Here is a 287408-nt window from a genome sequence, read left to right as displayed (position 1 = left end):
AAGTCGCACCAAATAAGCCAACAACAATAAACTGCAGGGTTAGATTACTTAGCCTATAGGTGCTTAAACAATCCCTTAAATATTTGCTACCAATGGTGCACGTCGCCCCATCCCCAGATGTGTCCCAGTATTTGTCGAGCATGTAACAGAGTCATGGTTAAAACAGTCAGGACTTTGGAAGGGCTAAAAATCTAAACAAGAAGAGACATGACCTGACGTTATGTACATTCTCATAATGTTACTTATGAGATACTTATACAGTAGAAATTAGGACTGCACAGTTTGGGGAAAAATATGAATCACAATTTTTTTGCATAGAATTGATATCACGATTCTCTGCCACAATTATTTTCTCACAAAGTGTAATGTTTATTGCACACATGAACCATGACAAAACAAAACAAATAGGCAGTACCAAACATAGATTTCTTATGGCACCTATAGCACATTGCGCATCACTACAAGCCTGTAAACATAGAGGCTTCAATGACTAAGGAAAATAAAGTACATACTGGCCATTTAAGTACAGTAGGCTACCAGAAATAGTGACATATAACACATTGAACTAAATATGGCCCTGATACAGGCTCTATCTGAACTCCTTGAACAAAAAAAAAAAACAATTTATTGTGCAGGCCTAGTAGAAAGAACTTCAAACTTTTGAAACCACATTTATTCTATATTTCTACTTTGTGATATTAGAAAACTACTTTTTGATAAGCTATTGGCAAGTATAACTTTGGACTAGGACATTACATTCATACATTTTAATAATGCAATTTCTCTTTGTCCTGTATAATAGGGCTTTATTTCATCTCCCTTGCTTTGGCATCCCATAAAACATAACCTCCCTTAGAGTGCAGAAATATGAAAACGATAAATATAAAACTGCTTGAGGAGCATAAAAACCTCATCATCTGCTCTCATCATTTTTTTTTTTTATCACTATCATCTCTCTGCCACTGTGAGATGGCTACGGATTCTTAATGGCATGGTGCGTGTTTGTGTATATCTGGCCTGTTTTGTGTAACACGACTTGTATTGTTTGCATTTGCTTTCATTTACGACTGTTTGACTGCGTTTATTTGCACTGTTCAAATCAGACAGGAGGAATGTAAATCCGGTTAAAACTACATAACACACATTATCCCCCAACTCCATGGTATCACAGGGGATAATTGCTGTACTTCAGGGCAGTTAACACTACAAACACACCAAACACAAATACAGGCTCATGGACACTTGCACACAAACAACAGAGCTCTTTTATAATCTGTGCATCGTCCGCCATGGTTGACAGATTTATGTTTAGTTGATTCTAGCTGGGTCTCAAATGAACCGTGGCCTCTTGCCGCAGTGATGGGGACAGCACACATTCTTTCACTGAAATAACATCTCTTGGTGTAGACCAATCTGTTGCCTAGATTATTTTACATACATACATGCATATGGCGACGCAAAAGTGTGTGAAATGCGATGTAGTATGCACACCAGGCGACTAGGTGGTAGTGTGAAGCACTGCCACACATCACCACCAAGACCGCGCACCTTCCTTCTACTTGTCTCCCTCTCCTCCTCCTCTCTCCCTCTCCTCTCCCTAGTAGCGCTAGGCGGACAAGAAAAGCTGACAATTTTGTCTGGACAGACGAGGAGGTGGAGTTATTGCTCCAAACAATGCACACACACACACACACACACACACACACACACACACACACACACACACACACACACACACACACACACACACACACAGTTTTTACCCTTTAGACGGGAACACAACGGTGGAGCGTTTTTAAGATTTCCACTCTGGAGGGTGGTTACAAAAAGCCCCAAAAATGCCGTCGCCGTCTAAACACAATATCAAGTTGCGCAATATTATATCGAGGGGTGCAAGTTATTGACTCAATATTGTTATCGTAATACATCGAAAGTGTTGCAATAAGTATGCAATATTTTGTTTATTTTGTGGAGCGCTTCGTCCCGTCCGTTGGCTGTGTGGCTTAGTTGTGTTTTAGAGCCCACTTGAAACGCTATAATGATCATGTTTCATTGGCCAGTTACCGTGCCACTTACACGTTAGTGCACATCAGCGCACGGGTCCACTACGTGACAAACCCTACGGAGCGTACCATGTGTGTGCATATTTCGACAGAGTGACAGTGTAAGTGAAGAAATAGATAGAGACAACAAAACGGAACGAATCAGAGAAGAGAAAGAAAAGTTGTGTCCTGTTCCCTTTATTTATTTTATACTGTCCAACCAGTAAAACGTCCTGTTCTGTAGACATGGTCCTTATTTATTTATTTATTCATGTTGGACCAGTCCAATATATAACCCTTGTGTTGTAAGAAACTTGTTTTATTTGTTATGAACCGATTTTGATGCGCTTTCCCGTAACTTTTGTAATTTTAAATATGTTTAAAAATATCGAAATTAATATCGATAATGCAATATTCACAATCGATATCGCAATATCACATTTTGTCAATATCGTGCAACCCTATTCATAAGGCATGTCTCTGTAACAAAACCTATTGCAGCCGTCTGTAATTATCTTGCCTCATTAATCACTTTCAACTTAGTATCTTTCCCTATTTTTAACAGCACTGTGTGATTTTACAATAGGGTGGGTCTACGTAGGTTTTAAGCTATGTTGTGTTTTTTAAATACAGATGAACCAATGTATTTGTCTGTGCATTTCTCTCTCTAGCTGCATTAAACAACATTTACACATCCAGCAGACACAGGGCAAGCTGTGAACATCAGGGGAGCAGAGACATACCAGTAGCCTATAGGCCTACATGGAATATATAAGAATATAGCCTAATAAATACAGTGTTTGGTTGATTCATTTTCAGATCATATTTCTCTAATGGCTAGTGGCCAATAAGTCATCAGGGGAATTAATTATTTGAAGAAGGTGTAGAGGGACTATGGGTTTGATCTCAAGGTGGTGAAGTATTTGACACATGTATTGTATTGAAGATTGAGTATATATGCAGGAAAATGGTTTGCATATGGACCCAGTGTGATGTTCCTAGGGGAAGTGCTCACCATTAATCATTTTGCTTTGGATGGGAAGCATACTGTGTGATCCCCTCTAATGAGGATTATTGGTCTCTGGTTGTGTATGAGTGATGCGAAACGACAGAAAACCCTATAGGCTAAGTCATACTCATTTGTGACAAAAATAAACACATTCTTGGTGCAAAAAACTATCTGCCCTGAGGGAAGGACACACTCAATGAATATGCCTATTTCTTTTTTCTTTTTCACTCATTCCTTCCATTTATTTTAATCAGCAGGAGAGCAGCTCTACCGCTTTGAAACATGCAGATGATATCCATCACTTAACGGGCACCCTCTCATCCAAACAAAGTAACTTCTCCTTGCCAGTGGTGTTTTAATTGGAAAGAAACTAAAGTTGGGCTACTTTGTACAGATGCAAAAAAAACAACAGAAAATGACACAACTCGAAATAAAGCGCTATGTCACATTTCCTACATGGTTTAACACAGGTGAGGTGATAATCCGAGTGAGCGCATGTTCTCCTCAGTCTGCTGCTCAATTCCCCGTTTGTAGGCGCTGTCACTTTGGGTAGCTATGTTGGCCCAATTCTACCTCGTGGTCCTGCTGCTTTAGTGTTTGGTAATCCTCTCAGTAAAAAGCGTAAGATTCTGAAAGCCTGTTCTTGACCAAGTGTCATCCCCTTCCGAATAAAACACACGGGAAGCCAAACAAAGCCATTTTGTCCTGGAGAACCACTCCACGTCAGAGGTTTGGATGACAACAATAACCCGCGGCTGACTTTCAAACATGTGCTGCAAAAGATAATCCACGTCGTTCTTGATGCCTGACTGCCAACTAGGCTACGTGCCAATATGGCAACAGTAGCGTAGGCCTACTTGGCAAACAGCCAATCAAACTACAGCGGGGCAACGGACAATCCACGTCCCACTTTCGGGGTACTTGACATTGCTCTTGAGCCAGGCACTTAAAACACATTAATCCAGAATCCTGGTAATTTTCTAAATTAAAATAAAACACTATCCTACTAATTTTAACTAACAATGAATAAAATAAACATTGACAAAACTATGTATAGTTTAAAATACTTACATGAGGATGATGGACACTTTTATCACAACCATATCGAAATTGAAGTTATTCTTTGCTGGTTAGGGATGTCAGTATCCGATCCGTACCGCCTGTAAAATCCATTCTGCGCATGTTTTACGACACTGCCTGATCAGTTCTACGCTTGCGCGAACACCGGCAAACTTCACAGCTCTCTATGCACGCATTGGCGTAAGGATGTTTGGACATTTCTGGTTACCAGAAGAAAACATTAGACAGTGACAGTTATTGACCGTTATTATGGCAGAGATGAAGTTTACAAGGTGTTTGCTGGAGTTGCCTAAAGTATCTGTTAATGATACACGGAGGGTCGTCCGGCCATCCAGTACAACACCATGTAGCAAATTAAATAAAGGCTTCAAATTTTACGTTTCATCATTTCTTTGCAACTTTGAAGGTAATTTGCTAACGCTAGCTAGCCTGAGCTAGAAGCCTTGCTTTTGTGTTTTAAGTCATGACTCCGTCCTGCTTCAGGTTAATCATGCTTTAAATAAAGTTTAAGCATGTGTATACCTCTCACTTTATGTGTTTGTACTTCTATGAAAGTATCAGGTAAAAACAGGGTTATAAATGAGATCTCTGTGAGGGACCAGCTAACTCCTAGCTAACTATTATGTAGCTCAATGCTGGACATTTCACCCCAAATTCCACTTTACTGTATTTGTATTTGTTTAGTATTTGGTTTAGAAGCCTTTATTGGTGATTTTTTACGGTACAAAGTCCTGCTACATACATGCATATTGCCGCATTCTATTTACCTCGCAACTCGGTTTTAACAAGGTCAAAGTCGTAAACACGCCCCCTGACCTCGGATTTACGAGCTCGGAACTTGTACAACCTCGCAGTAGCCCGAGTTCAAAATCCAACATGGCTGCCCCCTGTATCAACAATTGTGAAAAGCTGCAGTAACATAAAGTTGTAAGCACTTCTGTCTTATTTGTGTCACTAAATCAGTCATTCACACAGGCATGTTCAACTTCTATCTGTGGACATGTTGTTACGCTGTTTGCATGCACAAAAAACAGCATAATGCGTTGTTATCAACTGGTATTGCTAACAATAGCTAACCGGGCTAGAGCTAATGAAAACAATGAAAATCCGAAATGAAAATTAAAGGCTTCTGAACCAAACACTACACAATCGGACATGTTTCAGCAGGAATGTGACCCGGAATTGGGGAGAATTTAACAACATTGCCAGCTAAGATGACATGTTTACTGCCGTTAGCATGTAGCTACTATAGTGGTATACAGCAGTGGTGGCTGGCAGAGCTCATCCGGTCTTCAAAAGGACACTTATGTACGTTTACACTTCATCGCATTAATAATAGACAGTCTATGGTTATTAGTCAAGACGAAGTATTAAAAGTAAAAACATTAACATAAACAACACAACAACGACATCGCTACACGGTTTTAGATCAGTGATAAGTCTCGATTGTTTGTAGCTATGACTATTGTACCCTGTAACAAGATTATCTCTAAATGTATCCCTACTGTAGACAAAAAATGCAGCTTTTGCTTTATGGAAACAGAAACATTAGACCATTTATTCTATAGCTGTTCACATAGCTCTTCTCTGTGGAATGATATACAATGTTTCATTCATGGTCAATTTGGCTTAAACATACATTTATCTAATTTTGATATCTTCTTTTACTTTTCTGACTCAAACTCCTCTGTACAATATATAGTCAACTTAATAATTCTGCTTGGAAAATTCTTTATTCATAAATCAAAGATTATGAAAAACAAACCCCTTTTCAATGTTTTTAAACTTGACTTAAAAAAAGATATAGATTGTAAGCTATTTCTGGATTAGAGGGTAAATCAGCATCAAAATGCATGCAATGCTTATCTGATTTAACTTTATAATTAATTTAACTGATTTTTACTGTCTGATACTCTGGCTATGTACTTTTGTTGTTTATAATTTTTACTACTTGTTCACCTCGTTCACCTGTTTGGAGCTGGCTGGTGAATGTGACCCCTTGCTAGATACACCGTGACCCTTTTTATGGATCTGCTGATCGCTGTGGATTACTTTTTTTTCGTGTCATTGGATTATGGCAAAATATGGATTTTTTTTTTTTAACGTGTCTTAACGTTGACTGCACTTTGTTTCTGCGTTTGGAGAGGCATCTCAACAGACTGTGTAGGTCGAACACTGAGTGTTCACTGTTACGTCTGTCTATTGCGTTCCAAGACAGCCGTGCCGCAATTGGATTTCATAAGGGCGAATTGTTAAATTGTTACAATATAATTTAAACTCTGCTTTAAAAATAAACATATATGTTTTGGATAATGTTTTGGATAATGTTCAGCTTCGGCAGCTTTACCTATATAGCTAAAATATACAATGACTGAGGAAGCCTAGTGACGAGTCCATAGCAACCAGTTTGTGTGTTGAATTAATTACCCAGTGTGCTTTGCTGAATGGTCTCAATGTTTTATTGTTTTAATTCAGGTGAATACTAGTTAATAAGAGGAGTAACTTAGTATTTGAAGTAATGCAGGAAGTGTGCATTTAGTTTCCATGTTTATTGTGTTTCCACAACAATGTTAGTGAGTAAATCTACTGAAATGGCCACCACACCATAACAGAGGAGTGTGATGTATAAGATGAGAAGGCAGAGGTTAAATCACGTATATTACGTCTGTAGAAAGTAAAGGGAATCTGTACATCTTTGCCAAGTGCTAACCAGTATAGAAGGTATCCATAAATTGATGGGTAGGGTAGCTCCTCTTTTTGCAATCATTTTGGAGGGTCCTTGAAACGTATTTACTGGCAAATGGAGGGTCAAGTCTAATTATACTATAGATCCCAAAACTCCTCCGGTGGCGTTTTATATAAATAACAAACAGTCTGTTAAGCTAATTGGCTAGGCCACATTATAGTTGCACTTCTTGCGTTGAGCTCAATGCATTCAGAGAAGCAACTCTCAGGACAAAAATAGTAAACGGGCAATCATAGTGGCTGAAGGTCACGACTAGGGAGAGACGCCAAAAATCAAGTTATAAAATAAATCCAATTTAGTGATTTAGTTACAAAAACATGATGAGATGTGGATGGCAGTAAAGACAGTGAGTTGAGTGGGAAGTATGATGTGAGGGTAGCCTGGGAAAACCCTGACGAACTTCTGACAAATTTGAGATTTGAAGTCAGTCTGGCCAAGAGCCCATTCAGGGCCATTTCCAATTTTTCCAGATGGACGCACCGATCACAACCGTGGAGGCGGGCTTTACACGATGACAATAGCGCAGCGACTGCAAGCAGCTTTTTGTTTACATTCAACATGACAACCGCCGAAGCGCAGCAACCAGTTGATGCCGCTGTAGCTGCTACGTCACCCAGATCGTTGGTCTGATTGGTTGAAGGACTATCCAATTGCTCCCAGAGGCATTTGAGCAGCGTTCATTGGTGACGTCCCTTTGGAAATGGACTGTGAATGAACATTGCCCAGACCCACTCTCAGTTACAACTGAGAAGGGTCTGGTGTCAACCAGGCTAGTGTGAAGGCGTTGGCGGAAAATGATAAAGGAACCAAACAAAACGGTAGGAGAGAGTCTCCCTGAGAGGTGGCATGGTGACTGGGAGCCTTGGGCCCAGGGGCTCCCAGTCAGCTCAAGTCCACAGCCCCATTTACATGTACGTGCAAGAGAAGAGCAAACACAGTACAATCAGCAGGCTACATGTTGAAATGTTCCAAACGTCTGTCTGCGTACATATGTACATTGTGTATATGTACATACTGGTCTATGGTATGAAACTGGGACACACCCTTAGAGTCCACTACATGTAAAAACACTTCAACACATACAATTCTTCTTCATCTTTCAGCTCACACCAGCCGTTAACTTGTTGGAATGTTCTGACAGGAAAGGGGTGTGATTGACCTGTGTTTATACTGAAATTGTCAGGGAGTCAGTCAGAGAAAGTTTATTTTTTTAATCTGTTTTTCTGTGTGAAGATGCTGCAGCAGAAGTGTCCTCAGTGACGGGGCCTGAGACAACATACATACTATGTAACATCTGCTGAATTTACACCACAGTGTTATGCACCAAACTGTTTCTCATTCATTTTAAATTGGTTGATGCTTTAAAGACGTACCTCACCAAAACAATGATTATGTTTATTGATAATGTTCGGAAATAAAACAGACACGGAGCAAAGTAAAAAGAAAAACAGTAGAAGGTTGAGTTTAAAGGGTTATTACACATCAGACACATCACAGTGGTTTATCGTGAAGTCAATGACATCTGTGTTGATGCTTACTAGCAAAGATATTGCATACATTTTGCACAGTAATGTGTAGGCTATTTGCACATATTTCACTGGCCAATTCAGTGGTGAAATCAAAGGTAGAGGCAAAACCAACAGTTGACAGATAACCCTGGATTATTTTTTACGACCTGCCATCTTGTTGAGGGAAAAGCTCATTAGAAAGCAGAGTGATGGACTGTTGACCCCCACCCCACTAATTTACACGTTTTAGCATATTTACTTTAACATCTATTAGCCCTAGAGAAGATTATAGGATGTAACAAGGGTTCAGAGCTTCAGATTATCCATCATCATTTCATCAAGAGGAACATTTTTAAGTAAACGTGAAGTTACCACTTGCAACTTTAGCGCAGAGAAACACACATTTAAATCAGAGTACCAAATACACCATGCAGTAAATGTATTAATCACTAAAACATCAATTATAGGTTATTTAATGATATAGCATTAATATTATTATTATTATTATTACTATTATAAGTTGGCAGTAATAGTAGTAGAAGTACACTCAGCAGTTCCTCAATGATCAATACAAATCAAATTGTACTTGCAGATTCATATCAAGATTTTTTCCTGGGAGGTGCCTGAGTGAGCAGCTGCTTGTAGTTAGAGAGAAACCACAACATCCTGCACCGGCCGATAAATATCCATCACTATAAACACCCGAGCGACCGCCATCCTTCAGGTCAATGAGAGAGAGAGAGAGAGAGAGAGAGAGAGAGAGAGAGAGAGAGAGAGAGAGAGAGAGAGAGAGAAAAAGAGAGAGAGAGAGAGGGAGAGAGAGAGGGAGAGAGGCGGGGTGAGCCGGTGATCGCAGACTATATGTGCGCTCCGTGGATGTCAGTCAGTCAGCTTTCCAATAAACCATGCTGGATTCATCGCGTTATGCGACTGCCGTCGGGACACTTCTGGACAACAGTTCCTAGACGCGGACCTGCTTATGTTTTTTTCTGGGGTTTGGTTGCAGACTTTGACATTGAAAACATGAAATAACCAAAGGTGAGGTCCACATTCTTTTCCTTTACGTTCACACCATGCATGCAGCCTTCTTCACCTCGGGTTCTTTGACCTTTGCACGACTGTTTCCAGTGTTTGGTCTGTCTTTTTTCTTTTTCTTTCAGAAGGATAATTGGGAATCGTTCATTGTAGTTGTTTATTATAGCATGATAATATGGTCGTTGGGGATTATGTAAGCATGGCAATTGCATGTCTGGCAGAGTGAATGGAAGTGACACAAATCAAAAGAACAAGAATACTCTAACCTCTACCGACTTCACACGTTTATAAGCATGTATGGATAACAATAGGACAATACATGTTAATGCTTATCACAGTGAAATCCAGTGCTGTGCGAATGGTCACATGTAGGGGTACAGTTTCTGTCCTCAGCTTTTTAAAAGAGGGGTTGAAGGTGAGACAGTGGACACAATACATTTTAGATCAAGGGGTTCACCGTCAGTGTGATGGTGTTGAGACTGAGCAACACACTGAATCACTCTGACCTCTGACGCCCACACAGAGCATGGAGAGCAAGAACAAAAACGAAGTTGTCAGGCTCCACGCCTATCTGTCAGACACAAGTCACTGAAAAAAGAAAAACTTAATGACCATTTCAAATTGTATTTAAGAACATAATAATAATAAACTTCATTTATGTAGCATTAAAAACAGGAGACACAAAGAACAAAAAGAATTTAAAAGCCTAAAGAGATTACAAAATATAATAATTTAAACAAGTTGCTAAAAGTTATAAAGTATGAGAAAAATAAAATAAATATCAAATATAACAATGATTTTAGAAAAATAGAAAGGTATTTTAGGAGATTGTTGTGGGCTCTTGTAACTTGAATTGATCATTTGTCACTATTTTTGATTGGGTGCTAATTACTGAGTTAGTGGTGTAAACTATTACGTGCAGCCCTGCGGGGTGGTGCAACACAGGCATGGGGAAGCTGGTTGCAACACACACACACACACACACACACACACACACACACACACAGTCTTCTAGCATTGTTACATAAACTTACATAAGCTGTTGGTGGATGCGGGTCATCCAAGCTAATTGGGCTAAGTGTGCGTGTGTGTGTGTGTGTGTGTGTGTGTGTGTGTGTGTGTGCGTGCGTGCGTGCGTGCGTGCGTGCGTGCGTGCGTGTATCACAGTGAGGTGTCTGCTTTTCAGGGGGTATTTGTGTGTGCATGCAAGTTCCCTGCATACATGTCCCTTTAATTTGAGTATCAGCAGCCATGATATCAGATGAATTTGATTTCTGAGCCTAACCCAGGATTCACAAACACCTGCGAGAACGCTGTATGCTGCCCGAATACATAGTGATTTGAAGCTGAAAGTACAGATGAGGCACAAATTAAAGGAAACACCTAAATAAATAAGTGAAAGAAATGATCTAGAACAACAAAGCTAGAGAGCAGATGCATTTTTAAATTTTTTTTTACTTAGTTTAAATCCTGTTTCTTTTAATGATCAATCTATTCAGGAAAAGCAGGCCTTGATCTCAGGATCCTCTGTTACATGGAGTTCTTAAAGGTCCCATGGCATGAAAATTTCACTTTATGAGGATTTTTAACATTAATATGCGTTCCCCCAGCCTGCCTATGGTCCCCCAGTGGCTAGAAATGGCGATAGATGTAAACCAAGCTCTGGGTATCCTGCTCGCCAATTGTTTTTTTGCAGGATAGTAGGGGAAGACTCATGAATATTCATTCGGGAACTCATCCCTGAATGGCTAGTACTCGTTGCCTGCTTTGGTTGGGTTGGTTAGGTTTAAGCAAGAGGAGGGTTATGTTTATGTTTGGTTATGTTTTGTCAGGGTGAGCCAATCAGGGATGAATCCTGCAAAAAAAAAAAAAAACTTGCATCCTGCTCTGCCTTTGAGAAAATGAAAGCTCAGATGGGCCGATCTGTATTCTCCTCCTTATGAGGTCATAAGGAGCAAGGTTACCTCCCCTTTCTCTGCTTTGCCCGCCCAGAGAATTTGGCTCACCCATGGGAAAGAGAGAGACATTATGGCTTGAAAACAAGCAAAGCATGGCAGTTGGTCAAGGCCACACCCCCACCCTCCACCTTGCCCCCCCTCTCTCCTCCTCAATAGCATTTAAAGCTACAGACACAGAAATGGCACAAAGCTCATTGTGGGACTGGCTCAAGTGGCTGTAATTCTGCACCACGGCTGAATTTCGGGAAAGAGTCTTCAGATACAGTATTAGGGGACCACTAAGGCCTATATAAAAGAGACTTCAGATACAGTATTAGGGGACCACTAAGGCCTATATAAAAGAGACTTCAGATACAGTATTAGGGGACCACTAAGGTCTATATAAAAGAGACTTCAGATACAGTATTAGGGGACCACTAAGGCCTATATAAAAGAGACTTCAGATACAGTATTAGGGGACCACTAAGGTCTATATAAAAGCATCCAAAAAGCAGCATGTCATAGGACCTTTAAGTGTTTCTAGATTACCCCGCCTTTCTGATAAAATGAAATTATTTATTTTATTACTTATTACTTTATTCTTGCGGTCTGTTATCATAGAACGTAACGATCTACTGTATGTGATATGGTACAAAACCAGTAGAATTTCCATGCAGACAATGGGGGTAGAAAGGAAACTTTTTGAACCAGTGGGGTCGAGGGTGTGGCTCTCCCTGACTTCTTATTAGGAGAGATCATTTGGTTGTTTGTAGATGCAGAAAAAAAAACCCCTCAGAGAGGCACTGTGATGTTCTTTCCTATGATTTTATGTTGTATAAGTTTCTACAGCTGTTCTCTCTGAAGCTGGGATGACTATGGCTGCTCCTCTGTTGCTCTTTTTGTTCGCTTTCAAACATACTACAGTTGCTGCTGCTGGACATAAAAACCTAGATATTTGACAAAAAGACAGATATTTCTCTATGAAAATGCCACTGTCAATGTAACATAAATGATTTCTCCCTGCCATCCCAATATGGCTGTGCTACTGTGTTCACTGAGTTCTAATGCAGTGCACACTGTTCTCTGTCAGTCAAGTGAATAGCATTTAATCAGTTTAATCAAATCACCAAAACCTCCATCTCCTCATTAACATACATTTCCCCTTCTTAGTTGTTACATTAATGGCTAAATTAAAGGGAGTTGTCTAATTTAAGAGGAAGTACCAACCATTTGAACCTTATTAAACATAGATAAAGATTTGTTCTAATGGAAAGGGTTTATTATCTCGTAGGTTCAGTTGAGAAAGAGGGAGATGGAGGCATTTAGAAAGAAAGAAAGACTTGAGTGCAGCGTAATTTGTTACTACGTATGTGATAGATGTGTGTGAGTCTCTTTAATTAAGAGACAGAAAGAAAAAAAAAAAAAAAGGAATATTCACAGTTGAGATGCAGAAAGTTAACAATGACAAACAACAACAAAGTATTCATTCAATAATGTAAAACCGCAAATAAGGTTTCAGAAAAATCATGGAACTTTCAACAAAATCTTGTGGCTTTGAATCTCACACACACACACACACACACACGACAGCTTTGGTTATTGCAGACTCATCTGCTTCGTTCATGACCTCATTCTTTATATTCCTTCGTGTTCCTTGTACATAGTGCTCTAGGCAAAGCTGCACTGCCAGCATACTGTCCATACAGAATACATCATGTGGTTCATTGTAAGCAGTAAGTTCTTATCTTTCAGCTCAACAACACACAACCACACCTCTCTCATTTACCGCTCTGTACCTCTCTTTAAGTAATAGCCTCACTCATTTTTAACAAGCTGTGTAATGGTTTTAAATCTCAATCAACAAAAAGACAGAATAATGTCCCACTGTTTTACAAATTGCTCGATTGTTAATGGGCACTTTCCAATAAATTTCACAAATTTCTAAATATACTGCGATTTAGAAAAAAAATTACAAATGGCTGCATTTATTTTGTATTAATGGGAGTTTTTATTTTTCTCCATATGTAAAATATTCTCTTCCTCAGTTTGATAAAACAGATTTTTCACTTAATTCACATTTCTGACTACACAAAAACAGATACAATTCTTATAGAGGTAAGCTCTACATCTATGACAACTGATAATGCAAGCTTAATATGGATGAGTGTTTTCATATCTCATTGAGGCTGCATTATACCATACAATTATAACCAAATATAAGCAGCAGTCACTTTTTAGATACAATCTTAAGCTGTATATGAAAATCATGCGACAGGTATTAAACACCTGTGAGTCCAACTTTACCTAGAAGGATCTCCCTCGTTCTTAATGAAACAATTTGTTTTACTTAAGTTTCAATTTGTTACTCCCTGCGGATTGAAGCGACTTCGCTCTCAATGTATTCACTGTAAAATCTGTTACTACTTCCAGCCAAGCATTGTTTGAATTATGAAAGATATAATGAAAAGTGGCCAGCAAGGCGCCAAATCTCAGACAGTGTATCGAGGCCACGGCAGTAACAGGATCAAAGAAAACTAAAAACTACATCACTCACGGATAAGTTATCTTCTTATTTAATGTGGGCAAAACACAAACACGTTTCAGCTAGAAGCCGTCATCAGTGATCATGATTTCTTACTAAATAGGAAGGTTACTAATTTAAATAATAACGCAAGACACATTAAACACACACAACTAGTTCTGTTACTATTTCTTTTTTTTACATACATTTGAATATTTTTCATAACAAAACGTATTTGGATCAAACTTGGCTGGTCGGGCCAGTGAGTAAAGTGGGCGGGTCAGTGCCACCCTGGCTCATTACTGACTACACGCCTGGTGTAAAGGTTCGACATAAAGAGCAGCAGAGTGAAGCCACGTTGTGGGTCATCAGACCCACAATACCAAAAATACCAAAACTAATTAGCTGACAACTAAACGAACACAGAAACTGATCACCCCGTCTAAACCCACAAGAGTAGACTAAATATTAGAAACATATCTCAGTAGCAATACAACAAACTAGAGCCTCCAAAATGACCATAAAATACAATCAACACCTCTGAAAATTTTCAATAAAACCTGAACATTTTAACCTTCATGAATGATTCATTACATTCTATTGTAGACTGCATTAGTTACCTAATACACTGACAAGTGACATATTTGTGGAACAATTTAAAAGTGATATGAGATAATCTAGCTTTTCAGAAGCTAAAAGTTAAATGCAAGCTTAAAAATACAAGCTGTAGTGACACATTCACTGGATCAGAGATACAGTAAGTCTATGTAGCCGCAGCGGTCATGTCAGTTGGGGGTTCAGGGTTTCACATTCCTGTGCTGGCTTGCTAGGTGCTTGCTCAGATTTGAGGTGGAATTTTTTGCTGTAGATAAAAGTTTTCTTCCCACGCAGAGTGTACAGCGGACGCTGATGTTTTTGTCACCTTTAACCGAGTCAAACTCAAAGTAATGTCGGTACTTCCAAGCATTAAACGCTGCATGGTCCTGCTCTCTCCAGCGCTCCATGTTGTCTCTTCTTCAACACTACACATGTTGGTGTTTACCACTGACGTCGCGGCGCTCATACGTTATCACTCACGAGACAGTCTCACGAAACAAAATCACGGTTAAGTAACGCAGTAACGCAGCCTGCTTACGGGGAAGTAACAGTAATCTAATTACTGTTTTTGCAATTGTAATCCCTTACTTTACTCGTAAAAAAGTAATCGGATTACAGTAACGCGTTACTTCTAACGGTGGGTTTTGGGCGCTCGTCATCAGTTCATGAATTCAAACATTTCCAAGTTCATCACCAGGTGTTGACCAAAACCCTTGTTACAGTATAAGATGTGACATTTCAAGGGAAATGTGTTGTTTTGCTGTCTTCTTTCCTGAATGATTATAACGTGTCTACACTAAAGCCACACAGTTGACTTCTAGACTTGGTCTAGCTGGCTTGAGTGTAAAGTTGGAATTCTCATTTGTAGAGCTGCAAAAGATTAATCGATTAGCCTAGTTGTTAACTATTAAATAATCACCAAACAACTAATCGATAAATCGAGAAAATAATCGACAGATTCGTCGACAATGAAAATAATCGTTAGTTGCAGCCCTAATTGGTTGCAGTTTTATTTATTCCTCGTACACTGCTGTCACACGCTACATTTATGGATGTAAACCAGATATTACCGTAAGTGGGGTTTTTTTTTTCCACTTAACTTATCTCACGTTTGCTTTTACATGACGTCTGATGACCCCTCAGTGACGTTGTGGTGTCTTGTAAAGCTCTGAGATGATCTCCCGGCGGCCACCCTGGCACACCTCTGAGTGATGAAGGCCTCTGACACATTCCTCATCCTCTTCCTCCTTCACAGGACTCTGGTATGTTTTTAGATAGATAGATAGAATGATGAAAAGTACAAAGCAAAAACAGACAATATCTCAGTGCAAATAACAAAATATAATCAAAGTGCAAATTCCTCCAAATAAAGCCGATATTTACTTAAAGTGTGGTTTGCTTGTTTGTATGTGTGAAGTGTGTGTCAGGGAGGACTGTGAAGGATACAGTTGAGGAATGGAACCGCTACAGGAAGGAATGTCTGCTCCAGATGAGTACGGAACCCAGACCCAAAGGTAACATGCACATTTTTAGAAATGAATGAAAACACACACACACACACACACACACACACACACACACACACACACACACACACACACACACAGAGCTTTGTGGGGACCCGTCATTGACATAATGCATTCCGTAGCCCCTTACCCTAACCTTAACCATCACAACTAAATGCCTAACCTTAACCCTTACCATCACCCTAAGCATAACCTAATTCTAACCCTAATCCTAAAACCAAGTCTTAACCCTCAAACAGACCTTTAAAATTGTGGGGCATTTTGGCCCCACAAAGCTGTCCGGACCCCACAAGTATACTGTATTTCCGTTTTTTGGACCCCAAGACTATAGTTAAACAACACACACACACACACACACACACACACACACACACCTTTATAATACACATTAATAAAGGAGCAGTAACCTCCTCTCCTCTCCTCAGGAGTGTTTTGTGGTCGTATGTTTGACATGTACGCCTGCTGGTCAGATGGGAAACCAAACTCTACAGTCAAAGTGCCCTGTCCCTGGTACCTGCCCTGGTACAACCAGGGTAGGAATACACACACACACACACACACACACACACACACACACACACACACACACACACAATACTATTGTATGTGGTCAAGGGTGTGTGTGTTTCATCCGATGCCGTGTGTTTGTGTAGTGCGTAATGGCTTTGTGTTGCGGGAATGTGGTCCTGACGGTCAGTGGACGACCAGCAACTCCAGCCACACCTGGAGGGATCATTCTCAGTGCAACATTGATAGCCAACCGGAAGCTCAGGTAGACACACACACACACACACACACACACACACACACACACACACACACCATTTTTGTCCACAGTGTTAACCCACTCTTGTATTTTGGTTGTATTCTGTACAGAAGAAGCAGATGCTGATCTTAGCCTGCTTCAGAGTCATGTACACAGTGGGTTACTGTGTTAGTCTGGCCAGTCTCTCACTGGCTCTGATTATTCTGTTGTTCTTCAGGTGGGCATCTCTACGTCTCTGAAATCAGTTTTCTGCCTTTGAATATTCTTGTCTCGTTATCTCATTATTTTTAGCCTATTTTTGGTTCATTATTTATATCTGTTTATGTACTGTAACACATTATGTAACATTATGTAACACACAGCCAGTATGGTTGTGTACAGTTTTAAAGCATCTTACCATGCAGTTGCTGTTAAAGGCATCAAACGATTTGTCATTACAGTAGTTTCTCTTATAAAACAATTGTTTATTCAAAATAAACAAACTTGGTCATATGTCTGATGCTGTTCATAGGCATTCTAAGAATTAACTGTTTGTTGTGTAAAGTGAACTGATGCAAAAAAATATCACAGCAACAAGCACTTACCATAAAAGAATGAAATAAAGAAAATAAACAGACCTCAGTTTGGCCTTTAGAAAGTGTGTGCTTTTCACAAGAGGATTTTTCTTGAGGTCAGGTTCCTCACTGACCGCCATCATCAAATAAAAGAAAGGGAGTGCTGAACTTTCACACATTTATTTTTAACACTTTTTGTGTGTAACACCTTTAACAGTCTGACTGAACGTGAAACATCATTGTGATACGTTTAACGGCACCGTGACATGTGTGATGTCTGCAGGAAGCTGCACTGCACCAGGAACTACATCCACACCAACCTGTTTGCATCGTTCATTCTGCGAGCTGTTTCCATCCTGAGCAGAGATGCTCTGCTGAGCAGAGACACTCCGGAGTTCAGAGACAACAGGGACATCTTGGAAGTGCTCAGTGATCAGGTTGGGACACACACACACACACACACACACACACACACACACACACACACACACACACACACACACACACACACACACACACACATACACACACTGACAGCGAGAGAAGAGGGGAGAGAGAGTAGGAAACAGGGATTATTTCAGGGATGTCTAAATTTGTATCACAGAAAACAAAGCTTCCATTGCATCAAAGAGCAGTTTTCAACCACTAGCCTTCACCTTGACCATGAGTTTTGACATTGTATCCATTATACAAGTCTGATAATACTAAGTAATTATTAACATTGTACAAGTTTATCACATAGCAATAATTGACAGTGGTTCAGTTAGAAAACTGAAGTGATAGTTGATGTCAAAACTGTTTACTGAGAGTTGGTTAAGACTTGACTTGAAATGTAAAAACAACCCCATCACCCCCCAGGCAGTGTCTGGCTGCCGCGTGGCTCAGGTGCTGATGCAGTACTGTGTGGGAGCCAACTACTACTGGCTGCTGGTGGAAGGCCTGTATCTCCACAATCTGCTGGGGATGATGGTATTCTCCGAAAACCGCTACTTCTTTGGATACCTTCTCATTGGCTGGGGTAATGATACAGAAGTAGTCACACACACAACACAGCTGAAATGAAAAATTAGTAAAAGGTGAATGGTTGCACTCTTAATTATCAAACAAGTGTGTGTTTGTGTGTGTGTGTGTGTGTGTGTGTGTGTGTGTGTGTGTGTGTGTGTGTGTGTGTGTGTGTGTGTGTGTGTGTGTGTGTTATATCCAATATGATTAACTACATCTGCTTTTGTGTTGTAAACTCTACTTACGCATGTCTGTTTTGTGTCAGGCACCCCAGTGTTATTTGTGGTTCCTTGGATTATTGTACGTTACCTGTTTGAAAACACAATGTGAGTAATTTTTATCTTTGCCTCTTTAATAGATTGTGTGGAGTTTATCATTTTTTTTAAATAGTTATTCTGCCTCGTACCTGTTCAACAGATGTGAATTAAATTTTCACTTTTCGTCTTTTCATTCTTTACCTTATCCAGTACTTTAGTTTCGTCAGGATACCTTGTTGTGTATTATTGCTTACATTTTTTGTGCTTGTAGGTGTTGGGAGGTAAACGAGAAAATGGCGCACTGGTGGATAATCCGCACTCCCATTCTGATCGCCATTCTGGTAACGTACACACACACACACACACATACTAATACAAAATACTCAGTGTAAATGGCAGTCTCTGGATGTTTCCTATTAAACCCTACAGTCAATATGAATGCAGGACAGAAACATCACAGGTTGGCAGTTGTACATGTGATCTGTACATTGTGTTTCGATGGGATGTTCCTTATCTTATCTGCATCATTTGGCTTTCTCTCTCCGTGACTTCATGTCATAGTGCAGATAGACACATGTACTTCATTGATGCCTAGGGGGGAAATTACAATTTTACACTCATTCCCGATATACACACACATTCACAAACAGGACCGTATACATGCATTAATGGAGAGATGTCAGAGTGAGGGGGCTGCCAATAAAAGGCACCCTGAGCAGTTGGGGGTTCAGCGCCTTGCTCAAGGGCACCTCAGCAGTGCCCAGGAGTTGAACTGACTCCTCACCAGCTACCAGTCCACAGTCCGTACTTGTTCCGTACGGGGACCACTACGTCCAGAGCTACCGCTGCCATGCACAGTACATGACCTGCAGCACTCCCTGTCACATTCAAATTACTCAACCATGAACACACACACACACACACAGACAGACAGACAGACACACACACACACACACACACACACACACACACACACACACACACACACACACACACACACACTTTTAGAAGTCAGTCAGTGATTGAAATTCATGGGTGACTCATACAGTAGTAGCTTCAAGCCTGGACTGTTTGTACAGAATGATGATGACTGGGTGGGGCAGTAGAGTGGACAAAGTTGTCAACATAAGCTATAAACCTTCATTCAAGGATGCCCTTATTCTGATTAGAATATGTGTTTTGAACTGTCATCATCTCATTTGTAACACATCCGCTGAGGATGTAAATAACCCTGTTTGTATCACCTCAGGTGAACTTCTTCATCTTTATTCGCATCATCCAGATTCTTGTATCCAAACTGAGAGCCCATCAGATGAGATACTCCGACTACAAATTCAGGTAAGACACGTGGACATGGCTGTTGTAAAGTTATATTCACCTTGCCTTAAAAAAACACTGAAGAAAAAATACTACAAACACATTGTCAAGGAAAACAGTATTTGCAGTGGGCAAGACAATAATTAGGCTAATGGTTTTCAGGTCAACTTGATAACATGGCTAACGTGGTGAACGTGTGAACACTGTGGAACCAGTAGTGTGGGAAACCTCCTCAATGGATTAGAGCAGAATTAACATTAGTGGAGGTGCATAGAGACCATGTCAGCACTGTGATAGCTTGACATGACCTTCTAATCTTTGACTGAAAGAGGCAGAGTGTTGGCTTACATGGCTTTCACATGACGTGTACTGTCATGAAGGTCATTATTCTTATTTTCTTATTATCTTTACTTTACTTCCCTGTGGATTTTATTTGTGTCAGAGTGGGACTAAGACAGCCTCTGAAAAGCTTTACTTGACTATCCCTTCACTTGAAGCTCACTGCAGCCATTATAAATACAACAGAAGACATACAGTAGGCCTACATTGATACATAAGTATGTAAAATATATGCAATAAACCAAAAAGCCAGCAACCATAAAAAAGAACTACAGTTACATTATCAAAAGTAAAACAAGATATTCTATCTGACATTATCAGATGAATACTAATGCATATGGTATAAATGATAACAAGCATCTTAGACATCTGAAACATGACAAGGGGCCCCAGCTGCTTTTTTGTAAGGGATCACAAACCAAAAATGTTGGGAACCATTACTGTGATCTTTACCAGTGCTATCTGTAAGCTTATCATATGTGTTTTGTACGTCACATTTGAATCTGTAGAGTAACTAGTGATCCTCCTAAATGTAGTAGATTAGGTATAAAGTGGGATAAAAGGGAAATACTCAATTTAAGTACAAGTACTTCTAAAATGTACTTAATTACAGTACATGATTTCAACATACTAACTGAACTCTGTTTCACCCTTCTTATTGCAACATGTCAAATCAACTCTGAATGAACAGTATTTCAGACTAAAGCTGCTGGAACAAGGAGCCACAGTGGACACACACACACACACACACACATGCACACACATGCACACGCACACACACACACAAACACACAAGCTGATGGCTATCTCGCACAAAAGGTCTGATTTACAAGAATAATTTCCATCAAGCAGAGCTTCTTTCTTATCTCCCCCAATGCTCTGCTGGGCAGCTGGATAGGGAGACTGTCCTGTAACTGGAAAGCAGGTGTTCAACAAACAAAGCAAAGCATATACCCTGCTGAAGGGCCTTTGAGCAAAACACTGAATAGATAAGAGATATAAAGTTCTGGTTTGTGTCTTTCCCTCCAGACTGGCCAAATCCACCCTGACCCTGATCCCTCTGCTGGGGATCCATGAAGTGGTCTTTGCAGTGTTGACAGAAGAACACAGGGATGGCATCCTCCCCAACATCAACCTCTTTTTCCAACTCTTCTTCAACTCTTTCCAGGTACAGTCAGGACTTTGTATATCCACCCGAGATGAAGACTTTTTCTTGATAGAAACAGCATCACAAAACACATTTTATGGTATTTCTACGTTGGGTTCGACATTAAGAGTAATTTCCCCTCTTCACAGGGTTTATTAGTAGCCATCCTCTACTGTTTTATCAACAAGGAGGTAAGTGGTGTGTCTATGTGTGTGCATGCATGATACCAACGTGAGTGTATACATGCAGGCACTGTGCACCAGGATCACAGAGGCTTGACATAAAATGCTTGTGAAATAACAAAAGGAAATGTTCCCAATGATTAGGACAATTATTGGTGGGGCTTTTTAGTGTCCCTCATGGTCCACCACGGACAACTGATTTATATGTTGTAAAAAAAGAAAAGAAAAAAAAGACAACTCTACAACAGGATTTTTGAGTCAGAGTTTTCAGATCTGTTTATCAACTCAGTGTACATTCAGTTTAAAGGTGTCTTGATGCTTTTCTTTTACATTTTCCATCTTTAGTAGCGTCTTGCCCAAGGACTTTTTGTCTTCCGATTTCTCTCCTCTTTCTCTCACTGTACCTCATCCTTTGCTTACAGGTGCAGGCAGAGATAAAGAAGAAATGGCAGAGGTGGAAGCTGGGGATGACTGACCTGGAAGACCTGAGAAACACTGGGAGCAACACGCCACAGGTGTGCGCCAATGCTGCAGCTTGTCCAATAAGTACATGCTGTAGATTTAACCAAAATGTTTAGTAGTTTTTTTTCCTGCTGCGTTTCTATTTACAGGCCTTGTGTATCTGAGAGAAACACTCTAAATTAGATTCTTTGTATGACGGCCAGTAAAACAGACAGACATGTAAACATGGAAACTATGCTTGTAAATGTATTTCAAAAGTCGAGCGCTGGAAATACTTAACCTTTATCTGTCCTGTGCATCAATCATGTGCAAGCCTTTTTTTCCATGTTGCTTCGAAGGTGCGCATAATTTATGAATGTGTCCCGTACTATTTTTTCTGCAAGAGATTTATAGGTGTTGCTTCAGTGATTCAACGTTCAGTTGATGTGTTTATGGTTTGTGTAAAAACCCTTTGGGTTGTTTGAAAGCGATACTGAATATGCAGCCTAGCCTGTCGTCATGATCCATCCATCCATCCAAATTCGTGAATCACTAATCAGGCTAAAGTAATGGGACTTTTACATACTGTATAAAGGAGGCAGCACATTTCACAGATACTAATGGTTGTGAAGGCAAAGAAAGTTCAACAACTTTAAAAAGGTATATAAAGTAAAATGTATTTTCTTTAGAGATTCATAGATAGACATTTAATGGATTATTGTAATTTTGATAAATAATATACTCATGTTTTCTACACTAGTTTTTCTTGGACAAAACTAAATAACGTCATGTCTAAATCATTGTGCAGGTTGGTGCCAGCATGCCACCATGTAGCCAGTGCCCCCATCCGTTTCCCTGCCAAGAGGCCAGCTGCCTCTCCGCTCCACCCCACCCCTCTGCTCCTCCTCACCCTCAGCTCCCACTTCCTCACCACTACACCCACCACCAGGACCAGCTGGGAGCCAGACAGCTGAAGACCTACTGCTGCATCCCTGCTCATACACAGGGTGGAGGAGGAGGAGGAGGAGGAAATGAGGAAAAGTCTTGCGAAAGCTACTGCTGAAAAGTCAAGATGGCCTTCAGCAAAATAAAGAAATATCAGTGATTAGTGCGTCCAAGGAATCAGACTCACGATTGCTCTGTTCCGCCGGTTTTCACTCTTTCCAGCCGGATGTCCGTTACCTTCCGCTTTCTTTGTGTTGGCATTGTAAACTCCGGTGGATGTATGAGGACTATGGTTAACTGCTCCTCAGACCTCTGCATGTGTCTTTCAGCGTAAATCAGCCGCTGACAGGAACCATCCTCTCTGTTTTTATTCCCATGGAGGAAGCAACATGCGTTTCTTTCATTTTCTATCTCTGAAATCGTTTTGTGTTGAAACATGGAAATGTGCCAAACGTGTTTAATTGAACAATTTTACACATAAATGTAATAAAATCACAATGGTATTCTCTTTCCATAAAAGCCAAATCTCCATCAACTCATCCAAGGTAGCGTCATATCTACTGTTAGTCATACCCGCCCTAAAAAATATTCATCTCCTTCTCCACACAGTACACTCAGATATTCATTTTTTTTCATAACCCTTTATATTACAAATTAGTGCAAACATAAAATCACAAACAAATCATCGCAAAATGAATACTTGAAACCGAGCGAGTTGAATCTATAAATGCGTACCTGTGTCCGTGCGTCTGATTTGTAACTCGTATTACATCATTTGTAAATCAACTTAGTATTTTTCAATGGACATATATTTGTAAATCTCCTTCTACTTGGATACTTTTGAGACATCATCTGAAATCTGTAGTTATGGCAACAGCTACAGTGTAAAACATGATAAATCCATTTTTATTCTGATAGCTTGAGGTGAAAGTGACTCCTTTCAAAATGGCCTAACTTTGGTACATTATTTTTTACCATTATTTATCCCCCTTATCGACAAGCGTGACATGGTTGGTATCAATGGATTCCTTAGATCGTCTAATTTTATATGATAAGAAGTAGGGCTGCACAACATTAGGAAAATATCTAATTGTGGTTATTTTGACTGATATTGCGATTGCAATATGATTCACGATATTGGAGGGCATGTTCATTTTGTATCAATCTCATTGAAAACTAATATATATATATATATATATATATATATATATATATATATATATATAAAAATTATTGAAGTGTGATTTTTTTGTGAGGATCTGTACCAAACAAAGGTTTTTCTGTAGGATACAATACGATTCGTATGCATGGAGGTGGACTGGTGGCTGGAGAGATGCCAGCTCACTGCCAGGGTGCTCTTGAACAGCATTTTTTCCCCACAGATAAACAGCAAGGTACCTTGTAAGTAAATTCAAGTAAGGGGGTCTTTGTTAAATGCGGATCTGTGTGTAAAATCTCCTGTGGTCCAGATTAAACCGCCGTCTCTAATGCCACCTAGAGGAGAGATAGAGCACTCCATGAGGAAAAACCACCCACTGTATAAAATCAAGCCAAGAAGCAGGTTTACTGAGTAATCTGGATCATTTCGCTGAGGAAAAGCGAGAACTACTTCATATGGTGTATATTGACTTAAGTAAAATGACCTGATCCAGGTTCAACTCTGCAGAGTTAAACAGATAACTCAGTAAACCTGTGAGATTTGATTTGTATCACATTCTTTCCAGTGAGTTTTAGGTTAATAAGAAAAATAAAAAATGGAGAAATAAATATGTCTTTGGTCACCACCATGTCACAACTACTACTGTACAACTTACACGTGTTCTTTTACATTTCAACTGATAGCGCTGTTGGAATCAGCTCTTCCTGTCACTGTGTCAAATCACTATGGCTACGTTCAGACTGCAGGCAAAAGTGGCCCAAATCAGATTTTTTTTGGGGTCAAGTGACCAGATCAGACTTCTTCATAAGTAGTGTGAACACTCAAATCTTGCTCAGATTAGATTTTTTCAAATCAGATTTAGACCAATTCCATATGTGGTCCTGAATCAGACCCAGGTCTGGTTTTTTTTTAATGTGGCCACAGTGTGAAAAGGCCATAATTGGCTTCCTACATTTGGCCATAAGCCCGTAAAAGGCCAACATAGCCAATTTGGCTCTCTTTCTCTTCATTCTTCTCCTCCTCAGCACCTGCTCATTAATGTTACGGCTGCCATTACACAAACATTTTGAAATAAAAGCGAAAACGCTTACTTCCTCCATAACCTCCCTAATTTTAGTGCCACAGCGTGCTGCGTCTGATGTCATTGTTATTGTTCTTTTGCGCATGCGGGTCAGTTCGAAACCGCAAACAGGTCACACTGGAATCTGATATAGGCCACATTTTGAAAGGTAATGTGAACAGCCAAACAAAAAATCTGAATTAAGACTTGCGGTGTGAACTTAGCCTATGTAGCAGCCTGCTACATGCCACTTAGAAATACACTCACCGGCCACTTTATTAGGGACACCTTGCTACTACCAGGTTGGACCCCCTTTTGCCTTCAGATCTGCCTTGATTCTTCGCGGCATAGATTCAACGAGGTGCTGGAAACATTCCTCGCAGATTTTCCATATTGACATGATAGCATCACATAGTAGTTGCTGCAGATTTGCTGGCTGCCACAGGTGGAAGAAGAAAAGGTCAAAGCTGTCAGTGATGATGATTACATCAAACTCATATGACTTCATTGGCTGGACAATCTTTGGTTCTTTTAATAGCTAAAATAAGCAGTCACTATAGAAAAGAAGCATAAACCTAAATGCAAGTTGTTTTTAATTTGATATGTACGTTATCACAAACGTTAAACAAATAGTGGTTGGAGAAAGGAGGGGAAAAGGGTAGAGGGTGGAAACCTTTAAAAAAAATAAAAATAAAAAAAATAAACACATTCAACATTGTCCCATATTACTCATTCATATTTGTGCAAAGCTCACAGCAGAATCAACAACACACTGCCACATTTCATACATCAATTTCATTTTGTCAAGAGAAAAGAATTAGGTAGGATTTTGTTTTCAACAGTAATAGCGATGTCACTTTTTGGCACAGTGGGCAGCAGATGGACACAGATGTGACAGTCAGTCTCACATCATTTCGCCTGCGTTAATAAGTGGAGTATACAAGTATGCACCGTCGTCCTCTTCGTAGATGATTGCCACAGTCTCACCAACTTCTGACACTGCTGCACTCGTCTGTATGTAAGCCTGAGACAACAGGAGGGAAGGAGACAATAAAAAGTGAATGCACTGTTTGACATTTTTACAAAGAAAATATATATAGTCTCTTAAGTGTTCAATCCCTACACATAATCATCTCTGGCTGAAATATTAGAATACACCAACAGCAATTGGAAGCTTGATTTTAAAATGAACCTGGGCCATGTTGAGCGCCGATAAAACACAGCAACGCGTTTTTTTAAACTGAAACGGAGGTGCGTTGAACACCCTGTTGTGTGTGCAAGCGCTCTGCCTTTTTTTATTACCACGAGTTTACAGACACGTCTCTGATGATTGGGTATCCCCTGTGACACAGCCAAAAAAACAAGAGACACACCCACCAAACGAGAGAAAACATATCTCAAAGCTGTTTCACACCGTTCAACACGGAAACCATATAAAAACCGTTGTACACCGTTTTGAGATTGAATGTGCCCCTGGACTTTAGGGATAGACCGATTATCAGCCCTGGCCGATTATCGGCCGTTGTTTTTCGCACTTTGCAGATTACCTGTATCAGCGTTTTTATTGCCTGATATCGATATATCATATTAAAAAGTGCGCTGCTTTGGCCCCGCTACAGCTCTGTGTCTGTCCCTCTGCTTCGGTTTCACTCACCACTGAGTCTGACTTAATGTCCCGTCCACAACACTGTCTGACTCTCTTTTACTGTGTATTATTTTGATAGTTTCTAATTGATTAAATAATTGATTAAAGCATTTAAACAGTTTCGTGTTGGAGTTTGTAACATTCCAAAATCTCAATTTTGACTTAAAGATTTTCATTTTCACTGTAAATGCATATCGGTTTCATTAACTCCTAATGGTCCCACAGCCCAGTGGTCCCACAGCCCAGTGGTCCCACAGCCCAGTGGTCCCACAGCCCAATGGTCCCACAGCCCAATGGTCCCACAGCCCAATGGTCCCACAGCCCAATGGTCCCACAGCCCAATGGTCCCACAGCCCAATGGTCCCACAGCCCAATGGTCCCACAGCCCAATGGTCCCACAGCCCAATGGTCCCACAGCCCAATGGTCCCACAGCCCAAACGTCCCACAGCCCAAACGTCCCACAGCCCTAAGTTCCCACATTTCTAAGATTTTTCTTAAAATTAGGCCCTATGTTAGGGTTAGGGTTACATTCCATCTGTAGTCCATTGCTACTGGATAATAGGTTGGGTGTAATTGGCTACCAAATGGGGAGAAAGGGGGATAAAATCTGATGCAAATTTATGAAAAAGTAAATGTGGGAACATAGGGCCTAATTTTGAAAAAAAATCTTAGAAATGTGGGAACATAAGGCTTTGGGAACATAGGCACGCTCCCCTACTAATAATCGGTATCGGCCTTGAAAAGAAACTGTATCAGTCGATCCCTACTGGACTTATTTCATGCAAATGCATTGAGCTCTTCACCCTCTCGAGCAGCTGTAGTCGCTCTTCGTTCAGCAGGTTGTTTTGCCTCAGCTGGCTGACTGTGTTCTCCAGGCCCAGAAGCTTCTCCAGGTGTCGGCGGTGTCGCTGCTGCAGCACTTTCACCTTCTTCTGCAGCTCGGCCACGATCGCCTCCAGCTGCTCCTTACTCAGACTGTTCTTATGGTAGCTGCTCGTGTAAAGAATGGAAAGAGATTGTGAAAGCTGGAATGCAGAAATGGAATAGAGGAAAGAAAAGCATGGCTACTGAAGTGCTCTTTAGTAGTAATTTAAATGGTCTAATGTGGATTTTAGTTATTGATGTGTTTGCTATATTTTTTATTAAGTTGGCAGTGACGGAGCTCTGATCCCATTTCCAATAGGGCTGTGCAATTAATTGAATTTTTACTCGCGATAAAGATTTTGGTATCCTAACGTCGAGTAATCGAGAAAAAACGATAATTTTGCACATTATGATTTTTTTTCATAATCAAGCAGCCCTAATTTCTAACTTTCTAACCCTGTGCCCTTCACCGGAAAATACAGACATGTCCATGAAACAGAGTCAGCGCTCACCAGTGCTCATCCAGCTGGGGATCCTGTCGCTCTATGTCGTCGTCCTCTGACTTGCCGTCGTCTCCCTCATCTGTGTCCAGTCTTTCCACGGTGAGGACCAGGGACGTGGGGGACGGCGACACGTGTTTGGACACTATGGGCACAGTAGACGTGATGGGCTTAGAGCTCAGAGCGGACGACAGCACTGTATCCGGGGTGAAGTTGAACTGGGTCGAGGTTTCACTGGGGAAAACGTTTGGTATCGTCTCGAAGTAGGCGAGGACTTGAGTTTCATGGCCTCCGTGGACGTCCGAGAACTCCCCTGTGATACACGTCACATCCTCGACACCGAGAGTTGCTGCCACCGCCGCGTCACCTGTACAGCCGAGTGTGGAGTCGTTCATGACCAGGCCGTGGCCCTGAGTTAGAATGGCAGCAGTGATTCCATTCAGAAGCTCCTCTTGCCCCTCACCAGCACAGCATTCAGACATCACCATCACCTCTCCACTGTTACTGAGATCATTTACTGTCTGGAATAATGTTAAAGGGATGTTTGCCCGCGTTTCGAATCGATCCACTGATGCCAGCGGGTTCAGATCAGGTTCTCCAACATCAGTGGACTCCACCAGGCTGGTCTCTCCCTGCTGCGATGGGTCGACAGTGATCTCATACAGGTGTACCGTGTGCAAAGCACCTTCCATCTCTACGGCGTCGACAGCCGTAGGCCTGTCACCTGACACTATGCTTTGATTACTGTTAACTCGAAGCTGTTTTGGCTTCGTCTCACTGTGCTCCGGGGCTTTCCGTTTCTAGAAAGAAGCAGGAGTGTGTGTTTATTAAAAGCAACATGACGGTTTCACTTAGAGCAAAGGTAGTGTTGCAATCATAACTCTTTTCTGCTGATACCGACTCTGGCCAAAGCATGGTAAGTCTTTGTATATTGCAAATAACCAATTATAAAATAAATTTTAAAAAGTCTTGTGTCTGTTGTTGTGCCAAGTGAAAACAACCATACGCGCGTGTGTGTGTGTGTGTGTGTGTGTGTGTGTATGTATATATATATATGTATGTGTGTGTGTGTGTGTGTGTGTGTGTGTGTGTGTATGTATACACAGTATATATACACACTATATTTTTTTTTATATCTATTAGGGGTGTCACGATTCTGACTTGCGATTTTAAGGTCACGATTCGATTCAATTTTAGATTTCCACTTTTTTTTCCAACACAGACGGCAAAGCCACAATAAGAGCCACTAAATGGAAGAAGGGTATTTTCAGAAGGGTCCCATTGAAGCCCACATGCTTTACCTGCGTTGTTTGTTTACATAGCTCACTCCCAGGGAAGGCAAGTCAAACTGGTGACTTCAGGGAAGCAGGAGGATTTACCAGTTCTGTTTTTCCGTCATCTCGGACTCCGGCAGTGGCCATGGTGTCTGGAAAAGTGCAGCTGCAGCAGGCTACTGGTAAGCCAACGTTACCCTGTGTCTTAAGCTGCATGCTACCAGCCGGCCAGCTACGCTGAGTGGTGTTGTTTTTACTTAAGACGTGCGCAAGTAGGCGGGGGTGAGAGAAAAAATGACCGGGGGGAAAATCACCGATCCTGCTTTTGATTTCAATAGTCAAAAGTGAAAGCTCATTTTGATCGATTTTCGATTTAAAATCCAAATCGTGACACCCATGATTTATTGTACTACATTATATAACACAACAATCTTCACACATATAGGCATGAGAGGAAGAATGAAACAACCCCAAAGTTTCTTTCGGTTTTACCTCGGCCTCCTTGAAGACTGTGGGCACAGCATCGCTCTCAAGGTAACGGATCCCCCATCGCACCTTGAAGCAAGAAGGTGCAAAATGTTCATGGCAAATATACTGGTGTCGAGAGGGAGTCCAGTTCTCACGTCTCATGTTCCTCAGCCACTGCTGCAGCCGGACCGGGTCCTGCAGAGGGAACCTAGAACACAATAAAGACTACAGATGTGAGACACTGGTTACACTTGGGCTCCTTCAAGTGAAATATTTTCAAATGTTTAGAATCAAATTAGAAAAAAGGAAAATGCACCCTTAGACTGAATTTACACTGCGCTTGTTCCAATGATTTGACAATTAAGTCTATAAACATGGAAAAACTGCCTCCCAAAGCCGGAAATCAGAGCGTCAGAACTGATCGGGTAACTGACTGACTCTGTGGACTCGGCACATTTTGCCGTGTGCCATTACACCATGTTCAGTATAATGCAACCCAAGTACATTATGGGATTACATTCATATTGAGAAGTTTCTAATATTAGAACTTTGAAATGATACTGTCGTATAAACCAAAGACACAATGGTAGCAGTTACTGCAAAGCACTGCTTTATATTGTAGACAGGTTTCTGTTAATTAGCTCAAATGTGTTTATCAGTGTTTTAAGCCCCCAATGTCTGCTTCCAGGTAGCGCTGCCTGGAAGGCACTAGGATTAGGCAATGGTTATGGTTAGGGTTAAGGTTAGGTGTCTTGAAGTCAACGGTCGCAGCGCTGCCTGGAAGGAGACGTTGGGGGCTTAAAACACCATCAATTCAAATGTGGGGTTCTCAGTTTTTTGTATTTAAGAAAAAATTCCCAGTAAAATCATCACGAGTGGTGTCATACTGTCAGTTTTAGTCAATGGAACTAAGTATATTTACTCTCCGGTACTATACTGGGTATTTCATTTAATGCAACTTTATACTTCTTCTCCACTACATTTTGGGGGGAATATTGTACATTTTACTTCAAGATCAAGATTAACTTTATTGTCCCACATCGTGGGGAATTTGTCTTGAGCACTTAACCCATGCTGCAGCCATAGTAAAGACAAACACAGCATGTACAAACAACAAATACTGTACAATACCATACCACAGAACGTACTGCGGTCCTGATGGTGTATAAAACACAACAGGGTGTTATGCAATGCATTAGTTAAACATTACTCAAAATAAATAAATTAAACAAATTTAAAAAAAGAGAGATCACGAGTATAACAATTACAAATCTCCATCTATTTAGGAGCTTAATAGACACTGGAATAAATGAGTTTTTGAAACGGTTAAGTCTGCAGCGAAGAACTCTAAACCTCCTACCGGATGGCAGCAGCAAAGAACTCTAAACCTCCTACCGGATGGCAGCAGCAAAGAACTCTAAACCTCCTACCGGATGGCAGCAGCTCACATTCTGCGTGCAGAACGTGAGACGTGTCGCTAACATTTCTATTTGCTTGTCGCAAAGAAGCCTGTTCATAAATACTCTGCATGGATAAGTGCTCTTTAACACCAATGATCTTCCATGCAGTATGAATCAATCGTAACAGTATAGTTTTCAACTGCGCAGGGAGGTTGCCAAACCAAGCTGTAATACCGTACCTGACCAGGCTCTCCAGGACTGCTTGATCAAATATCACCATCGTTTTTTTTAAATCGACGCCACGAATTCGCAAACGACGTAAGAAATGCAACCGTTGCTGCAGTCTGCAGCAGAGACTGTCGACGTGTGTGTGCTCCAGGTTAGTGACTCGTTAATATAAACACCAAGATATTTGTATGAGTGGGCCTGAGTGATGGTTTGGTTGTGGATGACCACAGGCCTGTGGTCACGGACTCCCCGAGGGTCAAACACCATCTCTTCAGTCTTGGAAACGTTTAGAACAAGGTGGTTATCGTCGCACCAATTCACAAGTCTTTCACTACATTTATTTGACACTTGTTACTTTTTACATTATTAAAACCCCTGCATAATATGTTTATATGATATGATGCAGTACTATACTAATCTACCCATAAGTATACATGATTGGCCCCACATTGAACACTAACATGGTTTTATATATTAGTGATAAAAACTAACTGCCATAGTACTTTAAAAATCAATCATAATAGGTACTTTTTGCTACTTTAACTTTTTGATTTCAGGACTTGTAATATTTTGTATTTACTTATTTATATATTATATATTGACTTGTAATGGAAACATTTTTGGACTATGGTATTTATACGTTTACTTAAGTTAAGTGAATCAGCTCCAGGTCTCCAGTCTGTCTTCCAGTATCGCTCAAATCACCTAAAAATAAAACTAAACAGGTAGCCAATTTCCATTTCCAAAATTAATGTGGAATATATCTTAAGGGGGGATTTTCTGTCAATAAAACTCAGTCAGCACTGCGGACAGGCTTACAGTCTCTAATCAAGATTCAATCAGCGCTCAAAGGAGTATCTCAAAAGGTCAAAACAATGCGACACAAACTTAGCAGGTCATCAAAAACGGCGATTATTTAAATATTTAATAACTTTAGTGATTCATTTCAGTCAGCAACTGACGTTGTGAACGACTGAGTCATCGCATAGGAACACGTCTCTTAAAGTTAGAGATGACGCTTCTACCAGCACCACAGCTAACGTTAACATTTACTGACAGCTAAAAGACGGTTAAACACATCCAGCTTACTTGTAGAAGCTCTTCCTGTCGTTGCCTTTTCCGGAGTCATTCTTACAGTTTGGGACCGAACAATATTTTGGCATCGCAGGTTGGTGTAGGTGTTGTTGAAGGTTGGTTATCTTCGTGTCCAACTAGGTTCACAACAAGGTGAAACTCGTGCTGCTGTGTTGTCAACTCGTGGCGCTTAGTTGACGAAGGACGATCAGCTGTTGAGAGCCGTGACGTCAAATAAATGCGACTTTCGCCCTGAAAAGGAAGCATAAATAGACAGTAAAATGAATGAACAAAATAAACATCATTGTCCATCTCATTGCCTTCAAAACAAATAAAAATATCTTTATCCTTAAATTGAATTGATTGCCCAGTGTTCCGTCTTATAAGATGTTGAAAATCAACCCAAAATATTTTAGTATACATACAAATGACAGATTGTTTCTTCTTCTAGTTCACAGAAAGTACAAGAATATTCGATATCAAGTTTGAATGTCTTTAATGTCCTTTTTGCTGGATATATTTTATGCAAGACTTTAAAAGAAACCTATTTTACTTTGTTATTAAGACAGAATTTGTCTCCAATTAACCAGATTTGTTGCCAGTTCATTTCTCCATAGATTGAAGCCCAAAATAATCTTCCTGAAGGCAGAGTTACCTCTTGTATACAATTCCTGATGTGTTTATTTGAACATTTACTTCTCACGGAGAGCAGTGAAGTCTATTAAAGGCACTTTTCCGGTGATGGCTGAGCGTTACTGCGCAGCCTCTAACTGAGCTCGAAGACGTAGATGTGACGCGAGCAACCTGTCTGATAGTTGGAAGTCTCCTGGTAGCTGTGCCAAGAGAAATCTCAATCATTCCCAATCTTGCAGATACGGAAAGTGTAGGTATATGTAAGGAGATAACATAGGCACAGGAACAGCTAATGTAAGTCGAAACTGCCTGCGAGCTTTTCCTGTACTGTACGGTAATTCCTCTACTATGCGACAGAAAGTCGCGTGGTTATGACACAATCGTTAGCCTATATTTTATAAAAACGGCTGCTACGGGGCCATAACGTGAGATACAAGGTAATGGAGCCTTTTATACATTGTCGTGTTTCTTTAGAAATAAACAATGGACAAATAAAGTATTTAAACGCTTCAGATGTAAAGTTATTCGATGTCAAAGTGACGCCAAAATGAATGACAGTCAATGGAATGCTAACGGGAGGTGATGGCCTATTAGCATCAAAATGGCGCCATAGAAGGTACGCTTTGCGGAGGCTCGCTTACCCATAGACAGTATATAAGAATGGACCGACAGATCCCGTTGCTCTGGACGGAGACCTGTGAAGGCCATTAGAAGCACTTTTCCGGTGATGGCTGAGCGTTACTGCGCAGCCTCCAACTGAGAGAGACGACGTAAATGTGACGTGAGCAACCTGTCTGATAGTTGTAAGTCTCCTGGTAGCTGTGCCAAGAGAAATCTCAATCATTCCGAATATTGCAGAGACGGAGAGCGTAGGTATATGTAAGGAGATAACATGGGCACAGGCTAATTATTGCTAACTAAAATGCTAGTTAACATTAGTAATTACACTTAAACAGCTAATGTGAGACGAAACTGCCTGCGCGCTTCTCCTGTACTAAACGGTAATTCCTCGACTCTGTGACAATAAGTCGCGTGGTTATGACACAATCGTTAGCCTATTTTTACAAAAACGTCTGCTACGGAGCCATAACGTGAGATACAAGGTAATGGAGCCTTTTATAAATTTTTGAGTTTCTTTAGAAATAAACAATGGACAAATAGTCTTTAAACGCTTCAGATGTAAAGTTATTCGCTGTCAAAGTGGCGCCAAAATGAATGGCAGTCAATGGAATGCTAACGGGAGGTGGCTTATTAGCATTAAAATGGCGCCATAGGAGGTTCGCGGTCCGAGGAGAAGCTTACCCCCTTGAAAGGAAGTGGCACTTTTTGTTTGTTTATGAAACCTACTGTAAAATCTAAAATGCAGGTTAGATTTTTTTTTACTTTAGTAAAAGTAACAATACCACTGTGTAGAAATACTTTGTTACAAATAAAAGTCCCGCTTTCAAAATTGTAACTAAAAGTAAGTATTAGCATCAAAATATACTTAAAAGTTCAGTATAATGCAACCCGTTGAAATATAGTTATCGACGCATCAGTTAAGTGTTGACATCACAAACATCACTTTAATGTTGCAGCAGGTAAAGGTGGGGTTTATTGTTCTGCCGGGTAGCTTGTGAATTTAACCAATTGATCACTGAAGTTATCTTTCTTCATAATAGTAGATTATAATTAATTTGATTATATTTTGAATTAATCATTTAAATCTAGAAAGTAACTAAATGTATTAAATAAATACACTGGAGTAAAACGTACATTTGCTCAGAGTTGGTGTATAAAGTTGCAGAAAATGGAAATACTAGTGAAGTAGGGAAGTACATGTAGCTCAAAATTGTATGCAAGTACAGCATTTGCATATATGTACTAAGTAAATTGTGTAATATATTTAAATATGTATATGTAGTTGAAACAAACCGACAAAGGTCAGAACAAGCGCAGGCCAGACAATATTAATAGACATAAAGATACCAGCTTGTTTCTAAAATCACTGAACTGGATTTTTTTATTCAATATTTTTCTCCAAACATTACACGGAATCTTTCAATGATACAGTATATATACATACACATCAGTGTATTTCTTTATTTAAAAAGTTGAGGGCCACTGGACAATGCCGCTGTGCGTTTTAAGACAGGATTGCATTTTGGACGTTTGTGTACTGAAGAAATCCACATATGGGTCACCAGTAGTTTAATGTTTATGGGAGACTAGAGTGCCATCGGTGTTTGCCGTACACCAAAGCTAGACTGGAGAGTAGACTGTGCAGGAGCTGCCGGGTGAGTGGCACAATGACAGTGGAGGATCAAAACATGGAGAGCAGCAATATCTTCCTCAACAGGAAGCAGTGTAGCAGTGCAAATTAAATGTTACCAGCTACGTGACCGAACCAACTAAATACACCACTAATGGCAAACAGCACCTTTAAGAGTGTACCCAGAGACGATCAATCTATTATTTTTTATACATGTAATCATTTTTGTATTCCTGTAAAATAAAAAAATAAACAGACATACTGTAGGATAGTTTGAGAAACACTGATAGACATGCTGCTCTTAACCCAGTTTACAATGCTCGAAGCTGTGTACACAGGCCAACCGTACAACGCTAGGCTTCAGAGTCACAAGATGCTCCTTGTGAAAACTGAACAATCATTTTAATTACAGATCTTTGGTACATATCAGCTATTCGATCACATCTGCTGAGTATATTAAATATTTTAAAACCAAGCAGCTCCAAGGAGACTCATCTGAAAGGTTGGCTTTTTACCCAGTGATGGAACACACGCGTGGGCACATTTTTTTTCCAGTTTTAACTGATAACATAAAAGAATGTACCCAGTTCTGGACTGGGCTGGTGTAAGTGATCTCTTCCCATCTGAACTACACCACGTGTTTTCTGTACACAACTAGCGGAAGTTTGTCTGGGAGAGGGATCCCTTAGGCTAAGCATGGGCGAGAGCATGTCCGAGCACTGTAGGGAGTGAGGTGGCTGGGATGGTTCAGGTCAGATGGGAGGTCGTCAGTGTCACAGACAGATAAGCGTGGCCTCTACATCATCCCCATCTGCATTAGCGTGTTGGCATACGCCATGGGCTTGACATTCGGATGAGGCTGTACAGGACAGTGAGAGGCAGACAAACATTAGACCATGCTTCAACAAACATTTTAATGATTACAAATGAGTCATCAATAGCCTGATGCAAAGTGAAATGGCCTAACTAGTAGCCAAATGTGTTTTTAGTAGTTGTTTTTTTATGTCTTTGTCCACAATATGAGGCAATAAGTAATGAATTGTAAATATTATTTTTGTTATTGTTTCCACATTTAACCTATTGAGGGACATGTACAGTGTTTATTATCTTACATTACATCATAATTATCCTGTTTACCTCCATTATTGTGATTTTGTCAATAAAGCAAATTGAAACTGAAATAAATGAGATGCACAGGAACTTACATTCAAAAAAACACACACATAATATTTATTAATAATACTGTAATGTGTCACTACAACAGAGGTTTAACGTAATATGTTTTATCTTTCAGAATCATTTTACTGAACGAGACCAGTTGAAACCGTGGCCCGGTAGATGTCACTGTAACATTATGCATAGGATAATGCCACAAGTTCAAAATCTGTACTATGAACCACTGAACTAATAGGCACGATGACAAAAGATGATGAAAATAGAACCCATCAATTAGAAAGCCCAGTTCCAAAATTAGTGATTAAAAATTCTTATTAATAACAGAATTTCCCATAACAACTATAATGAATATAACAGTTAAAGTACAGGATACTGACCACAGCAGTGAACTGGTGAAATTCTGGCTTGAGGTCTGATCCCCTGAGGTGGATGTAAGCTCCTTTGTTTCCCATCTGATCACTGGGGAAAGGCAGAATGATACACACAACAGTTTCAGTGAACAGCCTTGCCAACAGCGGACTTAAGTCTTAAGCCAGACGGCACGATTACGTACCAGTAGTTGGGTGCTGAGAACACGGTGATGCACTTCCCTGAATGAGTGACCTCATAGCCCTCAGCTTTGACCTCATGACTACGCACAACAAAGTCCAGCTTGTTCTGTTCCAGGAAGCGCTCCGTCACATCTGGTCCGAACTGACAACTCACTCCTCGCTTGCTGACTGATCGGCCATTCTACAAATTATATATATATATAAAAAATGACAGAGAGCACGAGAGAAAGGAAAAAATTGGACAAATACATTTCTTAAAACGAGATCGAAGTGGACTGAATTTGCTCAAACACAAACAACTGGATACTCTGAGCAAATAGACCTAATGAGGTATTGGGTGTGTGGGAACTGACCTGAGGCTGTGGATCTGACCAGAGGAGGTCACACATGGGACCTGTGAAAGAGCGGCGGAAGGTGTTGAAATGTACCCATTTTGCTTTCCAGAGACACGTTTATTGGTGCCAGATTCATACCGATGGTGCACTTGGAGTCTGAGCCTACCTGAGTCGGGAGGCTGTCTGTTCCTGTCAATCTTCCTGAGGTCATCCAATGTGACACCATCTTCACTGAACAGTCCACCATGCATAACCTGAGACGGAGAATCTCATTAGAACTGTGTGCACAGTACAAAATATCAAACCACTGCAGTTGCAAAATTAACAGCAGTCATCAGTAAGATCCGGTAAATTATGGCTGTTTGTCCATTATACATGAAGTATATCCACATACACTATCATCAGTAACAGTCACTACATTTATTTAAAGATAGTCAAATAACCCATCACAAGTAGTTGCATTGCCTGGTAAAGGTCTCTTTGAGGAAACATGCATTTAAATATACCGACTGTGAATGAAGACAGTATATATAATGCATCTCCAGGATAAACAGGCATGTAACAATAAGTCATGTTAGTCTGGTATCTTTACTAACACCAAACCCCTTTTCAGGTTCACCTCTTTCCAAAATCCTTTCTGAAAAATGACAATAGCTCAACTGGCTACAGAATTTAAGTGTCAATCTGGTGAACAACATTGGATGCACGACCCTGTGACTGCTTTCAGCTTACAATGCCACTGCTTACCAGTACTTTGCTGTTGATACACTGTGCAAGAGGCAGCCACTGGAAGACCTCACTAAACAGCTGGAACATCTGGGCTGTGTACTTGGCTTTGACCTCCCCTTCAAATCCATACATCTGGTTCATGTTGTCCGTCTCGTGGTTACCTGCATGTAAAAATCTTGATTAAACAATGCTGTTAAAATAACTTTATATGCTAATAAAAAGTCTGTAATGTAACAGTAGAAACCAAATGAAATGAATTTCCGTGTTGTGCTTTGAACTTCATGACAGCACACATGTATTCAGTGTGACACATTAATATGGCACGCTAAAGCACACATCTGCCAACACTACACATGCATCCACAGGCTCATGCACAGACGGACTGTAAGTGCTCTCACCCCTAAGCAGGTAGAAGTGGTCCGGGTAGAGCAGCTTGAAGCCAAACAGGGTAAGAATGACCTCAAGAGAGAAAGAGCCACGGTCCACAAAGTCACCATTGAACAGCTGAATTCGGTGGTTAAGCATTATGACGCACACGTTTCGAGGCTTTCAGCTGTTGTCGTAGTTGTTTTAGACACAGAATGGTACAGACGAGGAGCATGGCTGCACTCAACACACGTTTAAAAGCTGATGGGTGGATGTCAAAAAGAAAAGGATACATAGGGGTTGGTCTCTGAGGGTAAGCCGTTCAACTTGAAGATGTTGAGGAGATCATAGTATTGCCCATGGGTGTCACCGCAGATTGTTATTTTTTCTGTCTGCGGCAAAGAGAAACAGAACACCTTAAATAGAGTCCCGTACAAAACAACCATGAAAAATAAATGTTTTATATACTGTACTCTCGTGCTGTGACTCCAACCCCTGCAGTCATTTTATGAGCTGATCAAAGAATATAAGTACCGTTGTACATGAAGTAACTGCAACTTTTAGTCACTTTGCCAGTGATTACTTACCTCTTTTAATGTGATTTCGACAAGACTTGGTAGTTTCGATAGAACATCTTTAACTTGCACCAAAATCTGAAAGATTACCAAAAAAAAGTTAAATAGCAGGTACATGCCTACACTGCCATTTACTTCAGCCAGTGTGTTTCATAGGAACAAACATGTTTACCTGATAAGCACACTTTCTGTGCAGTTTCTTCTGGTCTTTGAACCAATCCATCATCTCCTTCATGAACCTCAGTGTGACCTTCCCATCCTCAAGTTTGGGACCTTCATAGTCATCCTCAATCGCTGCAATACAAGATCCCCTTAATTTCAGATGAAACATCCAGAAGTACAGTGCAGAATCAAATGGTTCACAAACGGGAAACTTACTCATGCTTTCGATGTCCAGAGAGTCGACAACAGATTTTTTTATCTCATCGCTGGCAATGGCTCTCTCAAAAGCCTTCTGTTTCACAATCTTGTTACATTCCTGATACTTCATCTTTGCATCCTTGTCATTTGGTCGAACCCTCACTACCTATCATCCGAACAGGGAAATGAAATAAATTAGCCACACTGGTTAATCATCAACTGGCATCAAGGCCGACAAACTGACTTAGTGCAGCTGTAAAGACCAGGATGTAAACTGTTATAACAGTATATTAAGGTTTTAAATCCACAGTTTATTCTGGATAATGAAAACACTTAAACCATTTACAGTCAGTCAGTCACTGTTACGCCCTATACATGTATAAATCTAGCTCCAACCTCTTGTAGCTTCATAAGGATAAACTCACATGTTCTGTTGTCATGGGACTTGGTCCAGTTTGTACAATAGATTGCTATGACTATGGCTGAGCTTCAGAGGTCTTTGTTGCCAAAGCCCCAGTATATTTATATTGCTTACAGCATGAGCAACAACAGGCACCAAATTAGCTGTGGTATGAGTGCCTTCACTGGATCTAATTGGCATCATGACTGGATTAAAGGATAACAGGCTGTTAAGGCAACAAGAAGAGCCTAACACACGGTGACAGATCAACAGATGGAAGTGGAGAGCTCTCTCTTTTAAAAATAAATAAATCAGAAGAACATTTAATTATACTGTGCACATTGCTCATGTCTCACAAGCTCTAGGTTCAGACTAAATGACAGTTGAAATTGTGCGGCTACGAAAAGTCAAAGAAAGATGCTATTTCTTACCGTCTCATAGTCCTTAAGTGCAGCCTTGAACTTGCCCAGTGCCATGTTGGAGGTGGCACGGCGATAATATCCCTTAATGTAGTTTTTGTCTATCTCCAGGGCCTTTGTCGCATCAGCCAGGGCATACCCATAGCACTCTGTGCGTAGGTATGCCAGGCTTCGGTTGCTGTAGTAGATAGCATTGGATGGATTGACCTCCAAGGCCTCCGAGTAGTACTTGATTGCATTTTCATAGTCTTTGTCTGAAAAACAAATATCACATCTTCACTGGAAAGTTTGTGGTTCTACAAAGTTCCAATAAAAGTGTCAGAAACACTGAAGGCAGTTCTGGTTTATTATTTATTTCTTACTAGAACTGATGGCAGATATTGACAAGGTAAAACATTAATAATTACAAATTAAAATGTAAAAACTGGAATGACACGAGTTGCTTTTTTTTTTAGCCAATATCACTGCCATGACACATGCTATTCTTATTCCCACTCTGTAATAGCAAAATAAAGGCCAGTTGGGAGAAAGGAGAATGATGGCCAAGCTACCATCCCTGATGGAGAACATGTCCCCCCCCCATGCCGGACACTGTGACAGCACTGAGCAACTCCTTCAGCGACAGGCTGCTTCACCTGCAGCGTGTGAAGGAGAGACACGGAAGGTCCTTCCTTCCTGTCAGACGTTACAATCTACACTGCTCCAAGTCAACCACACATACCAAAACTGACAACTCACTCAAGTGCAATATCAAAGTTCAATTAACTGTGCTTAACTTGGGTGTAATATTTGCCAATAAGCAGGCAGCACCTAACTGATACAATGTACTAGTTTGCTAATCTCCCCGACATAAAGAAGAAATAAGTTTTATATTAGGATAAAGTATGTGCCATATTCAAACTGCAATTGCCTACAGGTCATGAGTAATAGTGAGTAAATATCTAACCCTGTCCTGTTAATTTTGTTATGCAGTATACCTCAGACAAAAAGCAAACCTGCCTATCCTGATTTTACAACAAACAACCTTACATCTGCTCTGACTCACAGTCTGCACCCTGTAGAAATCCCAAACTTAAACCAACAGGAAGCATGTCGAAAGATACTGTCTATATCATGTATAACATAACACCAGTAACAGCTGAGAGGCATTTTGAAATATACCTAAACAAACAATCAAAACAGAGATTACATAGTGGACCAAAGGCAGAGAACTTGACTTTGATTATTGATGTGTTTCTCTGTGAAATTGACAGTGGTGGAATGTAACTAAGTACATTGACTTAAGTACTGTACTTTGATGTTTTTATTTTAAGGTACTTGTATTTTACTCGAGTATTTCCATTTTATGCTACTTCACGTCTACTCCAATAACTTTTGGAGGCAAATAGCCTTTACCTTTACTGCACTACATTTATTTAAAGGCTTCAGCCACTAGTTACTTTGCAGACTCAGATTATTAATACAAAATAGAAATCAACTGATAAAAGATGACATATTATTAAAAGGTTAAGGCTTTATTGATCCCCACAGAGGGAAAATACGGTGTTGCAGCAGCACAACAGCAAAAATAAGTAGATACACAGAGAAAGGTAAATACAATTAGAAACTATAAAAGAGCAATTCAACTTAAAAGGTGTATAAAGTAAATAAAATTAACTCTGCCTTTACAAGCTCCAACATTAAAGTGACGTGCACATTTATGCATTAATAATTAGGGGTGTGCAAAAAAATCGATTCACATTCAAATCATGATTCAAGCTCTACAGATTCATAGAATTCCAAAAATCGATTTTTATTTTTTTATTAATTAATGTTTTTTTTTTTTTTTTATTGTATGTCTACTGAAATCACATGGGAAAAGTAACTACATTTACATACTGTGAATCGTTTTTTTTTTTAAATCAAGAATTGTTTTTTAATCGAAAATCGATTTTGAATTGAATCTTGTGACTGAAAATCGATATTGAATTGTGACACTTTCTGAATCATGCACCCCTAATAATTATAATCCTGTAATATAATACATGAATCTGAATGGGCCTAACAAGTACTTTGTACTTTTGGCCCTTTAAGTATATTTTGATGCCAATACTGTCAAACGATTTTGAATGCAGGACTTTTACTTGTAACAGAGTATTTTTTTTACACTGTGGTATTGCTGCTTTTACTTTAGAAAACTTCCTCCACCATTGACAATTTAACAATTTCTTGGACCTAAACGGAGGTGCAATTTGACTGTTAGTATTTACATCCTTTCAAAATAAACTGCCGTCTAATTCGAAATTCAACTGAATTAAACCGTAACCGTTTTGAAACACTTTTAATTATGCAGCTGCTCACATGCGCTCGCTGGCTCACAGAAGATTCTAGGAGCTGTAACGTTATCTGAATTTCCTTTTAAACTACACGATAATCTGATAACACGACTGAAAACAAACACATGGGTGAACACAACATACGGGTAAAACCCAGACAGAAAATACCAAATCTGAGCATGTGAGCAGTGCACTATACACGACACGCGTGACGGCATGTGTTAACATCGATGCTGTAGCTTCTGATGTTGTTCTGGCTGCTAGCTGCAGTGTAATCCAATGAATGGGGTTTACAGTTAGCATGGTTCCTCAGCAATGTTAGCCTAGCTTAACATTAGCAACCCGGCTGCGGTGTGGAGCGCGTTGAAACACAATTATGTCGGTACTGTAATTACTACTCACATGTTTGTCTATTATAAACTGCTGATAAAAGCCATTGAGTGACAGGTATGTCACATTACCTTTAAAGTACTTATTCGCCTTCTCCTTCAGCAGCTCTGCATCATTACCTCCCTCCGCCATCTTCTTCACACTGCCGTTTTCCGATACGCGCGCCATTGACTGCACTGTCGCAAAAGTCGCAAAGTCTTCTTTTCTTTTTTTGCAGTAGCCTACTTTTTTTTTTTTTTTTTTTTTTTTTTTACTGATGGTTAAAAATGTTACTGCTGCATAAAGATTACGTCTAAATATATTGAAAACCCGTGTAACATTATTTTTCAGTCGTAAGGAAATTGTAATCCAAGTCAATCATTAGTGTTATTAAAATGTGTACGTAGGCTAGATTCAACTGTCATTGCAGTAGCCTACAGTTAACAACGAAATGCAGTCTAGCATCTAACCAGAAATGCAAAAAGCAGTGAAGCAGAGTAATGCACATAATAATATAGTCTACAAGTATAGCCCTAATTAGAATGTTCAATAAACAGTGGGGGTATTAATACACTATATATACAGTGTGAACAGTAGGCAGTGCAGGTAGTATAAAATATATAGGCCTAGTGCAAAGTAATGCTAATAGTAGATAAAGGTTTTCAGTGAAATTAGTCTTTTTTTTTTTTATATATATATATTTGTAATTTGAAAAATACAACATACACTGTAGTGAAAACAAAGACACTTTAATACAAAGATAAGAAAAAAAAACTACAAAGATTGCTTACTTAATAAGCCAAATGTAAAACTGCAATACAATTCCAGTTAAAATGATGCAGCCTTGTGTAGTTAATTCATATGTGCATGTTGTGTTGAGGTTTTTATGTCTGAACAGGAAATTGCATGTTTTTGTGAGGGTTTTCATATTTATTGTGGCTATGTTTTGTGTTTCCCTATCCAATAATAATGTCCTTTGATCTTAGTTTGAATTAATGCAAAGCTTTTTTATTGGTGGATGAGAGAGATATTGACAATGACATTTCAAAGCTAAAAGTAGAAAACACCAATCAGGAATAACACTTCCATTCTTTTAGCTTGTTTACCAGCAGGAGTCAGTATAGACCTTTACTGAAATACCCATGAAATTAAGCAACATAACCCTTTGTAGACAACCATAACTGCTGATAATACGTTCATGTGAGGTTAACCAGAAAAATGTTCAAATGGTGAGTAATGTGTCAAAACTGAATCATTAGTTAAAGATTAGGTAAATGATTCATGTGGTAGCTAATTTCCCCTGGCTTGTCTGGAATTAGGACTCTAATTTTCAGGGATTGTCTGCACATCTCTGCCTCTCTGACTGAATTACAATAATATTCCAGTTAATTAAAATGTAGGCTCATGTAACACAAAAGTACAGCCTCAGTCACAAGTCCTTTTGGTCGTATTCCAGATGCCTCAAGGCTCGCTTGAGGATGTTGCAGTGGAAGTTTCCTGCCATCTGAACGCTGCATTGTTGTCCTCCTGGCAACCATAGATATGGCAATGAGGCGTTATTATGGAACCCACGCAACTTCTAGGCAAGACAAGCCCTTCAATAGCATTCACACACTACTATTGGCCAGGCGTCCATGCTTACGCAAGGTAATGTAATCCGATTTGTTCAGGTCGTATCCCCTGACCAATCGGCTTTCCTAAACTTAACCACTTCAGGTCAATGCCTAACCCCAACCAATTGAGCTGCTTCGCTGGGCGGGACTTGCCTAGAACTTACATGGGATCCATAATAGCGCTAGGCTGGTCCTACCAGACTCTCGTACATTTCATTTGTACAGAGAGTCTGGCCTCTCTCCATTGACAAGTGTTAACTTCCTTGAAGGCGGGTACTCTGTTGAAGTTTAAAACTATTGGATCTGCCCAGAGCCACTCTGGATCTGCCATAGCCAATCGCTAACGTTTGGTCGTGACGTATGTCATGCGCATGTGCAACAAGAGGGGAGACCGACAACAACTATCGGCTTATATTTAGCATTAGTATGGCTAGCGTTAGCCTTAGCCAACTCCTTCACCACTAACGGAGCGAGCTAGAAAATCAAACTTTTCTCGAACCCCGTGGGGAGGAGGGCCACAACATCATGGCCACCAACAAAACTCAGCAAAGATTGTTCTTGCTCAGGCTTTAACTTCAGGATATTCGGCAGCATTGCTGCCACAACGGACCGAATGGCTTCACTCGCATCTTTCTAGTGCACGTCCTCAACGTCATTTTTCTCAGCCACTCCCTCTGTTCGCTGATTGGACCTACAAATATTTGACCAGAGAAAACCCAAGAATATATGCAAATGTGGCACAGGTGCACATCTTCACAACTTTACTCACTCACACATGGCATCTGATGCACCCCAGCCTTGAACAACTGGTTTGCAAAAACATCCCACATCCTTAAGCAGAAACAGTGGAGACTCAGGTTGTCCGAGGGGCAAGGGCAAAAAAAAGGGGCACCAGCTACATGAGCAATCAGAACATTTTCTAGCATGTAGGGCAGCCTATACAGTATGGCACTGCATCATGTTTACTCAATTTTAAGGCCAGAGGGGGGCACCTCATTCCATTTTTTTCAACTGGAAGGGCACTCCAGAGGGTACTTCACCACATTCTCTCTACTGGAACAGCACCCTAGAGGTAACTTTATCGTGTTTTCTTCACTGGAAGGGCACTCTCGAGGGCATGATAAAATGTTTTCCACTGGAAGGGCAACCTCCAGGGCACCTCATCACATTTTCTCCACTGGAACAGCACCCTAGAGGTTAAAGGTCCCATGACATGGTGCTCTTTGGATGCTTTTATATAGACCTTAGTGGTCCCCTAATACTGTATCTGAAGTCTCTTTTATATAGACCTTAGTGGTCCCCTAATATTGTATCTGAAGTCTCTTTTATATAGATCTTAGTGGTCCCCTAATACTGTATCTGAAGTCTCTTTTATATAGGCCTTAGTGGTCCCCTAATACTGTATCTGAAGTCTCTTTTATATAGACCTTAGTGGTCCCCTAATACTGTATCTGAAGTCTCTTTTATATAGACCTTAGTGGTCCCCAATACTGTATCTGAAGTCTCTTTTATATAGGCCTTAGTGGTCCCCTAATACTGTATCTGAAGTCTCTTTTATATAGGCCTTAGTGGTCCCCTAATACTGTATCTGAAGTCTCTTTTATATAGGCCTTAGTGGTCCCCTAATACTGTATCTGAAGTCTCTTTTATATAGGCCTTAGTGGTCCCCTAATACTGTATCTGAAGTCTCTTTCCCGAAATTCAGCTGTGGTGCAGAATTACAGCCACTAGAGCCAGTCCCACAATGAGCTTTCCTTAGTATGTGCCATTTCTGTGTCTGTAGCTTTAAATGCTATTGAGGAGGAGAGGGAGGGGGGGAGGGGGGGGGGGGGGTGTGGCCTTGACCAACTGCCACTTTGATCGTTTGAAAGCCATGATGTCTCTCTCTTTCTCATGGGTGGGCCAAATTCTCTGGGCGGGCAAAGCAGAGAAAGGGGAGGTAACCTTGCTCCTTATGACCTCATAAGGAGGAGATTCCAGATCGGCCCATCTGAGCTTTCATTTTCTCAAAGGCAGAGCAGGATACCCAGGGCTCGGTTTACACCTATTGCCATTTCTAGCCACTGGGGGACCATAGGCAGGCTGGGGGAACGCATATTAATGTTAAAAAAACTCATAAAGTGACATTTTCATGCCATGGGACCTTTAATTTATGTTTTCTCCACTGGAAGGGCACACTAGAGGGCACTTTATCACATTTCTCCACTGGGAGGGCACTCTAGAGGGCACTTCATCATGTTTTATCTACCATAGGGTCCTCCAAGAGAGCACTTTTGCTGTGTTTTTTTCAAACATGGGGTCACCAATGCAAATGTCCACCAGTGGGCAGAAACACATCCAAGCTGAAACACCTTTCCTTTGCCTGAAACTCTACACTGTCTTTAGTAGAAGAAAAAAAAGAAGAAAAAAATGTGCTGTGGTCAGTGGAGTCAGGAGAGGGACATCTTTCTTGTGTTCCAGAAAGGAAAAGTCAACCGTTTGAAATATAGGTTTGTGGTTTGGTGTGTTTGGGTTTTAGATGGTTAGGGTTAGAAGTTCAATAGAATGAGAGACATTCAAGACAATCATGTGACACAGAGGATACATGCCAGTCCAGTCTGCTGCCCTGACTCATAAGCATAAGCAACTTCCCGCAGTGAAGAGTAAGAGGCCAAGCAGTCAGGTGACTCACTGTGACCCCTGAAGAACACTTACTAACCCCAGAGAGGGAGTTCACTTTCTCTTAGCAAGAGCACCCCGATGAATCGTCTTTTTCTCTGAGCCATGACACGTCTAGCTCTGTGATGCCGGTTTTACTAGTAGCGCTTGAGGTAGGAAAAAATAAATAAAAAACCACGACGAGATTGACTGAGAACAAGCTGACGTTACAGCCTAAGAGTAAACGCAGACAGTGAGTGGGAGAGACGGTGTGGGAGGAAGAGAGGTAGAGAAAATCTGGCTTGCCGGGAAGACGGAGGAGGGAAATTGCTGTCCTCCTGGGTGTACGATGCATGAGCTTGGGCTCTGGAGGGGTCCTGAGAAAGTTAAAACAAACACAAATGGAGGAGCGCAGAGATATACGAGCAACCAGAGAAAGAGACACATGAAGGTCAGGGGGAATGTAAGTGACATTCCAGGGTCGCGAGCCAATGAATGATGAGGCCTCTGAGTGAGTGGAGTATATGTTACATAGGCCTGATCCAGAACCTCTTACTTATTATCCAGCATGTTAGACCATTACGTAGTAAGTGTTTTGAACACCCCCTTCTACTCTTTAACTCCACCCCTTTAACCATCATGGCAGACTTTGCTAGTATTTTGTAGAAGCTGAAATAGCAACAGTCTTGTTTCCCCTCCTCTGCTCCACTCTATCCAAATAATTCACTAATGAGAGCTTGACTCCAGAGGGTCTGTGGTGGGTCGCACTTATTTGAACCATATGTTTTTCTAGCGGGCAGGGCTAAGGTATTTTAGCAAAATTGAAGATAAATTGAGGAGGAGGGGGGGCTCATCCTTTGGAGCTCCACCCTTCCTTCTATTTCTTATTTCCCTCTATCTTGCTTGTACTTGGTTTAGACATTTATTTCCTCTTTAAGCTGTTTCTTTTTTTACTACTGATAGTCTCTTTGAGTCACCTACAAATCGCAGGGATTGCTCACATTATACGGCAGCATTACAAACTCTCTCCTCCATGTAGCCTACCAGTGGAACGTCCTGTTGATCGGTGTGTAAATCGACATCCTGAAATGACACATTGCATGTTCACTGAGGTTATTTGCGCTACAGGGGAGTGAGGAGTGGAAATTTCATGTCATTGGAAAAAGAAACATGATGCATACCTGCCTGAAAGGTCTACTGCTGGCTTTACCTTTCCACATTAAACCTCCCTTCTGTTTTCTCCTGTGTTTCTTGGACTTGTAACCAGGGTGGTTAGGGGTCGGGACTGGAGGAGGGTATAGAAAGCAATTGTGTTTATATTTTCTTGAGCGTCTGTTTACATTTCTTGCAGGGCTGTTTTAAGTATAAAGTAAGGTTGTTACCTTCGGTGCCTGCAATGAAATCAGCTGCAGTTGCAGCTGCTGTTAAGTCCTGGTAAGCAGATATGGTTTCATAAGAATCCAGATAAACAAAAAATGTGTTCTTTTCTTTGTATGTATCTTAAATGTTTTTTTTCAAACTTTTTCATTTAAACACATATTTTGGACACTATTAAGCTATTTAATAGGGCTTTAGTTAAAAGGCAGTGACAGATGCTCTTTGGTAAACTTAAAGTTATTTAAGTTGGCTATAACAACGCTATGTAACAGTTCAGTTATTTTTTATGCTTGATTATAATGACTAAATATATATATATATAGTTTGATAAAACAGTGAGTGTTGCAGAGGGGTTAAAGTTGTTTCTGTTGACATTTTGATTAGATTTTTTTCCACTGTAATAATAGAAACAAAGTGATGCTGCTTTCCACAAAGAAAAACTTGGTTGTTTGTTACATGCATAAGAACTTTGTGGCATTAAAAACAAAAATGCACTTTCAAATCGACTGTCTCAAATGTGTCCAATTGACTTTTCCATCCTTCATCATTAATATCGCTTTTTATTTTAGCACTTTTACAACAAAAAGCAGGCGTGGGAATGATATTTGCTGGTAGAACACACTGTGGCATGTTGCTCTTTTTAGAAAAAAGTTTCCAATCGAGCAGGCAGTTTTGACTCACAAACTAATCCAATAAGGAGTTGCATTAGCCACTGAAACCACCTGAATGTAAGCCCACACACAGCCTGAATGGAATCAATTCTTGACAGTGGAAATGTGAAGCAGACCACGGGAGTTTTTTTTTTTTTTTTAATGGCTCATACCCAGCAGCCGCCCCCAGATCAACTGGCACCACAGCCTTGTTAAAGGGAAATTTAGAAAATGACCGTCTAAACATATAATTAGGATAAATAAAAACGAATTGCTATGGGAAGTGAAAGCAGCCCAGAATCCTTAAAAAAATAGATTAGGATAAAAAAAACGATTTCGCTATACAAACTCAGCGAGTCTGGCCTTATTTGGCCATATCTGTGGACATCATAATAATTAACCACTTTGTGTTTTCTACTCCATTTTCCTTTAGTTTTCACTGCGTCTGTGTCATCAGTCAGGATTTTCCCTTCCACTGTCCTCACATGTTCATCCTAATTCTCTCCACACACACCTCTCTCCTTAAATATACTTTTGCCATCAGTCCCTACTTTATATGCTTCTGTGTGTCCTCCGTTCTGTCTCTTTTTCTCATTTTGAGCAAGTGTTTGAAGTGTGTTGGGCACGAGAACAAGGGATCAGCTACACACCCCAAACAGGAAATGAGAAATTCAAGCAAATAGACCCATGTCTGTGTGCCTCAGAGAGAAAGACAGAAACTCGCAGGGAGGAATGCAGATAGATAGAGCAGGGCAGACGGTAGTGGATGTGAGATAGACACACTGAATCAAGAGGCTGTAAATGTTGGAGGCGAAAAGGTTGTTACATACTGTGGGTGAGCATAAGTAAGGAGAGATAAGGGACACCCCAAGTATAATATTTATAGACAGTGACCACCCCTGATGCTGCTCTACATCGCCCTATGACATCAACCATCCTACTGAACCCATCAAGGGTTCAAAAACTTCTCTCTATATACAGTATGTGATCTCGTCCTGTCACAGTCATGTGACTGCTCCGGAGCTCGAGCACCCACGGAAAATACTGAGCACCCACATGTGTCAGACTGCCAGTAGGCTACATTCATTTAAAATTAAACATTGCAGTTGGTGCTAAGTGGAGCATCTGTCATAGTGTGATTGGTTATGTCGCTGTCAGTCCCCTACTCCATATCCTATCCACCAATCACAGCGTCTCTCGGGTGAAAACGCCTCTTTAGTGACCCCCCTCCGTGTCAGTTAAACTTTTCATCTCCAATCCTATCTGTATCTGTGAGACGTGGCGCTGTCCTGAGTTGAAAGATAGCCTAGGCCTACTTTACGCCTTTATTATCGAGTCAATAGCATGGTTAATAGGCATGTGTGTTCGTGTCGGCCGCTGTCCATTTCCTAAGGTTCTGAAATGCAAACATTTTTGACTACTTTTTTTTAAAGGGCGTGCGCCCGTGAGCACCCATGGAGGAAAACATAAATCGGCGCCTATGATCACAGTTGACCTTATTTTTCAATGCTCAATTCAGGCAGTGGAGGACACCAACAGCCCACTTGGAGTCAGACAATGCAGAATTTATTTGCACATTTCACCTGGAGGTTACACCAGCTTTTTGACAGGTTCTGCATTACACCCATACCCCATAGTTGTATTAATGTGCTAGACTGCAACCCTCTAGCACAGGGGTCTTCAAGTCTTTTAGGCCAAGGTTTGTTTTAGCTAAAAGAGAGACGGAGCAGGGACGCCCAACTAAATACACTGTATAACATTTAATTGCATATTGACCTGGGCTGGATGGATGAAAATTGATATTCACATATTATTTATACATCAAGTTTTAATGTCTTACCTATAGTAAGCCTATCATCAATATTGTGTAAATGAAATGGGATTTTTTTTTTAACAAAAAGGCTTTGCTAATAATGTGTTGGATTCATGTTAATGTATATTTTTAGAAATATTTAAATCTTTGAAAAAACAACCATCAAAGAATTATCAATTAACAATAATTAGGCGTCCCCCCTGCAGTAACTCGGAGGACCACTTAGGGGTCACGGAGCCCCTGTTGAAGATCCCTGCTCTAGCAGTTGAACTCGTAAAACAAGAAAGAGCCCGAGGATCATCTATCAAAGTGACAGTGGCGCACAAACAGAGCAGTGGTGTGACCCGCTGCAGCCCTTTCATCTGGCTGTGTGGTTGTTGTTTTCCCACTAGTTAACAGTAGCGACATCGTGTTGTGGCAGCTAGTTTATTTTACATTGCAGGCTGTGCTCCTACTGTTTATGAGCAATGAACGATTGAGCAAAGCACACATGGTCAAGCTTTCCCACAGAAGGGAACCCGCATCATAAGTGACTCAGGATGTCTGGGTGCACACACTCTGACCATTAGATGACTATATGGGACTTAAAAGGGAAGGAAGACTTCTAAAGGGCTCTGAAAACAAGGTGGAAAGAGAGACGGGCTGTTGAGAAAACCACCACAGCCCCTTGTAAGGGCGCTGAATTGTCTCATGTGGCGTGAATAGCAGAGATCCGATGTGGCGAGACAGCAATAACAAACAAGCAAATCGGCAGACAGACAACCATGTCACAAGGGTTCAAGACAAAGTGTAAATATCAGTCAGTGGAGCAACATTACTTTTCCCAACCACTGCATAATAGTGGGCACACACAAACTGGTGATGCACAGATGCTTTTTAAGTCACTAATGAGACACTAAAACTTTGCCATGTCAATACCAGCTGCCGAGCACAAATACTGACTCAGAAACCCTGCGCAGTGTCTGAAAATATCCAGTCACACATAGGCAAGCCATCCAGGATGTTGACGGGGAGAGTTTCCTCTTCCTGTTGCACTTTCCTGTCAGTTAGCATTAACTACTGACAGACCTTTTGGTGCCTTCCAGACTCATCCGTGAGCCTTTTCTTTTATCTCTAGGGAGTATGATTCCTCACTGTAAAGTATTAGTTCTACATCCTGTACACTTGGGTGGCCAGGCAGAGGAGGCAGCGTCAATTCTAGGTACTCTTTGGAGCAGACGGTTTCTTGGCACCTATTTGCAGTGCAGAGACCAGCGGGTATATCAAAAGGAAAATGAGGACCACACTCAGTCACAGGAGTTCATCAAATGGTGTGAACCAAACATCAACCACTGATAGCATCTTCCAAACTCTCGATGGACCCCAGTGGAATGCAGTAGACTCTATGACCTCCCTCTTTATCATCACTGTGGTCAAAAAGCTGATCACCCGAAATTAATTCAAAGATTGCTCAGATGCCACTAGGGAAGGCATGCTATGTATGGAGCTCTCAGCCGTTCCAGTGTATTGAGCCTTTATGATTCAGCAGCACCTGAGGGCCAGACTGTGGTGCCGATGCTAAGATAGACTGGCTGGAATTAATACCCACTTTTAAAGTCTGGATTCTGTTATATCTAGTCACACATATTTCTTTCTTTGTCAGTGTGCACATTTGTGTTTATAGGTGTGTGCATGTGTGAGTACTGCACTTTATATACTGTATGCCACGGGTGTTGTCAAGTCAAATTTATTTTTTGGGTAATTTAAAATGGAGGCATACAAAAACTAATCATCATTGTAATTAGTAATCATTTTGTTTTAGGTCAAATCTGCAAAGTAACCAAACTGAAATGTAGTAGAGCAGAAGTTTAATAAAGCATATGATTGAAATACTCAAGTTAAAAGCAGGTACATCAATATTATATATTACATATACTGGTTATCAGTTACTTTCCAACATTGGTTAAAAGAATCAGAATCAGGTTTGATGGCCAAGTAAGTGTGAACACATACAGGGAATTTGACTCCAGCTTTTTGTTGCCTTTAAAGCTCATACACAGAAATATATGGGTAAAAACAAGGACAACAAAGCTGAACAAGGTCAACATAAACATTTTTGATACTATGTACAGATGTTAGTTTGTATATAAATAGTAAATCGTGTATATATACATATCCACATGCATACACATACGTACATACACACATGAAAACAAACAGCTCTATGAGGATTGTAAACAGTAAGACAAAAGGGCAATGCAAAAGTGCAAATCGTGCCAGAATAAATTAAGAATTATTAATATACACTGTGCAAAGTAACAGTTATAGAAGATGAAAGAACTGCATGCTTAAAAAAGTAGTGAATAACAGTAATGCTTCAAAACTACACTGATTGACTTTTTTTGTGTATGCCACTGACTGCATAGGTATAAAATCATGTATATGTGTGAGCACATATACTGCACATGTATGCACCAGAGCGTTTGAATATGATCTCATTGGTGTACATGTATTACGTGATTGCGTGTGAGAGTGCATTGAATGGGAGGAGAAATGAGGAAGGCTTGCATAAACCAAACACATAATTTCACCCTGATGCCCGCTCATAAAGTGCCCCGATCACAGGAAATGGGTGTAAAGGAATGACTCAGCTTGCTTTGACCTCCACCACACCCCCAACTCCCTGACACCCCCACCCTCTCCTTCAGGGATGCTTTAATTAGAAAAGAAACTCGTTTGTTTTTCTTCGTCTCAACGACCAGTCTGCCCCTCTCTTTGCCTCTTAAAACGAGCGCATCCCAAGTTTGGTGATGACTCATAGCTTTCTCCTCCACCCATCACTCTCATGCACTCTCTCTCTCTCTCTGTGTAATTCAATTTGCCTACATTCCGCCTTTCGATGCAGCGATGTAAAGAACAGCTGTCACACAGATGTGTGCCCTTATCATACCTGCTCAGGTGTGTCAGTACCGCAGAATACTCACAACATGCTCAAAACACTCGCTCCAGCTTTGATAGTGTCATGCTGAAACGTTTATGTTTTCACCAAGGCTCAGTTGCTCAAGGCTAACACACACACAAACACACACACATTCGTGCGCTCGTGCTCATGCATGTACACAAACACCCACATGCTGCCTCAAAGGATGGCGTGTCATAAACAGAGGGACTGGGATGGAGGAATGTGTTGTTCACTGGGGAATTCAGAGTCAGTGGGGAGAGGAAGGAGGGGTGGGGGCACGCTGACCTAATGTCCCTCTGAGTGGAGGCAATGGAGGAAAGGCTGCAGAGCCTTTCTCTAGTACGCCCATCAATACAGTTGAGAGCCCCACTGACACAGGAGGCTGCAGATCACAGCTGACTAATCTAAAACAGACCCTATACCAAGCTAATACCTCCCTAACCTCCCATTTATCCAATAAGAAGAATCAGGTTACCATAGGATACAGACAATATGTGCGTATGTATGTATGTGTGTGTGTGTGTGTGTGTGTGTGTGCATTCACTGTGCGGGAAGATGATATTTTTTCCTGTCCACCATGTCAGTTTAACGCCGGTGTCTGTGATTTGTGACTTTAGTCACACCTCTCTTGATAGGAGTCAGCAGCTTTGCCCCTGCTATATTATGTGTGTGTGTGTGTGTGTGTGTGTGTGTGTGTGTGTGTGTGTGTGTGTGTGTGTGTGTGTGTGTGTGTGTGCATTCACTGTGCGGGAAGATGATATTTTTTCCTGTCCACCATGTCAGTTTAACGCCGGTGTCTGTGATTTGTGACTTTAGTCACACCTCTCTTGATAGGAGTCAGCAGCTTTGCCCCTGCTATATTATGTGTGTGTGTGTGTGTGTGTGTGTGTGTGTGTGTGTGTGTGTGTGTGTGTGTGTGTGTGTGTGTGTGTGTGTGTGTGTGTGTGTGTGTGTGTGTGTGTGTGTGTGTATGTGTGTGTGAGTGGACGAAGGAGGCAGTGGGATGAGTAATAGAGTGTGATTGAACTTAAAAGTACTCCCACTGGTGAGGGTCACAGCCTCAGTTCAGCCAATCTCACTAAGGGGTTTCTCCCAGCATGCCTCTGGCTTCTGTAACTATGGCTGTGTCCAAAATCATTTATTATTCACTAGGCTACATAGTGCACTATATTGTGTGCCATTGTGTAGTGTCTAGTTAGCATTATTATACCCTATATAGAGGACAACAATGATCCAACAATTCAACGTTAAAAGTAGGATACGATGGATGGTAATGAAACAGGATTTATCTCCACTGATCAATATACTTTTTTACATTTACAATGATTCATAGCATAACATGTCATGTTGCGCTGCATCTTAAAAATATTTTTCAGTATCAATTCATCTGCAGATTTTTTAATTGTTTAAACACAGTTTAGGAAATACTCTGCCCAAATGAAAATGCAAAAACACAATTGAAGCCCTGTCAAAAGCATGCCAAACCAACAAGCTATATAACCCCCCAATCAGAAGCCCATCTATACGCCAACACTGAAAACTGAGTTTCTGAACATCTTCACTCTGGAAGGATTTTTACAAAAGGTTTCCGTTTTCAGTGACTGCTAAAACTTTGCGTTTGGATGCCCAAAATGCATCGTGAAAGCTATTATGCTATTAAGTTATTATGTGTGGACAAGGCCTAACTCTGATGAACCTGCTGTACTGTATACGCTCCTGACCAGCAGAAAAAATTAAAGTCAAACATCTCGCTAAACAGCAGAATTTCTTTCAGCAATTGGTGGAGAACAAAACAGAGCTAACTGGAGAGCAAATGTTGGACTTACTTATGGATAGCCATGAAGACTAACTACTGTATAAGGTGATCATATCTCAAAGCGCTCTGTCTGTCAGCTTGTTTCAGAATGATTCCATCCCCAAGTGACCAAAAGTATTCATATTTAATAATATTAATGTGTTCAAATTTTACAAGCCAGAAGGATAGTAGATAAGCATTTCGTTTTTAATATGGGCATAAAACCTCAGAAATATGTTTTTAGAAAACACTGAAAGAAACCCTTCTGTAAAAAAGTTACACATGCTAGTGCAATAGAGGCTCAATTCTCCTCCTCCTCAGTTGGGGTTGTGAGATTAAACTGCTATTTAAGGGCTGCTTCTCCTCTGGGAGTATAGTCATGGCCAATGTCGTCTTTTCAGACCCCAGAGTCAGATCCTCTCCTCTGTTTATTACCAGGGTGATGGTAGTTTATAGGGGTAGATGTGTCCCTCTGTGTCCAGGGACAGAGAGAGAGAGAGAGAGAGAGAGAGAGAGAGAGAGAGAGAGCGAGAGAGAGAGAGAGAGACTCTGAGAAGAAGGGAAATGGAGGGGCGGTACCGTGAGAAGAAGCCAGTCCAGAGATATAATTGGTACTTTTCCTTTTTTAGAAAACGTTTCTAGCTTACTGAGGTCCAGCAAATGAGTCAGAGCGCACGCAGCATGCTTTATAACCACTCTCAGACACTCTCACATGGTTTATCATACTTTCCCTTTGTAGTTTTCCCTTTGAAGAGGGTTTGAGTTTCTTCTCTGTCTTTGATCCTCTGTGTATTAAACTATGAAGGTTAGCTACTGGTTATGTACATGACAAAAGAGCACAGCCACCATCTGGTGAAAAGGAAATGACAGATTCTCGTATTGTGAATATGCTGTAGCGCTAGACATTAGTGCTAAAACATTTTAGCTAGCGAGCAGAGGTGTGTGGTCTTTTATTCTATCTTTTATCATTCATTCACTCACATTTGTTTTCTTCCCCTATCACCTGCCTTGTTTAGTTCAGGTAATAACTCCAAATGGCCAGGGAGTCTTCAAAGTGCTGGCAGGGGTTAATTATAAAGAGAGAGGAAAAGAGAGAAAAGAAGAGACGGAGCAAGAGATACAATCGGCTGACTCAGACTGCGATAAACTCGGCTGCAGGTGTGAAGTGAGAGAGATGGCGGTAAAAGACAGGTGGAGAGGGGAAGACCTGTCAACTCACCGCTAACCTTTTGCATATTCAGCAGTTCTGCCTTCACACAAAACATCTCAATTACACACTGTGGTGAATTTCTGAGGACTCATAAACCCAAGAGTTTAGTTTATATGTATTTTGATTAAACAACCACACAAAAAGATTCAGTGAGATCGTGTGTGTGTGTGTGTGTGTGTGTGTGTGTGTGTGTGTGTGTGGGTGTGTGTTCCTGTTTAACTATATTCGTGGGGCCCAAAAAAACGGGAATACAGTATACTTGTGGGGTCCGGACAGCTAGGATTAGGGTTAGAATTAGGTTATGGTTAGGGTGAGGGTAAGGGTTAAGGTTGGGCATTTAGTTGTGATGGTTAAGGTTTGGGTAAGGGGCTAGGGAATGCATTATGTCAATGACGGGTCCCCACAAAGATAGTGAGACGCACTATGTGTGTGTGTGTGTGTGTGTGTGTGTGTGTGTGTGTGTGCGCGTGCGTGTGCGTGTGTGTGTGTGTGTGTGTGTGTGTGTGTGTGTGTGTTTCTCCGGTCCTTACTTCTTCAAAGGACTGTTTGAGGATTGATATTTTGAGTTATGAGGTTTAAGTGAAAAGGTCTTTACACAGAACACAGAACTAACACAGAAGTACAACAAATGGATGTGTGTGCATGCATGTGAGTGTTATTTTGCCAATATGTCAAGCATGGAAGAATACGTATGCAATATAGTATTATACTAAACGTTGTAAATGTAAATTATCACAAATTCCATTTTCCAGACTCACTAAAATAAATTCAAAAAGTAATTTGTGTATCCGCCTTGTGATTCAGATCCTCTCAAAAATGTAATGGGTTCTTTCTTGGCCTATGCTTCACCCTTCCACCAAGTCAGACCAATAGTTTTTTTAGTGATCTTGTTGACAGACAGACAAACAAACCAACAAAGTGAACCGAAAACACAACCTCCTTGGCGGACGTAATAGCAATAAACAAAATTGAGAAAACAAGGTGTATAAAAAGTCAGTATTTACTCCAGTTTATTCATCCAGACCCTTTCTATCAATACTAATTTTGCCTGACGATAAAAACTTTACAATCAAAATATAGTATAATGTAAAAATGTAAAATAGTTACACTGTTATTTAAAAAACCAACAACTTATAAGTGAAAACAAATATAGTCAAATGATTACACAGTCTCAAATTGAAATGAAATGGCAGCAATCAAAATTGAAAATAAAATTTAAAAAAAATCATAATAATCACAACACAGTTATAACTGGGAGTAGGAAGGCATGTTTGTTGATGTGTGAGTATTTGTGCACAGATTCAGCACCTGGCTGGAGCAACAATGGCTTTGAGCAGCTGTGTGTTTGTGAAGCAGAGCTGAGCAGCAGCAGGACACCAGAGTGTGTTATTAAGGTCACAGGCAGCTCCGTCTGAGTCCGCAGGAATTACACCATGCCGCTTTACTGCTCCACTCGTAATGACCAGTTGTGGCAAAAGATCACTGGACATATAATTGCAAATGTCATAGATGTTGTAATAAGACACAACCCAAAATAGCATTTCAGTACCAGCGGCATGGCCAATCAGCTTGCATTTAGCATGATCAGTTTTCATTATGAACTTGTAAAAGTGCCACAAAAAGTAAACGTTTCAGGCGGCATTACATGAAACAGAGCCTTTCATTTTTTTTGCAGATAAAAGAAGACAAATCACAGCACATGGATGCAATTAAAGGGCCAATTATGTAAAAATGGACTTATTCGCTCTGACGAAGTGCAACAACAACAATTTTCTGGTTACTCATGCAGTTGTATAAACTCAGCCCGTGGATTGTGTTAGTTGTAAAAGAACACCTGCTTGACCTTAAAATGCTGCAGGCATCCACCGTCACTCTTTTTTTTCTCTTGCGTAACACTCATCCATAGTACGATGGGTTCAAGTGCCCCCTTTTTTCTCTTTGGATGGAGCATTTTCTGGGATGTGCTTCAGTATGTGGCAGGAGGTGTCAGCACTTTGTTTCAGCTACATAAAAAGCCAGAGGGCTCGAGAGGAAGCAGCTGCTGAGAAATGAACATTGGTTAGAAGGACAAGCCTACTTGAGTTTGACTTCCCTCTGGGACTGTTCCATTAACACCGTGATAGATTTATGGGCCTCTTGACTTTTATACACTTTGTTTTGTCATTACAAGGCAGGTTAAGCAGGTGGAAGTGCAGGCATTTTTTACAAACACATTTTAAAGATCAATCCTTCAACAAAACTCATGTTTTGCTTTTTTGGGTTGGGTAATGATCCTGTTTCTTGGAGAGAACAAAAAAAACATTTAAACATTCCAATTACATCTGCCTTACCAAGATAAAACAGTACATATTGTGCCTCGGCGCCATTAAAAATCACGAGCTGGCAACAGATCTGTCTGAAACATTCTCAAAGGTGAGACAAAAGAGGATTGAATTATGTTGATCATGTTTCATTTTATGTTGTTTATCTACCTTCGGAGCGCACTTTTCAAACAAGCACTCTGTGTGTTGGCTCGCAGGGGGAAAATTCCTGTCCTTTCCAGGGGAATCCTGGGTAACATGACCAGCTTTGGAACAAGATAGCACAGATCACTGTCACCTTGTTAGCAGCACAAGCATCCCTCACACCACTCTCTAGCACAAAGCTTATGTAAGGTATTTGACATTGATGTGCTTGAACCGTGGCTGTGTGTCAGTGGGTGCAGCGTTTTCATGTGCATGTGTACAGTATGTGTGTTTAATTTTCCATGTAGTCACTGCCCTTAAGTCTGGGACTTACCAACGGGTCTGGACCTGCTCTCCTCACTCCCAATTCAGCCTCGTGGGCTGCCAGTAATCCCTTGAGTACTGAGGGAGAGGGGTGGGGCTGGCAGGGTGGGGGCTGGACGAGGTGCTCGGAGATGCTAAAAAAAAAAAAAATGTTGGTATGGCATGAATCCCTACAGGTAAAGGCAGTGCCAAGAACGGGGCTGTGTGTCCGGGAATTCTAGTGCTGGCTTAGCTGTATAGGTGAAGCCCAGCAGGGCTTGCTGCTCTTCTTCAGTCAGTTCACAGCCGTCCAGAGTAAATAGGCATCCATTGCTTGCCCAGAAAAAGACCACACGCACCTGGTGTACAACGCGCTTTTCCACTGGTAGATCTCTCTCTTGACATTGGAAATTCATTGCTAAGTGTACAACCTGGTTTTATAAAAATGTGCTAAAAGAAGCATGATGTGTGCTCTGTACATGCTGAGTGAGACATATCCCAATCAGTGAAGGATTACAGGAGAAATGTTAAAGTGAAAGAGTAGCCTTGTCCTAAAAAAAGTGTAGGAGGTGTTTTAGTTAGACATTCACAGACCACAACATGCCTAAAACTAAGATAAAACTTTTCATTTATGTTTTCCTGTGAGGAACTAAAACTGAATGTCTCAATGGTGACGGAATTCATGTCCACAACACGCTAGGTGTGTTTTGGTTTTTGCTCATTTCGCAAAATGTTCTCTCCCCTTGCCGTAATTAAACACACATACACATGCATGCACTGACAAGTGCAATAGACACACACCGCTCTCTGACAAGTGGAAACATCACATGTGGTTTAATTTGCTCACAAAAAACTTCCACTCCGACGTGATAATTTAACATCAAGGTTTATTTAAAATTGTTAAAATATTTACAAATACAAATTTCACACGGTAAGTGCACTATAAAAAAATACAAAACACAAGAACAAAATGTGTTGGTTTTATTCCTAAAACAAATCATAGAAGCTGAATTAATTATTGAGTTGTGCAAAAAGCATTACACTTCAGATGAAAGATAAAAACTTGTCCTGAAATACAAGGCAATAAATTGCCCCTAATTTACTATGGCGATAAAAAAAACTAAAACAGCAAATGTATGTATTGGGTCTAAATGGCTTCCCTAAAACCAACACCACAACCACATCCCCTGACCCTCACCATCTAAAGACAACACGCTGGCTGTAAATCCTGAGAGGGAGGAAAAACGTGGTGTCATCACTCTTACAGCCACTGATATTACTCATGGCTTTGACAGCATGGGAGGCTTCATAAAGGACAAACATTCAACTATGAACACAAAACAATTATTGTATAAATCACGTGGGTTGAGAAAACAAACGCAAAACTTGGAACTGAACTTTGCTCAGTTGGCTGACAATTCCAGCCTCTCAGAGGGAGTTCCCCCAGGTTGGACTGTCCCTGTGGTTGTCTGCTGTCCTTTACAGTGCAACAAAAAACACCTGTTGCATTATCTTCCAGGAAAACCCCAACAGCCACTGTTTTCCATACCTGGGATTTAGCACCTTTAACTGTGACCACATAAGGAAGTTGATTTGGAAATAACAGAAATATCCCACACAATCATCTGTATAAACAAAGGCGTTCTTCCATCGAGGTCATTTTGGTCCTCATGTCCTTTGGCATCCTTTATCCACCTGTTTTGGGGTTTTATAAATCATTTCAATCCTTTTCCATGTCAAACTGACACACTTTTATACATGTAAATCACTTCTTTACCGACCTGTCCCTCCAACAAATAAATTAATTCATTTCAAGACAGATGTTTTTACTACTGCAAGGAAAAAGTATATACACATAGAAAAGGATATCTTTATCTATATAAAGAAGTCCACGGTTGGTGCGTTCAACATGATGATGGTAGAGCTCGCAGGAGGAAAAGTGGACCACAAAGGTCCCGTAAAATGACTTTTAACTATTTTGTTCCTATTTTCCACATCCTTCTCGTTCCCCTTTTTATCTCCGTCAGGTTCCTCTCTGTGGTCTCAAACACATCTCTGTATATGTTTGAGGGAGAGCATTGTGATCCGTTTTTAGCTACATTTGCAGGACTTCACTATCATATTGGACAGCTGCTCCACCTGAAAGTGAAAATCAACAGTAATGTGATAAATCATGTAAAATCAAGTGTTGCTTTCACCTATAATGTTCTGTAAACATTTCACCTCCGAATGAAGGTTACTTGGCTGCGGTATAGATACCTTGTGTTGCCTGCCCACGTAGTAGAGGATTGGCAGGGGCTCCAGTGTCTGGGGAACACAGCAGGGCTGGGCAGAGGCTCCTGGGTTGTGATGCTTGTACAGGGCCAAAATCTGTAAACAATTATATGAAAGAAAGACATGAAAACAGAGAAACTCAGCTCAGAATTTCATCACAGACATGTCATGCAAAGCAATGATACTAGACAATAATAATACAGTTCGAGTTAGGAGAGTGCTTTTGTTCAAATCCACATATAAGCCACAAAGTGTTGCTTCTTGATTAGTCTTTGTATATTTCATTTAATATGCAAAATCTCACATTTGAGGTGGTGGAAGCACTGATGTTTGACCCATGGCATTTCTCCACGGCATTTGTATGACTTGACTCGCTCTTTTTTTGGTTTTCCATTGGCAAGGCTGTGGATAGTACCTGATATTTCTTTGTTACCACCTTGTTCAAGGTTCCAAGCGAGCTGAGCCGATACTACAAGGGGGAGTTAAAACACTGTAGGCCACTGACTGGCCAGAGAGAACCGACATTAGCGCGACTCAGGACAATCCTGCGCAAATCGCCATTTTTTAATTGCCAAGCTACCATCAATAGTGGTTGTACTTTTTTTAATTCACTCCACCCAGATTGTAAAAAAAAAATAAATAAATAAATAAATAAAAATAATCACAGCCCGCAAAACTATGCCGTACACTATGGCGTACAATTGACGGAGTGCATATGCTCCTTTGTTTGGTAGCCAATGAAATGATTGAAGATGATGTCAGGGCAGTTTCATGCAACGCCGCTATGGTGATCAGCTGAGAATCCTGCCTACACGTACTATCTGCACTGGAAAACCAAATAGAGAAAAGTACTGGTACCAAAAAAGTGAGTGGAGTTGAGCAGAGCAGAGCCGTACCATGCAGTGGAAACATGCCATAAAATGATTAATCAGTTATCAGAATTGTTCATTTTCTGTCAACCAACTAATCAACGATCATTTCACAAGCCGTGACTCTCATACAACACAGACTTAACCACATTCCTTATGGTAACCAGAGGGGGAGAAAATGAAGTTGTAAGAACGTTTTTTAGTCTGAGCTGCCAAACCTCACACGGCATGTGGATTGCATGCCGCAGTGAGGTGTTGGACTATACCTGAGAATATTTATTTTCAGCATTCCAGATGTAGGTGCAGGACCCCATGCAGTAGTTAGCATTGTAGCCTGTTGGCTTATGTATCCACTTCCAGCCCAGATCTTTCCTGAAGTCGATGTACAAGCTCCTCACGCAGCAGGTTTCTGACTGGCTGCATGAGAGAAAACAGGGAAATGTCTTTTTTGAAGTGTGTGATGAGACGGCATTGAGATTCTTTGAGCATAGTTGCGGTGGAATTCCTAAGATTTATTGCGCAGTGCATTTTTAATGTCAATGAAATAAAATACAGCACAACAATTGTGATTTGTGCAGGATTGCTTACGCTGTACAGCTATCCTTTGTCTCCGTGGAGCGTTTTTTGCGCGAGGTGAGGTGGCTGCTGCTGTTCTGAGGGATGGACATGGTCAGGATGTAGGGTGGTTGCTGGGTCAACATTTGTATAGTCCCTGTGTCTCCCCTACCAGGCTCGATCCCAGAGATGGTAAAACCAAAGTCACCGATATTTTTCTGGTTGCATTCACAGAACAGCCGAAGGTGGAAAACCTGCTCATTCTCTGGTGAGACAGAAATTTACAACATTTAAAATTGGTTGCTTACTCTATCTGTGAAAGTAAATATCATCTGGAAATTGCATGAGGTTGCACTAAATAACTGGACTAGTCAGTGGTGGAATGTAACTAAGTACATGTACTCAAGTACTGTACTTAAGTACAACTTTTAAGTACTTACTTACTTGAATCTTTTTTCATGCCACTTTCTACTCCGCTACATTTCAGAGAGAAATATTGTACTTTTTACTCCACTACATTAATCTGACAGTTTAAGTGACTAGTTACTTTACCAATTAAGATTTTTGCACACAAAACACATGTAGTTTATAAAATACGATGTTTTATTATAAATTAAACTACCCAACAATATATAGCTAAAATGATTAGCAGATTAGCACGTGTTTGACTGACAGAATTGTTTCCAGTTTCTAAAACGTGAGGAGTTTTCTGTTAAGTACATTTTCCTGATGACACTTACATACTTTTACTTGAGTAACATTTTCAATGCCGGACTTTTACTTGTAACATTGAATTTTACCAGTGTGGTATTAGTACTTTTTTCTAAGTAAAGGATCTGAATACTTCTTCCACCACTGGACATAGGGGCATAGTGGTACCAGAGCAATAAACAAAGCTTGTTTATCTCACCGGTCCCTTTGAGCCAGTTCTGCAGCGTCTCAGTGACATCGAAGGACAGCCATTTGTCTTTCCACTGGTTGGTGATGAAGCGGGAAGCGAGGTAGCGGGCCGATGTTTCCGGACCCTGGTACAGCTCCACCCGCTGCTCAGAAGCTATTGTGGGTTTCTTGATGAGCATCCGTAGCTCCGCACTGGTCAGCAGGCGGTAATCCCCCACACTTTGCCGAATCTCCGAGATGTTGAAGAACAAGCTTTTGGAGATCTTGGTGGTCACCGTGTCATTTTTGGCTGTGGGATTATTAAGATAATTACTTATTAGGAGATTTCACAAAACCTTGTCGGGCACTAATTAATCTTAACACAGATGACGACTGAGTCTTTGGATGTATAAAGGCATATTAGAGAAACAAATGGAAAACGGATGTGTTACTGGCCTGTCATATAATCTAGGTGTCTTAAACCACCTTATCCATACAGAATGGGAACTACTTTGAATGGGAAATAAGATTTAAATGTTCTTCTTTTAAGCGTTGTAACTGTTTGGTCTGCACTTTTTAACCCTCTGAGGTCTAAGGGCATTTAAACAATGTGTAAAGAGATAATTTGGCCCTAAAGCTGAAAAAGGTGATGTTCCCTTTTTTAATTTTCTCAAATCTCTTGTGAAAACAAACCTAAACTTGATTGTTTTGTGGCTTGAAATGAGTTTACAAAAGTCTTGGGTTCACACATGTAGTGTAATATATGAATAGAATAGTAAGTAAATGTCTAAAATTGAATTCTGAAATAATGCTTTTTGAGTAAGAGTGTTGGTGTTCGTTCGCTGGTGCGTCTTTTGTCCTGGTTAAAGAGCTATTTATGATATTTTCTAGTCTTTTAGAATTTGTTATTTCATCAAAAATAAAAAAGGAAAACTACAGAGCACTTTCTAGCGTATGTAGGAAAATATAAATATTGGATCAGGGCTCCTTGTCAGCAGATACTACATGTTGAAAAATCAGAGGCACACACTTGTGCTGTGTTTCTCTCCTCTCCTCACCTTTCTTTCCATATTTTCCTCCAGGTTCCTGATCAAAGACCAATATTAGTGGATGGATGGAGGATGAGCACAACAGGAGCAGTACCGAAAGGTTTTGGTATAAGGCAAATCCATTTGGTGGTCATGGAGGGTTTGTGGAACTCTGTTGTGTTTTTTATATTTGGCAGGCCACAATAACGGTCTACACAGGAAACTTTACTGCAAGATCTTTTGGCACAAGAACATACACTTTTTGAACTATTCTATCGGGACATTGAGACAAATGGGTGCTCTAATGGGTGCTCTAAAAGAATAATTAATGGACATGACGTTCAAAGAATAAGGTCCATTTCAAGTCCAAGTTCAGATTATTTTAGATATGAATGCCTTTCTGCATTTGCACTGTATTAAAAAGTAATTTCTATAAGTATTTACTTTACTATATTTGCACATTTGATGCATAAAACTCTGCAATGTACTACATAATGTAACCCTGGGATGTTTGTTACTGTTTTTCATAACCAAACTTTAGAATTCTGCGCACACTAATAAAATGGAATAACCAAATTCACAGTGTTACTCAATTATCTTAACTGCAGCCAAACATTCATCTATTCCAGCTGCTGTAAAGTTGACCATAGAGAGAGTTTTGTTTTCTTACAGTTTTCCCATATCACGACAGCAGGGACATTCCCCTTGCAGAGGCTGATAGAAAACAGAGCCAAGCTACTGGAGCCTTTAACACCATAAATCTACCAGCGTTACATTACGAAGGATTAAGTCGGACGGAGACGTGCAAAGATGTGGAAGATGGAAGGAAGATGATAGAGAGTAAATCACTGTGTAGAAAGAGAGAGTGAGAGGAGGTGTAGAAGGAAGGGGGTTGTAACAGGCAAAGAAAACAGCAAAGTGAAGAATGCACTCGTATGAATATAAGTCACAGTTGTGAGCGGTGAAAGGCTGTGAGTGGGGGTGCAGAGAAATTGGAGATGTGTATCAATGGAGCCAGGTCTGGCGCAGGCCCAAACCTTCTACTCTGCCTCAGCCTGCCAAAGCCGGGATTCTCTGCTCTTAAGTCCGGGAATTACTCTCTGACAGGAGCTACAACCCAGCCTTGCATACTTGCAATCCAGGCTGTGACAGGATCCTCTATGCCACGGCTGCTTGTGTATCATTTACCAGTATCACCATCTGTGTTGCTGCTTGGGTAGTGTTTCACCCCTTGTGAAGCCAAACTGAAACTGAAAAAGAGCTGGCGTGCAGTGAAAAAGGAAATGAGATGACATTTTACTGGCCCCACCCAGAGCATAGTCAAATGTTTAGTTGTAAGCGCTTGAATGGAAACATGGAGTGTCACAACAGTGCACAGTATGTGAAGAGCGGTGAACTAGCAATGACGTACCAAGCAACACCAAGCACGGAAAGTTATCGTCTCCGGCTAGCTTGAGTAAACTAAGATAAATGTGTAAATGTGTTAAGGGTTAGAAGTGTTTACGAAACAGGAAATTAAGTCACTTCCCCTAAAGAGCGTATTGGCTACAGTACCATAATTACGGTAAAGCTTTATCCTCACTTCTACTTTCCAATTAACTCAGCGTGCATCTCCTTCCTATCACTGAACAGCTCATCCGATCAAAATACAGCATTTTTAAATGACAAAGTGTAAATTGACTTCTCCATGCTCGGCTGAGAAAAAGCCTTGCTCTTCCTGCTCAGGGTAAAGATAGATAGCACCCTGTCCTGCGTACTAACATGGGTGTGGGGGGGATTTGTGTGTTGAATCAGGGCCTATCTGCAGGTAAGCCGGGGACAGCTGTTGTGACAGGTAGGGAGACAGCTCTGTAATTACCAGTGGGAGGAACCAGATTCCAGCAACAGGCTAAATACCTGCCTCCTTCATATGCTCAGCTCCACCCTCCCACAGCACATTCGTCAATGTCTAGTTTCCTCACCCTACCCTATTTTACACATAATGTCCGATCCTTTTTGCTACTCTTCATCACAGTGCGGCAGCAGCTTCATTTACTCTTGAATATAATAATTACTCAGTGAGCAGTGAGAACAACTCATTTCACTCCTGGACGGCCGAAAGTGCTTTCCAAAAGGGGAAAACAGTTCTTTCTGTAAACGAGCGGAATTACATTTGGACCAATACCATGTCAAATGGGAGAGGTGAATTTGTGTGGGCTTCAAGGGGGGGATGTGACTGCTAATTTACTGAATAAATCTAGCCTTATCCGCCACACAATTACTATGATGGAGGCTAAAACTATTAAGTTCTAAAATGCTCTGCACACAAATATGCATCCCTGTACGCTGTTTGGGGTATCAGGAAAGTGTGAGTCGCCCAATAAAAAGAAACCACAAATTGAAGTGACGAATTTGTTAATAAACAGTCCTCTGTCTTTTACTTCTTACAGAAGAGCCATTTTAATAATTGCAAAACACTTCGTGCTAGGCCTACACATGTACACTCATACACTTGATTTTCCCAGTGCGTAGAGGTTGAGTCTGTTTTAAGGAGATGAGCTGAGGGTTAAGAAAGTAGATGGGTGTTCTCTGGCATTCCATAGAGGTAGGAAACACATGCTCCCCATGGGCACCGCTTGCACCGGACCTGAGTCACTCAAGATCTCAGTGGCCATCAGCCTGCCTTCCTTCCTGCCAAGCTGCCCCATCACAAACATGCTGCAAACACACTAATAATAAGCTCAGGAAACCCAGCAGAGAGAGAGACGGAAAGAGAGAGAGAGATGGGTAATCATGGGCAGAGAGATATGGGAATGAAATGGAAAATGGTCAGGGAGAAGGAGATATGATGGAGAACAAGTGACAGGATAAGCAAGGGAGAACCCAATGCTCAAGTTACAGGAAACCCCCAATCCCTGAGGGACAGAGGGAGAAAAAAGAGAAAACGAAAGAGAAAGAATGAGACAAGGTGAGGGTGAAGGATTGCATTTCATGTTTTCTCACTTTTTTTCATAATCCCCTCCTTTTCTTCGGTTTTGCACTAAGCAGAACAAAATCATGCCCCTTTATTTTTAAAGTCCCTTTGTTCTGCACACTCCTGAGCACGGTCCATCCACTCAAGTCTTTCTTTTGAAGTGGTGGATAAAAGAGGGATAGTGTGGATGCCTGCCTGATAGGGTGAGGAGTATAGGCATGTAGAGAACAATGGAGCAAAGAAACCAAACAAAAAAAAAAGATCTGTTTATCATAATAGTTTGGGAGTCATTGCACAATCACAGCCAAAAACCATTTGGCTGAACAAAAAGCATATACAGGCTAGCCAAACAAACAGCGCTAATAAAGCAGTAAAAATGCCATAGACACCACGAAAGCAACACACAGAATCAGACCAGATGCAACACACAGTCCTGCTAACTTGTAACGCCTGTGAGCTCTGAACACCTCAGGCTGCCTGAAGATGTTGGGTGGAGATCAGAAGGGGTACACATGTTGAGGGAATTTATGGACAAGATTGGAACTGACACCAGCCATCGGGCAAATGCTGATTAATTTGGGCAAGCGGGTAAAAGCTAACCCCAGATTCAGGGCATGGGCACACATACGCGAATGCAGGTGAGTTACCAAAGAGGCAATATTCGTGCTAATTGTGGGCAGTGCAGTATGTGACGCACACATAAATCAGTTTGCTAGTTTTTAGACTGTTTGAGTTGTTGTGAGTGTTGTTTTTTTGCGAAATATGTTATTGGTACATTTTCCATTTTCTTACGTTAAATGCCTGTCTCCCGACTCACTGCCAGCCAGGCAGCATCTCTCTTGTGGGGTAGTTTGTAATTGTCATGGCCAATATCATACAATACTGGCTGTTCAATACAGCAACAATCTCCATCTTGGCTCCCTAAGAATACTACAGCCAATGACAGGCAAGTGGGATTAACCACACACACTTATTTGCTATTCGTTGAGGCTGCGACTTCGCCGGTCAAAGTTCAAAGAACTCCATGCGATGCGAATTTGCTTTGCCACTGGAACCAGAGAATGTAGAATAGAATGGAAGTGAATGGGAGGTGAATATTTGTAAATGTTGCGCATGTGTGACCGTGCCCTCGCTCTCATTTTGGAAGGTTTGTCCGCTTGCCGTTTAGCCTCGCTTCATCTGCAGTATATTTTCGAAGCTTTCTGTTAGATGGGTGCTCACGCTCTGGCACCTGGTTGCTATTTTTTTTTATAGAGGTTAACGCCCAGAAACGTCCTGAACACAGCAAAATGAGAACATACAGGCGGATGACAGGGTCACTGCAGATACAGACACCACCATATGAGAGGGATTATTTCTCTATAAGTCTATACATTGTTTTATAGGAAAACCTATACCCATTGTGCCTTGGCTTATTTATGCTGAATTGGGGTGGATGACATATTGGCTTTGAACGACAAAATACCTTAGACCTTATTTTTTTATGCATTTGTAGTTCTCGTTTCAAAGGGCACCTGTTATTTTCCCAGATTTCCTTGTTAATGTTAGATCTGATGAAAAATGGAAACAGTCATCCCTAGGATCTTTGCTTCCATGTGTGTGTGTGTGTGTGACTTAAGCAGTGTGCACCAAGTGCCTGTAAATGTTGGAGCATAAATCACACTCCAACTTTGACTTGACATTATTAGTGCTGTAGTTAAGCCATCAGCAATTGCCCCCATTCTCGACAATGGGCGTCCATGTGCGCACATGACTGATGTATTTCTGTTCTGAGTTATTTGATACTCACCGGTCATGTTGAACTTGTGCAGCACCTTGGCGAAGTACTCCTCCTCCTCCTGTTCAGTTGAGATGTCTGTCTGTACCTCGGTCTGCTGCTCCCTCAGCATCTCCTTGGTGCTGTTGTAGAGGGACAGCAGGGGTGTAGGGATCTCCTCCTCATCTCCTGCCTGATCCGGCTCTTTCGGCAAACGCAGTTTGCTGAGGATCTGGCTCCTGATGGCCTCGATGCGCTTTTTCTTCACCATCTCCAGGTCCAGCGTCTTACATGTAGACATACCACTTACATTGCCCACTGTGTACACAGCCATGAGCATCAAGAGCGCCAGCTTCATGGTGCCAACCTGACTGCTTGCAACCTCTTATGCGCTTTGGTTCTTAGCAAATCCTCCCTCACCTTTTCTTTCACTGCCTTTCCTCCGACCGAGGATGCTTATAGAACAGTGAATCCCTCTGTGGAGAGGTGTGAGTGACGCAAGGTGTTGACACACAGCAGAACAATTAAAGCAGTGTGGAGAGTCCTCAAAGTTCGGGACTATTGGTGCCACCGCTGTTGCTGTTGCTGCTGCTGTGAAAACCACCTAACACTTGTGTCTTCTTTGCATAGAAGCAGTTGGAGAGAATCCCAGTGGGCAGACAGACGTCGAGTGATGAGCCAGCCTCTGACTCAGCCACACAGGTAACACAATGACGTCCCAGACGTTGATATGAGCCCAATGCGGAGCTGTCAAATGCTAACAGAGCCCGGCCAAACATGTACACAGACAGTGCCCCCAAGACTCAGAAGATACTCAATAAGCTCAAAAACATCTACCAACACTCAAATACTAAACAGAGCTGGTTCTGTACTCACAGACCAACTTGTGATATGATGTCAAGCCTCCACCCACAATATTAAATAAAATCCTTTCTTACTCAAAGCAAATAAACCTCCACGTGTCAGCTCAAGGCTGTGTTGCTCACCAGGCAGTCTCTCTTTACATGTCCCCAGAGACAAGTGAATGGAAAGGGATCTGTACAACACTCAGCAAAATGAAGAGTGGTTCTGGCAGAACCCAACGTGCTTCCTATCTTTTCAGCTGACACTGCTTCCTGTCCTCCTTGACCCACAAGGCCTCTTCACAGATGATTCAGAATGGACCTGTACATGGATGTGTCAAACAGGCCCTCTCTAAATGTCTCTGAGAAAGAGAAAATAGCAAAGATACGTCCCGCACTTAAAGGGGAATAATGGGCGTCCTATTTCTCTGTTTTTTTAAGTTTGATCAGATGACCCCAGGGGCTTTGAGTCAACCCAGAGCTAATCAAATATCCACTGTGCAAAGAAAGTATATTGTAGTATTTAAAAATCTCACTAACTTATTCTACACCAGTTCACACACCTACATTTATGCAGTCAAGCCATCAAGAAATGTCCCCACGGAAAAAAACCATCTGATAAACTTGTATTGCTTTCCGTTCTGACTACCTCTTTTTTTTTGCAATAACAGCATGTGATCTGTGTACAGCTGCAGTTCACCAGAGAATGCTTTCAACGCCTCCGACTCATGCCTACTTCACACAGAGCAGCTGTCTCTGTAACACAATGATGGGATCTCAGTGTATTGAGCCAGAGATGGAAACAGCTCAAGCGAGGGATGCTATCAGAAGATAAAAAATACAGCAATGTCTGTCAATCAAACACTGTCCTCTTGTAACAAAATGTTAAGTTTGACACACCTTCTCTCTAAATGAGTAGCATCCAGACCCAGCAGCAGCAACAACAGCAGGAGTAACAGTCCCTCTTAGATCACAGTGTTTTGAGAATCAGATTGTAGTCTTGTCTCTTCCCTCTATCCATCCATCGGTATCACCTCGGTAATGCCCTCTGCAGCTTCTTCACACCTCCCTTCTCAAGTCTCCTCTGACACAACTCCCTCTTTGCACTTCTATTTAACTCCCTGTCTCTCTCCCTTTCTCTGTGTGCGCTCCCTCTCTCCTGGTGCTTGTCAGAGCTTGCTGGTGACAAAGTGATTTGTGGGAGCTCCAAGCTCAGCTAACTTCTCTCTCCCTCTCTCTCTCTCTCTCTCTCTCTCTCTAACTCTTTTTTTTCTGGTTCCTGTTACTCGTCTAATAGAGCGAGGAGCTCTCCGCCCAGGAAATGAGGGTAACGGACGCAGTGTAAAACATCTGCTGTTTAACAGAGCTCTACTGCCTGCCTTCTGTCCACATCAGGAAGCCAGGAGCTGAACACGCTGAATGACTGACTGAGGCACCAGTCTTACACTCATGCCCTGTCTGCCACTGAGACAGTGATGACTGACATGTCAACAAGCCCTGCATGGCACTAGTGTCCCACCAACTGACCGCCACATTTACCTGGAGGCTGTGAAGGTGAATGCCTGCCAGGCCAAAGAACTGAGACACAGCATGTCTAAAAGTAGAGCGGTGAATTTCAAGGGATGGAGAGCCAACAGGGCTGGACTGTGTGGTGCACTGACCTACGTCTGGGTGCTTTTTAGAGGGCAGATTGTGTATTTTCAAAAGGAAATCTAGACTAAAACAAAACAGTGATGGTTTCAATAATTTCGTCTCTGTCTGAGGGATGATTCATCTGGGAAGTAAAGATATTAAATTGCCATAGTTCAGTCTTTGGTCTTTTTTTTGTGGTTTTGTCCCAAATGTGTTTCACATGGTTGTTTATTGTCTTCTATTATCTGCGACAGTTACGAAGAATGAGCTATTCATCAAACAACAGCAATAAGCGTTGACATTTAACATAGGAAAACCCAAGGCAAAAATCCCCTAAAATACCAGCAATAATCATAACAGAAAAAAATGATTAATCAAACAAAGATACTACAGACAAGTTGTTCCGAGTGTCAACAGTACTATATATCCGATTACCATTAATGATAAGAGGGTAACAACAATAGTGTGGCTATCAATTGTCAACAACTATAGTATCACTGTACCTTGTTCTGCTGTGTTGATCTGTGGGAGCCTTGATGGGTGTGCACTGCCGCCTGTTGGCAAAAGATGGTACATCATTTAGAGGAGGATTTTCCTCTTGGTGACAACTCAGTCATCAACCTCAACCCTTATGTTGAAATATTTTGTCTTTTTTTCTGATCCAGACTCTTTTTTTTTCTCCCAGACAAACACAACTGCATAGGACAAATGTACACAACTGTTATAACAGTAGTGTCATCGAGGTATAGAGAAGGTGTACAGCAGACATAATTACAGATCTTCCTGTATTATTTTGTCTGAGATCTGAGATGAGCAGCACATTCTTCCATATAGCCATATTGCTTTGGTTAACAGAGCAGTCTTGTATTTAAAAAACAAAGATAAGGAGCATTTCCTTTTTCCTCCTTTAACCAGAGATGCATCCTGTGATAAAATGAATGGTGACTGAGTCACTATCAGACAAACAGAATATGAAAGCAACAGAGGAAGCCACTGAACACTGCGCTACATTTTGCTCAAGCAACTCAAGAGTTATTGTTGTGCAAATGAAGCCTCATTCAAAATCCTAACCCAAAAGTAAATGTTCTGTCCGCTCTCCATTGGTCTTCTCATATACTTCTTGGGCCTCTGAACACAACAACCTACGTGCCTTACTGACCCCGTTCAACCAACACGTCTTACTAGTCTGCCATGGGGCATTTCATACCCTCCACCACAAGGCCACGATGCCAGCACCTCAAGGTGTCTGTGTGTCTCTGAGCACAAGAGTGCAACATAGTCTGCTTTCCCATCATTCACTGTGAAGTCCTAAATGATTCCCCGCCTTATTCTGCAGAGTATCCCATAGAGCTGTGGTAAAGTCTCAGAGCCAGACAAGCCGAGGGAGGACCTCGGTGGAAAAATATATTCACAGTCAACATAGAAAACAGAACAGCCTATAAATCATGCGACCACATCAGAGATGGTCCAGCATACATGTCATATCTGTGGCAGAGTGACATGATGCTGTAGCTTCTTTGTGACTGGTAAAGCTATACTGGGCAGTTGAATGAGGCTTGCTATGCAACTTTATTGCAAAGCATGTAAAGCACACAGGCATGTTCCTATTCCAGTACATACACAGTGGTAGAAGAAGCACTGGGATCTTTTACTCAAGTTTAAGTAGAAATACAACAAAGTAAAATACTAAATTTGTTAGAACTCAAGAAATGCAGAATTGGACCCAAGTGCAGAGAAAGCAGACAGACAGGATCAATTCAGTGATGTATTGCCAAAGTGAAGGTATAGGCTTACAGGCAGGCTGGTACAGGTTCCAGGTAACAGGATTACAGGGTAGCCTACATGAATCAGAGGCTTGAAAGCAAAGGCAGGAAAAAAAAAATGGCAGGAAATGAGTGGAAATGGGCCAGCTAAATACTGCAGAGCTGATGAGGGAAAGTGTTAACAGGTGGACAGGTGGACAGGTGGGCGGGGAAGGTCAGGCAACTGCAGAGCAGATAAGGGAAGAGGGAACAGGTGTGTACTGTCGATGGATGGGAATTAAATAGGGAATGTGTCTGGAGAGAAGGGACAAAATTACAAGTAGCCTACAAGTCAAAGTATTACTCAAGTAACAGAGGTATCATCAGCAAAATGTACTTAAAAGTATCCAAGCTAAAAGTAGTCATTACGCAGCTAAATGGCTGCTGTAAGTGTTATACAATTAGATTATTATTACATCTATGTGTTTTAAGAAAATAAGCATCTTTTAAAATGGTCAAGTTTGAGCTATTTATTTAACTAGGCTACTTTATGTGCTGTTATTTAAATAGATCATATTGTAGGCAATACATTGATCACGTTTTGCATGTAAAATCTTAATCTTCAAATAAATGTAGGCTATACCTCAAGACTGTACAGTTGGCCTACTTGTTTACTTTACACTACTGATTAAAGTAAAAGAAAAATAGTTAGGCCTGTATGAAAAAGCTATAGGCCTAAATAAAATGTTTGGGGTTTTTTTACACAGAAATGCATTGTTATAGCTATCTATTCTCCTCCATTATTACATGCTGAGCTTAGTGTTTTTTTGTGAACTGACATATTAACGATTCAACTGACTAAATTGTCAGTTATGAGCCATAGCCTACGATTAGTTACATTGGTTATTAGGCTATCCTCTATCGCCTACTTCCAATAAGATTGGAGAACGTTTGTGGTATTTTGCTTTTGTTCAATAGGCTACTTGCTCGTATTTAAGTACAATAAACCTAAAAGTAGTGGTTGTAACTAAGTTATTACAGAATTAGTATTTTATCCTATTCCTAGCTAATCGATAAGGAAAACTAACGGTCTAGGCTGCTTCTTGTTAACGTCCGTCCACACCTGCCGGCCACCTGTCGCCTTGGTTACAACGAACGTGTATCCACATGCGTGTTTTAACTTGCGTATCCAGCTTTGTGAATTGGGATCCTGTCTCATTGTTGCTCTTTTCGGCGACGTTTCTAAGGGGTAAGTTACACTTTGTAGTGGATACCTGCTGGGTTCTGAATACACGAGGGATGGTTTCAGTAGGAAAATGGAAAGACTTACACTGAGTCAGGGGACTGTGTGTTGAAGTGAAATACCAACCAGAGAGGGTTACCAAGGTAGTGACGACGCACAGGACGAGGAGACAGCCGAGGGAGTGTGTTACAGTAGCAGAGACAGAGAGAGAGAGAGAGAGAGAGAGAGAGAGAGAGAGAGAGAGAGAGAGATCGAGATCTGAAATCCAAAGTTACTGCAGCAATATTTCACACTGGCGTTATGCATTTAAGGCCCAAAGAGTCTGCTCACGCATACACGTAGCTTTGTGGACTTTTGATGGACTTAAATCATCCGCAGACTCGCTGCTGACTTGTCGATAAAGACCCTTTCAGATTGGGGACAGGTGAGTGTGCTTTTTATGCGGGTTGTGACACTAAAAACTGTTTTAAAAGGTCTGCATGAGTTGGTTTTGTCTACAAACAACACATCTTTCGAACTGTGGAATTCTCAGGTGTCAAAGAAAAAGTATCAAAATCAGTTTTGTAAGGTTAGGAGGAAAACTGCAAACTCCAAATAATACCATAGACATGTGGATATAATAATGTTATTTCATTTGGGGTAACCATTACATGTTAGTGAGGTGCTGTGTTTGTTTAAAAAAAAAAAGTTTGTCTTTTGACAGGTGACAGCTATAACTGCCCAATGGAGAAATATGAAAAGCTGGCCAAAATTGGCGAGGGTTCCTATGGTGTGGTGTTCAAATGCAGACACAGAGATACTGGCCAGATAGTAGCCATCAAGAAGTTTGTGGAATCTGAAGATGACCCTGTCATTAAGAAGATTGCATTACGAGAAATACGTATGCTGAAGGTGAGAAGAGAGTAGCACGCAATAGTATCAGGTTTGCTTACATCCAACACCACAGGTGGAAACGTGCATGCACACAGGTACACATGCACTCATTATTGTACGTTATATGATCTTCTGTCACTGTTGTCAGGAATGTTTGATGTATTTATAGTATTATTATACACACACAATTCATATACAAGACAGTTTCAAAGATCATTACAGACATTTAAACTTTAGAAGAGACTGGAAACAAGCTTTAAAAGACTGAATCAAACGTTTGTATACACATTTGAAGGCAATTCTGATATAAAATTGAAAATATTGGCATACAAGCCATTGACACATGTGTCAATGGCTTGTATGCCATTATTTTCAATTTTGTATAGGAGGGAGAAGAAAATTACAGGCTGTCAGAGTTTGGGCAGACTTTAGATCCTCTGTAGGTTTAAATAAATATTTTGTCCAACATTGTGGGCTGTTGGTCGAGCACTGAAAAAGTATCCCATCTGTTGCTCCTGCAGCAGCTGAAACACGTGAATCTGGTCAACCTGCTGGAGGTTTTCAGGAGGAAAAGACGGCTCCACTTGGTGTTTGAGTTCTGCGAGCAGACAGTCCTCAATGAGCTGGACAAACACCCTCGAGGGTAGGTCATGTCTGCCACGTCTGTGAGTTGTTCTGAATTAGATCAGTGAGATGTGGAAGATACTGAAGGGCCACATACTTAGAAGTCAATCTTCAGAGGTGTATATGTTATTTATTTTGTTGGCACCTCTCTTAGAATCCATGACAAACATGTAGTGGTGAAAAGTACATTCACGCAAGTACTACTTGAGTACAATTTTGAGGTACTTGTACTTTAGTATATTACTTTCCTTTTATGCTACTTTATACTTCACTACATCTCAGAGAAAAACATTTTTGTAATTTTTACTCCACTACCTGTATTTGACAGTTATAGGTACTACTTACTTTTCAGATTAAGATTTGACAAACAAAACCTATGGCCAGTTTATAATATATGATGCATTGTTAAAGATCCCGCTTACATGTTATCACTGACACGGGCCTAACCCTAATCCTCTGCTGTATAATGAGTACTTTTACTTTTGATATGTTCATTACTTTTAGCTGATAATACTTACTTTACAAAATGGATGCAGGACTTTTAGTTGTAATGGAGTGTTTTCACGTGTGGTACGGTTACTCTTGCTGAAGTAAAGGATCTAAATACAGTACCTCTACCACTGCAGAAGTGGGCCTCTCTTTTTAAGCAGTTATCTGTTTGGCATACAGTTTGCCACATAACTCATAATAACTGTGTTTACATGTATTTCTTAAGAGTACTGCTTACAAGAGAAGGGCAGCAGAAAGGAACAGCCTGAATTACAAAGAGGGAGTTAAGACTCTTGCCAAGAGATTTTCAAGAGTGTTGGCAGCAGAGTGAGGAACAGCCAAGTCAAAAGCAATATATTATATATATCATATTGTTCTTCTTTTTTCTCAAAGCATAAGCACGCCTCACGCAATCTATGGTCACAAGATTTTAGTTTGTGTCATGTGAAGTCACACATCAAGGCCAGGCGACAATGGCTAGTTGCTATCGGAGCATTTTTCCTTTTCCGACAAGGCTGTGCAGCAGAAACCCTAGCTGCTCCTGAAAACAAAGGCACTGTTGCTGTTAGAGACAGGCCTAAGGTTACCCAGGTGACAAGAGCGCCGTGTAAAGCACCACTTCTTTTATTTTAAATAACAGACAAGGAAAACATGACTAGTAAATAGGGCTTCTTTTGTTCCTCTTACTATAATCAACATTCCTTTGTCTCTCTTCCTCTTCAGGGTTCCAGAGGCTCAGCTGAAAAGTATAGTGTGGCAGACTCTGCAGGCTGTCAACTTTTGCCACAAGCACAATGTCAGTATATTTAAACTTTTTTTCTGTGATTGTCATGTATTTAGTCTTTGATTTTCTCCCGCATTCTTTTTCTCTTCTTCTTCTTTCATGTTTTACAGGATAAATTAGAATTTTTTCAAGCCAGCCTTAGAACGATATACTTTCATGCCATGTGTACAGTAGATTGAAGTTAGTGGTCTATAATACTAAAAAATATGAGGGACAAACAGCCTCATATGAGCTCCAGCTGATTTAAGAATGGATTTTGTTTTTTTTTACAGAGTGAGGACTGTGTATTTTGTGCACCATGTTTTACAGTGTAGTTGGAAACGACGAATTTCTTTAGCAACATAAACTCTCTCAGTGTACATATGGCATCTGATTATTGTTCAAGATAAACTGTAAAATGTAACATGTTTTATTTTTTCACTGTTTTACTGTTGATTTGATCTTTACTAGAGATGCACCGATTGACAGGCCGGTGACCGGAATTGGCCGATTTTCACGTCACCGGCCTTGACCGTTGTTCTGTCGATGTATGCTACCTATCGAGATGTGCTACTTAGCGGTTCTGCGCATGCGCACGACCCACAAGCGTGGTCTGATTCCCCGCCCATAAATCTATGCAACCTTGCGGTCGGCCATGCGGTCGATACTGTTACGTTATATGTTATAGAAATAACACATTTTACTGTATTTGTGGTAATAATAAATGTTTTAATAGAATATCAAAATATGCTCCTTATCTCCTGACAGTACAAATGGAGTGAGTAGTGGTGCAATATATAATGATTCTGTTGGGGGAGCATTATTTGATAGGGTCTATCAGAAAACGCTACCACTGAAATATTCAATAAAGATATAATGGAGTATCAAAATATTCTCAAATAAACATAAGACGTCAATACTGTTAGAGTTATACCTCTATGGGATTCAGCCTGCCTGCACAATTGGAAATGGGAATTGATTTGCGCTACGGTAGCATTTTTCGACAAGGCAGCATAGCTCGTCAGAACACCGGCGACCTGCCGGTCAGTCTGACATATACCGATTTTATGCCGGTCAAATGCACTTGGGCGCCGCATGATTTACATCGCGCAACAGCAACACCACACTTGCACATGCAGGGTTTCCGCTGTATGCATGTAGTAGCGGCGCACTGCCGCTCCATCAGCTGTTTATGAAATGTCATACAGTCGTAATTATACACGGCTCGAACAGTCAGCCGCTCTCTCTCTCCCCCTTGAGGCTGAAAAACTGGAACATGAAAATCGCACTCACGCGGGTCCCGTGAAATATGACAACTACAGTTTATCGGAAACTAGCGCTGGGCACACTGACCTGAGACGCTGTAAACAAAAAACAAACAAAAAAAAGAGACGCTGTAGTCCTCCGACACGCTGTATTAACGTTACTGTTTAAAACGCTTTCCAGGTTAGTGGGGGTGCATACCGCTCAAAACCAACATTAAAAACGTAGTAATATTTAAAGAGTTTAGTTTTGTTGTTAAACTGTAAAATGAGCGGTGACGTTAAATCATCTGTTTCAGGTAACGGCACTCTAGGGTACCGTCTATTGGCTGGATTGTTCCGAGGTAACCGTCGGTAGCTAACGTTAGCAGATAAGCCTGTTGACAGCAACGGCATTGTTCACATTTATGCACAATGACACATAAAGCAAACTTGCTAAAAAAGGAACTACACGCTGTTTTCAGGTAACGTTACTGTTGACGTTCAAACAGGCCTGTGTGTGTGTTTTGAGAAATATCTTTATAGCCTACTGCATTAAGGCTATATATTTTATTTTTTATTTATTTATATATTATTTTATTGCCATTACCTGTTTTCCCTGTTTTCATACATACAGAAGTTTTTCTGAAAATGTATCACATTTTTTAAGTTGGATATTGGATGTGAAAAGAAGGAAATGGTTCTTCCATAACATTGCACTTTAGATGTGTGTGAATTTCCCACACCAGTAGTCATTTATATAGTTGTATTTTATAGCGATCGATTATCTATTTATAAAATGTTCTATGTTCTATGCAAAATGTAACATTTTCTATTAAAGAAAAAATAGAAAATAAATATGTGTGTGTGCTGTAAAGTGGTTAGAAAAAAATTAAATCAGAATCGGCTAAAATCGGTATCGGCTGGCCTAACTCAAAGAAAATCGGAAATCGGAATCGGCCTAGAAAGTTGTAATCGGTGCATCTCTAATCTTTACCAAACATTATTATAGTTTTTTGGCTCTTATTTCTACATTTCAACCTAATTAGTTGAGCACTTTTTAGCTGCATCGTTGCATTACATATGCTAAATACAAAGTTATTATTATTATTTATTATATCAGGTAAACAATTTCTGACTGGCTGCTCACAACATTGCTTGATATACGTTGTCCTGCGACAATAGTTTACCAATTCCCAGGATCTGACAAAACCATCTTACAGTATATTTGCGTAGCTCTGTTTTCAGTACACAATATGTCACCAGTCACCTGTAGGCAGTGGGTTGGATAATGAGCAGGAAATTGAGCATCATTTCAAACCACAATAAGCCAACTGTGTTTCCCCACTTTAAATCCTGCAACAGGAGTCATTGAAGTCTCAGTGACTGCAATGCAGTATTTAGTTTCAATATTTTCTTTCTGATGTCTTGCTATTCTTCCTCCATGTCCATTCCTCATCTGTCAGCCTTAATATATGCCATTTTCTCTGGTACTAAGAGACTTTGTATCAGGTTGCCAATTCCCTGATGCTGAGCATTTATGTTGCAGTGCATCCACCGTGATGTGAAGCCAGAGAACATCCTCCTCACCAAAACCGGAGTCATCAAGCTCTGTGACTTTGGCTTCGCCCGCATTCTGAGTAGGTCATCCAGAAAGCGAGTGCATTTATGTGCATTTATGTGCATTTAGCGTTAATCTGCCTCTAATTACTTATTCAACACGAAACCTGAATCAGCTCCTGCTGATGGCCTCCTCACTTTCAATGTTTCAATGAATGCACTGTATAGGACTGTTCAGCCAGTCTCTGTGTTGTGTCTCTGTTTACACTTCCTGCCTTAGGTTTCAGTGTTATGTTACCATACATGCAGTCCTTCAACATGCCTTGTAATCCTTTTCTTCAATGTACGTGTTATTTAGTGTTCATTATTCAGCATCTAAGTGTATATGTGTCCGTACAAGTTATCTCCATCTGCCTGTGTGGCGGTATGCTCAGCAGGACCAGAAGATGAGTACACAGACTATGTGGCGACTCGCTGGTACCGGGCCCCCGAGCTGCTGGTCGGCGATACTCAGTACGGGCCTCCTGTGGACGTGTGGGCTCTGGGCTGTGTCTTTGCTGAGCTGCTCCACGGGAATCCACTCTGGCCTGGAAAATCTGACGTTGACCAGCTCTACCTCATCCGAAAAACTTTAGGTAAACTGAGGGGCGATATCAACGGGTGCTTAACAGAAACAATTTACCTATAGATGCATTTGCACAAACTGAATTATTATTACGAAGATAACATATACAGATCGCATATGGCACTGCTTTCTTGACAGTTCTCGCGATCAGCAGATGGATTTAATGGAGTTCTGTTTTCAAATTTGTGCTAAAAATCACATACCTTCTATCACAATGTTTTTTGGTGGTTTGCTTTGCTTACACACCACAAAGAAACTGCACTAGTTAGCAGACCTACATTTCCCTTTTTCAAGCTGTATCGGCCCAGTTGTTTGGTTGACTGCGTTCACACAAGCTAACTAAAACCAAACGGGCAAATGCACCAGAGGGTAACACAGGTTAGGTGTGAAAGCACCCTTAAGAAATATCAATAAACTTTACTGAATAGGAAATTTGGCCTCCCTTACATAGACTTTACCAGTTTAGAAAGCAGGCCTTCTCCTCACTTACAAAGCCCTCCGCAACCAGGTCCCCTCCCATCTCACCGACCTGCTTCACCACCACAGTCCTTCCTGTAGCCTCCGCTCCTCTAATGCCAACCTCCTGTCGCCACCAATCATGACCAAGCGCCGGACCTGGGGCGACAGAGCCTTCTCTATAGCTGCTCAACCCCCTCTGTAATTGTACTGTGTGTTTTTAAGTGAGTGAATTCTCTTAGTATGTCTATTTCCTTTTAAAAACTTTAAGTGTTAAAAAAGTGCGATATAAATAAAATGCATTGTTATTATTATTGCGCTTTTATTTTTAAAGCTATAGTGCATAGTATCTGTCGCCCCGATGAGTAATTCTAAGTAATGACATCAACACTGTCGGCGTGTCCACATGATACAAGCCTTCTGTGATCGCACACATGCCCCCCACCCCCACTCCTCCACGCAGTAGCTAGTAGCCAAGGAGGACACAGAGGACTAAAACGGACTCTTCAGAAGAGGTAATTATCTTCACTCGGGCTTCTGCCCGGGAAAGTCACCAGACGACACAATCTTCTGAACATAGCGAGACTGAGAAATACAGAGAGAGTTGTGTGGAGCGATTCATTTGCTCGATTAGCTTTGTAGCAACTCATTTAGCAATGGCTTGAATGTAACGGATGTTCATTAATATCAAAAAGTTGCGCACTAAAGCCTTAAGGAGATAGCTAAACATCTGTAAAGTATCTTAAGGTTTGCAAAGCATTTACCAAAATGTCCACCACTACACACACTGATCTCCTTTCTGACCTCAGGTGACCTGATCCCTCGTCACCAGCAGGTCTTCCGCTCCAACGTTTTCTTCAGTGGAGTCAGTATTCCTGAACCCGACACAACGGTACAAAACCTGTTCCCATTGAGGATGCATATGTTCTAAATAGAGAGGTGATGAAGTCTAGATAACGTTATAATTTCCCATTTATTTTTTCTATTAGGAGCCCTTGGAAAAGCGCTTCCATGGCGTGTCTCTTCATGCCCTCCAGGTTATGAAGGTATGTTGTTTATGTGTGATAGAGCCTGACTGATACACAGGCCGATTTTAGCTTATTACAGATATGTTGGTGGACTGTATATGTTGGCCGATAAGTAACAAGAAATTGAACAGCTAAAGCTACTATATGGTTGAGGTCATTTATAACCAGTATTGCCATATCATACTGTAGTTTGTTCAGCACTGACAAACTCAAGGCAGAGTTAATGTTCTGAAATGCCAAATATATTATCTTTGTGTGAGCAGTCATGCCTGGTGATGGACCCCTCTCTCCGGCTGTCCTGTGAAGAGCTGCTGGAGCTGCCTTACTTCCAGGAGGAAGGGGTCAACTGGGGCCGTGAGGGTGAGCGCCTGGGAAGACGTCATGACAAAGGCTCTCGACGCAGACAGCCAGGGGTAAGTGTGCAACACGGCGACTTAATGTTGTAAAAAATCGTCCCATGACCCCAAAATTACAGACTGGGCACCCTGCTACAGCCACGCATATCCTTGAGTTAGTCACTGTAACTTAACAGGTACTTGCTTGGTTACTGGGGCTAGAACATAGAGCCGGTTAATCACAGTCACTTCACTGAGACAGACACTGCACGTAACATCTTTTTAGTATTAAAGATTCACCTCTATAGGCTTGAAAATGCTGCTATGGGTTGGTTTCTGCATCCATATGCGTAGAATGTTCCAAAAAACTGAAAATTCAGACACAAGAGCTGCTTCCAACAAACTGCTTATTTACCACTGCCATGCATTTTAACCCTCTGAGGTCTAAGTGCATTTTTACATAGCTTTTTAAATTCACATTTTAAGGATATTTGCATATATCTTGATCCCCATGTGTTTCATATAAAAATGTTCAGCCCAAATGTGTTCTAGAGCACTGTGCAAAGAGATAATTTGGCCCTACAGCTGAAAAGTTGATGTTCACTTTTTGAAACTTCTCAAATCTCTTGTGAAAACAAACCAAAACCCAATTGTTTTGGTGCTTGAAATGAATTTACAAAAGTCTTGGCTCCACAAAAGTAGCATAATATATGAATAAAATAGTAAATAAATGTCTAAAATGAAATGTTGTAATATCGCTTTTTGAATAGAACTGTTGTCAAACATTGCTTGGACTCGTCGGTGCGTCTTTTGTCCTCAGAGGGTTCCTATTTTTTACCACTACATCCTGATAAAGCATCATCTCAACCTTTTTTTCTCTCTCTCTTCCCCTATCCTCTCTTTAGGCTCAGTACCTGCCTCAGTTACCAAACAGCAACATCTCACCAGCACCGGATGTTAAGAAACAGGTGAAGCATAAATATCACCTGCCCAACATTTAACGAAGCAACTAATTGGTGTTTGTGTCTGTGGCTGAACTTAGAGAGATTGACTTGTGCTATGCTTTGTGCAATCATTTCAATACAGTCCATTTTGAAGACGCATATATTCTTGGTGTGACAGTGAAAAACACTTGTCATGTTTGTTGACATTATCACTTACTATTCTTTACGCAAAACAAACAAAAGTCAGGGCATTTACAGTTTCCGGTTAGGCAACACACTCACAGTACTAATACCAAAGAATATAGAAAGTGTCATGGCTGAAAACATGGGTACATTTTCACATCTCTATGAAAATGAAATTAAATAGCTCATGAAAGTCACCAGTGTGCCATCATCACTTGGACAAAAGTACTACAGTTTACCGGTTTTCTTGTGCAGTCATTGACAACAACTGATCCCCATGCAGGTTCATACCGGCTATAAAATATGTGCTACATGTTAGGATTAATCCATATACAAGATGGTCAATAAACCACAATAATTTTTAATCATGTTTATTTCCTGGTACATTTTATTATAAAAAGATAGACTTAATAAATGTGTTAGTTAGCAAAACATAAAAGCAAAATACTGATTATATGAATTTATGATACAGTACCAAATATAGTACTTGATGTGTAACTTCCTGGGTCTTATCAAGGACTGCTGACACGCTGCGGCTCAGACTCAAGACAGCGATACACTGCAACATGCATCAACACACTGACAGACTGACACACAGCTCGGACCGATCACCTTGCACTCATCAAAAAACAAATGTAACTCCTACTTTACATCGCTGTGCTACAGGCTGTAAACCAGTGGGTCTTAATCTGGGGTTGATGTATAGTAAGCCACAAGATGATTGATGGAATCTGGACAAAACATTCAGTATTTTTTTTAAATACAGCTATATACTTTATACATAATTCTATTCATCCATTCGTATCCAGTTGGTTTTATGTTTTTATCATGAGATTAATGCTTCTTCTTTTTTTGAACACACAAAAAACACAAAATGACACAAAACAACTCTGTAAACCAATACAAAAAGACACTTTTAGGAAGATCTCAAGATGTGACAACAAAATGCAATTGATACTTGTTGGTAAGGCTGTTAACTGTTGTAGAAGTGCCCTCTGCTGGCAAAATGCGCCGATGCACAGTCAGTAATTAAAAGTGATTGTAAGGAGGACAGAGTGCAAAGTGGACTTTACTGCATCCAAGTGGGGGGATATTGTATGCATCGCTGAACATAACCCTTTATAAGATGGTAAACAAACATAATTAGTACAGTATGACGCTGTGGCTTGTTCTTGTTTTAAGTGTGATTATTACTAATATAGATAGAAGATCAACTTTGTTTGCACGGTGTATTCTTATACTGTGACATATTAAAGTGAGAAAGCTTTTTTAAAATCTTTGGTAAAAAGCTTTAGCCCAGGCACCTGGGTAGCTCACCTGGTAGAGCGTGCGTCCATATACAGAGGCTCAGTCCTCACAGCAGCGGCCGTGGGATCGGTTCTGACCTGTGGCCCTTTGCGGCATTGGATTCCCCCTCTCTCTCCCCTTTCACATCTAAGCTGTCCTGTCTGTATCTAATAAAGGCTTAAAAATGCCACACACAAAAAATAAATAATTTTTTTAATAAAAAATAAATAAAATAAAGCTTTAGCCCATGGCTGAACCTAAAATCGTTTTGAGATTATTAACGGAGAATCTTGTTGAAAACTATTTTTACATTTGATGTATTAATTCAATCACAAAAATTGCATCTTGGATGTTTCACTCAATAGACTGTAAGTGTAATATACTGTAGCTGAATTAAGGCCCTGAACAAGACACAAGTATAAACATGATGGGAATACTAGTAACACTAGTTAAAGCAATAATGAGCAGGTTCCTATAGATTAGATGGACGTTTTTTTAACTTGTTCTACAAGGCACTGTATTATCTACATTTTGAGAAAAAGAAAGTTGGAAAACACGGAACTGTGCTGTGTCATTATCACCGGGGCGTTGCAATGATCTGGTACCTGCGAGGAACATTGGCGAAGCTGCTGTGCTCAGGACTGAGATCTACACTGTCAGGTCCCCCAGGGCAAGAAAAGGTGAAACGCTGCAGAAGGGACACCAGGAAAAGGAAAATCTCCATGCGAGCGAGGGACTCTCCAACACAAGATCTCTTTCCTGAGAATAACCACAAACAAACCAGTGACAATGCGAATACGTACCTGAGGTAAATGGAAAATACTTGCAGGGACTGGTTTGGCCTTCATGTGTCACAGCTCAGAAAAGAGCATGGAAAGCCAAGCCCACCGGAGGGGAAAACAATTCTTTAGGTGCGTGAAGGTGCCTCCTCGTCAATTTTGTCTGCTAGCAAACAACAGAAAAATTCCTAAAAGCTGCCGTGTGGTAATAGTCACTACCAACAGGGTAAATAACCCATGACTTAAGTTTGTATAATCTGCCGACACGAAAAACTGAGCTTTTACGAAGACAAAAGTGGATACAGACGTGAGGAATCAGCAGGAAGAATGGAAAGACTGTGGGATCCTGACACTAACCTAACGATAAACCCGACGTTACATTTGCAGCAAGCATTTTGTTGCCAAGTCAAATATCCAAATGTCAGTTTTAGGTTAACTATATGTCTGTAAATGCGTAACGTCGGACATAACGTTTGGGATCCTGACACTGACACAAACCTAACGTTATGTCCGACGTTACGCGTTTACAGACATATAGTTAACCTAAAACTGACATTTGGATATTTGACTTGGCAACAAAATGCTTGCTGCAAATGTAACGTCGGGTTTATCGTTAGGTTAGTGTCAGGATCCCACAGTCTTCCCATGCTCTCTGCTGATTCCTCAAGTAACCACTTTTGTCTTCATAAAAGCTTTTTTTTTTTTTTCGTTCGACAGCTTATAAAAACTTAAATGATGGGTTCTTTACACCAAACAGCAACTTTTAGGCATTTCTCTGTTTGTTTGCTAGCAGACGGAATTGACCAGGAGGCACCTTCATGCAATACAAGACAATGGAGAACGGAGAGTTGTTTTCCCCTCCGGTGGGGGCGGGACTTAAATGTGCTCTGTCTCTATGTCAACAATAAAATCTGTTTAACAAGCAGGTCCAATGTTCAGCCACATTTTCCTAGTGAGTGAAAAATCATTGAAGATATTTTATTAATAATTTACCTGCAGAGAATGGCAGGAATGCAGGATTTTTCTTGAAGTTGTCATTCTGGTCCAGGAAGTGCTGGGGGTTGAAGGACCAGGGAGTCTCCCACTGTTTTTCCTCTTTCAGCACAGAGTGCAACAAGGGAATTATGAGTGTAGCCTGTTGAGACAATCGTATCAGATGTAACAGCTTAAATATTATCTGAAAACATTGCAACGCTGCATCAATAGCACTTTTTGTGATGGAGCCAGAATACCTTGGGGATTGTGTAACCCCTGAAAGAGATGTCCTGGAGTGCGTAGTGAGGGATGCTCATGGGGACAATATCCAGAAGACGCTGAATTTCATGAAGGACTGCATCTGTAAATGGTAGGGACTTCCTGTCCTCCATATAAGGTAAACGCTCCTTTTCAATGACAGTGTCAATCTCCTGCTGCATCTTCTCTTTAGAATGAGGAAAACATTGTTATTTAACTAGTGCTAAAACAATTAGTTAAGCCATTTATATAATAACAATGCCAAACATTTGCTGGTTCCAGCATCTCAATTCTGAGAATTTGCTCATTGACATCAATTTCTAGAGCAGGGATCTTCAACAGGGGGTCCGGGACCCCTAGGGGGTCTTCAGAGCCAATGCAGGGGGGCCTCCAAATTATTGTTATTTTTTGTACGTTTTTTAGAAAAGTAAAAAGGCTCAACACGAATCCAACAAAATATTTGCAAATATAAATCCCCACTGCTTACTGGCCTATAGGTAAGTTAGTCACTAAGGTAGCCATCCACAGATACAGTTAATCCTAAGAATTCATTGTGCCACACATATGTTTAACAAAAACATGATTTGTAAAATCATGGCAACAATTATTAGGCTATTTTAATAGCTTAGTATTCTATGCAAAAAAAGGTATAAAGGCTTAAGTTTATTATGCAACAAAATTTTATACAACATATTTAGTAGGGGGTCCCTGCTCCGTCTCTCTTTCAGTTAAGGGGTCCTTGGCTTGAAAAACGAAGACCCCTGCTCTAGAGTGAAGTACAATGAATGTCACAGTACAGGAAGTTCAGACTGTTCATCAGCAATCACATGCAACCAATGACAAGGTGTAAGTTGAAGATGTAGTATAGTGCCCTGAGTATCTCAAAAAACATATCTGTGAACTTACAACCTCCGTGTAAAATAGAGATGAGATAAGAGAGAAAGAAATCTACTCGAAGTAAAAGTCATGTCAAGACTTGTTCAATTTGTCCCTAGTTTGTGTTACTGTGACCTACCCTGTATTTTGGGGTATTTGATCAGCACGCTAAGTCCAAATCTGAGAGTTGAGCTGGTGGTTTCAGTTCCTGCCAGGTACAGATTGAACACTGTTGACACCAAATTGTCATAGTTGAACTCAGTTGTGGGATTGGGCTTTTCCTAAAGAAACAAGACAAGAGCCATTTTACGGATAATGACAAAACAAACTGCAGGATCACAATTCAAGATACACTGGAGGGAGATCATCTGTGCACCTCAGGTCTATAAAAGTGCTCAGTATTTGCAGAATATTATAGGGAGTATGTGCATTTGTGAATAAGTAAGTGCAATGAGTAAGCATGCTTACAGTAACATGTCCAGAGTAAATGAAACATGCATGGCTTTCAGTTCACGCTTATTCTGGTTAAAGAGTTCTCTCGTACCTGTTCGAGTCTCGTGAGGAAGCAGTCGACGTAATCTCTGGGTGAGCTGGGTTCCAGCGTGTCCTGGTGTTCCTGGATCTTTTTCATAATAAACTCTTTCAGCTCCTCAATTTTGGCAAACCTTATGTGCTGTTGACCTGGCAGCCTTTCCATCAACCAAGGGAAGATATTGTACAACTGTGATGGAAAGGACTCGTGAATAATGTGATCCACAAGCAGTTTTTAGGTTTGGGAAGAACTGAGCACACCAGCAAACTGGATGAATTAGACTTGGATATACTGCACGAGTTGTGGGAGATTTTGTCAACGGATAGTTTGATATAGCTTTGCAGTTGCTGCAGACCCCTTCAACTTTAATTCATCAAAAATCTTCTTTTCCAAGTTTTTGGAATCCTCGCTTACCATGGCGACATGCGAGAAAAACAAATTTTCAAAAAGAAAAAGGCAACACGGGGTGAGTAATTGATACACAAATGATCATTTTGGGGGTGCCTTCAACTGAATGTATCCAAAACTGTATGTATGTTTTTTAGCCTTAGCCTTTTTTTAACCTGGCAAACTTTAGACATGTCCGAAATTGCATGTCAACAAGGGCTGCAATGATGTTTATGCACTCAATGATTTTATCCCATATCACCTACTGTTTGACAACCTGGTCACAAGCAAGCAACACTTCTCTCAAACCACTACTCTCCCTATATAAAAAAAAACTCTTAAAAGTACTTCACAGGAAACCCATATATTATCATCATTGTCATGTTTTAAAAAAATACAATCTTTTAAGTTTTGATAAAATTTGATTAGATATACAGATCTCTTATGTACAAAATTCTACATGGACTGGCTCCTCATGTATTGAGCCAGTTTGTAAACACAATACCAAACACTTACAGATCTACAAGGAGTGCAGCAAGAGGTGACTGCATTGTCCCGTTGAGGCAAAGTGCATTCGGTCAAACAGCTTTTTCAGTCAGCGCTGCTCGTGAATGGAACCTTGTTCCAACTCACATTAGAAATTTTAAAACATACGTTTCTTTTAAATGTAACTTAAAGAAGTGGCTAACAGGTAATCAGGACTGTACGACATTATGTAGACACTAAATCTTGCTGCTACTTTGTCTTTCCAGTCCTAACTGTTTGTGCCACTTGTGCTATGCCTACGAAGTTGTTGGTTACGTGGACTGAACGTTTAGCTTGTGTGTGTATGTGTGTGCTGGTATTGATGTTGATAATGACAATCTGTTCTTGTTTATATGTTGATCTTGTCATTTTTTTTTTCAAATTTTACTTGTATTGGGCTAAACCAATATGTACTATTATAATCCTTTTGTCATTTTAGGTGTGACATTGTACGATCTGTCCAGGGACAGCAAATTCTGGCACATTTTACATTTTCATATGTATTATTGTCCCTGTTAAATAAACCTGAAATAAATAAATGAAATAAATAAGTATTCCTTTAATAGTAATTAGGAGATCATGTATTGCTTGGGTTGCTACAGAGTTGCTGGAGTGCTGTTTTCTTTCGAGGATCTTGCTCAAAAACACTTCCAGCTGAGCAGTGGTCTTTAAAACCTCTAACCCACCCACCATTCCACTTCACTCGGCACCTCCTCCTCTTACCTGACCCCAGGGACTGCTGCCAAATGCCAGGGTGTCTGAGATTATTTGCAGAAGGGACAGGAAGTGGTCATCGTCATAGCTGAAGCGTTGACCAAACACCAAGCAGCAGATCACGTTGGACACGGAGCAGCTCAAGAAGTAGGTGAGATCAAAGGGCGTGGCTAGAAAAAAAGGAATAGTATAAAATGAACATCTCGCATGCCTCATTGAAAGTTTATTTAGGCAAGTTTATAGTCCATGCGTATTGGTTTGTTGGAACAAATAACTTTTTGGTTATGACCCTGTATATGACTGATGGAGAAATACGCAGACAGAGCAAACATACGAAAGCAAGCACATACATACCCTTGGCACTATTTATGCGTGCAACAAGATGTTTGCTCTCCTCATGGATCCACTCTTCCATTCCCTTGCGTCCCATCCCAAAGTCTCTCAGCGTTGTCAGGGTGAAACGTCGCAACTGCCGCCAGCGCTCTCCATTGCTGATCGCCAAACCTTTGAAGATGTAGAAATGGTAGTTTTTTGTTTTTTAAAGATTATTTTTTGGGCATTTTAGGCCTTTATTTTTATAGGACAAATAGAGACATGAAAGGGGAGAGAACATGCAGCAAAGGGCCGCAGGTTGGAGTCAAACCCATGGCCGCTGCGTCGAGGAGTTAACCTCTATATATGGGCGCGTGCTCTACCAGGTGAGCTAACCAGGTGTCCGTAGAAATGGTAGTTAAAAGAAAAATCAGAAGCTATTATCACAGGCCATAATGTACAAAACAAACAAAATAGCTTCGAAAATGCAAAGAAATGGACAATTTTTCCAAGTGGTGCAGACAAATCCCCATGAAAGAATTTCACAAAAGCATTTAGGAAAATGTCATTAATAAAGCCACTGTCTGCCTTAATTCAGGAACACATTGACTTGCAGCTTGGTGTTAAAGGGATAGTTCAGATTTTTTTAAGTGGGGTTGTACAGTACGAGGTACTTAAACATAATCAGTGTATTAGCTACAGTAGATTGCAGTCAGAACACCTCCAGTTTGGAGGATCAGGCAAAAGCAACTGATAAGGAAGTTAGGCAATGTACTGCTGTGGACGGTGGGAACAGCTAAACGTGTTTTAGCGGTCTAAAAAAGCCCCACCTAAAATAATCAATTTAAGCGTATGCTTTATTTAGTATATTTTCACTGCTTTACCTTGCCGTCAGACAGCCCTGTTTAAGTTTACAGAGGGGCAACTAAACACAGGAGTTTCTGGTCTACCGCTGCCTAGTTCAGTTAGTTTGTTTGTGTTATTGTTTGTCTTTGGTGTTTTAAAGGGTAAGGAACTAACACAACTAACAAACCAACTAACCTATCGAGGCAGCGGTACTGTAGACCAGTAACTCCCGTGTTCTGCTCGGTAAAATTACTGTATTTGTCAATGGAGTCTGGTGGCTTTGACGAGAGCATAGATAATGGCTTAAGTTCCACCCGCTTTAAACTTAAACGGCTGTCTGATAGCAAGGTAAAATCGTGACAATATTCTAAATGTAGCGTACACTTAAACTGATATTGATTAGGTTTAGCCAGTCCCTCCAGGATTTCACGACGTCGCGATCGCGCCAATTCACGCGAATTCAACCAATCACCGCGAATTTGGTGCGACTTGCAATTTTGACCAATCACCGCAACTTTTCTGCATATTTGACCAATAACCTGAAGTTTCTCGCGACTTCAACCAATCACAGCAGTCCCACGTGCACTCTGAGAGCCAATGACCAAGCAGGAGTGAGAACGGGTTGGTCATTTCCTTGTTTTTGATATGAAGACGATACGTGTGTGTGACTCATTTATCAACAAAGCGTACAGGAAAGACCGTGCAAACGTTTTCAGACCGTCTGATACATTTTAACATCAATGTAGACGATTTAAAAGTCGCTGAAGTTGCTGCCGTTTTCATCCTGGCTGTCGGCTCTCTGCAGCAGGTGGGGCTATTGCTCCGTACCCCCCGCGACTGACGCTTGCACACACACAGACACACACACAAACAACACACACACGGTGGATGCATGAGAAAAAGAAGATGAGACGACACACGATGACCTGAATTGAGGACAGCTACGCTCGTTATTGTAAGTGCAATGATAAGTTAAAGTCAGTATTATCAAACCGTATGAATGTGTGTCCCAGGCCAGGCCAGCATAGGAAAATAACTAACAATGTAAAGATCAACAAGCCACTGACAAATATGTTTAAATTTGATTAATTCAATAAATTTGTAATTTCTGTCTTAAATCCACCAGCCATTTTCATATTATACAAACATTTGCAGCATCCTGAGCCTTTTTGGTAAGGTTACTAGGAAAGTAATAATAATTTTATTAAGTAATTTTATTCTCCCCAAAACAAGTTTCCTTTTTATTTTGAAATAAATTTAAAAACTTTTTTGCAACTTTCACTGTCTCCTGCAACTTCATTGCAACAAACATACAAAAGACATCGCAACTTTTATCGCAAGTTTACAAAAGCTCCCGCGAAATCAGGCATTTTGGGCCGCAACAATCTCAAAAAAAGCCGCGAAATCCTGGAGGGACTGTTTAGATGGCTAAAATACATCTAGCTGCCGTCCAAAGCAGTACATTGCTTAGCTTCCGTGCCTGTCCTCCTGCCTGCTTCTCCAAACTAGGGGGGTGCCAACCGTCATCTACTGTAGCTAATGCACTGACGATGGATAAGTATTCATATGACTCCACATCCAAACTATCCCTTCAAGGACACAGGATGTTGTACTCAAACATGTTGTTATGATCAGTGTTGTAATGTAACAAAGTACAAATACTTTGTTACTGTACTTTAACAGAACTTTCACGTGTAGAGGCATATGAGGCACGTGTATGAGAAAATCTGGCCATCAGAAGACATAGGGGAGCTGCTACTGTGATATATATATATATATATATATATATATGTATATATATATATATATATATATATATGTATTAAAGATTATTTTTTTGGGCATTTTAGGCCTTTATTTGTATAGGACAGCTTAGACTTGAAAGGGGAGAGAGAGGGGGAATGACATGCAGCAAAGGGCCGCAGGTCGGAGGTAAACCTCTATATATGGGCGCCCGCTCTTCCAGGCTCCCTGCTTTTTGTTTTTTGATTGTTGAGAGAGAAATTTTGTTGTGGAAATTGTAATTGCAATGAAAAATTAATAAAAACACTGTTAAAAAAAAACTTTACTTTGTTATTTATATTTTTGGGAACTATTACTTTTACTCCACTACACTTCATAAATAAAATGTATACTTTTACTCCACTACATTTCCGCTAAACATCTTCATTATTCGTTGCTACCAAATAATATCAAAATAAATTTGGTAGACTGCAAAAAAGCAGGTTTGGCAAATAATTGCTCCTAGATTGCACACTTCAGTCCAGTTGGTGACGTAATGCCTGTTTGTTGCCAAGTGCCAAAACCATAGGCCAAGACTAAATAAGAAGAGGAGAAAGCATAATAACGGATATAGTCATGGAAGCGCCTGCTGCAGGCTCTGCAGCCAACGTGACGGTCGGTAACCACGCCGACAACAGTGTTGGATGGGTTAGTGATAAAGATAACGTTACACACCTGTGGCCGTATTTGCAAGAAATGTTTTCGTACGTTGGAGTGAAAGATTCTTCCTCACAAAAAAATGAAAATTCTCTTTTTGTTTTTCTCTTTGTTGTTGTCAGATTTTGACTTGGATGTTTCGAGTGGAAACCCTGAATATTATGCTTTACTATAAGGAAGCCACAATAAAGTGTAATAAGTCATTTTAATACGTTTTTTATGGGGTTTTTTTACTTTTACTTACTAATTACAAAGTACATGTAATATTAGAAAATTACTTTGATACTTAAGTAGAGTAAATATCAGATCCTTTAAGACTTTTCCTTGAGTATCTCTCATACTCTACCTCATTTTGTCTACCTCTTTCTTTCTTTCTTTCTTGGTTGGTTATATACAGTATTCTAGTCTGTTGACTATGTATTGAGGATGTCAGTATTCTAGTCTGTTGACTATGTATTGAGGATGTCAGTATTCTAGTCTGTTGACTATGTGTTGAGGATGTCAGTATTCTAGTCTGTTGACTATGTGTTGAGGATGTCAGAAACGTTGATAAAAGGGGTTGGTGATGTAATGGATGCTGATGTTGACGATGGTCATTGTTGATTATATTGTGTCAACTTTGTAGGCTGATATGCACTTTTTCCTACCCTATGTAGGTTATTTTGACGCTGCTATCCATGCACCTTGTACTGGTATTTATTTGTCCTCGTACTGTTACGGTTGTGTTCCAGTTGGACTGTGTGTAGAACTTGTATGTATTTATGTGTCTTGTATGTGTTTATATTTGCTGCACCCCTAATCGCCCTTCGGGGACACAAATAAAGTTGAAATTAAAGTTAATATTCTAAAAGCTGACTTTAACTACAACCAAAGTCATTTTCTGATAAGATACTTGCACTTTTACTCAAGTATTGCCTTCATCTACTTTATACAATACTGGTTATGATACACATATATCATCACCATATTACCATAGCCCTTGGTAGCTTTCATCAACAAAGGAACAGGTGCTCTGCCAGTGAAGTCGTCTGCTTGGTCTACCAGGGCCTCCTTCACAGCATCATACCCCACCAGGACCACGACGCGCTGACGGCCCAGGTACACGGTCATCACAGGGCCATAGCTTTCACTGAGCTGGAAGTTAAACAAAGCAATACATGTACATGCATTTAATTTTTGTACATCCAAGGAACAAGCCAAAGTAAACATATCCAGTGCACTAATGCAGATAATAAACAGCTACCCTGTGACTCACAAACAATATATCTATGTTTTTCACAGGTATAAAATACAAATTACATGAGAGGGTGTGGTAGAAACCTGTAATGGCTTTTATAAAAACCACACCCTCAAAGACATACCAACTGTAGACAAACAATGGTGGATTTCTGAGGACTATGGTTAACTGCTCCTCACATCTCTGCAGGGTAAATCCAGACAGCTAGCTAGACTATCTGTCCAATCTGAGTTTTCTAAAACAACCTTTAAACATACATGTTCCACCAAAACAAGTTCCTTCCTGAGGCTATTTTGCACCGCCCAAGACGATTGTGATTGGTTTAAAGAAATGCCGATAAACCAGAGCAGGTTTTTCTCCCATCCCTGAATGCTGTGTGGACTCACCAGACCCTCCTCCACAGCGCCTTGAAAGAAGGTCTGGCAATGCAAGACTGCCTAATCATATACTATAATAAACTAAACTATTGTTTAAAGGTTTGAAGAATGTGGATGTCAAAGATAGTCAAAGTGCAGTTTGGTGTAACAGTTTTGGAGAAGGTTGCTAATCTAATGAACTTTTTCTGCAGCAGCAATATTTTGGACAGGTAAGGACAGATCTATATAGAAATTTTAAATTAAAATACACCAGCACATGTAGACGTACAACACGGAAAATATATATATATATATATATATCTCACACACTACAGCCAAAACGGACCACAGAGCTAGGCTAGTATGTAATTTACAGCCAAAACAGATGCATATTATCACAGACTATAGGAAACACATTTGTCAACCTTTCATTCTCACCTTTAGCATAGTTTTAAATGGAGCTTGTTTGTCCATCTGCAGCAGGTTTCCTATGATTGGCAGAGCCAACGGTCCTGGAGGTAAACAGATGTGTTTACGACTCTTCAGGCTAAATAGCCACATCAAAGCCATGATAAACCCCGCTAAAATCAACGTGACAGACAACTCCATAATGCAACACAAAAATAATATAAAACTCTGCAGTTGACTACACTAAATGTCTAAATCTGTGAAGAGATCAGCTGCTCAACTGCGTAGGCTGCTGCATGCAGTCTCCTCCAGTCAAACTTCGGAACTTCTGCCTGAATTTCATGTTGATTTGCGGAAGCCGGAAGGGAAACAGAAGTTACCTGGAATATAACTCCCGTTCTGTGAGTAGGAGCCGTAGGAGCACAGCCTGTCCAGTCTCTGCAGCTGGTTAACAGTCTGTGATTTGGACCTCGGACAGAGCAGTGCACTAACAGGATCTCAGTTGTTTTTAAATTATGAATTTAAAACATAAACATCTGGCTAATAATCTGCATTAGCTAGGCTACTCTGGATTTTTGCTTTGCTGTTGTGTTTTCTGAAATGTTGAAATGTTTTCTGAAATGCTTTCATGTTTTGACCTTCAGGGTCACCGTAGTTCTATTTAATTAATTGTTTTTGTTTGTTTGTTGGGGAAATAAACACTTTTGCATGCATTAGCATATTGTTATAAATCTCAATGCCTTATGAAGTGTTCCTTTATGTGTGAATTCCATAGACTGTTAATATTAATACTAATATACAGTCTATGGTGAATTCCCTTACTTATAGTGCGTAGTTTGTCTCCCCCATGAGGAGTTCTGAGTAATGACAACAACACTGCCCAACAGTATATAAAGAAGTTAAAATGAGCACAACCTAAAGATCTACAGAAGGAATATTGCAGTAACGTATTTAAAAGTCTTGGTTTTGTAGGAAATTGCAACAATGCAAAGGCACAAAATTAAATGTTTTTTTTTTTTAAACACAGTCTTACTGTAGGTGGTTTTTCCAACCCTATTAAAAGTGGATAAAGGTCCTTGTTTGATAGCTCTTTTTCCAATATTTTATGTAGAATCACAGAATATGTAATATAAAGAAAATACCTACCTAACAGTTATATAGTACACGATTCATCCACAGCAGTCATTTCTTGCCATTTGTATGTATAGCTTAGTACTTTTATGGTAGTAATGTACCAATACTTTTTATTGCAGTAATACATTTATTTTTGTTGTTCAGGAAAGCAGTTCACATTAACACAGGAACCAAGAATTGATTCAAATATATACAAAAAGACAAATATAGACCTATGAAAAGACAACCAAAGCAAAGTACAAGAAGAGGATTCATAATGATGCTGTTTCTTACATTTTGAGTCTGCTGTATCAGCCAGGTAACAGCAAACATCAACTTTACCACAAACTTTGCTGTGTCACAATAAAGCACTGTTGTATATGTATGGTGTATAGTTAACCTTGTGAGTGGCTCAGAGTGCTTCAAGCGATGATAGACTGTCTGAGTGGAGCTCCTCTTCTCACCGTGGCGTGGCGATGACCTGGTACCTGCGAGGAACATTGGCAAATCTGCTGTACTCTGGAATGAGGTTTATGCTGTCAGGGCCTTCGGTGCAGGAATAGGTGAAATTCTGCAGCAGTGACACCAGGAAGATAAAAAGCTCCATACGAGCCAGAGACTCGCCAACACAGGCTCTCTTCCCTGTCAAGAGACACAATAAAAAACAAAGCAGTGTATGATAAAAAAAAAAAGAATTGCTTGTAGTTGTAAAGGGGCAATGGGTAAGTAAGTACAAAATGACCCGTTGTTAGTCATGGATAAATCACACTCACAAACAAAATGATTACATAAAACACATTCATATGAGGTTGATAATAAACTAGCTGAGAACTTTTCTTTTACCCGCCGCAAATGGCAGGAAAGCAGGATTTTTCTTAAAGTTGTCGTTCTGATCCAGGAAGTGCTGGGGGTTGAAGGACCAGGGAGTCGCCCATTGCTTTTCATCTTTCAGCACAGAGTGCAACAAGGGAATGATCACAGTATCCTATTGAGACAAGATATGATGTTAGTGTAGGCTAATAATGCATTTTTTTCTCTCATGAATATGATATCTTTGGATCGACAGTACCTTGGGGATTGTGTAACCCCTGAAAGAGATGTCCTGGAGTGTGTAGTGAGGAAGGCTGAAGGGGACGATGTCCAGAAAGCGCTGCACCTCATGAATGACTGCATCTGTGAAAGGGAGGGACTTCCTGTTCTCCATGCTGGGACAACAGCCTTGTCCAATCACAGAGTCAATCTCTTGCTGTATTTTCTCTGTGCAGGAAGAAGTATTTCCACTTTGTTATTAGGCAGATACAGGATTATTCAGTTCTTGACCATTATGTAACTGGTAAAATAACTAAGATTTCTGTGTTCGTCGTCAGAGTACCTACCTTGTATGTTGGGGTATTTGATCAGCACACTGAGGCCATATCTGATGGTGCTGCTGGTGGTTTCTGTTCCAGCCATGAATAGATTCAAAACCGTACAGACCAAGTTGTCATGGTGGAACTCAGTTGTGGGAATGTCCTTTTCCTGAGAGGACAAAGTGTTAAAAGTGCGATAAGACGCACAACATTTTAAAAATAAACTTCAAGCAGCAGGTGACTGAAGCCCACTTGGGCTTTTGTTTTCTTAAAATTGGATCATTTGAATAATATATTATTATTATACTTTATATTATAAATGGTTTTATTCCAGAAATTAGATCTGCCACAGCTACACCAATACAAACATTCTTAGCAGGTAAGGTAAGGTAACGCTAAGGCTTATTTTAATGGAGACAAAGGAGAAACGTGCGTCCCCCTAAACAAAACAAATGATAATTACCAACCTGATTGATTCGGATGAGAAAGCAGTCAATAAAGTCCCTTGGGGAGCTGGGGTCCAGTGTGTCTTTGTGCTCTTGGATCTTCATGCTGATAAACTCTTTCATCTCCTCAATCTTTTTAAAAATTGTGTGATGGTGGCCAGGCAGATGCTCCATGAGCCAGGGAAAAGTGTTGTACATCTGTGGGAGGGAAGCACACAGCACACTGCAGCTTTGTTTCTCAGGAGATAGTAAAAAATATATGTTGTATATGATACAAGGACACCATGTAAAAACCAGACGGTGGCTCCCACCTCCGCTTACCTGACCCATAGGGCTGCTAATCAACTTTACAACCTCAGATACAATGTTGAGGATGTGCAGAAACTTCTTGTCTTCATAACTGAAGCGTTGGCCAAACACCAGGCAGCAGATCACATTAGACACAGCGCAGCTCAACAAGAACGTAGGGTCAAATGGCTTACCTGGAGCAGTGGAGGAAAACACAGTTGGACTTATTACTTTTTTTTTTACAGAGGACTATTTTTCCCTGTACGTGTTCACAATTGCTTGGCCATTGAAGCTGATTGTGATTGTGATTCTTTGCTGGAGTTTAAACATTGTGCAGCTGACTTTGGACATTTTAACAACCTGCTGTTGACCTGGGAGAAATGTTTCCATCTTTAAACAATAATTTTGGTTTATCAAAACGTGGATCCTGTCATGTCAGTATATTTTAAATGCCTGAAACATTAGCTTGGAAGTTATCTGGGTGTTTAGACTGGTTCCTAGATGACAACCTTTTTAATTTTAGACACTTCATTCAATGATTATCTTTTATTGATCAATATAAAATGTAAAAACATTCAATAAAAGTATTCATTAAATTCACAATAATATGTTTTTTAATAAGTTATTGCTTTGACATTACTCTAGTATTAAGTAAAACCGCTGCTGTTGGTAATGAGCGAAACAAGCTACAATGTAAGTTATAGGGCAATTGTGCACCTTCCATTTACATTCACAAAAGTGCTCGTTTTGCCACTGACAGGTTCAGATTATTATTCTAAGTGTCTGACAACATTATGGAAAGGATTTCTAAAGAGGTCAACCTTTCTGTTAAAGACTAAGATCCTTTTTTAAACATAAAAACATTTGTGAAATTGCGTTCACTAAAGCCACCAGACTCCATATAAATAAACAGTAATATTAGCATCGTAAAATACACTTCATTCAAAGTCGACAGAAACTAAATAAAACTATGAAAAGCCGGGTTTTTTTAACAATCACAACTCTAGTTTTGGTTGAAATAAACACATAGTTAATCAATGTGAAAATGTGTGGCTCTATACACACTAAAAGTTTTTTTTTTTTTTTTTTTAAATGGAGCCTGGTGGGTTTAGCTCTAGCAATCTCAGAGCTGTTTCTGGTTTAACAAAAAGGTCCTAAAGAGGTTTTAAAAAAGCCTATCTCTATACGGATCCTTTCCATAATGTTGTCAGACTTATAATAACAATGTGAGCCTGTCGGTGGCAAAAACAGCACTTTTAGTGGACAAAATTGACGATGCACCTTTGCCCTATAGGATTACATTGCAGCCCGGTCTGCGGCTGCTCACAGCATTCTTGCTTAATACTGAACCAATTTCAAAGATTGTAGTTCCCATCAGTCACTTACTCATAAAGTGACTGAAAATAGGGTCCAGGTTGAAAAAAAAAGAAATTACCCTTTAACTTGACAGATTATGCAGCAACCCTCTTTCACATCAACCACGTGTGAAATATGTGCTCTTACAACATCAGCTAAAAACACACCGTTGAATGTGTCTATGCGGCCCCTCAAGTGTTTGCTTTCCTCTTGGATCCACTCTTCCATCCCCTTGCGTCCCATACCAAAGTCTCTCAGCGTTGTCAGTGTGAAACGTCGCAGTTGGCGCCAGCGATCCCCATTACTGATCCCCAAACCTGACAAAAGAAAATGTATGCTTTTTGACCAACTAGGCCTACATACGGAGACATGCAAGCAGGAAACCATTGAAAAATCACTACTCGCTTGACAGAGATGACAGATTTGAAATGTCTTACCGTAGCCCTTGGTAACTTTGACCAGAAACGGCAGTGGCCCTCTGCCTGTGAAGTCATCAGCCTGGTCCACCAGAGCCTCCTTCACTGTGTCATATCCCACCAGAACAACCGTCCGCTGCCAGCCCAGGTACAATGTCATCACAGGACCATAGGTTTCACTCAACTAGAAAAGACGTGACTAGTTAGGATAGTAAACATTCTGATGCACAGTTTTATACAACCTTATATCAATGTGATAAGTGCAAAATACATTCTCACCTTAAGAAAGCTTTTAAAAGGTGCATCTTTTTGCAGTTGTGGCAGGTTTCCTATGAGAGGAAGTGGAACGGGTCCTGGAGGCAAACGATACTTCCTACTGTTTTTGACTCGAAATAACCACACCAGAGCTAAGATTAGCCCTGACAAGATCACTGTTGCAAAGAAGTCCATAGTGGTCTTTACACGTTGTCTTCTTGACTCTTCACTGGTCAACAGATGTCTCTTTTATACTCCCTTTGTGTTTATTTTAAACAGGGAGTTGCATTAGGCCATAGATGAGCTATGTGACTCTCCTGTTTACCTACACCTTCACCTGTCATTGATTTTCATTGACTAAAAGCCAGCGTTGACTGAGGATGACACAGCAAACATCTGACTTTAATTATATAAACAAAAGTTGTCTTTCTCTTCCCCAAGGTTGATTTAGAAGAAATTGGCAGAAATGAATAAAAGTGTTTAAAAGTTAATTTTCAAAGCTTTAACTTTGGGGTATGTTTTGTCATGCAGACATTGTTTTAAAAATGAGAAACCTGGAGAAGGCCATTATTCATGGCTAGATTTACAAGCAATCTTTCACTAAAAGATTGATTGAATTAATTTGATGATTAGAAATACACTATATGTCTGCACAGAAAAAGTTACAATCATTGCGGTATACACAAACCATACACTACCATGCACGCTGCACTGATGTCTGAGTGGAGCTTCAGCATGTTAACTGGTTATGTAATATATTCTATGTTTATTTTGCATGCCATCAGAAAGAGATAAGGATTATATCATGTGGCTGAACAGAGAGGGATAAATGTGCTGAGCAATCCAACACAGCTTTCACACTCTTTTTCAATTTTGAGTGCAAACCAATTGCTTTATTTAGGCTATTTGGCCACAGTTTGTTTTTTAGACCAAATTTGAAGAAAGAATTTAAGGACCAATAGCACTCACAATGAATATGAATAAAATTCAAAAAGACAGTGTTGAGCAGGACCTTTATTCACCATGCAAAAGACTGTAGAGAAATCACCGTTGACATTGATTAGAGATTTAAACACACTTTTTGTTAGTCCTTGGTAGCTTTGAGTAAAGTCTGCATTTGCACTCTGCCACAAAGTCACCCGCCTGTTCCACCAGGGCTTCCTTGACTGAATAACGGGTCCACTGCCAGTCCAGGTTAAATGTCAGCACATTGCCTGTGGGTTTCACTGAACTGGACCAAGATATGATTTGTCAGACTGCAAGATCCATTCATTGATTTATACAACCTTAAACCCCAGTGGAAACTGTAACTAATGGATAGCCTAAATGTGACAGATTCTCTATATGAGAGTACGTCCAGTGGAACATTTTTCTTGGTTTTCATATTGAACAGCCAAAGCAAAGCTGAGATTAGCCCTTCCAACATCACTGTAAATTACAGAAAATCCAAACACACTCTCTGCACTTTGCATTCTTGTTATCTCCTTAGTATCTCTCATACTAAATTACTTTTTGTCAGTGGCTAGCTTTATATTTGAATTATTGCTTGTTTACAGGAAGCAATAGTAAAGTTTAACAGGAAGTTGGTAGGCGGGAGGTGAACAGAGGTGTGAATAGTATGACATTAGCATGGTGTTAAAATATCTCAAATCTAAGCACAATATCAACTTGGAAAAAACCTATTAAAACTAGATTTGAACTTTGAAACTTATAAAACTTTGAAGATAGAGCTGCAACACCCACACCATTTGTTTTGAATATATGCTTCAGTTGTGCATATTGGTTCATAACACATTTGTAACTGAATTACAAGCCCACCCAACTTGTTTCTTTCAGGGGCAGAGAACAAGGGTAGTTAGCTATTTTGCCTAGTTGGCAATCATGTCAATATTAAGCAACAAGGCTTTGATGTATTGCACAACATTCAAAATAAACAGAGATGTTTGGGGCAAAAAATGAATTGAAATGATCAAAAATGACTTCTAAGCAAAAATATAAGGAAGGATATCAATGATATATTTTTATCTGTGTGATGAAATAAAAAAAATCTTCTACTATGGCATCATGATCTCTGGGTCAGTTGAGACTTTTTTTTGCATGTGACAAAGGAAGACAGCCAGAAGTCATGTGCAGTTGTTCCATCAGGTCCTCTTTTCACTCACTGGTTTACAAACAGAGCACAGACACATGCACAAATTTACATCCAGCACAGTGGTGTAGTCTATGTGATACGCAAGTATAGGCAGTACAGCCACTAAGAAAGCTCCAGGATTTCCATATACCCACTTAAAAATGTGCAATGACACGCAACAACATACTTTCTATTATATTTTTGATATATTTTGAATTGTCATCTGTGTTTTTCTTCTTCACATAGGCTAAATAAAGGTATTTTCACCGAAGAAAATTGTGCATAAAAGTGTATCCAAATGCAGGAAATGAAGTCTTTGACGCTCAAAATAACCCTGGGGGAGGACAATCAGATCCCCCACTATGACTAAAGGCAGATTCTGGCCCATATATATAGTCCAATATATTTGTATACAGTACAGTATATATACCCACTACAATACATTAGACTACACCACTGATGCAGCACATGAGCTATAAACCCCCAGAGATTATTTTTTTGCTGTGCAACACAATCTCAGATAAGCACACATAGCTGTTCAGGCTCTGCATATCCCTCTCTTGTGCAAATCTGCTTCATCATCCCTCCTATCCAAACCTTGGCCTGCTGTGTGCACTGCTGCTCCAAACCAGCCAGCCAGCCAGCAAAGAGCAGATGGGTGTAAAGAGAAAGATAAGATAATTGTGACAGCAGTATTTATTAAGACTTCAACTATGGACTGCATTTCAGGTAAAATACTAGTATGGTGGCGGGTAATGGGGGTGATTTCTGAACGCAGGACAAAAGGAAATCAAGCAAAGTGCCAATGGAATGGAGAGAAAGTGGATGAGGAGAAAATATTCACAAAGAACAAATGTTTAAAAAAGTATAAAATAAGCACAAAGATGAGACAAACAGCGGAGAAACACAACTGTTTAAATTTCCCTATAAACGTCTGTGTCGCTGTCTGGAATCATTGCACAGCTGCACTCCGTTAACCTCAAGCCGTCCTGTGGCATGGAAAGACTGATACAACACAGACAGACAGTGTTCAGAGGAGTCAGGATCATGAATGATTTACCTGAGGAGCATGGGCATAAAGCCAGAAAGAACACCTTCATTCATTTATAAATTAAACAATAGGACGCATATATAACAAACGAATGATTAACTAATGACAATGCCCTTATAATATAAAGGAATACCCAAACAAGGACTTTAAAGAGAAGATAAGATCTTTCAAACTGTTCTTTTCTCTCTCTGCCTTTCTGATCAAAACTAAAAAGCAAATCCTCCACAGTCAAATGCATCAAAGTCGGAGTCTCCTTCAAAGTCGAAGCTGTTGAAGTGAGGGGAGTCGACATCCTGGCTGCAGGCGTGGAAGGAGCCCCCTGCTGGGAGCTCGGAGAAGCCCCCTGTGCCATGGGCGATCTCTGGGGCTCTGCTTGCAAGGGGAGAGGAAGGGGAGGAGGAGTTGATGTAGCCCAGAGCAGAGGAGGCCGCTGCCCCTCCCATCAGCAGGCACACCGCCCTCACCGCCCGGGCATCGCTGCTGTTGCCATGGCGAAGACAATCTGACATACGATGAGGGGGGGCCACAGAGACACTGCGCAGAGACCGCCGTGGTCCAATGGCTGTAAAAGTCATTTGAAAAATAATATCAATAATATATATTTAAATGGATGATTGTTTCAGTAAATACACCAAATTAAGGATTTATCCAGACTTTGAGCCAGTCCGTTATTTTCCATGTGTAAGCAGAAAACTAATTGCTACATGTGAGCCATAAAAACTTAACTGTATATTGCCAACCGTCTATCCAGCTGCAGCCTGTGTGTTTGATCTCTAGGCTTTGCCCTTACGCTTCTCCCACAGCTGAGAGAGCACACACTGTAGCCTTACTTAAAGGGATACTTTGATGATTTTAATCCAGCTCTGTGTCTCTTATTTATTTTTAAGATGATTTTTTTTGGCATTTTAGGCCTTTATTTGACAGGGCAGCTTAGACATGAAAGGGAGATAGGGGGGAATGACATGCAGCAAAGGGCTGCAAGTTGGAATTGAATCCACGGCCACTGCGGCGAGGACTGAGCCTCTGTACATGGGGCGCACGCTCTACCAGCCGAGCTACCCCGGTGCCCCCTCTGTGTCATATTTGGGAAAACATGTTCATCGCTTTGATATGTGTCACATTTAGGAAAACAAAAGCTGCAAAAAAAAGAACAGTTACAAAAATTGAGAAATGCTCTCAGTTTGTCACGGTCAAATTTCTCTAAAAACACTTAAAACAGATGAACACATAGCCTACTTTTAGGTGGTAGCCTTTTACCAGTAATTGGTAAATACACATCTGTGTGTTTCTTTATGTCACAAATGTGTTGTCAAATTAGTGAATATTTCTTAATTTGCTTGCGTTTAGTTTAAATGTAACACATTTTTCTAAAAGCATCCTGTTGTTTAAGTAGTGAAAATAACCCACATTACTTTGCATTGAGCTCTCTCAGCCACCATACTCTACCCCCTAATGTAGCTTTAAGTTGTGAGTTTTTACATTTGGATGATCTGATAGCGGACCTTGGTTTTGGCTTCTGTCTCTGAAGGAGCCTCCCCGCTCAGTGACTCGAGACAGAGGAGGAGTGCCCTCGCCAACCCTGGGGGACCCAGGGTCTTTATCACTGGAGGAGTCGGGCAGGGGGTCTCTGTCAGTGATGCAAGGAGTGATGCTGCGCTGTCTCTGAAGGGTCAGGGGTGACATGACACCCTTAAAAAATGAGACAAACACAAGGTTATTATATCACAAAAATACACTGTGTAACAGAAACACAGAAGCCTCACATATGAAAACACCCAATTCAATTTTCAGGTATTATTAAACCTATGTATAAAGTAAGCACACTACTAGAGATGAGAGGTGAGTTGTTGAGATGAAGACATGAAAATGAGGCTGAATGGATGAAGCAACAGCAGGACCAGACTCAGGTCAAAAATGCCGACTCACCTCTCTCACTTTCCTGATCAAAGTCAGCCACAAACTGTGAAAGGTAAAATGACGAGTCATTATTTTAGAACCAAATCCAGGCCTGTAGATTCTTATTGCAACACAAGAGAAAGTGCATAAACATGTTTGATAGTAAGTGGGACAAAGGAGGCCTAAATTCCAGCATGTGTGTGTGTGTGTGGGGGGGGGGAGTGTCAATTTGTCACCATGTGCAGTTAACATCAGATAATGAGTGGGGCAAAGGAAATTCCAGTGTGTGTGTGTGTGTGTGTGTGTGTGTGTGTGTGTGTGTGTGTGTGTGTGTGTGTGTGTGTGTGTGTGTGTGTGTGTGCGTGTGTGTGTGTGTGTCAATATGTCACAATGTGCAGTTAGTGCAGTTAACATCTGATAATGAGTGGAGCAAAGGTAAGAGAGAGAGACCCACTTGCAGTCATCTGGGTTGTCAGTGAGAAGCAGCAGGAACTTGTTCTGCGGCAGGATGAGGGCGAAGCAGCAGTCCCTCCGGCCCCCTGGAGGTAACTTGGGCAGGTCAAGGATTTCTCGTCCCTCTGCAATCGACTCACAGTTGGTTTGTAGTGCTACCACCTGGTCTGGAGGGGAATCGGCATCACGGCACACAAACAGGCTTCCCTCCAGGGTCAGCACGAGGTACTTTTCCTTCCACTGCTTGAACATGAAGCCCCCTGCAGCAAAAAGAAACAGAGAGAGGCATGTCTGTAGGAGGTGGAGTTTAGTCTATGTGTCTTTGCTTTTGAGTCAGATAATGCAATTATCTTGGATGATTTATGGTGAGAGCGACAGAAGGTTAAGAGTACTGTAGATGAAAATAGATGTGAAAATCTAAAATCCGAGATTTTGTTTTTGTCAAACAGGACTAGAAGTCTACGAAACCCTGAGAGGCAAGTGAGATCTTTTTTTTTCTGGTGATCCATTTTCTAAGTCTGATCCAAATAGTTCTCTCTTGTGTTTAGGACTTACGAACAGGTGAACAGGTTTCGTATGTGTTACTTTTTTTCATCTTTAGCAGGTGAATTGTTTTGTGTTTGTTGTTGTAATACTCATTTCGGCCACAACAAGCTAAACCCATGTTGTGTTCTACACAGGACTAAAAGCATTAATGTTTCCTCCCAGGTACCGGTATGTTTAATTTCTCCATGCACAAGGTACATATATTGTGTTAACAAGTTATGTCATATAGCTGCCATGTCTCTCTTTTGACCAGAAATGTATTTTAAAATCACATGACTGACATTAATGCCTATTTAGAGCCATAGTTTAGAATAGTGGCTCTTCAGCCTCTTGTGGCCGAAATGAGTATTACAACAACAACAAACACAAAATTCCCCTGCCAAAAGTTTTTGTTGTTTTTACAGATGAAAAGAAAATCTTCCTGGCAAAACATTTCCTCCCATCTGTTTCACAAATGAAAACCTGTTCGCTTGTCGTAAGCGAAAAAATGTTTTTTCTTAGAAAGTAAGAACTTAGAGAGATTATCCTAGCAACATCATGTTTTCATCTGTACTTAAGTCAAAAACACAGGAGAGAAAACAATTTAGATTAGATTTATAAAATGGATCACCGGAATGTTTTTTTCTCACTCACCTCTCAGGGCTTCCGTAGTCTACAGCTATATATTTGAAGCTGTAGGCACAGTGGGGGTTTGAGCTAGATGCTAACGCTAGCATGACAACATGCTCACAATTGACAATGCCAACAGGCTGATGGTTTACAGGTATACTTTTTATTATACCTGTATTTGAATATTTACCACCTAGTTCTACATTTGCTAATTAGCACAAAACACAAAATAGAGCATAGGCTGAACATCAGTTTTGCAGGTATTAAAATATATTAGATAAATAAAAATGTTGGCCTGATGAAGAAAAGTCAGAGGATCACCACAATCATTGTGATTTATCCTCCTGGGACCATGAATGTCTGAACCAAATTTGAATGACCAAAAGTTGTTGAAATATTTCTGTCTGGACCAATGTAGTGAACCGACTGACAGACAAGCATTTCCATTCATAGAGCTGCTAGCACGGCTAATAACTATCAATCATCTTTGAAATGACTTTGTGACTTTGTGATTGACCCAACACCATTAGCTGTTATTCACTTTTGTTCAGTATAAAAAAAAACTGAAATTTTGAAATGTTCAGTTCTTGTCGAGTCCTCCTTAAGTTGTTTGTGTTGATTCCATTTTTTGAGGCTGTGATTTGGACTGCAGTCTATTAAAAGGTGAATTAAATCCAGTCCAAATCACGAATACATATTGGAGAACTATTATGATACAATATTATTACAAATACAACAACATACAGTACAATACAATACAATAGTACAAACTACAGCCTCTGCAAATGACCTTAGAGCTGAATAATCACGTCTGTCAACAACAATCAAAAATAGCATTTGTAAGATAAGATTAGATAAGATAAACCTTTATTATCCCTGTTGGGAGATTCAGGTGTCTTAGCAGCAACAGCAGTGAGAATGAAACACAGGTACAAGTAAGAGTAAGAGTCAAGGACATACCAAGATAAAGTAACGCCTAACTGATTAAGAAAAATGTTATCAAAAACTATTTACATGCAAGAAAAGCAGCATACTATTAAAAATGAAGCTATGCAGAAAGTTAAGTCACGAAAAAGTCAAAGGAAGTAGAAATATAGGAGAGCTGACGGGCAGCCACTCGCAGCGGCACCAGGCACAATGATGTAGAAGTTTAGAGGTTGTACTACAATAAACAAGAGGAAACTGCCAGAAAATAACCTGTAAAAAATGTTATGTTGCTTTATAAATGTCATATCCATATACCCAAGTAAGGGCTTTTCTAAACCTGAATATAAAAAATTAATCTTAAAATAACTTAAGAAATGTAAACTAGACAGACAACAGATTTCAGAGCAGCATTAAGTGTGACAGTTACATGTGAGTAATTATAACTCAACTATAAATAAAACCTATTTTTGAAATGTACTGTGAGTTTTCAGGGCAGGCACCTATGATGGTGTTAGATTGTAAGTGTCCCAGACAGCCGTCCATTGTTTAATAATGATAATAGATGGAGAGTACATGTTGATGGACAGGAAGAATTGGCTCATATTCTCCATACAGGGGATTAAAGATGAACAGGTTGGTTTTGCAAAAGGGGGGAGAGAGAAAGAGAGAGAAAGGTATATGAGCTTAGAGGAACTGCCTGTTGAAACATTGAAGTGCTAACAACATTATAGATTGGACATTAGGGTATTTTACTCGTATTAGTCCAGAGTTAAGAGAGAAAGATAATAAAAATGTTCTGAACTGAACTGCTGACATTGCTAATAAACTGTATCTTCCTTCTGCCTCAGTCCCCTGAGCCACCATGACGCACGCCACTATCAAATTAAATCGATGGCGAATGGAGATATAAAACAGATGAAACATAAGCACAAAGACATGAGACATTGGCTGAGTCCTGAATCCTGACTTGGCTTTGGAAAACAAACATCTCGTCATTCTGTAAAAACACATCTGGGAGCGATTATATCACACAAAGTGACTCTTAGATTCATATCACTCATCTTTAGAGTTGGAGTGTTGATCTGAGACAGTATTCCTCTTTACTCATTGTTAAGTCTACTGCTGTTCTCAGAGTAATAAACACCAAATGTGTGTTACTTGGGAGGGGAAATAGTTCAAGTCTAAATTCAGTGTTGTCACATTTGTGTCATTTTGTCAGCCAAAGGCATGACATCATTCAAAAAGTATAATAATTTGCTTTAATTTTGGATCAATAATGTTGGACACCCATTTCAGATCAAAACTCTCTACATGGTCCAAATAATGACATCAACTGTTACCATTCACTGTCTGCTTATCAGATTGTGATAGTCACACAGTTTAAAACAAACAACACTGCAAACATAGCTAACTCAGATATCAAGTAGAAACTGCAGTCAAGGTGGATAGGGGGCGTATTTAAAAACAATAACAACAAAAAATTGCACATAAAGTAACCCACAAACATGAAGCACATAACAATCAGACAAAGAGATACAGTCCATGAGTCCCAGCTTAACCTCGCGCCCCTGTATACCAGACAGTTACAGTGGATCACTGACTTGATTTTAAATCATCTTCCAACCTTTGCACAGTGAATTTTAGCTCCTTTCCTCTGGATGGAGGTTTATAGTCTCAAGGTGTAGAACAAAGCGCAATAAAATCAGCTTTTGTCCCCATCACTCGGATGAACAAGTTGTAGCAACATTGGACAGATGCTATAAATGCAGCGTTTATTTTATTATTTTAGTGGTTTTAGTGATTGTTGGAGCTTTGAGTACATTTATCATGTTTTTATCATGTCTGTTGTCTGAGTTTGTAAAATGTGTGTCAAGATGAATGCCTCGTCTTACTGCAGATCAAATCTACCTACACGTACAAATAAAGCAAATGAAACCGTTTTAACCCAAGCCCAATCCAACCCATTAATGAAGGCAGAGAACTTGTGAAAAAAAATCAAAGCAGGCCTACCATATTTCTTGAGGAAGCCTCGATGAACGCCTGCTGTGCTCATGCCTGTGGTCATCACAGCAACAGGGACTAAATGAGAGGCAGAATATTTGATGCTGAAAAATAGGGCGAGAGAGAGAGAGAGAGAGAGAGAGAGAGAGAGAGAGAGAGAGAGAGAGAGAGAGAATAATCCCCTCTATTTAGGCCTTCCTTCCATAAACCCGTGCTGTTGTGAGTGGAATTGGAACAGTTCCAGCTTATGCACACAAACGTCATATGACCGTAAGTGCCAAATAATCATACCACCAATGGATAAATCCCACCGGAAAGATCCTGTGATTTTCATGGCTGCCATCACCAGATGTTACGCTTGACTTTTCCCATACTGCTCCTCTCTTAGCAACACATGCACAAATTGTAGCCTCTATTTGCAGTCTTGCACACAACATATGAGCGATTCACAATAGATTATCGTGAAACTGTCATCAAACCGGTTTCCCAGTGTATCTCTGTGCCCTTGGATGGCCTCAGAACCAGGGCTTGGATCACCTCCCTTCATCGCTCAGGCAGATTAAACAGAGGGATTATTATTCTTGCACAGCTGGAAGCCTGTTGTTGCAGTGCTGTGGATAGGCCCAACCAAGATTTTAATCTGCTCAGACCTGGGATGCGTTCCCAGCAAGCACCAACGTCCAAGATTTTCAATGTCACATATCCAAGCAAGATTAAACGCCACTCATTGTCTTGGCCTGTGCTTGCTTATCCCAGTTGGAATAACATTATGTAACAAGAGGGATCTGGGTTAAATACTATCACACCACAAACATGTCCTATATTTATGGATGGGTTGTAAAATGGTAGCCTGAAAGAGAGAAAGTTTATTTATCTCAAGGGGAAATTAAGAAGGCTACAGTAAGTAGGATTCAGGAGGAGATGACAAATAGAATTAAGTCAAGTGAGGCAAAAGGCAGAAAAAATACAAACATTAATATAAAATAAGCAATAAAAACAAATCAGTAAAACAATAAAACAGAATGTAAACATGCTGTTGTTTATAGTTCCCTTTCACTTTTCCCTCATCCAGTTAGGTCAGAGGTCACATTCCCCGAGAAGATCCTACCTGCAGCTAAAGTCGGGTTCAGTGACTTGCTCAATGACACTTCAGCAGTCCTGACAGTTGCCAACACTTTCTTTTGGTCTTTTGGTTGGGTGATGGTCTATCTATGCTAAGATGGTAATCCTCCCACTGCAGTCAGAGGCCTTCTGGGAAGTAAGGCTGAGAAGAGGCTGAAGGAGGAGAGAATATTTGAATGCATCTACACTTTTACAGTATTTAGTAATAATTATTCCTGCTAGAGAAGAAACAGCAATTCAAATTGCATTTTCTCTCCCCAGACATAACTTTTCGTGCAGTGTAGATACTTCGGAATTAAAAAAAACTCCAAATTGTGGGTTCAAGGGACAAAATCTCATTAAACAGAGTACCGTCGTTAACCTAATATGTCTGGGGGTCTATGATTCTGAAACATTTGCTAAGACAACCCAACTGATTTAATGAACTCAAACACACATTTTTCGGCATTAGACTACAATCATATCAATACTTGAAAAAAAACTAAAAACCCTTTAAAAAAAGAAGATAAAATGTCTATAAAAAAAAACAAAAGGTGAGGGAGCTCAGCTTGGTTACCACATCAGAGTCCATTGTTCTAGGTATAGACGCACCGGCAAACCTCACTCCACAACAGGGAATGCTTGTCCTGCGTCCAGTGACCATAAGCCTCTCCAGAACCCCCAGTCAGTGACACTCCATGACATGGAACGCTAGTCCTGGTGTCCAGCGGCTCTCTCCAGCCAAAGCCACTTCCCGAGTGTCGTCTACAGCAGCGGTACCAAATCAGTGCTTTTCTTCTTCTTGCCGTTCTCATCTCCTTTTCTTTTGCTTTCTCTGTCTCCTTCTTGTCATCTCCTTCCCACCGTGTTACTCCTTTTTGCCGTGTTTCTCCTCTGCTCAGCTCTCTGCTCACCTCTTAACAGGTGACTCAATGCTAATTAAGCACAGGGGTAAAGGAAGGTGAAGTAACAGCACACAGCACAAATCAAACACTACAAAATAAAAGCATGCAAATCAAATGCTACAAAATAAAAGCATGCCAGGCCCAAAGCAACACAACAAAACAAACCATGCAAACAGAAGTTGAATCAATAATTAAAGCACAGCAAATAAATTAACATGCAAAACAGACGACAAATCAGGAATAAATACAGCAAACCAAAACATACTTACAAAACTATAACTAAACACAAAAACTCTGCCGTGTGACATTCACACTAAAAACAAAAACAGGCAGATGAATGAAGAAAAGTGCCTGGCTTGACACACCAACAAATATACATTATTACATACATACATATTCTGAAATGTATTGCATGGCACACAGTAACATGCCAAAACATTTGTTTGAAACCTATTTCTGTTTTAAATGACTCAGGAAGTGTATTCCCAGTGATAACTTGCTGTGTTTATAGTTTATCATAAACAGAGCTAGTTATAAAAAGCCAAATGTTGAGGGAAAACCAAGTTCTCGTTCTTACAGTGACTGTTATATTTTCCATCTGACAAAGCTGTGCTATCAAGTGGATTTGTATTAACTTTATGCAAGTATAAAGGAAAGCAGATGTTCTAGGAGTGTCAGACTTTAGTGAGGGTTGGGCTCATTAGGCATTGGCTCCACTGTGGGTTGTTGGTGGTGTGTTCACTCTTGCTGGTTACATTAATAAAGGCCAGTGTGGACAGGAGGAACAATTGCAGCGACCAGTGACTCTGTCAATGTACATATGGGCATGTCAGTTTTAAGACTTAAAAAAATCGGAACCTATCCTTAAAAGTGTACCCTGAATTATTGTGAATTCCTTGTGGTAGCCAAAAGTAGGCTACCTATACACATATGTATATGCTTAGTACATAAGTTAATTGGTTTGGTTTAAATAACTGTGTATTTATATACTCTATGTCTGTGAATTACTGTCATTTTTGGCAAAAAGTCTTTGCTCTCATGTGAAGAATGAGGGCTTTGCATTTGTCACCAGCAGGGGACAGAAGAACCTCTATAAACAGTAGGCAGTAAAGTGTCATTATGGTCCTTCTGATGCATCAACAGGTTGGGGAGGGCAGTGTGTCTGGCTGCAGTAAGAATATGATGAAGAAGAAGAGGTTAGCCAATAGACCAGTTCATGTTTTTCTCCCATCCCAGAATGCTGTGTGGAACTCACCAGACCCTCCTCTGCAGCTCCACAGCGTTGTAGAGGAAGGTCTGGCAAAGCAAGACTAGCTCACTGTTAGCATCCCTGTGTGGCCCTATAGCTGGGAGAGCAGGAGGAAGATGTTTCCCATGTCTTGCAGCCAATACGAACTCTCCTTCAACACTAACAGGTTGTTTTGTTTAGCAGGCAGTGGAGGCTAACAAGTGTATTGGCACTGTAGTCTGCCTTTGTGAGAGAACATAATAACTGGTGTCCATATGACTTGTTTTGTTGGTTTTATAACTGAATGCATGTGCTTTCAACTCTGCTAATCCACTTAAGCTTCATCTAAAAATCCCTAAGTCTTTAAGTCTTGGTGTTCGGTGAATCAGGTTGGCTGGATTTTGGTGTGGCCTATACCTAAACACTGAGTCCTGCAGAGCTGATGCCCATCCCCCTCAAAACCCAAACATTCACTCCTTCCAGACCCACCCAGCCCCAAAACTTTGTGTTTTTGAGTAGAACACCGCTCTTTCTTGTTCAGGACCCCCTCGGTGACCCTCTTCCCTCCCTCCCTCCCTGCCTCTCTCTCTGTGCTTCTATCTATGAGCAGTGAGAGCACCATTGCCCAAGCTCCTATTGAAAAGACAGCATATACAATGGGGTCTTTCTCAGTCCCTCTGTGTCTCCATTAAAGACCCTGGGAACACAACACTGTCCACAGAGCCACTCTTAAAGGGCCAGTGGGACCCAGGTCTCCGCAACCTGAGTCCCAGCACCTCCCATCATTTTCATGGGAAAAGAAAAGAAAGCAGGAATCTTTGCAACAAATCAATTATTCATGAATAGTATGTGAACTCTGCAGGGCCTTCTCCCAGGCAGCGAGCACCAGCACCACCTCTGTCCAAACACACACAATCACCTCAGACATCACAGGCTACAACAACACAACAAGCGTCACACTGCTGCTCCCTTCAGCTGATGGGAATCAGCATTTATTTAGACTACAGCTGATGATGCTTCAGTCTGTTTTGACTGAAACGGTATGTTCAAACTAATTCCTAGACATTCCTATGACATAATCCATGGGGAGTAGCAATACATACAAACAGAATAGTCTGGTTATTATTCCTTATTACTTTTTTTTGGTCTTTTGTCTTTTTCCCAGCCTCCATCAACAGGCTTTTATCCATTTGGCTCGCTGTCATTGTAAATAAGACCTTTTAAATAAAGGTTGAAACATTTAAAAAGTTGTCAAGTGACTTCAGATATTTAGTCTATAGGCCAATGGGTGAAATTCATTGGAAGGCAGACATTTTTTGGTTATTAAGCCAGTTCTATCAAGAAGTTACTCATTTGTTTTAACATGAACAATTCAAATTAGTCAACTAAATTGTTAATGAAACAAGTATATATAAAAAATATTTAAACCAGGGCATAATTAGTACTTTGTAGATATCCACAAATAAAAACAGATAGGACTAGAAAATATTGACATTAATGTATCTAATGTGAGAATTAATTTATTACAGGCTAAACACGTGGGCAGGTAAACCAAAGTAAGTAACTGCTCTGTAATAAACAATGAACTCACTGTGTCTCATTTATTCATAAGTAAACACACTAATTTATAGGCCTACCTATAATGTTGTTGATACACACATGGGCAGTGCGCAGGTCTGTCTTTGCCACAGACTGACACAGATATACTTTGTTTCCTGCGGGAAACGGGTGATTTACTGGGCTATTTACAACTTCTGGGGATCCGTGTGTAATTAAAAAGCGAATGGGGGATTGAAGACAATCAGCATGTCACAGTGCTTCTCACATCCTCTGAGAAAAGGAGGGAGACTCAGGAGGAGGAGGAGGAGGAGGAGGAGGAGGGTGGAAAGAACTTGAGTTGAGGAATTTGAATCCTGTTTGAAGGGGGAGAGGGAAAAGAAAAAGCCAGGGGAATGTCTGAGGGAGTCTGAGGGAACCGGTGGGCAGGAGAGAGACTTTTGACGAAAGGCTGCAGGAAACACTGGTTTAAAATACTCCCTCAGTTGCTAGAAATAGACTTGGACAATTAATCCGCGGCCGTAAAGTTTGGTGCGCCTTTTCTGCGCGTTTTGGTGGTATTGGGATCAACCAAAACAACAGCGTTTAAGGAGAAAAGCAACAAGACTTTTAAGCAGAGCGGAGAATATTTATTTTTTTCACTCTGTCTAGTCAAAAAAAAAAAAAAAGGGGAACAGAAACGAAGGGTTCCGGTTTACTTTGGTCTCATCTGTGGATAATCACACTTTCAGCATCTATCGGAGTCAGAAACACTTTTTCACCGTACAACTTTGGATCTTTGGAGCTGTTGAGATGCGGTGATGGAGTCCGGTGGTGTTCCCAAGATGACTGCTCTTCTTATGAAGCACATTTTCAGAGGTGATCTCCTTTCAAGAAAAACCATGAGCGGGTCTAAATGGTCGTTTTTCATCGTCACCGTCTTTTTTTCTGTTTGGAGGCCAGTAACCGCCGGCATACTGACAGGTAAGGTTTAACAGCAACCGAGCAACAGCAGCAGTCTTTTATCCAAACTGTTATTTGTCAGCGTCAGTGGGAAGAAAAACATTGTAATGAGCAATTAGCCCAGACACAGTTCTGCTCCTAACTCATTACATTAATTTGCTTTGGGGTGGCGTGTGCAACCACAGCTGCTAGTGAGTCCAACATCTGGCCAACATGAAGGAATTCACTACACTCATAAAGCCTTTTAAAACAAAGATCACAGAAAACAAGTACAAGATTAGTTTGATTGGTTAACTCAGGCTTGTACTCAAAGTGACTTGTATTCTGCTGATGTTGATTCAGTGACAACAGGTAAAAGGTGATGGAGGATCAGGTGTAGCATAGCAACTTTGAACTGCATTATTTGAACTCTGCCTGCATGGGGGGAAAAAACAGGTATCCAGACTGGATACTCACCACTTGTGGCATTTTTAGAATACTGTGGAATTTTGGGAGATGTATTCCAGGCAAGGAAAGGGCAAGGGCTAAAAATAAATCCTGCTGGGAAGTGTGTGAGAATCAGCAACACTACGAACTCAGTTCACAAGCATAATACAGAGCAACATAGAGAGAAACCAGCTGTTTTGTTCTGTACAAAGGTGAAACCCAGACTGTTGACTCCTGTTGTTTACATGCCAGGTCATTTTACATTATAGTGGTCAGCCAACCATCATTCAGAAGTCCTTATCTGTTCTAACAATCAACTTCACTGCTAACATTTTGAAACCCATCAGCTACTCCCTCCAGGGGCCTCCACCTGTCAGCTCATGTGTTTTGACCATTATGGTCACGCTGTCTCTCTGGGTGCTGTACCTCTGCCCTCAGCAGATGTGTGACCAGGAGGGACAGAGATTACTAGCTGCTCACTGTTGTGATTTATAAGCTCAGACTTTTAAAGATAATTTTTCCTGATGTCTCGGTTCCTATTTGGATGTAGGGGATGGCAGTGTCCCAGAAGTGAGGAGATGTGAGGAATCAGGAGGGGTTCAGAGGGGCGAATGCTTTGGTTTGTGAGTCAGAGCCTGTCTGACTCAGACTCAAGAAATCAAAATGATGGATGGGGTAAGGGGGCAAGAGTGGAGGGGAAAGAGTTGGGAGGGGTGGCAAAATGTGTAGCGATGAATCCAAAGAATGGCATGAAAAGGAGGCTAAATGAGAAAAGGGCAAAGGCTCTGCTGTGAATGGAGGGGCTGAATTATGTAGCGTAAAAAAAGCCAGAAAGATAAAGGAGGGAGTCAGAGGAGGATAAATGCCTGGACTGTGTCGGGTATTTTTGGTATGTGCATGCCCACTGACAATTAACATCTGAACATTGTCTATGAGAGAGAGAGTAGAAGTAGAGACAGGGTGGAAAGAGGGAGATCATGAAAAAAAAAAGTGGGACCTCGAGGGAATTCAGGGGACAAAAGGGAAAAGATGGAGTAGTTAAGCACAAATGAATCACTGGAGACAGGCCACACATACACACACACACACACACACACACACACACACACACACACACACACACACACACACACACACACACACACAAAGTATAACCTCAGCCTGCTCTCTCCATCTACCTCTGCATTCTCATCAAAGGTTTACGAACTTATTATTTTATGAATGCAGCACTCAGAAGCGGAGAAAAAAAATAGGGCTGTTTTTGTTCAATACGGCACTGAAAAAAAAAACAAAGTCAGGGCCATGCAGATTCTTGAAAGAGCTCAGCCAAGCTTAAAAATAAAGGGAGGAATGACTTTTAATGCCAAAAAGCACACAGAGACAGAAAGGCAGTGAGGCAGAGACTCAGCGGGCCCCTTCATTTATTGCACACTCCCAGAACAAGCTTTTTCAATGCTGTGTGTGTGTGTGTGTGTGTGTGTGTGTGTGTGTGTGTGTGTGTACGTGCACATTTACAGAATCAAGGGCCTGTTCTACTCATGAGTAGGGCTGCACAATATGAGGAAAATATGCGATAACGTTGTTGACTATCACGATAATGATATTACTTGCAATAAATAAACAGTTATTAAAGTGTACTCAGTTCTGCATTTCTGCTGCTTTCAGTATTCTGCTACAATACAACACATTGCTTGTTGAATTTAGAACTAACGAAAGGAAATCATTTTGGACATTCTTTTATTGAACAAATTGAACATGGAATATAAAAGGCACCACTAAAAAAAGAATGACAGTTTCTTTTTAAAGTGCAGTTTTCTACTGATATTTTCTTTAAACTAACAAAAAATCTCTATCGCGATATGTCGCAGCCTTTCGCGATATGTATATTGCGCCTGTTGATATTGCAATGACGATAAAAAAAATGGATATATTGTGCAGCCCTACTTTTGAGTAAAATAAGTGCTGCCTAAGTGTGCTATTTACATCACATGTCTGTTTTCAGTAGCTGAATTATGTGTGTGTTAGCGTGAGATGGGTTGCAGTGGAGTCTTCTGGGGTCACAGAGAAGGGGTCAGAGGTTGAAGTTTGGCCATGAAACAGACTAGGAGGGCGGGTTGACAAGCTTGAGAAAATCTTTTCAGGCATCACTCAGTGAAACAAGAGTGATTTATTCTTCTCCTGAAGATCAAGAACATAGGCCAAGTTTGCATATATTGTTTTTATCTATTGTCTATTTTATCAAGACAAGGAGTAGTTAGGGAAAGCATTGCTATATAGATGCTCTGCATTTTTAATTTGATGCTGTAGAAGAAAGATTCCTGCAGGAGAGATCTATGCCCATTGTATGTGTCCTTGCCAAATGTGTTTTAACTCTTGATCAAGGCCATTCTTTTATCTTTGACAGAGCATGCATGCCTTGCCCTCAGTATTATCCGGAATAACTTTCATTTCTGTTGAATGTCTTAAAAGTAAGAAAAAGCAGAACTAGTTCATTCTCATCATATTTATGATGATCCTCTCTGCGTCATTTTTAGGATGATGAACAGATTCACAGACATAGTGGCAGACGACCTGCAGGCCCATTTTTTGCTGTTTGAGAGCAGCCCTGAATATTTTCAGTATTTGTGTTGAGCTCTCTGTGCTCTGACACTGTCAGAGCAACAGGAGCAGCCGTCCTCTAACAGGGAGCCTTTGTCCCAGTATCAGCTCTGTCCTTCTCAGGTCAGCCCCTCTGTTAGTGACACAAGATAACTGGATTGGAGTGCTCTTATCATATCTCAGGGATGGCAAAGTCAAACCTGTCCAGCATAAATTAACATTCATTAGAACGAGCACACAGCCAAATTAAGTTTTTAGTGTTGAGAAGATGAGTTGATTAATTGATCAAGTCAACAGTAATTTACTGTATGTAATCAATTAAGCCTTTAAGTCATTCATTAAACCAAATAATGTGCTGGTTCCAGCTTCTCAAATGTCAAGATGCCACCTTGAGCTATGGGAACCTGTGACATTTTTACTATTTTCTGACACAGTTAATCAGAAAATCAAATGAATTAACAATTAATCATAATAACAGTGAGATTAGTCATTCATCAACTAATTTCCCTACTTTTATGGTGCCTTCAAGTGGGACCCCATGTTGCCTGTGTTCACAGGAGTCCTTATGAATAACTCAAGGTTTTTAATGCTTTGAGTCTTTTCTTTTTCTTAATTATGGAAACATATTACAATTCACAATTTTTTTAAAGGGAATAAGGTATCATGCCTTTCTTTTGTTAGTCAACTGCTGGCAAAAAAAATGTTTGAACGTCAAAAACTACTTAAGATATTGCATACTTGCATATTGGGCTGGGCGATATGGAGAAAATCAAATATCACGATATTTTTGACCAAATACTTCGATTTAGATACCGCAACGATATTGTAGTGTTGACTATTAGTGCTTTCACAAAATATTTACACAATGAGATGTTTGATAAATAATCATCAGTAATGTGGATATAATGACTAAGTGGGTAAAGGCAAATAATAGACAGTTACAACAGTCTGGTGAGTTCAGAGAATGACTACTTTATGAATGATGAATTACTTTACTGTAATGCAGCCTTTAAAACCAGGAAAAGACAACACTTATGCCATATTCCGATATTCCGATATCCAAACTCTAAGACGATATCTGGTCTCATATCACGATATCGATATAATATCGATATATTGCCCAGCTCTACTTGCATACTTTAGAAAGGATAACATGAGGAAATCTTGCCGTTGTAAAATAAGCCATTGTTCTTCAAAAGGGTATGATGTTGTAAACAGAAATACTAGTTTCAAGTCTTTGTTGTTTTAATTAACCTATAATCTCGATTCTTCTCCCTCTTAATCAAAGAATTGGAGTTTGAGCGGAGTCCCAATAATGTCATCTCTTCGCTGGGCAAACCTGTTAAGATGCATTGCTCCCTGAAGGGTACGGGGGGCGAGGAAGAAGATCCCCCTGATGTGGTCTGGCTGAGAGATGGTGTTCCGCTTCAGTACGCAGACACCAACCAGTTCCAAGTTCACACTGGCAGCAACAGTTGGACAATCATGAGCATGCTCAGGTAGGCAGCTGTTTTGTCTGTTACACATGTTAGTTGCTTTGACCATGTCAGTGCATGAGATTTAATTAAGGTTAAGTTGTTATGAGGCAGCCACACCTGGCCTAAAAATGTCAGCCATGCATCTGCTGGGATTGTAATATATCCTGTTCCTCCACTTTATCCTTTCACCTAGCTTAACCAGAACTGTTGCTGGATTACGTCACCTTGTTGATTTCCAGATAGCGTGGAGCACTTTGAAATTAAGTCGGACAAAAATGGTATAACACAAGCAAAACGCCACGTGCCTCTGTGGCTTTACGTGTTTAATCCTGTCATGATTGCATGGCAAATTTGCAAGGGAAGTAATCAGGGTCTGGGCATCTTTCTGCCTAGTTTATCAGTTTGGTTTGTCATTGCTTGATCTCTATGAAACTGGTCCAATCATACCCTTTTATACACACAACAGTATTGAAAAGGTCCAGCTTCCCGACATGGGCTCCTATCGATGTGCTGTTCTGTCAGAAAGCCACCAGACTATGTCTGAGGAGGGCAGCATTCAGCTGGAGGGTGAGTTCATCTTCAGCGCCCTGATGTATGCTAACAGCTACAAATCCTCTGCAGTTTTATTTAGATTTTTAAAAAGAGTTGAGACCCTAAATGTTGGTCATTCTTTCTCAGGCCTTCCTCATTTCTCTGTGGAGCCCCAGCACATGTCTATAGTGGCCAACATATCCCTGAGCCTGAGCTGTGTGGCCCACGGACCTCCAGAGCCAGTCAGGGTCATCTGGCTGCAGGACGGTGCTCAGCTCAACTCCCTCAAAGACCCGGTGGCTCTGTCACCCTCCACACTCAACCTCACAGGTATCATCTTTCACTCTCTGTTAGCTCAGCAGTCAAGGCCACACATGTACACAGCTTAGTCAGATCCATTAAAACATGCAGCCTCAATCAACTCCTCAAGGGCTTTCTCACTTTGCACTGATACAGGCCAGTGTTTAATCAAACCATCTGGGACTGCAATTGCTAGTTGTTTAGTCTATAAAATGTGAAAAACATGCCTTTTACATGTTGATAGAGCTCAAGGTGGTGCCTTCAAATGTCTTGTTCAGTCCAAAACGCAAATATATTTAGTTTACAATTAGATAAAATACAAAAATAAAGCATTTGAAAAGCTGGAACCAGGACATTTTTGCTTGATAAAAGAGTTTAACAGTTAATCAGTTATCTAAATTAGTGATTAATCGACTGCTGAAGTCAGCACTACATTAGTCAAGTCGCTGTCAGCAGCTTTGGGCCCCAAGTAGCAAAGTTTGAAATGACTGGAAACAAGACCACTTCAAAATCATTGGTTTTAATTGAATCTATTTAAAGTATAATGTACTGCTTCAAATGCTACACAGTAACTATATTCTATAGTTTCAAAGGCTTTTAAATCCCCCCCTCCATGGCTTAAACAAAACCACCAAATAACCACTCTCCCCAGAGAGAGCAGGCTGGCTGGCGCAGTGCCAGCGGATCCATTGAGGACGTGCCTTGTGGTTGGGTGGTTGATGGGTTAGGGCAGAGCACCAGGCACAAGAGGCCTTATTGGGGGGTGATAAATAGATGGACAGAGCACATAGGGAGATAAAAGAAAGAAGGAGCGAAAGGAAGAGGGTTCTGTTGCTGCTTGAATGCAAACCACAGCTGCCTGCCAGTGTTAAGTCCTGTAGTAGGAGGACAGGAAGAGCAGGCTGAGACAGACCGAGAGAGGGAGGAGGCGCGGCAGCGGTCGGGTGAAGGATCTGGTTTGACTCATCAGAGCAGGCTGACTGGTGCTGACCAGGGCCCGTTTGATGGGAACTTACACTCACATCTCTGGAATGGACAGCTGCACTGGCAGACCACAGGTCCAAACACAAATAATCTTCCAATAGGCCCATAAAGAGAAATGGCACAAAGTACACTCCAACCGTTAACGAATCAAGGCCAACACATCTTCATGTTTAAGGGTAGTTTCCATCCACATCTGATGGAAAGTGTAGGAACCAAAGCTCTTCTTATACCTAGCCCACCAGTTTTGGAGCAGAAAGCAATTGAACAAGTTAATACAACTTAAATTAAGTTCTAATATAGTGTATAATATTTGTAGCTACTACGACCAACAGGCACCAGCAGAGACTTGCCTTCCTGGTGATGCTTTTCCAAGCTTACACTGTAGCCATCTTGACTTTTTGCTTGTTTTCGGAGCTTTTTGCCTTCAGTGATATTCGGAAGTTGATGCACATGTTTACTTGCATTGTGAGCAGGCGACTGACTTGGACAGTCAAGAACATTCAAGAACAATGGGGCCTAAAAAGTTTATATTATTAGTTATATTTATTATAGGCTGTATGTTTAGGATCACAGTCCCACAGTATTGACTTAAAATTGGAGGACAATGTATAAAAAGAGTCTCATACTCTTATACTGATAAGAAAATCCTTTAAAAGATGAAAGGCAGCACTTTAAACTCATTGTCATTGTTTCAAGTCTGATACTTGCTAAAATGTTTAAGTCATACATCCATGAAAAATACCAAAACATTCACTAGTTTCAGCTTCTCAGATCCAATGGTTTAATACTTTCCTCTGTCTTGTATCTTTGCAAATTAAATATCTTTGCATTTTGATTGTTGGTCAGACAAAACGAACAATTTTAAGACATTCCCGCTTGGAATTTGCGATGGGTATTTTTCACTACTACTAAGATTTTACAGTCTAAATGTTTGTTAAATTTTAATCAAAAAATTATCAGATTATTAATGAAAATAACATAAATTGCAGCCCTAAATCCAATATGCTGGAGTACATAAACAAAACATGAAACAGTTAATACCTTCTGATTGCACTGCATATGTCAGCCAAGCACCGGGACTATACTCTGTCATTCCCAGCTGAGATTAACTCTGTTGGCCAATACTGTGATGCTCCTGAGCGCAAAGGTTCTTCCTAGTGACTGATTATGACATTCCAGCTGCTCAGGGGATGTTGTGTTGCGGTTTGCTGATGGGGAAGGAAAGACGAGAAGGGGCGAGTGGCGCAATTTCGAGATGGCCTGATGAGCAGTTCATTCTTCCACACAGCCAGTGGTCATCTCTCACCCCTCCCTCACCTCCTTTTCCTATCTCACAATCCCCCGCTTCACCCAGCGAGGATCGTACCCCCTGTTCTCTTTCCGGCCGCAACACAATGGAGGCATGGTGCCGTCAGTGCAGAGCGACACACACTGTGTGATTCTGTTCGAGTCTCAGTTTGTGGCTGATTGACAATGTCGGGGTGTTAGATGACAGTGGTAAAACTTGAATGTCACATGTTTCAGCGTGTGTGTGTGTGTGTGTGTGTGTGTGTGTGAGCCTGTGTTGTGCTGTGGAATGACTCGAGTGTGTGAGCACTCTGTGAGTCACTTTGTGAGAGGAGTCATTCTCATTGTCGAATGTCAGCGTGTGTCTGTGCTTTGGACCCTTCAGAGGAGCCCCAGCCTCTTGAAGGCAGCAGCTCAGGCATTTTACACCTGGACCTCAACACGGCCACTCTCTTTGTTCTCAAAACTACACTGCAAAAAATGTCAAGCTGCATGAAGAACCACAATCATGCGGTCTTAGGCAGGATATTCCTAGGTTTAAGAAGGAGTCTCTGGTTTTTGATATGAAGTAAAGTTCCACATTCTAGTTAAGAATTTGTGTAAAACTGGTATAAGAACACAGTCTTAACCTGAAAGTGATTAGAAAGGTCAAAAGACAGCTAGGCCCTAATTTGGTTGCAGGATTTGTAGAGGTCAGAATACAAATAGCAATGTTTTAACTGTATTTAACAGTAAGAAATAGTTAAACTTCTGTAGAAACAACAGTTGTTAACAGGAAACAGTTGTAACCCAAATGTATTCATAACTTTCAATTCTCAACCAAATGTGGGCCAGTTTGAACAGAGACATCTTTTGATCTGCAGATCACAGAATCATTTCTCACTGTGCAAGCATGTGTTATTGATGTGTTATTTATGTCATTGATTATTTTCAATAAGATGTATCTTCTGCATCAGTGTCAAGACAACATAGCTGGATTTCAGCTGAAGTCAGTTAAAAGGTTATTAATATGTGTCCGTCTGTCAAAAATCTGATAAAGATAGTATTAGTTTTATTTTGTATAATGCATGTTTGCGCCCAACATTAAAATGTGATACATATGAAGCTGACAGGGGCACTGTAATCAAAAATGAAAGGTTTAAGGGTGATAAGTCAGACACACTGTTACTAATTTTAACAAGATGAGAAGGGGTTGGATGGATGGGTACACATTTTTACCTTAAACTTTTAAAAGACCATGACTAGTCTGATTTTAATGCAATGCCAGAATGTATATGTTTATTGTGCAGGCCAATCCCTCAAAAGTATACTTTAACATCAACAAACACACACTAACTTCAGAAACTAATCACAAAACTGTTGACAGAGCGATCCCGTTACCTTATGGAAACTATTACCCTCACATTATTCTCACTTCAGTCTAAACTTTCACACCCTTTCTCGCATCAACAATATGTGCAAGTCAGCATGCTGAGCAAGGATTCTTGGTTTTAAAAGCCCCCCGAATGTTCCCGCTTCACATGAGCATGTTGTTTCATTTTTCCGTCCAGGTTTGAACAGGACCAGCACTTTTTCTTGCGAGGCCCATAACCGCAAAGGTGTGGCCACCTCAGGATCTGGTACCATCACTGGTAGGTGTCACAACGTGGAAACACAAACATTTCTGTCATCATTCAGTTTAGATATACTTTAATTTGTTTAACTCTTTATTGTTACATCTTTATTTATTATGTATTTTTGTGTCTTTCTTTCTTTCTTTAGTTCTCCCATCCCAGCCTCAGAATCTGAGAGCTCTAGAGACCACTCCGACCAGTCTCCGTATATCATGGCAGCCTGGTTTTGGAGGCGACTACCCAATAATGCGTTGCTCTGTTCAGGTGAGACAGCATGAGATAAATGCGAGAAGAGAATACTACAACTAGCTGAGAAAACTAGTCACTGCTGACTATTTGACCTGCATGTTAAACAAATACATCACTCTCGCTCTATTTGCGGGACTCTGCAGACCTTTTGCGAGCCTAATTTTAAAGAAAAGAGAGCTTGCTTTTCTTTTCTTTTCTTAACTCATCCTCTACCCCTCCCTGCTTTATTCATGTACCCGTGGATCAGGTTTCACTCTGGGAAAGTGGCCTCCTGGACTCATGTTATGTAGCACCACTCCCTCCCTATCTCTCTCTCTCTCTCTCTCTCTCTCTCTCTCTCTCTCTCTCTCTGTCAGTGTCTCTCTGCCTCTATCCTGCTTTGTGGCCATTGCAGCTCTCTTAGCTGAGAGGAGGAACATTTTCTCCTCGAGAAGGGAGCAGTGCAGCACCACCCCTAAACGTCTGGTTCTAATAAAGCTGCTCCTCATACCTCTTGCTGTTCTTGCCCCCTCCTTTCTGCCTCAGCCCCCCCCCCCCTCACTGGGGAACAAGGCGAGGGGCCAGCTTCAGCAGAATGGGGCAAAAATCTGAATTTAACGGTTCATTGTGTGGCACAGAGAAACATGACAAAAGCTACAGAGTAGAGAGCAGAAAGATGTTACTGTGCTCCACAAAGGAAGCATAAAAAAGGAGAATGAAAGAAAGATAGAAAGGAAGGGGAAAAAACAAAGAAAGACAAAAAGAACGACAGAAAGAAACAAAGAAAGACAGTGAGAAAGAAACAAAATCAGTTAAGGAAAACCGGAAAGGGCAGTGACCGCAGGTATTGTGGGTCTGAGCCATACAAGGGGAATGCAGGCGTGTGACTCAGCGATGAGCTGCACAATTAGATTAAACACACTTGTTTACAGGCTGGACTGTGATTCATCAAGTCAGGAATGACTCTCTCACACACACACACACACACACACACACACACACACACACACACACACACACACACATTAATGCAGTCCTCATTCATGCAACTTAATGTTCTTTGGGATCACACCCACTAACTCACGCCATGAGGAAAAACCTCCCACCAGGCAACTTACTTGATCTCTGAATATTCATATATTTATATCTACATATTCATAGTCAAAGCAGCGCACAACCTGCTTTACACACACACACACACACACACACACACACACACACACCCCTCGTTTGGTCTATTATTTTATATATATTTTCACCTCTTACTGTAAAGCACACACTGTGAAGTGCAGCCAGTAGCCTGCAGGAGCCGTTTGATAATGAGCAACTCACCAGAATAATGGTCCAAACTGGCAACTTTAATGTGGTTTTAAAATTGCTGCAATGAAGGATTTATTTCCTGCCGTGTGTTCCTCTTTAAAAGTGTTTACCACGGAGAGTTTGCAGAGACAGCAGGTTTCTGCCTGTGATTTTTGGTTGATTGGTTCTGCTTTTAGTGCACCTTACTGAGCCTGGGTCACGTTCAAAACAGCACTGACTCAGATTTTACACCATTTTAGCACATTCACTTTAACACTATGCATATGCACAGACAGGAAGTATCTGTATAAGCTGCAACATACTGTATATTATTTTACAGAAAAGTAAATCCTGCAGAACAACTCCAAGCCACACATTAAGTTAAATATTAAAAGACAAACTTTTTTCATAAAATGTTGATTTCCAACATTCAAAAATAAATGTAATCATCTATTTCCAGCATTGATTTAACTGCTTTATATGTAGTTGTTTTACTGGTAGTTAACATATTGGTAATTAATAACAATTACCTCATGGAGGTGGTATTGATAGTGTTAATTAAGACACTTTCCATATCGTCACTCTGCACTTGTTTGTGTTTCTATAGTTTACTTAAAATTATCAACAAACTGTTAGAAGCAATTTCTTCATCAATTCTTCAGTTCCTCTACTATAACCATTCTCTTCATGTTTGTGCCATAGAGCTATGAAACAGATTACCCACCAAATCTGGCCACACAATCTGAAACCCAATGTAAAGGCAGGACGAGGCTGCCCATCTCCTCCTCTCTTATCAGTTTTCTTTTTAATAATAAAGTGTCAATGTGGTAGATAAAACATAATAAGATATGTAACAAATATAGGTTTGTCATCTGAATTGTTCCAGGCCAAACGTTCAGGAGAGTCCTTCACAGAAGGCCCAGATAAGCTGATCCACAACCAGAATGTGAACATCCCACCAGCCTCGCACCTCATCGGGGACCTGGAGCCCCACAGCCTCTATGCTGTCAGGGTGGCCTGTCACAGCAGCCAGGGCCCATCTGACTGGTCGTCCTGGGTGGAGCTACGCACCAAAGAAGGAGGTGAGGCCTCCAAGAGAGGAGATGTTTGTTTTCACCCTGGATGTGTGTGTGCGGGGTCATTTCCTCTGAAGTGAGTCAAAGTTAAGGCTGTGTTATCTGGCTACTGAGTCCAAGTCTCCTCCCACTCCGGCTGTGTACTGTAACCAGTACAAGACAGATGCTACACTGCGATGAGCAGGCACAATTGAGCAGCTTTTCAGGGCTGTACCAAGAATCACTTTATTGAACTATGAAGTATTGCATTTCCATTGCCGATTTTCACATAAATACCCAGGAGGTACCATTAGAATTAAGGCCTTACAGAGTTGGATTTACCAAAGAACAAATCCTGGTCATGTCTCTGGTGTTCAGTGGTAAATTGCAACTCTTTGAGATGCAAAGTTTAATGATACAGCGTTTGAAAACTTGCATTTCAAAGCTGTGTTAGTGTTTTTTACATACTTAAGACAAGTCCCTTCATTGCTCAGGCCAGTTGATTATGAAAGATGCCTGTTGCCTTTTTTTCCATTTGTATTTTGTTATTGTCTTTCTTGCCTCAAATTAAAGCTGACATTAGCTCCAAAAAGTCACCTAAAGGGGCCCCTGAGGTGCAATAGTCACATTCATGAGTATTTGACAGCTTAATGAACAACAGTGAAACACCCAAAAGGGGTACTCTTAATTATAAGGGACACATACTTCTTTAAAAGTGTTTTTTCATTGCAGGTTTTAATCTGTCGACTGCTTTTCAGCTTGATGATAACAATGAGTGTGTAGTACAGTGCACATACTAGTTGGTCATAATATTCCTTCCTGTGCCGCTTTAACTTTCGTCTGTGTTTATGAAGAATACCAGACACCAGTCACTGTACCTTAACAGACTCAACTTTCAAATGTAAACTCTTGAGGTAGAAGACTGACTGGTATTGAAGGGACAGAGTATGTGGAGACGGAGACGGGGAGAGGGAGGGTGGACGTTAAATTCTCCTGAAAGGCTTCAGTTAGGATTGCAGCTCTCTGTCCAAACTGTAATGCTAGGCTGCTGTGTGTTTGAGTTTTAACTGAGGTGGGATTTTCCATGCCAGCTCATGCTGTCTCTATCCCTGGATAAATAGGAATGGAAACAGCGTACACTAAGAGGAGAGATATGCCACAGGAGGGATGATGGGGGCTTTCCATAATGGAAGCTGCTCATAATTTGAAAACACTTCAGCATAGCATTTCTCATAAACAGGAAAATAGAGAAGTAGCACTCCTTGAAATGTTACTGTAAAGGAGAAGGACAAAAAGTGCTTTTGAGATACGTTTGCTACATTCAAGATTTTCAAGTTTCAGTTCTTTATTCAACAAAGTTATAGAAATCTTTGTTTTGTTACAGTGGAAAAAAATCCTCTGTTTTGCCAAATTATGTAATGCCCCTTTGGACAGTATTGTTTCATCTCTCAGCTCTCTCTGCACTTGTCCTAATGAGTCAGAGGATGAAAAGAAAAACAGAAGATAAGATTCAGCTGGTGGTCAAAGAAAGTTCAGGAGGCATTGGAGGTCAAAGGGAGTGAGAGAATGAATGGGAGAGGTAGACTGCTCACAGCTCAGCCAGATTTTCCACATCTGTCCCTTTGGTTTCAGCGCTGTAGACTGTGACAAAACTTGCATGAGGCTCTGTTGTTGAGCTTGAAGTCTTTCTTGCGTTTCTTTCTGCTCCATTTGTTTTTCATTAAGACATTGAGCAGATATGTGCTTTACTATCTCTTTACATGTGTCATCCTGGCACAGACATCCCCATTTGCTCATCTGTCTCCTCCTTGATTTGTAAGAGTCTTCATTACAGACTCCTCTCCTGCCAGCTCTTTTTTGTTCTCATGTCCATCCTCCATTTCACTCAAGTAGACGGAGCTAACTTGCTCTCCTTTTGTTGCAATCAGTCTTTTTCAACCTCAAATCTTACAAACAGCGCTGAGGAATGTATTTGCCTCATCAAACAAGCAAACACGTTTTTTTCTCAATCCAATCTTTTAACTTCACTCCTTCATCTCTCATTTCCCCCCTTTTGTTTGACCTCAGATGACCTATGATTTCCCCATTCCAGAGCACACAGCTCGGCACTGTGAGAAAAACAAAAAGAAGGGGTTGATGGTGGGAGAAGGCAAGAAATGCATAGACGAGCAGGGAAATGAGGGAAAGGGGCGCTTTGAGAAAACACTCATTTTGCTATTTTCCCAAAGCCCACTATTTTCCCCGGAGGATGAGAGAACAGAAAGAGAGAGAGGAGGGGGAGGCTGATCGGTGGGAGAGGAAGCGAGACGACCCATGTCACCCTCTAATCCTAAAGCTGCAAAGAGATTATGTTATACATATATATCCTGTAAACGCATGTTTCGTTCTCATTCCAAAATAACTCCAGAAATGTATTTCCCCCAAAAAACAAACAAAATGAAAGGACTAAGACCTGGTGTTGCAACACTTGATAAATGTTATTGTGTACTTTTTGCATAGTTTGTTACACTGAAAAGGCAACCTGATTCCATTCTACACATCTGTCTGTACCCCTAAAGTGACAGTGCCAGAATTAATCCAGCGTTACGGGACACCTAAACTCACCGTCCTGATGGAAGTGAGTCATGACGACGTGGCACAACACACACACACACACACACGTGTCACATTTAATTATGTTTAGTAATACTACTGCAGGCAAAAATGCGAAAGACTCCATTTTCTGGAGACAGACAACAGTCTGTTCCACCATAAAAGTTGAAATGAGGTGGATGGCCATAAACGTTGTGACATTTTTGATGACACTAACGTTCATGCTTTGACTGATCTGGGAAACATGTTTCCTATGTAGTGCTGAGTTTGTTTTCATTTATGGAGAACAGACTCCAGATCCCAGGGTTATGCGTCATACTTTTTGGCTTATGGATGACCCTTTTCCATCCACGTGTTGACCCACGCAGAGACTGAGAGTACGAGATGAAGTTTACAGAAAGGGAAACAGAAAACCAGGCCTGCCTCTGAACGATGTTTAAATGCTTCCAAGCATGGTTATCCGACACTGCTTCTTCAATAGCAGCTCGAAACAGGATGTGAAACAGTAGTCTGCCATGGATGCAGATGTTAACCTCTTGGGTTGTGAACTAATTGTGGCTCAAAAGTGTTTGTTTCTCAGCCTCTTGCCAAGTGGAAGACAAAGGAACAATATGATTTTTTTTTTCTCTGTAGTTTCTGCATGTCAGAAAATGGGACCAGTAGCACACATGTAGTTTTTGGCTTTTCCTTTTGGATCTCCAGTTGTTTTTTTTCCCTCTTCCACAGAGTTTTACGTCAACAGTTAATATCTCTGTTCTCTTAAACTCATAGCTCCTTGACAAAAAAAGAGAGAGGCATTGCCACAGAGAGGTTAGCGAGGGAGAAGAAAACTTGGAAAGGAGGAGATGGAATCATGTTGGATGGAAGACAGCTAGAGAGAAAGAGATAAAGAGGGAAGGAGAAAGGGAGGGTTAGGGAACAAAGACGTGGAGAAGGAGGCAGAGAGAGACGGAAAGATGAAGGAGCTTAGGTGGAGACGAACTGCTGGAACGAACTTGACTTGGAGAACAGGGACCGCATGTGGAAACAATCATCCGCCAAACGCTTCCTGATAACATCATCCATAGGCTGGGCCATGTTTCCCAAACTCACACTGACTTGGTGTGTGTGTGTGTGTGTGTGTGTGTGTGTGTGTGTGTGTGTGTGTGTGTGTGTGTGCGTGCGTGCGTGTGGGTGTGTGTGTGTGTGTGTGTGTGGGTGGGTGTGAGCATGTTTGGGTGTGTGTGGGTGTCCAGTTATTTGTGACTTTGTAAGAGTGAGAAGCAAAGACAAAGAGAGCCTTAACTCAAACAGCAACAAAGGAAATAAGCAGTCGCCTCCTTGCGAAAAGGTTCTGTGCTGTACAGAGCATCAATCTCTCTCTCTCTCTCTCCCTCACTCTCGCTCTCTCTCTCTCTCTCTCTCTCACTCACACACGCACACACGCACACACACTGCATACTATTTGTAGCATTTTATTCAGCTCTCTTTTTCTCTCCACTGGGTATTTCTGCTGCCAGCAGCCTTTTTCACTTTGCTTCAGGGAGCCAGGAAAGAAAAAGGGCAGACGAGAGAATGAAGCATAAATGGACATGGACAGAAGAGGAGGGACAGCATGAAGGAGGGAGACACAGATCTCAGCGTGTGTCCATCTGAGGTCGTCTAACCATGGCTTCTGAACTCAGATAATCGCCCCATGTCTGTGGTGCCCTTAGCTAGCCTTTTTGTCCTAATAAAGCTGAATTCTCCACATTCTCTGACATCTTCCCCTTCCAGCTGTTGTAGTTATCCACAACCTAGAGGCTTGAGGCTGTCAAAACAACACACGCCTGGCTAACACCCAACCCACTGGCCCCTGGCCACCAAACCCACAGTGACAGCAGCACTGCCGACTCCTCATTCATACCCAAAAATGTAGCCCGCCACACCCTGAGCTACATGCTTACCCAATCTTACAACAACCCTACAGTTGAAGTGAAACACCTTCAAGTTGTGTTATGTTGTGTGTTTCAGTGCCAGAAAACCCACCTGTGAACGTGAGCGCGGTGCTAAACGGGACTGAAGTGCTGGTGATGTGGGAGGGACCTCCTGGGAAGCTGAATGGAGAACTACAAGGCTACGTGGTGGAGTACAGCACACCTACCGCACAGCAGGTCAGTCTGGGAAACACACACACTTGTGATGGTTTCTGATGACAGATTATAGAAAATGTAAATCTGCTTGACACTGACCGTCTCCCTCTTTTCTTTTGTTGACAGTATGTTGTGGACACTGGATTGGACACCGAACTCTCAATTAATCTGTCTGTCCCCCTGTCCAATGTGTCTTTTCGAGTGTGTGCCTATACAGGGGCGGGGCCAGGACCCTGGACCCCCACTCAGACCCTGACACTTATTGCTCCTGGTGAGTGACAAGAAGTGTGGAAATTACTATGGTTACTTACAGTATATTACTATGATTACTTGTGAAAATAAGAAAAATAACATACTGCATCTACTTTGAAAGAGATTATTTAAGATTTATTTTTGCATCATTTCGTAGGGAATAGTCTGATTTTAGCTTCAGTAGCATTATATATGATCACAATGAATTTACTAGAAGGTGTCAGATGTTGTTTCATGTAAATCTTCTGCAAAGATTTAGGTTTTGTTTCTGACAAAATATTGATATTGACAAAGCTCTGCTTTTTTTTAAACTTTATCCAGAAAAGGAGGAATTTAGAGGTGAGTAATGATTGGCTTTGTACATACTTTGCACAAACTGTGACCGATCAGAGTGACATGTAATGACACAGTTACAGTGGAAGTGATCTCATGGTGCTTTTTTCAGCGCAGGACTTCTCTTTCTTATTCTCTGTCATTGGGTTCCTCCGTGAGCCTGAAAGTTCCTTCCTGTGTATTTCAGAAAAAAAAGGAAGGAAGAGAAAAAAGAGAAGAAAGGATCTCAGAGAGAGAAAGAGAGAGAGAGAGAGAGAGATGGGAAAGGGGAAGAGGGGTGGTGGGGTGAATGGGGGAGACGCATCATAAATATTTATAACAGGCAGGAACAGTGTAGCATCTCTGTTTGCTTAGTCTAATAGAGCCAGACAGACAAATCAAACAACAAGAATGGCAGATAAAAAGAGGCAAGGAAAGTTAGGAGGGGGTGTGTGAATTAGAGGACAAGTTGAAAACAGTGGGTGGAGGTTGTGAAAGAATAGCAGTAGCGTGGGGTACAGGGGGTAGCTGGGAGTACATTTCATGGGACTGCAAGTACTCAGACAAAGTAGAAGTTTTGTGAACGAGGAAAAAAAGGAACATATTTTTAGTAAGTCAAATTGTTTTTGCTCGACTAACATAGAGGGCAGCACTGAGATCACTTAGTCAATTTGCTTGTTGAAACATATTCTTCCTCACAATAAGTCTGCATATTTATGTAATAAGTAAACATTGTCTTCTAACAAGGGACTAACGACAGTCTTTACAACCTTTTATTTCTGTCGCATTCCAAGCATTTGTAATATTAAGGGAATAAAGAAAGTGACTTGACCATTTACAATTGTACACTTGGTGCACTGTGGCACTCCGTAAAGCAGTAGTAAGCTGACAAATGAAACTATAATTATACAGCTTTGCCTTCAGTTGATAAAATAAATCAATACATAATCTCTGCTTTTTGTCACTTTATGAGTTCCATGCTCCATACTAAATTCTCTCCTCACCTTAAAAGCCACACATGACTAAACCCTCATCTGTCTCTGTCCACACCCCTTCCCTCAGGTCCGTCATCGCCCCCAGCCTTTTCCTGGCACTGGTGGTATGTGGTGATGGCCATTGCCGGTGCCGTGTCCATAGCTGTGCTCTTTGCTGTTTATGTGGCCAAGCTGCGGCGTAAGGAGACACGCTTTGGGTGCGTAAACTGTTTGGCGCTCGTCATGGGTGGAAGGGAGGGACTCGATAGCTGTGCCAAACCAAAAATCGCCAGTGTTTTTCAGCTCCATGACCTAGTTGCCTTACTTGTGCATGCATTCTGGATGGGATAGAAGACATCTGTTTTGAAAGACCAACAGTCATTCTTCTAAATTATGGAGCAATGCCATGTTTTCAGCTGTGTTTACGCATCTGCTGCAGAGGCCTCTCATTATGTTTTGCCCTGATTTGTATGATGTGTTTATGCATTCACAGAGAGGCGTTTGAACCCATGATGGAGAGCGGAGAGCTGGTTGTCAGGTATCGCGCTCGCCGCACCTACAGCCGCAGGACTACAGAAGCAACATGTGAGTTCCCCTCTCTGCCCCTGCATGTTACTCAGAATGATGATACTTTATATTTCCTCCTGACTGTCCCTAAGTCTTTCAGCATGCCCAAACCTGCCTCTGTCCCCAGGATATGCGATACAAAACAGGTTGCATTATAGCATCTTCTCTCATGCCCTGGGCTTAGATTCAACAGTTCGATGGAAGAAACTCTTTGGCTGTAATGACACACATCGACAGTTCTATTTGCCGCATTTCAAGACAGGAATCAAGTCCTTGGTTTGTTTGGTTGATCAAAGGCAGGAATGCAAACAACTACGGGTTAATTCATTCCCCACAGCTGTGAAAACAGCCCTGGTGTGTCAGCTGACATACTTCCCAACAACACTGTGTCCCTTATACTCTATAAACCAATGTATCTTTTTATAATCATATCAAGTAGATGTGCAGTAAATCCATTGGTGATGTTGTGCCCTGTATAATCAGGCGTGAATGGCAGAATTAAATTTGACTTGACTACATTTTACTGACAGAGCAGAGTAGAGGAAGGAGGTGGGACATTGGGGGTGAAATCAAGATAACAGCACATTGTGGGAAAGGGAATACAATTACATCAGGGAGCTAGTGACTTGACGTACCCCTCATCTGAATGAGATTTCACACTTGTAACAACAGACGAAGAGTTACTGCTAGCAGTTAAAGTCACTGCTCTGACTGGAGGTCATATCACCTTTGGGGAGTAAACTGGGAATAAAAAGTCTCGTCCAGGTGGAGCTACGACTTCGTACTGGTGGAATACAAAGCTGTGGTTGGCAGTGGTTTGTGTGCTTTCACCAGCCAGCAGTCCCTGTTAGTCCTCATGATTGCAGACAGAGATACGTACCTGCATACACAGCCTCAAATTTCACACAGCTGGGTCACATTCAATCCGTGACTTTTTTTTGTCCCAAGTGTATGCGCAATATTTGTGTAGACCTAATACACAAGTCTCAGCTTGCCGCAGCCACAAAGAGGCCAGGGGAAAGGTAAAACTGTAGAGAAAAAACAAAAATAATATTCAGTGAGTAAAATGAGACCAGCTCGGGGGAAAAAGAGATTGAGGTGTGTAGTCTGAATGAATGGGGGAAAACTTGCTGGGAATAAAGGACGGGGTCAGATTGGAGGGATTTGGGTTGGATTAACACTGCTGATGTTGACCAGTAAAATTTGGCCAATTTTTTATTGCATGCATTGGCTAATAGCTTGTCACGCCAACATGTGTTGGAACATGCCTGTGGACTGAGCACATTGTTGTTCGACGCGTGGCGATTGATAGTGTAGCAGCAGCTGGAGGGGGATCTCTGATGCATGTCGTCGCCTTGTCATATTCTGGCCCAGATGTGAAAACAGAGCTAACGTCTAGCGCAGTCTGCTCGCCACCATACAGCTCAATGACAGCCAGCTGGCTGAAGGGAGTCAGGAATATTTAAACCATCTTAAGATGGATGGATCCTCTGATCTCAACTCCCCAACCGGGTCCCTTGCAGGATTCAGATTCAGAACTTATTATATAGTTTGGAATTTTGAATTAGTCTTTATTTTGTACAGTTTTTGACTCTATTTTCAGCTGCACTTAAGTTTGGGTTTTCTGGGTTTGGTGGTTTTAGTTCAGGTTTTATTTATTTTTTGTTTTATTTGAACCTACATTTTGTTTGCAGTGTAGGCTCAAATTTCACTACTTTTGAAAGACAGTTTGTAAGATATAATTGACATTTAGAGAAATGGTTTTTTGTATTTTTGAAACAGGACTTCATTAAAAACAATAAATACTGGATTCAATTATTACATTAATACATATTCAAATAATGTAATGTTCAGGCCATTTTTAAACCTATTCTTTTGCAATAACAAAAAGATGAAGACTAAGAAGATTTAATTAAAAAAACATTCTGGTGAGTTTTACACAAGTTCAGTTAGTTCAGTCAGTCTAATTTCCATTGTTACTCAAGTTTATTAACGCTTTGTTTTTGGCTTAGTGTCGTGCATTGTGTTTTTACAATCTGGCTGTTTTTCTCTCTTTTATGTGTTGTTCATTAAAGTGCTTTCCACCCCAAACACCATTAAAATTCCTTATTTTTTCCTCCTCAGTGAACAGTCTGGGCATCAGCGACGAGCTGAAGCAGAAGCTCCAAGATGTGATGGTGGACAGACATAAATTAACTCTGGGAAAGACCCTGGGAGAAGGTACTGCTTTGTTTTGTTCTGTTTTAACTATGTCAGTCTCATTTCTGGGGTAGCCTGGAGGTAATATGTACATAGTACATAGTGAGGACTTATCTGCCATAGCAGTAATGCTTGCTTTCCACTTATCTCCAGTTATTTCCGTCTGACACTAATACGTGTTGGCCCTGGGTAGTTTAACAGTTTACAATGTGATAATCTCCTAGCCCTGTACCCTGTGAAGTCAGGAGGCCATCAACGCTTCCCTGTTTAATAAGACATTTCATCTTGTTGCATCTTATCTGGGTGTTTGATTGTGTTTTAATTTCTTTCTTTAGGGGAGTTTGGCTCTGTGATGGAAGGGCTGCTGACTCAGGAGGAGTCTGCTCTCAAAGTTGCTGTCAAGACTATGAAGAGTGAGTAGACAGTAAAAGTACTCAGGAATTACCACAATGAATCCCTTCATCTCGGGAACACAGGCCAATTGATGGACATCAATCCGGGTCAGAAATTCACAAGTGCTGGGGGCAAAAATGTCTTTTTTGATCAGAAAACAGACACCAGTGCAGCTTGTAAAAGATATTGACAGAAGAAAAAGTTGACCCCATGTTGACCGTAGTGCCAAAGTAAAGACAATTGTATAAAAACTCCAAAGTTGAGGGAAAAAGATGAAATTGGGAAAAACAGCACCACCCTCTTACGTGAGATTTCTGCCAGTTTCAACTTGTGGCGATGAAGTTCAAACAAACTTTGTGGTAAACACTGCTAACATGTATTAAATTATAGTTTATAAATTCAGGAGCCAAAACACCATCTGACGTGTATTTCTTACTCGGGCACATGGGCTCACCTCTGTATCGTGTCCTCTCCAGTTGCCATCTGTACCCGCTCAGAGATGGAAGATTTTCTCCGTGAGGCTGCCTGCATGAAAGAATTTGACCACCGCAATGTCATGAGGCTTCTAGGTGAGTCTGGATTCATAAGGCAGGTCATGGGTCGGCTAATTAAAATTACAAAAAGGGTTATGCTTTCTTACTTAGTTGATATTCGTGGGTTTCTTTGAACAGGTTCCAAATTGTGATGGGTTCTTCCTTTGCCCATGCTACACCCTTTCACCAAGTTTCTTGAAAATCGGGCCAGTAGTTTTTTGGTAATCCTGCTGACAGACAAACAAACCGAACTGAAAACATAACTTCCTTGATGAAGTAAATTCAACCATGTGGGTACAACCCCAAAAAGTGCAGGAATCATGCAAGTACATTAACTCCATTAATTTCCTCAGGATTCCTTAGGTTCCCTACAAACCTTACTATAAACTGTTTTTAATGGAACTACTTTCTATCAAAGAAATAGTCCAAATTGACTGCATTTTATGATTTTTGAAAGTAACAGGGAGACTGGAAAGACTAAATGTTTGAGCGGAATATCTCAAAACCTGTGCAAATGAAACCATAAATATGTGCATGACTAAATACCACTAAACGTAAGTGAGAAAATGTTTATTTTTTGTAATTTGGGTGAACTAACCCTTTAAAATATTGCGTTCTTTAAGTAGCAAATTCAAGACTGAGCGCTTTTGAGATGTACAGAACATGTATGTATTCAATATGTATATACTAATCTGAAGTGTTTTTACAGGTGTGTGTCTGCAGACTGTGGAGAGTGAAGGTTACCCCTCCCCGGTGGTCATTCTGCCCTATATGAAACACGGAGACCTGCACAGCTATCTGCTATACTCAAGGCTGGGAGACTCTCCTGTGGTTAGTCTGATTTCAAACAATAAAAGCTGCGAGTCAGCAACACATACATGTGCAAACGCAGGCAGCCGCACGCATATGCATGCATATGCACGCATACAGTCCCACACAATTTAACAGCTTAATGGGTTCAGGGCATAGACTGTATGAAAAGTTTGGGGTTTATAAGTTCACATGAATGTCTGTCAGCAAAATAGGATCCAAAGGTCAACATAGACGTAAAGTGTTTGTTACAGTAAGTCACCATCCACACCTTATTGGCAGAGCGTACGCTCTGAGATCATGAAAACACAAGATATGTGTCTGTTGTTGCTACATGTATCTGCAGTTTTACTTATTAATGGATGAGATGTTTTTTTGGAATTGAGAACTGCTATACGCAGTAAGTCCCTGAAGAGCAGGGTTGAGAAACACAAGCCTAATCAAAACAAGATTCCTACAAAATGTTGAAACATCCATGTGTTCGGCACACATTCAAAAAAACAGTGGTGTTGAACCCTATTCTTCCCACAGGAGGAGGCCGTTAGTATTTGGAGCGGGGAGCACTCAGTTCTGGCTGATCACATGTCCTCAAAGAGATGGACTCTAGTGCCCTCTACTGTGCAGAAAATAAATGTCAGCTGTGTGTGACTACATTTTTTTTTGCTCTGTGCTGTCCTGCAGTACCTCCCGTCTCAAATGCTGGTAAAGTTTATGACTGATATTGCCCGAGGGATGGAGTACCTCAGCAACAAGAACTTCATCCACAGAGACCTCGCCGCTCGCAACTGCATGTAAGCAAAATCTCTGCTTCCACATTTTACTCTCTCGGTTCCTGTTAGTTATCACTTGCTCTTTCTCTTGAAGAGGAAAAAGAACTAAAAGTGACTTAAGAGACTGCTCAAAGCAACATTTGGGAGGGGGGAAGCCCAAAAAAGGCTAAAACTAATTTAATAAATATTATTATGTATCATATTTTATAATCTTATCATATAATTTGGGTCTCAATCTGCAGCAAAATAACTAGTAACTTTTGATTTCAAGTAAATAGTAGTGGAATAACAAAATTGACCACTGAAATATAGTGGAGTAGAAGTACAAAGTATCCAAAGTAAATAACAGCACTTAAATGAATGTACTTTTTTACATTACACCACCGCCCAAATGCCCCTTTACCAAAAATGCAGCGCTGTAACACGCTGGTTTCTCTGCCTCAGGCTGAATGAGAACATGAACGTATGTGTGGCCGACTTTGGCCTCTCCAAGAAGATCTACAATGGAGACTACTACAGGCAGGGGCGAATCTCAAAGATGCCCGTCAAATGGATCGCTATCGAGAGCTTGGCTGATCGTGTCTACACCACCAAAAGTGACGTGGTAGGTTCACCCACTGTGTGTGTGTGTGTGTGTGTGTGTGTGTGTGTGTGTGTGTGTGTGTGTGTGTGTGTGTGTGTGTGTGTGCTTGTTTTAATCCCAGCACCTCACTACAATCCTTGGTGTGCGTTACTTTTCTATATTATGAATGAAATATTTCTTTGGCGTTTTTCTGGCGTTTACTGTTGAAAACTGAGAAATAGCACTTGTTGAATAGCCTCATGAAGACATAGCTATGATGTATTGAGCTAAATGTATTTCAGTAGAATATACTGTGCATACATATCATTACTACCATCTATGACAGATGTAAACAGCAACAGCTGACTGCACTGATGACTACAAACTGTAAACTTGAGGGGCCCTGGTTTCATTGCACATGTGAAAGTGTTCATGCATTGTCAGCGTTAAAAAGGATGTGCATTCTTTAGCAACTTGTGCGTAGAAGTAGGATGTCCAGAAAGCTTAGAAAAACATTGTCTGTTATTTCCAGTGTTTAACCTGTGCAGATTCATGTTTTAAGTAGTGTATAGCAAAGTGTCTAAAAGCTAAAGGATGTCAAAACCCTTTAACCCATCCCCTCTCTCTCCCTCTTTACTATGTCATGCTCCTTCCCTCCATCTCTCTCTTTCTCTCAGTGGTCGTTTGGAGTCACAATGTGGGAGATCGCCACGCGGGGCCAGACTCCGTACCCTGGGGTCGAAAACAGTGAGATTTATGATTACTTGAGACAGGGAAACCGTCTCAAACAGCCTCCAGACTGTCTGGACAGCATGTGAGTGTCAGCTCCTTCACTTTTACATTCCTCACAAAACACACTCAGCTGATGATGAAGTATCTTTGGGATCTTAAAGTAATCCAACATAAAACAATCAAGGCTGGAGGCTAAAAACCTGATTTTCAAGGAGCTTAGATAATGCTTTATATTGTTTACAGTAACACACTTACTGAACTTTTTGGTTCCAAGATATAGATTTCAAAAGCATGCACCTTCAACACTCAGCAAGTTCCTACCAATTTATTTTAACAACAATTAGAAGATAAAAAAATGGCCGATATAATTGGTAAGAGAAGTTTCACAGGAAAAAAATCCAGTTATTTTAAGAATAATACATCTTAATAATATAATTATAAATATACATTTCTTATCTGGAAGTCTGTGGGGAAAAAGAGACCTGCTATGCTAAGCTAGAAATGAATTACAATTAACTCACTATAATTAGTGTCAAAGTAAGTTATTAAACCTGTTTAATGAAGTGTTAGTGTTTTTCACATGATTTAACAATGTGCTAACATTAAGTATACAATAACCATTTCTTCCTCCTCTCCAGCTACGCCCTGATGTTCTCCTGCTGGCTGCTGAGTCCCAAGGATCGCCCATCATTTGAGGCCCTGCGCTGCGAGCTGGAAAAAGCCCTTGAGGATCTGCCAGACACCCAGGACCCAGACGAGATCTTGTACGTCAACATGGACGAGTCTTCCATGGAGCTAGGGGCCGTTGGTGGCCGTGACCCCATTGGAGGGCCGTCCCCTCTCTGCCTGAAGGCCCTGGACTCTGTGACCACAGTGGAGGTCCACCACCCCAACCGCTACGTCCTCTGTCCCCAACACGAGACCAACCGAGCCCTCTCGGACTCCCTGGAGAGCCTGGACATGCCGGTGTCGTCTTCCACAGCTACGCTGCCTCTACAACCATCCTGCCACTCCACTCCCAACCCCACACCAGCTCCCACCCCAACTGTTGAGCTGATGGAGGACAGGGAAGTATCTAGAAAAATGCCCTGGCAGTGATGGCTTCACTTTTTTTTTTGAAATGGCAAGACTTTTCACTGCCAAAGTGTGCCATCCTTTATCCCCAGTCCAAGAATGAGATCCAGCCTCTTGCTACTGACTGCATAATATCTACATACATATTTTGCACAAATTCTCTCTCACACACACACACACACACACACACACACACACACATTCCAAGGAAGTGAAGGACTGGGATTCTTTCTTTTGTCAACCCTTCTGAAATGAGCACGTTTCCAAGTGAGTGTAAAAGTTGTTGTATGATTAGTGTAGCAGGAGGAACACTGTTACCAACGATAGACAGTGGGTGAAGAAGTTTAGAGCACGTTGCCCTCATATACACTGCAGCACAATCAGAGAATCTAATTCCAAGTCCATATTGCAATAAAATACCATAACTACCTGTATACAACAGATCGATCCCCTTCACGCGACTAAGCTAAACAATCTCAGTGAAACCAGCTTAGACACTGCCAGGCTGAATCTACAACCAAACAAACTCAGGAGCTTGAACTTGCGAGTAAAGGGCTAACACGGAGGACTCGCACCAGCTGAGACAGTGCTCCTCTGACGGAGAAACCTCACCCATCTGAAATCCCTACTCCTGTGCAGAAATAACCCGAGGACAGTTGGGAAAGAACGAGAAAAATCAGCAGCAGTGCCTCTTTCACTGAAGGTATCATCTGATGAAGACGACTAGCTGCTTTATGGTTTTACTGATACAGTTTATGAAGGACAATAAGACGAGTTAAAACTAAAATCGCCATCAAGGATGGGCTTCCTTTTTAGAATTAAAAGAGACCAAAATTTGCAGAGAAAATGAAATTACACTGCAGGCTTTAGATAATTTCACGTGAAGTCGTTTTAAATGAAGAAACTCCATCTTATTGATCCATTGTATGATAGCCTAATGTAGCTCTCTAACAACCCCTGCATCCTCTCAAGTGGTCGTACTGCTAGTTGTGCATTAAGCACCATGAGCCATTTACAGTTCACACAAGGCATCTCTTTCCTCACTAACAGGTGAGACACCTGTGAAAGTCCTGAACTAGTCTATACATTGTTGTCAATACTCAGGAAACTGGAGACTTTGCTCAACAGTGACAGAGGTACTGGTCAAATCAAGAGGGTACAAATAATCAGAGGCAGGTGGATGGACTGAGGGTAGGTGCGGACATAATGGAGTTACCCGAGGCAAATAAGCTCCTCACCTTTGCTTTTGGCTCAAGCACAGTGTTATTACACATTTTGTAAAAAAAAAAAAATTATGCTGATTTTTTTTTCTACAACTTTGCACTAATGTTTTTTTTTTTTTTTATATATATATCATTGTATGTTTGTTTATAATTTGTATATCTTTTACGCCTTTTCATTTTGTGTTTTAATTACTTTCTGGTTACAGTCATCCTGCACACGCCTCTAATAAGAATCTGTCCACATGTAACAACTTGCATATTCATAAAGGCAGAGAACATAGCCTGTGAAATCATTGCAGGGCATCCAAATCCAGTCGATGGGAGTGTTTTCCGTAAATGAGCAAAGAGACTGGGAAACATGACTAACCTCGTCATCTGACATCATCCTGCCACACTTTTATTCTGGGATATTTTAGTTACTTGAGGTTTAGCACTGTAAATAGAAGTCTGGTACCAGCAGAATCGAGGAGGAGACAGAAAGCAAAGCGTGTGTTCATTCAAACCTCTGCTTCGAGGTCCACTAGCTGCAACTTTGCATCATGCATGCACTTATTTTTAAATATATATATATATATATATATATATATATATATATATATATATATATATATATATATATATATATAGTATATATATATATATATATATGTATATATATAGTTCATCATTTTGTCTTTAGACTGGACCATATTCCAACACACATTTTGGGAGAACATTTGTTGAAATGAGGCGCTGTGTTTTTCAGATGTATGCATCAAAGGTACTTATATATGAAACAGTATACAGTTATCCTTTATACCTGTAGCATTACTGAAATTCCTTGTTAAGATGAAATGTACATTTCTTGCTATACATTTGGTACTGTATGCTCATTGAGTGATAGTCCTCCATTGTTTGTGAACTACAGAAAGTGGTGCTGAGACTGAGGCACTCGTCTGATTTGGTCTGTACAAATATTTTACCAATTTGAAAGCAGATAGATGCACCAGCAGTGTTTAGGGTTGGGCATCGTTTAGATTTTAACAATTCTGATTCCAATTCCGATTCTTCTTTTCGATTCCGGTTCTTATCAATTCTCGATTCCGATTCTTTTAGGGGTGGAGTTGAAACGGGTCACATGTCTATTTTCACAAATAAGAGGAAGTTTTATTTAGATTCAGTGGTGGTTTGCAGTTTTACAGGGCTTTTTCAATGTAAAATAAAGCCAGACTAGAGCGCTGCTTACTGTGCTCCAAGGCTACAATACAACAAGCGCCTGGCAGCTTCGGAAACCAAAACTTGCGCATGTTAAATTGGGAAGCGATGATCAGATTTGAAACCAAATCCTCTAAACGATTCTAATAAAGAAACGATTCTACTGGAATCGTAATTTTTGAAACGATTCCAAGTAGGAATTGATTTTCGAAGCCCAATCCTAGCAGTGTTACACCAACTAGTGTGTTTGAAACATTTTGGCCTTTGGACAAAAAGAAAAACTGATCCTCCGAGGGGATCCCAGCAAAAACTGAATCTCCTTCGTGATTACAGTCAGTTCAGCCTTAAATCTTTACCTTCAGTGCCTTCAGAGAGCCAGTATTTTGCATTACAGTAAATGTGTGCGTTGATTGTGAGTCTCCTGATGTGTTGAATTGGGAGAAGACTGTACTATAATTGCCTTTATATTGTCATGATTTGTAAACAAAGTTTTATACAGTACCTGCAGTATTTTGTATAAGAAATAAATGTGTTCATCGTGAATGAGCTCTCCTCCTGAGCTTTGGTGTAGTCAATATTAATCTCATCCATAGCATATGTGTAAGTGACAAGTTTATTACAATACAGCCGGCGATGACGTAACGTTTTGTCAAATTAAGATTTATGATCACACAGCAGGAAGATTAAGAACCTGAGATAACACAGTGGCTGACATATCCTCTGAAATATCATCTAAACACTGAAAAACCCATGAAATAGATGAATAATGTACAAAATTTATAGTGTCTAAAAGGTGTGTGTGGTCTCAGAAGTGGATGTAGGAGATCTGCACGTCGCCTTCTATCTCCAGCATGTCAATCTCATTAAAGGACTGCAGGCGGTGGACAAAGTCGAACAAGTGCTGCCCATTCACAAACACCTTGAACCTCTGGTTCCCGCAGCGAATCGACATCTGAGAAGCAAAGGACAGAAAAGTCAGGACACCGCTGACCCACAGTGAGTCAAAATAATGTAAATGGATTCTATATAAATACTTACATCAAAGTACTGTCCCTCCATGAAGGGGTTCAAGCTGGCCTCTCTGTCCTCCTGGCCCCAGTTACCTCCAATCATGCTGTTCCTCACCACGATGCCGTCCCTCACCCTGGGGTTCATATGGAAGGCAATGTCCCGAGATCTGCTCACCTTAAAGTTGATGCCGATTCTGCAACACACAGACCCAGGAGTGTAATATGAGTCTGTTAGCACTCACGTTATACTGACTTTAGTGTATGTATAGTCACAAACACACACCTTTCTGCTCCATAGGGCACCATGCCTCTGATGATGATGGTCCGCTTAGGGTACATCCCTCCTGGGATCATGTTGGAGTAGGGCACAGGCTTAAAACACAGCAAAAAAATAAATAAATAAGACAGGTAACATAATAACATGACTAACAGACAACTTCAATATACCTAGATCCTACTGAGGTAAAAAAAAAAAAAAAGTAGCCTGAAGGTGACACCAAAGTAGACGGTTATGTTGTTGCCAGTGGTGAAATGTACTGAAGTACATTTACTCAAGTACTGCACTTAAGTACAATTTTAGGTACTTGTACTTTACTTGCGTATTTCCATTTTGTGCTACTTTCTACTTCTACTCCACTACATCTCAGAGAAAAATACTGTACTACAATTAGTGAGTTTCAGTTACTTTACAAATTAAGATTTTTGCAGACAAAACATACAAAGTTAAAGTCAATTTCTCGATTGGCAATTGGTTAATAGTTTGGTAACACTTTACTTGAAGGTATCTACATAAGAGTGACATGACACTGTCATGACACATGAACCCTAACCCTAACTCTTACCCTAACCATAACTTGTTATGACAAAAACTGAATGACACTGTCTGACAGAAGCATTATGTCATAAACGTTTATGATTTGTTTATAATGTTTATGACACGTTCATGACAGTATCATGTCACTCTTATGTAGATACCTTCAAGTAAAGTGTAACCAATAGTTTTAGTGCACATTCGTTGGAAAAACATTTCATGGTACCAGCTTCTCAAATGTGAAGATTTGTTGCTTTTCCTTTTAATTATTGACCACTGAGACATGGCGTCACCCAGGCTTTTCCCTTTGGTTTTAATAACAGGAAGTCTGACACTGACTGTACTGCAAATGAGTGTGGAACACATTTTACTTACAGGATTGTAGACCGGCTGCCCGCCCATGCCCTATAATCAGATTAACATATGTAAGATTTAAATTGGAATACCAGAATTTAAAAAAATACATAGAGGGCTTTATGAATGTGTAATCATGCAGTATTCTCACCGGCAGGCATGATCCTCCCTGACAGAAGACAAAATAAAGTAAGTCCATTAAATACAAACTACTGATTACATAGCTACAAACTGTTGTTTGATTTACATGAAAAATGACCGTGTCGTAGTGTAATATAAAACATTAAAATGTGTAAATAATACAAAAGGAAAATCAAATCAGTTATTATAACATTGTTTCATACCCCCATACCACCTCCCATTCCTCCTGGATATCCACCCTGTGAAGAAGCACATATTTTAAAAAGAAAGATTTAATATGATTTTGTTCTGTGGCTTATTGTGACTTTGATCAATTTAGGTCGGTGTTTTTTTTCTGTATTAGTGACATTTACATAATAAACTAATGAATTTGAATTTGAGCGCTGAGGAAGAGCAGAAATTAAAGTATTTATTCACCCCCATGCCACCTCCTGGATATCCTCCCTGTTGAAAAGTTGTAATCATGTCAAATACTGTTTAATTATGTATTTAATCTAATTTTGACATTTGAATAAATCCTCATCCTAAGTATACTTACTTCCATTCCTCCTCCCATTTCTCCTCCCATTCCTCCTCCCATTCCTCCTCCCATGCCACCTGGGTATCCTCCCTGTATGTCAGTTGGAAGAAGCAAGGCTTATGCAAATATGTTCACTGTATTTCATTATAGTTTTAGTAATATTTGAAAAAGAAACTACCTTCAAAGACAAAAATAATAATAATATAACTTACCCCCATGCCACCTCCTGGATATCCTCCCTGTTGAACAGTGTGTTGTGAACATGTTAGTCCTGTAAAATACTGTGCTGGAATTTAATTTTTATACTGAAATGATGTATACTCACTCCCATTCCTCCTCCCATTCCACCCTAAAAAGACCAAACAAAAGTGTAAAATAGTCAAACAAATCTAATTAACAAACATAAAGTGCACAGAAAAAGACATCTTGTCATAAGAGTGGAATAATTATTTAATGCAACGGTACAACAGGACATTTGCTGCAGCAACTACTACTAACACTGCAGCTGCTACTAGTATTAGCATACTAATATATTCACCTATAATAACCTGTTAACAAACATTGGAAATCATCTTACCACCACTAACATTTACCAACCATTAAAGGAGAATTACCTACCTACCCATGTGCAGTGATTCCTTCGAGGGAACACAGCGAATCTGACTGGAATATTGGATTGTATAAGTTCGACAATCGACTAGTGTGGACTTGACCGGAAAACAGGAAATAAACAGAGGTATGTGCACTGGCTGGAACACAGCTTTTATGCCTTTCTGTCACATCTACTGCAGTCAGATTCACTGTGTTCCCTCAGAAGGAATCACTGCACATGGGTAGGCACTTGTAATGACATTTCGAGCATGTTTAGAGGCTTAAAACACGTTTAAAACGTGCCCTGTTTAAGCCTGTTGGGTGCTAACGCTAGCAGGAGGATAACACGGTGTAGGCAGCACCAATTGTTTTAGTTTTTTTTGCTACTGCCAGCACTCCACATTTCCAAACAACACAGCTACGTGTTGAAATTGACCGGAATTCTCCTTTAATTGCTTAACACCTGTAAAAACGTTGGTTTTACCATTGCACATTGAGGTTTCAGCTTTGCTAAAGCTTGAAGTTATACACTTTTGAAAACCCAGCAAAACAAAGCAAGCACAAACACAGTATAACGGTTACTGTTTTACTCACTCCCATTCCTCCAGGATACCTATCCATGCCACCTCGAGCACCCTGACACACAAGCAAAAAAGGTTAGAAATCAGCTGTGTGATTTATTATGCTGCTGAATTTATTTGCCCCAACAAAGCCCAAAGCATTAAGCGGAAAGCTTCAGGGACAGGAAGTCTCACCCCTATGATGTTAATTGTCTGGATGGAAACATCTCCTGCGATCTGCAATGCGCAAACCCTGTTCAAAGGGAGACGATGTTCGAAGGTGTAGAAGTCATTCCCATTGACTTTAATCTGCAACGGGATAATGTGAAATGTTACCCAGAGTGTGCCATGGCATATATATATATATATGTATATATATATATATATATATATATATATGGTCCAATAATTAATAATTATGTAGGATAAACCTGTTGAAGAGATATTCACACAATTTCAAACTGCATACATTACTGCAGCACAACAGTAAACTTCAGTTCATAAAAGGGTAACAGTTTACTTAAACCCCCTTCTAAGCATTGACAGGCACTATATAAACATTTAATAAAGGGTTTATAACACACTATGTGTATGATAATGCCTCCTGTGGGCAACAATAAGGCAAGGCAAGGCAAGCACATTTCAGCAACAGGGCAATTCAAAGTGCTTTACAGAAAACATGGATAGTAAGTGGATAATAGAGTATATAAACATATTATGAATGACAATGTCGTAAAACAGTTGTAATAATATAAAAAATGTATTCATAGGACGATAGTTGACAGAAACTGTACATTAAATACCATTACATCTGCTTACAACTACATTATAGGGTGTTATATATGTTATATGTGTGGACGTGTGGTTGGGCTGACCTGGTAGCCCTGAGAATTGACCAGGATGACCATTTCAAAGACCTGGCCTTTCCTGAAGGGCATATCACGGATCTTGTTCTCAGAACCCCAGGATCCCTCCTGACAAGAGTTAAAGACCACCTTGTCCCGGCCGTCAAATCGAGGGTTAAAGTGGAGGGCGATGTCACTGGACTCAGACTCTCCGCAGAGCAGGTTGATTAAGAACCTGCCAAAAAATAACAGCAAAATACAAAATACAAAATAACGCCAACATGTTCTGCTACTTCTGCTACTTGGGCGGAGTGATTTGCTTTGCAGCAAGCCTTTCTGAGAATATAGTTCCCAGTTTGTTTACGGTTAGAAGATGGCTGTGTCTCATGTTACGTTGTTTTTTGTACACGCTGTGACTCTACAAATCACAACGTGTAAATATGAACATGTTGCCATTATTTTGTCACTTATTCGGAGCAGTACGCTAGTTGGAACCAGTTACCTACAGGTTCTGTGCTAGGCTAAGCTACCGGTGGAACCGTCAGACAGCGTTACAACACGCACGGACACGAGAAGGGTATGTATCGACTTGTCTTACTCTGGGGGTTACGGTGAATAAGCTAAAGTCCCAATAAGTCGGCGTGTTCCTTTAAAAGTTTGAACCCATACATTTCCACTTTGTTTGTTTTTCTGAGAATGCGCGGTAAACAGGCAAATTCTCAGAAAACACCTACTTTTATGCTATGATTTACTAAGGTTATTATTATCAGTATTATTATGGCATTTCGATATGATACCTTGATGTGTCCCCCCCTTATTTTATTTTGTGTAATTTGTAGTAAATTGTACAGTCCTCCCAAATTATAGTCCCAGTCTACTGGACAACACAAATTGTGTGCTAAGAATACCAAATACAATGTACATGGAAGCTGAACAAACATGATCCTTACTGTTAAAGAATTAAAAAAAAAAATGAATCAACTAAAATAATTCAAGGTGCATTGGTCAACTATAGAAATGTACAGCATTGTATGTATTGCCCTTAGTAACAGACTTCATTTAAAACACATTTGAAATGTTATCAGCCTTTTCTACTTATCTCAACAACTGTCATAATATATTCATCAAACTTCTAACAATATGAACAGCAGTTTTCATACAGCAATATAACAGTAACAATGACATGATAATTATAAAAAAAAAAAAAGAATGGTCACAACTTTAATAATAACTTAAATGAACAGCAGTATGCACCTGTTGTATTTTAATCCAGGCTGATAACAATAAGGTAAAATCACTGCTGGGTGATCACAAAAGGCTCCAGGATTAATGAATCCTGACTGTTAGCCTGGTGGGGAGCAGGCTAGCTGTTAGCCTGGCTGTTAGCCTGGTCGGGAGCAGGCTAGCTGTTAGCCTGGCTGTTAGCCTGGTCGGGAGCAGGCTAGCTGCACAGAATAAATCTCCATGGTGATTTATGTGCCTCCACTTTCGTGAAACCGAGTCAAGGCTAAATCCATCCAGGATAACGGGGAAATCCCGGCTTAATCCCTTATCTTGGTTTTGTGAAACAGGCCCCCGGTCAGGTATGTGCAATGTTTACTTGGTGGGCTGTAAAAGTACCTTAGATATTACTATCTTCAAAAGGGGAGGGTGAGGTGATAAAAGTGGAGCTGTGTGTTACAAGTCTGAAATGCACCAAAGAAACCTGCTCCACCCAGAATGAGATGACATAAGGTGTTCCCTCCGTTTTTAATAGTGTCAAAAGGTTTTGGTTAGAGATACAAAAAATAAAAAATAAAAATAAAGATTTGTTTTTGTTTTCATAACTACTTTTTTTTTAATATAATATTTTTGGACATTTTCAGCCTTTATTTTGATAGGACAGCTGAAAACATGAAAGGGGAGAGAGAGGGGAAATGACACGCAGCAAAGGGCTACAGGTCGGAGTCGAACCTGAGTCCACTGCGTCGAGGAGTAAGCCTCTATATATGGGCGCCTGCTCTACCAATTGAGCAATCCAGGCGCCCTGTAACTCCTTTTTTCAGATTAAGAATGAATTTCAAGATGAATACTGACCTGGTAATGTTCTCAGGAATGGACCCCTGGATATAAATGGACACCCCTTCCCTCAGGCCTCCATTAATTGGCCCCAGATAGGGAATTCTCTGTACAGTGCACAAATAATATTAATCCACACTGCACAATGTTTACAAGCAGTAGTTTCCATTAAAATGAGTGTAGCAATAGATAATGATTTCACTGTTTCTTTGGATGCAGTAAAGGAAAGGAAAGTACAATGCTGTACTCTTTTTGGTTTATACCTTCTCTATAGTGCATACTGTACTAGGGATGGACCAAATGTATTCAATTAAAATCATACTGAAACTTTTACCAACAATTTGTTTTACTCATGCTGCAGTTTTCAACAAATAAATTCACTGAATCCCATAATGGATGAATACATAATGTATCGACAGCAACCAACAACGACCAGAATTGAATCAACCAATACGTTTTTCGTTTTAATGTATTTATTGTTAAGTTTGTGTTTTGTATTTTCTTTTATGTATTTGCTGTTGAGTTTGATGTATTTTCCCATCCCATCTAGGGACAGGCATTGCAAATTAGCTCAGGCTATAAATGCTGTGGTGTGTGGCATAGGGTTACTCTACATACTTGTCCCTATACAAATAAACATTAAAATAATTTCTTTTTTTAAATCAATAAGCGCATAGAATCTTTAAATCTTGATATTATCTGTCATTAATGTGGACAAGCATCAGTAAAGAGACAGCTTGAAGAATCTAAAATATAATTGTTTTTTTATCAGGGGTACGTGCACACAAAACAATTCACTATGATATCAATTTTAGGTTATATTGTTGTCTAGAGTGCAACATAATCCTGTACCAAGTCCTCTGAAGAACAAAATATAGTTTGGAAAGCATGGACCAGATTCTTTTGTCAGAACTATGTCACACTAACAGATTGTTTTTGCGTGGCTGACCCCACTGGTGATCAAATGGTAATCCCTAGGCATTAGTGTGATTCATTACTCAGCAGCAGTCAGTTCAGATACTTACAGGGCCGTAGATTGGCTGATAGCCAGGAGGAGCAACAAACGACATGGCAGCAGTCGGTGAGACGGACGGGCAGACAGAATCGGGAGGGTTTTGTCAGGAACTGATTTCTGCTGGAGGCCTTGTTTTATACAAGTGATACGGGAGGGGCAGAGCAGGGTACCAAGCCCAGGGCTGCATCACCATGTTGACTTTGGAAGTACAAGATGACCATTAACCATTGACCCCGCAGGGGAGTGGCACATTACAACAAAAGACAGTGTTAAATGTGTGTGTGTGTGTGTGTGGCAAGAAAAAAACAGCTATTATTGCAACAAGGAATTAACTCCATTACAAGTTAAAGTCATGCATTGAAAATGCCACTTAAGTAAAATTACCCAAGTATAATCAAGTAAATGTATACTTAAACTAATAATGCAGAAAATGGCCCCTTTGAGTGTTACATTACTAAATATATTAGATACTTATTACTGATGTATAATTAGGCATTTTACTGTTTACTGTACCTAAAGCTGTCAGATAAGTGTGGCAGAGGGAAAAATATCTCTGTGGATATTAGTGAATAAAAGTATAAATAAGCATGAAACGGAAGTACTCAAGTAAAGTACAAGTACCTCAAATTTGTACTGAACTACAGCACATGTACTTTACTTTCTTTAGTTACTTTCCACCGCTGCTTTTATATTATTTCTATTCTCTATAACTTCCTAAATCTTAAACAGTGAACAAAACTGGCATTATACAAATCTAAATGTTACAACTATCCCAATATTACTTTTTGGTGTTGGAAAAGTGGAGGTCTGTATAAGAGACATAATCTCCGTCCAGCACATTAAGTTAGAAACCTGATTGTTTTTTTTTTTACTCCGCTGAGATTTAAAGAATTGTAGGTGTAAGGGTGTATGTATGATTCATATACTGTAATATCCATCCGCCTACCTAAGGCAAACAGAAACATAAGTAATCTTTATCTACCACACGTCTGAGAGCATAGTGCAACTTCATTTATATACTTCATGGAGGCAGTATGTCATTCCAACAAATGCTTTACAAAGTAAATATGCACGCTGTTCATACACACACACACACACACACACACACACACACACACACACACACAATCTGTCAAGAAACAAAGGCTTTCTAAGTGATATATGGGTGTTTCCTGAAATGTTTAAGTGCAACAATCCACTTTTGACATTTGGTTAAGATAAAGTTTTACCAAAGCCAACATGAAACTGCAACACAGGCGCCAGAGAGGGAACATTTGAGTCAATAAACTATACAGTCTAACAGTAGGCATCTCCATAACATCATTTCAAAATCAGTGTTGGAATCAGCGTACCTCTTGCACAATGATTAGCTTAAGACACAAAGTGTTTTATTATTAGAATTATGTCTCCAAAGAAAAATGTTCCTCACATTTAAAGAGGATGTTATGGAGAGTTAAATTGATAATCTAACTTTTTTTAACTATGCATTAATGGTGTCAGCGTTGTACGTATTTTTGTTTTAACATGAATGGATATAAAAGATGTCCTGCACACACGTTTACATCTATACTTGTACAGACCTATAGGGCATTCAAAGCCTTAACCTAATTCTTACAGCACTTTGAGCAAATGAGGACTGGACAAAATGTCCTAATTTTCCAAAAAATGTCTTCATACTAAAACTGGTCCTCGGAAAAAGGTAGAACAAGAGCATACACGCTCAAACACACGGATACAGCAACACCATATAAAGCATATATGTAAATGAGGACACACGTCCAAGTTCTCCTTAAAATAATCTGTTTATTCTGTATTGAAACACAGGGTTCAGTCAGAGGACACTCAGCTCCGTACGGTCAGCTGCCTCCGTGTGGACCACGTGGCAAATACACACTTCAGAGTCACCAGCAAACAAAATACTGCTCTTCATCTGACAAAGTGAGTCGTGACATTAAATGCGAGACGGAGAGTTTGAGAGTTTGTATGTGATCTGTAAGAGGCATAGTGAGACAGACGTGTCTGAGATCAACGCAGGGATTTGAGAAAAATAACTGATATGCTGGATTCCTAAAAATATCTATCATAAAAACCTAACAAGCAAAAACAAAAGCTAATGTGCTCTTCTGACCGCAAACTGGGCATTTACTTCAGTGTGAGATCAAGTCTCTTCACCATTGTGGATTTCACAAACAGGACACGCGACATGTTCAAGTCCGACAAAGAAGCATGATCGTTGATATTCTTCAAAGCCCTGAAGAAAAAAAAATATATATATATATATGTATCTATGATTTATGTAAAATACGTCTTTTCATCAAAAGGCCTCTAAGCAGCCTAGACATTACTCAAGTTATACACATGACACTTTGGACATAATGTATACATTAAATACATTCATTAGTTATTTTTAATGCACTGACAAAAACTTATTTGTGCATAAAGTGTCATAAAACAGACTGTTGGCCAGAAATACAGACGGGCTAAAACGGTCGTCTTCAGAAGATTTGATCTGCATATAAACAATAAATAAACACCCTTGGTATCCTCCTATACTGTATGTGTGTACATCATCACTATCTTAAATGGGACAGAGACACCAGTGGAGATAAGGGACCACATACATCCAGGGACGCATTGTAAGACTTCAGAGTGCAAACTGGGTTTGTCTATAGAGCGGATTCACACTGGTATATGTCACGTACGCAGATGATAATTAGTTTTTTTTATCTTGGCAAGTCAGTCCAACAAGAGTTTCCTATCATGATCGCTTGTTTGAGGACGGGTTTCTAACTCCCGAGAGAGGGGAAGAAAAAGGAGCGAGAGTGCGCCTAAAATGTTCACTGCTCCCTCTCAAGGATATCGGAGATTTCTCTCGATGAAACACCAGAAATCAGAAATGCAAGTATCAAACGGCAGCAGCCACATATGACAAAAAATCCCAACCTTACAAACAATATAAATAAAACCTATCCACTCTAATCTCAAATAAAAGTGTTAAAACTAAAACTATTTGATCGCTAAAGCAGTGACATTGCTATAGGCACTAAAACGTTTACAGCAGTAGCGACTGAAAGAGCCCGTTTTGTATAAATGCATTGATATGCAAGGCAGTCCATGTATATTTTACACCAAAAAGGCCATGTAGTGTATTCATAGCGGAATAAAAAGGCCCCTGGCGTCTTTTTTTACACCTCTCTGATATTATTCTTCTGCTTTTCTCTAATCTATTCCATCGACATTCTGTTGCTGGTGGTGCAACAGTGCAGTCAAAGTGTGCATAGCTTTAGCGTAGGAGAGAAATGTGCAGACAAAAGGTACATAACTAAGACAGACGTGTTCGATTTCTAAATTTCTAATCTTTCCTCTCTTTTATTCCACTCCTCTTTCCTCTCCTCTCTTTCTGTCCCTCAGACGCTGACTGATTATCCGAGCTGGTCCTCATACTGCTTCCTGAAGCAGTCTCCAGCAGGGAAGAAGTCCCAGCATCGCTCCTGGTACAGCTTCCACACGTATGATTCCTGAAACACAGAATAAAGACACAAACAACCAATGAGGGCTGCACCGTGACCTTCTTTATACATCTTAAATGTATGTATGTTTACTGACCTGTCCTGTGTGTTCTGTTTCATCTTTGTTTATGAGATACATCAGGAAGAACCTGGAAGAGAAAATGGAGAAAAAAAACAATGCAACATAATAACAGGGTTTTTGGGTTATCTGAGAGAAGAAAAGACATTAGGGCTGCTCGATTATGAAAAATAATAATCACAATTATTTTGGTCAATATTGAAATAATTACTCAACACAATTACTCATTAACCTTTGGATATAATGGATAGTGTCCAGGGTATAATGTTAGTGTCCTTTATCTCATAGAAAGAGTCTTTGGATCCGAATAAAATCTGGTTTACTACTGTGAGTCGGTTCAGCTTTACAGATATCACACATAACTACACACCTAATGAACAATTCCAGATACATAATACAATGTGCATCTCACATCACATTTTCACTCACTATGACCACTACTACTGTCATTACTAAACATTGTGCCAAAATATGAACAATAATGTCGCCGTCAGTGGGCTTATTTCCTAGCTAACCTAAGGAAAAATCCAGCACATAGACTGCACCTTAGAATAACGTTGCGTGAAACGGGTGATTTAACGTCCCTGCTCATTTTACATACAGTTTAACAACAAAACAAAATGCTGAGGGAACATTACTATGTTTTTTCATGTTGGATTTGAGCGGTATGCACCCCCACTAAGCTGGAAAAAGTTGTAAACAGTAAGTGAATACAGCGTGTCGGGGGAATACAACGACTACTACAGCGGGGAGACAGGGTTGAAGGACCGCAGGGTTAGCTAACGTTAACTGTTCCCAGACAACGGAGTTGGTTTTGCCTTTTTTGCTCACCAAACGCTGCTGTGGCTGCCCTCCTTCTGCCATCTTTTCTCGCGCTGAGTTTTTAAATTCCAGCGAAAAATATGCACATGACTTGCCTCCCTGACTGTATAGGCGGAGAGAGTTTATGGCTTCGGGAGGGGCGGATGTGCGCGTGCGGATGTGTTTTTTCTCGATTGTACTATTTTGGTGATCGTTGGGAGCCAAAATCGAAATTCAATTAATTGCACAGCCCTAAAAGACATTCACAATTAGTCTTCTCAGAGGCCAAATTCATCAGGACAAGATAGTCAAATTATGTACTTCAACATTAACACCGCTAATATCCGCCATTTTCCTCTTCACATCCAAACATAACAAACATAAAAAAGGAGAACATACTGTATTTAAAAGTGTTACACATCGGCACTCCAAGAAGTTACTCACATGTAGTTGGCTAAGTTATGCTCTTCTAAGGTGTGTGTCTCGAAGCCGTGTGGCGTAGAGTCAAAGTAGTCACTTCCAATTCCACAGATGAAACACTTTGTCTAGAGGGAGAAAGGACAGTTTAGATTAAGCACATTCTTGCCTTGTTACTCAAGGACAACGGAAGGTGGATTAAGTAAAGTGACTGGAAAAATCCCTCTGAAACTCATTATATTACCTCCATGTCCTCTCTGACCTGCTCCTGCTGGTCTCTCAGCTCTCCAAAGGCATCAATGATCAAACCTGAGAGACAAGACAGTCTGAAGATCAGAGCTCTTCTCAGCAAAGACTGTTTGCTTTTGGAAAGATTTGTCCAGCAGGTCTAAAATTCAAAACTGCAAACTTCTAGTCACAAACCCTTTTTTTCTGACATAAAAAACACATTTTCTTATTCACTACATTTCCCCTTTGTTTGTGAAGTTTCTGCCCTGTTCACTCAGGAGTATTTCCTAGCTTCACATCAGAAAACACAGGAAGATAGGACAACATAAGTAACAACAACAGTAACGTATTAGATCTTGTTTTGTTGTTGCTTAAAACAGCTGCAGTGGGAGCAGTGAGACTGAACCAAACCTGTAAAGTTCTGGGCCGTAAAAAACTAAAACAAGTTTTTGTTTGAGACAATGATAAGGACGACTGGTACAATGTTTAATCCATCCTGTGCATTGCTCTCTACCTCAGTGTCTTTTCGGATACTACCACAAGCGGGCGCTAGTGTCTAAATTGGAGTCAGTGACTAAATGTCACTGACTCTTCATATACAGTAGTGACTTGCAGTTAAATGTTAAACTTAACTTAATGCAGAATTTAAACGTTTTATTTGTATTTGTACAGACACATTTGCAACACATATTAACACGGAGGTAGACATAAACGAGCCTGCAGAAAAATTCACACACCCTACATTAAATTATGGCTCCTCTTTTTCAGTTATGACTTGTCTTTACTGTAAAGTTGACACAATGTCTAAATGCAGCATAACAGTTGGAATGCAGGTGAGCATCTAATTTCCCCCCAAACAACATAGAGCACTTTTGTTTAAGAAGATAGCCACTTATAAACCATACCCTGGATGATAGCCAGCAGGATGACAATGACGAAGAAGAAGAAGGTAATGTCAAAGACCACTCGGTAGAGCTCATACTCATCCCCGGCTGGGTCCTCAATTTCATCTCCTATGCCGCCGCCGGCACGCACGCCAACATACATGTGGAACAGGTAGCACTGCACGAGGGAGTGAGGAAAAATAAAATCAAATAAAAATCAACCCAAAGTAAAGTTGACCCTTCCGAAAACTACAGATATGTCCTGTAATCAATAACCACATCTCTGCCCTCCACTCACAGTCATCATGTCATCACACTTCATGTCCGGTTCGTCCTCATCCTCACTCATGTTGTAGAACTTGCGGAAGAAGTTGAAGGCCACCACGGTGTACAGGTACACCACCACAGCCAGCAAACCCACTGTCATCATCAGCTGTGAGGAACAGGTGGATAAGGATGTGACATTAGTGCATGGCCAGTGGTGCAAGACACCCTCATGATGCATCATTATAGTGGAAGTGTGCAGACCTGTTTGCCGTTGTGAGTAACAGAGGACAGAATGGTGCGCAGGGTTTTGACACCCATGGCGATGTCCAGAAGATGAGCGGCATAGAAGAAGTTGTTGTAGTGTCCAAGCAGAGACATTAGCAAGTACCAAACCAGGTAGAGGAAGGTCTAAAAAATAAATAAAAGGGGGGCTGTCAGTCACACTCAAAAACAGATTCTCTCATTGTCTTAAGTATACTATGAACTGCTTCCTTAACTCACGTTGTCGGTGAAAATAACACCAAACTTCCAGATCTGGTACTTGATGTCAATAGATGTGACCCTACAGAGGGAAGGACACATGTGATATGTGCCATAAATCGGAACGGTTTATGTAAAGAGTGTACAGTACATACCAGCTCAACATTGAGGTGTCTGGTTCATGCTTCTTTTCGTGCGTCATGGCACTGACGTCTAGAGAAGCCAAGTCCATACCGAGCAACTCGGCGATCCTCTCTCTGCCGTAGATATCACCATATTTATCCAGCACCTGGATGTCATACACATATGTCATGTCACTGCAAGACAAAATCCCTGCCATGTTGTTGATGTTTTGAATCAAAGCTATCTGGAGAAAACTCACCTTTCTTTTCACAAACTTGTCCCAGTAATTGTTAGGGAAAGATCTGCGTTGACAGAGAAACATCATAAACATTTGATTAAAAGTTATCTCAGTTACTAACGCCGTATGTTAGAGGTCTCCAACGTGACCCGAGCATGACTGGCATGCAACATGAAAACTCCAGGTTCAGGCTCCTAAAACATACTACAGTTAAACATTCAGTCTTTAATTAATATTAACACCTAATAAAATGACTACGGATGTTGGGGTGGACATGGTTTGCAATCAGCTGCAGGGGAGAGAGGTGTGGAGATAGCTCATTAGAGCAGTGCCAGGTGAGTTAATTGACACTCTCCCTTTATATGCAGTAGGGTACCGGACCTTCAGATGACTGACACACACACCACAGATAATTTTGTATATTTGAGCTGTGTTAAAAGCTCTGAGCAACTGGACTGTGCACTACAGAGAGAAACCCAGCAACCAAAGGTGCATGTCATGGTTTGTGCTAAGGGTGACCCACGATGGAAGCCAGACTTGCTACAACTGATTTTGTCCTTGAGTTAAAGCGAGTTAGAGAGACACACACACACACACACGGATTATTTTAGTTTATAAAAAATGCAGCACAGTGACGATACAGATATTTCAGAAATCAGATGCCTTGTAAACATCTGATTTCTGAAATGTCTGTAGAACCACTCAGCGTTCAACCCCCGTTGGACATGTTCAGAGACTCCATCCTATCAGATCATTATCATAACTAAACCTGTGTTACTGCATCAAAGAAATGATTCTGTTAAAATAAAGTTTTGTTAACGCTATCATTTAGACAGCCCATCCAGCCATCCTTTAATGTGACAGGGCTCTTACGGAGTGTTGAGCACCAGCCTGTCCCACTGGCCCTTGATGTCATCGTCCTCAGGCTGCTCAGTGACATACAGACCATCAAACTCCAGCTTTCTGGCCAGCTCCTTCTCTCTCTTGAAGATAACCAGAGGGACCTGGAGGGTATCGAGGGAAAAGAAGACAAGCTGCTTGAAGCCTACAAGCAGACACAAAAACATATGTGGATTTTTGGTGGAGCAAACACCACCCTACCTTGAGGCAGTTGTAGCCGATGATGCAGAGGAAGGAGATGATGGTGTGGATGATACCGAAGAAGGCCATGGCTGGCGTCATGTAGCCTGTGCTCTCTTCCAAGAAGTAGTACATGGGACCTTCTTCTTCATCATCTTCTCCTCCTCCTTCTTCATCTAATCCGGATCCATCCTCCTCAGCGCCGGAGCCTTCAAACAGGCCAGAGGCCTCAAACAGACCAGGATCGTCAAACTCCTCCTCGCCTGGAGGATTGTCAGACACCTGCAAAGGTCAGACACAAAATGAGTGTCTGAGGGTATTTAATTTGTGTGGCCTGAAACCCAATTTCAAAAAAGTTGAGCACACAGTGTAGAAATGACTTATTAATACAGGAAGGTGGTAATAAAAAGGTTCTAACTAACTGTTGCAAATATAGAAACTTTTTCTGACAGTGTCAATTAAACATTCTACCTGCTGATGGCAGCCATGCTTTTTGGAGTAGACCTTAATCCTGTCCAGGAATGTTAGTGATTTGTATACGAACAAATTGTGAAAAATACAGATGTATTGCCAGTCAAATGTATAATGATGCAGTGGCAAGGGTGATTTTTCAGGTTTGATCAGAGTTGATTCTGTGTGTGCCGTCTAAACTCAGTTACAAATGCACAGACCTTGTAGAAGAGCAGGAGGAAATTGAGAGCGAAGGCAATAAACAGGGCCAAGAACCGAAGGTTGTAGAAGTTGCGAGAAAGATAGTTCTGTTGGGGGGGAGGGGGGGGGGGGAGGAGAAGCAAAGCACAAGAGCCACATTTTAGTGCCTGATTCCACTGCATTAACATTTGGTTTAGCTAACAAATAACACTGTGGAGTGATTGTTGTTACACTAGTGCTTGAACATTCGGAATGAAAAAAAAATACTGAATATGTGCTAAACTTCTTCTGTCAGATAGTTGCCAAATATTTTCCATGGGTTATTACACAAGCACGTAAACTGGGATAAGGCCACTATTCAAAATAAAAAAATTAAAAAAAAAGTGTTCCAAGAAAACAATGGGATGGCCTTCTGAGTAACAATATTCAAAAATATGTACGGTAATGGAGAGCTGCTCACCATGAATTTAATCCTCTGAACCTCCAGCTCATTCCACAGCTCAAAGCCCTCCTCGGCATGTTTCTTCTCCTTCTTTGCCTTGGTCTGCTCAGTCGGCTCCTCTTTCACCTCAGGCTCTTCCTCCTTTACCTCAGGTTTAGGTTCAGGCTCTGCCTTCTCTTCCTTCTCGGTGCTGGAAAAGGAGAGAAACGTGTCCTTTTTAAAATGACTTTCTCTGGACTCTGTTTTAACATCTGATAACGACACAGATATGTGGTAATGCAAACAGTTAAAATATCAACACTAAAATGTCTCGACACATTTCTGTACAAAAAGTGAATTACATCTATTTTATATTCGATTAGATCTAATGATTCATTATTACTTATCATATTTTCTCTGAAATGTGTGAACTTTAAATCTATATTTACTTGTAAATTTGTAAACAGCTAATATGGCTGCACGTCCTAGCTCAGAGCGGTTCAATATTAGCCTGAGGACACGTTATCTTTAGCAACAGCTGCTCAGTTTTGATGTTGATCCCCAGCAGGCGGATAACTTACTCTGCTTTCTCAGTCTCCTGAGGAGCCTCTTCTTCAGGTTGAACGGGTTGTCCCTCCTCTTCTGGTCCTCCCACTGCGGCTTCCAACTGTTTCAATAATTGTTTTGCAGTTAATTTAATGATCAATGGAGAGCGTACGCATTAAACATCAGTAACAGATGGAACACCTCACCAATTTCCTCTTCAGCAGCGGCGTGCCCTCTGGAGTTGGAGGCTCTTCAGCTGTCGTCTCACCAAAGTCTCCAAGTCCCCCAGGAGTATTGAAACCAGGTAGGCGTCCGCCTTCCCTCTCCTCGCTATCCTCCTCTTCCTCCTCTCCTCCCACGTTATCTAAGAGATCTGTCACCCCGTCAGCGTCTTGGACCTCTCTAGCCCCAGGGTCAGGCGGCAGGTCCTCGTGAACTTCGTCCTGTGTGGGATCTGGCATACTGGCTAGGATCTCTGTCACCGTTATCTTCTTGGCGCCCTCCACTAAGCCTCCACCGAACAGCACCTTCCATATGAGTGTGAAGAAGCCTTTACATATGCCATAAACAAACATCAGGATACCCATCACAACGGTGTAGATAAATGTAGCCAGGCCGATCACCATCTCCTTTATCGTCATTTTTCTTAGTTTGCGGTACCGACGCCGCAGGTTCCGGAAGGTGAACATGTTGAAGAATTCGACCACGCTCTTCAGAAAGTCTGCAAAGGCTGAGGCGGACTCTGGAGGAATTTCGTCTCCATTGCCTTCGTCTCCTTCTCCAGACTCTCCTTGGTCTCCCGCGCCCTCCTCCTCTTCCTCGTCATCTTCCTCTTCCGCTCCGCCTCCCTCGGGCTCAGAGATAGACGCAGCAATGTTCATCTCAAAGATGGTGTCCTCGCAGAAGTTCACAAACATCTCCATTTTCTCACTCTCCCCGCCCTCATTGACCACATCAAAGATGAACTGCCGCTTGGACTCTCTGACTTGTGGCATTTCCCACTGGTTGCGGTTCGCCTCGCTGATTTCAAAGTAAATGCGCTCGATCTTCCTGCTGGCTCCCATGATCTCTATGCGGCCGAGGAAAGGGCGGAAGTAGTTCAGCACGCTCTCGGCCTGCTCCAGGAAGTTCTGAAGGCGTGTGTCGTGGGGTACGTGCTCGGACAGGTTTGTGAGCAGAACGGCGATGTTGAAACCAATGTCTTTGGCTGGCTCCTGGAAGCGATCAGCAAACTCCTCAAAGTTGATCATCTCGTTTTCATCAGCTTCTGAGCAAGAGAGCAGGAACTGGATTTCTGAGGCAGAGTATTGCTTCTGGCTGTCCATGGCCTTGGAGAAGTCCTTCTTGGAGATTAAACCACGGGGGTCGGTCACGTAGTCTCGGAAGGCGTCAGATGCCACTATGTCCTTGAGCTTGAGGAACATGTCGAAGAACTTAAGGATCATCTCCACGTTGCTGGAGGACTCCACCAGCATGTCAACCATCTGCCTGGCAATGGTGCCATTCACCACATTGCCTAAGAGCCGTACAAGGTGAGAGGACATGAGGAATATATAGCGGGTATGTGACAGAAAGGAGAGGACGTCACTAAACTGGGATGGACATCATACCTTCAAGCAGAGACAGAAGCATCACCACCATGTCCTTCTGCAGGTCCAGTAGCTCCTTCAACAGTCCAATTTGACTGGAGTCCTGCAACAAAGCCAAAACGCAAAGCGAAGCACAAACGGTAGAAAAAAAAGTTCTTAAAATGTGTACTGAACGATATATCGCATTTTAATTTGAGAGGATATGTGCTTCTTTCTGAGACATGAAATGGCAAGAGACGCTACCTCAGAGTGTGCTCTACTCCAAAAATGATCCTGGGTTTGCATTTTTAAATAAAGAATATGCATTTTTAACATCACAAATAATACACTTGACATGATGGACAGCACGACAGACACTGGGAACACAAGCAGGTATGAGAGAAGGGAACAAAATGCCTTTTGCTCGACAGCACCGCCTTTCCTCTTTATCTGAAAAAGTGGCTGCAGCATGGGAGCAAGACGTAAACACATTTGCAGACGCTGATTTTAGAACTCATGAAGACCTGCACCAGCAGATAACAGTAGTAAATGTCAGGATGTGCAAGCATCAGCTACCTGTGAAATCCCAACGGCACCTTTTAATACCTCTACAACACGAAAGATCCAAAAATACAAAACTTTGAATTACAGCTAACTAAAAAGAATAAATAGCATAAATAATTAAACATGTCATCTAAGTTTATATTTGTTGTTAACCACCTTTAACAATGGAATAACATCTTTCAGAATCTGACTGAACAGTCACAAATTCTCTGTCCAATTTAGTTCTCGTACAATATAATATTCCTCAATTCAATATATTCCTAGTCAACATTTATTCAAACTGTCTCTTATTCGACAGTCAGTGTCTGTCACTGTTGCACACTGTCCCTGTATTCAGGGACAGTGCGTAACTGACATGATGGCTTGTTAGAAAAACTAAACATGTAAAAGAAAAATGTCTGGTAAGTGCAAAGTAAAACCATAAAATGACTGCAGAGGGAATATACAAAGAGGAAAATGTGAATGATTTGGGAATAAGGCTGCGTAATAAATAATGTGATGAAGCATGAGATCTTCAAAAAAGCATGAAGGGCCTCTAAATGAGATGGCACTGGCGGAGAGACACAGATTCTTACGCCATTTCGTTGTCCAGGATCGGGGTGCATCTAACAGGGTTACACATGAAAATAAAAATGTTATCATCAACATTTTTACTTCATTGTTGTGTCTAAACCTGGAGATTTACAGATTGTATGTAAATGATATCTAATCATTTAATTTTAAGATACAGTTCCTTCCGGGTAGGGTTGGGCATCGAGAACCGATTCCTACTTGGAATTGTTTCAAAAATTACGATTCCAGTGGAATCGTTTCTTTATTGGAATCGTTTGGAATCGTTGGTTTCAAATCTGATCATGGGTTCCAAATTTAACATGCGCAAGTTTTGGTTTCCGTAGCGGCCAGGCGCTTGTTGTGTTGCAGCCATGGAGCACAGTAAGAGGCGCTCTGGTGTGGCTTTATTTTATGTTGAAAAAGCCCTGTAAAACTGCAAACCACCATTGAATCAAAATAAAACGTTCCTCTTATTTATGAAATAAGCATGTGACCCGTTTCAATTCCCCGCCTCAAAGAATCGGAATCGAGAATCGATAAGAACCGGAATCGAAAGGAATAATCGCAATTGGAATCAGAATCGTTAAAATCCAAACGATGCCCAACCCTATTTCTGGGCCACATCCTCAAATCTAATTTGATCTATTTTAAAACCTTCTGAAGCTTTTCAAATGCAAGTCTTGATAAATTAGCACATATCTGCCTTCTTCTTCAATACAGAAACATGGTATGACATATTTTCAGTGTAAAAGTCAATTGTTTTTACTGCCAACACAATGTTTCTGAATTTATATATATGTACAGTATGACCACATCTCATCGGTTAGTGCTGATGCTAAAGTTATTCTATCTTGCTTTTTTTTAAACAAACCATAATAACCTGACATTTGTACAAAATTCAAGATATAAAAGTACAAAAATGCATTTTAAACGGCAGCATCAGTAACACTCAACATTATAGCGTATAATGATGGCATGAGACTGCTTCTAAAACAACCAAGATGGTGTAGTCAAATGTTTGTTAGTGTTGGTGTGCCTACCTGTTCTGCCTTAATAAAGAAACCTTATTTATCGATACATGTGTGGATGTCTGTCTCAGAAAACAGAATTAAACAAGCTTTAGCCCACACTGAGTTTAGCTCTGTCAGGTATGCATCTATACTGTGGAGACATTGGCGCTCCTGTTTGTATATTACAGGTGAAGGTTGTTGACCTTTTATTAATTTATATGAATTGTACTGTATATTTATTGCTATATTTTTGTAAATATTGTCATTTTTTTATGTACTATGGACCTTCCATTTGTGTCCTGAAATAAAGTTATTATTATTATTATTATTATTATTATTATTATTATTATTATTACCATCAACACTGTCACACAAAAACAGACTGAGTAAGAAAACACTGCAGCTCCTTGTTAGGTCAAACAAGTTACAGACTACAGACACACATTATTCAAAGCAAGCACATGTTTGTCCAAAGCACAATCAAACCCTAATCACTGGTCAGTACTAGGAAATTAATATATACTTAAATCAGGTGATGTGGATAAACTGTATTTCCTCAAATTGTTTCTGCCATCTTAACGTGAATTCATGTTGTTGACAAGCTCAGTCTGGTGAACTGATCCGTTCAGTGGGACACAGGGAAAGTGTGCAGAGGAGCCACAATATAATTCAGCAGTAGAATGACAAACGGATATAAATAGCCTTTATACTAATGCAGTAAAATCAAAAGTCAAAGTTAAAACTGCATTTTGTAAAACTCTATTGATGTATAAATGTTAATATGAATAATACATTATATAGTTGTATTCAAGTGGAATTTCATGAAAAAGACAGCTGCATTTAAATGTGATTTTAAAAAGGAAGATAACCAAAGGACATCCTGTGCCATTTCTAAGTGCTCAAACCTACAGCATCAAAAATGTTATAGTCTTAAACATGACGTGTCTCAGTGAAGAGGCAGAAACAATCTGACAAAGTAAAGTGGGTGGGAAAGCTAGTTAAGGTATACAAATAAAAGAAAAATCTAATAAATACATACTTTACTCTGCAGGAACCATGAGAGAGACAGTTCACACAATTAGTATACTAAGAGTGGACTAATAAATTAAAATATACCATATGGAAATGTATACATTTCTATTTTAATTGCTTGGACTCATCTTTTGGTCAACTGTAATACAACAAAGACATTATTGGATCATTCAAAATGCAGAATTTGTATGTATTCTCTCCAGAAAGATACCATGAAATACAAAGGAAAATGAAGAGTATGACTACAAAAAGGTTAAGCATAAATTGGGATGTTTCTTACCTGAGCAAGTTTCATCATCATATGAGCAAAGACGTGCAGGAAGCCCACAACAGCGTCCCACAACCTGCTGTGGGCCAAAGACTGCTGGTTACCAGTACAGGGACCCTGACAGACACAGAAAAATGTCGATGATATCCCAGTGCCGTCATCATGTTAGGGGGTATATTTTAACATTGTCTTGTGTTTCAAAGTATTCTGAAACTAAATATGTCTATATATTAGATTATTTTCAGACAGAAGTTTAAAAAATAGCTTTATTGTTTTATTTCATTGACTAGTGTCTTGTTTTGGTATGTCTGCTTGACTGGGTTATGATAAGTAGTACGCAATATCCTAACATCAAAATGTATATGGAAAAGGTTTTATAGTTCTATTTTGAAAGAAAAAAAAATCGTAAATAATAATAATAATAATAATAATAATAATAATGTGGGGAAAACCTGCTCACCTGGCAAGCGTAACATGCACAATGTTCAGGCTAACCCCCCCCCCCACAGATTCCACCCTCCAACCAGTGGGTGTTTATATTGCTGTGAAAAGTACAAGGCTTCCACTGAACTGGAGGTACCGCTACTGGGAAATTAACCAATGGAGTCCCCTTGAAATGATGTTTTCTATCATGTATCATTCAACATTTTATCCATCTATCATTCATACAGGAACTTTCTTACCTGGATGTACTCAGTCAAGCTGTTGAAGACCTGCTTGGCCACAGTCATTGCTTTGGAGAAATTCCTCTTTCCAGGATCATCAATAATTTCTTTTCCTGAGTAGTACCAGTAAAAGTCACTGATCGACTCCTGCATACAGGAAGAAGGTAGAACATATGAGGTTACTTTTTTATATTATTTTTTGGGCATTTTAGGCCTTTATTTATGTAGGACAGCTGAAGACATGAAAGGGGAGAGAATGGGGGAATGACATGCAGCAAAGGGCCGCAGGGCGGAGTCGAACCTGCGGCCGCTGCGTCGAGGAGTAAACCTCTATATATGGGCGCCTGGGTAGCTCACCCGGTAGAGCAGACATATTATGTTACTTTTGTATTCTATCTTACTATCAAATTGGCCCAAATGAAAGTGTTTTTTTCCCTGAGGGGAGGGTTACCTCGCCAGTCACTGAAGTTGGACTTAAGCAGCTTTCTGGTAAAGTCAATACACAGTTAAGTGCTTCTGCTAAAGTACACAATCCGAAAATGCAGAGAGCCTCTGTGTGTACATGTACTGTACATACATCTACGTGTGCTGGTTGACTGAAATGAACAATCCAAAAAGCTCCCTCGAAAATAAAAAAAATAAAAATTCCTCTAGCAAAGACAAGAACCTCACAGTTATAACCTGCTCCATGCTGTGGAGAGCTAACTTTCATCAACAATCGACTAAACGAAGTGTTTTTTTTGCAAAAGGAGGCTCCAGTCTGGAGTCATGGGAGTAAGAGCAGTGAACCGCCATCAGAATGTCAGAGTGACCTGTAGTCGCAGCAGGTAGTCCACAGTGCATATGATGATATTGATGGTAGTGGTGCTGCCTGTCTGAGTTCTCAAGTAGTTCTGAAAATCTGAAAGCGGACAATGGAAACAAGATGCGCTTTAAATGGAGTTTACAACAATTGAAACAATAGGTAATATACAGTACTATTAATATGAGCAAGCACTCTCCTTGCTGGTCACTTTGAAACACCACCTTTGGTAAAGAGACTCACCGTTATTGTGGCCCTCACAAAGAAGCTGCACAAAGCGGAAGAGGTCACACGTGAATTCATTGTCTGCCATCACTTTCTCATCTGGGAAGAGGAACACAGGACATGCAAATTCATCTTGTTGAAAGGACAGTTTCAACAGTCCCAGTACAGAGTACATGTGGACTCGGTCAGTTTGCTGTTAGAATACACAGTGGTAATCAGAAGTAAGCACAAGTCATTAGGTGTATTAAAAGAAAATACCAGTGTATTTTACTTTTAACTGAACACTTTGCCCCACTACTAAACATTTTCTCTTGCATCACTGCGTTCATAGCATTAGATATGAGAACAGTGATCTTCAGAAAAAATTCCCATTTCCCTTAATTATGTATAATCAGTTATTACTAGGGCTGTCAAACGATTCTTTTTTTTTTAGTCGTGATTAATCGCTGAAGTTTTATAGTTAATCGCGATTAATCGCTAGGGTTGGGCATCGAGAACTGATTCCTACTTGGAATCGTTTCAAAAATTACGATTCCAGTAGAATTGTTTCTTTATAGGAATCGTTTGGAATCGTTTGGAGGATTTGGTTTCAAATCTGATCATTTAACATGCGCAAGTTTTGGTTTCCGAAGCAGCCAGGTGCTTGTTGTGTTGCAGCCTTGGAGCACAGTAAGAGGCGCTCTGGTGTGGCTTTATTTTACGTTTGGTTTTGGTTTCATCCACAGGTCGGCAAGTAGCATGCCGGTCAATGCTACAATTAACTGACAACATAAGTTATACGAGTTACAGTTCTCAAGGACGCATGCACACACGGATGCGACAGCACAGTCTCTTTTTCCTTTCTCTCAACTTTTCCGGCATGTGTCGCGCGTACCCGCTCGCGGTGTGAACTGTACTACTATGCTTAGCGCCGTAGGTGGTAGCTCAAGCTTGACGTGTGCACATGGCTTTCGACTTGTCTACGAGCCGTCCGGGAGTTTTGGAAAATAAAAAGCGCCATTCAGGATTTCATTACTGCTGTCTTTCTCCATCATGCCTGCAGCCTGCAGCAGCAGGATGTGTTACGAGGAAGTGGCAGCTTGATGATAAGTAACGGTGCTGCAAAGGGTCAAAATAGTAGCCTGTTAGGCACGATGCAAAGCTGAGTGAAGTGTAAAATAAATTAATAAATGCCGGCATGCGATTAATGTGATTAAAAAAAATTAATCGCATCGCGTCAGCCCTTAATCGCATCGCGATTAACGCGTTAACGCTGACAGCCCTAATTATTACTAAAAGGAACAAGAAGGTTCTCGCAAATAAACAATACACTGGTAAGTCTCCATCTTAACAAGTCATTTTTTTTTAATCAATGTTTGTCCTAAAATTACATTTGAGGACAAAAAGCTAATTCTGCCTAACAGGAAAAATTATTTCAAAAGTTCTAAAGACAAATCAACGTTTTACAGAATACAGTCATTTTATTTAAAATAGTACAGTGATCTGTCCAATTTCTTAATTCAAAAAACACTAGGAATTAGAGTTTTAAGTGAAATGAGGCTTAATCTGAAACCAAACGACTTGTTAAAACAGAATAAACGGCATTCAGATTAGATTTTTAGATTAAGCATCAACTGTGTTAATTAGGAACTGGTAAAATGGTGATTATGGTAATCCAATTTAACATTACATATCTACTGATACACACTAAACAATGCACAATAGCACAAAGCATTGCCAGATTTAGTAGTGAAATATTATCGATAAGCAAAAACATAACAGTATCTATCAACAGTAGATCAAACTAAAGCACGTGTGTGTGTGTGTGTGTGTGTGTGTGTGTGTGTGTGTGTGTGTGTGTGTGTGTGTGTGTTGACAATTGAGGGACATTGATTAGTGTACTTGTATGTATGCATCCTTGTATGCAAGTGTCTGTGACTGTAAACACATGTGCATTGCAAAAATAGTAAAATTGTAAGTACCATCACCTCATTCCACTCCCCTGCTTTCATTAGAATATGTTAGTGAAAACAACAGACCTCTGAGTCCCCATCCATTTGTCAGCAAAAAGGGAGGTTGAGGCTGCCATACTGCTCCCTCCCCCAAACTTTACCACTGTCTAGCTCTCCAGATACATTTTACAGAAAACAATTATTCAACAAAACTCAAATGGACAGCACATCAAACACTTGTCACATCACATGGAAATGGACATGGAATACACAGTTCAATGAAGACAGATAACCAGGGAACAGGGAACACATATATATATATATATATATATATATACACACACACAACTGATGAAACATTAAGATGCTGACAGTGAACACAGAAATTACTCATGCAGGACAGATCTACTGAACTCTGCAAACTCCAGTAAGCTATGAGTATGGATGTTGGGGGGGAGAAAAACTACTCAATACACACCAATATACTGTATATCTACCGTGGAAAATGAAGAGTTAATTCCTGTTGTTGTCAGGGTGTACTGAAAAACGACAACTAAGCTTCGTACAAGAAGTGAGTAGCCTTTTATGTGTGGGCAGTTTACTTTAGTAGGTTTTGACTTAAATATGAAATCCTATCCATGCAAAATACAATTTGTAAAGCTCTCTATTATTAGCATGCCATCAGAAACTGGCTACTTGAAATTCTTTCTTTGTCAAAAATAAAAAAAAGCATGCTCAGATTGTAATCATGACAGAGCAAAAACGTGGCGGTGCTGCTAGGTTTCATATTTCCCAATAATAAAACTTAGTGCCAGGGGAGGAAATCGGTAATCTGTTAAATAATCCAGAATCTGGAGCAATCAAAGGCCTGTGATCACATACAGAGTCGACAGGTTTTTAGTATAAAATACTAAATTATAGGGCACATGGTTCAGCAACAGTGCTGGAACCTTTTTAAAGTTACAGCGAGGAACTTTCACTTTGTGTTGATTTTGGTGGCCCCTGTGCACAAAAGCGGCAGTGTTTCAATGTGCACCACCGCCACAATTAAATAGCACTGCATGGTAAAGCAGGATTAAATTGAAATGGTCAGAAGTTAGGAGACATTTTAGGGAATGTGAGGATTTATACGCAGTGGCTTTACACAGATGGTCTGGCTGTGTAGGTCAATCCTTAGAGAATTCATTTCAGAGTTTCTAGGACACAGGGTCGGTGTAGTTCTCTATGATCTACTTGAGAGAACTGAGTGGGAGAGGAAAAATGAGGTACTGCCTTTCCTTCCCAGTGATCAGTCATAAGCGTGTCAGAGTTACAGTAGATCTGTGATAAAGCACTCAAAGCGGAAAATCAAACCTTACAGTCACTTCCAGAAGAAAAAGGGCAGAAATAAAAGGCTAGAGTACAGCTACAGCAGCAAGTGTATTATTGTGATACGTGACTGTAAAGCTAGATTGCACTGGGTCCTTGGGTGTGAAATGAAACGATTATTAAGGTCACAGCAAAGGGAAGAAAAAAACTAGTCTGGGGATTAAGAGTTAAAGGGACAGAGAGGACAGAAAGGAGCGAAAGAAAGAAAGTAATATATATGAGATCATTTACCACGTTCTAGCTTCTTATCTGAGAACCGTGAGAGCAGCAAAATGACAGGTAGGAAAGACATGAGCGTGAGGGGTAAAGGGTTGAAAAGGGAAAAATGAACATGATGTAGGAGAGAGAAAGACAAGAAGAGATGCAGTGAGTCCAGAAATCTCATGGCTGTCAGTGGATGATAAACAGTTTCATACATCAATAGTCAAAATGCTGTGACTAATACAATGGTGTTTTTCCATTGGCACTTTTGGCCGCGCCAACTTGCTGAGTCAATCCATGACGCTGCTTTGCATTTCCTTTATCAGTTTAAACACGCCTAGTTGTGCCTTGTCCAGTTTCGGGCCAAAGTGCGCCTGACCCGCCTACAAGCTGGTTGCAGTGACGTCTCGCCGACCACAGCCAAACCGTAGAAGTAACGACCCCCCTGCCCTTCTCCCCCTCAAACAAGGGTGTGTTGTGAGACTTCATTCATTTCCATGCAAGGCGTTTTTTAAAGTGTCTGTTTAGTGCTTAGTACTTTTGTAGCTTCTAACTGAATCTCTGTGGTTTGAAGTTTATTCTCTCTCCCACGCGGCGTCCCTGTTTGTTCTTTCAGACATCTGCTTTATTTTACTAAGTTGTGTTTAGTTATCGCTGCTGAGAAAACCCAACATTTCCTGATGTTGCTGCTTCATAATAAAAGCTTTTAAATAACAAAATAGCAGCAGACTTTTAACGTGAAGAATATATAGGAAATTAAATTAAATGTTTTTTTTCCACCGCTTTACAGCTGCTCCTATGACCACTTGTTGCAGCCATAGATCAGCACGCTGCTTTTCAACGTCAACTTTACTTTTTTTTTTTTTAAATGCTTTGACGTTTAAAAACGCTTTAACGTTAAAGTTACAGACACACCTTCGAGCGGGCAGTCGTGCTCAGCTGACGCACGAGTCAAACCGAGTCAAGCCAAGGCAGCATGTGTATGGAAAAACACCACAAGAGTGTCGTGGCTTGAACACTCTTGCATGAAAACATACCCCCAACCAGGCATCCACAAACAGGCACACTCAGACAAACAGGTGCACAAAAGAATAGACTACACACTGGAACTGGAAACATGTCAGATTATATCAAGAGCCGATGCACAATGAAACAAAACAGACTGCTACATGTACACACAGTGTGTTCAGATAGAAGCTGTCGACCATACTTACTGGTGCCTTCCTCTGAAACCATCCCAAGTCCCTCAGCCTTGTTTTGTCTTTCAAAAGCATTCAAGTCCAAAACGCTGTAAAGATCAAATATTTAGTCAGCGTAACAAAATAAAGTCCTGGAATTTTTTACTTCGACTAAGCCCTTCTCAAAGCAATGTTTGGAGTTAAAGTCTTCAAAACCTCAACAATCAAAAACAAGAGAGGTTAACAACAATCATTCATGACAGACCTGCAGGTCTGCATCAGAGCCTGAACGCTAAGGAAGAATCCCACATCCTTTTTATCCTTCAGATAGTCCAGCATTCTCTGCACACAGACACGAAGACACAAACCAAAACATTTGGTTGAGCTCTTTATTCCAACTTTCTAATTAAAATATATTTTGTAAAACTCTCATAGGGTATATTTACCTGCTGTACATCACTGTTGCCTCCATTGAGGATGGAGATTCCCAGTTTAAGCGTGGAAGAAACCATGACTCCAGGTACGCCTGAATTAGGACGAAACATCAGTGGTGTGCAGAGGTGGAAGAAGTACTCAGATCTTTTACTTATTACTTACTTATATAGTATGTGTACACTGTAGCATAGCATTGGTACTTTAAATTGTTAGAAGTAAAAGTCCTGTATTTAAAATTTTAATTGAATAGAAGTACAAGAGTATTAGCAGCAAAATACCCAAAGTAAAGTGCTCATTATGCAGAATAGGCCCATTTCAGAATGCTATATATATTATGATTATATGACAATTGGCGCATTCATTTGTAAGCATCACTGTATTGCTGAAGCTGGTAAAGGTGGAGCTAATGTTAACTACTTCACTGTATATCAGAAGTTGTTGTTAATTATATTTTGTATTAATATTGTGAACCTGAAAGTAACTCATAACTAAAGCGGTCAGAGAAATGCAGTGGAATAAAAAGTACGATATTTTCCTGTGAGATGTAGTGAAGTAGAAGTATAACGTTGCATGAAATGTACAGTACTTGAGTAAATATACTTGTTTCATTCCACCACTGGTGGTGTGCAACAATCTGTGACCCTAAAATTAAAAAACAAATTAGAGATAAATCCTCTCTGCCATCACAATAAATATTTCAGATTTTACTGATCTTGCTTTCACAACACTGTGCATCGTACTGCACTGTGCTAGGATTTTACAACATTACAGCACTTATTTACCTTAAAACCTGGGAGAATTCGCTCTCCACTGCTTTTCGGCATTTTTATAATAATAGGTGAGATACAGCATTGACATTTTTTGTTTAGTAGCTCAAACGCCACTGATCTGATTTGGACTAAACCTGGGAACGCAATGCATCTCACATCACTGTAGGATCACTATCCCAGCATTCAATTGACTGGGCTGAAGGGATCTATAATAGTTACACAGTTAAAATAAATGACCTAATATACAAATTAGCCCAGATGGGTAATTAATCATTCATGCGGCTAAGATAATGATAGATAATGTCCAAAAACGTGTGTGAGAGTGAGAGAGAGAGAGAGAGAGAGAGAGAGAGAGAGAGAGAGAGAGAGTACCTACCTTTACAGGCACTGATCATCTGCAGCACCATCTCTGCAGCCCCACGGTTGTGTAGACGGGACTGCTGGTACAGAAGCCTCTGTTTCTCCATCTCCTTATCCTGTAGAGCAGAGCAGGAGGGACACAGCTGTAACCCTGCCAACCAGGACAGCACTGCCCCCCGCACTCACTCGCACACAAACACGCACACATCCTCATAACTCTGTCCTAATGATGACCATCCACTGACTGCACACAAAGACGTTTCTAATGAAGCTAAAGATGACGACGACAGACAAGACATCCAAGGTTTAAGCTACCTGATTATAATTAACAGCAATATTAATGTCTGTTCATCACAGGCTAGAAACAAAAAGAAGCAGCTAGCTAAGTTAGCATTATATGGTGATTTTAGCATTAGTTAATTATAGAAAGTTATTTTTGACAAATAACTACAGTATCTCATGAGGCCTGTCCTTATACTGAGGTCGCCAGATTCAATGGTATCTCCAAGGCCAAGATGGCCTTTCATTGTATTTCCCCAAATGTTGAACTATTCCTTCAGGGTCCTGAATGAACCTACATTTTGAAAAACACACCGTCTTGGTGATAAAAAGATTATGGCGCAGGAGCTGGCTGCAATACTGGCCCTTCTAAAATACAAAAACTCATTCATTCTCACAAAGATAGAGATACAGGAACACGTACGCACATTCTTTTCCAATGGAACACAATGTGTATTAGTGATGGAGACAGTTATACCAGCTCTTGACATCTTCCAGAGGCAGCAAACATTCAATGGCAGCAAACATTTCATTTCACACACTTACGAGGAAGCAACAGCAGTCGTCAGAGTAACACAGCATGCATATCCTATCCAACGGTCCAACTCAGCGTTGATCTATTTCAAAGCCCTACAGTTAGGCTACCTGCAGCAGCATTATGTGGTTCCTCTCGGTCTTTTTTAACCCACGGGAAACTAACTGTAAGTCTATAAACCTGAGCTGAAATGAAGGCAAAGGCATTTACTTGAATTGGTAATGAGTATCATTTAGTTATTTAGCAGTTGACTCTTGTAAAGTGCCTACTGTAAGATAATCATTTTGGATTTACTTAATGCAACATAAGTTTGATAGTTAATTTTCTAATTTCAATTGAATGAATTAGAGATTTTGATTTGATATCTAACTACAAAAAAAATTGATTAAAAAAGGAGACATATGCTAATTGTCAGGGTCATACTTGTGTTTTGGGTATCTAAACCCAAACCTAAGAACATGTTTACATGCTTTCATTTTCAAAAAACACATTACTTTTCTCATAATGTCTGTCTGAATATAACTGTATTCAGCCTCTGTATCTTTAAGCCCCCTTCCCCAAAAGCCCTGTCTGCTCTGATTGGCCAAGCGGCAAGTTTCAGCCAGTGCTGAAACCTTTTTATAATTCACCCATTTAAAATATATATTTAGGCTTAAAGTTATGCATAATTGAGGGTATGCCGCTTTGAGTGACAGGTGGCTGCCATGATAGGAGGCTAGCATAGACCGTAGGCTGCAGTCGGCCTGCCTCAGCTCCACCATGCTCCACTGCAGTGCCCATATGTGGATTAGCTGGGAGTTAGGCGACATCAGGCACTGCCAACATGACGACAGCCGGAACCACTGGGAACCGCCTACTTTGAGCTTCATTTTGGCTCTTCAGAAACCTATGGATGAAGTCCTGGAGACTACGTCCATATTTTATACAGTCTATCAGATTGGCTTGAAAGAAAAATATGGCACATCTTTGCCAAGGTAGTTCTCAAACCATGGCTGGAGATGGATGCCGGTATATTCTAATAAGCCTGCATGTGACATAGGAAAGGGAGCCACACCTTAACTTGTTGAACCCCTTGTTTTCTGATCTAATCGGCCCACAAAAACTGACTGAGTTGTCTTTTTTCAGTTTGTGGGTTGGTAGGCACTTCAGATACCTAAATGTATGTCGACAAGCATTGAAAAAGGGAGTTTTTCAATATGTCGCCTTAAAACAACCATTTAAACTAAATAAATTGTATTATTTACTTGTCATATGTATTGTTTACATGTATTTGCAGATATTGTTTTATATATATATATATAATATGGAGACCTGCTGTGTTTTGCAATTTTTATAACACTTTTATAACATAAACTGTACAATATTACATTGTACAGTGCAATACCATATTATACTTGTTTATATTGCTGCTACATAATACAGCACTCCACTGCTATGCCCACTGTACTGTACGCCACCGTCCTCCTACTATACTAAATTACTTTGTTACAAATGATACAGTAAAGCTGCTCTGAACAACCATCCTCTTGTCAAAAGAGGTTTGATTTGACCCACCCACTGCACACCATGCATAAAGCCCCACCCAAAGCACCCACAACTGAAGCTACCCCTCCCTCTGCCCTCCGCCCCCCTCCCTCATAAGCCTGACTGTGATGTGGAGCAACTTTTCTCTACTTACAGAGGTTCTGCTCATCTTTCCAGCAAATGATGTGTCTTTGTGATGAGTGTGAAGGGTGTGAGTGTGTCTGGATGTGTGTCAGTGTATGATTGCATGAGTGTGTGTTTGGGTTTGGGACAGTGCATGTACGGCTGACTGTGCAGGCTTTTACTGTAGTCCTTGGTGAGTACAGAGAGGGAGACTTGTTAGCATTGTCCAATTCAAGGTAAAGAGAGACAAAATCTGTTACTTGTCAGTTGTTAGATAGCGAGTTATCAGGTGAGTCCATATGGGTGAACACAGCCCAATTAGCAGGTGAGTACAGGAGGGTGTGAGTCAGGAAAGGGTGGTGCAATCCTGGAAGAGACTGACCACACACACACAAGATCAGCTCAAGAGAGCTGGTTCTACTGTTAGGAAACCTGCTGCATGACTTGGCTTGATAACAGTTATCAGAGTTTCCAAAGATAGCTGCTTAATTCAAGTCTTGGACGACAGCATCACATTTCTGAGCATACAGTATGTATGGAGAATAAACACTGAACTCATTGAAGTACAGGTTCAAAGTGCAAATGGATGTAATGCTGCCTTCCAGAATAAGCCATGGGTTTTTATACCTACAACATCACAGTGTCCAAGCCTGGCTTTTGAGTAAATACGATATTAGGATATCCATTCAAATTACAAATCATACTAAGAGGCTGATTAACTGAGGGGTTGGTTTTGTAGGTGCTGCTGAGCACATTTTGTCCATATTAACTGTGCAATGGACCTTTTTCACAGCAGACATTTTGACTTGTTATAGTAGGAAAAGCACAGCTGAAATTGATAACCTTAACGGTGGCTCAATTCTATCAAGTGTCCCAGTAAGCTATTTCAGTGAGTCAGCAAAATAAATGTCTGACATTTTTGTATAACATATGCTTAAAGATCAGGATTACAGAAATGGCACTTTCTTTTGCATTTCATTGTTTCAAGCATGTGGCATGCAAAACATAACTGCTGCTGAACGTATTTTAAGTAAGTATGAAGTAAATATGCTAAACCATACTGTGATGCGGTAATTTGCAGTAGATTTAGTTAATAAACCCTAAAAATTTAGAAGCACTTCAGGCTTGGAAAATGTGATTCTGAAATTAAACACCTAGCAAAGATCTACACGTAGGTTTCATTTTGTTGTCTTTAGCTGCACCGTCTCTCTGCACTCAAGTCATGCAATTTAGAAAAGAAAAACAAATTGAGTCCACAACATTGATTCGACTGGTGGGCAGAGTCCAGCAAAGGCATGCACAGGTCAGTCCACCATAACAGGAAATAGACAAGTAGTGTGAGTGAACGAGTAAAAAGACAGGAAGAGAAAGAGAAAAATGTTGTGGTGGGGGGGGGGGGTGGTGTGCCGAGTGTAATGTGGTGTGGTCACTGCGTGGGTAGTTGCTTCTCCGCTGTCTCCCCTGTCTCCCATCCCCTGGTCCCCCCATACCATCTCTGTCTGTCGCACCTCAAAGGACGGCTCCTCCCCCTCCTGTTCTCCCCCTTCGTCATCCTCACCAATGTGGCAGCTCTGGAGGGAGATGACAGCAAGTCAAGGACTGAGTGCTAGATCGCATCAGATTTAGCAATCTAACTCCAGATGGCACAACTAACTAACTAACTAACTAACAAATAACAAATTCATATGTTGTACATACAATTTACATTTGTTTTTTCTCTCAAAAGGTGGAGGTGACAATTTCTCAAATTGCAGTTGCCATTTTCATGTTTTATTGTAGTGTCTTGTGCAAGGTTAAATATGTATTTGACTTGAAGGGTAAGGCAAGTAAACCAATATCAGGTAGGTTCAGGGTTAATGTTGGGTAACTATTGTAAAACAAAGTTTTAGTTCAATCAACCCAAATAGTTGGTTTTGAAGGCAAATGTACTGTATACCACCAGCCACCACCCAGTTTTAAACACCATACTTTCTGCTGTGCAATTTCAGGTCATGTGTTATTCAGTATTTCTATCATTTATTGTATATGCAAAACACACATTTTACATCTCGAGATGCGGTGCTAATGGCTCAAATTTTAAGATGCTGCTCACTGACTCTCTTACCTTTGCCATAATATCAGCATAAGACATATAAAGATGGTCAACGTCAAGTTTACTGGAATGAGAAAAACACAAAACAGGAATCAACAAGTCTCACTGGGGAACAGTTCACAAAGGTGAGTCGTAGAAGAAGCAAGATGCTCTTACGTCTTTTCTGTGAGAGCTGTGCGGCTGAAATGAAGAATCAGCTGATGAAGGGGGTCAGGCTTCGTCTCGGTCTCCTCTTCCTCTTCCTCCTCTTCCTCCAGGGCTTTCTACGGATTGGAGATAAAATGAATGGTAAGAAAAACCTTAGTATACACTGAAGACAATATGCCATTAATGCCGATGGTACATCTCAGTGTTAACCGGGGGGATGACTTACTGATAAGTCGTCGATCATCTTGTCCTCAAATGAGTAACCCTCAGTCTCTAACCAGTTGCGTTTGTAGGCGTCCAGGAACATGTTGGTTGCCCTGTGCCTGTGAGAGGAGAGGTCATTTAAGAGGGTTGTAATGGCTCATGTTAAGCCTTCAGATTTGTTTTTTTATAGATTTTTTTTTATTGAGTAGGAAGGGAATCATTACGCGGGGATGTTGTACAGGGGTGTCATCCTGAAACAGGCCACCACAGCCCTGCGACGCTGTTTAGACAGCAGCTTGTGCCACACCATTTTCTTTGACTTGTAGGGATGCTCCGTCTGAAGCAAGGAAAAATGTACAGTGAACAAATCCTCATTTCATTTCCAAAAGCTTTTCTAACAATTAGGCTGCGACTAGTGTAATGGAAAATAACATATCTGATTATTAACATATCTGATGACTAACCTGTTTTTTTTTGTTTTTAGCTGCTTGAACCCTTCACAGTTTCTGCAAGTGTTTCACATGCCATGATGTGTGGGGCCCTGCCAGTCCAAATGTTATGTTCTTCTGATAAGCCAGAAACTGATTTAAACTGGCATTCTCTACCTCCCATGCATTCTCAGACTTGGAGGGGCCGATCAGGGCTGTTGATTCATCCCCTCCTCAGGGTTAATAAGCAAGTGATTCTCCAAGACTCTTTGTTCATTCTCTCACGACTCTCATGATGAACTGAACCTTCTTTGCGCAAAGAATAAATACTTATTTCAGATCTCCCCCTGTGTATTAGAATTTCCACCACACTAGTAACCAAATAACGCTGACACCTGTATACAGTCATGTGTGTTTGCTTGCAGTGCACTTGAGCTTGTGTCTTTACTCACCACCTCAATGTGGTAAAGGACAGCAGACACCTCTTGCACCCTTTTTACCACCTTCTCAGGGTCTTCAGCATCTTCAGCCTTTCCTGACATCTCCTTATAGAGAGACATTTGCCAGCGCATAGCTGGGTCCTCCACCTGAAATCAAAGGTCAAATATGTGTGTTAAGATATTTACAAGGGAATTTGTATATTTATTTTCTGCTTTGAAATGTAAAGAAAACAAATAAAAGGTCTACTCACCTTGCCTTGCAGATGCAGATTGTTGTGCAAGAACTCCCTCACCTCTTCATCCGTATCTTTCTACAAGGACATTCATTATTTATTCACTCAAGAAAATGATATTATTCAAAAAGTATAGAACTGACACTGACATGACTATATATAAATCTAAAGCACTTCATTTAAAAAACAATCTATAAATGGAAGAATTTTTTTTCTGTTTTTTACAGTTTTTTCCATGTTGGGACAAAATACAGTCAGCAAGTTGGCTTCAGACACATCAAAGTACCAGTGAGTATCTGATCTTTTCTGTGAGAGCTGTGCGGCTGAAATGAAGAATCAGCTGATGAAGGGGGTCAGGCTTCGTCTCGGTCTCCTCTTCCTCTTCCTCCTCTTCCTCCAGGGCTTTCTACGGATTGGAGATAAAATGAATGGTAAGAAAAACCTTAGTATACACTGAAGACAATATGCCATTAATGCCGATGGTACATCTCAGTGTTAACCGGGGGGATGACTTACTGATAAGTCGTCGATCATCTTGTCCTCAAATGAGTAACCCTCAGTCTCTAACCAGTTGCGTTTGTAGGCGTCCAGGAACATGTTGGTTGCCCTGTGCCTGTGAGAGGAGAGGTCATTTAAGAGGGTTGTAATGGCTCATGTTAAGCCTTCAGATTTGTTTTTTTATAGATTTTTTTTTATTGAGTAGGAAGGGAATCATTACGCGGGGATGTTGTACAGGGGTGTCATCCTGAAACAGGCCACCACAGCCCTGCGACGCTGTTTAGACAGCAGCTTGTGCCACACCATTTTCTTTGACTTGTAGGGATGCTCCGTCTGAAGCAAGGAAAAATGTACAGTGAACAAATCCTCATTTCATTTCCAAAAGCTTTTCTAACAATTAGGCTGCGACTAGTGTAATGGAAAATAACATATCTGATTATTAACATATCTGATGACTAACCTGTTTTTTTTGTTTTTAGCTGCTTGAACCCTTCACAGTTTCTGCAAGTGTTTCACATGCCATGATGTGTGGGCCCTGCCAGTCCAAATGTTATGTTCTTCTGATAAGCCAGAAACTGATTTAAACTGGCATTCTCTACCTCCCATGCATTCTCAGACTTGGAGGGGCCGATCAGGGCTGTTGATTCATCCCCTCCTCAGGGTTAATAAGCAAGTGATTCTCCAAGACTCTTTGTTCATTCTCTCACGACTCTCATGATGAACTGAACCTTCTTTGCGCAAAGAATAAATACTTATTTCAGATCTCCCCCTGTGTATTAGAATTTCCACCACACTAGTAACCAAATAACGCTGACACCTGTATACAGTCATGTGTGTTTGCTTGCAGTGCACTTGAGCTTGTGTCTTTACTCACCACCTCAATGTGGTAAAGGACAGCAGACACCTCTTGCACCCTTTTTACCACCTTCTCAGGGTCTTCAGCATCTTCAGCCTTTCCTGACATCTCCTTATAGAGAGACATTTGCCAGCGCATAGCTGGGTCCTCCACCTGAAATCAAAGGTCAAATATGTGTGTTAAGATATTTACAAGGGAATTTGTATATTTATTTTCTGCTTTGAAATGTAAAGAAAACAAATAAAAGGTCTACTCACCTTGCCTTGCAGATGCAGATTGTTGTGCAAGAACTCCCTCACCTCTTCATCCGTATCTTTCTACAAGGACATTCATTATTTATTCACTCAAGAAAATGATATTATTCAAAAAGTATAGAACTGACACTGACATGACTATATATAAATCTAAAGCACTTCATTTAAAAAACAATCTATAAATGGAAGAATTTTTTTCTGTTTTTTACAGTTTTTCCATGTTGGGACAAAATACAGTCAGCAAGTTGGCTTCAGACACATCAAAGTACCAGTGAGTATCTGATCTTGGCGAGATTGATGAGCTCCTGGTCTGCAGGAGAGCACATATTGAGGCCGATAGGGAGCATCTTCTTTAATGCCGCTACGATAAGGGAGGTCTGCACAGAGTAGCGATCCCCCCTCCGCTTCTTCTTGGTACGCTCCTGCTCTGAGCCTCCAGACTAGAGAAAGATAAGAAGAAGTTCAGACTGATCCCTTCACTGTTCGATTCACGAGCCCCTGTGCCTCACACATCCAACATTTGCTTTTCAGAAAACATCTGTTTTGTTAATATTTATCAAAAAAGTAATAAAAGACTACTTCTATCACAAAACATACCATGAAATGGATACAATGAGATGGCAAGAACCAATTGCTAAGTCACATTTTACGCAATTTCAGAACATGCTGATAAAGTGAATCAACGACTACGTGAAAATAATTATTCATCAGCTGAACTCAGACACATCAACAACTACATTTGCTTATAAATATCAACTTCTGGTGGGATTGCAGGTGCTGCACTGCTGCATCAGCAACAGTCGTTACACACAATGCAGCCTCACTGTTAGTAGAGCAGTGGCCAGACAGGGCACATCCTGTCCATTGGACAGCACACAAAACAGCACAAGTCTATGGGGTCAGCTCCATCGCCTTGGAGCTCTTCTCACACACTCTTGTCCTGAGACTGCCAAATGCTCATTACTGACTGTTGTCTGGCCTCACTGCAACCTCTCTGCCCTCAGTGCAGTGTATGTATGTGGTTAAACACTGCTCTTTGGGCAGAGAGAGGCTATGATCAGGTAACAGTAGCTTATCACGGTAATGCCCATCTGATAGCCAAGGAGAGGAGGTTTTGTATTTATCTAACAGCAACCATGAAAAACATCAAACAGTGATTATATCAATGACGATATACTCAATGATTTAACAATTTAATGGTATCATGATTTAGACATGGAGGGACGAGTCCAGTTAGTAAATATGATGACTGGTGGTGTCGAGTGAGCTTCCCCCGACATATGCTGCTGGACCAGGCTAATCTAACAGTGACAGTAAAGGATGGTGTGGTTTTTTTTTTTTTGGTGACAAGAGGTAGTGAAGACAAAGCAGATGATAATATTGAAAAGAGAAGAGTCCCCCAGCGCTGGAATCTTTTCCACAAAAGCTGAAAGAAATCCAAGCGTCAATAACATTTCAACATCACAGATGGCACAGTATTATGGGCTCCACAACGGTATCCAATAGGGACAATCTAAAGGCAAACTGTTTATTAATCAAAGAAAAGTAGGATGATGGTGCTCGGCTTCAGGAGTGCACACTCCAAATTACATACTGTACACAACTGCTCAACCGAGCGCCATGAAACCTCTCAGGCCACTACGATCTACAGCACAGAGCTTTCATCAAGCCGCTCCAGACCCCTACTCACACATATACAAACACACACATAAAAACACGGACGCACATCGCTAACACGCGCACATTCACACTCATTACTTAAATACAATCACAAATATGTCCCGCTCAAAGAAAACATTCATAATATAAGCCATTTTAACTACATCTACATAATACAGCATTTTTTCACCCATAGATATGCATTATGGTAACATCGCTATGCTATGACTATTTATTGTAATGACTATGTGTTTATAACCCTGTTTGTGTGTATGTATGTGTGTGAATATTGGGGTCTGTGTAAAAAGGGTGGTAGTCCATGGGAGAGCTTGATGAAATGCCTCCCAAAACTCAGGGTGCCATGCGATCAGCACAGCGCTCGTGCACAAACACAGTCTAACCTCTCCATCTCCGGCCTAGTGGCCCAGCGTCCAACCCCGACACAGGATATAAGGAGAAAACACAGTTAGCAACACACCTACTACTGCCTAAACACTGTGTACTGCCACTTACATTGTCCTGGCAAAGGATGTTATTAGTTACGTAACAGCCTATTCCTCTAACATTTCTAGAAAATGATTAGTTTTTACCTGCCTGTTCTTATCCTTCCTTCAAGGAAAGTGAGGAAATAACAGCTGAGAATCGACCAAGAGGGATTTAATTTTAAATCTTCCCGCTTGGACTGGGTGGTGTTAGTGGAATATTCATTTTTGGAGTTTAGTTCCATAATGTGTTACAGCTCAAGATATAAAGTAAGTGAGTATTACATCTAACTAGATAACCGGTTATGTTTTTCTTGGCCATTTGTGTGCTTGTCCACTCTCACCTTGGTCATCTTGCTTTTACTGTCAGCAGTCAGGAAGGACATGTTGTTGATCTCATTCATAACCACAAAGTTCTGCTCCTCTCTCTTAAAGTTCTGTAATAAATAACACAAGAAAAACGTTACATTAAATTGGAAAAAAAGAAAAGAAAAAAAAAAATAGAAAGACAACATTAAACAAAGACTCACGTGGGATTTGGACCAGAAAATGAAGACCTCTCCCACCATCCTGAAAAGTTCCTCTGCATCTGGGTCTGGACAGGTCAACCACCTTGCCCTACAGACAAAGATGGCAATGGATTCACTCTTGATTAGCACTTGAATCGAAGTCTGTCACTCCTAGCCGAGAGATGGGAAAGGCCTAACTTTTTTTATTACAACTGACCAAACTGGGTTTATTTTGCAGACAATATTTTACGATCTTGTAAATGCTCTTTTGCTGTTGTCAGAATGAATCTGATCACATACATGTTTTTTTTGTTTTTTTAATATACCCAGAAACATTTTATAACATTGTATACTGATGACATTTAACTATTATTTCTAATCCAGAATAACCACTCGGTAGATCGATATTCTTTTCAGGTTTTCTATTTCTCTAGCTATAACTTAAATCTAAAGTCAAAGTCTAAAGTCTGAAGCTTCAGATTTAGCTTAAGATACAATACAAACTGGCCATGCTGGTGAAGCACTGGACACTGATACATCTTTTACAGTCAAAGATATGGTTGAGTCTCCACATTAAATACGTTAACAGTGTTTCCATCAAAGTCTTCTTAAAGAACAATGGTCATTGATTGTAAGTCACTCAGGAGAATAGTTTCAGCTAATTTTTTTAGCCGTATTACGAACAATATACAGCAATAATGCAACAGCAATAAAATGTTCTACACATTTATCAAGTTCAGTTACCTGTTATTGTCCACATAGCGGATGAGCAAGGGGTAGAGAGCATACAGGTCCCGACACAGCACAGCAAACTCATCTTTGATGGTCCCATCTTCGCTGTCCAGCTCCCCTTTGCCCTCCATGCGCAGTTGTTCCTCCTCGGCCACCACCTTTCCTGAGCGCTTCTTTAGCTTTTCCATGGTGGGGATGAAGTGGGATTTAAGCATCTCTGGTTTAGCCCTACTGACAATGGGCTGGGCAAACACTGGACAAAGGGTACACAGGAATTAACAGTCAACACCATGAGTAAGAGTCAGTATTGTATTCTCAAAATATTGAGAGGTACAAAATGTGAAAAAACGTAGTTGTCGAAACTCTACAACACGTGCACTTCTTGCATGAAAAGCAAAAATCACTATGAAAGCATATTTAAGTAGTTTGTAAATCCAACAAGGCAACATTTAGGATTCCAACTCAATATAATAAAGGATCATAAGGACTCTTATTTTGAAAAATAAAATGGGATTAGCTATGAAAACTGAAGTGGCCTCTCACTTTTTTTAGTTACACCAATTGTACCAGCCATGGTTGTTGTTGTTTGTCAGACAACTTTAGAGAGGTCCACTAGAGTCTTCACTATGGTGGCCAGAAAATGTCTCACATCACCTGAAAACCTTCCGGCCTATTGTGAAACTTCTTCTCACTTACCTGCCAATCTCTTCATCCAGGAGGCCTCATCTATACCCAGGTTGTTAACCACAATTTTCATGATGCTGCCCAGCAGCTTGTTAAGCTGCTCAGAGGTGACAGCGGTGCAGAGCTGGCCCTCCTGCTCGGGGAAATTATCTAGGCCCCTCTCCCACCAGCGTGGGAGGTAGTTACACAACATTGGCAGGGTGATCTCAATCACATGGGGCATTTCTGTGTAGCGAGCCCCAGACTCAGCCAGATCATGGATCTCCTTCATCAGGACGTCCAGCTCTGGGATGTCAGTGCACAGCTCTTCCACGTTGTTAGGAAGACCCAGAACTGAGAAGGGAGAGAGTTGACAGATGAAATAAAATGTATAGAAACAATCAATGATTAACTAATTCTAATAACTTGATGAATGTAAAGAAAACCCACTGGTTCTCTCTCTGGGAGTCTTGGTGGTGTAAACAGAAAACATGTTGAACTCATTCAGTTTTGGTTCAAGGAAGGCCACTGGCATTGCAGCTGCTAAGTGGGCCAAGCACTCGCCAAGAGCTGGTCGCTGTCTGTACAGGAGAAAAATACCACAAAATCTTGAAATATCAAAATTAAAAATGCATAATCAATCTTTGAAAACATGCATAGACATTTTGTTTCCTGTTAAAGGCTGTTTAGGCAGTTTCTCATGTGAATCAAGGGTCTAAGGATAGTGGTCTAGTTGTATGCTACAAACCTCTGATTTTGGACTACCACATTAAATCAACTTGACTTGATAATCAAGTCCCATATAAACGCAATTGTTGAAGGAAACGTTTGATAGAGCCAGAGGTCTCTACTCACTTCTCGACATGTGGAGTCTTCACTGTGCCCAAAGAGTAGATACTGCACATTAAACGATAGCAGGATATTTGCAAATCGTCCACTGAGGGTGTAGAGAACAGAGGCATTGCATTAGCTTTGAGTCAGTCCTTTGTGTCAATAAGTCAAGAGCCATAAAGGGCAGGGGATGAACCGCTAATTCAATGGAGAGAAGCACTTCACTCACACATGACGTCATCTCCAAACTGGTGCTGGGCGATGTGGTCGAACAGTGAAGTGAGGACTGGCAACAAGGCATTGGTGGTATAGTTGATGTTCTGGGACACACCCTTAACCTACATCAACGCACACACACATACACAAAATACAGAAATCAGCTCACAGGGAAGATTAACATGTTAAAACAATGCAGTATGGTGCGGTCTCGGACCTGGTTTCGACTGGACACTTTGCCCAGTTTCAGATTCTCAACCATCTTCTCAATGTCATCCGCAGCACTCTCAAAGAACTGCCGCAGGACCGCCTTAACAATCTCAGGGCCTGATTTCATAACGGTCCTTGGAAAAAAAGGACACAAAAGAAAAGTCAGAAAAGAGACATCTCAGATAGTTTGTTTCTATTACCTTTTAGCCTGGGGTTGTGCTGGAGATGTGTTATGAATAGATTGAGAATTACCTGGCATCTAGTGATCGTGAGAGGATGTGCAGACAGTTCACCACTGCACCTGCATCTGTTCCTGAAAAGAGCACAGCAAAGATGTGTTCTCAGAGCTGTCCTACTATGAAAATCCACTTCCTATAAGAGCCCAATTTATTATAAAAGCCGGATATATTCAGAAATGAGGAGTTAATCTAAAAAGCTCTAGATTAAAAACAGAAAACAGTAGATATAAATACAGAAGCATTGACCAAACTCAAAATTACATTAAAACCATTGATTTTTATTCATCATACCGGGACAAATTAAACACGTAATTATGGAACCGTTGAACCATATATTGCTACACTGTGCTATAGTCTCTGTTACAAGCTTTGCAGTTTGACTGCAGTGGTAGATCAGCTACAGAGGTGCCCTTGACTATCACGTACAGTACTGTACCATGTGTTACTGGTGAGCCGAGCTGAAGGGTGCAGGTTCAGTGTGAAATGTTTCAGTGTCTAGTAACCACTGGTTACATAATACTAACTGACTATTAGGGACACATGGTGATGAAGGGGGAGGAGAGAGGTTGAGAGCACTTCATGGAGCTGCAGTACAATGCCGTCCTATCTGACACCACTGGAGACATTCATGCTCAAATCACTTTCAGTTATGAGTGCCACTCTGATTGTAGGCTTCAAAAGCACACAATACAACTTAACAAACACCTGGGGCCATATGTATGAACGATGTGGACGTACACACAGTGAGATGGCAAAAGTGTTTAAATAAACACTTTTAGGCAACCCTTGTCTTTGTGTAGGTTTATTCAATCATCTGCAGATGGACTCACAGCATCACACACGTATGTGTGAGGATAGCTGTGAGAGTCTGTTTTTTAGAGATAGCCGCGGGGGATACGATAAGGTTGACATGAAATATAAGATTATATAACATATGTTTAGGTTGTTTTCCAATTTGACTGATTGGGTTATTTGTGCTGTCTACACAGCGTTCCGTAAAATGTCAATCTTAGGCACATTTATTAAAGTATTTATGAGTGATGGATTGTGAAGCACTTCTGTTTCAATATGAGCTCTATAAATTAATCATTGATCGCGTCTGAGGTTTCTGATGTTTAATAATGATGATTAAGATATACCCGCGATGATAGTTTGCAGATACACGTGAAAAATGAATAGTACTGGCGCTATAAATAGCCAGAGCCGTGCATAAGCGCTGTTCTGGTGCTGTTGGGAGAACCTCGCCGGGGCGTCACAGTCGGGTAAATTGCACTTCTCCTTTGTTGTTCTTCTCATTGACAGGTCTAGTGTGTGTGGGTGGTGGAGGGGCACAACTCAACAACAATATGCAAACAAATGTTTGAGGGTGTTTCTACATCCATTTATGGCTAACCGTGGGAGTGAAAATTAGGCGCTTGGACATGTTCCTAGTTCCACAATGATGCATATTATGCATATTTCTGTCTTTGTGCGTACACAGCTTTAGTTGTGATCTACACAGAGTTTTATGCATCTGGCCCCAGGTTGCAGAAAAGGCAAGCCAAGCAGAGGTTTAGCTCCAGACAGAGAAGCATTAGATAAGGAAAGAGAGAATGACAGTGTGGGAGGAGAGAATCTGTGATACAATGCAGATAAGTCTATCAATGGGAAGGTAGGAAGGAAGAGGAAGCAAAAAAGATCTGGAGAAATAAGAAAAAGAAATTAGACAGGCAAACACAAACAAAAGCAACAGAGAGATGGTGACAGGGCAAAATGCCACCATGCAGATTCCTTACCAAAAAGAGCTACTCTGTGCCTCACCAAAGCAGCCAACTTACAGAAGATACTGAGGTAGGAGGAGAAAAGAGGAAAGGGAGAGGGAGGGAGAACAGTGAGGGGAAAGAGGGCAACATGTTTGAAGTGACACAGAGAGCAAAAGGGAGGTCAAGGAAATGGACTGGATATTGCACAGGAGAGAGAGAGACATGGAAGAGGGAGAGGACCGACATGGTCACACAAAAGTACTGCACAAAAGGAAAGGTAGGTGGGAAAGAGTTCAAGTCACATAATTCAGAGAACAAACCAGTCTTTTGAATAACGTTTTCTAAGCTTTCACTGCACATACCTTGCAATCATCTCCTTCTCCTTGTTGGAGGAATGCCCTCCACTACCCAAGACTTTAGCAGGAGTGGAGAGGAAGTAAAGGCAGTGATTCTTGAAGTACTGATTTACCAGTGGCAAAAGAATCTATAAAAAAAAAAATTTGATTAGATGTTAATGAACACACTATCATGCCATTAAACAGGCTCATGTCTCAATGTTCACTAAGGGCAGCAGGATGGTGTATAGGCAATAATCAAATACAGTAAGTGTATTTCACCAAGACTGAATCCCTACAAAGGTGATGTTACTATTCATGACCTCTGACTTCCCTGTAGAGGCAGACAAGCAAAATGAGAGTTCAATACAGCGTTGAACAGCTCACCTTGGCAAAGAATTTGATCTCTTGTTCATGTGGTGACTTCTCCACTCTACCACTGCTAACTACAGCCTCTGTTGAAGGGGAAATAAATACAAGTCAGCTCTCAGTCAAAAGGTTCATGTTGGAGTAAGCGGTACGCAATGAAGTGGTACGCCCATGAGAAGTCTCTCAAAGCACACAGTACCAAGATGAGCGATGAACTCCTGGGCGATATCCATCCATTTAAGAAGCTTCTGGAGGAAGCCGTAAGCAAAACGCTTCTCAATGGAGGAAATGTCCTGCTCCATGTCCTTCAGTCCCCTGGGGATGGAGAGAAGAGGGAGTCAAAATAACATGAAGATAGAGAGAAACACAGACAGAACTGGGTCATTCTTGTAATGCAGGAACACTTCTGTCCCCATGAATAACTTCCTCATAGTTTCTTTAAATGCGTCAAATATGTATAGCAAAGGTCTTAAATCGTAAAGATCTTCTGAATCACATAAACAGAATAATGCACATAAAAATACTTTTTTTTGTTGACCATTTTAAACTTAGCTCAACATTTTCCACCCTGTTTCAGGGTCTATAAACCAAAATAAATGAATCCACCTATTATTATTATTGGATTGGATTATTATATACAAGTATCAGAAGAAACACAAATCTTTTTTTTTTAAACAGAATGATGGGGCATTTCTGCCTTTATTGGATAGGAAAGCTGAGATATGAAAGGGGAGAGAGAGGGGGGGAAGACATGCTAAAAAACCGTCACAGGTCGGATTCAAACCCTGGACCTTCGGCGTCAAGTAACAAACCTCTACACTTGTGGGCCTGCTCTACCAACTGAGCTAACTGGCCACAGAAACACTAATCTTAAACTAAAAAGGTAAAAACTTCCTGCTTACCTTGTCACAGCATATCCATTAAGCTGGAGGAACTTGAGCAGGTCCTGGGCCTTCTCCCTGTCCCTGGCCTTCTCCTTAGCCGTCAGGGTGTCATAAGGCACAAGCAAAGGATGGGTGCCACCGCCTAACAGAATTCATTTTTGGACTCAGACTGCAAACTAGCAACCACCACTTAAAAGAAACATCTCAGATGCGAATGTGTAATAGAAAACCCCTCTTACCTTTGGATTGTAGCTCCAGCTTCTTCTTCCTGCCCCAGGTGTTGTGATAGTTCTCAGCCAGCTGCTCGGCCATGGACTGCACGGTGAGGGTAAGAAAATTAAAATCGTCAGGCTCCTGATAAATGTCTAACCAAAACATGAGGCCTGTCAGTGCTGTGAGGGAAAGATACATACCTGCAGCTCTCTGGACAGGGCCATTCCTGTGATATCTATTGGCTGAGGGTTGTAGCCGTGACTTGGATCGTAAGTGGCCTGAAAACAGAAAACGCATACAGAGGAGTGGTTCTCCATGTGAGGTTTAGGGACCTCTAGAAGATTCCAGAAAACGATAACTGCTTTAATTTCACAATTTCTTCACCCATTAAGTGCAGAATGTTTATGAATAATGATATCAATGGGTCACAACAAGTAGGCTTGTTTATTTTCACCCTCTTCTTTTTTGTCCTGGAAGGACAGCTGAGTTCGATATTATCACATTATACCCATATTAAATAATATTATTAGGTTTGATAATAGCGGTCAAGATAGATGAGTCTTGACCAGTAAGAAATCCATCATTGCTTTTGTGTCCTAATATTTTTTTTTTCCACTCCTCTCTCTGTTACCTGAGCAGTTTGGGAGATCTTGCGTGTGGCCGTCTTCTTGTCTACTTCCACCTCCCCGTCCCTAGCTTTATCCAAGGTCCACTCCCAGGCCAACATGGCTTTGATGGATTCTTTGATGGGCCAACGATAAATCTCCTTGTCCTGAGAAACAGAGAGAGAAGAGGATTTAAAAATAAACAGGGAGCCTCTAAACACTATACTGTAGCCTATTTAGAATGTCTGCAGATCTTAAAACACATGGTATTAGAGATGACAAGTTCTTAGGTTTAATCAGATCTGGAAGCAAATTTAATTAAGCTTAGTTAAAGTTTGGTACCTGTGTGCAGATTATCAGGATTCAGACTAGACAGAATCATTACCTTTTCAGAGAAGGTTTTGTATGGCCGGAGCATGGGGTGAGTCTTAGCATTTTCATCCAACACCTCTCCGTAGGTCCAGTTGTTCTGAATCTATAAAAAGAATACAAAGGTACATATGCTTTCAAATACCAAATAAGGACTATATTTATATTTGTATATTTGATGATTTACATTTTTCATTACTGACCTTTTCAAAGGCCCATCTGTCATGAGTGTGCTCTGCATACTTGTTCATGAAGGCATCCAGCCTCTCTGGTATGATTGTGCTGTGAATAAATGAGCTCATATTTAGTATGAGGTTATGAATACCATTTACTATTAATTAAACTTTAGTTGTAGTAACCTGAAAATTACGCTTAGACATTACACTGCAGTTCCCTGTTAGTGCTTAGGATGTGTCACTTCACGTCACCTTCACTGTAGTCTAGAATTGCCAGACCTTAGACCTAGCTCCACACCGTTGCGGAATAAGGTCTGGCTCTACCACACATACATTCCAAGAAATAAAAAACACTCTGGGTTGTTTGCATTTCTTTAAACCAATCACAATCATCTTGGGCGGCGCTAAGCTCCAGACGCAGTGACGGTGCCTCTGCAAAATATTATCGGGAAGGAACATGTTTTGGTGGACCTTTTGCATCCCCACAAAAAAACACCACATTATATATTAAATGAAGTTAACTGTTGACACAATACAGTAACGTGAGCTATTTAAACTAGTTGGAGACATGGTTAAACGTGATTGACTCATACCTGTGTATCGTAGTGTGTACTTCGTACCTGTGTATCGTAGTGTGTACTTCGTCCATAGCAATTTAGTGAATCAATTTCAAAACGTCCCAGTTAGATGGTAAATGCCGTAAACTTAATTCTTTGTAAATCAATCATTCCCCAAAAGATCCAAGCAGGCCTGCCTTTTTGCGCGATCCACATTTTTTTAATTTTCCATTTTCAGCGTGTAGCTTGCTAGCTCGAAGGTTGTCGTCGTTTCCTGAATCGAATAAAGTTTGAGAACGGCAACACACAGAGAGCGGAACGATAGTGACATCTGGCGGAACATCCTGGAAATATTGATCCAGACTACCTTCACAGTTACTGGGTTTTTTTAAATTATTATTAAAAACTAGTACAAAGCCCGTTGAAAATGTGCCTGTTTGGAACGGCCCGATTGCTTGGCCTGTGATACAGCTGCTTGTAGAATTCTTCAAAACCAAATTGTACCCCAAAATTACTTACAGAAGGACCCCAAACCACTTACTCCACTGTAGCCTATAGTCTACTACTGACTTACAGTGTAGGCTACGTCTACATCAGAGGAAGACATTGTAGGCCTACCTACTACTGTATTTACCTGACAGAGAACGGGGCAGATTCAGAATGTAATCACAAAATATCACAATGACAATGTGGAGTAATCAGACATTAGCGTCATGGACTCACGGCAGTGTGCTACCCATCTGGCCCATTATGAGAGCTAATCAGCACATATCTGCGTTCATCAACCACCAGAACCGGACCGTTTGTGTGTGTGTGTGTGTGTGTGTGTGTGTGTGTGTGTGTGCGCGTGCAGAGAGAGAGAGAAAGAGAGAGAGAGAGAGAGAGAGAAAGACAGTGTTGTCTCTTGTCGATATGATCGTTAACGAATTTAACGCTTCAGCAGAGGTGTTCATTTCCATACAGGTATAGTGGCTTGATGGTTAACAGTGAAGTATGGATTTGATTCGCGGGGGTATTTTGGCGACGGTAATGTTTTTAGTGTTTTAAGTTAGCAGTAGACTAATTTAACCCGACCCAGGGTGCTGTGTCTGCTCAGTTCAACTCTGAGATTTTCTCGCTTTGCACAGCGCTGTGAAGGAATAATCTCTGAGATTACGTTATGTTCTGCCAGCTCACAGCAATTTAATAGATATAAATGCATAATAAACGCAGGAAAAGAGTCAAAGGTTGTAACACCCCCCACCCCCTGCTCTTGTAAAGCGTTCTACATGTGGTGTCTGCGTGTGATGTGCAGGTTACCTTCCCCCCAAACACAGACACACATACATACAGATACGTCTTGCTTTATTAGATAGCCTGCCTATAAGTGGCATCACGCTCTGTCTGCCACTTGTTGTCTGTGGTTGTGCTTTGCATGTGTGGGATTCTGAAACGTCCTTAAATTCGGGAATTAAAAGTAGTGCTACTTTGCACATTTTTGTGGGTCTGAGGTGTATTTCACATTTTAGCTGTGAAAGATCCGCTGCTTTCTTCGACCCTCTCTGTCTCTGGTCCTACGCTGAGCTCAGTCAGTGTGCAGGGTGAGAGGAGGAGTGGCCAGCGGCTAGAGCGGCAAAAGCCAATGTGTGCTTCTTTTACCGACGATATATTTTGCATTTCTTATCCAAACAACGTCAAACTTGCACTTACTCGTGTCCGTAGCAAGACACCTGTCAAGTTTGGAATCCATCGGACTAACGGTTCGAGAGATAGGCGCATAACACACACACACAGACAGACAGACAGACGTTCCTGCAATTTATAGATAGATGAGATAACGAGTTCAAATTAAATGTACTGTATGTTTTGCTGTTATATATACAGCATCATTGTGCATTAAAGAGCATTAAACAAGTATTTATTTTTTCAGTAGGCCAATGTGAACTATTTATGTACTCTCTTGTATTTTTCTGCTCACTTGGTGGTCTCCACTGGTTTGGGGTCAAAGTTGCCTTCAGCATCCACAGAGGCCTTCTTCTCAGTGTGAGAGGAGTAGGTGGCATCCACATAGTCAGGCGGAATGGCTCCAGCTATAGCGCAGAGGCAGGGCATGGCGATCTTGAAGAGTTCTAAATCATATTTCTAGAGTTCGGATGACATCAGAGAAGTCACGTTGATAATGACATGAGCTTCAAACCTGTGTAATCAAACAGTACATACACTGTGGGTGAACACCAAGACAATCCTCTCTCACCTTGTGCGCCAAAGATTCAAAGATTCCCCAAAAGAGTTTACGAGTAAGATGTAGCTCCTCCTCTGAGGTCACCCCGAAATTAGCCCATCCGTTAGGCAAGCAGTAGTACTTCCAACAGCGCTCATAGTGATTGGTCAACAGCTGAAACAATGGAAATCACAGATGGAAATACAAAGGAAGACATATTTTAATATATGGTATTCGCAAGTAAACTATTCACTGGTAATTACTGTTTCTAACAAATGTAGGCAAATGCAATTATCACTGTAATGTAATCTACGTGTTGGTAATGCATACATTTCTGTGTTTGAACTGATTGCACTTTAAACACAGATTGGGTAGACTGGGGTGTCTATGTTTCCTTTTACTTTATTCTAGTCCATACAACTTTTCCATTGTTTGAGACTAAAATAAAAATAAAACAAATACAATAAAATGAAATAGCAGGCAAACCTTGAGGGGCATCTTTGCATATTCGTTGAGGATGGGCACATCAAATACCAGCCGCCTAAGCAGATGCTGCAGCATGGAAGGTCGAAGGTATCTGTGAATGTCATAAAAATGCTTTATGAGGAATGTCATGAAGCAGTCTCAAATGGGATATTTTTTCTTTCGGGCTTCTATATAATTGAGTAAATATGTTGCAAATAAAAGAAAAAAATAATCAATTTATCATAATAATCATTCAGATGCCCAATTATCATTCACACGTTACTAAATAGAGAGATTGGGATTAGTACTGACTTGCAGAGCGACATGAGGCACTCCTCAATGACGTCCCTCTGAGCCTTGGTGAGGGCTCGGCCGCGGGACAAGCGATAGATGGTGTGGAGCATGGAGTCTATCATGATGGCCCGGTGTTCTGTCCCAGCAAACAACGGAGCACACTTGGTGAGCAGAGGCAGAACAGCCGAACAGAGGTAGCGGTTCAGTGCCAAGGCCATTTCAGTCGTACTGAATGCCACCTATAATCAGAGAGAAAGATAGAAAAAAACTATTTGTACTGAGTGCAATACTTTGGAGACATGTGGATAGTGACACCCACCGACAGACAGATTTCTGGAGTTGACAGAAGTGGAATTTCTCTTGCCGTTTTACGTCTGTCTTTTCCTACTCACCGTGTCCAGAGAGGCTGCAGCTCTCATGTCAGGCAGGAAACCAACCTCCAGCACATGAAGCAAGAAGTCCTGGTTGTCAATACCATACACTCTGTCAAGGAACAGCACCATAGAGGCCTTGTGGTCCGGGACGAAACTGGCTGACATCTTAGGCTCAATAATCTGACTATCTGTGGTGGTTTGGACAGAAGAAATTATAGATGCAGGGTGTTGCCAAAATATGCCTAATTTATACTGTACACTTACACAGTGTGTCCATGCATGATTCCGTCTTAGTAACTAACCTTTGCCGAAGGCAGGAATCTGCACGGATAAGCTGATGACTCCCACCAGGTCCTCTATGGGCACAAGAGACCTAAGGATGGCCCTGATTCTTAGAGCTTCACCCTTGCCTGCTTGGATCAGCTGTAGAAACATTTAAGACATGTATGAGATGTATGTATCCACCACATACTGAGCCAACGTGCCTGGAGGCTTAAGAGTAATCAATGTTGAGAAAAGCCGTTCTACTCACATGCATCTCAGGGGCACAGCGACCCAGCAGATCGATGAGGGCCGAGTAGAAGGACATGATGGCATTTCCTAGATGTACACGGTTCTCCTCGTGCTGTTCCTCACCACCAAACCTGCCAACCAAGAAAGTCTTAATAACTGATTTTGCCGAGCACAGCTTTCAAAGCAAACAAGACAATAGACACCATGTCCATTATTTCATTTTTTTGTCAAGTCTTGAGCCAATGTTGTAAATACAAACTGTGTCACACCTACGGCGCCAACACTTACATGAAGCGTCTGTCTTTTTTGACAGTGGGTCCATCCCTTGCTGGATCCTCTGAGATCTTGATGGCCTCCTCCATGGCAGCCAGCAGACCATTCCCGCCCTCTCCTCTCAGGGCCGGGCCGAAGCACTCGGGCCGACGGATGAGCAGACGCACCACAACATTGGCGTTCTCCTCCACGCTCTCTCCTGTGAGGAGCAGGTGAGCAAACGTTAGTGACCGTAACCCACAACTCAAAACCACAAATGTAATCATTAAATGGAGGGTGCTGACCGTTTACAAAGACAGCAAAGCGGAGGAAATCCAGGTATCTCTCTCCTCCGCAGGGGTTCCACCCAATGTCAGGGTAGCCCTTAGAAAGGAGCATTGGACACATCTGCAGACCGCAGCCCGCCAGGTATGTCACCACCTACATCACCACGCATGAGAGGAGACACCATGAGAGATTATAAGCTAACAAGTCCACTGTACCCGTTCATGTGTTTTTCGTTCTTGTTTTTTTTTTCCTCCTACCATTTCCAGGTCCTGCTCTTGTAGAGCCAAGGCCAGCTCATTGTTGTCGATGCAAGAAGCCGCAGCTACATCCAGAGGTGTGGACCCACGCATGCCTGCAAATGTAAAATAAGTCTGCATTTGTTTGTTCTTTGCGTAATACTACACAGGCTCATACAGAAATGTCTTATTTTCAGTGGATTTTTCATTTATTTTTTGTTACTTTATTTAACATGATAGTAGAAGGTGCAATATGTAGATGCTGCTATTGAACTGAGGCAAGCATATCAGACATCTCAGTCTACAGGAAAGTACTCATTTTATTTCATTGGAATTGTTTTAGTATTATTCTAACTTTAAATGTTCTGTGTTTGATTGTTCAATGGTCCATGCTTATTAAAAGAAAAACACCTATTGCTGGCAATTCATATCTATGTTCTCATCCTTGCATAAGAATATAGAGAAGGTTGTGTCTCATGTTACAATGTAGGGCTGGGCGATATGGAGAAAATCAAATATCACGATATTTTTGACCAAATACCTCGATATCGATACCGCAACGATATTGTAGTGTTGACTATTGGTGCTTTCACAAAATATTTACACAATGAGACTTTTGATAAATAATCATCAGTAATGTGGATATAATGACTAAGTGGGTAAAGGCAAATAATAGACAGTTACAACAGTCTGGTAAGTTCAGAAAATGACATCACTTTACTGTAATGCAGCCTTTAAAACCAGGAAAAGACAACACTTATGTCATATCACGATATTACGATATCCAAATTTAAGACGATATCTAGTCTCATATCACGATATCGATATAATATCGATATATTGCTCAGCTCTAGCTCCATGACATGTTTTATCTGTCTGTGAATATTGAAATTTAGCTAAACTTTTTTTCTTCTTTTTTTTTAAATCGCATCTCAAATCGTATTCACAATATCTGGCAGAAAAATTGCAATTAGATTCTTTCCCCAAATCGTTCAGCCCTACTGTACAGTGAATAGCATGATAGGGGACTGACACTGACCCAAGCCAATGCCGCTGTTTTGTAACAGGTAGCTTAGATGGTCAAACATGGAGCGCTGGTTCTGTCGGCTGATACGACAGAAGTAACACAGGAAACGACAGCAGTTGGTCACCATTTGGGGGAATCGAATCTCCTGGAGAGAAAAAGGGAAGAGATACATTCTGTCTACCTTGGGGATGGAAGGCGTACACTCCAACAATGATATTAGACAAACACAAACTCATCACAAGTTACCTTCGAGTCTCCTCCTCCGCCCAACACATTGACCATGACTTCCATGACAGTCTCATGCATACCAAGAGCTCTCATCAGATTGGGGTGTTGGTAGAACACCTTGTTGTTCATGATGTTCCTGAAAGAATTAGAAAAAATACATTAGCCAGATTCACTGGTTAAGTTGACATTGGAAAACAACTGCAGGGCAGGCTAAGCCTGAAGCTTTTCACAAAAATATCACTAAAGGAAAAATACAAAATAATAATATCAATATTTTGATATCAATATCACGTCCCATCTTTATCACAACTACAGCTGCTGGGGAGTACATATCCACCCCCCCCCACCACCACCACCACCCCCCACACACACTGACCCAATGCTCTGGATCATGAGCCTCTCCTCTTCTGGGCCCATCTGGACAATAAGCAGTGAACGTATCTGTCCCAAACACTCAAGTAGGTCCATGGTGTCCTGAACAGACACAGCATTGATGGCGTAGGCTTTGGGCAGCGCTCGGATCAGCTCCCCAAGGCCGTCATACTGCCTGTGGAGCAGGCTGAACATCATACGGACAAGTTCAGGGTTCTGAATGAACGACTCCTGGGCCCAGTGGATCATGGTGTGGGAGATCAGTTCCTGAAGGGAGTCTTGGTGAAGTGGACACAGAGAGGGACAGTATGTCTGTTGTGTCATATCATATGTTCGATGGTTATGGATTTAAAAAGGCAGATTTTGCTTTTTTTTGGAGTGAAATTGTCCAATAATTCAAGTCCTACAAATATCTAACAGGTTGTTTGCCTGTTACTCTTACTGGGTTTTGGATCCTCCTCGACCTCTGGCTTCTCCTCCTCCTCCTTCTTGCGCAAGCTCTTGATCTTATCCACCAGACTGATGAGTCTGCCTCTCAGTGAGGAGTCCACCTCTTCTTCCTCTGCCTCCTCCTCAATATGTATACCTGTGTGTAAAATGGAAAATCAGCATTAAGAGCCCAAAAATACTTAACAAAAAAGTAATTCACCTCTGCAGAGTACAAAAACACATAGCATCTTTGAGAACTTCTCACCGCAGTGAAGCAAGAGGTCAGTGTGGAACTCTACCAGACTGTCCCGCACCGCCTCAGGCACCGGACTCAACTCCTCCTCTGAACTGTGCTTAAAGTTGGTCAGCAAAAGGACCTTGAAGGGGAATACAGTAAGACAACCCCATCAGCATATGTCTGATTTGCATCTTCTTGTTTGGTCTGAGGCATTTTATAAATTTCTAGGGGTTCCTTTGAAAACAAAGCTTCTTATCAGATCTCAAAAACCAACCCCCAGCATTTTTGAGACAAGCCCATCTCAATGTCAGTTTTCACTGTTCTTAGAAATAAAGTGTCAATGTATAACTCAAGGGACGAATATTATCCAAATCCAATTTAAAATGTATACCCCATAGTACAAATTTAATTGTAAAAACACTGTACCTGGTCCTGGGGTGGTGAACGGAACTCGCGGGTCTTGCGTGCAGTCTCAGCAGCCGACATAGTGAAGGCTCTCATTAACAGGTTGTAGCGAACACGCTGGTTTTTCTGAACACTATTGACAAAGCTGTCTGAATAGGCCACAATGCCTTCCACTCTGTGTCGCAGCTCGCAGTCGCAGAAGTACTGCAGGAGTGTGCACATCTGAAAGAGATAATACGAAAAAGAGTTGTCGATGTGTAATATGTACAAATGTAACATATTTTAAGAATATGAATTCTGTGCAGATGCATACAGATGAATGGGATACATTGTTTAGTTATAAAATATAATGACCTGCAGTTTGACAGACTCTGGTAGCTTCATCTGGAGTAATCCCTCTTCCAGACCATCCTCCTCTTCTTTCACTTCTGCCTCCACTACCTCTGCCTCCTTCTCCTTCTCCTCCTCCTCCTTCTCTCCTTCCACTTTTCCTTCTTTGGCCTCTTCCTTCTCCTTCTCCTCCTGTTCTCCTTCCTCCTTAGGCTCTCCATCTAAATCTTGCAGTTCCTCCTCTCCCTCATCACCAACCCCTTCGTCCTCAAGCTCAGCCTCAGTTTCCTCCTCCTTTGCTTCCTCAGTTATTTCAGCAGCTCCACCCTCCTCAGCTTTCTCTCCCTCCTCCTCCTCCTCCTCCGCCTCCTCCTTTCCACTGAAAACATTTGGATCGATCATCTTGAGGATGTGCTTGGTGTCCTCATCGTTGAAGATGCCCATCATGAGCAATGTACTGATCAGCTTCAGGATTGGGACAAAGTGGAACTCCACACTGCCTCCTACAGGATCGCGCATAGCCTGGCTACCATCCAGCACAGCCTCTGTTAACATGCTAATCGCCCTGGTCTTCAGCTCCTGTGGGTGGAGGAATGATAAAAATAAGCAAAAGGCAACTAAAATGTCATTACATTTTTCCAACGCAACCTGTCTCTTGTCTCTTACCTGCAGGGGGAAAACAGGACTAAGGGTGTACAAGTCAGGGTCTGTGCCGACAAAGTTGATGGATGAGAAATGCAGTTTGGGCCGTAAGCAGGTGGTCAGGCCAACACCGGGGAGGGAATGTGCCTTCTTTGCATCAGGATAGAGGTGGATGCTGAGAGTCTCTGTAGTCATGGGTACGATGAACTCCCTGTTGGTGCCCAGACGCGCTCGTTTGGCAGACTCTAGGTGAATGCTGATGAGCAGGTCGTAGTAGCCGCTGCGGAGAGGTCCAGGCAGGTAGGTGTTCTCGATGGCATAGAAAAGCTGGGATTCATCCACATGGCTGCACAGAGCATGAGCCACTCGGTTATTGCCAAGTGCGCACACAGCGCAGTAGAGCATGAGGGTGTGGTAGTGAAACTTCATCAGATCCTGACGCTCCGACAGCTCCAGGATGTCAATACACCTGAGAAACAAAGACAGACTCAAAGCTCAAAACTGACCAGGTAACATGGCTGAGCAATTATCATAACCCTGAAAAAAGAATTGTTACAACTGCAGGTAAATCCATAAATATAAATTCTCCAGATTCATAGGATCACAGGATTATTGTGATAAAATGTAATTTACAGTATCTGCAGATGGCCTGCTGGGGATACGGGTCTCTGACCTGTTCTCCTCTGGGATGTGCAGAGCCATCATGATGAGAGGTTCAGTACACTCCACCATCCAGCCCAACCTCTCACTCACTTTGCCCACTTCCGGGTTGAGAAAGTGATTGGGCATACGACTCCAGATAACTGGGGTCAGCATCTGGACATCCAGCCTGGGAGGGCACTGGGGGACCGGGTTCTTACGCTCACTGCGGAACATGGCTGCCGAGATGGGCATGATGTTCTGAGAGGGAGAAAGAGTAAAGGGGTAAGAGATAAAAACAGGTAAACAATTAGACTTGAAAAGGGAGAAAACAATGGGTCTAACAAGAAACGTACAATTAGGCAAGCACACAATTAAAAGAATGGGGCTTTTTATACAGCAGATGTGTATGAGATGCAGGTTTAACCCATGTTAGACCAATTATGATGAGACAGCTGTCACCGGTTAATCTCTAGTTTGCAGAGACTCTAGTCAGCAGTGTAGATCCATACACTTTACTGATAAATCTTATAAAAGTTTTGATGTTAATCGAAATGGCGTATGAGAGGAAGTAGGCATGAAGAATATTTTAAGCAGAATAGTTGGAGAAGTTGAAAAAGTGACTTTCAAAAAAAATGTGTACTTCAGTGTGTGAGCAAAAGTAGTTTCTGACCTTGAGTTTTCCCAGCTCCAGCTGCACCAAGTTCTGATTGGAGGGCTGAACGAAGACGGCAGGGAACAGCTTGGTGTTGGGCTCCACCTGAAATAAAACACCTCTGGTTTTACAGCTCCACAGTGTAACATAACTCATCTGAAGTCAAGTTAGAAAAACACAGATGCAAATACACACACAACCTACTGTATACTGTGTAGCCTTTCCTAACCTGGTAAAATGTGTTAATCTCCTTTCCATTGGCTGTAAAGGTCATCAGACCTGTTGCCAGGTCGACCAAGCAGCCAACCACCATGTCCTCCTGGCTGAAGCGGGTCTGCTGATTGCTGACCAGGTCCCCTCCCCACACCATGTAACAGTTACTGTGTTTCATACTGCAGAGAAATCAAACACACTGCTTTGTTAAAACTCAAGTCATTCTTCATGTCTATTATATGGCAGTTGACACATTTTACAGTTGATCCAAAGGTGGACAAAGGGGAGAATATAGAAAATGGAAAATAACACACAGACAACCAACTCTTACTAAGTTAACTTCTCATTAGGTTGGAAAAAGATCTGAGGATTTTATGTCCTGGAGACAAGGTAAGTAGGTGCTGTCAGTACACCAGTAGAAAGAGACGTTGTATTTTTGGATAATGTAGCATAAAGAAAACATAAATGACGGAAAAGAAAGGGGCCCAAGTATTCAACCTTGGGGGACACCACAAGATATGAAAGACAGTTATCAAGTTCCTTAATGATTAATGAATACTGTTACATAGTCCGACAGTCATGATTAGGTAGCTCTAAGAGACAGTTACATCCCTAGATATTTACAACTTAGCAGTGTTATTTGTCACTGCTGTTCATCCTTACTGCCACCAGCGTGTGAAACAGCTAGCCTAAATCACATTACTTACATTTTAAACCAAGAATGAATAAGAATAGAATACCATTAAAATGTGGGAAAGACTAACCTGTCGTGTATGTTGCCTTTGTCATCTCCCACAGTAACAGTGACAGTGCGAACTTTGGAGAGGTCAAAGGTTGGATCATACTGGTGGTAATCAGGAGTGACCCAGCCAACCCACACACCAGAAGGCTCCTGCCCAGCAAAGATCCTCACAGAATAGTAATACTGAAAATAGAAAAAGATAAAAAGATTGTTACAAGAAAAAAAAGTACAATTCGAATATCTAGAGATGTTACATTAACTTAAATACTGTAGTATGATGTAACCTAATATACAGTAAAGTCCCAATGAGCAGGATTAGCAAATCGTCAGCCTAAACCATGGACTTTGCACATACTGTAGGGATAATTTTAACATGTGCTGTAAATCTAGCATGAGCAAATGATAATGATTAGCTCACAGTGGTGGTATTCAGGATGGTGTCAGGGTCATCTCTGTCATCTGGGACCACATCTTCCACCAAACGTGGCACCGTTGGAGGGGCAGGAGGAGGGGAGAGAGGTGTCATGGCAACCTTCTTGGCCTTTGAGAAGAATCTAATGTGCACAGAAGATAATCTTAAGGGTGCACTAGACAACTTTACTCACTGCTACATTAAATTGAGGTCATTTTTGAAAAACTAATTAAAAAAACAAACACATAATATAACATCAATGAACTGCATGTAGCACAATCAATTGCAAATTTCTTTATGATAACAAATAAAAACAAAACAAAGGGACACAAGAGGAAAACTGTCTATTGTTGAGATGATTCAAGCTGTTGCTGGAGGGTGGACTCATTTGATGCTGTTTAGGAGACCGTTTGTAATTTGATATTAAGTTTTTAATAGCAAACTGAGCAACTCCACAGTCTTAGTGGCGATGAACTCTCTGAACTGTTTTTTTTATACTGAGAAGATGGATTAATTATTCCCATAATAATCTGCACCTTTAATACTAAGATTGTTACTCTTTTCTAAAAAGACACCTCCTGCCACATTTACCCTTTTTTCTTTCCCTTTTCTGACATTGTGTCCTTCTCATTTTCCATAGAGATCTCCTTAGGTACAGACGGCTCCTTCTTTTCATCATCCTGCTCCTTGCGGCCGGCAGACTTCTTCAGAACTTCAAACTCTGAGTCGGGCTCCACCACTACCACATCCTCCTCGGGTATGGTGAGAGAACGTGTGAGAGGGGTTGTGCCTGCCGTGATCTTGAAAGTCTCATGAAACTGGACGGGCATGCTAAGTCTGAGGAACATCATATCAGTATTGGCGTTCTGCGAGCCAAACGTCTTATGGGTCAGTTTTAGACAGGGGGCGCTGTCCACAGTCCCATCCACACGGGAGACCTGTGAGATAATATGTTTCAAGATAAATAAATAATATGGGTTTAAAGTTCTAGCTTCATTAAATATAGAATGTGTCACTGAGTAATTACCTCAATATGATTGTGTTCGTTGGGTACAGGCACAAACTGGGGCAAACTTTTACTGAACCACATGGTAATGTCTCTCTTCATATTGATGGCAAAAGGTTCAAATCCTTCCTGCAGGCCACAAATGGCAAAGTATCGCAGGCTGCTCACATTTTGCCCAAGATTAATCCTTCCAACCTGGGACAGGCCCAAGGCGCACACTGGTATGAAACCTAAGGGGTAAAACCACAAGAATGTTATTGGTACAATTATTTTTCAATTGCTTTAAAGTTGTGCTAATATAAACTGTGAACGAGTTATGCCAAACAAGGTTTATGTCAAGAGACACTTCCTTTCGGTTACTGCTACTTATGCTGATCACAGAAGGTAAAATTACTCTTACCTTCCCCAATTTCAATGTCTTTGAACGCCATGTCCGAGCCTGAGTCACTGATCAACATTTCTCCGTTGAGTGTGAACATGATGTTCATATCAGTCAGGTCAATCATACAACCAACTACATCACCAGACTGCCACTGGCGACCGAAGGGTTCATTGCCAACATGCCATCGTTGAGCCTGGAAATGGTTACAATAATTACATTATCTATACAATACTACTTCCAATTTCCATTCAAAAGATAAAAACAGAGACAGCATTGTCAGGTGTGCTCTTGTAATCTTTTCTGACTACTTAGACTTAGTTTCATGTCTATTTTCATCACTGAAGTGGTTTATTTACAAGCCCCACTTACAATTTAAGGCACATCACATCTCAAAGTGTCTTCAAAATTCAGTATTTTTATTAGTGGGCAAAACTAAAGAGTGCATTTACTGGAAAGGATCCAAATTTTATTTTTACATGTTAAAAAGGTTTTGGAAAGAAATGTACACAGCTTATGACCTATTTCAACATGGTATAATTTAAAACCTTACGATACCAGTACCCCTCAAGTGATTCCGATACCAATGGAGTACTACCTTTTTTCTTTCTATTTCATTTAATACCCATCATGTGAATGGAAGTGTCTGAATGGCTGAACTGTCAAGTCCGTCAAATACACTGTACACACTACTCAACTTCACCACACCACAGACTGTATGGGTTGTAGCTAACAATCCCATGTTGCATTAAATCGAGCTGGCTGCGAGCAAAACTATACAAATAGTCTAGGTACAAAAAAAGATCAAATGCAGGTATCATTTGACTGGAGATGTTTCAATACTACTCTGTATTTTGGTCGATATTTTAAAAAGGTATTGAGTACCAATACCCAGCCCTAATTGATAAGCACTTGATTTTCCCAGTCGAAACTTGATTGCATCAGACTGACACTGATTTAACTAAGGTGAACCAAAGATGCAGACTGACCTTATTGCCGTTAAAGACGTAGGCCAGTTCATCTGCTCCCAGTTCAGTGTCAGAGCGGACACTCGGACGGGCCCAGCCCACTCTCATCTCCCCCGTGGTTACAGCCTCAAACTCAAAGTACCACTTCCCTTGGGTGATAGCGTACGACTTCTCTGCCCTGAAGATTCGTACCTTATCCCCGCGGGTGTTCTCGAGGCCATGGCCAGCTACAGGCAAAGAGAGAAAAAATGACAAATAAAGATTAAGAAGTATGAAGACATTGGAGATGTCCTAGTTGGGGTTAAGGAATTTTGACATTGCTTGATATTCTGCATTTAATCAACAAATGTTGCCTTGATGTAAGCGGACTTACTGCTCTCCTGATCTGGAGGCTCAATGTTGTAGCCATAGCCAATGAGGGTGCGGACAGCGTTATTAACACTGTCTCGGTTGGTTTTCTTAGTTCTCTCGTCCAGCAGGTTGTAAGGTACCAGACGAGGGTTTCGCTTATTCATGATGTCCTGAGAAGCGTAACAGAATACGACTTGATATTTAAATAAAAACAATAAAAAAGGGGTGACTAGTTGTACATCTTATTTACAAAAATCATTAAAACTTTGGAATTGCACCAGGGCTTAGCCTAAATTGGATTATACCTTTGTGTAAATGGACATGGTCTCAAGACAGATCATTTGGTTAATAAAGGATCTATTATGAATTGGAAATGGATACCTGCACAATACTGTAGGTCCATCCTTGTCGTACCCGGTCCCTTGCCCAAACATTATGCCCATTTTCTGCCAGTTTTTCCACAAGCTGGTTCTGATTTGGTGTCAGTTTGACATGGCTGAGGTCAAGGGGGGCAGGCTTGTATGCATTGGTCATCACATAGCTAGAGGACAGACAGAAGCTTATATTCAGATATTCTTAAAAGATAATGTACACAGTTAGTTTATACATCCAGAAATATCTTTGTCGCCATACGTCTTGGGCAGCTTGATCTTCTTGAGATTCTCCTCTGCTTTCTCATCACCCATACCAACATGGCAACCCAGCGCCAGGAGAGTCCTGTGTGTTAACGACACAGGCATCAACAATCACATCCAAGGACATTAAAACCTCACTACCCTCTTACCCTCACATCTCTCAAACTGACACCTCTACAGAACCTTCATTACAAACTCACTTGAGAGTCTCGCCAGACATTTGCAGGTTGTAGTTCCTCTCTGGTTCAGGGAGACTCTGGAAGTCCACCAGGCACGGATGGAGTTTCTTGTTGTCATCCCTGAACTGTGGAGGACGATGACAGTAGGTTACTCACTAGTAAAAAATAATCACCAATTAAGTTATGCTTTGTTTGCCTCAACAATCCCTTTCCTACACCAAGATTTATTTTAGCCTAAAAAGGGGGTGAATTCTCTGCTTTTTTACCAGATATACTTGAATCAATTGTTCTTATACTGTTTGTTACAACTGAAGACACTTATCAATATAGATTTTATTATGCTCGAATTTAAGGAGATAACACAAGTCCCTTTAAAAAAAAAATGATAAGGGACTGTTCGTTATTTAATTAAGGGGCCACCGGAGTTTTGTGGCCTCTAACCTAAAAAGACTTGACCCTCCCCTCGTCAGTAATAATTTTCCCACGACCCTCCAAAATGATTTGAAAAAGAGGCATGACCCTCCCCTAGCGTGCAAGTTTGCACTTGGCAAAGAAGTACAGATGCAGTACAGATGGACATTGTTGTGGAAACACAATAAACATGGAAACTAAATGCACACTTCCTACATTACTGCATTACTTCAAATACTAAGTTACTCCTCTAGTAAATTAGTATTCATATGAAATAAAACAATAAAACATTGAGACCATTCAGCAAAGCACACTGGGTAACATTCAACACTGGTTGCTATGGACTTGTCACTAGGCTTCGTCATTGTATATTTTAGCACATAGGTAGTAAAGGTGCCGAAGATGAACATTATATTCCAAAACATATATGTTTATTTTTAAAGCAGATTTTAAATTACTTGTATTACTATACTTAGTATTTTGCCGTAATCCAATGACACGTAAAAAAAGTAATCCACAGCGATCAGTAGATCCACAAAAAGGGTCACGGTGTATCCAGCAAGGGGTCACATTCACCAGCCAGCTCCAAACAGGTGAACGAGGTGAACTTCGCCGTTTTAAACAAAGTGGAATAAACGTATACAAGTCCAAATCTACACAAAACCCGCAATCAATTAGTAAGCTGACATCAAATGTATATTCACGGCAAGATGTCCAGACTAGTAACAGTAATTTTCGTTTTTTGCGTCCTGCTGCTCCCATCGTCAGCCAGGTAATATTTGTTTTTACTAAAGCAGTATATGAAATCTGATGTATTACCTACCACCATTTAGTTGTTTTGTGTTATTTAAAATATTTATAAAATATCTGGTCATGCCAGACGTAATTATTCCACTCATTTTTTAAACAATGCAATTAACCGTTTCAGCCACCAGGGGGCCAGTGCTCCTCCTGCCCCCCCAGCAAACTCCGCGTATGTGGTCAGACCCATCTGCTAGGGGGCCGAGACTAAGAGCTACATGGATAAATATGCACCAAACAAGCCACTTTGAAATTTTGCTCTTTTCATGAATAAAAAAGTTGGGTGCTCTCACATTACTGAAGAGCTCCAAATCCTTTAAATCTGAGGTTGTCAAATCAAAACTCCCATACTGTTGCATCTGTATTGCAGTGCAGACTCCATACTCACACTCCCATAGGTCCAGCCCTGCTCGATACGGGTGACAGCCCAGAGCTCGTGAATATTCTCTGCGAGCTTCTCTCGGATACGCTCCAAGTGGGGTGGTAACACAATCTATACAGCAAAGGAAAGTCAGCAAACACAGAGAAACTTATGCAGCAAATACTTTAATGACATTATCAAATTCCGATTTTTAGGTTTGGGGCTTTTACCTGAACAGTGTCCACAGGGCAGGGGGTGAAGGAGGTGTGGGTGAGGGACTGCGTGGGACCCAACAGGTTGCGTACGCCATGGAAGTCGTGCTTGTACTCCTTGATGGGTTCAATACGCATCCTCTCTCTAGGCAACAGAGCCTCGTAGCATGGGGCGTAGCCAGGCGGGGGCATGAACTTGAAGTCTCCATGACGACCGCCAAGGAGGAAACGAACCCTGAGGTGACAGAGTCAGTCCAAATCTTTATTTATTTGACAGAGATCTTTATTTACTACTTAAATCCTGTACGGCAACACTGCCTTGATCTTTATAAGACTCACAATAAAGAAAACATTGATTTGTGTTTCCCTCACTGCTCGCATCGGTCAATTTACCATTTGACCCATCTCAGCACTGGGAGGGATCATTACACACAGCAACTGTAAAATCTCTTCTGGGTGACAAGACACTAGAGTTTAGAGGGATTATTTGAGAGATATTTGTTTGTAGGTATTCATCATATTCTGCCAGTTGATTTTGTCATTCTCTACGTGACTACTACATTAGCAGAACACAAGCCTCCTAATGAACTGTTAACTCTGCCTCTGCACATGCCTAATTGCATTGCATAAATATTTGGTATATTAATTCACTGCTGTACTGCTTAAATTAGGACATTACCATGCAAATCAGTTGAAAGTTGAATAGATGAACCATCTTATTTTTATTTTGTACTTACTTGACTCCAGCAGAGAAGCTGATGACGGGGAAGAAGAGGCCGTCCACATTAAAGTTTTCAAACATGCCCTGGACTGGGTGGCCATTAATACGGAAAGAGATACTGGGCACGCTCAGATCCAGACAGCAGCTGACGACGTCGTCTGCAGCCAGGCTGTGTGCGCTGGGCGCAGCCACCTGGCGGGGGACGGTACCTGAACGGCACAGCGGAGAGCGAGGAAGTCATGTAACAGGACATACAGCATCACGGATAATAGTATAGGAAATCAGTTGAGGGAATCATCTTACCTGACCATAGATTCAGTCCATCGTAGCCATAGGAGTAGAGGTCATCTCCCACACCGTTGCCTCCCCAGCCTTCTCCTCCTCCAGGGTAGGGGCTGTATCCCTCGGTCATAGCCCAGCCCACACGCAGGTGGCTGGCCTGGCCCGTCACAAAGGGTTCCACATAGTCTACCATCATCTCAAAGTACCATTTCTTATACTGCGTGGACCCCTCACATGTACCCAGGAAGATGTTGGGTCTTATACTGAGCACACAAGAAGAAAAATATGAGTTAAAGAAAACTCTGACAAATGACAGCCTGTAGCTTCGGTATTGTAGAACAACTTAACAGCAGTTCAAGTACCTAGTGACATAGTTTACAATGTTGGTCTGCAGCAAGAGTTCACGACCCGGGAGCAGGTTTTCAGTGATGAGGTTCTGGTTAGACCTCACAGCTACACCATTACACACGCAGAGAGAGCGCAAGACATCCAGGACCTAAAGGCAGGACGAGACAGACAATTCACACTGTCGACCACTGGCTACAACTGCTATAGGAGTTCTATAACCAAGAAGTGTTTTTTAGGAGCCAAACATGCCCTCAGGATGCTATAACTTTCCAAATCACCACCTGCTAATGTGTCTGGATCTGCAGCTGGAGCCAATTAATTGCTGCCGGCTAATGTTACTTTCCCACTCCGTTCCTGGCAGTGAGAAAAGACAAACCTTGTGGTTCCTTCCATGTTTGTCCAGGAGAGAGATGATGGATTTAATGTGGTTCTCCTGGATGATGTTCAGAACCTCAGGGCTTTCAATTAGCACACAGTACAGCACCTCAAGAATACCTAAACGTATAGAGAGGAGAAATATGAATTTTTGAACAGCAGTAACAGTTACTGCTTCAATAAGAGACAGACAATGCAGTAATAAAGCTAGTAAATTAAAACATAGCCTTAATAAGAATATAGTTCAAAAGAAATAAAAAATGGCTTAAAAATCAACTACATAAAGCACTTCCTAAGTGCAAAAAAGGTTCACCCATTATCTATTCAGAGGAGATTTCCATTCAAATCCTGTTAAGTCTTCAGCATAGACATTTGGTGACACAGATCTTATAGGCTCACAGCAGTTTAAAGCTTTAAGCTGTATCTAATAGTAGTCTACAGTAGCTCCAGCCAACCCTTACAAGCAATAAGTCAATTCTAAAGTATCAACTCTAATTTGTGGGAGGTGAATCAGTGGGGCACATCTGATACCTGAAGAGGCCTCCAGACGGTCCAACTTGCTGACCAGCCAGTCCAGGTTGTCACAGAACAACGCGCAATTAGAGCGGTTTCCTCTAATTAGAGAAGCTGTTCAGTGGAGATACAGAGAGTGACATAATGTTACTTTATTTAATGCAGATGGCATTCAATGTGTACTTTAAGTTGATGGTGATTCATTTACCCAGCAGCTCATAAAGAAGGTTGACAATCTCCTTCCAGGACTCTGCAGCTTCCTCCCCGGCAAATTCAGAAAAGTGTGCAGCCGTGTTGTACACATTCAGGCGGTCGATGCACTCCAGCACGATGGTGATCATTCCCTAAGAAAAAAAAAAGACAAACACATGTGCGACAAGAAAGGTTACGCATACATCATTATTATATGTTTTATATGTATTTCATTGATGTTGCTTTTGGATGGCAGTATTGCGGCTTTGTTAGAATTAGGGTTAATTATTAAGGTTAATTAAAAGATGGGGGTTAGGCATGACCCTGTGATGGTTCAGATTAGGGTTAAACGCAGCATTATGTCAATTAGGGTCCTCACAATTCTAGCCATACAGTATGTGTGCACTCATCTTCCATCTGGGTACAAGAACGGAAAAATCCAGGTACTTTAAGACTGGGATTTTGGAAGTTGGGGAAGTTAACGTTACAGGTTAAGGTTTTGGTAAGGGTTGGATTTACATATGTAGGTTAGGGTACCTGTGGTGGAGGTTATGGTAAGCCTCCAGGGAATACATGCAAGTTATCGCAATGTCCTCAAAATGATAAAAACAAGTATAAGTATTTGTGATGTTATCGTAAAAATGAAAAAAAGTTAACAAAACTGCATGAGGCCATAAAAGTCCTCAATGGTGTCAAAAGTGCAAGTTCCCCTTTGCATTGCGAATATATTTTAGTTATAGGACCAGACAGTAAAAATCAATAGATATGGGAAGTCTGAAGGTGTGTGAGACTTTGCAGGCAGCATGCAGATTACCTCCTCTTGGAAGAGGTTCTGTCGGTTGCGGAGGGAGCGAAGTTTGGTCTGCTTCTCCTCGTGCTCCAGTTCCTCCTCAGGAGGACGAAAGTAGAAGATGAGATCCTGAAGAGACAGGATGACCCCCTCCAGAGGAAGCGATGCAGCCCCTGGTGACTTGTTCTTTGCATTCAGAGAGTCCAAACCCCTGGAAGAACACAAGTTAGCAATAAATGTAAGACCTTTTTTTTAAACATATCACATTTAAACATTTAACATATATTTTTTAAACATATCCCTATTCAAAGTTTGCATATTTCAGATTAAGATATGGTCACATTAAAATGCTGTGAATACCATAAACAAATGAGAGCATATTGAAGATGTCAGGTAAGGTCTAGCTCATGCCAGTAAGAATGTTCTATGAAGATTACTGCATCCTGCCATAAAGAGGAATTTTCTACTCATCCCCCCCCCACACACACACATTTTAAAATATATATACTTACTTGTTGAACTGCCTGAAGAGGCCCATAGTGCTGAAAATCATTCGAGCAGCCTGAGACTCTTCAGTTTGGGAGCGGGACACAGTTAGGGCATCGTCCATGTGACCCTCCTGGTGCAGAATGACCTGGGGACATGGACAACATAAATTACAAATGGTATCCCCCAGTTCTCTCTGTCCTGCTCCAGCGTGGTCTGTTTCAGGTGGCTGTGTCATTTAACAGCTATACAAGTGTGTTTCTATTGTCTTTAAGATACTGGGAGAGTTTAAGAGAGAGTTTTATCTCATATATCCCATAGATGTAAACTTAACTCTTACTTATCCCCCCTCAGTATTATACATGTTTTGTATCATTATTTATGACTTTTACAAATCATTAAACCACACAGAGCTTCTCAAAGAAAAAAAATGTTCCATGAAAAAACTTATGGCAACAAGGTGTTGGTAGCAATATCATTTTTTTTTGTCCATCAGGATTAATTATTTGAATAGGAGTCTGGACGTGACCATTGCAACAATACCATTGCACACATAATCAGCACTGACTCTTGAGCTCTCTGGAGCTTTTGCTGCAATATTAAAGATTATTTTGTGGACTTTTTGGCCTTTATTTGATAGGTTAGCTGAAGATAGGAAAGGGGGGAGAGAGAGGGGGAATGACATGCAGCAAAAGGGCCGCGGGTCAGACTTGAACCCTGCGGTAAGTATATGGGGGGCACTCTCATCCAGGTGAGATACTGGGGCACCCCTTGGTGCCATATTAGGACAGTTTCTATCTTATTTTGATCCCAAGAGTAGATCCTAACCCTTCTCTTCATCATTCCCAAACGGGCAGCTTTGGCATCCAGGGCGGCATATGTGAGCCACAGGCCTGTGGACACATGCTGGACGAAGCACATGGACTCCCCATACTTTATCTCCGGAATGCCCATCCCCTCAACATCACGCTTCGGAGCCACCTCCACCTTATCCTGCTCAGGAGAACCAGGAGGAAAAGAGGGGCAGGAGGAAATAATAGAGAGGTCGATGAGAGAAGAAATTATATCATAACAACACATGAACAGAAACCAACGGCAAAAAATGTTCATTCTGACCTTTGAAGCACGGAAGCAGAAAGCAGAAAGTTTGGTGTTGGCCTTCTCTGGGTCGACCACCAACAGACCCTTCTCCTCATCCATACACAGGTACCTGCCTGTGGTGATGTGGCGAATACGGAAAGACTGCCCCCACTTCATGTGGCCACCACTCCAGCTGCCGGAAGAAAATGGGGGGAAAAAAAGTTAATCAAAAAGCCAAAATGTCTTTCAATTACTGCTATATCATTATCAGGTTTGTTCTTAAAAACTTTGTCCTTGTGACCTGGAGGTTTACTAGTAACCACTACATACATGTAATCACTTGGATTGTCGTTAGGGACTTGTGTTGTCATCCTCTTCTCCCTTTTCTCACATTTGCTATTTTTATTTTCCAACAGGTAACTAACTGCTAACTAAATAAAGACAAAATGCTGAAGAAATAATAAAAACAGTTAAAGACGTTATCCCAACAATGCTTATGTTTACACAGTTTGCACAGTTTCAACAACTATATAGGAGGGGGGTAAATGCATTGAGGGGACAATTACCAGATTCTGAGAGGCTCCAACCTCCACAGGGATCGAGCCTGACTGCACACAGCACCGCCTTCATAGTGAGCCATCCTGTAGCAGAGTCAGGGCAGAGACACATACAATCATATGGTATCAGATTAACAGGATATTATGCTGCTCAGAATCACTATGCATCCTCTTCCTCTCACCTGCGCTTATCTTCTCCTTCCTCCGGTGTAGAGATGGCCAGACACTCGTCCATGTGGCCGTGGAACAGCCTGAGAACGTGACCTCCTGTCAGAAACCCTGAGAGGAGGAATACACACCACAAGGAGTGTGTAAGTGTCTCTTTATGTTATGTTAAATGTAAGCTCACAGTTAATATAACCATAAAACACGTAGATCGTCTACATATATGTGTCCAGGCTTAAAAATTAGCACCATCCACCAGCCAAATGCTGGTAAAATATGCAGGCGGCTGGTAGATTTGCTTCACTCACCAGCCAAAAAAAACGATGGTAATTTAATGCGTGGCTGGTAAAATTTGAACATTCACTAGCCATTTGGCTGGTAAACGAAAAAGTTCATTTTGAACCCTGTATGTGTGTATATGTGTACATGTGTCTATATGAATTGCTTGGGATGCACAGCATTGGTGGCTGTAGAGAAAAATGTGTAAAGCAGGTTTGTACCCTCAGCTAGTTCACATCCGGAACTAATTGGATTCATGTTCCACAGAGTCTGCATGAAGGAGGCATCCACCATCAGATCCCCACTGGCGTAGGACAGGTGCTGAGGACAGAGGACAAGATCGAGTTCAGCACAGCTTATGCATGTCTAAATCTTCGACGGCGGACGGAGTATGAGGGGTCTTACCAGGTATCTCTCAGAGGACACACTGACAAGGATTAGGTCGTCACCCACCCTGACCTTTTCACCTTCTGACCTTTGCTTGGAGGCTGGATGAATGGTCCACCAACATGCCTCACCTGCAAGAAGAAGAGCAACCTATGTTTCCCCACAAAGATTGAGACTTGACACTGATATGTTCACAAGTATATTGAAACAAAAACCCTGTCTGTTCACCTATAACATACTGCTCCCTTACAGTAACCATTACAATGTTTCTATTTGTCAGCCAAACTGCAAACTCAAATAAAAGCACTGCAATGGAAGATATGCACTGCTGACTCCATTAATGTCAATAGTTCGAGATGGCCAACTTAGCAAAATTCAAAAACCTTATTAGACTCTCAAATTAAATAACAACAATTTAACAATACTACTTGAGGATAATGAGTTTCAGTAATCAGTTAAATGCAGGCTTAGAAAAGAGCATTCAGTTGTGTATTGAAAAATGATTTCCATGTTTGGTTTTACCAGTGGAATCCTCTTGTAAGCCCACGTCAAAGGCCAGCTTGTCCGTGAGTGACCGAGATGTAGTCAAACAGCTCAGGTACTAGGGGAGAAAGTTTTTATTCGGGACATGACCACAACTTTGCCAAAATGCAGATAGAAATTTGGCTGTAAACTACACTAAAGAAACTGGAATCAAAGCCATCCTTTCAATTAGTTTATCATTTAAAAATGTTTCATTATTTTCTTTAAAACAACTTTGGATGCAGTCTTACCATGCCTGAGTGGTAGTGTCTCAGAAGGATGGCATGACCGTACAGTAAGGTACGATGACCTCCACCTTGGGACGACTGGAGGGGAAGAAGATAAAGAGATATTTAACAGACCAGCATGTAAACACCCGCTACACACTTCAACTATACCTTGATCAGACAGGGAGGGATAAAAAAGGACATATTTCAGAAGCTCCAGAGGTCATAGGAGCCCATTATTAAGAGTCCAAACCGTCAATAACTGTAATCACAACACATCATCAACTTACACGGACACTGTTTGTTTAACTGTATTTTATAAAAATTCTATCGAGTATGTAGCACTGTATGTTGAATTTGACATTGCTGTATATAAATATTACTGTTGCATATGATTAGTAAACATAGACTGTTGAGTCCAAGTATATCCTTTGGGGACCAATAAAATGATTCTACTTTTGTTTTTATTTTAGTACCTCCGTACAGGAAAGAATAGAATTGGACGGATGGCAAAGTGAATGTAAACAATTGTGGCAATTAACAACTTGAGCGTGTGTCGAAGGTTTATCATTGTATTCTTGAGCAACAAAAAAGTCATTTGTAGGCAATAATAATTAACAGCTCCGCATCACGAAACAATGACTTTTTCCCAAAACAAATACTGTACAGAACATGTTGGGGTCCATTCTTATGCAAATACAAGAAAGTAACAACAGGAACATCAATAACAAAGCAGTGTAGAGATATTGCTGAAACTGGGACAATGCTATGCTATAAATCATAATTCTCATAGAAGGTATCACAATGATGTGAGTGACAAAGCAAAACAAATTCAAGACTTTGAATCCAGTCACCCCCGATTATAATCTCACACAAAAGGCAAACATAACATTGATCCATCCTACCATATCGCAACATCCAGCAAGGATGCAACAAGAAAACACAATTATTGCAACAGTTATAGATATATTAGCCAAACAACCATTTAGTCCAACCAACAGGAAGATGATGCTAAGCCTTTATGTAGGGTTAAGCACCCATGATCCACAAGAATGAGTCAGGGGCAGGTATGTCAAGTGGTAGCACTATACCATTAGCCCTAGTCTGCATTAGCGCTAGGCTTGGTTAGGACAGGTGGTAGTGTGTGATTTTGTGGTTGTGTGTGTATATGTGTGAGTTAAGAGGGAGATAGGCCTATCCAGAGCTCTGGGGGTGTCTGGTTTCCCCATCCACCCCTGACAGAGGTGGGTGGGACAGGACCCTCCACTGGGCTTTATGCCCCTGCTATTCTCATCCTCCTGCTCACCATTAGAAAGGCGTGGCTCATCCACATCTTCCAAGTCCTGTGAAGCTGGGAACTGACCAAACTAGCCACTATAATGTAACTAATAAAATGCTGCAAATAGAGAGCCTCTTTTGGGTGCTAACATCAGCCAGACACGGTTTCTTCTATCTATCTTTAAAATAAAAAATAAAAAAAAAGATGAAAAATGGGGTTTTCTGTCCACATTCTCAGCTAAATCTGTCTCTACTATTGTACATCCTGGCTGACGTATTGATTGCATAATTGTGACTATGATTTACAGGAACTGTAGTTAAATGTTAAAATATTCGTTATTTCATCTTGATTTTAACAACAAGGTGCTTAAAGAGTATGGTCAAAAAGCACATTAACATGCTTTTCAAGCAATTAAAGAAATATTGGAAAATAGTTGAGAACTGAAAACCTAGATTACTAGATGGCTGCAAAGATCTGAATTATGTTATATTAACTATGTTTGGCAAGTTCTCCAATGGAAAAGAAAAATACACTGACAAACAACAAAGTTTTAGCCATGCAGCCAACTTTTATATATTGCATGGATTTCCATTGACATTTTTAAAGTAAGTTAAGTTAGATGAGGCTTGTCTAATTAGAGTCATTGTTTTGCAGCAGTGTGAAAACAAGTTCTGTATAAAAAGGGGACCAGAAATTAGCTTGACGCCATCAAAGACTAAGAAAGACCAATGCTCTGAAACAAAAAGAACATCAAGCAAGGTGAGGTAGCGTAATATGTATGACACAAGCATGAGGATTGATGTGCTGGTGATATTTCTGCATGAAATGCAAATTAATGATGCATTGTGACACCTTGCTAGATCTGCTGCTATCGTAGGGTAGATAACTCATGCGTAACAGATCAGATACAGGTGTACATAGAATAATGTTCCCTACGGCCTTTACTGTAGATTTTAATCTGCAGATTCAGCCAATTTTATATCAAATGTTTAGATAACGCTTTTTTTATTTGACCAGTTTTTTGTATCATCATACAAGCTGAATCTAAAGACAATGGACTTCTTTACTTGGACCCCGTCAGTTACTGTAGGTAGAAATGAATGACAGGTGTACAGAGCGATCACCACCTCAGGGTGAGGGGCTAAACAGATATGAATCGAGATGTGTGAATGATACAGCACTATTTCATTCAACAGGACACCCAGTGGGCAACAGGACAGGAATGAGGACAGTTGCCAGGTTGGTTGGGACACACATGACAGGAAAAAAAAAGACATATTAACAGACATACCCATTGGTCCAAATCGACTGCCTGCTTGGCAGAGAGCAAGAAGGGAAGGGGAGGGGGTGTCAGATTGCAGATAAGTAATCATAATAAAATAAAAGCAAAGAATAAGTCCATCTATGGTGCTCACACATAGACTGAAAGATCATGAGGTTCAGCTTGCTTTATGACGGACAAACAGGAGTTTTTCATTTGTGTTTAAAGGCCCAATCTGCGGAAACTGATATCAAACCAAAATCTTCTAATACATGGACTGACATGTTGGTGCTGTTACAGGTTTCAGCTAGGGGTGGGGGGGGAATCATAATATCGCAATATTTTCCCTGGCAATACTGTATCGATACACAGACACCAAGTATCGATCTATTATTATAGATTTTGTGGTCAGTTTATCTGCTTGACAATCCCATTTTGCAGCAATAAAATTAAAGTGAGACGAACAAACAGAGAAATGTATCTTTTTAAATCAAACAGATGTTGACAAAGTTTCCTTTTGGGGACTTAATTTGAAATTAGGAAAAATTTGAAGGAAAAAAGTTAATAAATTGTAATATATCACAGAGTATTGCAATATGTTTAAAATCGCAATAATATCGTATTGTGACATAAGTATCATGATGATATCGTATTGCGGCATAAGTATCGTGATAATATCGTATTGCGACATAAGTATCGTGATGATATCGTATTGCGACATAAGTATCGTGGTGATATCGTGATTGGGACATAAGTATCGTGATGATATCGTGTGCGACATAAGTATCGTGACATAAGTATCGTGATGATATCATTGCGACATAAGTATCGTGATGATATCGTATTGCGACATAAGTATCGTGATGAAATCGTATTGCGACATAAGTATCGTGATGATATCGTATTGCGACATAAGTATCGTGATGATATCGTATTGCGACATAAGTATCGTGGTGATATCGTATTGTGAGGCCTCTGGTGACTCCCACCCCTAGTTTCAGCACTGTTAGTAAATACAATGATAAAAACTAAATCAGTTGATCGAACACATAAAACCCGTATTCATTATCTATAAAGCGACGTGCTGTATATTAGTGCTGGGACCATATGCTTTTGTTCCGATTCGATTCTTTCGCGATACATGGGTGCCGATTCGATTCGTATTGCGAGTTTCATTTACTGCGATTCTAGAAGTATTGCGATTCGATAGTGTTGAGTATTGCAATTTTCTTTTCCCTCAACAAAAAACAAAAGAATGAATAACACACTTACTCTCACTTACATTAGAGACAATATATCATAAGACATTTCTAGAAAATTGTTTTCTAAAAAGAATGCACGTCACATGTCATTCAGTCAGTCGGACATTTAATTCATTTGTAAAGAAGAACATAACATGGATTTTCTGCATTTTCTGCTTTCGCTCTGTAAAAAATAAATTATTTTTTATATATAAACGATTCTGGTGGAAAGAATAGATTTAAAAAATCATTGCAAAGAAAAAAAAAAAGAATTGTCACCCCTACTGTATACTGTATGTATACATTCTATATGCAATATATTATAATAATAGTGGAAGGAAAAATATGAGCTTTATAGCTGGGGTAAACGGATTAAAGATGCTTAAAAATTATCTTTAGGAAATATGTTTGGTTGCCATGTTACCTCGGTCACATGAGTGGTTCAATAACGAATTCATATATCTGAGTCCAAAACAAAAAGATCTGGTTCCTTTTTAGCCATTTATACTGTATGTATATGTTATTAGACAGCAAGCTAATCAAAGGGTTTTGTTGAGAGTTCCACAAGAGTTCAAAACTGCCAACTTCACAATGAGGACAGGACCTCCGAGATGCAGCTGTTGTCAGGAAATAGATCTAAAATGTGGGCTGGATTTGGGAAAATTTGTCAACAAAATCACATTATATATCTGGAATCTACATCCATGTCCTGTGACAGACAGAGGGACAGGAGATAGCTGTAGTAAAATACATTGTAAAAACATTTTTATGAGTCAGAAATATACTTTCTACCTTTGGTATATTTGGTAGAAATATACTTTCTACCAAAGTATATTTCTCTATTTGTCAGTCATGAGCCAAATTCCTCTAAAGCACCTACTCAATCTCTCACATCTCATCCCCTTTTCATATATTCCTTATATATATTCTTCTTTATTCCTGTTTTTGAGTCCTACCTCGGTCATCTCCACCCTGTTGGCCAACATCTCCTGCAGAGCGCGGACCGACAGGGACTGCTCCAGAATGAAGGCACTTATGGCCAGGTCCGGGGGCACATTCTGCACAACATATAAACAGCACAGAGGACAAACAAAGTTGATAGAATAAAAACAGGTAAACTACAGTACAGGACAAACAAAAGGGAGGAAGGGTACCAGCATCTTACCTGAGCATTGGATGTGGTTTCCAAGTAGCAGAGACGGTTCCCGAAGCCCTCGCAGCACAGACATAGCTTTATCTGCTGCTCCTTCAGGACAGAGGCAGTGCACTGCAGACAGACCTGGTCATCCTGCAGCCAAAACACAAAAACACTTTTATTCACTGGCCTTTCATTTTTAGGACACTTTTTTTTTATGGCCCACTACTAGATCAACTAAACACTTATTTCCCTTAGATTTGTGATACGCCTGCTTTTTCATATTTTAGTACACATTGTTTTGTGTTTTTATAGCACTTCTCAAATAAAACTGACTTGGCTTGACATTTGGTGCAAGCATTGTTGTGTACTGACTTTTATTGACTAAAGTGGCATGCCTTGAAAGGAGTGCAGAAGAGGAAAACTTGCCTACAGCACATAATAGAAAGAATATGGTAAAATAAAAAGGTAGTGGCTGTATCATACACAATGACTAAAAATGTGCAACTCTAGGAGGCATTTTCATATGTTGCTCTTTGTTTTCAAATGCACTTTAACTAACCTTTACAGTTATAAAACTGCCTTTAGTTCCATTTAGATAATCATACTCAGACACACTCAACATCCTTTTTTTATTGTGCCTGTCACTTTTAAAGAAAGTGGGAGACATTCTTTTAAATTTTAATTTAATCAGCAAGCTTACTTTAGTTGTTTATTTCTGTCAACGTTATGTCAAGAAAAGAGCTTAGACAGACATGATGCTCACTGTGATGGATTACACAAATAAAGCAACTTTTAAGAGTCAGAATTGAATGGCTGCCTTTAAATGGCCAGTTGACAATACTACAAACAGCTCCTCTCAGTAAGGGCCTGCACAATGGACACGCAACTCGGTTCCACAAGCAGAATGCTAACAGACAGTAACTTGTTGCTCCTCGTCAAAGCCCGAACCCTCCAGAGACCGGTGTAAGTACGGCGATAAACACCCCCTCCCCTCTGAAGCCCACACCTGACACTCAACATTCTCAGCTGCTCCTTCGACTCAGTTATCACGCAAGTGGATCTATCACTTAACCTGACTAATATTCCTCTCTACAGTTCTTGACAGATACCTGACTTTTCTCTCCTTTCACCTAACAACTAATGAATGATTCAGTCTTCTCGTTCTTGACCTGTTTTCTGTCTTGCCCTGGTGATTAAGCACCAACGATGTGCCATGACTTATAGCGTGTAGGAGAATAGGCAGGCACTTGAAAGCGAGGCAGTGGGCAGCACAGGAGTTTGCATGTCTATGTTTATGGCACACAGCCGGAAAATGGAAAGTGATGCAGATCTGTGACCTCATAAAATCTACTCTCCTCTCTTATACCCACAGGCCACTAGTGTTTCTTTTGGCTGAAGAGTGTCCCCTCTTCCTTTTGGCTGGGCTATCATCTATCTCTCCTCAGCCTTGAAATGTCTCCTCTGTCCTGTCCTCGTGTTCCCTGCTCTGCACTCTGGAAAGTGGAGCAACGTGGCCTCTCTCCTTCACTGCAGACATGAGCAACACCACGCGATATGCAACTCAAGTGTTACTAAAACTGTACGTGGACCATACAAACAGGACTTTTGAGCAAAATCTGTAAATCTCAGGAGGTATTGTGCAAAAGAGAGATCAAATGATCAATCGTGTTAAAACAAAGTGTTGAAGAATTACATTTTGCCCACCTCCCTCGTACGCCAACAATACCTACCACTCACTCAACTTCACAGCTGAGTTTGAGAGCAGTAGCTATGTGCACCAAGACGACATGGATCTTTGTTTATCAAGACTGAATATAAATCACAACTATTCTGAGACCAGGTATCGCCGCAGAGAAGTTGTAAGGTCACAGAAATAGCTCAGCTGAACCGGGCTGAGGAAGAAGGGTAAAATGGGCTAAATTGGCCATGTTTTGAGGACAGTGCGAAGGGACTCAGACTGCAGTCCCCATTAAGGAGATAGGGCTGAGCTTGTGGGTGTCTAAAAGCAGACTGAAGTAACCGAGTGACTCATTGCTCTGAGACAAGATGTGCGATCGGATGACAGCCGTAGAGGATATATGCTCCAATGTTATACAGCAGTCCTACCCAGTGGCTTCCATCTATTTCCACAGCCACAGTCTCACATGGCAGATTTACTCTGCTTCAATCACTCTAGCTCTGAAGGCAAGATCAAAAAGGCAGAGGACCTGAAGGAGGACTGTTAAGAGATCAGGGGTTCAGGTGCTAGACAGGCCCAGAGCCTTGGCCTCAAAGTTGCAGACAATAAGTGATCTAATTTCTTTAGCAATTTTTCATGCAAATCATTGTGTAAACATGTTCTTGAAAGTGCTATACAAATATAAGCTATTATTATTATAAAAATATGTGATCTGAACTTTGATGAACTGCTTAACAAATTGAAAATCCTCGCGGTAAGTGACTGTGGAGCATTTGTGGGAAGCAATTAATATAATAGCATAGGACATTTTATGGGTCTGTGATCATACAACAAATTAGAATCAAAGTTAAAAAAAAAGGCAAGGACCCAACCTTTCATTCTTCAAATGAACAGAATTGATTCTAAAATTACAGACTTAACCAGTTAAGTATGATATTAAGCACAAGAAAGAACCTTGAGAAAAAGGCTGGTTGCCTGCCAAACTGGCCGGTGGAGCAGATAAACACAAGCTTCAGCCAGTATTTGCCAGCACTTTGCTGGTACATGGCTGGTTATTCCACCCTGAGCATAAGGCACTCGACTTATAATAGAACTCTGTCAAGTGCATCAGCCACTGTAGAGCTGTGTCCTTCCTTCACACTGTGTGAACCACTTCCAATATATACCATGTGAAAAGCTGTCTTAGATACAACACAAACCTCTGGGCTTAACTCAGCCTCATATTAATAGAGGCAGCTTTCAGGATTTGAAGGATGTGCACCTGACACTGTATTGTAAGCCAACCACAAATCCTGATTATTTATTAGTCTCATTAAATGACCGTATCTGAGACAAGACCGGTAGACAGCCACCTGATCTACTGATCATAAACCTGAACAGTGGGCAAAGACATGTACATGAAACACATTTGATGCCCCATCAACACAGTGGGTATAGGGTTGCAGCCTAACCATGTTTGGACTTGGCGGCTGAAGCATCCGGGCTATGTGGATGTTAAGGGTCAGAGGGAGTGGTAGAGACAATTGGATGTAAACTGACAGACAGTTACACAAACAAACACACACACACTACTGTGCTCAAATAAGAGGTGTGTAATGCAGCAGAGATTTACAGTCGGAGGCACAGATAGCGCCTGAAAGCAGACACCTTTGTGTATTCTCTAGGGCCGTCTGTTGGCGCACATGCAGACAGCGGGTAGCCAGGGTTCCCCAGACAAGCAGGCACGCTGCCTGCCCCACACAGGAAGCAAACAGATGCAAAATGGTGAGAGATATCGACTCCCACTGATCCTCTCATGCTCTGCTAAACTAAGAGGTAGGACAGGATGGGCACCGAGGTGTAATTATACATCTTTTCATCGTTTATCATGTGAAGCACTTCATGACTTTGTATGTAAAAGGTGCTATATCAAATAAACTTATTATTAGTATTATTATCTGTAAACATAGCTGATAGAGTTCTTTCTGTGGGCGGATAGCGTGTTAGATTGTTTAGCTTAGTGTGGACGCAGGAGGATATCCTCAAATTCAGAGACACAGGTGGGGCAACAGAGCCTTGGCCATATTCACAGACTGCAAGTGAGTTTTTAGAAATTAAGAAAAACACAAACAAAAAGTGGTACATGACCTGTGACCAGTTGACAAACTTAAAACAACCTGTATGATGGCTATTCTCATTCTAGTCCGTATTTTCTGATACTGTATATCTATACATTTTCTTATCTTTACTATATGTTTGATATGGAACAAGTAGCATGAATTAAAAATCCCATGGTAAACACATCTATCTGAACGAGTCAAATGGTTTTTCACAGCAGAAAATGTTATTTTGTTTGCAAGCTCACAGGTAGCTTAAACTGTTTCACTAAGATTTGTTTAAATCTGTATTTCAGTTTATGACTTCTGAATATCTTAATCTCAATATAAGTCTTTCATGACATACTCTCAAATTCGGAATTGACAAAGTGCCACATCTATGCCACTGAATCACCTAATCACTCTTATGAAATGAATAATGATGAACAATAATATCCATTATTTCTTTATGGTTCAGATTTCTGCCCGATGCTCTGCTCAAAGTGTGCTGAAATAGGCCACCTCAGGACACTGATTATACTTCTGCAGACCTAAAAAGAGTGAGGGACAGCACATTGCACAGTATGTGGGTGGAGGAGAGGAACAGTTCAATAAGGCAGAGGGGAGAGTAGTGATGGGGTTTCCCTTTGAAAACTAGAAAAGACCATACAGGTGCACTATCAGGATTCTCCATCACAGACTGCAGTCTGGAGGGCCCTCACTTTTTAATCATGCACTCTCACTCATGTCATGTACTCTCGCTCATGTTTTCTTCTCTATTTCCTGAAATATCTCCAAGAATAAAATGTCCTCTTTTATCCCTGACCCTTACTTTGTGTCTTTCTTCCAAAGACTTTCAAAGCATTACATTAGACTCTTTTTATGGTCCTGATAAAACGGCCACCCCATCACCTGACACTGTAGATTGAGGATTATGGGTTTGTGCTGCCTGAGGATATGGAAAGAGTCACCAAGTTTGAATATAAAGGTCTGGCTGACAGTTTAGATTACATATACTACACACAATCTCTTACATGTCACCTCTAAAATAGCTAAACTATCTCCTTAATTCACTGCAGCGTCAACAGATACTGATTTAGTACTGGAGAAGGTATACTTTTTACTGCAGGTACCTGCTGCTGCCATTCCAGGAGAGTGAGAAAACAGGTTTTACTGTCTTTCCAGGCATTAGAAGGTGACAGTTAGAAGGTGACAGTTTTGTGTTGTGTTTAACATTCAACAATCTAGCAACAACAAAAACATCAAGGTTTGGTTGTTAGGTGCACCCTAAACCCAGAGTCCTGCCCAGCACTGAGAATATATTTTTTGAAAAAGGTAACAGACAGCATCTTGATTTGTAAACAGCTCAACCAAAGTCTTGAGGAATCTCTATTCTTCCCTTCTCTCTCTCATCTACTCTCGAGGACATAGCCCAGATACTCCCCCCTGTAGTGAGTCATATCATGGTGGTAGTATTCCCAATATGCCAAATATTGAATTTACAATAAGCTTGTAAATTGCCTTTTTCTTGTCACTGTTTTCACTTCCGGTAAAGCTCACAGGATGTCTGATGGCCTGACATAGTGTGATGACCCTACAGTCCATTAAATCTACACAAACCTTTATAATGGTGCAAAAAAAAAAAAGTTAACTATTAGAGAGAGTGATACACACATTTGAAACTGAACATGAGCAGCATGTTCAGTTTCAAAAGCTTCTTCCCTCTGCTTTGGCATCACAATAGAACAGGCTTAATTAATTTCTACTCAAGTTCCAAGTTCCCCTCTGACTAGTAAACGTCTTTATGAAATGTATCCTCCCCCCAGCTTCAGGCTGCTGATTGTTATAGCTGCAACATTACAGAAATAGTCCCCGCAGACTGGCTAACAGTGGGACACCAAACAGCAAAACAATTATTTCATTTATAAAAAAAAATATGATTAAACACATGGGGCTCATGCTTGTGAAAATAAAAATGTGTATGCAAAATGAGAAAATGTTTCATTCTGCTGCAGTAATGCAGAACTCATTACAGTCCTGTGAGTGTATCTGTGCATGTGTGTCTCTGCTCCGAGTTGTCTAATGTGGTATGGATGAGATGGGTTTTGCAGAGAAAGTACAAATGTTATCGTGCTGCATTAAATCATTGCACACAGAAGAGTGTCGAGAACATTTTGAGCTTTGTCTTTTTCACATTCTGCTTTTGCTGCTGTCCCTCTTTTTTATCATGCTCACTCCCATTCCACACTACTTTGTTTGATGTACTCCATTTTCCCTCTGTACACTTGTTATTTCATTACAGTCCTTTTTTTCTCTCCCCTTTTCTATTACCTCGAACACTCTGCTCTGGGCCTTCCCCTTCCACTCCTCTCCTATTTTAGGTGGCTGCACCTGTCACTATCACATTCCCTCCTTCTGCTGACCAGCAAATACTTAGAGGTCTCACTAAGAGATACTTAGAGGTCTCACTTGGAGAAAGAGAAAGACTCTCTTGCTCACAGGGAAGGCATTGAGCACAGTTAAACTAGTTGATAACTTATGATGGGCAAAAAGCTAAAGTAAAATCAACCATTTACTGCCCAAAACAGCAAAAAAACATTTGAGCTACTAAAATGGTAAAGTCTCTTAAAGATTAGTGGATTATACGTTTCAGTAAAAATGTATAACTGACAACAGAATTAGGATTAAAATCTTAAGAATGGCTTTAACTGCAAACAATCCACAAAGTGTTTTGATGAGGTTGCTAAGAAAGACCTACAAAATAGCATGAATATGTTTCCATATTTTATGATTTTCACTCACAACTAAGCTACCGGGTACTCTAAGCTTAAACAGTGATCATTCACAGATCCGATTCTAAGAAACGATGAAGTTGAATTTCATTGACACATATTGTTTTGACAGCCCACACACACACACACACACACACACACACACACACACACACACACACACACACACACACACACACACACACAGGCTTCATTCCCCTCCGGCTCAGAGTTAACTGCTACAAACTACCACACATCAAACATTGAACAGCCTCTGCCCTTTAATAGACGATAAGTCTGGCAGACAGCTACAATTCAAAGAAAAACACGGCTATAAATAAATTATTTTAGCTGGCCTCATTCCAAAAATCCCTTCCTCTAAAAAAAAAAAAAAAAAGTCTATTTGCCTTAAGAGTAAGCAAAGTGCTTTCCTAAACAGCAGGCCTGTTTAAAACAGATGTGTAATCCAAAAATTGAACATAGAGTTAAAAGGCAGATAAAGATTGATTGTGCAAGGCAAGCAACATACCTTAGTCCAAATGAAAATACATCTTAATAGCCTGAGAAAATAGGAAACTGAAATATGAAATACATCCAAGAAACTTTCCACCAACCAAAACATTAAACTACAAATATCCTTGAACTTCCCTTGAAGTTCACAAAGCACACAAAGGTAGTCTTCATAGTTTCATCTCAGCCATCGCTCAAACTTATCTAGTTAATAGAACCATATTTTCCGATTTCTCCAGACAGCTACTTTTTACTGTGCCCCAAACCAAATGACTGCACCGTGCAAAACATCTTTTCTGGGAAAACTCTGTTTGAACACACATTAATCAAGTAAACATTGGGTGTCTGGACTCCTTTAGCTACAGAACGTGTAATGCTGCACTAGCTTCCACAGTAAAAAAGGCTTTAAAAAATAAATTAAAAGAAACATAACAGCAGGTTTGCTTTTACTACAAATCACATCGACTTGTAATTACTGCCATCCATTTTGATGGTATGTTTGTAAGAAAGCTTTTTTTGCACACCTCTTTTGTCGGGTAGGTGCGTAGGATATGATCAAAAGTAGCAGATCAAAAGCTTAGAGAAGAGTCCCGCACACTGACCATTACACAAGCAATCATTTTTACCTGATGAAGGTCTAAGACCGAAACGTGTCTTTCTAAATAAATTATTGCTTGTGTAATGGTCAGTGTGCGGGACTCTTCTCTAAGATGGTACGTTTGTCAAAGTAACATTATAGTGAGCGTAAAGCTGTGCAGTACCAGCCAATCATAACGTATCAGTGACTCAAAAATGTGGATTTGATGTTCAGTATGCATAAGATCATTATATCCAAAAATCTAAAAATTGTGAAAATGTGAAAAATGTATTCAAAACTCTGCAGCAAAAATGTAATTATATATATATAGTATGGTTTTATTTGTGTGTGGTTAAAATATTTAGTTTGGAAGAAGGTGAACAGATAAGTTTAGCACCAAATGTAATAGTTAACTGATTTATTTTTATTTTAAACTATTCAATGACTACAACCTGCACATGGTCGTCTTTGAACTATGAGTGGCAACATGAACAGGAACACAGCACCCTTCACGCAGAAAAGACCCCTGGATCCTTCTAGTTGTACGGTGTGAGCTAATCATTGAGCCTCTGCGCATGCACACGCACACACACACACACACACACACACAGCAGTTTGCATAATAGTTGTGTCACTTTGCTTCTGCCGGATCCCGACTCTCTCTCTGTTTCTGTCCCCTGCCTGAGAGAGCAAACCACCTGTTGATTGTGTAAACTGCTGTGACCAAAGCAAGCAGACTAAACAGGTGCTGTGTGTGTGTGTGTGTGTGTGTGTGTGTGTGTGTGCGTTTTCTTGCCCTGCTGTGGACGTGTTCATCTCCTTGGCTCAGCACTTCTAAAGCCCTGTTTTGCTCGCACCCTCCCCACCCCTCCTCACCCCCGTCCCTGCTGCTGTAGCTTATGATGTATACGCTGTGTGTGTGTTTTGTAAAAGACAGATAGGAGACCAAGACAATTCGGATAAAAATTGCGGAGAGTCTCAGGACAAATAAAAATCATTGTGACCAAATAAAATACGTATCATAGTTTTCAGTTTCCTCAGTCAATGTCATCTCAACAACAGAATTAGAAATTGGCATCTCAAAGAAAGAGAGACAGTGGTGATGGGGTTAACCTTTTTGCAGAATTTAGTGAGGATACCCTGTAGGGGCAGTGCTGTAGAGGGCAATGTTTGTACAACCTGCTTTTGGATTATGTTTTTATTTTGTTACCTTGGCAGGTGATTGTGAGGCTGCAGTAGAAGCACCCAAATGCAGACGGTTGAAGCAGATAAGGATAGTTAATTGATTTAATGGCCAGTTGAAGATACAAATAAGCTTGCAGGCAGGTGCTTGCAGGGCGGTAGGGCGGTAGGCTGGTAAGCAGGCAGACAGGCGACATGGCAACAAAGAAACTACGATGATACGACTGTGGAAAAGGAGCAGGTATTTGTGCTTCAGGCTGATGAGGAAATGAGGTGCAGGTGGGGAGATGTGCGGGGAAGCTCAGGTGAGGGGAATAAGTTCATTGGAGGGCAGATGGGAGTGACAGGATCTGGAATAATAGTAGAGTCTGAAGGCCTCCAGTGGACAGGTAAAGTCCATCAAATATAGGGAAAATAAAAGACAAAAAACCAGTCACTGGCAGAATCGGCCTTAAAAACAGACACAATGTAAAACCCCTAAAATCTTCAAATTGTACACAGTCCAACCAACAACCAGTATCCACCCGGTGAACGCCGAATTGTTCTTCTGCAGGTCAAAAGACGTCTAGATGTCACCATTAAATCTGGGCTAAATTTTGTAAAAAAAAAAATTTAAAGATGTCTAGGTTGTTTGCACATTGGTTGTATTGGTTGACATCTAAGACTTTCACATTTCAAAAAAATCTAGCCTGGTTTTAACATCTGGTCACCTTTTAATCTACAAATCACCAAATCAGTGCTTCCTGCAGACATAAGTGCCTGTACAGTTGTGACAAACGTTACTATGGCGTCTGCCAACCTGCATTTGTCACAATTGACAGTCACAACAATGAACAAGATCTCTGTTCACTTGACACGCAGAGACAGACACACACACACACCCACACCCACATCTACACACGTAACACACACACACACGTCTCCCGAAGGATGCTGGCAAGTAGGACACTGACTCCTCTGGTTTCTCCCTCCAGAGTGTATGCACTTATAATGGCACACTATAAAAAGAAACTGCTGTTGTAGACTGGAACTTGAATACCCGTTCAAACCATGGTTCAAACTCTATCGCCTGTGTGATTCACACCGCAAAATCATGAAGCAGTAATGGCATCGAAACAGTGACACAGAGAAACGGCGCCATTGTATGAACTCTGGGTTACCTGATGTAGACTCTTATGTGTTTATAGCACAGTGAGACATTTCGGCAGTCTGTGACTGTTGTTACTGTATAGGCTTTTTCTAAAAGAGAAAATGTGCTGGCTATTGCAAGCTAAGCCAATCACTTGACAGCAAATGCGTGGGCTCAAGTGCTTGCAGGGAGTTTTTCTTTAGGGACAAGGTTGAATACCAGATACCCGTAGTTTAGTCTCGCATTGCCAGACCTTCCTGCACAAGAGGGTCTGGCTAGTCCACACAGCGTTCCGGGATGGGAGAAAAACGTGCTGTGGTTTATTGACATTTCTTTCAACCAATCACAATTGTCTTTGGTGGCGCATAGCCCCGAACATAATGACTAAAATAGCCTCAGGAAGGAACTTGTTTTGGTGGAACGTGTACGTCCAAAAGTTGTTTTATTCGTGCAACAGAAAACTCAGATTGGACAGATAGTCTAGCTAGCTGTCTGGATTTACCCTGCAGAGATCTGAGGAGCAGTTAACCATAGTCTTCAGAAATCGACAGGAGTTTAGAATGCCAACACAAAGAAAGCGGAAGGTGTTGGACATCCAGCCTGAAAAGAGGGACATCCGGCGGAATTCCCGGCGGCACCTCACCAATCCCGGAAGTTGAACGTCGGCAATATAGACTACCCGTAGTTCAACATCTACTTAAAAGAGAATTTAATTTAATTTTGCTATTGTACAGCAGGTGGCATAGCTCAGCCCCATCAGCCAGTGTGTAGACTGTACAACTATTCAAGCCACACTCAGTGTTGTATGAGTCACAGGCCTGGGCCATATTAGCATAACACAATAAAACCCAGAATAGAATAGATCATCACTGCTGAGTAATCTCAGTGTGGCCTTTTGTGGTGTGAAAATGATCACTAGCAATGTGCTGAATAAGTATATGTACTGTATAACATTTTTCCCAATATGTCACACTGTATAGGATTCAGCATTTAAAGGATCTAGTCTCCTCTTCTGTTCTTCTCTTACTATTTAACAACAACAAAAAAGGCTAAAAATGAAGGCAGTGACAGGATTACACTGCTATCATTTTTTCAGCTTCTTCCTTAAATAGACAATATGTTTCTCAGACTGCAGGAACAACCTACATGCTCACAATAACTATATATAATAATATGATAACAGGGGAGGAGCGCAAGCCCAAATAACCTTCTGAAGAGTTTGTGTGTTTGTTCTAGCATTACACTCAAGAGCCTGGTGATACACTGGAGGGATCTTTGATGTTTTAAAACTGTGGGGAAATTTGTCTTATTATTGATTGCTTAGCTCATAAGTTAAACCTTGTACATGCCAATTACTATACAAAAGAACAGATTATAAAGAGCAGCTGGCAGTGAGGTACACTAGAGTACATCCATATGGAATCATTGCGCTTCTTTGCAACACCAAAATATGTTAACCTAACCTCAAAAACACCCATATGGTATTTCTGATTTGAAACCCCATGCTGAGTCTTGGCACACAGGCTGTGAACCTCCATGGCGGTTTATGTAACTGTAAAAAGATTATATCAGGTGAATATATGACTACAGTCAGCTGCCCCAGCCGGTCCAGGTGAGGTAAGAACTCCTCTCCCTCCCACTCCACTTTGATCACACCTCCCACCTCCAATATAACCCAGGAGAAAAACCCCAGCAGAGAGGAACAGCTGACTCACACAATGCCTCCCATCACTGGTCTCTAATTAAAAGACTGAGAACACAGACCATTTGATGGCCGCTTCAATCCAAAGATTCTCACAGCACCACAAGCACTTACATTTTTAGCCATGTTTCCCCGGTGGGGATTGAGCCCCTGACCCTGACAGTGTTAGTGTCAAAGATAAACCCATTGAAGTACACATGGCGTTAATAATTCACATAGAGCTGCATTGTTTTTCCTTTTGAAGTATTGATGTCCAATAGTTTCATCCTAACCGAGCCTCTTGAACCAAAGGACAAACCCACTGAAGGCATTCAACGTGTCTGACCTCTATGTCTCACAATTCATTTCCCAGTTTCGGAAGAGAAGAAAAATAAAAACACTGTCTATCGTTTTGTAACAGAAGCAACAGAGCTGTGTTGCTCTGTAATGCCGTCTTCTGGATCTCGTGAGCTCGACAGATATCCGGTCCATGAATATAATTTGCTTGTGGTCTCTCTGCATGCCGCTGTCTGGGCTCTTTTGTACATGAACTATTATTTCACAGCTAACTTGATTCAAGAGGCAGTGAGGTGGACATCGCAGCACCGGTAGCGATAAAGTGGAGCTCCACTTTGACAGAAATACATTTCACTGTGGGGGTTTTGTTGATGCTCTACTTCTCAAAGACAAACTAAGTGAGCTGAGATGAGTCTCATGTTCAACAATGTTTCTTACATAATCCTTGATAGAAACAAAGCCTGGCAATTCATATTCAGTATTATTACTTATTGGCTTTCATTGTATCATGTTACTGTTAAAAACATCAATAAAATGTTTTGTCTAAATAAATGATCCCAAGCAAATTGTCATGAAAAAAAAAAAAACTTTCTGTTTCATATAGTGGAAGAGTTTTGTCTGATGTAATGAATAACAGTAGTCAAATTGTCTTTATTATTGTACTTAATTAATATACTGATATTCTTGTGATATTGACTTCAAACATATTGTCGGATTCTAGATGATGCTCTTGCAGTAACCTAACCTATGATCTTTCAGGGCCAGCTGACAGGGAAAATACCAAAGAGCCACCCACAGAGGGGGAGGGGTCATCACACAGACGATTATTGGTGTCAATAATAACATTGTTTGGTATATTATAGGTTTGGGTGCACAGAAACAATCTATCTATCTCTAGCCTTGAAAACCCATTTCCCCAACTCAGCTGTTTCAGGTCATTTTTCAGGGTCCTCCCCCATCGAGTTTGACACTGTGAAGTGGATAGCTCTACACTGTGTGTGTTGGCTTCTCCAAGGAAGACGTGCAGCCTTTGGCCAGCTGTCCCCTGCAGGCTCTGGGTAGCTTGTTGCTCTGCCTCTTCACCCCACACTGACAGGCTCTACTTTCCTCAGATAAAAATAGATACCGATGCTAACAGATGCACCAGCCCCTGTCTATCTATCTTGGCTCACACACACACACACATATGCACACATACACTGTTACCCACCTATTCTTAAGCCCAGAATATTCTGGACGTAATAGAAAAGAGATTTAGTGAGACAATGAGCAGTGCATTCTGAAAAGATCAAAATAGGATCACGTAATGTAGGTTAGATTTCTGCGCTCACACGAGACTAAAGAAATCAATTACCAAGTTTAAAGAGAGCAACTAATAAGCGGGTCATGGCACATTCGGGGCAATGCAAAAATAGTCAACTATATACAGAAGCGAGCCTTGGCTCTGAGAACTGCAACTACAGATTTGACTTAAAATACTCAAATGCCTGAACAAGCAGAAGTGACACAAGGGAAGAAGCTGTGAAAGCAGGGGACACTAAAGGAGCAATGAAGTTGATGCTGAAAGATCATGACTCTATTTTAGATCTAGATTTAGAAGAGGTGAATCATGTAGAGTTGAATTGCTTTTTCAATAAAAAAAAAATAAAATCAATTTTCCTTCCTCACTGCTATCATAACTCCTCATATCCTCTAACTCCTCTCCAGCAGCCAGTGCAGGTTTCCCAAAAAGGAAAGTAAGCAAGACTCACCGTTCGCAGGAACTGAATCTCCTCCTCTCCCTCTCCCCCTTCTGCCATCCTTTGCCGAGGGTTATTCGCAGCTCCTCGGGAGAAAACAGAAAATCCTTCTGTTCAGGAATTGGATTTTTTTATCTCCTTTGCTATATCCCACCCTCTCGCTCCCAACGTTGCACCTCTCTCCTTTCTTTCTTGTTGCTGTACCCCTCTCTCTCTCTCTCTCTCTCTCTCTCTCTCTCTCACACACACACACACACACACACTCAGTGTATCTCGCTCTCGGTGCTACTGTGTGTGGGTGTGCTGAATGGACAGCATGAGCCCTGTGGCTCTCACGGTGTTGTGAGAGAGTGTGACGGGAGGCGAGGCTCTCCCCGGCTCCTCTCTCCTCTTGCCTTGCATCCCCCAACAGCAGTTGGGGGGGGGGGCAGCAGGCACCTTGTTACACATTTAAACGGCTCCCATCCCACTGTAGAAGTGGGCCACTCCTTCACACAGGCTGACCCCCTCCAACACACACACACATACACACACACAGCTCCTTCCACATGTCTGAGGCTATAAAAGGAAAGGGGGGTGAGGACTATCTTTTGGGGAGTGTGCAGTAAGAACAGATGCACACACACACACACACACACACACACACACACACACACACACACACACAAATAGAAAAGTGTACAAATTCCTGGAAACTTGGTTTCAAATAATTCAATATTTGTAACATTATATACAACAATCAAAGCTAAAGTTAGAGACAAAAACATCCATATCCTTAATAAATCGGATAATCTGCTTGATCACCTTGGTGTGGTTACATCAGATGTGTGTTTGTGTATATGACTCCATCACTTTTCTATAATATGATACATGTCTAATATCTCATGTTTTAAGAGCCCTGAGTTGAGTCTTCAGCTTGTTTATGTTGTATGAACAGCAGTTTTAAAACGTGGTATAATGCAGAGAAAAGCTGCAGAACTTTACATTTGAAACAGGAACCAGTGAATGTTTGATATTTCTGATTAATATAGGACCTAAGGTCAATTTTGAAAAGTCAAAATGGCTGTCCATTCATTTCCTGTTGATCATAAGCAATTAAATGAATAATAATGTCAGCTTAGTTTGCAGTTATCATTCGTTGTGTTTCATCACCTACAGTTTGGCACATTCAGCGCAGTGGATACTACTGATGCTTTTTTATACAGTCCAATCAATAACAGGATGAGACGCTCTGACATTATAGCAGGCTTTTAATTAGCTCCGTGCTCTTTCACACTTTTCCATAAAATTTCAGATTTTTATGCTTCAGTGTTAAAGTAGCAAATGTCTTACCTGCACTAAGAACAGTAATTAACATTTTATTATATTTATTTTAACACCGTGCTCAATTAACTGTACAGTAGCAATATCGCTGTCAACAGCCCCCAGCCGTTTCTGTGCTGCCTCTGTAGTCAGGCAAGAAAAATCTTTGCAGTAATTTAAAAAGGGATGAGCCTGTCCTGTGTCTTAATGACTGGGCATGATTCCAAAAAGGTCATTAAGTTGAGATATTTCATGATAAGGAAATTGTGATGTAATAATGTCAGCAGTGTGATTCTTCCTTCCTTTCTTTCTTTCTTTTTTTTTTTTTTTTTTTGAGGTGGTTGGGGGCTATGAACAGTGATTAATCAGCAGAAAATTGATAACAGATTAAATCATTTATTAAGCAAAAATGCCACAAAAAAACATTTGCTAGTAACAGCTTTTCAAATGTAAGGATTTGCTGCTATTCACTGTTATATATCATTGTTTATTCAATATATTTGGGTACTGGACTGTTAGTCGGACATAACAAGCAATTTGAATAGTCAACCTGGGCATAGGAAATTATGATGGCCAATTTTAGTATTTTCTCTTATTTTAGAGCCCAAACATCCAATTTAATTTAATTGAACTGACTATTAAAAGGTGAAAAACATGAATAAAATCCCTATCAAGTCTTATTTTAGCTCTGAAACGATGAATTATACCTTTACATAAAATTGCAAATATCATGATAAGACAATGTGCCAGAAATAATCTTTGCAGACTACAAAGGTAAAGTAAAATGCTATCTTCTCACAATATCAACAGCTCTGTCTGGACAGCCTGCATCCCTGGAGGAAATAGTGGATTTGCATGAGTGTCCGTGGCACACCCCTCATACCAGGCAGCAGGGATGCACCAGAAAGAAAAGCTGGAAGTCTGAGTGGGAAAAAAAGCGCATGACACAGAAACGGTGACCATCCTCTGACAGTGTGCACATACACACATCCTTACCTCCTCAATCTCCATCTGGCATCCTTCCGCATGCTCTCATTCTCGCCCATCTCCCGCTGCAACAGCAGCTGGCAGCGGATAAAGATGTTTTGGGACGCTGCTCACCGGGATACAACTCCGTCCAGCGAGTAAAACGGAGAGGAGAGGAGGCGGAGGAGGTGATACGCCACTGAAGCAGAACTAACATGAATTCTGGGAGTATGAGTCCTAATTCAGAGGGAACCTGCTGTTGCCCGGTTTTTTTTGCCAACTCACGAATCCGCCTCTGTTTACGTGCAGTTGAGGCTGCGCGCCTGATGGTGGCGACATTGTACTGAGAATTGAACTCAAATCGCTCCACAATGATCTCCAATTCTGACTCCAAAATGATCAATAATTAGCAATAGGTTTAAAAACAGTCACGGCAGCATCCAGAGCAAACAAAGGTAGCTAAGTATTGGCTGGTCTATGCAGTTTATTGTGCTGCCTGCTGCCTTGAAATGTAATCAAAACAAACAAAAGAAAGTAAATGACCCGTAAGGTAACGCTAACGTGGGCTAACTGTTAGTTAGGCTACATTACTTTGCTAACAACAATAGACTTATTTTTTACAGTGGCCTATGCTAACAACAAGGCAACGTTAAAGAACGTATCACATGACAAAATAAGTGAAATTCTTTAAAAAAATATATAAAATAGGCTTATTAAACTGACAACTCTACAGTGCTGTTTTAATTTAACAGACAACCGCGTGAGTTACCGTTTTTTTTGCTTTTCTGTGCCGTCATCTTATGTCAATATAATTTAAAAGACTTCTGTTTTTACCAAAAATAGCAAAATAAAAGCCTTAAAACAAAATGCACTTAATTCACAAACTTAACACGTTAATCAATACACTAATTGCATATGGGCGGTCTGTAAGACTCACAGCTAACAGCTAGTCATTATGATGTTGAATTGTAATAAAGATGTGGGCCTTAGCTATTTTTTGTGTCACATTTCTTAATATTTACCAGCTGAGTTGACTGCAACTCTTCCTGTTTTACAGAACTATTACCTAAGATTACAGTAAGATTGCCACATTGCCAGGAAATAGCATTGAATACTTTTTTTTCTTCTGTAACCTTTCTGTGTTCCTAAGTCCTTCAATGAACTCACTTCTAATGCAAATCCAAATGCATTTTTAGGTGTTTTGGACTTGGCGTGCATTGACTGCAGGATTCCTTCTCGGTGCATCTTTCCCTGCTTTTGAATGCCATATTGCCCACTCTCTCTGCCAGCCAGTCAGCTTCCTGCAGCTAAGAAGCCACCTCTGCCGACTCTGGGACATTAATGTCCCCTGTTTGGTCTCCCCTTCCTCTTGGTGTGTCAAAACAAGGATGCCTTTGAGTCTCCCTGTCCAGCTGCACAGCCACATTCACAAGCACAAACACTACCTCACTGTGTAATCACTTGCTGCCCTGAGAAATGACAGAGGGAGTTAAAAAAAAAAAAAAAAAAGAAGAAAGGGAAAAAATCAGGGTGATAGACGTGATTTGGGGGAACACTGGAGACCTTGGGTGAGCAAATCTAAGAGGGAGACGCGTGTCATGATTCAACAATGTTATTAGACATCTAATGATTTCTTTTCAGGAACTGATTCTTTTGCCAAGTTCAGGCAATGCCCCAGAAAACTGCATCAAAAAGTGACATTGAGGCGTGGCCTACTTTTTCTGTGTTGATGGTGTGTTGATGAAGCCTCAAAAAAGAACCACAGATGTCGCTTCCTGGAGTACACTGATGGTGCTCAGATGATTGCTCATCACTATCTCTCTCTTACTCTCCTCCTCCTTCCTCTATAGGTACTGCATTTGTGTTCACTATTCTCTCTCTCTCTCTCTCTCTCTCTCTCTCTCTCTCTCTCTCTCTCTCTGTCCTCTCCCCTCCCCCTTGGACACACACATACACACACAAACACACACACACGCACGCACAGAAACTGATGTGAGTTCCCCTATCTGTCGGAGCCAGTTCCTCCATTTAAGATGCTGACTTATTTATGTTGAAGGGACAAGTGAATTACTTTTGTTGGCTCTTGCACTCTATTTTGTAGCTTGTTTGAGGCTTTTTCTCTTCGCATGTCTGCTTTGTTGCAGACAAAGAGAGCACAAAGTTTGTTTTGTCGCTGATTTGTGGTTGATCGATATCTTGAGATAGCAGAGAGAGAGAGAGAGAGAGGAAGGTTGACTGACACACAGAGTGGTTTGACAAGCAGGGTTTGGAGTGGAGTTTAGTCTAGTCAACGACTGGTAGGTGAGCAGCCCTCAGCCCCAGCAGCTCTTCGTCCTGTGCCCGCTCTTGCTTTCTTGGGCACATAAACACACAAGAGGACACAGAGGAGAAGGAGGAGGAGGAGCAGGGTCAACCATGGTGCTGTAGGGACACGCTCAGATGCCTGTGCGGATCACCAGTGGAGGAGGAGTGCTGCTGAGGAGAAGAGCTCTGCAATGAACAAGACCAAGAGGTAATTAAAAAAGAAAAGAAGACAGTAAACCAAATGTGAGAGTCTGGTACACTAAGACTCACTTTCAACTCTGTTTCTTAGCAAGTGTAGTCTGAGTATGTGTCAGCAGCAAGTGTTTTGTGTGCAGCAGAGATGTGTGAACGTTGAGGTTATGAGATGCAGTGTGGTTTGTGCAAAGACTCTTGACAATTCAAAGAGAAATGAGGGCATTTAGTTTTATTTTTCGCTTGGTGTGTGTGTGTGTGTGTTTTTTCTGTCACTTATTTGAAACTAGGCTGTGCAGTGGAGAAAGAGAAGCTTTGTGTTGAAAGAAAGCCCGCATGACACACATATCACACATACACTCTTACACACGGTCACAGTTTGTCTGCATATCAGAGAGGAATTCTCAACATCTCAAATGATTTGTGTATACTGCACACAAGCGAGCACTGACATTCAACAGTTGTATGTGCCTGTTAAGTGCTGTCTGCTTACCTTTCCATGGAAATGTGTTCTGCTTTTTTTTTTGTTTCAGTTAGTGATGTTTTTTGATTAGATACTGATAAGAAACTACACGTTTAGTAGCCTGTGTTTTCAGTGGTACTTTTTCTACTGTCGTAGTTGTGACCACAGCTCTTATCAGATTGCCTGGAATGAAAGGGTTGGGTGTTGAATGTTAAGGTAGTCAGACGTGGACTGAGGTGGACTGATAGAGTGGCCACATTATTGTGCTTCCCCTTCAGTGGGTATGGTTATATCACAGTTTTTTACAACTGGTGACACGCATTTCTCAATACAGTGTTCACTTTTTCAAAACTCTTCCTACAGTCGGCACAACAGTCGTCAATGTGGACCAAACTGTGGCTCACAAAATGCGTTCAATGATCGCATCTTTCAAAATCCATTAACTGTTTTCTTACTCAAACTCAATCAAAACTATGTGTATTAATACTCCATTTTGCACATTTTTACATACTATTATAAAAACAGTTACATTTACATTGAAAACCAAAAGGACAGTATGTTACATTCTGCTTTTAAATAAAAACTCCTAATGTAACCACTAATTGGGACATACAACACTGAGCACTTATTTTCATTTCTTGATGACCTCTTAAGACTTGAGTTAAGGAAAGGTGGCAAGTGGGACAGAATCCAGAATATTTTGTTATATTTTGTGGACGATGTGGCGTTTCACCATCCTCTCCCTGGCACGGAGTGGCTCAGAGCTCATCATCCTTCCGCCTTACTCTCAATTCCTCGACCCCATAGAGGAATTATTTTCCTCATGTTGGTGGAAGGTTTATGATCACCAGCCACATAATCAGATGTACCCATTGGAAGCAATGGATGCTGGATGTCTGGAGATATATCTGCAGAAGATTTCCAGGGATGGATCAGACATGCAAAAAAGTGTATTGCAAGAGAGGACATAAGATGTGATGTGGATGAGAACGTGTGGCCAAATGCAGAAGGCAGGGATCTGTAGCTGTCATATACAAGTACGTAGGCTATAGTGAATATGTATAGTTTTGTATTGCTTTGCTGGAATTACTTTTTTGTTTCATTTTGTGCACATGCAAAAATGGCATGGAATGTTGCAGCATTTCTGATTCCTTTCTGTGACATAGTCTGAGAGAACTGTCTGAACAGTTTTGAAAAAGTAAACTCAGTAAAGAGAAATTGTGATTAGAGATTGTGGTTAGAATTACTGTACACACAAGGCCAAGATATTCATTTTTTTATTAAAAACTGTAAAGAAAAAGAGAATACAAGAAAAATAAAAAATACATTTTGTATAAATGAGACTTGGATATATTTTTAAAAGCAAAAACAAATATATATATATATATATATATATATATATATATATATATATAAAGAGGAAGATGGCAAGCTAAATAATATGAATAGAATCGAATAATTATAAAAAGATGTAGATCATGTAAGTTTGTGTGTGTGTGTGTGTGTGTGTGTGTGTGTGTGTGTGTGTGTGTGTGTGTGTGTGTGTGTGTGTGTGTGTGTGTGTGTGTGTGTGAGAGAGAGAGAGAGAGAGAGAGAGTTTTTTAAAGAACAAAAGAGGGAGAGAAAGTATGAATTGGTCCTGAAGGTGTGTAGTTGCACAGGTATGATTTCATTGGCTAACAAATTCATGGCTGCAGTCACACACAGTATATACTTTATGAATATTAACTACAATTTTTCTGATGCTTACTACAATGGTTGGTACAGTGGCCTTATTGTTGCACCAAATGGATGAACGGCTCAGTGCAGAAGATGCAGAGGGAACAAGAACGCAGATTGTGAGAGGGGAGCGAGAGAGAGAGAGAGAGAGAGAGAGAGAGAGAGAGAGAGAGAGAGAGAGAGAGAGAGAGAGAGAAAGAAAGAAAGAGCAGCTCACAAACAAGGCCTTCAAAGGGCTCTGGCTTCAATTAATCAATTAAGGAAAGAAAGAGAAGAATTTGCATATCCCCCCGCCAGTGTGAGAGCCAGAGAGGGAGAAAGAGGAGGGGGGGAAATGGATCTGTAGCCAGGAGTCTTGACACGGATGGGAAAGGGAATGAGAGAGGGATTTCCAAAGAAAAAAAAGGAGAAACTGTTTCCTGAAAGGATTGAATAGAGCAATTATGAAGGAAGAGGAAAAAGTGGGTAAAGGAGTCGTCAGTGAGGAAAAGGAGGTGGAAGGTCTTCCTAAAAACCAAATAAGTGATATGATGGACTCAGACCACTGAGACTACTTAAGGTGTTTTCCTCATTGTCACTCACACAAGGATTTTCTTTTTCACCATTTTTCATGGATGCACTGTTAAATATAGAGGGACTATTATTATGTCTCTTAGGAAAAGCTGAATGCAAATGTTTAAACAGGAGTTACTGTTTTGGTATTTGCATTCACTTTTTCAACTTGAGATTTGCATTGGAGTCCACCACACACTGACTCTATTTACCAACAACTTTCTGTCGGCCAGGCTCATTACACAGAAAAGATACCACTGACTGCTGTGCTGTGCGTTACCTGCTCAGCTCTCTGGGGGAAAATCCCTGACAGATGTCATGACATCAATAACATTTCCCCATCAGCACTTGTCTTTGTAGTAGCGAGCGTGCCTCCTCGAATCTGTGACTGCTTTGACAGACAGAGCTGGATTCACTCTGAGTCAAAGAGAGAGATGACAAGTTGTAAAGGGCACTGAGATAAGAAAGCCATTGATTAGAAGTCAACTGCAGTTGACTTCTAATTGGACATGACAATGAATGAGTCATTTAAGTTGTTTATTTAATATTTTTAGTTTGCACATTACAAATAAAAAATATAAGTAAAAGACACACATGGGTCCATTGTATACATTTATACATACATTTATGTTTACATTATATACAGTGAATACATTTTACAGTTGAAAAAAGAAGAAATTCAAATGTAAAAATTCATCAAGCGAAAATGCAGAGCATACACTTGAGAGAGTATTTGTTTTTTGTTTTATCATTGTAAAACACTAAATACTTTGGGGTTTTGAACTTTTTGTCACACAAATCGACACCTGGAGCTCTGGGGAATATGATATTGTAAGCATTGTCGCAATTTGTTGATATCTTTAATCAATGTATCATTAATTGAAGACCTACAGTCATATATTGAATAAAAAGGTCAATTTGAGGCAGCTCAGTGTGGCCCAGTGGCCTAATGTATAAGGTATCAGCTTTTGGAGCTGGATTGAGTATGTTGAAGGATGTAAAGTTTATACTTAATCAAAATTAGGTAGCTAGGTGTTGTGGTACTTTTGTCAGATGAAAACCTCTTTAGGGCGCTTAGGAAAACAACAAGCTTTACTGTAAGCTTACTATGATATACTTCTAAATATCATTTATTAAACTTTCTTAATGAGCTTGTGAACCATTGACAACTCCTAAATAACTGGGTTGTAATTTATGTTGACCCTTATTTAGAAATGACAAATCCATCATTTTATAAAGTATGACAATACAATCATTAAACACATTATAAATGAGCCATTTAATCAAGAATAAAAAAAATGTATAACTGTGTTTATGAATACCACACTAATGTGTAATAATGTAGGAACAATGCTTTATAAATGATGAATTACGTATTTACTGATACTTAACTAATGCTTCATAGTGTGTAGTTATTATAAAGTGTTACCGTGAAGTTAATAGTATTTATATAGGCCCAAAAGCACAAATTACACATTCCTCATAGAGGGCTTTACAATCGGGGCAGAAAATGACAAACTAAGGGTCCAAAGATAGAGAGATGCTTTCAATCTTTCAAAGCAAGGACATCACGAAACATTTACAATGTTGCAGAAGGTGGTTGAGGTATAGATCAAATGAACCCAGGCTCCTCCATTTGTTGTGAGCCTTACCTATCCGTTCCGTAAAATAGCTCACAGTGGTACGTGCAGTGCTGTTTAGTGTTAGTGTTTTGAATAGCCAGCAGGTGAAATGAGGCGAAGAAGAGGAAGAGGAAAGAGGAGGAGAGGTGGTGTTTTGTTGCCCAAACCAGCCGCCTGTAGCTGGACCAGCAGGATTCAGAGACCCCATCAGGGTTTCTGAATCCAGGCATGGCTTAGGGGGGAAATGTGTGGTGTGTGTCTAACTGTCACATACTGGATGAAACAGCACGTACAGGCAGGAGAGCAGCTTGTGGTATAAATAGATCGGTCAATGTCAACCCGTACGCCTGCATGAAATTGTGCATCCATGAGTGTCCATACATGTGTTGTACATAAAGCAAACAATTAAGTGTGACTAAGGTGAGTGTGGATGCATGTGTATGTTAAGTTATGTATTATATGTGTGACTTGGCTAGGGAAATGAGCCAAACACAAACACAGGTTAAGGGAAGGGGATGCAGGTCTGGTCATTCAGGGAACTTGTCAGCAGTTCTCTGAACGTTGAGTGTTTCCTGGTAATGTCATGACATTAGCTGCAGTATAGAGACCGGCAGTTTCACTGCGTTACATGATACACACTGTTTCTTCAAATACATGAGGACAAAAAAAACACTCAAGCACAACATTGAACATTTTACCACAGTTTTTAAAGGAGGCACACACAATGATCAGGCTTCATTTAAATATTGGTTTCATTTCAAAAGTGCAGAAGGGTTGTGGAACAAACCTTTTCACTCAATGCTCAAACCTCAAACCTCACAACTGAAACAAAGACACCAGTTTGAATGTGAAAAATATGAAAAAGGTCAGTTACTGATTGTTGTGAAATACAGTCAGACATTGCTAAACTGAGCCCCCGATCTGAAGAGGAAGCATTAATCGCATCATGAAACAAACAAGTCTCATTTTTAAGGGCATTTGAAAAGCCATCAAACAGTAACTCCATGTTAACACTCCAGAAAAGAAGTCCCTGATCGTCATTGGTTGAAAGTTCTTTTAATCCAGTAGGATATAGCCAAAGGTGTGGCCTGTCATTGAAAGCCAAAGGAAACACAATTAGCATCGACATTGTCCTACATATCAGTGGATCCCACTGTTTGGACTTAATGGTGAAAGAAATGTCCGCTTACAACCCCTTCTCCCAGGTTGTATACTGTGTGTCATGAGCTGGGAGGAGCCATCTTTCCTTCTTTCTCAGATAGGTGGTTTTATAAACCTGAGGAGGTCAAACTATTCTGTATTTCACAAGAAGAAAAGCAAGGAAAATAAATAATTTAGTGTGTCAGAATTGTTTCATTTCTCAGTTACACAGGGTGACAACACTGAACGTATACAGCATTCATACATTTGTAGATAGATAGATAGATAGATAGATAGATAGATAGATAGATGGTCTTTATTGTCCACTGGGGAAATTTGTTTTGTCTGTACAGGGCCTTACAAATGTACATACATACACACACAGTAAACTGAGGTAGATGTTATTGTCACCGGTTAATGTTGTAATGTTGTTGGCCAGTTTTTACATGCTGTCATACATTTGCTTTGTGCAGCAGACATGTATCTCCCTAATCCTCAATACAGTACATAACATTTCAGTTACTTTCAGCTACCGCAAACGTTGCTGCTCTTTTGTGAATACATACTGGTGCTGAAAAGAACTGGTTATTCTGAGAAAAGGGTGAAGAATTACAAAGGTTTGCAAACCAGTATTGGTGATGATGTGTGACATATTGTAGTGCCGACCTCAAATGTGACACAATATTGTACTTTTATATACAACTTAATTAACCCAGCTGTGTTGATAGGTTTTTAAAACTCATGCAAGGGGTTACAGTGGTCATTGGAATTATATATAACCTATTAACTAATGTAAAGGTATGGGTTCTATGTTCCAAAGAGGACAGGTGTAAGCATTTGAAACCAAACAAATGTACATCAAAACTCTTCAATAAAAAGCTTCAAAAAAGCACAGGACAAGTAAAAACCACAGCACACCTGTCTGTAACAGGACCAATTCTACCTTCTCCTGAAAACTGTGACACTTACAACTGGATCAAAAATGTCAGTACAAGTCCAAGTCTGTGAGCTATTTGGCAAATAATGAACATTTGACAAACACAGAACGCTATGCAGTTGTTCTGCCAGTGCGTGAAGACTCAGGCAGCTGCAGCGCTGCAGAACAGCTTATCAGATGTGGGGAGATGCATTTCCTCAGATGCTGACCTGCACTACCTCACCACACTCTGCTCTACTTCTTTCTAAGCTACTTATACCCCCTGTCTGTGTGTGACTCTCTCTCTCTCTCTCTCTCTCTCTCTCTCTCTCTCTCTCTCTCTCTCAGAAAGCCCAATGGAGAGAGCAGGAAGCTGGTCCAGCGCAGGAGGAATACATGTCCCAGTCCTCAGGACATCGCCCGGGCCCTGCAGAGCCCCAGCTCTGCTCCCAGCGCCAGTGCTGCCAGCCTGGATGAGCTCATACAGCGCTGCCTAAACAGCTTCGGTCAGTCTCTGTCCCTACGTGTTTGCATGTGTTCCCAAAGTTTGTCATGTGTCTTTACTCTTTATCACAAGCAGGTTATATAAATGCGGGATGAGGGAGAGTGAGGGGGGAATCCAGGGTGAGAGAGACTGACAGGGAGGGAGGGAGGGAGACAAAGGGCAGTCTCATACAATCAAGCTTTGTTCTGTTGGGCTGCAGAGGCCAACTAGCTATTCCCATGCAATGTTAAACTATACAAATCTCTCTCCTCTCTGCCTCTCTTTCAATGATCTCACTCTCATCATTGGTTAGTTTATTTAAATCACACAACAACAACAAAAAACGTCTGGATACCCCTTGTGGTAACTAGCACTCTAGCACACAGATAGTTAATGTTTATTTTTTCAGAGGCTATAATATATCTACTGGTGAGAGTCTTGCTGCTACAGTAATGGAGGTGAATGGAACATGCCTATCCAAAAATAATGTCCTGGTTAATCTGGACAATCTCTGGAACATTTTTAATCAAAGGTAAAAACAAAAATAATAATAATATTAAAAACTGTCAACAAGTAGTGATACCCACACCCACATGCCAGTCTATCTCATTTTGTGGCTTTTGCCCCCCTTTTACCAACAACCTTAAACAACCCAGTGAGAGACATTATTTACCCCTTGATTTCACTCTTTATGTCCCATTATGATATAATGTATGATGAAAAAGGTACATTGTATATCAAGTAAATTAGACACGTGTCTAGACCTTTTTTTCTTTATTTGCTTATTTCTACTTTAGGTCACAGTTGGATGTATCTCATACAGTAGGCGAAAGGCAGGAAAACACCCGGGGCAGGTTGTCATTTCATCGCAAGGTTAACACAGACAGACACTCCACACCTACAGGAAATTCTAAAAAAAAATCTCCAATCCACTTGAGCTGCATGTCTCTGGGGTGTGACTGAAAAAAAACAAAGCACCTGGAGAAAACCAATACGAAAATCTAAAACCCACTCAAATAGAACGAACTGACTGACTGACTGACTGACTGAAATGAACTAAAATGAACTGAAATGAACTGGACTGAGCTGCTTGACCACTGAGCCACCGTGCAGCCCACAGTTTTTGTTGTTTTTGTTGTTGTTGTTTGTAACCACATTAATCCTGTGCTGCTGTGTTTTTGGTTGCAGATTCAGAGGGGAAGCTATCCAGCCCCAGAGGGTCCCAGCTGGTCCACATGACCCTGATGATGCACAGTTGGGTCGTGCCATCTCAGATGTTCGCCCAGAAACTTCTCACCCTATATCCTCCACTGTCACTCAGTGCAGTACTCTGGTCCCACCGGTGCACTGCTCCCAATCTCATGTCCACGTTCATTAATCAGATCAGGAAACAGGCATGGCTTTGTTTTGCACTCCTTGTCGGCAAAGCAGATTTGAATTTTCTATATCCCTGCTGGTGTTTGGAGTAATGTTGTGCCCTATCTGCTACTGGGTGTTCCTTGACTCTTTATCTCACTTATAAGGATTGCCCCTTGGACAAGAGAGGACTGAAGCGGACACAGATCTGCCACCTTATCAGGTGAGTGAGTGAGCGTGTTGTATGACAGACTGTGAAGGAACTGGTTTTCCTGCTCTATTTGCGGGATGTAAGCATATTTTCTGTCTTGCTTCGTGGAAAGGCAGTGGATCAGCCAGTTCCCGGCGGTGTTCGAGGCAGACCCCCTTCTTGAGCAGACCATGGGGGACCTGTGGGCGCTGGTGCGGTCAGGCGGAGAGAAGACGCACTCGCAGCTCCTTGACACCTCCTGCTTGTGAGCCATGTTTTGAGTTGATTCAGTGCCCTGGGGGGGAATTGTGGTTTGCGTATTTGGCCACAACTCAAGCAAGTTTTTTCTATAAATAGGAAATAGGGGTTTCTCTTTTTTTTTAAAAACATCTATTTTTGTCCTGTTGCTTGGCTTTCTTTTCCTAGAGGCCCTCATGGGAACATATTCCAGGCACCCTCGCCCTCTGTGAAGAAGAGGAAGGTGTCTTTGATCTTCGACCACATGGAGCCAGATGAGATGGCCGAGCACCTCAGCTACCTGGAGTTCAAGAACTTCTGTAACGTTTCAGTAAGTTCAGTGAGCAACTTCTCACTAATTGCTGTTCTTACTTTGCTTGTTGAGGCCTCGTCATGTTGCCATGACTTGCAGATACGCTGTATAAATAAAATGCATTATAATTATTTATCTATTATTATTATTATAACCGATCCCCTGCTGCAGAGAGTTTAATGACAACACCTTCCATGGACAAAGTCTTCTTAAAATATCTTTGGTATCAGTAATAAAACATTTGGAAGAACAAGTTTTGAGTTGCCAGATTGTGAAAAATCCACAATTTCTACTTGTCATACACCATTTATACATTAAAACATAGGTATTCTTGTCAACTTTCAGCTAAGGTGCTCACGTAAGCTATAGGATTTATAGTTTGAATTATGACAAGACGGTCTGTAAATCTCTCATTGACCATAATGTTATTTACCCTCATTCTCTCTTGAGCCGAAACGCAAACAAAGCGTATTTTGAAACTGCGATTTCAGACTCATTTTTTATTTTTATCTACACAAATTATATACCAATACGTTCGCAAAGGCCTTGTGGCGCTCACGATGAAGTGATTTCACTGAGGCCACCTATAGTTTAAGCTGTCTGAGCCTTCTTTTCATAGGTCGCTCTCAGTGTCTCTTAATGGGAGCAGTCTAACAGCAGGTGATACCACTACCATTAGCTGATTACAGAGATCAAAGGGATCTCCCCTGTGTTTACAAACATGGCCACTGATTAGTAAACATGACGCAGCATTTTTGCCAGACCGTCAAATTGCAACTACAGACAGTAATATGAACATTAACGGAACATCACACACACACACACACACACACACACACACACACACACACACACACACATAGTGTCATTTGTGATTTTATCCATATATATAGCCCGCTTCTTTTCAGGCAATATATTCACCTCTCAGCTCTTTAGGGTCATGCTTGTTTGTTCTATGCAATGGATATGTCTGATTATAATACAAAGTATTTATACTTTCAGTCTTTTTAGTCAATTTATTTGAACTTCCACTTTCGACAGTATTACAGTTTCGCTTCCAGCTTTTCTAACAATGTATTTCAGCTCTTGGCTTATTAAGGTAATGCAGTTCAGCTTCCAACTGACAATTTTACATTTCAACTTCCAAGTTTTTCAGCAGTGCAGTGCAATGCAAACAATTTGTTTCATATTTCTGCATTTTCATCAATGTTTCTCACAGCCTTTGTAAGTCTTCCATACTTATTCATAATTTCAGTTAGAAAATAAATTCAGACCTCACGATGTTCTACATCATTTGGCATCGTTGAACTTTTAAAGCCAACAATTCAGCCTTTAAATATTCCACATCTTTTATACATTAGTGGTGTTATTGAACTTTTTAATGAAATTCATGTTAATTAAAACCATTCATACTTTTCAAACTATCCTCACTACTTCACCTTCACCTTCACCTTCTTTTTAAGCTGTTAATCCAGTTTAGCTTTAGCAATTTAGCTATTCGGCATTCACATGCATTTTCTGCAGGAAATGCATTTTCTTGTATTTACATGAGATCTAGACACAAATGTATAACTGTTGAACCCAAAGTTACGCCCTTTCTCAAACCCTTGGTAAAATATGTCTTTATAGAAAATAGTATCTTTACTTTTGTTATAAATTAAGATGCTCCTTCCTGGTGTTGGAGAATTGTTTTCAGTAGAAAAGCCGTTATGAGCACAAAATATGATCTGCTCGATCATTTGGTGACAGATTTCTACCCTGCTTAAACACCTGAGTGAAATCAGTGATAAACTTAGTGCAGAAGGTGTTTCCTGCCTGACCACTGCTATCTGATCGGTCAGTTCCTGGACTACCGCAGCTACGTGGTGCGAGGCTCGGTGAGGGACAACCCTGCTCTGGAGCGGTCGGTCATGATGTGTAACGGAGTCTCCCAGTGGGTCCAGCTGATGATCCTCAGCAGACACACGGCCCAGCAGAGAGCCCAGGTCTTCACTAAGTTCATTCATGTGGCTCAGGTAATACTGGCCGACGGATCAAACATCACAAAAAAAAAAAACTCAGAGGGAGTGTTGTTTGCACGGAAGAGGATTAGGGCCACATGTGAAAAATGTATTTGAGTTCTGAGTTTAAAGTCAGAATTCTGAGAAATAAATTAGAATTCTGACTTTAATCTCAGAATGTTGATTTATTTCTCAGAATACTGATTTTTAGAGACGGCATTATGACTTTATTCTCAGAATTTTGAGTTTAAAGTCAGAATTATGACTTTATGACTTTATTCTCAGAATTCTGAGTTTAAAGTCAGAATTAAGACTTTATTCTCAGAATTCTGAGATTAAAAAAAAAAAAGAAAAAAAGAGATTTAAAAAAAGAAAATAAAAAGTCAGAATTCTGACTTCAAACTCAGAACTCAATACATTTTTTTTCACATGTGGCCCTAATCCTCTTCCGTATGTTTGGCTGCCAAGAAGTGTTTGGGGTTTTGGGGGCTAAGACTTCATTTCCTTCACAGAAACTTCGAGCTCTGCAAAACTTTAACACTCTAATGGCAGTGACTGGAGGCCTCTGTCACAGCTCAATCTCCCGCCTCAAAGACACCTCCAACCTGCTGACTCCTGACATCACTAAGGTATTTCAAATATTACACATGCCCATGAGTCAGTCTTTTGATGACTACATTACCACAGAGGGATAAAGATGAAACTTTTTTTTTGTGAATCATCCTCCTTGAAATTTAATTTAGTTTTTTTAAGCTCCAGGATTTTCATGTCATGGTGATTTTCTTTCCCTTTTCACCTGCCACCAGTTTTACGTGCTGACGGAATTTTATATCAAATTTTTTGGCCACGTTTTTGTCTATATATTTCATCATCACTTAACCCTCCTATTGGGTTTCTTTCAAGCAAATTGGCCCAAAAAAAACAAACGGGTTGTTCCATCCAACGCTCTCCGCAAGTAAAACTAAGCATCAGATCACTACTTTCATAGAATTTTATTACATTTTGTAGCATTTGAAAAACCAATGAAATGGTTTCTAAACAGTGTCCTGACTAAACTTTGACAGTCTGTGATTATCCACTCGATCGTAACTATTTCTCGAAATAATTCATAATTTCAGCTTATTTTTAACTCAAAAATGAGGTATAATTTCACATAAAGGAGGTTTATTGACCATGATTTTTTTTAAGTGTAAAACTAGTGGTAATAACTTGATGTTGATGTGGTAGTAAGTGGTGAATCTGGTGACAGTGGGAAAAAAGCGCAGCAGAAAGCAACAGAAACCTCAAAAATAGTATACCCACTACAATACATTAGACTACACCACTGGGTGTGTGTGTGTGTGTGTGTGTGTGTGTGTGTGTGTGTGTGTGTGTGTGTGTGTGTGTGTGTGTGTGTGTGTGTGTGTGTGTGTGTGTGTGTGTGTGTGTGTGTGTGTGTGTGTGTATGTGTGTGGGTGACGGAAAGGTGTGGCAGACATTGTTGGGAAACCATACAGATGTTTTTTTATGTTTGTGTTTTTTTTTTATGTTATCTGTTGACTGTTGACTGTTGGAGCAGACGATGCTAGAACATTTTCAGTGTAAACAGACAATAAAGTGTTATCTTATCTTATTGAATGTTTTCTAAGGCTATACTGAAGTCTAAACACACCAACTGCTTGATCTTTCTCCTCTCTCAGGCCCTGAGTGAGATGACCGAGCTGCTGTCCTCGCGTAGCAACTACATCAACTACCGGCGGGTTTACAACGAGTGCAGCGGCTTCAAGGTGCCCATCCTGGGCGTCCACCTGAAGGATCTGATCTCCCTGAACGAGGCCCTGCCCAACTACATCGACGTGGACAAGATCAACCTGAGCAAGCTGCAGCACCTGTACAGCAACATCAACGACCTGGTGGCCATTCACACCTGCACGCCGCCCTTCGAGGCCAACAAAGACCTTCTGCATCTGCTCACGGTACCAGACACAAACCAAGATTTCAGATATAAAAAAGATTCCACGAAAAAAGAAGAAAAAAAAAAACACATCTTAAAATCATGTTCTTTCAATGCTTCAGCTCTCTCTAGATTTATACTACACTGAGGATGAGATCTATGAACTTTCATACACCAAGGAACCCAAGAACACAAAGATCCAGGTCAGTAGAGCTGCATACTCCACTTTTTGAAGTTGAGCTCTATCTAACACCATCAGACTCACACTTGTTTCAACCTCTTTTCACAAGAGGAGGGACATGTGTGTGCTCTCTGTGGGTGTAACATCTTCAAAACAAAAGCACAGGCTCGGTGCCGAATACATCAAAATCCGCCACATCAAAGCGCTGTACGTTAGGGAAGCGTGTTATGTGGTGGGTGTACTCTTTTTTTATTCTTCTTGTTTCTAACATGTACAGTCCTTTATGTCTCATCGCTGCATCTGTCGCTCCACAGCCTGTAGCTCCGGTTAAACCGCCTGTACTGGCAGAGTGGGGTTCAGGGGTCACCCCCAGGCTCGATCCTAACACCATATCTAAGCACGTCAAGCAGATGGTGGATGTGAGTATGTGACACTGCAACAACATTGTGTCTTTCACTTCCTTATTACTTGGCAGGCTAAAGCAGAACTAACCAACTGCTCCTTGACAAGCGCAACTGAATGTCTGATTGTTCTGTTGCCCCCTGCAGTCCATAATGAAAAATTACGACCAGAGCCAGGATGGTTACATTTCACTGGAGGACTTTGAGAAAATAGCAGCCAACTTCCCCTTCTCCTTCTGCACTCACGAAACTGACAGGTGAGGAAGCTGCGACACGCACGAAAAGGCCTCTTACCGTGACGTGGCTGCAAAAACAGAAAACATGAAACAACATGAGGTAAATGGTAAACTCACTTACTCACTTTTGTTGTTGCACTTTGGAAAATTTTGTGCCCAGGGAGGGACAAATCAGCCGTGAAGAAATCACCTCTTACTTCATGAGGGGAATGTCTGTATGTGCCAAGCTGGGCTACAACTTCAAGGCACATAACTTCCATGAAACCACATATAAACGGCCGACTTTTTGTGAGACTTGTAGAGGCTTTGTGAGTATCCATTGTATCTATTCTTATATATATATATATATATATATATATATATATATATATATATATATATATATATATATATATATATATATATATATATGTATAAGTAGAGCTTTGAGACTTGTAGAGGCTTTGTGAGTATCCATTGTATCTATTCTTATATATATATATATATAAGTAGAGGCTTTGAGAGTTGTAGAGGCTTTGTGAGTATCCATTGTATCTATTCTTTTATATATATATATATATATTTTTTTTTAATTTAATTAAATTTTTTTTTATATATATATATATATATATATATAAATATAAATATAAATATACAATCAAACAGCAATATCACATGTGTCATGTTTGTCCTCTTGTAGCTGTGGGGAGTCATCAAACAAGGTTACCACTGTAAAGGTAAGTTTACAATCCATGCCATGTTATCCTTCATTAAAGAGTAATCACCTTTGGTGGCCGGGTTAGCTCAGTTGGTAGAGCAGGCGCACATATATAGAGGTTTACTCCTCGATGCAGCGGCCGCGGGTTGGACTCCGACCTGCGGCCCTTTGCTGCATGTCATTCCTCCCCTTCTCTCTCCCCTTTAATGTATTCATCTGTCCTCTGGAAATAAAGGCCTAAAATGCCCCAAAAAAAAAAAAAAAATAAAGAAAAGAGTAATCACCTTCGTCCAGGGGTGATTTGGGGTTCAGCCCCTTATAAGAATGTGATACGGATACAGTGCCTTGCAAAAGTGTTAACCCCCCTCTTATTATAACAGAGGATGAATGCTAAATATTGAACGTATGAAAAAAACTACAAGAGTCTCTTTATGGACTACCAGAATCAAATCAAATGATAATGAGGTCTAAACATTAAATAAATACAAAATAAAACTTTCCTTGGCTGGGTTACAGGTGCATAGCATTGGTGACAGCGACACAGGATATTAAACCTGTTTCTTTGAACCTGTAATTGTAAATTACAAAATAATAATTAAAATAATTAAAAAATATATTTATTATTATAATTTTTAGGGAGGCTGAGATGAAATTTAGGGGGGCTTGAGCCTAAAAAGGGTCTAAAAATCGCCACTGCCTTGGCCAGAGCCCCATATAATGTCAAATAAGTTAAGGGTCAGCTCCCTCATATTTTGGTCCAGGTTTTGAGATATCTTTCTCTGAGAGTTTTGCTGCCACCCTGCCATGTGAAACACATTTATTTTGTGGTCCTCAAAGCTTTGAATCGACAGACCTTTTGTAGTTTGACTGAACTGATCCTTTAGGTAGCAGTGCTTCTGTTAACATTTGTTTTCTGTCTCTCAGACTGTGGGATAAACTGTCACAGACACTGTAGAGATCTGGTGGGAATAGAGTGCTTGAAGAAACACAAAAACACAACTGGGTCCTGCCCGTGCACCCCGGCCCCCGACTCCAGAACCAAGGGCAATAACTGGAGTACGACCTTTCTCTATCATATGCAGAACACAACGCCTGAAAATTCCCTTCCTATTAAATGACCTCAAACCCAATACACTAATGGCTCATTGTTCCCCGTCAGGTTCAGAGGAGGAGGCCTTTGTTTTCCCCCAAAGTAACGAGACAGAAAACAACCAAGGCACCTCTCCTTGGAAAAATAACGCCGGTGATTCGACGCTGTCGGACCGCTCCACTCAGACAGATCCTGGAGTGTGGACACCTGAAAAAAAGGACAAGAGGGGAAACCACCACAACTCTCTTGTACATGCATCCCTGGAAAGAAAGGTGAGACAGGACGTGAGTGCAGGACAGAGTTTCTCAATCTTTTCTGGTTTTTTTGCATCTTAGTTTTATGTCACAAATGCTCATGACCTCAGCAACTGAAGACATATCAGTGTGTCAGTGCACATTTCTAAAGTGACTCCATGTGGGGTTACTACAGGAGCTAATAAATGATGAGTCAAACACCAATACTGGCTGCCTGGAGTTTAAATGTACTACTTTAAATTACTCACCTTACTGTAATTTCCCTGAAGATGTTGAGCACATTGTAAAATCTCTTTAAATTCCACTGGTGTGCTTACATTTACAAAGTGACATCGTTACAATCACTTAAAGCCACTATGTGTAGAATCATTGCATGATTATAGCATATTTCAAAGGATTTTCATAGCACAAGTTGTGACAAAGTTTAAAATAGCCTCTGTTAACTCACCCCCCAACGCCAAACGTACCGAGACCATAGTTTTGGTTTTATTTACTGAATTTTGAAGTACAAAGGTGGTAAATACAATTTCATTTTTGCTTTGAATTCAAGAATTACGTATGACAAATTCAAAAAAAAGAAAAGCTTCTCTCTAGAAACACCTTTAGTCTCAGGATAACCCACAGACAACACTGTCAGCAGCTGTTAAAAGGACCATTTTTTGCATGGCTCTTCAGTGTGAGGTCAAACATTTTTTTGCGTGAGATTTTTGATGAACCAACTTTTTATATAAGCTTCATCACTAGAAAATGAAATGTTTTTTTTTCCCCCCACAATAAAATATTGTTTCTGAGTTTGAGAACAATTTTCTTTATTTGTCTTTCCTATTTACAGGTCAACACACTGCCACAGAGGACCCGAGGCTGCTCCATGCCCGGTTCCTTCTTGCAGGAGAAAATGGAAGAGCTGCAGCTCTACAAAGACAAGAGCAGAGAGCCAGACTGAGCGCTCCATTTTGTAACGTTTCCCCCCTTATGAACAAAAACAATCCGGCACCACCACGTTTCTTACAAAGCTGTGTCCGACTGGTGTCGAACTTATGAGATTTACTTGCCATTCATATAAGAATGCCAGCAACTATGGACTCCCTAATGTTTCAAATGTGGGCATGCCATGTTTTGATTATTTTATTTGTCATTCTTGTTAGTTTGGCTAATTGTGTAGGCTTCAAACATCGATTGTACTACTGTAATTTATGAACACCTCATTTTGTTTTTAGAACAGGTGCCTTGGTTCTCTGGTGCTAAAATTCAACCTCAATCCATAAGGTCATTTATATGACAACAGACATAAGGGTTTCCCGGTCCTATTTACACATAATAAATGCAGGGTAGGAAATTAACACTAACATTTTCAATTTTAACTTTGGCAGCTATGTGACAATTCTGCTCATTAATTTGGAAAGTAAGCTGGCAAACCATTTTCATAATTGCCATTTGCTTTGGGTTGGGCGATACAAAGACACGAGACAAGTCAACCAGTAGAAATTGCTATACCGTGTATAAGGTTCCTTTAATCTCTGGTTATATTAGAACAGACAACCTAGCTTATGTTGCAAACATGTAAATTACTGAAGGCCTTTTTTTAATAGCAATATTGGATTTTTATTGCTACAACAAAATGTATTAAATACAGTGTATTGTGACTTTGTCCAAATCGACCAACCCTAGTTTGGTTGGTAATTGTGAAAGGAGCTTGTGAAGTCTGCTCCATAAACCACCGCAACTAGCAGCGTTAAACGTTTATTTCCTGCCCTGACAACATTTTGGACTTTCAAATATCTCCAACAGTTCATTCAAGGTTCAGCAGGACTGCACTGGAACTTAACGCATGCTACAGAATTGGCTTTTTTTTTTTTTTAGCTAAATGCTTCTTTGTTTTGTCCTTTGTCCACAATGTCAATCTTGTTGAAAATAAGAAAGATACACCAACAATGATAAATCATGCAGTATGTGTTGTGTTTGGCAGAAAAAAAGATTAACATCTCCAGGCGTATACAATTGCATTTATTGTATAAAGACAAGAAGACAGCTCGGGTAACTGGTCATCAGATTTTCATTTTCTGGTAGAAAAAAAATGAGTTTGACAACTAGATTTAACTACTGGACTCAATGAACAGCAATCACAAGGGGATAAAAACTGCACATACAACTACTCAAGAGTGGCAAAATATTCTTCTCAATCAAAGACTGCATCAACGCTTAAATACTACAGTATCAACACCTATAAAAAAGGTTTCATAATGTTTGAATTCTATTGGTGTGCTCACTCGGACACTGAAAAGTAAAGAGCAAGACAGAGGAAAGGGTTGTGAAGGTAAAAGCATGCATTTTGTTCTTTGTTAAGCTTCTCAAAACGAGCAAAATTATTTCAGGCCTTGCTGTATTTTCCTGCCCTGTCACGTTTTCACACTATGCATCCTAGGATTATACAATTAACTCTTCAATCTGTAGGAAATGTGGACTTTGCAGTTCAACAGACGTCCACATTAAATGCATAATAGATAACATTCATTAAATGTTTTGATACCTATCATCTACCACCTCACAGTCACTGCTTAGAGTAAGACTTCATTCAGTAAAAAAATGAAAAGACAAACTGTGTACAGTTTCTGTGCACATTGATTGGTAAGGAATGAAGGCTACCGTGTTAACCCAGACAGAGAAAGTTATGGTTGGGGACTTAATGTGAGACTGTACAAAATCAATTTGCTGCAGAGGTCAGAGTGTTTAGGACACAGGTGGATGCAGGTACAAATGCAAAGCGAAGCTACTGGGAACCAGAAGATGAGCCTAGGCTGCCCTGTCCAGGGTAGCTGCCGTACTGGCTGTAATACTGGTTCCACTGGTTCTGGTTCTGGTAGTACTGCTGCCACTGCTGAGCATACTGGAGAGAGAAACAGAAAGCAAGTACAACCATGAGAACATGTTTACATTTGACAAACTGACCCTGCTTTTCTATTTTTGCACCTTCCTTGGCACAGTGGATCACTTTCAGGAGGAATACTCCACCCCAAGTCTATCTTGTGAGAGTCAAACATTAAAACACCTGCTGGATTTTAAGATGGCTTTAAAGTGCTCATATTATGCTCATTTTCAGGTTCATAATTGTATTTAGAGGTTGTACCAGAATAGGTTTACGTGGTTTAATTTTCAGAAAACACCATATATTTGTTGTACTGCACATTGCTGCAGCTCCTCTTTTCACCCTGTGTGTTGAGCTCTCTGTTTTAGCTACAGAGTGAGGCATCTCACTTCTATTCCATCTTTGTTGGGAGTCACACATGTGCAGTAAGTACTGCTAGCTAGTCAGAAGCAGAGTATGAGGGAGTGCCACACTAGCAGCTACTCGAGCATTATAACCAAGGGGGTAAGCTTCTCCTCACAACGCGTACCTCCTATGGCGCCATTTTGATGCTAACAAGCACTCACCTCCCGTTAGCATCCCATTGACTGCCATTCATTTTGACGTCACTTTGACAGCGAATAACTTTACATCTGAAGCGTTTAAAGACTATTTGTCCATTGTTTATTTCTAAAGAAACTCAAAAATTTATAAAAGGGTCCATTACCTTGTATCTCACGTTATGGCTCCGTAGCAGACGTTTTTGTAAAAATAGGCTAACGATTGTGTCATAACCACGGGACTTACTGTCTCATAGTAGAGGAATTACCGTACAGTACAGGAGAAGCTCGCAGGCAGTTTCAACTTACATTAGCTGTTTAAGTTTAATTACTAATGTTAACTAGCATTTTAGTTAGCAATAATTAGCCTGTGTCCATGTTATCTCCTTACATATACCTACGCTCTCCGTCTCTGCAATATTTGGAATGATTGAGATTTCTCTTGGCACAGCTACCAGGAGACTTACGTCGTCTGCGCAGTAACGCTTGGCGCTCAACGGAAAAGTGCTTCTAATGGCCTTCACTGGTCTCTGTCCAGAGCAACGGGATCTGTTGGTCCAGTTAATATACTGTCTATAATTATAATGTATGTTACAAAGTGACGCACGTTCGTCACGGAAGTAAAGGCTGGACTACAATAGAGCTGTTTGGAGCAGTGTGTGAATAGTGTTTTCTGTTGGAGATGGTAAGTCCCTTTGGGGTGGACTTTGGACTTTTTCACTTTGAAAACCTATAATGTGCACAAAAATATATATAACACAATAAAGGGGAAAAGCCAAAAAGCACAAGATGAGCACTTTAAATAGTCTGTGGTTTAGTCCTTTGTGCATGGCAATGGCTAACTCAGATTTACAGGAAAGAAAATTGGAAGGGGAAGTGTTTATTTTTATATTTTCTTAAAGGGGTTTTGATTGACTTTTTTCTGCCATGAAAACTTTACCTTTGTAAAACTGAGTTACCACGGACATTTATTACAATCAAGCTAACCACTGCCACTATCGCTGTCTGGCCTTGTACCCAAAATGAATTTGGCTCTGTGTCACTGGCCAGCCCACTGGGGTTCTAATAACCTAGTCTAGCACAGATCTACGTCCACAGACAGCTCTCTCACTCCCCCACCTCCCAGTGTTTCGTTAGTCATTGCCTACCTGCTGATATTGCTGGTTGTAGCTCTGTTGCTGCTGCTGTGGCTGTTGTGCCGGCTGTTGCGGCTGCTGCTGTGGCTGTTGCTGATGGTGGTTGTACGTCTGTGCGGTGGTAGGTGTCTGGCTGTAGCTCTGGCTGTACCCCGGGTACTGACTGTAGTTGCCGTAGTAATTCTGGTTGTAGCTGCCCTGGTTGTAGCCTTGATTGTAGCTCTGGCTGTAGCCCTGGAGGTGAAGCAAGAAGTTCAGGAGAATTCAGTCATTTACAATTACATTTGTTTTCTTTCTTAAACTGTATACATGATAGCTCATGTTAATTACCTGGCTGTATGCTCCCTTGGCGTAAGGGGCTGGGCGATTGTAGCTTCCTCCAGACGGCTGGCTGCGGCTATATCCAGCGCGTGCGTCAGAGCCTCCGTCGCGGTAGCTGCTGCCCCAGCGGTTCTGGCTATAGCCGCCACGACTGTAGCCTGCTAAATAAACAAAAATTATGTTACAACAGCAATATACATAAAACTGGACTGTGAACGACATACTAGCCCTAGTTTTGCCCCTCGTATATTATTACATTCAAATTACAGAACTAAGCAAGCGATCATACTATAGCTTTTCATGCTCAAGATAAACATAACGTATGAGGTATACCGACTGCTCTGCTCACCTCCTCTGTATCCGCTGCTACTATCCGCACTGCGGTTCTGGTAGCCACCGCGGGATCCATCACGGCTGTCGTACCGCTGGAAGCTACCGCCGCCACGGCCACGGAACCCGCCCTGCCTGTTGTCAAAGCGTTTATCAGGGGGCGGGCCAGCCTTGCGGCCCTCCTCATTGTACTGCTTCAGCAGATTTTCAGCCTCATCGCGCTGCAGCTCAATGAACGTCACGGCCTCCAGGAAGTCGCAAGCCTCTGGGACAGTAAAGTTGGCTTGGAGAGTGACAGAGATGACCACAGGAGGAGAGAGAGACAGCCCATCCAGCAAGAGATGGATGGAGAGGCAGAGAGAGAGAGAGAAAGAGAGGGGTAGGGGGTTGTAGTGAGGACCAGAGCAGCCACACCACCGGAAGACAAAATGAAAAATAATTACAACCATACAGTGGCAGGTGAAATCATAGAGAAACTAAGAGCAGATAGATGAAAGCAGATGACAGGGTAAAGGGAACAAACATCAGCTCCAGGGGAACATGGAGGAAACATTTGTTTAAGCTGACAAAGGAGAGGTAGGAGTTCAGTAGAGGTGGGGAGGGGGACAAAAAGGACAACTAGGTTGGTGAGAAGAGGAAACAGCACTGCAAACCAAGGACAGCTGATGTAATGCTGTTACAAATTTACTTCCAACAACTTCAGCATGTGACTGCTTGTAAGTTTGCTATTTGGAAACATCCTTTTTAAGGGAAGCAAACTGTGCAATATTGGCACGATTATATTACATGACCTCAACCAGGACCATGTCTCAGTTTGCAGTGCATAAGAAGTAAGCTGTATGGCAGGTGGCAGATAGAGGGCAAAAATAAAGAAGAATCAAATTCATGTTGGCTGTTTAAAAAAATGTCCAGGTCTGATATCTGGCCAAAGGCTATGATGGGGAAGGGGGGGAGGGGGCATCTTCCAAGTTTGATTTTTAGAGACAACACATAGAAAAGTAAAAAGTAGATCTGGTGTTTTATTTGTTTTGTTCCACAGCATTCCTACCTTTCATTTCTAAAACAGCATGATCGGGCACATCCTTCCCCTGCTCATTGGTTTGCTTTAATGTTCGTTCTTTAAAATCCTCGTCCGTGGGACAAATTACAATAGCCTTGCGTTGAAAACCTTCAAAAGGACGCATTTTTCGTCTCCTTGCTGATCCATATACATTTGTCTAGCAATGGTGACAAGAAAGAAGTAGAAGCTTGTTTGTTATTGTTTACTTGTTATGGCTTTCCACTGGAAGGAAGCTGGAACCCTGCAATAATGAAGTGAGAGAGGTTTGGCTTGGATATCAGTCTACGCTTTTACTCAAGTTCTAATGGCCTCTCGTCACTCCACAGACTTACCTCATAGTCTGCATTCAGGTGTCCAGTGGCTGCAGATACATGTTAATTATTGACACAAAAAGGGACCCCACGAATATTCAAACTGACTATACCGTGCCTCAGTACCTTAACATAAGACATACAAGTTCAAGATCAATCAATAATAAATGTTAAAATTGACATTCATCGTGCTTACTCAACTATGTCTTCATGCAGTGACAATGTACTGCTTGTAAATATGTTTCAAAGTGTTATGACTGGATTCTGAGCAATTGGAGGTGTGAGCACCCTCTTAATATAAATCTAGTATGTATGCCTTTGCAGAACTGCAGTTAGGATAATGAAATGTGTGATACCATGCTGTATTACTTTTAAGATATAATCAATATTGTTTCAGTTTATTAATTCAGGTTCAGAACCAGAATGCTGGTTCAATTTCTTTGCATAGGATTAAATAAAGAAAATATATTGTGAACGCAAAAGCCACCACATGCAAATTTAGGCAGCCATAAACTATAATTTGCAATACTGAGATATTAGATGATTTCTATTGGTTACATGCTAAAAAATATAAATATTCTATACCATGCCTGTGATAATTGAGTTAGTAACCCGAGTATTAGCCATATCCAGCGCATTATGACAACTGGGAACATCATTTTTTTAAATTTATTTATTTTTCTCCATAAAATGCAATCTATGCATTAAAATCATTTGTGATTACATCTTGTTCTATCAATACTGTCATTTGTCATGCTTAGCCAGACTTTAAAATCACAATCTCTGGTCCGTCATATTGTAAAAACATTTCATATTAATGTACTGATGCATGTACTGTACGTCTAAATGGCTCTCAAAACGTGGTATCAAGATGTTTCTTAACAAATCCTTGTGTGTTTGAAATTTGCGTCGGTCGCAATTCAGAACAGGATCTTAAGAACAACCGTTTAATTAGGCTAATTTACAGGTTAGATAGAAGTCAAACAGCCACAAATCTACAGTACAAACACAGCAGATGTTAAGAATAAAGTCATACGTTGTGTCATGTTATCCAAATAGAGGACTAGCTGCCACCAGCAGTTAAACCACTCAACAACAGCAATGTTTTTGGAATCAGCACAATATTCAAAGTAACCACTGCCATCAACAACATTCTCCATGTCCACTCAACGGTAACCAGTGGTTTCTACACAGACCCACAGAAATTCAACACATCATGACACAACATTTATTTTAGCATAAATTCTATAGTAACGTCACAACTGACGTTTATATGGCAATATTGTAACACTCTGTAAAGAGGATACCAAATTATTCCTAAAAATAGTACCGCCAGAATATACTACTTTCTATTAACATCTACAAATCAACCACATTACACATTACCACATTAGGAATTTCCCCAGTGTGGGATTAATAAAGTCCATCTTATCTTATACCTCTGATAATTCTTACTTTTTACAGACAATTCTCTTTTTCTGAAGTAAAACTTTGTTTTACCGTAACCAACCTAACACTTATCGACGAGATAAGCTATATACTTGCTATAGCGACGGGTCCCCCCCCCACACCTACCTTGACTTACCTGATCTTCATACGAACTCTAGTCCGAGTCAAGACAACAACAACAAATATAACCTACCTGCACATACTCACAGTGTCCACAGAAATGCTGGCACATCAGACCTACCTACCTTTATACACATTTGCTGAGCACAAGGATCTAAAAATCTAAAAATCGTTAGTCATTACTTACCTTCAGGGTCAATTTATTAAAAAACACACTCAAAAGTTCCATGTATCTCACTTAAAAATAGCTTTTAAAAAAGCTATCAACTCTGTGATATTAAAATTAGCAACGGAAGGTGTTTTTCTTACTCACCAGTCAGAGCTTACTTGTTTCTCAACATCTTTACATAGTCATGGTTTACTTGTACATTGTTGGAATTCACAAGACAAACAATACTGTATTATGACAAGAAATAGCAAGTGCAAATATACTGAGGAATGAAAACATGAAATATTCTGTCACTTATGAGAGCCATTAATCATTTCCTTTTACAATACACGACAAGCAAGTGACAAGAGGGTGATCAATGCTTCTTCTACTCTATAATACACAGAGCCCCCCTGAAAGATAAATAAATAGTCCATTAGAGAGAGTGATCATCAGGGCACATTGACTGACTGTGGCGAGTATCAGAGCAGAGTGTGGGTGGGACGGCAGTACCTGATCTAGGATGTAGTTGCGTCTCTTGCGGGCAGCAATCTCAATCAGCCTGTTCAAACACTGGGTGGCCTGCTGGATCAGAACGTCCCAGCGCCCGGAGTAGTTTTTCTGGCGACGCAGACCCATCACCTGCGGAACAAATATTCACATGGTTTTAAAGTCCATCATTGTCTTATTTGACTGTTGGGGGGGGGGGGGGTGTTCCCAAGCCAACCTTCATCTTGTCCATGATGGCATTTGTGCCCAAGATGTTGTACTTCATCTCAGGGTTAGTCGCGGCATGCTTCATGGCCCAAGTGGTCTTTCCACAGGCAGGCAGGCCCACCATCATCAAGATCTGAAACAAGTGAACAAAGAGAACCGGTTAATTCTACTTCATAGTACCAGTTCCTTTTAAAATCAATAAAAGAAAAGTCAGTTTAAATGTATTTTCTGTTGATCAATTTGTCCAAGAATTCTAATTAAATCTATGACCTATAATATAAATGTGAAAAATTAAAACCAAAACTGAAAAGGTTTGAGATTAATATGTTTTTAATAGGCACGGTACCTCATTAACTTTGTAAGCAAAAAGAGCCACACATTGTTTTATAATTTCAGCGCTGCCCTACCTCGCATTCAGACTTGCTGGCCGGTCCCTTAGTGCCTCTGATCTTGTCCTCCATGCCAAGATCGTGGATGTAGGTGTATCCCTCTGGTTGGGGAAAGTATGGCTGCTTCTGTCCAAAGTTGAACTCAACAGCACAATTCTTCACCAGGACGTGAGGGAACAGGGCACGGCCTGCCAGGGCCTCCTTGGTTGTCTGGAAAGCCACTCCCAATGATACTCCATTTTTGGAAAAGCCTATCTCCACCTCGTCACCTTTGTCAAAGTCCTAAAATAGAAAAGCCCCATCAGATTAACTTGTTAATACTGTACTGTCAACAACATGGACAAAACACAAGAATTACGCAAAATTATTACCATAAATATTTTGATAATACTAATTATATAAAAGGATGATAAACCAGTAATTCCAAATTCTCCTCATATGATGCTACTAAAAGAAGATAATGGAATCAAATTACTGTTGCCAGTACTTACAATGTAACAGCCGATGACGTCATTTTCACCAAACTTCTCACCAAAGTCTGCAAACTTACAGTCAGCAGATTTCTTTCCTGTTCCTCCATATCCAAAGGAAAAGGGCTCCTCGCCTATGACAAAACAAGAATGAAATGCATTGTTACTATATTAGGCCAAACCTCTATTTTGCAGAAAAGTATCATTCATATCAAACATCATCTTGATTGCTTGGGAAATTGCTGCTCTTACCAAGCTGAGTGCTGCAGTGGTTGAGTGACCATCCAATTCTGACCACATGGGGATCTGGCTCACTTCCGGGCAGGTGCTTTACATTAATCTCCTCATTGACCTGAAGTGCAGGAGACAAATCAGGTCAAAAACAAGCCTAGAGAAGACTGTCAGGGAATATCTAGTGCCGTAAAGGAGCAACAAGTCATCACACTGGAAGGTAGTTTACAAACAAGGATTTAAAATGACTTTTTTTTTTTTTGGACAAGTAAAATCTCCTAAATTCCATTAACAGTGTGTTTAGATTAAATTCAAGGTGAGGCAGTGTGGGATTGTAAAATCTTCCCCACAATGTTAGTTTTCAACAACTAAGTATAGTGCAAATATATGGTGCTTATACCGACATACTAAAATGTAAAAAGATACTGTATGTTAATAATAAACAAAGAGGCTGCTCATCCACGGTTATAAAAACAAATACACAGAGCCCTGTCTCATGTATCAGGGACCATGATGTCACATGTGGACACAGTATACAGAAAAAAAGTTTGTTTACAGTAGCTCAGTGTTTCACCAGACAACATCTAGCTCTGTCAGAAAAGTAAGCACAGCCATCTAATTGGTTGTATCCTTGAAGCCCAGGTCTGTCTCATTTTAAAACCACCATGACTTTAGAGGAAGATACTTATTACTCATTACCTTCATCTCATAACACACACGACCCTTGGTGACACCATGTGTAGCTCGTGCTCCAGCCCACAGGTAAGCGAAGCCTTCGATGGTCAGTGGGTAACCACTGTAGCGATCTCGGGACACTTTGAAATGCAAGTCACAGTTGTCTGAAAGGGAGCCAGAGAAGATAGATTTTGAATGTACTGGTTTGTAAAATCCTATATTACAGGCCAGCATTATAAATGGAAAACTTGACATAGACATTCACGGTTATAGCCTAATGCCTACCATACACCAGAAGACCTTGAACAGACTTAAAAACAAAAATCTAAAAGTCTGACACCAACTCACATCTAAAGACAATCATCTCACATCTAATGTTAAAGAATGTCATAATATTTAAAGACTACGACTAGATTCATTTTGAAAAATGTAACCACGCTAGCTAGCTACTGCTAGCGTTAGCTGGTAACATAAAATCAGATATCGCAATATTCTTGTCCTAATACCTCGATGTCGATACCGTGGCGATATTATAGGGTTGACAATTGGTGCTTTAACAAAATATCTTCACAATGAGATTTAAGATAAATAATCTTCAGCAATGTGGATATAATAACTAAGTGGGTTAGGGTAAAAATAATTTACGATATGACGATTTCCAAAATCTAAGACGATATCTAGTCTCATATCACGATATCGATATAATATCGATATATTGCCCAGCCCTACTCAGCGCAATGCCATAGCAACCATAAACAACACTGGCTCTAGCCGTTTGCCGCTTCCTGTTTGGTGCTGGAGGGAGCACACCCATTGGTTGTTGACAATGTTCACATGATTTGACTTCACAACCAAGACATAACACTTACGTTGATATCAAACACGTTTCATTTTGCCAGAACGTCAAGACAGAAAAAAGACTTATGACCACCTTATGTAGCGGAGTTAATAATTCCACTTGCCATTAAAAAGTAACTTTTTATTTGGCTAGTAGTTTCCATATGAGACAGGCTTTTTCTGTAACATGAGCGCCATCTACTGGTGCTATTCTGCAGACTTTAGGGTAAAGTCATACACAGCATCGCCAGTCTGCAGTAGCCTGTTTCATGGTAAGTCGCATATACTGAGCTCCACTGTAAATGTGTTCATTGTGATAACATGTTAGTATGCATGTAGTATATCTACACGCGATGTCTCACATATTATGTTAGAGACCAGTTTTCTTTCATTTCTTTTGTTTTAGCTTAAATGAAAAGGCTCACCACGTTGTGTGCCAGCTTGCTTGTCTGGTTGAGGCCTAGCTTGATAACTTAACTTTTATGATACAACCGTGGCACCAGTAAACTGAATACTTTTGGTTTTCATTTTAGCTAACTGGAGCTCTTTATAGCGACGAATATGATTGTGAAACATTGTTCTGCTATTTACCAGAATAAACGGCTGTGATAGCCAACGAAGAATGATAGCTTCGTCTGTAACACAACACAACGCAAGAGAGAGTACACACCCGCTACACTTACACCAAACAATTAAGACGATGGGAGCGCGCCCCAACTCTAGCAAGACTCTCACGATTTCATTCCGATATTGGAAATTAGTCTGCTACAGTGGAATCGCTTGAAAAGTCATTCGGTATAGTATATCTCTGCAACTACAAGGTATGTATGAATCATCTTGGTTTGGTAATAAAGGTGAAATATCTTAACATTACCTGTGCCAAGACTGATGCTTCGCTCTTATTTTCTTCGATTATTATCTTGTGATCTTACATTTCTATATGCTTTGTAACTCTGGAAAATACTATGTTAGCAATTTATATAATTTCTTTAAAAGTGAAAAAAATAGATATTTTTTCTGGATTTTATTAATCGATATCAGAGATTCAAACAGAGATTGATTTTAATTGGAGAATCAATTATTTTAATCCAGCCCTAATTGCAAGCATGCACCTTGTTCAGACAAAAAAATGTTTTGCCTACACACTCAGTTGCTTGGTGTTTGAGTTGTGTTTCGTTAGAAACGGTTACACAAGACAGTCAAGCTTTTTGTTGTCCAAACATATGTCCTATGTCCTACTATGTTGTTGCATGTTTAAATACCCTGCGATGTGTTTGCACCGGCCCTGCCAGCGGGAGCTCTGGTGACTAACCGGTGAAAAACATTTTTTTAACTATTTTGCTGACCAGACATCTACAAAATAATTGGTAGGATTAATTGATAATGAAAATAAACCTTAGCGGCAGCCCTACTGCCAACAAGCGCACCAAAAAGTTGGAAAGCGTCTGTGTGACAATATCCATTTTTGAAACAAAAAAATCTCGTGTTTGGTGTCATTTTACCGTGTCACTTCTCTCGTGTTTTTGTGACAAAAATGTAGTTTGGAGACCAGACACACAAATTGGGGAAACTCCTGGTGAAAGATCTCATAGTATGTGACCCCAGCGCCGGTCAGTCACGTGGTATGAAAAACAGAAAACGACTCCAAGGCTCCCAATTACAAGACAGCAAGTTGGGTAGTGCGAGTACAGCGATCTGACGTTTTTGAAAGGACTTAGCTTTACATGTCATGTAAAATGTACCAATACATTATGGGGAGATATATCTAGAGGGTACAAATCTGGTAAGGCATGAGTTGCAGCACTGCAAGTTTTGGAGCCGTAACTACACTGCAGATAAAACATGATCCAGCTATGGCTACATTTGGTCCTCTTACTTACATGTATCAATTGTAACAAGAGTGTCATCTATGGGCTCCTCCTCATCTTCAGCAGGGGGCTGTGGTGTGCGGGACCTGTACAATATAAGCAGATTATGACGTTAACAGCCTTTACTGACACTTTCTTTGACAAGAATTCATATAAATATGCCAGTCAACAAGTGTACGTTTCCTTTATTGTACTACCAACTAGAAGCCTAACTCAAAATAACCCAATTTAAGGATCAGTATACCTTTTTTCCTCACGGTGCTCATAGTAGCTGTAGCTCCTGCTCTCTTCATGTGGTCTCTTGCGGCCATTGTTTCCACTTTTTTCAGCTTCCACTTTGACTTGCTCAGCTTGGTTTGTGGCATCTGGCACGTCCGGATGTTCTGTCCCATGATTATCCTGCTGTGGGTCTCCAGCAGCCTCAGGGTCATCTTCCATTTTGACCTCCACTTTGACTTCTAAAATTATGAATGAACAATGATGATGAGCTACACATTCAGTGTTAAACTGTACAATAGAGCTTAGTCAAAAAACACAACTTTGAAATAAATCACATTTTGCTGACAATGTAGTAAAGAAATGTTCTTTACTTTACATTCTATAGTTGAATGTAGACCTCCCTGACAGCGTCATAAAAAAATGTGATAGTATAAAGCTCCCACACTATTCATCACGGAGCTACTGCATTCCCTTAGATTATGCAACTTTACCAAATAACGTGGGATATTTTAAGTTACCCCCACACATATTCCATATCAAGTTGTCAGAGCCATATTTTTGCCTGTCTCATTTATAACATGTTATAAGAACACAAACATTGATCGAAAACCCCAGGGCTCCAAACTGCATGAACGGTCGCATTTTGCGACCATTTCTTTCTGTCAGAGTTGGCCAATGTGTGTGAGAGGGAGAGGGTCCGTGAGTGATTAGTCAACTGCATGGGTAACATCATCTACACTCATCTGTCTCAGTGACATTTGGAAATGACAACATTCCACAAAACCCCAAATGTAGGCAAAAACACTTGTCTATGGGCCATGAGTCATATTGCATATTAAGCTGAAAACGGCTGAAAATCACCTTGTTTGTTTTCAACCTTCTCCTCTGGCTCTGGAACAGGCTTGGGCTCCTCCTTGGACATCACATCGGATTTCTGTATATCAACGTCTGCTGTAAAGTCAGGCATGCTGTGGCCCGAGTCCGAAGTTGGTTGACTTTCATAAGGCTCGCCTTCCACCTCCTCGTCCTCGTAGTAACCACCTGAATCACGACCCTCATCTTCCTCTTGAGGAACATCACCTTCGCCACCACCATCACCATCGCCTTCATCATCGTCGTCACCTTCACCTTCGTCCTCAGCTACTTCTGCATCTAAAAAGGGGAGATCCAAATCTTTTAGTTCACAAGCTTGTAAGAACAGAAAACTATGAACTCAAAGCACTCGTGGAACTTTTGTTTTTACAGTTTGTTCTGGATTTAATTTCTCATCTGCAAGTTCACTTCTGAGCTCTCTTAATTAAATCTTATCTTACATATCTACACAATATTTGTGAAAGGGCACTTCTTTTTTTCAAAGATAGGGTCAAAGAACCTTCATCAACAAGTCAGTCCATTTAGATCTAAAAGATGGCTCAGTTGCATCTTTTCACAGCAACCCTCCATAGAGATTTATCTATTTTAAAGACGCTTTCACACCTATAGTTTGGTGGACTCAGGGGTGAAGTTTCAACATTGTTGCCTTTTTCATTTCCTTCGGTTTAATTTCACACTGCACTTTGTCAAACGCACTGTAAGCACGTCGCGCAATGGAGACGGACGCTTGTTTATTGGACAGAATATCCGAAACCCGACGACACTTCTGGTCTCAGAAATAATGGAGCAACACCAAATTCTTGGGTTTTCTGGTTCTGTTTGAGTGTTTCCAATATTTTAGAAGGCGGCGGACAATGAGCAGCTGACAGACAGCGAGTGAAAGAGAGAGACCGAGATGATGATGTGTTGTCACACAGACGACCAGCGATGTGTGCTCAGAACAGCTTATGAATCTGAAAGTTATCATCCCTTAAAACATATACAAGTCCGTAAATTGTGTGCAAGGTTGAAATTGAAGGCTAGTAAATGCCCTGTTTTTGGTTCACTTCCTGTATTTGGGTCGGATCTGTTCTCATCTGAAGTAAACCGAACTCTAGTTCACTTGGAAGCTAACCATGTTTGGGTTCACACATAGTTGGCCGTTGAAGGGGATTCTGATTCTAAAAGTATAATCTATCAATAGGGCTTTACCTTGTTGCTCTTGGACATCCTCTCCATCTTCGTTGTCTTGCAAGTCCTGACCGTATACATCTTCCTGATCCCCTTGCTCCGAGGCATCAGCCTGAGCGTCAGCCTCCTGAGCGGCTTTCAGCCTCTCAACCAGGTCTGCCTTGAGGCCTTTAGTGTCCAGGCCGCGGCGCTGGAGCTCCTCTTTTAGTTCGTTGACTTTCAGTTTCTTCACGTCAAAACTCATTGTGTCTCAGATGTTTGTTGCCTTTATTTGTTTGCTAACAAAAGAGGGGGGGGAGGAATAAAGTAAAGCTTTACGTTACAACATTGCGTCTAACTTTCAAACTGAAATGTGATGGCGGCAGAGTGTCTCAGTCAAACAGGCTACGTTAGCTGTTAGCTAGCTAGGCTAGCTACTGTACAATTGTATCTGGTTCCACTTAATGTCTATAAACTGCATAATCCCGGGTTTATATAGTTTTTTTTTAATTGCGGACATATTACCGGAATATTTATTATTCGCTCCAAGTAACCTTCTTAGCCTAGCGCTAGCTAGCTAATGTAACGTTACCGACAACCGATGCAGGACAAGTAACTTTAACTTTAAAACTATACAAATTGCAAGTGTTTCTCTATTTTGTACGCAAGTCCTGCAGTCAATGCATAGTTTGCTAAGTGTATAATATGGTTATGATTTAAAATAAAAACAAAATAAGGTTGAGGCCTACCTCCTCTCAGGCGAGTTGCGCGGGTCAGCAGTGATAAAAGATGAGTGTGTTGATGCTGCCCTCTAAGGGTCGGAAACCAGACCGAAACCTACAACCGGAAGTCAAGAAGACCAGCACATATTTGCAGGTATAATCTTCTACAATTTAAACCCGGTATGCACGTGTTGTGTCTACTAAACAACAAGCTTTTTTTTGTAAAACTTGGGTGACATTTAACAGCAAAAATGTGAGGGAGATATTAGCTTAGTTTGTGTGTATGTTACTCGTCGTCACGCACTTGGAACATTCCAAAGTAGGAAGTGATGCGATGTTTACATTAAAAGAATCCTGGGTAGTGTAGTGTTATAAAACTACCCGCCTTATCACTTTGGTCTACAGCCAACTTCCCTGTTCAACTGGAACGCACCAGTGTTCGCAGTTTACTTAGAATGAAGTGTACAATTTACAAATATATTCTCTAAAGTCTGGAGCATAGACTGGAGTAAGTAAAGTGGGGTGATTTCATCTCAATTCTTAATTTAAGATAAGATCATAGACTGTTAATATTAATATTTACAGTCAATGGATAAGATTCATGGGCTAAGTGTCAATGGACACTTTATAGACCCCTAGCGGAGAAATTCGATTATTGCAGCATGGCTACAACAAAAATAAATACGTAGGCCTAATAAATAAGTAGCTATAAAGTAACATAAATACATTATAAGAGGTAGTAAGTAACCTTACATAAACAAAAAAAAGTATATAAAAAAAATAGAAAGTATACGAGTTTTTGGAGACAAAAAGACATTAAAGTGAGTGGTGCTGATAAAGCTACAGCAGAGTCAACAGGTCTGTGTAAACAGTGTAGCCTACACCATAGCCTACTAATAGACATGATAGTGGTACTTTGCGTTTGCGTTAATATAATAGAATATAAGGAAAGAGTGCGTTATGATATAGTTAAGGATAAGCGTCATGGTATAAAGTGAAGTGAAGTGATATAGTTAGTTTTATTTCTGTGCCAAGCCAAACATTTGGCCCCTCCCATATGGGATTACAAGACACCACTATTTTACAGCCATCTGGTCTCGCATATACAAATCATGTATTTTTTTTTTATTTTTTTTTTAAATGAAAAAATATAAAATAAAAACCCAAAATAGTATGCACAAACAGATATCTACAAATCATCTCGGTAAAGAGCTTTTTTTCTCTTCTCCCAGGCTATTTCAAGATAACATTTTATGTTTCACATGTGAACAGCCATCTCAGTATTTGAGTCCATATTTACAAAATCAATATCTGTTTTTATCTTACTAAACAAGGCATTAACCTGTTCACAATAAAAAGAACAAAGAAAACAAAAAATAACTTATTTTCTATATCATTTGAACAACACATCGGACAGATCCGCTTTTCTTCTTCTACATTATATTGTATATAATATAGAATAACAATAGTAGGCTATATCATATAGTATAGAGCAACAATATAACATACTGGTAATATAGCCTGCCCTATAGTATCAGTATAGTGCAGCAATTTTCAGTCAAGTTTATATTCTCTAAACGTGTGTGCATTGGTGAAAAGTAAGCCATTAAAAGTAAGGTTTACTCAAGTACTGTAGTACAAACTCAAGGTATTGTACTTTACTTAAGTATTATAATCTGGCACCACTTTCTACTTCTACTCCACTACAGAGGGAAGATATTGTACTTTTTACTCCACTATAATTATTTGACAGCTTTAGTTACTTTACAAATTCAGATTTTTACAAGTGCAACTGAAACTATTAGTCGATTAATAGAAAATGAATAACGACCATTTTAAGTGTTTTGATAAAAGTTTCATGCAAAAATGAAATGATGGTTTAAACATCTCAAATGTGAGGATTTGCTGCTTTTCCTTTTAATTTTATTTTAATAATATTTTATTATTTTGAGGTTTGGATTATTTATTTGACAAAACAAGTGTTGTGAAGGTGTCACTTTGGGCTCTGGGAAATTATGACTACACTTCTTACTATTTTCGGAATTTCTACAAACCAAATAAGCTATCGGTTAATGGAGAATATAATCAGCAGATTAATTCATAAGGAAAATAATCATTAGTTGCATTCAGATACAAAATAGTCACAAAATTAGCTACTCCTGAACTATTTACAGTACATTAATGTGACAAATAATTATCTAATGATATAACATATATAATGGTGGTCACAGGGCACATTTTTCTGCATTGAGTACTTTTATTTTCAATACTTATAAACGGTAACTTTTTCTGCACCTTTACTTGTAACAGAGGATTTCTACAGTGCATATTAGTATGTTAACTGATCTGAATTCTTCCTCCACCACTGCTTGTGTGTAAAGTGATTAAAACTATATTGACAGCAAACAATTTTATTTGACACCATCCATTTCCAGTTGTCATCACATCCAATTTACAGGAACCATAAAAATGATTTACGGTGTTTAAATACAACATGACATGTTCATGAAACTGTAGGGGAAGACACTCTTAAAATGATTCAATAATGTGTTAATTTGTTGTTATTGTGGCCTTCAGTCAAGTGCACAACATGTTGCAATATTATTATATAATCCAGTCACTCACAATCAGGGCATGACATGAAGCATGAAAACCAGATAAGGAACTTTTAAATATAAAGATAATGCAATATGCTGTTGTGCTGTTATGTATATTACCTTTAAGGAAGCCACTGCCTTTTATTGTAAATCTCTATATACAGCCATCTTTATAATGAACATGCAAAATCAATCACAGAAATACACTATGAATATCATAGCAATCCCCCTTTACAACTAGTTGCTCAAATCATGAGCTAATAATAGCACTCAAATCCACAGCTGATATGCTATATCTCCACCTTTTCCACCCAACTCAATTGGCTGGGGATGGTGTATGAAGCATGGTCTTAATCAAGCTGTACATATGGCAGTACTATGTTGTTGCACTCTTGTTCACACAGACCAACATACAGGGTCATGTCATTTAGCAAAGAACCCATTTTTATCACTTTTTAGTGGGAACAGGAAAGGACAGCAGTTGCCTGTTGATCTCCCTCAGCTGAGCATCTAGAGTCTCTGTGGTTAGTGTTAGTTCTGCTAGTTGAGTCTGTAGGCTTGTGATGGTCTCGTTCTGCTCCTCTTCTTTGCGGCGAGAGTTAGCGGCCTGCCTGCTGTACTCCAGCACCATACATCCCCCACCAATGAGGAAGATGACTGCCTCTCCCAGCAACTCTGCACCCAGCTCTGCAGCCGTGTCCTCATTCAGTGGCTTAATGACGGAGCCACGGAAGCCCATGATCCGCATCTTTGTTCTCATCTCAATCCAGTGGTAAACTGTGAAAACACAGAACAAACAGTGCACAGTTCCAGTTAGACATTCAATATGATATATGGCTGTATTTCACACTTGGACTTCAAATGATCTCAAAGTGAACAGTTTGAAATACATGTGGGAATGCAAAGAGATGCATGCGTTTACATATGCACACACATGCGTTTTATAGTTGTTTTTGTTTTTTTACAGTTTGCGATGTACACTTGACTTTGTAGGGAGCTTAGAGCACACTAATCCTCAAAAGCAGTTTGGTGGCGCTAATTTAAATACGTCAGTGAACATTTTGCAGTCTGTACCAGAGGCCAAGCCTATAACAACCACCACCAGCTGTGAACTAACACAAGATAAGATAAACCTTTATTGATCCCAAGCAGAGGAATTTGGTTGTTGCAGCAGCATAAGGATAGCATTACAAATGAGTAGATAACTTAGGTAAGAGGTACATAACAACAAAAATAAGCATAAAAAACCCCAAATAGAACTATACAAGAGCATTGAAGACAAAAATTACAAGGTAAAGTTGATAGTAGGGTAAAAATCAGTATTAGCATAGTATAAAACGGTAAATTATAATGGGCTATGAGATATAGTATAAAGGTGAAAGGTAGTAACATATACCATAATATACAGTATAGTACAGCTTCACACCCGAGTCTAACATAGGAAAGAATTGTTCTCCTTGTTTAGTTTCTCTTCGTTTCATTTTGTGTGAATAGTATACATGTTATAGTATAGTTAGAGCTAGCTATAGGCTTCTTAGTTTTTTTACAACTGCTTTTGAGAGTTTTGCTAACGTTACAATATAAATAACAGTGTACAGTTAGTATTTTGGCAGCTTTTAGTACGACTTAACTGTCAAATGTGTCTAAACAACAGAACACAGTGGCTTGTCAAATTTTTTTTCCATATTCTGAACAGAAAGTGAGGCAAAAGCCATTCAGAGTGCTGTTTGTACTGACAGCAAAGCAAATGCTTTCATACAACCTGTTCTATGACACAGAAAGCCCGCCCTCATTAAGCTTGCCTGGCTGCTATTGGTCAACCAGATAAACCCATGGAAAGTATTGGATAAGAGATCTTGACAACTACAATCTAATTGGTTCTCGCAGCCCTCCTCGCTTTATCCTCGTCTGGGTGTCTGACACGGCAATCTAGCGGTCATTGGTAGCCGTTAGTGCGGTTACTCACTCTGTGCCGGCGGCCCACAAATGTAAGTCTTAAAGAACTCGCTTCTCCGGGCTCCCGCTTTTATTCGGTTCGCTATAGGTTTGCTCATCTGCCTCACTCCGAGATAGAGGAGCTTTGCGATAGGGAAGGCACCGACAACCATTTTGGCGGAAACACTTTCCCAGCATAGGTTGGGGCCGCACGTAGAGGTGACGCGGTGACGTTAAATGATTAGTCAGTCAGAAACCCGCCTACGTTTTTATGACGTCTGCAATACATAAATTTTTGGATTTTTATTATCTTGGCAAAATTTCACATTCACAAAAGTTTTTTTTTTATAATAGAAACGCTTTATTTATTTATTTTATAAATGGAAGAAGAAAGAAGCACTTTATCAGGGTCAGAAATTCAAAATCAGAAAAAGGGTTTATTGCCATGGTAAGTCAACACTTACAAGGAATTTGCCTCGGTGGTTGGTGCATACATAAACAAACAAACATATTGAACATTAATATGAAATAAACAATACATTCAAACCACATATATACAAAATATCTGTTTAACATAAGAAAAAAAAGGCTGAATGGATTGAGCATGTGCAAAAACATATAGGCCTATAGTAGGCCTATGTGCAACGGGCAGGTTCCGTGCAGGATGTAGGTTAATGCAAAGTGTGGTGACTAGGGATGGGTGGTGTTAAGAGTCAATGTCATTGGGGGTCCGGGGCCTTGAATAAGGCTGACTGCAGAGGGGATGAAACTGTTTTGTACCAGCTGGTGATGGAGCAGCTGAGGATGGACTCAATGATGGCAGTGTAGAGGTGCACCATCATTGTCTTTGACAGGTTGAACTTCTTCAGCTGCCGATGGAAGCACATCCTCCGCTTGGCTGTTTTTGATGAGGGAGGTGATGTTCACTTCAGGTCCTGGGAGATGATTAATCAATAATCCCTCAATAGGGAATTTCAATGTTTACATTTTACTGTTGTTACAATACACAAGCACAAACAGGACACATATATATGGCAAGCTGTTTAAACATTTAATCGAACCACACTCCTATCTGTAATTACATTTTAGATATGCATTATAGCATTTTTCCTTTTTTTATATTCTCACTAGTCAGAATGGTAATTAAAGATTTCCACAATAACATTCCTACTAGTAGAAATCATATGATATTTACAACTTTAATTGTAGCCTACTAGTCAAAACTACATTTAAGATATCTTTAAATACTTAAAGAACAAGTTATGTGTCTGTTTTAGCAGCTAGACTGGATATTTATTGCAGATATCTGCAATTCATATATGCCTTCATAGTCAAAAGGAACAATTCAGATATCTACACTGACATTCTCCCTATCCACAATGGTGATTTCAGACAAGTTTACGTTCTTGGACATAATGAGGTAACTTTTACCCTTTATGTGTATAGGGCTTTCAATGTCAGGTATCCAAAACGTCCTTCTTTTATCTAAGGAATGTTCAATTCAAGGGCAACTGACTTTTGTCTCTCATCCCAAAGACTTTCCCAGTTCCTGTTAAATTAATGCATAAAATGGGACAGCGCCGACTACTGGCTTTACTGGTTTTTGCAGCAGTTACTGTAGACCTACTCAGTGTTTGGATTTATCAACAGCAGAAATTTGGAGAAATGATGTGAGCTGTTTATGTCTGTCCATGCTGTCAAGATACCTATCTGAATTTCTACTGGTCCACACATAGACTGTTAATATAATTAATATGTATAGTCTATCCACATCACATTTCTTTTTCTTTTTTTTTTCCACATACACAACATATAGTGTGATGGGTTCGCACCATAACTACGCCGGCATACGCCTGCGGTGCGCCGAGTAGTGCGGAGTCTGCTCACCATTTAAAGTTCCTTAAAAGGCTGAGGCTACAACCTCGACAACATCAATGCGATGTTAAATTGCTCTAGCCTATGTCTGTGAATGCGTTGCATGCCAGGCAGTACATTAACAACTATAACTATAACTATAACTATGTTGCCTATAACATGTTATACAGTCTATGCATACAGCAGAGCACAGCAGCCAGATGGTATCATTCTTTTCCTCTGTGGCATCTTTTTTTTTTATTGTGGCATAAATTATTTATTGCCAAAAAAAGTGCAAAGTACACATATGTATATGTATGATGATTATAATCATACAGAGGTATACAGAACAGTATACAAGTATACAAAGACACAAATAAGAAAAACAACATCATGGTAGCCTACAACATTAGGATATTAAAAGGGGGCCATATATATATATATATATATATATGTTAAATGTTTTTAGAGCCTTTTTGTTATGGGATTTAGAAATTAAATGTATATAATGTTCAAACTCACGGAGTATAAAGTATATGAAGTCTATAGTAGGCTATGTTTTTTTTTTTTGGCTGCTGAATTTGATTGATGAATCAGGTTGGCTATTTGTGAGGAATCATCCAGACTTGTTTCCAGTCAATGTCATTTACAAATTGGTTCCCATATGACATAACATGTGGAATAGATACAATTTATTTCTGAAACAAGGCACGTATGTTGTTATGTTATTGTTATTTTGAGGATGTAGAGAGAAACAACTTCCAATTTTCCAACTGGTGACTTGGCTGGATTGGAGAGGGAGGCAAAATAGGTGGCGCTCTGCCTGTATTTGGTTCGATATTATTGCGCCTGATCTCTGTGGTATTGTTAAATCGGCAACGACTATGCTAATAACCTGCTAATGACACAATAAACCTTGATCACTTTTAAAGACCCATGCTTGGTGACGCATACACCCGTTGGCATTCAAGAGCTATGCACCGCCCTCGCCGGATTGTGCCCCGGCTGTGTGAAAAGGAGCGCACCCGGCTACGGCCATTGGCTGATTGGGTTGACGAAAACGTTTCTGTGCTTTGATTGGCTTCCAATTACACACAACACAGCTCCGCAGTCTGTTTGTGTGTTGACGTTATTGGAAGGAGCTCTTCAGACCACAACACAAGTCCATAAGCAAGGATACAGTCAACGTTCTACACCTCGGTTCGTAACTACGGCAGCTTTAAAATAATGTCTTACTGAAACATGACAAATGCATCTCCTGCATCACGGCTTCACCAGTTTTGTTTGATCAGCTAGCTAATGCTATTAGCTAAGTTAGCTGCGGGGGTCCTTATCGACCAATATAACTTTAGCGTTAGCTAATAGCTGTATTGTGTGGACTTGGCAGTTGTTACAAGTGTTGCTCGTGGTGTAAGCTAGATGAATACATGTTCTTGGTATGTAAACGAGGCTAAGATAGTCAAGCTTCTCAGTGTGGTTTGCCAGAGAAGCTCATCTTTTAACTGCATGTAGTTAGCCTAGAATCTTCTGTTGTTGACATGAGCGTTTGTCCAGTGTGATAGTAACGTCTTCAGAGTCAATACATAATGCACCGTTAGTGGACTGTGCAGTTGTTTGGAAAATACTCCACTGAAACAGATGACAAGTGAATGTTGCTTTACCAAGTGGCTGTAGTGCATCAAGACCTGAATGAGAGATCATTAGATCAGCAGCATTGGTATATTTTTGGCATGTCAATTCTAGGGGTATATAAATGTTTGTGTTTTAAACCAGATGTTTTCACTCGATTATATTGGTATGACTGCAGGTATGATAATCAATCATATTAGCTACTGAAGTTTTCTGATGGTATTCTGATCATCCATCATCCACTCCAGCTCCTCCAGGGGTACCCTAAGGTGCTCTCAGGTTAGCTATGAAATAGAATTCTATCAGCATGTTCAGGATCAGCTTAAAGGGATACTCCTAACCATGTGACCTGCCTGGAATACTGCAACAGAGTCATAACTGGGAAGTATCTTAATTCAATGTTGGAACCCCTTAATTGTCTCCTTTTTAATGCTTAATAGCAACTGTTTTACTATGAGCTCCCCTGGATGTCTGAGCTCCTGACCCTGAACCTAAGGGTGACTTCAGACACACTATGTAGGAATCTCATAGCAGTCGCTCAGTCTGCAGTCGTACTCTTTGGATTGCTACTCTTCAGTTCATGACCGAGTGAAGCCTGCAATGGCTGCGGTCGCTGGAGCGATTAGGCTGCTGTTTCCCCACAATCGCCCTTTACTTAAATACACCATGAACAGGGTTTTTCCTGGCTCAGAATGGACCTTTTGGGGGGGTTGACTAGGCATGGCAGTAAGCATCATCGGTCCGTGTACAGTAAAGGCAATGAGTTTGTGTTACCTTATTTGACAGAAATCTATGCATTTTCCTGTTATTTCTGACAATTTGATAAACAAAAATTTATATTATGCTTGAGTAAATTACACCCCAATTAACAAAACTGGTTAAAACTGGAATATTTCAACATAAGAATGATGTTTGAGGTTGTTGACTGTTTTCATGAACACTTGTTTCGTCCATGTTGTGTCTGTCTGGTTGACAGATCCTTGACCTTCCACTTCCGGGATTGCTCCGTTGCCGCCGGAAAATCGGCCGGATTTCACTCATTTAGGCCGGATATCCGTTCCTTTGTGTTGGCATTTTAAACTCCGGTCGATTTATGAGGACTGTGGTTAACCTTTTCTCAGATCTCTGCAGGGTAAATCCAGACAGCTAGCTAGACTATCTGTCCAATCTGAGTTTTCTGTTGCACGACTAAAACAACTTTTAAACGTACACGTTCCACCAAAACAAGTTCCTTCCGAGGCTATTTTGCAGCGGCACCGCGACTTTTCTCCGGTGCTTAGCACCGCCCAAGACGATTGTGATTGGTTTAAAGTGCCCATATTATGAAAAAAACACTTTTTCTGGATTTGGGGTGTTCTTTTGTGTCTCTGGTGCTTCCACACGCATATAAACTTTGAAAAAAATCCATCCACGCTGTTTTGAGTGAGATACGGTTTCTGAATGTGTCCTGCCTTCAGTCTCCGGGTGAGCTGTTCAAAATCGGCACGGCGTTAGCGTTAGCATGCTAACGCTAGCATGCTACCTCGTTCTCAATAGCAAAGCACTGCTACAACACACACAAGTTCACCATAATCTACAAAAGAACTACTTACATGTGCGCCCTCATTTAGAAGTCTCCCAGCTAATCCTGCCTTGTAACTGACCGAAGTTGGAGAAACAGCCTTTCTTTTACTGTCTATGGAGCTAGCTAGCTGACATGATCTACATCTGAGCTACTGCGCATGTGCAATCAAAGATAGTACAGAAGAAGAAGAAGAAAAGAGGTCTCACTCTGTAGCTAAAACAGAGCCCAGCTGAAAAGAGGATCTGCAGCAGTGAGAGAGAGCTGTGCAGTACAACAAAATATGGTGTTTTTTGAAAATTAAACCATGTAAACCTATTCTGGTACAACCTTAAAATACAATTATGAACCTGAAAATGAGCATAATATGGGCACTTTAAAGCAATATACCAATAAACCAGAGCAGGTTTTCCTCCCATCCCCGAATGCTATGTGGAGTAGCCAGACCCTCCTCCAGTGCACTTTGGAGGAGGGTCTGGCAAAGCGAGACTAGGTTGACAGTGACTGGACGACATAATTTAGACTCCGTGACAGTTCGGTAGAACTACCTAAAACAAATACCGTCTAATACACCAATAAATCCCACCCTCATTAAAGGTTATAATGTTCAGTTTTTGTTGAAACAGGTCTAGAGAGGTGTTCATTCAACTGTATGATTGTTTTTTAGGGCTGTAGTTTGTGGTGCTGCTGTTTTGGGTTATACTTGTACAGTGTTTCTAGTACTTAGTCAACCCAAAGGTGGATGCTTGGTGTTACAGGGTAATGGCACAGGAATTGAGCTTGACCCTATGCACCGGTGTGAAGTGTTCATCATAGTGACAGCTTGTGGGAAGAAACTGTTCTTGTGTCTGGTTTGTTCTGTAGCACCTACCAGAGGGGAGAAGCTGAAACAGGTTGTGTCCAGGGAGTGATGGGTCTGTAGTGAAGCTTTCTGCCCGTTCCCTGACTCTGGAGGAGTATATGTCCTGGATGGAGGGCAGGTTGGCATCAAAGATATCCTCTGCCGTCCTGACTGTCTGATGCAGTCTGTTTCTGTCCTGTGTGGTGGCTGATCCAATCCACACAGCGACTGGATGATTGCAGAGTAAAATTGTATCAGCAGCTCCTGAGGCAGGTTGATCTTTCCGAGCTGGCGCAGGAAGTACATCCTCTGCTGGGCCTTTTTATCCTTTTAGTGTCGACGTTGGACATCCGTTTCAGGTCCTGAGAGATTGTGGAACCCAGAAACCTGAAGGATTCCACATAGTAATGGGCGATAGAAACGATATGCAATATAAACGCTAATAAATTGGGCTACGATAGAGATTTCAATTATATATTATCGCGATAATGCAGCTACCCTCGAAATTTAGAGCCATGTTTCTTTCTCTTTAAAAAAAAAAAAAAAATACATTTAGCAGTTTGGCTTTCCTTAGCTTAACTTAACTCCACAGTGGCAAAGCCCCAGGAATTGATGAGATCCGTCCAGAAATGCTTAAAGCTCTGGGTGTGGAGGGGTTGTCTTGGTTGACACGCCTCTTCAACATTGCGTGGAAGTCTGGGACGGTGCCTAAGGAGTGGCAGACCGGGGTGGTGGTTCCCCTTTTTAAAAAGGGGGACCAGAGGGTGTGTGCCAATTACAGGGGTATCACACTTCTCAGCCTCCCTGGTAAAGTCTACTCCAAGGTGCTGGAAAGGAGGGTTCGTCGATAGTCGAACCTCAGGTTGAAGAGGAACAATGCGGATTCCGTCCTGGTCGTGGAACAACGGACCAGATCTTTACTCTCGCAAGGATCCTGGAGGGAGCCTGGGAGTATGCCCAACCAGTCTACATGTGTTTTGTGGATCTGGAGAAGGCGTATGACCGGGTGCTCCGGGAGATACTGTGGGAGGTGCTGCGGGAGTACGGGGTGAGGGGGTCCCTTCTCAGGGCCATCCAATCTCTGTACGACCAAAGCGAGAGCTGTGTCCGGGTTCTCGGCAGTAAGTCGGACTCGTTTCAGGTGAGAGTTGGCCTCCGCCAGGGCTGCGCTTTGTCACCAATCCTGTTTGTAGTATTTATGGACAGGATATCGAGGCGTAGTCGGGGTGGAGAGGGGTTGCAGTTCGGTGGGCTGGGGATCTCATCCCTGCTTTTTGCAGATGATGTGGTCCTGATGGCATCATCGGCCTGTGACCTTCAGCACTCACTGGATCGGTTCACAGCCGAGTGTGAAGCGGCTGGGATGAGGATCAGCGCCTCTAAATCTGAGGCCATGGTTCTCAGCAGGAAACCGATGGAGTGCCTTCTCCAGGTAGGGAATGAGTCCTTACCCCAAGTGAAGGAGTTCAAGTACCTTGGGGTCTTGTTCGCGAGTGAGGGGACAATGGAGCGGGAGATTGGTCGGAGAATCGGCACAGCAGGTGCAGTATTACATTCAATTTATCGCACTCAGTTGATGAAAAGAGAGCTGAGCCAGAAGGCAAAGCTCTCAATCTACCGGTCAGTTTTTGTTCCCTACCCTCACCTATGGTCATGAAGGCTGGGTCATGACCGAAAGAACAAGATCCAGGGTACAAGCGGCCGAAATGGGTTTCCTCAGGAGGGTAGCTGGCGTCTCCCTTAGAGATAGGGTGAGAAGCTCAGTTATCCGTGAGGAGCTCGGAGTAGAGCCGCTGCTCCTTTGCGTCGAAAGGAGCCAGTTGAGGTGGTTCGGGCATCTGCTAAGGATGCCCCCTGGGCGCCTCCCTAGGGAGGTGTTCCAGGCACGTCCAGCTGGGAGGAGGCCTCGGGGAAGACCCAGGACTAGGTGGAGGGATTATATCTCCAACCTGGCCTGGGAACGCCTCGGGATCCCCCAGTCGGAGCTGGTTAATGTGGCCCGGGAAAGGGAAGTTTGGGGTCCCCTGCTGGAGCTGCTACCCCCGCGACCTGACCCCGGATAAGCGGATGAAGATGGATGGATGGATGGATGGATGGCTTTCCTTAGGGTCTATGTAACCTGTTCTGAAATGGTTCTATTATAATTTATATATCGTGATATATATATCGTTATCGCAAGAGGCTGAAATGTATATCGCAATATGGATTTTAGGCCATATCGCCCATCCCTAATTCCACAGTAGACACAGTGTTTTTGAGTATGGTGATGTGCGGCAGTGATTGGGCGGGGCTCACACTGAAGTTTTTTTGAGAGCATTCAGCTCAAGGTTGTTCTGACCACACCACAGGGCCCGCTGTTCAACCTTCTGTCTGTATGCAGACTCATCAGTGTCCCAGATGAGGCTGAATGAGGCTGAGATATCTGATGATATATGATAGGATGTTGTCTGAGTCCATCCATTTGCACTGCATAAATGTGCACTGGATTGTATTAATCAGTATCAATATAATGATAGCTGTTTTAGCTTAAAATTCAGTAACATTAATGGTGTAGGCCAGGCATGTCCAAAGTCCGGCCCGGGGGCCAATCACGGCCTGCGGCCAGATTTCATACGGCCCGCAGCCTCGGTTTGTGAAAGACAAGAGCAACAGTCATTTGTTGTAAACTTTAAATGTTAGCAAAAATGAACATGAGGTTAAGATATATATTAACTTCATGGAAGTTTTAAGGTATTCCATACAGGTTGTTCTGTTATCTGACTATAGACGTGAAAGTAAGGCAGAATTGTTTTGTTTTTTAGATTTGTTCACACCTGAGTGGGTTAGATTTGGTTACATTGCCATTTTCAAAACAATGAAAATAAAAACTGTTGTGAAACAGTGCATTTGTACCTAACTTTTATTCTTAAAAAAAAAAAGTCAGAAGTGCCCATATGCCCCCGGGCATCTTTGCATTATCAAATCTGTCAATCTTTTTTTTTCGGCCTTTTTATTAGAAAGGAAAGCTGAGATATGAAAGGGGAGCGAGAGGGGGGGGGAAGACATGCAGGAAAACCGTCACAGGTCGGACTCAAACCCTGGACCCCCTGCGTCGAGGAGCAAACCTACGCACATGTGCGCCCGCTCTACCAACTGAGCTAACCGGCCACATCAAATCTGTCACTCTTTTAAAAAACGTTTGGACACCCCTGGTGTTGTAGGCTCTAGGCATCCTTACCAAAATGTATGGACCATGAATTCAGTCCAGTGTGGAAACAATTAAGTCGATTCACGGATTAGTTGGTTGACAGAAAATGACTGGAAAACAGTTTTTATAATTCATTAATTGTTTAAATCATTTATCACCAAAAATGACAAACATGATCTGGTTCCAGCTTCTCGAGTGTAAGGGTTTGCTTTTCGCTGTTTTAGATCATTGTAAATTAAACATCTTTTGGTTTTTGTCAGTCAAAACAAGACCTTACCTAATTTGGGCCGTGTGAAATTGTGATGGGTGTTTAAAAAAAATAAATATTTTTTGGCATATTTTAGACTAAATAATTGTGTGGCTGAATCGTAGATGTAAGGGAGCCAAGGGAAGTAACTGCTGCCTGTCGTCCACATGATAACTGCTCAAAGGAGATCTGATTTCATGCCAATGTTTGCATGCTGCAGAGAAAATTAATAATAATAATGAATTACTGAGCTATGGAAAAGGGGTAGGATTAAATAATACTCCTTTTCAGACACGTCTATGTTGGTTAATGTTTCTCATTGTTTATTGAATGTTTTGCTCATTCGTTAACTTATTTGTACATTTCTTTGATGTTTTGTTTATTTTTGATGTGTCTGAAATAAATGTCTTCGTTTCATTTTTAAAAGAATCGAACAATTTGTTCATCAGTGAAAGTTAGTGCAAATTAATTATTTGTTTAATTTGTGTGCTGCTGCCATGTTT

The 287408-nt window shown here is 40.7% G+C and overlaps 15 protein-coding genes and 1 long non-coding RNA gene across 25 annotated transcripts in view; 6 read left to right on the top strand and 10 right to left on the bottom strand.

Annotated features, from left to right (window-relative positions):
* Positions 1-9131: 9131 nt before the first annotated feature.
* Positions 9132-23916, top strand: gipr (gastric inhibitory polypeptide receptor). The gene is made up of 15 exons (XM_078246943.1): positions 9132-9423; positions 15619-15737; positions 15893-15989; positions 16427-16534; positions 16655-16773; positions 16878-16984; positions 17605-17758; positions 18180-18339; positions 18589-18649; positions 18852-18921; positions 19830-19918; positions 21266-21404; positions 21533-21574; positions 21988-22080; positions 22815-23916. Exons 2-15 carry the CDS (start codon positions 15687-15689, stop codon positions 23067-23069), a joined length of 1545 nt encoding a protein of 514 aa, XP_078103069.1. The 5' UTR covers positions 9132-9423; positions 15619-15686; the 3' UTR covers positions 23070-23916.
* A 1829-nt stretch (positions 23917-25745) lies between these two features.
* On the bottom strand, positions 25746-32850 carry LOC144515806 (THAP domain-containing protein 5-like). Its single transcript, XM_078246944.1, has 5 exons — positions 32640-32850; positions 29947-30130; positions 28193-28980; positions 27620-27806; positions 25746-26194 (listed from the first exon to the last, which is right to left on the bottom strand). Exons 1-5 carry the CDS (start codon positions 32711-32713, stop codon positions 26075-26077), a joined length of 1353 nt encoding a protein of 450 aa, XP_078103070.1. The 5' UTR covers positions 32714-32850; the 3' UTR covers positions 25746-26074.
* Positions 28976-31165, top strand: LOC144515807 (uncharacterized). Its single transcript, XR_013501777.1, has 3 exons — positions 28976-29096; positions 29503-29636; positions 29900-31165. It is a non-coding gene; the product is annotated as an uncharacterized LOC144515807 (long non-coding RNA).
* A 2356-nt stretch (positions 32851-35206) lies between the features above and the next one.
* Positions 35207-43296, bottom strand: ppp5c (protein phosphatase 5, catalytic subunit). The gene is made up of 13 exons (XM_078246942.1): positions 43196-43296; positions 40432-40673; positions 39619-39766; positions 39413-39534; positions 39253-39318; positions 38959-39057; positions 38698-38803; positions 38318-38460; positions 37737-37824; positions 37589-37629; positions 37238-37416; positions 37062-37143; positions 35207-36367 (listed from the first exon to the last, which is right to left on the bottom strand). Exons 1-13 carry the CDS (start codon positions 43290-43292, stop codon positions 36305-36307), a joined length of 1476 nt encoding a protein of 491 aa, XP_078103068.1. The 5' UTR covers positions 43293-43296; the 3' UTR covers positions 35207-36304.
* Positions 43297-61298: 18002 nt separating this feature from the next.
* Positions 61299-70783, bottom strand: tgfb1a (transforming growth factor, beta 1a). Its single transcript, XM_078246941.1, has 6 exons — positions 70234-70783; positions 64495-64773; positions 63618-63849; positions 63296-63446; positions 62146-62256; positions 61299-62025 (listed from the first exon to the last, which is right to left on the bottom strand). Exons 1-6 carry the CDS (start codon positions 70556-70558, stop codon positions 61978-61980), a joined length of 1146 nt encoding a protein of 381 aa, XP_078103067.1. The 5' UTR covers positions 70559-70783; the 3' UTR covers positions 61299-61977.
* A 4785-nt stretch (positions 70784-75568) lies between these two features.
* LOC144515802 (cyclin-dependent kinase-like 1) lies at positions 75569-84756 on the top strand. 4 transcript variants are annotated; one of them, XM_078246939.1, is made up of 10 exons: positions 75569-75665; positions 76363-76550; positions 77057-77175; positions 78369-78441; positions 81199-81289; positions 81644-81844; positions 83100-83182; positions 83280-83336; positions 83582-83731; positions 84559-84756. In XM_078246939.1, exons 1-10 carry the CDS (start codon positions 75584-75586, stop codon positions 84652-84654), a joined length of 1140 nt encoding a protein of 379 aa, XP_078103065.1. In that variant the 5' UTR covers positions 75569-75583; the 3' UTR covers positions 84655-84756. The 4 variants fall into 4 exon arrangements, with proteins under 4 accessions (XP_078103065.1, XP_078103062.1, XP_078103064.1 ...); XM_078246936.1 differs by having other exon boundaries at positions 77054-77175; XM_078246938.1 differs by having other exon boundaries at positions 75570-75665; positions 77054-77175; positions 81647-81844.
* A 369-nt stretch (positions 84757-85125) lies between these two features.
* LOC144515800 (cytochrome P450 2F3-like) lies at positions 85126-97094 on the bottom strand. The gene is made up of 9 exons (XM_078246934.1): positions 96742-97094; positions 95682-95844; positions 91468-91617; positions 91123-91283; positions 89500-89676; positions 89095-89236; positions 88079-88266; positions 87840-87981; positions 85126-86826 (listed from the first exon to the last, which is right to left on the bottom strand). Exons 1-9 carry the CDS (start codon positions 96910-96912, stop codon positions 86645-86647), a joined length of 1476 nt encoding a protein of 491 aa, XP_078103060.1. The 5' UTR covers positions 96913-97094; the 3' UTR covers positions 85126-86644.
* Positions 97095-98002: 908 nt separating this feature from the next.
* LOC144515801 (cytochrome P450 2F3-like) lies at positions 98003-102129 on the bottom strand. The gene is made up of 9 exons (XM_078246935.1): positions 101959-102129; positions 101701-101863; positions 101431-101580; positions 99941-100101; positions 99641-99817; positions 99201-99342; positions 98894-99081; positions 98668-98809; positions 98003-98466 (listed from the first exon to the last, which is right to left on the bottom strand). The coding sequence occupies exons 1-9, from the start codon at positions 102127-102129 to the stop codon at positions 98285-98287; spliced, it is 1476 nt and encodes a 491-aa protein (XP_078103061.1). The 3' UTR covers positions 98003-98284.
* A 3193-nt stretch (positions 102130-105322) lies between these two features.
* LOC144515920 (uncharacterized) lies at positions 105323-111612 on the bottom strand. The gene is made up of 5 exons (XM_078247119.1): positions 111558-111612; positions 107467-107725; positions 107043-107076; positions 106619-106805; positions 105323-105618 (listed from the first exon to the last, which is right to left on the bottom strand). The coding sequence occupies exons 1-5, from the start codon at positions 111610-111612 to the stop codon at positions 105323-105325; spliced, it is 831 nt and encodes a 276-aa protein (XP_078103245.1).
* Positions 111613-116696: 5084 nt separating this feature from the next.
* axl (AXL receptor tyrosine kinase) lies at positions 116697-143769 on the top strand. 2 transcript variants are annotated; one of them, XM_078246932.1, is made up of 20 exons: positions 116697-117302; positions 121594-121804; positions 122250-122350; positions 122462-122644; positions 126436-126516; positions 126647-126762; positions 128912-129107; positions 133665-133804; positions 133910-134054; positions 134357-134374; positions 135410-135539; positions 135815-135906; positions 138013-138108; positions 138423-138500; positions 138957-139049; positions 139723-139844; positions 140505-140614; positions 141038-141197; positions 141833-141969; positions 142526-143769. In XM_078246932.1, exons 1-20 carry the CDS (start codon positions 117140-117142, stop codon positions 142983-142985), a joined length of 2832 nt encoding a protein of 943 aa, XP_078103058.1. In that variant the 5' UTR covers positions 116697-117139; the 3' UTR covers positions 142986-143769. The 2 variants fall into 2 exon arrangements, with proteins under 2 accessions (XP_078103058.1, XP_078103059.1); XM_078246933.1 differs by lacking the exon at positions 134357-134374.
* A 2215-nt stretch (positions 143770-145984) lies between these two features.
* On the bottom strand, positions 145985-153338 carry LOC144515919 (galectin-4-like). The gene is made up of 12 exons (XM_078247118.1): positions 153294-153338; positions 152287-152375; positions 150241-150445; positions 149561-149674; positions 149388-149441; positions 148233-148304; positions 147898-147933; positions 147705-147722; positions 147575-147604; positions 146672-146760; positions 146417-146582; positions 145985-146330 (listed from the first exon to the last, which is right to left on the bottom strand). The coding sequence occupies exons 1-12, from the start codon at positions 153336-153338 to the stop codon at positions 146184-146186; spliced, it is 1065 nt and encodes a 354-aa protein (XP_078103244.1). The 3' UTR covers positions 145985-146183.
* A 1728-nt stretch (positions 153339-155066) lies between these two features.
* ryr1b (ryanodine receptor 1b (skeletal)) lies at positions 155067-238708 on the bottom strand. The gene is made up of 105 exons (XM_078246931.1): positions 238378-238708; positions 236092-236165; positions 222468-222590; positions 222259-222360; positions 217546-217620; positions 217295-217373; positions 216791-216903; positions 216607-216706; positions 216124-216220; positions 215951-216025; positions 215421-215577; positions 215133-215297; positions 214331-214452; positions 213843-214029; positions 213045-213180; positions 212855-212950; positions 212325-212443; positions 211963-212096; positions 211622-211863; positions 211335-211527; positions 210616-210832; positions 210413-210517; positions 208834-208937; positions 208632-208715; positions 208380-208539; positions 208021-208168; positions 207669-207874; positions 206701-206875; positions 206322-206530; positions 205886-206232; positions 205301-205436; positions 204905-205065; positions 204157-204319; positions 203946-204032; positions 203307-203533; positions 202658-203102; positions 202016-202570; positions 201683-201883; positions 201284-201395; positions 201032-201175; positions 200594-200867; positions 200236-200353; positions 200002-200134; positions 198984-199078; positions 198744-198879; positions 198475-198658; positions 198206-198317; positions 197976-198096; positions 197692-197861; positions 197318-197538; positions 197027-197117; positions 196574-196714; positions 196298-196461; positions 193811-193889; positions 193624-193713; positions 193265-193405; positions 192834-192911; positions 192660-192735; positions 192439-192562; positions 191736-191851; positions 191555-191622; positions 191195-191316; positions 190866-190915; positions 189104-189164; positions 188859-188985; positions 188655-188763; positions 188450-188531; positions 188045-188175; positions 187628-187948; positions 186944-187184; positions 186221-186308; positions 186035-186127; positions 183819-183989; positions 183553-183612; positions 183314-183448; positions 182660-182772; positions 182458-182554; positions 180646-180752; positions 180502-180553; positions 179888-179968; positions 175953-176052; positions 174818-174897; positions 174637-174713; positions 174408-174481; positions 169712-169792; positions 169479-169567; positions 168685-168813; positions 168014-168118; positions 164618-164699; positions 163214-164523; positions 163043-163128; positions 162501-162672; positions 162061-162147; positions 161411-161671; positions 161183-161313; positions 160331-160373; positions 160104-160237; positions 159970-160030; positions 159730-159876; positions 159500-159634; positions 159223-159379; positions 158334-158398; positions 158117-158217; positions 156890-156941; positions 155067-156801 (listed from the first exon to the last, which is right to left on the bottom strand). Exons 2-105 carry the CDS (start codon positions 236137-236139, stop codon positions 156706-156708), a joined length of 15177 nt encoding a protein of 5058 aa, XP_078103057.1. The 5' UTR covers positions 236140-236165; positions 238378-238708; the 3' UTR covers positions 155067-156705.
* Positions 238709-240313: 1605 nt separating this feature from the next.
* On the top strand, positions 240314-258764 carry rasgrp4 (RAS guanyl releasing protein 4). 3 transcript variants are annotated; one of them, XM_078246927.1, is made up of 18 exons: positions 240314-240859; positions 247604-247761; positions 248928-249039; positions 249256-249318; positions 249419-249550; positions 249712-249853; positions 251677-251850; positions 252348-252464; positions 253515-253790; positions 253891-253971; positions 254059-254181; positions 254264-254368; positions 254498-254607; positions 254747-254894; positions 255266-255302; positions 256208-256339; positions 256443-256645; positions 257460-258764. In XM_078246927.1, exons 1-18 carry the CDS (start codon positions 240843-240845, stop codon positions 257568-257570), a joined length of 2241 nt encoding a protein of 746 aa, XP_078103053.1. In that variant the 5' UTR covers positions 240314-240842; the 3' UTR covers positions 257571-258764. The 3 variants fall into 3 exon arrangements, with proteins under 3 accessions (XP_078103053.1, XP_078103055.1, XP_078103056.1); XM_078246930.1 differs by lacking the exon at positions 240314-240859 and adding an exon at positions 248537-248612 and having other exon boundaries at positions 247673-247761; XM_078246929.1 differs by lacking the exon at positions 254059-254181 and having other exon boundaries at positions 240315-240859.
* Positions 258764-273185, bottom strand: LOC144515796 (heterogeneous nuclear ribonucleoprotein U-like protein 1). Of its 2 annotated transcripts, none has more exons than XM_078246925.1 (16): positions 273082-273185; positions 272375-272631; positions 271172-271462; positions 270336-270549; positions 270104-270177; positions 267411-267550; positions 266733-266832; positions 266502-266614; positions 266029-266292; positions 265632-265754; positions 265418-265546; positions 262865-263033; positions 261836-262099; positions 261496-261647; positions 261178-261399; positions 258764-259511 (listed from the first exon to the last, which is right to left on the bottom strand). In XM_078246925.1, the coding sequence occupies exons 2-16, from the start codon at positions 272595-272597 to the stop codon at positions 259395-259397; spliced, it is 2595 nt and encodes an 864-aa protein (XP_078103051.1). In that variant the 5' UTR covers positions 272598-272631; positions 273082-273185; the 3' UTR covers positions 258764-259394. The 2 variants fall into 2 exon arrangements, with proteins under 2 accessions (XP_078103051.1, XP_078103052.1); XM_078246926.1 differs by having other exon boundaries at positions 261496-261644.
* Positions 273186-275449: 2264 nt separating this feature from the next.
* opa3 (outer mitochondrial membrane lipid metabolism regulator OPA3) lies at positions 275450-277807 on the bottom strand. The gene is made up of 2 exons (XM_078246924.1): positions 277618-277807; positions 275450-276428 (listed from the first exon to the last, which is right to left on the bottom strand). The coding sequence occupies exons 1-2, from the start codon at positions 277757-277759 to the stop codon at positions 276100-276102; spliced, it is 471 nt and encodes a 156-aa protein (XP_078103050.1). The 5' UTR covers positions 277760-277807; the 3' UTR covers positions 275450-276099.
* Positions 277808-280540: 2733 nt separating this feature from the next.
* Positions 280541-287408, top strand: part of bcas3 (BCAS3 microtubule associated cell migration factor) — a 326574-nt gene continuing 319706 nt past the window's right edge. For all 3 annotated transcript variants that reach the window (XM_078246922.1, XM_078246921.1, XM_078246923.1), the window contains exon 1: positions 280541-280640. The gene's annotated coding sequence lies outside the window, so the exon portion shown is untranslated. The remainder of the gene's footprint in view (positions 280641-287408) is intronic.

This window comes from Sander vitreus, chromosome 3 (genome assembly GCF_031162955.1).
Source record: "Sander vitreus isolate 19-12246 chromosome 3, sanVit1, whole genome shotgun sequence".
NCBI classification, from domain to species: domain Eukaryota; kingdom Metazoa; phylum Chordata; class Actinopteri; order Perciformes; family Percidae; genus Sander; species Sander vitreus.
This window is presented reverse-complemented; position numbering and strand designations above follow the sequence as displayed.

Excerpts from the sequence above, each read along its gene's own strand:
- LOC144515800 (XM_078246934.1), bottom strand. The coding sequence starts at position 96,912 with ATGGAGTTGTCTGTCACGTTGATTTTAGCGGGGTTTATCATGGCTTTG. Across the intron at positions 89,677-91,122 it reads GCAGCAGTCCCTGGGGTCAG|TTGTACAATATCTTCCCTTG; the intron begins GTAAGAGGAGGA and ends TTTCCATCACAG. Across the intron at positions 88,267-89,094 it reads CAAATACCCCAAAATACAGG|AGAAGATGCAGCAGGAGATT; the intron begins GTAGGTCACAGT and ends CTCATTCTAAAG.
- ryr1b (XM_078246931.1), bottom strand. The coding sequence starts at position 236,139 with ATGGCAGAAGGGGGAGAGGGAGAGGAGGAGATTCAGTTCCTGCGAACG. Across the intron at positions 190,916-191,194 it reads GAGAAGGAGATGATTGCAAG|TATCTTCTGTAAGTTGGCTG; the intron begins GTATGTGCAGTG and ends CTCCTACCTCAG. Across the intron at positions 180,554-180,645 it reads ACAGCTCTCACAGAAAAGAC|TAAACTTGACGTTGACCATC; the intron begins GTAAGAGCATCT and ends TTCTCATTCCAG.
- ppp5c (XM_078246942.1), bottom strand. The coding sequence starts at position 43,292 with ATGGCGCGCGTATCGGAAAACGGCAGTGTGAAGAAGATGGCGGAGGGA. Across the intron at positions 40,674-43,195 it reads GGCGAATAAGTACTTTAAAG|ACAAAGACTATGAAAATGCA; the intron begins GTAATGTGACAT and ends TTTGTTTTTCAG. Across the intron at positions 37,825-38,317 it reads GTATCAACAGCAAAGTACTG|GTTATGCATGGTGGACTGTT; the intron begins GTAAGCAGTGGC and ends TCTCCGTCTCAG.
- LOC144515920 (XM_078247119.1), bottom strand. The coding sequence starts at position 111,612 with ATGACCACAGGCATGAGCACAGCAGGCGTTCATCGAGGCTTCCTCAAG. Across the intron at positions 107,077-107,466 it reads GACAACCCAGATGACTGCAA|TTTGTGGCTGACTTTGATCA; the intron begins GTGGGTCTCTCT and ends TACCTTTCACAG. Across the intron at positions 105,619-106,618 it reads AGACAGAAGCCAAAACCAAG|ATTGTCTTCGCCATGGCAAC; the intron begins GTCCGCTATCAG and ends ATCGTATGTCAG.
- LOC144515802 (XM_078246936.1), top strand. The coding sequence starts at position 75,584 with ATGCGTGTTTTAACTTGCGTATCCAGCTTTGTGAATTGGGATCCTGTC. Across the intron at positions 75,666-76,362 it reads TTCGGCGACGTTTCTAAGGG|GTGACAGCTATAACTGCCCA; the intron begins GTAAGTTACACT and ends GTCTTTTGACAG. Across the intron at positions 76,551-77,053 it reads GAGAAATACGTATGCTGAAG|CAGCTGAAACACGTGAATCT; the intron begins GTGAGAAGAGAG and ends TTGCTCCTGCAG.
- rasgrp4 (XM_078246927.1), top strand. Across the intron at positions 254,369-254,497 it reads ACGTCAAGCAGATGGTGGAT|TCCATAATGAAAAATTACGA; the intron begins GTGAGTATGTGA and ends TGCCCCCTGCAG. Across the intron at positions 256,646-257,459 it reads ATGCATCCCTGGAAAGAAAG|GTCAACACACTGCCACAGAG; the intron begins GTGAGACAGGAC and ends TCCTATTTACAG.
- LOC144515796 (XM_078246925.1), bottom strand. The coding sequence starts at position 272,597 with ATGAGTTTTGACGTGAAGAAACTGAAAGTCAACGAACTAAAAGAGGAG. Across the intron at positions 270,550-271,171 it reads GAAGGTTGAAAACAAACAAG|AAGTCAAAGTGGAGGTCAAA; the intron begins GTGATTTTCAGC and ends TCATAATTTTAG. Across the intron at positions 261,400-261,495 it reads CCAAGGGAGCATACAGCCAG|GGCTACAGCCAGAGCTACAA; the intron begins GTAATTAACATG and ends CTTCACCTCCAG.
- LOC144515801 (XM_078246935.1), bottom strand. The coding sequence starts at position 102,129 with ATGGACTTCTTTGCAACAGTGATCTTGTCAGGGCTAATCTTAGCTCTG. Across the intron at positions 101,581-101,700 it reads CAAAGTTACCAAGGGCTACG|GTTTGGGGATCAGTAATGGG; the intron begins GTAAGACATTTC and ends TTCTTTTGTCAG. Across the intron at positions 98,467-98,667 it reads TTTCCTGCCATTTGCGGCGG|GGAAGAGAGCCTGTGTTGGC; the intron begins GTAAAAGAAAAG and ends GTCTCTTGACAG.
- axl (XM_078246932.1), top strand. The coding sequence starts at position 117,140 with ATGGAGTCCGGTGGTGTTCCCAAGATGACTGCTCTTCTTATGAAGCAC. Across the intron at positions 126,517-126,646 it reads AGGATCTGGTACCATCACTG|TTCTCCCATCCCAGCCTCAG; the intron begins GTAGGTGTCACA and ends TTCTTTCTTTAG. Across the intron at positions 133,805-133,909 it reads GCACACCTACCGCACAGCAG|TATGTTGTGGACACTGGATT; the intron begins GTCAGTCTGGGA and ends TTTTGTTGACAG.
- LOC144515806 (XM_078246944.1), bottom strand. The coding sequence starts at position 32,713 with ATGCCAAAATATTGTTCGGTCCCAAACTGTAAGAATGACTCCGGAAAA. Across the intron at positions 28,981-29,946 it reads CAGTCTTCAAGGAGGCCGAG|AAACGGAAAGCCCCGGAGCA; the intron begins GTAAAACCGAAA and ends GCTTCTTTCTAG. Across the intron at positions 26,195-27,619 it reads GACTACAGCTGCTCGAGAGG|GCTTACATACAGACGAGTGC; the intron begins GTGAAGAGCTCA and ends CTGTTGTCTCAG.
- LOC144515919 (XM_078247118.1), bottom strand. The coding sequence starts at position 153,338 with ATGTCGTTTGTTGCTCCTCCTGGCTATCAGCCAATCTACGGCCCT. Across the intron at positions 149,675-150,240 it reads TCAATTCTCAGGGCTACCAG|ATTAAAGTCAATGGGAATGA; the intron begins GTCAGCCCAACC and ends ATCCCGTTGCAG. Across the intron at positions 149,442-149,560 it reads AGACAATTAACATCATAGGG|GGTGCTCGAGGTGGCATGGA; the intron begins GTGAGACTTCCT and ends CTTGTGTGTCAG.
- gipr (XM_078246943.1), top strand. The coding sequence starts at position 15,687 with ATGAAGGCCTCTGACACATTCCTCATCCTCTTCCTCCTTCACAGGACT. Across the intron at positions 16,985-17,604 it reads ATTATTCTGTTGTTCTTCAG|GAAGCTGCACTGCACCAGGA; the intron begins GTGGGCATCTCT and ends TGATGTCTGCAG. Across the intron at positions 21,575-21,987 it reads ACTGTTTTATCAACAAGGAG|GTGCAGGCAGAGATAAAGAA; the intron begins GTAAGTGGTGTG and ends CTTTGCTTACAG.
- tgfb1a (XM_078246941.1), bottom strand. The coding sequence starts at position 70,558 with ATGAAGCTGGCGCTCTTGATGCTCATGGCTGTGTACACAGTGGGCAAT. Across the intron at positions 63,850-64,494 it reads GAACTGGCTCAAAGGGACCG|AGAATGAGCAGGTTTTCCAC; the intron begins GTGAGATAAACA and ends CTGTCTCACCAG. Across the intron at positions 63,447-63,617 it reads ACAAAGGATAGCTGTACAGC|CCAGTCAGAAACCTGCTGCG; the intron begins GTAAGCAATCCT and ends TCTCTCATGCAG.
- opa3 (XM_078246924.1), bottom strand. The coding sequence starts at position 277,759 with ATGGTTGTCGGTGCCTTCCCTATCGCAAAGCTCCTCTATCTCGGAGTG. Across the intron at positions 276,429-277,617 it reads TTGTGGGCCGCCGGCACAGA|TTTACCACTGGATTGAGATG; the intron begins GTGAGTAACCGC and ends GTGTTTTCACAG.